This window comes from Cervus elaphus, chromosome 20 (assembly GCF_910594005.1).
Source record: "Cervus elaphus chromosome 20, mCerEla1.1, whole genome shotgun sequence".
Lineage (NCBI taxonomy): Eukaryota > Metazoa > Chordata > Mammalia > Artiodactyla > Cervidae > Cervus > Cervus elaphus.
The window spans coordinates 111593168-111844669 of record NC_057834.1 but is presented as its reverse complement, the minus strand read 5'-3'; the positions used below and the strand labels follow the sequence as shown (position 1 = coordinate 111844669).

At 42.6% G+C, this 251502-nt stretch overlaps 3 protein-coding genes and 1 pseudogene across 10 annotated transcripts; 3 read left to right on the top strand and 1 right to left on the bottom strand.

The window, feature by feature from the left end:
• The first annotated feature begins 14173 nt into the window (after positions 1–14173).
• Positions 14174–27722, top strand: TMEM61 (transmembrane protein 61). Of its 6 annotated transcripts, none has more exons than XM_043878172.1 (5): positions 14174–15166; positions 19000–19068; positions 20083–20290; positions 21494–21678; positions 27287–27722. In XM_043878172.1, exons 3-5 carry the CDS (start codon positions 20120–20122, stop codon positions 27588–27590), a joined length of 660 nt encoding a protein of 219 aa, XP_043734107.1. In that variant the 5' UTR covers positions 14174–15166; positions 19000–19068; positions 20083–20119; the 3' UTR covers positions 27591–27722. The 6 variants fall into 6 exon arrangements, with proteins under 6 accessions (XP_043734107.1, XP_043734103.1, XP_043734102.1 ...); XM_043878168.1 differs by having other exon boundaries at positions 14184–15166; positions 21494–21843; XM_043878167.1 differs by having other exon boundaries at positions 14188–15166; positions 21494–21876.
• An 8505-nt stretch (positions 27723–36227) lies between these two features.
• BSND (barttin CLCNK type accessory subunit beta) lies at positions 36228–47749 on the top strand. Its single transcript, XM_043878166.1, has 4 exons — positions 36228–36647; positions 42387–42487; positions 44670–44939; positions 45807–47749. Exons 1-4 carry the CDS (start codon positions 36471–36473, stop codon positions 46216–46218), a joined length of 960 nt encoding a protein of 319 aa, XP_043734101.1. The 5' UTR covers positions 36228–36470; the 3' UTR covers positions 46219–47749.
• Positions 47750–72336: 24587 nt separating this feature from the next.
• USP24 (ubiquitin specific peptidase 24) lies at positions 72337–208721 on the bottom strand. 3 transcript variants are annotated; one of them, XM_043875796.1, is made up of 68 exons: positions 208268–208721; positions 181019–181184; positions 178692–178759; positions 173069–173212; positions 172129–172251; positions 166536–166571; positions 166142–166207; positions 163698–163763; positions 161388–161462; positions 160644–160802; positions 159361–159475; positions 159021–159124; positions 158377–158484; positions 158098–158193; positions 157849–158010; positions 157607–157654; positions 152344–152451; positions 151523–151672; positions 150774–150905; positions 149829–149940; positions 148308–148384; positions 147186–147326; positions 146969–147022; positions 145810–145925; positions 143891–143957; positions 143652–143762; positions 142856–142954; positions 142591–142764; positions 139555–139640; positions 139290–139383; positions 138097–138252; positions 135203–135300; positions 128851–128946; positions 128508–128736; positions 127667–127826; positions 126646–126801; positions 124401–124471; positions 123327–123487; positions 115003–115064; positions 112685–112876; positions 111595–111712; positions 109287–109431; positions 106831–106950; positions 106075–106200; positions 105345–105443; positions 104294–104376; positions 103774–103915; positions 103439–103558; positions 102804–103024; positions 102230–102354; positions 101054–101222; positions 100472–100622; positions 99419–99514; positions 98439–98542; positions 97903–98016; positions 93399–93495; positions 91242–91358; positions 90734–90826; positions 88898–89000; positions 87630–87751; positions 86686–86799; positions 84705–84770; positions 82659–82725; positions 81156–81234; positions 76887–76962; positions 76394–76480; positions 75965–76075; positions 72337–74981 (listed from the first exon to the last, which is right to left on the bottom strand). In XM_043875796.1, exons 1-68 carry the CDS (start codon positions 208583–208585, stop codon positions 74919–74921), a joined length of 7884 nt encoding a protein of 2627 aa, XP_043731731.1. In that variant the 5' UTR covers positions 208586–208721; the 3' UTR covers positions 72337–74918. The 3 variants fall into 3 exon arrangements, with proteins under 3 accessions (XP_043731731.1, XP_043731733.1, XP_043731732.1); XM_043875798.1 differs by having other exon boundaries at positions 101054–101195; XM_043875797.1 differs by having other exon boundaries at positions 181019–181181.
• Positions 208722–225444: 16723 nt separating this feature from the next.
• On the top strand, positions 225445–225832 carry LOC122676800 (annotated as a pseudogene).
• The last annotated feature ends 25670 nt before the right edge of the window (positions 225833–251502 follow it).

The following is a 251502-nucleotide window of genomic DNA, read 5'->3' as shown; positions in this document are numbered from 1 at the left end:
AGCAATCTTGATTTAAGCTTGTGCTTCATACAGTCCAGCATTTCTCATGATGTGCTCTGCATATAAGTTAAATAAGCAGTGTGATAATATACAGCCTTAATGTACTCCTTTCCTACATGATCATGTAGTTTCTCCTAGTTCATCTGCCTGCTGGCCCCTAATCATTTGCCTGGTATCTATGTCCAGGATCTGCTCTTGGGACTGCAAATGCCCCTGCTGGATTTTCCCTGGGGTTTTGAGCATGCCCCTCATCTGCCCACGTCTGGGCCAAGGCCCAGATCCTGGCCTTGTCTTCATGTGTACAACAAGCAGTTAGAATTATATGAATGTCCTCCCAGGTTAGGTCAAAAGCTATGGTAAAAGCCTGAAATTCCTTAATGAAAGTGGTGGGGTCCTGATGGAAGGAACCTAATTTGCTTTGAATATGTGAGATGTTAGACATGGGAAATGGAACATGGACTCTGATGATGCTCATGTCTCCATCTGCTACTTCTTTTAAGGTAAGTGTGTTAGAATCTGTTTCCTAGCATTGTGCAGTCTTTGATCTCGAATGAGGAAGGGAATGGGGCTTTCGCAATGATAAGGGGGTGGCTATTGAGGAGCTATGGGGTGCTGTGTGGGTTAGGGTTGTAGTGGAGTTGGACAAGAAAGGTCAAGGAGTGGGTCATCTAAAAGATTTGATGGAGGGGGAGATACAGAAGATTTAGGGAATAGGGCATCAACAGAAAGATACAGGTGATATGAGTCCCTCAGATCTGAATTCTGACTGAGTGCCATAAAGGTTTGAACGTAAAGAATGGCAAAAGATATCAAGTTGGAGGACTGTGTTATAATTTAGTGTGCCATTAAAAGGTCATTTTTATGGTTCCCCATTTTGTACTGACTCCCAAGTTTTGTTGTAAAAGAATAGGAGCCTCTTCTTAACAAATTTTTCCAGTTTCTGAGATTACAGCCTAGAAGTGAGTCTGAGGGAGGTTCTCGAGACATACTTGAGCCCATTTTTAGAATGGGGGTAAAAAATTTTTTTTAAATAAAAAATAAATAAGTAGAATGGGGGCCAGTTCACTGGCCACAGACGGCATCCCAACGAACTCTCTGCATTGACAGGACACAGTGCAGCTAACAGCACAGATAGCCAACCATCCCAACGATCCCATCTAACAATGAGAGGTGAGATGAGCTTGTGACACAGAATGGCACAAACCATATGTTTAGGCACGTCTAGTCTTCCCAGGTGGCACAGTTGGTAAAGAATCTGCCTGCCAATGCAGGAGACTCAGGTTCAATCCCTGGGTAGGGAAGATCCCATGGAATAGGAAATGGCAACCCACTCCAGTATTCTTGCCTGGAAAATTCCATGGACAGAGGAGCCTGGAATTGCAAAGAGTCCATGGAGTTGTAAAGAGCTGGACACAACTGAGCATGCACATCCACGCAGGTACAAGCCAGTATACAAACCATACGAAAATGCTCCCAGCAGCTAGGGCAGGAAGGAACAGAAAAAGAGATTCCCAGAACCAAATGGGTGACTCAACTTCAGACAATTCCCTGGAACATGGAAGGCTCTCTTTGGGATGACTCAGGGGCAATTTCTAGGCTCCTGTAAATTAATCTGGACCAAGGAAGGAAAAGTAAAAGTAGCAGAGAAGATAGGCTGAGGAACCTGCCCTGTAGTCCTGCTGGGAAGGCAGCAGCCAGGGGAGTGGGCTCAGTGTTTTGCTTGAACCAATATATACCTGATGTTGCACAGAAGTTGTCTTGATGGGAGCAGGTGCTCAAATAGCTTGCTCAAATAGCCTATTTGCCAGATGCTCAAAAGCTCAAATAAGGAGCCATTGCAGTAGATGCTGTCAGTCAGGACTGCCTTATCCTGTCATGGGAGTCTTCAAACAGCAGGTGACCGAATTAGGTTTTTTAAGTGCCTGACCTGTGCACGCACAATTTTAACTGGCCTGGTCCTCAGCTTAAGGGAGAAGGAGGGAAAAGAGGAAAGGAGAGCCCTCACCTGCTTGGGTGGCAGGTACTGGGGCACAGTGGGCACTGGGGCCTTTGGAACACACCAGAGAGTAACCCTGGCCAGAGTTCCTCAATTGCTACCACAGTCATTTGCCTGTTCACAGAGGGTTCAATGAAAAAGAAAAGAAAGAGGAAAGGAGGGTGGGGGAGAGTCCCCTGATAGTAGTCCCTGTATGTGCCTCCAAATGTTGAGGTAGTCTAAGCACGAGTTGGAAAAGAATTTCCAGACACAGAGTATTGCAGAAAGGAGTGAGTCCATTAAGAACAAAGAGCAGAGATGATGTGGGCGCTGCGAGTGCAGCAGGCTGACAACCCCTGACAGATCAGGGAGAGTCCACAGTTTTCATGGGTTAGTAGCCAGTTTTTGTAGCCTCAAGACAAAGAAAATTCCTGTTGGAAGGTTGGCATTAGGAGGTTGGTTAGGGCATTATAGGGTGACTACCAGGGTGGGCATGTTTGCCTAATTTCAGGGCAAGAAGCCTGCTAGTGATGATCAGAGGGTTTTTGACAATGGTTACAAAGGGGATCAGTCAACTTTGGAGGTGACTTTGGTTCTGGGCTCCACTTCTGTGGCCTTGTTGCCTTGGGGCAGAACTCAACAGCTGGCTAAGCCAAATTTGTTACCAAGTTCAAGCTTGCACTGCTCACTGCACAACAGACCAGTAAATCAGGGACTGAAGTGCTGAGGCAAGGAATACAAAGGAATACAACTTTATTTAGAAAGCTGGCTGACTGAGGAGACGGCAGACTAGTGTCTCAAAACAACAAGTTTATCAGGGTCTGGATGCCAGGTTCTTTTATAGATCAGAGATGAGGGGAGGAAACAAAACAATGTTTATTAATCTTGCAAATATCTCCTAGAATGGCAAGCCTGAGGCAGTGGATGAATTAATTTCTCCCTTCCTGCCATCTGTAGGTGGACAGGGTCCTGAACAAAGGCACTTTAATTTAATAGTCAGGCAGACAGGCAGGGTTCCCTGAGGCAGGCCAGTATGATTATAACAAATGAAGACGGAAACGGCAACCCACTCCAGTATACTTGCCTGGAAAATTCCATGGACAGAGGATTCTGGTGGGCTATGTCCATGCAATTGCAAAGAACCAGACACTACTGAGCATGCATGCATAATAACAAAAGTAACAAAAACAAAGAAACAGTTCCAACATATTGTCAGAATTGACTTTCCCCCACAACAAAAGCATTCCTTCTGGTCTTTCTTTCTTTCTTTCTTTTTTTGGCTCTACTTTGTGGCATGTGGGATTTTAGTACCCAGACCAGGGATTGAACACATGACCCCTGACTTGGGAGATTGAAGTTTAACCAATGGACTGCCAGTAAGTCCTGGAAGCATCCATTCTAGATGGATGGCGTGGATGTTCTCTGGAAACCCTCCAGTGACAGGACCCATCACATTATAAAGAAGCCTGTCCCAATGTGACTCACCTCAGGTGCTAAGAAACTCCTAGACAAACCTTGATGGTCCCAGTTCTGCCCTTTTGAGCCACCAGAATGATTTTCCTTGTCTCCTGGCATTTGACAACACAGTTTACACTTGAGGGTGATGATTATAGCTCTCTTCTCCAGGTGAGCACAGTCACTGCTCATCACTGGTCCTCACATGGCTTGATCTCTAGTCCTTTCATCAGCTTGGTCACCCTCATGTGAAGGCCCTTTTATTCTTATTATTAACAACCATCATTTATCGAACACTTGATACTATGTGCCACACAATGCCAAGACACTGGCTTTTCAATTTCATATAATTATCATCTATCACAAAATATTATCCTGTTTTTGATTTGTTTCCAAACCATTTACAAATGTAAAAACTATTCTCAGTTCCCAAGCTGTACAAATACAAGAGGTGGGCTGGATTGGCCCTATGGCACGACTATTAATGGATGGTCTAGAACTGCTTTTCACCAATGTCTGTGCTTCATGCTTTTGTTACTATCTGGAAAGTTTCCAAAACTTTTTCAAACCTTGTACAGAATGATTTGTAATGATATTTGGTGGTATCTAGGGGCAATCTGGGAGGGCGTCCCTGGTAATTCAGCTGGTAAAGATTACGCACAGCACACAGCACAGAGGCAATCTGGAAACTCAACTTGGGCAGACTGGTTTCAGGAATGTTTTCCTGGGGGAGATGACCCATGAGCTGAGTTTTGCAAGATGAGTTGAAAGTGCGGTGCAGGGATGAGGGGCTACAAACTAAAATGTGAAGCACCCCTGTACACGGAAGGAGCTAGAGATGGCTAGAAATAGGTGCTGGGGCAAGCAGGCAATGTGAAGAACTGAGACTTGATCATAGCCTTGGAGACCAGGCAAAAGGTTTTATTCCAAGGCATGCGTGTGTGCATGCTTGGCTGCTTCAGTTGTGTCAGTCTCTTTGCAACCACATGGACTGTAGCCCGCCAGGCTCCTCTGTCCATGGGGATTCTCCAGGCAAGAATACTGGAGTGAGTTATCATACCTTCCTCTGGGGATCTTCCCAACCCAGGGATCAAACCCAAGTGTCCTGCATCTCCTGCACTGCAGGCAGATTCTTTACTCACTGAGCCACCTGAGAAGACTATTATTCCAAAGCAGAGTCTTAATTTGAGGTCCACAAACTGAGTTTCAGAAGGTCTACAAATCTCTTGAAGTTGCATGCAAAATTTTGTGAGGATATTTATTTTTCTAGGGACGTCTATGCCTTTGATCAAATTCTCTAAGTTGCATGTGACTTCAACTTAGAAACAGGTGAACGCTAAAATGAACGAGGAGCCATTGCAGTAGACACTGTCAGTCAGGAGGCTACCTACCTGGCTCGGTGTTCCCCCTGAAGATATACACAGGGATGGGCCCTCACTACCTGACCCCACTGCCTGGCCACAGTTGACTGGTCCGGGGGCTGGGGCGGGGGGCACTCACTCAAGTGATGGTCCCTGGGATTTTTTTAACCTAGAACCAAAAGTGGTAGATGGTGTTGATGGTATTAGAGGCTAAGTCTTGGGAGTGGCAGGTGGCCATGTTGCCCCATCCTGTGGAGGAAAGTAGCATAATTAGGAGAGAATGAAATCAAAATACCAGGAAAAGCAGAAGCACAAAACCTCAAGTGAGAATTTTGCGGGTACTCAAATCAAGGCACCTTGACCTCCACTCTTGCGCTTTTCACAGTTGCTTGAGATGATCCAATGTCCTAACATTAAATTGATTCTTGCCTCACCTAAATCCATTGAATTTTGACAAACAAAAGGATCTCAACAGAGGGGGATGACATGAACAGAGTTGAATGGAAACTCTAGCTGCCACAAAGGGGATGAACTGGACAGAGGAGGCAGGGCCAGCAAGGAGGCTGATGCAGTGTCCCAGGGAGCGATGAGAGGCCTGGGGCAGAACTGGCAGTTTCAGTGTGGAGAGGAGAGGAATGGGAGATGATTCATATATTCCAAGGCAGAATCAGCAGACATGGTTATTGATGAGCCATGGAGGGTAAAGGAGGAGAGGGGATGAGGATGGATGCTGGGCCCTCAAGAGGATGGTTAGGTTATGGCCACATGGTGATTAAATCCAGGGCAGGGTGTCTGGGGCTTAGTGGGTAGGTTCTGAGCTGCATATGAAGATTTATCTGCTTGGAAGTAGTAACTGAAGCCATTGCAGTAAACCAGGTTGTCTAGGACAATATAGAAAGGGCTGAAGCCTGCTCTGCTCAATCCACTGTGGTCAGAGGACATCTGGTCACCCAGGGGGTGAGGGTCACAGACCTCTGCCCGGGGATCTTGGAGTGTGAGGCTGGGCTATATATTCCTTCTCCAAGGTGGTGGTACTCTCCTCTGCAGGTAGTGGAGAAGAGGAAGCCCAGGCACACTTGATGAAAAAGCATGGGACGACACAGGTAGTGATGATCTGTGCCTTTTGGGAAGAAAGGGGGCCATCAGAGACATGGGCTTAAAGGGTGTGGAACAACAGGGCCAAAGGAGAGATCTAAGGTAACAGAATATCCCTACCCAGCCCAAAGGGGTCAGAGAAGCAGGGGAGCAGGGTCGGTGTGCATGGGGCCATGTGTGGGTGGAACAAACAAGGACAGGTTGTGATGCCATTCTGGTTAATTCGTCCCTCTGAGTTTCTCCATCTATGAAGCAGGAATAATGATTGCTTTTTCTGCAGAACAGGTACGGAAATTACAAATAGCCAATAGTTCAGGTATCCTTTGCCATCTGAATACTTGTGATGATGACCTACAAAACTGTTATGGAATATCTGTCTGATAACTTGGCTTGTGCACTGCTGACAGCATTTAAGTCATGGGTGAGCCCTAGTGAGAGTATGTGGTTGCACTCAAGTCCTGCTTCAGTCTTTTCTCCACAGAGCACACCCCCTTAGAGCATTGTTCAAACATGCTGGGCATCATTGCTAGCATCTTCCTCACATCTTAAGTGAAAATACTTTCTAGGAAATGGAAAAACCTGGGACGAAAGTGGGTAGGCCTAAGTGGCTGCCTTCATTAGCAGAAAGAGCAGAAGTGACAGTGGTTGAGATTAGGGGCACATAAATGGAATGAACGTCGTGGCCATGACCATGGGCCTCTCAGCTGTGCCTGGGTCAGGCAGGCAAAGTGACTGTGATTACAAGTGAGTGTGATCATGTCACGAGCAGATGTATCACATTTAAAAATTCAAGGAAGAGAGACAGTCCCCAGAGCTGTATAACTATAAGCCAAGGAAAAGCAAGCAGATGTCCACTGTGATTTATTGAAATGATTCATCTATGGCTTCAGGCACTGGGTCACAGCCATCCACTTTCTGAGCTTTAAGTGTCAAGACAAGAAGGGTATCCACTCATTCCTTTGATGTGAATACACACTGACCTCAGGCAACCTTAACTTACCACTTACAGCTGCCTACTTCCCCTCTCACCTTGCAACTCACTCAGGTAACTTAGTAATCAATGTGTGACTTCCCTGGTGGTCCAGTGGTTAAGAATCTGCCTTTGCAATGCCAGGGACATGGGTTCAATCCTGGTCTTGAAATTAAGGTCCCACATGCCTCGGGGCAACCGAGCCCATGCTGCAACCACTGAGCCTGCATGATGGAACGAAGATCCCACATGCTACAGTTAAGACCTGACGCAGCCAAATAAATCGTCAGTTAGTGTGGTTACTCACTCTGGCTTATTTTATTATGTTGAATGGTTCTTGTACTAGAATCATTGAAATATATCATTTCCTTATAATTTACATTACATGCATGTTTATTGAAAGAGAAATATGTTGTTGTGTTGTTGTTTAGTCACTAAGCTGTCTCTGACTCTTTGCAGCCCCATGAACTGTAGCCTGCTGGGCTCTTCTGTCTATGGGATTTTCCAGGCAAGAATACTGGAGTAGGCTGTCATTTCCTTCTCTAGGGGATCTTCCCAAGGGATGGAACTTGAGTCTCCTGCTTGGTAGGTGGATTCTTTACCACTGAGCCACCAGGGAAGCCCAAAAATTTGTATCCAATACTTCACAGGATCATTGTGTGTTAAGAACATCCAGTGAGGTCAACGCTTCATGTTAAATAGAGGTTATATACGTCATGTTATGTAGTAACCCCGCGATTTGTTAAATAGATGTCCAAGAGCGTCTTAGTGACATTCAGAAAACTGGTCTTTTATGGTGGGCTCTAAATACAATATTAATTTTCCTTTTGAAAATAGTGGAATATAAGCTCCTGCTTGCCAAGTTTTCTCCAGCCATCAGGGGAGACACAGTGATTAAGGGGCCTTCAATTGTTCTGAGGAACAATCTGGAAGCTTCCAGAGTGATGAGAGGAGACAAACATATCTGGGGGTTGTTATTTAAATGATGTAAGGGACCTGTTCCCAGAGTCCCAGGAATGTCAAGGGCAGGGAGAGAGCAGATAAGCCACCCTCCCCATCTGACCTAAGCCTGGGAAGGGACCACCCCAGGGTGGCAAGATGAACCAATGACTAAGGGAAGCCAGATCTCCTGCATTCAACATTGGTGCTTTTTTCCACCTCGCCAGACCAAAACTGACCTGGTCTAATCACCTCAATTACTGACGCAGAAACTGAGGTCAAAGAGAAGAATGACATGACCAGGGTTACTTCACAGGCTAATAACAGATTTGGAGCAAAATCAGAGAATTCAGGCCGTCAGCAGCCTAAGCTACTGTCAAGGGCAAGCACTCATTTAACTGTTGATAAGCCAGATCCAGAAAGGGTAGTGATTGTTTTGTTGCTGCTGGTGGTGTCCTCGTTTGGGTGAAGTCACTGAGCATTGACTACAGGAGAGAGGGCATCTTAGGGGGTAAATGGTGCTTTTGTTGGAATGGGCTGAGGGGGCGGTTCTTATGCAACATCGGGCATTGGTTGAGTGGGGTGGGGTTGGTGCAGAAGGAGGGATTTGAGGCACAAGATGGGGCTTTTCAGAAATGCTGGGCTATATACCCTGAAGAAACCCTAATTGCAGCACTATTCACAAAGTTAGGACATGGAAACAACCTAGATGTCCATTGAATGTGTCAGACGAGTGTATGCTCCTCGGTTTTTGTCTCGCCACAACAAAGATTTGGAGTGACGGACATTAAAGCCCCCTCAGCGTGTTATAGCTCTCGGGTCTTGGACAGACCATGTTATAGCTCTCAGGTCTTGAACAGACCGTGTTATAGCTCTTAGATAAATCAGTGTTATGGCTCAGTGTTACAGCTCTATTTTATTTAGAAGATAGCAGGAAAATCCATCTTCGAGGCGTGAGGGCACGTCGACCCAAAGACGCAAAGAGAAGAGCACCCCAGCACGCGGGAGAGAGAGAGAGAGAGAGAAGAGGGCTTTGGCTCCTCTTTTTATATGTTTCTCTGTCCCTGGGCCTGTCCTATGTAAATTGGGCCAGCCAGGAGTGCTGTTTGTTTTACCTGAAGTTCTCACTCCGGTCCTCAGACCTTCCTTTGTTCTATTTTCAGGGGCTTTTCCCTCCCAGGTCTTTCAGCCACCGCCATTCTGGATTCCTTTTCCCTATTCTAACTACCTAACAAATGGATAAGGAAGTTGTGATACATATAAACAATGGAACATTACTCAGCTATAAAAAGGAATGCATTTGAGTCAGTCCTAGAGCCTATTATATACAGAGTAAAATAAGTCAGAAAGAGAAAGGCCAATATCATATATTAACCCATATATATGGAATCTAGAGGGCTTCTCGGGTGGCTCAGTGGTTAAGAATCTACCTGCAATGCAGGAGACCCAGGTTCGATCCCTGGTTTGGGAAGATCACCTGGGAGAAGGCATGGCAACCCACTCCAGTTCTCTTGCCTGGAGAATCCATGGACAGAGGAGCCTGTCAGGCTACAGTTCCTAGGGTCGCACAGACTGGGACATGACTGAAGTGACTAAGCAGCTGCAGCATGGAATCTAAGAAGATAGCACTGATGATCCCACTTGCAGTCAGCAAAGGAGACATAAAGAACAGACTTTTGGACAAGGTGGGGGAAGGAGAGGGTGGGATAATTTGAGATTGAAACAGATATATTACCATATGTAAAATAGAGAGCTAGTGGGAGTTTGATGTATGATGCAGGGAACTCAAAGCCAGTACTCTGAGACAACTTAGAGGGGTGGGATGGGGAGGGAGGTGGGAGAAGGGTTCAAGAGGGAAGGGGCATATGTACACCTGTGGCTGATTTATGTTGATGTATGGCATTACATCAATGTTTATACCACAACATTGTAAAGTAACTATTCGCTAATCAGAAAAAAAAAAAAAAAAAAAGAAATGCTAGGCTAGAGGGAGACGATTCCGAAAGATCCTCTATAGACCTGCAAAGAAAGTGCTGCATCTATGAACAGTCTAGGATTGCTATTAGACTTGGATGGGATTAGTAAATCCAATTCAGAGGAGGAGGGAGGAGACGAAGAGAGAATTAAGCCTCAGAATAGAGTCCAGAGCTTCAAAGGACTCCCGATTGTTTCTAGGTAGGCAATGGAGACTGAGAGGGGACAGAGACTCAGCCAAGGCCACGAGTCCGAGTCAGGACCCAAAGCAGCCCCACCCCCGCCCCCCGCTCTGTGAGGGCAGCTCTCTTCCCTCATGCCCCATCTCAGCACACAGAATCACGCTCCCCACCGACAAGACAGCTTGCGGTATCTTTCCCGGGATCTATGGGAACAGAGGGAACAGCTGGGTCTTTCCCAGAATCTGCCTCCTTTTATGTGTCTATTCCCAGAGGTCAGCCCTGGAGTCAAGGCTGCCGCCAGCCCTCCATCCACAACATTTGTTTGGGTTCCCAGACCACATTTCCTCCCCTGACTGGCGTGCATCTCCCCCACCCTTCAGGGCTGCTGGCCCAGCCTCAGCCTGCCCAGAACAGAGGCCCCAGAATAGCCCGGGGCTGGCTCACTTGGGCAGAAAATGCCTTCCAAGGAAGCTGAGGCCTTGAGGTTCCAATCCTTTTCTTACCAACAGACAGCAGTTTCCTTTTTTAGAACATGAACTCAGAGGATGTGGCTCCCTGCCTCTTCATGAATAGACTCTCTCCCAGGCACAGAATTCCAGGAACCCACGGGGCCACCAGAGACAACGGCCTCTCAAGGTTGACTGCAGGGGGAGAGCGTGTCCCTTGTTGTGTAGCTGGAGCCGGCTCCAAGGGTCTGAAAACTTCATCCTGGCACCAAGTCTGGCCCAACTCTGGACCCAACAGGAATCTTGAGGATTTCCCACAACGCCACTCCTCTACCCTCAAATCATCCACACTTATTCATTCTGCCCTTCATGCAACAAGTGTGTATCAAGCACCCACTATGTGCTAGCTTCTTTGAGGTAGTAAAACTTTTTGGACATATCAGATAAAACAGACAAAATCCCAGCTCTCAAGAAATCTATATTTTAAGAGGGCAATGGTTAAAAGAGACCTCTGCACATTCTTTTACATATTTTATATATATATATATATATATATTTATTTATTATAATATATACATACAAAATAGGTTTAAAAAACAGAGCAGGTTTAAACTTAGGTCCATCCAGCACCAAAGTTCTCTATCTCCTGTCTCTGGATATAAACACACACACACACACACACACATTATATATTATATATTATATAATGTGTGTGTGTGTTAATTGCTCAGTTGTGTTCAACTCTTTGCGACCTCATGGACTCCTCTTTCCATGAAATTTTCCAGACAAGAATACTGGAGTGGGTAACCATTTTGTTCTCCAGGGAATCTTTCCAACCAGCGACCGAGCCCGGGTCTCCCACATTGCAGGTGGATTCTTTACCACCTGAGGCACCAGGAAAGCCCTATATTATATAATATGTATCATATTATATAATATATATAATAAATTTATATAGTATATAATAATTATATAATAAATATATCCTGCTTCTAGATATATATTTATTATATATAATAATTATATCATATAAACATATATTACATATCACTATATATTTATATAAATAATATGAATATTAATATATATAATTATATATATATAATATATATCCAGAGGCTTTGGTGTTTTATATATATATAGAGAGAGCGAGCGAGCTTTGGTGTTAGGTGAACCTGAGTTTAAACCTGCTCTGTTCTCTGATCTTGGGTGGCCGTTTTAACTTCTCTGAACCTCAGCTTCCTCGATGCTCAAGTGGAGATAAAAAGATAAGAAGTCCTGTGGAGGCTTGGGAGAGGCACCACATAATTCTCCTTTGGAACACTGAGGAGACGTCACCCAGAGAAGGGAACCTGTGACCTGTCTTAAGGGAAGTGTGTGAGTTCACTGGGTGAAGCTGGTAAAACAGGAGGGCCTTTGTAGCAAAGGTGTGGTGTTGCGTTTGGGACACGGGGGACAGCAGTTCGGGAGTGGCATGAGAGGAGTGCAGGCAGTGAAGCTGGTGTCATTATTCTGAGGGCAGTGGGAGGCACTGAAAGGTTTAGGTAGGTGAGTCACACTGACTGGGGTGCTGGTCTGGAAGCTCAAGCTGGTACGCGATAGAGGGCAGACAGCCTGGGGGCAGAGAGGCCAGTGAGAGGTGGGGAGCAGCAGCCCAGGCCTCCTCTCCGCTGAGGAGAGGCCAGTGTGGCAAAAAAGGAAAAATACATGTGGGTGTGGAAGACTCAGACAGATGTGGACTTCAGCACTTCCTCTGCCACTCCCAACTCCCAGCCCCCCACTTATTAGCTGTGTGACCCTCATTTCAGTTCAGTTCAGTTGCTCAGTCGTGTCCGACTCTTTGCGACCTCATGGACTGCAGCATGCCAGGCCTCCCTGTCCATCACCATCCCAGAGTTTATTCAAACTCATGTCCATTCAGTCGGTGATGCCATCCAACCATCTCATCCTCAGTCATCCTCTTCCTCTTCCACCTTCAATCTTTCCCAGCATCAGGGTCTTTTTGAATGAGTCAGTTCCCTGAGAAGGTATTAATATTTCTCTCTCAGCCTTGATGAATTAGCTGAAGTGGCAGCTAAATGGGAAAAGCCCTGTTTGGTGACGTCTGGTAAGTGTGAGTCCCCTCCCCCATACCTGGAGGCAGAAGTTGGTGACTGATTTTTTCTGCTCTGAGCTGCCTAGGGGTGCCAGGGAAAGCTTGAGGTTGATTGTTCAGAGAGGATCCGCAAGTATTCCCAAGCCTGCATGGTCTCCATAGTGCCTGGGCATCACGACAGACTCGGGGGCTAGGATCAGAAGAGCCTCCAAAAGTAGGGGAGAGGAAAATGGAGCCAGAAGAGCTGGGCCAGATCTTTGGGTTCAAGTCGCCATCCAGTCCCAGTCCCCTCTGGTCCTGGCCCTGCTCCAAGTCACATCTGCTCCCTGTCCTCAAGGAGGTCACCATCAACTAGGAGAGATTCACAGACTGGGCCATTGTGTAATGCAAGAGCATACCCAAGCCTGCTCCTCATGGGCAAGGGCTTACTAAACCACTGAGCCCTCATAGCTACCTTGGGAAGGAGGTACCATGGTCTCCACTTTATAATAAGGAAACAGCAGCTTAAAGAGAAGGATAAGACCAGAGTTGTCCAGCCTGGAAGTGACTGAGTCAGTACAGAAATCACAACCTGACCACCTCCAGGACCCAAGTGGCCAGCCTGGGCCAGGGGACTCGGGTTTCAGCAAGTTCAGGGGTGTGCCAGGACTCGATCTCAACATTATCAACCTGAGTTGTGACCCTGGGCTTCCCAGCAGGGAGGAAAAGGAGAGTCTGGATCAGCGAAGGGCCCACATCTGCATGGACCCTGACCCCTGCAGAACTGAGTGGGGCTGATAGCTTCATGGCCTCCAGCTGTTCACTCATACCCACTCTGGGCAGGCCTACAAGGACAGCAAGAGGGGTGCTTGTCCCCACCTCCAGGTTAAGTAAAGTAAAGCTGAAGGAGGTCTTGGTTTGAGGTCTAACTGTTCCCTTGTCTCAGCTCAGCCTCTTGTGAGCTCTTTAGACTTGCACGGGCCTTTGCCCCTCTCTGAGCCTCAGCTTTCTGTCTGTAAAATGGGAACACTTACACAGACCACACACACTGTGAAAACGAAACGAGATAACCTGTAAAAGGACCTCACCAGTTAGAGGAGTCGGTGTGCAGAGAGCGCTAAAGCTCTCAGGTGGCATATTTCCGTGGAGACAAGGAGTTTAAGAATTAGCGGCTTGGACCCTGCCGCTGACCTGCTCTGTGACTCTGAGACAGTGGTTTCCCCTCTCTGAGCTTCAGATCTCCACTGGGCAGGCTGCTCTAGCCTCCTGTGTCCCTGGGCTGGAAAGGGAGTTGGTTTCCATCAGCTCGGTGGGGAGTCCTAGGCCCCTGCTGAAGGAAATCTGCCCAGCCCCCTGGCTCATTGGAACAGGAGGAAAAGACGCAAACCAAACCCAGACCCCAGTTAGTCCAGAAGTGCCTCCCTCTGACCCAGGTGAACTTGTTGAGGTCTAACCTGCCTATGACTTTGTCCACCCTCTGCACATGCTGCTCCTTCAGCCGGGAGGCTCCGCCCCATTCCTACCCTCCACAACTCAGGAGTCCCCAGCAGAAGTTTTCACACACAGGCTTCACCCATGCTGACCCTTCCTCCAGGCTCCTGAATCACTTGTCCACAATAGTGCCTCCAGCCTACACCCGTGAAAGGGCCGAGCTCGTCCTAACTCATTCAATCCCCGAAGACCTGTAGGGTGGGGTCCCAGCCCTCCTCTGATACAGGAGTGGATAAGTTCAGAGAAGTTAGGTCACACAGTAGGTGGGAGGTCTTGTTCTCCAACTCCACTCTCATGGCCTCTCACCGGCTGGGGCAGTGACTTGATTCCTGTAGAGGCTGAGGAAGCGCTTAAAGTCAGGCAGTTATTTCTGAGAACGCTTATCTCCTGGGGCTGGGAGGGTTCGAAGGATCTGTGGCTTGCTCAGGACGCCACAGCCCTTTCAGACTGAGCGCAATGGCTCTTGGAGGAGTTCCGTGTCCCGTTCCCAAGCCCGCTTCGTGGGGCAGTAGGGGCGGGATGGCCCCCCAGGACCGCGGATTGCCGACAGTTCAGGGAGGTAGCGGTTAAGAGCGGTCTTGCCGCTGCCCCCACCCACTTCGAGCTGGGAAACCCCAACCCCAGCCATCCGTCTCGCTGTTCCTTTAAAGTCGGGCGCGGCACCTGGAACCACCCGGAGCCGCTCCACCCGGGAGTCTCCGCCCGTCCGGCGGCCGGCCCCGAGGACGCAGATCCGAGGAGAGGTGGGGCGGGCCGCGCCCCGGAGCCCAAGCGCAGGTTCCCCGCAGCCGTCGGCCGAGCCCGGAGCGGGGGCGGGGGTGATCATCACCTGAGTCGACAGCTAAGCGGGACTCCGTGCGCCCGTCAACGCCCCCACCCGGTGGCCGAGCCCTTGCGCGGTGAAGGGGGTTTGGCACCGCTCCCACTGGAACCGGGACGGGACGGACGGCTGCGGACTAGACCCTCGGACTCGACCCGCAGCCGGACGTTAGCGTTTCTGCGGGGGCGTGGAAAGCAGGGCTGGAGGACGGTCGCCAGGGCCGCCCCTAACGCTAGGCGCCCCCAGCAGGCCGGAGGGACCGCCTTTCCCAGGTTCGCGCTGCCCTCGGGCACGACAGCCACCATGTCTTCACTCCCGGTGGATTCGTCGGGCTCCCCGCGCCGGGACCACGCCTGACTCTACGGCGCGATGACTGCGCCCAAGGTGGGTATAAACTTAACCAGCCCCCGCCCCGGCCACCTTCCCCATCCCTGCCCCCGCCCCGTCTTCAGGAGCAGCTCGGCTCCTCTTAAACCAACCCCGCCCGGTCCCCTTCTCTTCACCTTGACCTCAGTGGTTTAGTGCGCAGAGTCTGGACACCCAAGTCTCCTCCCAACTGTGTTGTAACTCGCATGGTGGCCTTGGGCCATGGCGCTTGGAGACTCAGTTTGCCCCGGGGTTACGGTGAAGATAGTTCGGAACACTCTTGTTCAGATGGTTTAGTTCTTTACAGAAAACTGGCACCTAAAGTTCTCTTGTGGGTAGCGGGGACAATAGGATATTATTGTGCCCATTTCACAAGGGAGGAAACTGAGGCATGGAGAATCTAGGCAACTTACCCAGTGTCAGAGCCAGGGTTCCTCCTCTGTCCAGCTGTGTCACTGCTTGCCAGCCTCCCATTTCATCTTCACAACTTGCTCCTCCCTAGGAGGCAGTAATTTGAGCTCAGAGATGTTGAGCAGCCTGATCAAGGTCACAGAGCAAACAGAGCGGCCATAGTCAAAGGGATATTATTTACCAACAAAGGTCCGTCTAGTCAAAACTATGGTTTTTCCAATAGTCATGTATGGATGTGAGAGTTGCACCATAAAGAAAACTGAGCACCGAAGAATTGATGCCTCTGAACTGTGGTGTTGGAAAAGACTCTTGAGAGTCCCTTGGACAGCAAGGAAATCAAGCCAGTCCACCCTAAAGGAGATCAGTCCTGAATATTCATTGGAAGGACTGATGTTGAAGCTGAAACTCCAATCCTTTGGCTACCTGATGCGAAGAACTGACTCATTGGAAAAGACTCTGAAGCTGGGAAAGATTGAAGGCAGGAGGAGAAGGGGATGACAGAGGATGAGATGGTTGGATGGTATAACCGACTCAATGGACATGAGTTTGAGCAAGCTCTGGGAGTTGGTGATGGACAGGGAAGCCTGGCATGCTGCAGTCCATAAGGTCGCAAAGAGTCGGACACAACTAAGTGACTGAACTGATAGAGGGAGTGATAACTCTAGCTGGTGGGAGGTGGGGGTGGTAGCAGCAGAAAGACTTCTGCGAGGATGTGGTGTTTGGCATGGGTCTCAAAGCGGGTTGTGAAATGAGGGCCCTGAGTGGGGACAGAGGGCTCCCCGAAGGGAGCAGTAGGTGTACAGGACCCCAGGTGGCAGGAACTTGGGTGCATGGATTGGAATAGGAGGGAGCTGGAAGGAGGGGGTCAGCCTGGCAGCCTGAGTGCTGGATTGGGAATGGCACTTCTCTGGGGCTGGACTGGGGTCATGCCCTCCAGGGCAGGGATCCCTTCCTTCCTTCCCCACTCCCCTCCCCATCAGGGTCCAGGGTGCACTCCTGTGAAAGGTGAGTAAACTGCCTGAAGACCACCTCTCTGAAATGGACCAGGGGAAACTTGGGTGAGGACATCCTGCTGGTAATCCATCAGATTATTATGGGCTTCCCTGGTAGCTCAGACGGTAAAGCGTCTGCCTACAATGTGGGAGACCCGGGTTCGATCCCTGGGTCGGGAAGATCCCCTGGAGAAGGAAATGGCAACCCACTCCAGTATTCTTGCCTGGAGAATCCCATGGACTGAGGATCCTGGTAGGCTAAAGTCCATGGGGTCGCAAAGAGTCAGATATGACTGAGCGACTTCACTTCATCTAGCTGTGCACTCACAGGTATTTGAATTAGACTCGTGTGTGTGTGTGTGTGTGTGTGTTAGTTGCTCAGTTGTGTCTGACTCTTCGCAACCCCGTGGATCGTAGCCCACCAGGCTCCTCTGTCCATGGAATTCTCCAGACAAGAATACTGGAGTGAGTAGCCATTCTCTTCTCCAGGGGATCTTCCCAGCCCAGGGAGCAAACCCTGGTATTCTGCATTGCAGGCAGATTCTTTACTATCTGAGCCCCCAGGGAGTCAGAGTAGACCTGGGTTCAGATTTGGCATTGACCTCAGACAAGCTGTTCCCCTTGCAACTCCAGTGTCTTCGGGACCTAGTGCTGTTGCAAGGATTAAGATGGGGGACACCTGTAAGTTGCTGGGTGTGGTTCCCAGCCCCTGTAAATGCCCAGTACACACCAGCTGCCACTATCATCAGGTATGCAGGCCAAAGGAGGAGGACCCAAAAGGAAGCATCCACTGTGGATCATGCTCATCTCTGACAGGCAGCATTAATGATATTTGCATTTTTATTCTCTTGTGTGGCTTCCTCCTTTCCTCCACAATGAGGAACTATTGAAGAACTATAGAAATTTAAAAGCATCGTAAAAGCCCATCATACAGAGTGAAGTAAGCCAGAAAGATAAAGACCAATACAGTATACTAACGCATATATATGGAATTTAGAAAGATGGTAACGATAACCCTATATGCAAAACAGAAAAAGAGACCCAGATGTACAGAACAGAATTTTGGACTCTGTGGGAGAAGGCGAGGGTGGGATGTTTTGAGAGAACAGCATCAAAACATGTATATTATCTAGGGTGAAACAGATCACCAGCCCAGGCTGGATGCATGAGACAAGTGCTTGGGCCTGGTGCACTGGGAAGACCCAGAGGAATCAGGTAGAGAGGGAGGTGGGAGGGGGGATCGGGATGGGGAATACATGTAAATCCATGGCTGATTCATGTCAATGTATGACAAAACCCACTACAATATTGTAAAGTAATTAGGCTCCAACTAATAAAAATAAATCGGAAAAAAAAAGCATTGTAAGTTACCTTACGATGCAAGGGTTGACACACAAGCTGTATGCTGCTTTGGCAAAGTCTCTTACCTTCCTGGACTCAGTCTCAGTTCAGTTGCTCAGTCATGTCTGACTCTTTGCGACCCCATGGACTGCAGCACGCCAGGCCTCCCTGTCCATCACCAACTCCTGGAGGTTGCGCAAACTCATGTCCATTGAGTTAGTGATGGCCTCCAACTATCTCATCCTCTATTGTCCCCTTCTCCTCCTGCCTTCAATCTTTCCCAGCATCAGGGTCTTTTCAAATGAGTCAGTTCTTCACATCAGGTGGCCAAAGTATTGGAGTTTCAGCTTCAGCATCAGTCCTTCCAATGAATATTCAGGACTGATTTTCTTAGGATGGACTGGTTGGATCTCCTTGCTCTCCAAGGGACTCTCAAGAGTCCTTTCCAACACCACAGTTCAAAAGCATCAATTCTTCAGTACTCAGCTTTCTTTATAGTCCAACTCTCACATCCATACATGACTACTGGAAAAATCATAGCTTTGACTACATGGACTTTTGTTGGCAAAGTAATGTCTGTGTTTTTTAGTATGCTGTCTAGGTTGGTCATAACTTTTCTTCCAAGGAGCAAGCATCTTTTAATTTCATGGCTGCAGTCACCATCTGTAGTGATTTTGGAGCCCCTCAAAATAAAGTCTGTCACTGTTTCCCCATCTATTTGCCATGAAGTGATGGGACCAGATGCCATGATCTTCGTTTTCTGAATGTTGAATTTTAAGCCAACCTTTTCACTCTCCTCTTTCACTTTCATCAAGAGGCTCTTTAGTTCTTCTTTGCTTTCTGCCATAAGGGTGGTGTCATCTGCCATAAGGGTGGACTCAGTCTAGTCATTTGCAAAACAAGAATTTCTTTCCCTGCCCTGCCCATCTGCCTCAGTTGTGGTCAAATGAGACGCCAGGTGTGAAGGGGAACTGTCAAGTGCCAATATATAGGCGAGGGGTTACTGTTACCGATTTGCTGGGGTTTTTTTCCTTCCAGTTTTTCCTTCTGACAACCTCTCCTCGCTGTCTTTGGAGAGAGTGTAGTAAGGTTCTTTTTCTCCCCCAGAGAAAATGCCTTGAGCTGGAGACAGGAGGTTCTTGCCCCATTGACAGATTCACAGGAAGAGAACCAAAGGTAATTTACAAATGGCATGTTTCTATATGCTTCTGGTGGCCTGGAGGCTCAGAAAGATTGGGGTTTACTCAAGCACCTCATTTAATGTATACATTTTCTCTTTCTTGCTCACGTGTACATACACACACATACACACTTTTTAAAAAAAATTTATTTATTTTTTAATTGAGGGATAATTGTTTTACAGAATTTTGCTGTTTTCTGTCAAACCTCAACATGAATCAGCCATAGGTATACATATATCCCCTCCCTTTTGAACCTCCGTCCCATCTCCCTCCCCATCCCACCCCTCTAGGTTGATTCTGAGCCCCTGTTGAGTTTCCTGAGCCACATAGCAACTTCCTGTTGGCTATCTATTTTACATATGGTAATGTAAGTTTCCATGTCACTCTTTCCATACATCTCACCCTCTCCTCCCCTCTCCCCATGTCCATAGTCTATTGTCTATGTTTCTCCGTTGTTGTCCTGTAAATAAATTCTTCAGTACCATTTTTCTAGATTCCGTATATATGCATGCACACGTTTTTAAACACATCTGGAAACATGCCCTTTTGAAATCTAAAGTCTCACCTACTAGATCTGGAACACTTTGCCATGTTCTTCAGCTCCCCGAGGAGTGCGTCTTTGAATGACTGCACAGCAGTGCGTCGTTCAAATGTACCCTGTTAGGGTGGGCGAGTCCCATTTGGAAGGCTGACCATTAGTCTTCCTGAGGTCTATGAGTCCCCGGCCCTCTCCTTCGCTGGCTCGACTTGTGGAAGAGGAGAGGGGGAGTCTGTAAGTTTTCCTGGAGAGCATGCTCTCTGTATGGATGCCCTCTGTATGGAGACAGGTCAGGCACAGTTGGGAGGCTTATCCCAGGACACGGCTGGCGAGCTGCAGAGTAGGGACCAAAACCAGACTCCAAGGCTGGGTGCTGCAGCAGCTGGCTGTTTTCCCTCCCCTCTCCCTCCCAGCTAGGAGAGGGGCTTTTCACCCAACAAGGTTTATTCAGCAACACTGTTTCTCATTTAGGAGAATCTCTTCAACACCTGTTTGTGGAGCAGCTACTATGTGCAAGGCACTGGGGGATAGAGGTGTAAACAAGGCGGGTGCAGACCCGCCTCAGGGAGCTTGCTGTCTGGTGAGGACAAGACACGAAGTCAGACAGACATATACCAGCTTGGTCAACGAAGGCCCAGGGGACTCTGAGTTTAAAGTGTCCCGTTTGAAGGCTTCTCAGGTGAGAGTCAAGCTGAGTGTGGAGAGGACATTGATGATAGCAAGTTACCAGGGAGAGGGAACAGCGTGTACAATGACCTGGATGTTGGTTTTGGAGAAATCCCTTCCTGTCTGTATAATCTGGAGCCAGGGTTCCTCCCAGGTGTTTTTTCCCACCCCCCTGGGCATTTTGTTTTTCCTCATTGAGATAACACTGTGTGCTTAATTTGGCAACTAAGTTGGAAAAAGTCAGATATCATAAGAATTTCCCCCTGTTGTTAAATATCTGTGCTGAGCTTGATTTTTTTTTTTTTAAATTAGTCATGAATATTCCATCTAGATTTTATGCCATGGTTTATTCACTCTTTTCCTAGAGTTGGACCTTTAGGCTCTTTCCAGATTATGACCATTAAAAAATAAGGCCACAGTAAACATCTTTTTGGGTGAAATTTTGCTTTGTGTTGTGAATTTCAGCTCCAGGCTTCTCAATGCTCTTTCCCCCTGGTTACTGTACCCGCCCCCGGTTTCACTGTCTTCCTCTGTCAAATGGAGATTTGTTGTAGCTGTTGTTTAGTCACTAAGTCATATCCTACTCTTTTACAACTTCATGGACTGTAGCCCACCAGGCTCCTCTTCCAGGCAAGAATATTGGAATGGGTTGCTATTTCCTTCTCTAGGGTCTCTTCCCAACCCAGGGATCGAACCCAGGTCTCCTGCATTGCAGGCGAATTCTTTACCAACTGAGCCACTGGGGAAGCCTATCAAATGGAGATATGAGCATCACCCTTTCGAGATTGTGACCTGGGTGAAGTGAGACAATGCATAAACAGCAAGCCCCTCTCCTGGCAGGCCTGGTGGACCCCACAGGGTTCACTCTCCTCCCTCCCAGCCTGCAGGAGACACGGAGGGGAGTCTCACACACCAGGCAGATGAGGCCTCTGAGTCCTGCGGGGAGGCCAGGCAGGAAGGAGCCACACTTACTGAATCCTGCCAGGTCCCGGGTGTGGAGCCAGGACCTTGGGACACATGACCCGTGGCCTTCAGAGCAGCCCTGGAGAGTTGGGAGCATCACCTCCATTACACAGATGAGGAAACAGAGGCACAGAGGGGTCAAATGACCCCTCTGAGATTGCGCAGTGATCTCAGGCAGGACTAAAACCCACGTGTGGTATCCAGCAGGCCTCTCACAGGGCTCGTTTCTTCTTTTCTCTCCTTTTCTGTCCAGACTTGTGACAGGGCCCGCGTGGCCTCCACCCTACGCTACTGCATGATGGTCAGTGGCACGGTGGTCCTGGTGGCTGGGACCCTCTGCTTCGCCTGGTGGAGTGAAGGAGACGCAGGCCCCCCGCCCAGCCGGTTAGCCCCACCCACTGGATGCCCTGAGCCTACGGCCCCCGGTGCCCTGCTCAGGTCGGTCAGCTTCTTCTGCTGCGGCGCAGGTGGCCTGCTGCTGCTGTTCGGCCTGCTGTGGTCAGTCAAGGCCAGCACCCAGAAGCTGCCTCGATGGGACCCATACCACCTCTCCAGGGACCTGTACTACCTCACTGTGGAGTCCTCAGAGAAGGAGAGCTGCAGGTCAGGTGCAGCTGCAGGGAATGGGGGCCACAGGTAGGGCCCGGTCACACCATCAGGCATTTACTCAACAAACTCCCATGGGGTTTCTCCTCTGGTCTAGGCTTTACCTATGCTTTGGGGTCCTGGAGGCTGGCTGATCAGCATTCCTGAAAGGGTTTTAAGTCCCTTGACAGAGGCAGGCTTTGACAAATCAGGGTAGTTAAAGCCGTGAAAGAGGGCAGACGTGGGCCTATGGGACCATGGAAAAATCCAGGAAGGCTTCCTGGAGGAAGTGGCAGTAGAGATTAGCATGTTATTGGGCAGAGTAGTGTAGGGGTTAAGAACTTATCCACAGGAGTCAGACCCATAGGGATCCTCTCCTGGTTCTGTTACTAACTAGCTATGGGACTTCAGGAGATTATGCAACCCCACTAACCCTCAACATCTCAGCAGAAATAAAACAGGAGTCATAAGAATGGCAATTGTAGCAAATGCCTATAATGTCATGTAATGTAGTTGCATGGTGTTGAGTTGCTAAGTCCTGTCTGACTCTCTGTGACCCCACGGACTGCAGCTCACCAGGCTTCCCTGTGCTTCACCATCTCCTGGAGTTTTTTCAAACTCATGTTCATTGAGTCAGTGATGCCATCCAAACACCTCATCCTCTGGCTCCCCCTTCTCCTCCTGCCCTCTATCTTTGCCAGAATCAGGGTCTTTTCCAGTGAGTCGGCTCATAGTACTTACCTGAGATGATGTATATGAAGAACTCAGCCCAAAGCCTGGCACACGGTAGGTGCACAACAAATGTCAACTTTTCCTCAAGTGGATAAGATGGAGAGAGGTGTCTTAAGCAGGCAGAAGAGTATGTGCAAAAGCCCAGAGATGAGGTAGAGAATGGAGAAAAAATCTTATATTTACATAATATTTCTCATGTTTTTTTAAATCACTCCCTCCCAGGAGACTGTTTAGGCCTTTTTTCCCTTAATCCTCCCTCATGGAATGTTAATACCACAGATATACTGTATATTTGGTCTGCATGTATATCTGTGCTTTATACATAAACACAGTATCAGCAAGATTCCCAGAACCAATTTTTGCCCTGTTGAGAATGCATGTATCATACATGCTCTTGTTATGTACTTACTCTTTCACCAAGTGTCTGCTGTGCCTGCATATATCAGGGGCCTGCATGCACGTTCCCCAGTCCAGCCGACCTGCAAGGTAAGAATTACTGTTTACAGAAAAAGAGGGTGAGGGTTATACAGCTAGAAAGCGGCAGAGCCTGCTGGCTGTGAGGTGTGCGTTCCCCTACACCACTCTGTAAGTGCTGGATTTGCATGCACTAAGGGCTAAATGAGATATCCATGAGTTGGCCTGGGACCTAGGCACTCTTCTTCCCTGAGTTAGAAAGGAAAATGCATCCTGAGTTAAGGAAGGTAACCGATTAGTCCCTGCTACTGGCCTGTGGCTCCCTGAGGTCACAGACAATAGAGTGTTCAACGGAAGTCCCTTAGTCCAGTGGTCAGGCCTTGGTTTGACTTTAGAGGGAAGGGCAGGACCTTGGGGCCTCTTCACTTCTCAGATGAGAAACCTGGGTCTCAGAGAGACCAGTGACCTACCTGGTCACACAGTGAGTTATTGGTTGGAACCAGATCATGCCTCAGGGTGCCTGTCCTTCCCCGCCCAGCCTGACCTGAGCACAGAGAGTGCGTGTTGTCAATACACACAGTCGTGTTGACCCAACAGGGTCTGGGCCACAGCTGCAGGTCAGGCGGGGGAACCCAGCCTTCTTTCCCAGCTGGGCCAGGGAGGGACTCATCCACTGCAGGGTACTCATGGCCCATCACGTTCAGAGACCATGTCTTAGGCTCAGAGCCGGAGTGGCTTCATGTTGGGGAGGCTGCTTCTGCTAATGGCTCTGTCTTTTCCCTGGGACTGAGCTGTCCTGGCCCTCCTACTGAAAGCCCAGCATCTGGGCCCCATGGGAAGGTCACTTAGCTGTCCCTGCCTCCAGGTGCCTTGCTCTCTGTGGGTAACTCCAGGTTAGAGACAAAGACCATCTAGGCTGATGACTTGGGTGGGCCCATTTCCCTCTTGGGGCCTCAGTTTCCTCATTTATTCATCTGCTTATTCTTTCATGCATTTCACCAACATTTACTGAGTATCTAATTCTGCAGGGCACTGACAATGAAGCAGTGGACGAAATAGACAAAACCCCTACTCTCAGGGGCTCCCATATGAAATGTCAGCCCTACATGAAGTGCCTGGGTGGGAGGCCTCTGAGATCCCCCACCCCCAACCAGAGTGAGAACAGCAGAAAAAAGCATGGGTCTAGTTGGACATAAGGCTGTCAGAGTCTGCTCTTTCCTAAGCTGTGTGTTCTTGAGCCTGTTACTTAGACTCTCTGAGCCATATCTAGTTTTTCCCGTCAATCCTGGAATTTTCCCTAGGATTGCCGTTAGGCTCAAATGAGATGATAGATGGGGAGGTGTAGTTACTGCAAAACTCAGTCCTCTTCCTTTGCTTTCATTTGATGACGTACTTTCATGCCCACTGATTTAAGCCTCGCTGCTTAAAAAGCAATGTAAGGTCCACTTTACAGATGAGAAAGCTGAGGTATGGAGAGATTAGGGTAGGGGAGGTGTGATGGTTGGTGTTGGCAGGGGCTTTGCTGCTTGGTTGATGTGCGGCCCTAGTTTACCTGTGCGACGACTGACCAGGCTTGTCACAAGTGTGAAATGAGATTAGAGAGCTTGAGTGTAGGAGCAAATAGTGCTTCACCCCTGGTCCCTTTCCCCTTTCCTGACTATAGATGGTTGTCTGACTCTGCTGAATGGTGGAGAAGCTGATGCTAGGCTCAGACTGTCTGTCGCCGCCAGGCTCAGTGAAGCTTCCTGAGCACGGGGACCACAGCGGCCTGCCCGCCACACCCAGCTGCAGGGAGCCACGTCCAGAATACGCCATGAATGGGTCTGCCCCTCAAGTGTGTGATGTGGTCCCCCTGCCTTGGGCTTCATGTTTACCAAGTTTCTGGCTTTTGGGACCGTGACTGTGGTGACCTGGGGCTGGGAGGGCCCAGCTGGCTAGGTGAGATGGTGTGAGGGCTACTGCACCTCTGCCCTCTAAGCAAACTTCCTGCTGTGGGCTGGTCTCACCTGGCAGCTGTGCCCTGCCCTGCCAGCTGGTGCCTGCTGAAGCAGTGCCAGGAGTACCCAAAGCCTGCCTCGTGTCTCCCGGGCTTGGAGAAGTAGGGAGTGGCTGGGGCATGGCTAGGAGGTGAGCAGGGCAGGAGATGTGGGCTTCTGGAAGCCTAATCATCTGTATTTTCCTGAGTGTTGTCAAAGCATTTTCCATTTTCCCTTTCTCTGAATCTATAAAGTAGAAATTGTTATCCTCATTTTACAAATGAGAAAAAAGAGGGTCAGATTGGGTATGAACATAGCCTAGGTCACATAGCAATTGAACCTAGCTTGCCTGCCTCCAGGAGCAATATTCTTTGTCTGCCCTCACAAATGACACTGTGAGTCAGAGGCGGGTGGGACCCCTTATCAGCTTCCTTGATCAGAGTGCCCCTGTACTATCTCATTTAATCTTCACATGGTCCTGTGAGGTCGGTGCCTGTATTGTCCCGTCCCCGTTTACAGATGGGGAAACTGGGGCTCAGGTTAATAGAGTGACTTGACTGTTTGCAAAAGTTTTCACTTTCATCTCAAGTTCAAAGGATTTGTTAACAAAATAAGCCACTCGTTACATACAAATAAATAATACAGATATTTATTAGAGAATTACCTAACTTATTTTCAACATACTAACATTAAAAGGAAAGAGAAATAGACAAGAGACTACATCACCAAATTGGGTTTTGACCAACATCCAGACTTGAGCAGCGCTGGGAAGTCCCGTGTCACAGCACACCTAGAGTCCCAATTGGGAAAGGGTCCCAGGCAGCGCGTCGGCTCTGTGGGTGAGACTTCAAAGAGTGCAGTTTGAAGTCCCATTCATAATCCCAGGATGGTGGCAAACTGATATCATCATCAATCTGCGGCCAAATTGCAGCTCTGGCTTCATGTTAATGCTGTTTATTTTGTCTTGTGAAACTTGAAATGTGGTTCAGCCTGGGGCTTGGTTGGCCAGGCCCCCTCTAGTGGCTCAACAATCCCAAGATTTCTCCCCCATCTTATCTATGGTGCTGCAAGTCTTGCGCTCACAGCAGTCATTCACAGTCAGGGCAGTGTCCAGGCAGGTTAGAAGCAAGGTCAGAGGCCTGCTCTGCTTTGTCTCTGAAGCCTGAACAAGACTATTCATTTAATTTCCCTAACACCGACCCACGATCTCCCACTGAGAATGTGGCTGGGCAGGGAGCTGAACTGGCCAACGCTGTGACTCATAATCAACCCTAGAGATGCTTGGGGTGGGAAGGGACCTCCAGAATCACCTGTCAGCCCCTGTATGTGGCAGTATCTTCCCAAAGCAGAAGCACCCCAGACATAGGATCAGTGACATTCCTACCCCCGAGGTCCTAGGCAGGGAAGGAGCACTGACTCCCTACAGGTGATTCTCCAGGGCCCTGAGAGGACAGAGGGTCAGCCTCATTTCACATCAGCTCTGGTGTGACTGGGATGCAAGTGACCTATTCTTGGAATCTAGAGGGCAGAGCCTGGTCAGAAGAGCCTGGAGGGATCTCAAGTCCCTCCAGGGTGGTTCATCTAGGGGAGGTGGGGGAAAGTCACAAGAAAGCCAAGCTGCTCAGAGATAGATATGGTTGTTGGAGTAGATAGTGAGCTCCCTGTCTCTGGAGGTATGCAAGCAGAGGCAGTCACTTAGCAGACTTAACCATATCAGGGCCTCACGCATTCAGATGGGCAGGGGAATTGAGGTCTCCTATCTTGCCCTGAGCAGCTGCAACTCCAGACCTTGTAAGGGAGATTACAGTAAGATGGAAGCCTTTCTCCCCATGGATCATCATTTAGTTTTTCAACAAACAACCCCCCCCCCCCCCATCCCCAGTATCAATCCCTGGACACTTAAAGTCAGTCCCTGCCCTAGGGGACCACCAGGTGGGGTCAACGCAGTGATGGAGGGAAGGGTCCTGTGGGGGCCCAGAGCAGGGGGTGGGAGCTTGGTGAGGGGAGGTCAGCAGAGCTCCCCAGAGGAGACTCCAAGGACAGGCGGGAACTGGTAGGGAAGCAGGGACGGCGTGAGGGAGGTGGGAAGGACTTTCCCTGCAGAGAGAATTGAGGAGACAGAGGGTGCGATGAGGCCGGGTGGAGAACTAACGGAATGGAGATCTGACTACAAGGGAGGGAGAGTAGAGTCAAGGAGCTGATGGGGCCAGGCGCTGGTGGCTGTCACGCTCCCGCTGTGTCTGTGGGGCCAGGGAAGCCCATAGCCTCCCTCCCCCCCTCCCTGGTGTGCATCGGGTTTTACCCCAGCCCTGCTGATAGCCTCTCTTCGGTCCCTGTAGGACCCCGAAGGTGGTTACCATCCCCACTTATGAAGAGGCTGTGCGCTGCCCACTGGCTGGGGGGCTCTCGACACCACCTGCGTCCGCTGTGGAGGAAGACCTGGAGCGCAGTGCCTCGGGGGATGCCCTGCCTGGGGCTCAGCCCCCCTTGCCTCCACCCAGTTATGACAGCCTCATCTTCGCTGCTGGTGGCATCTCTGGAGAGGCGGCACCTGGGGCTGCATGCTCCCTTGTGGGCCCTGTTCAGATTACAGAGGGTGGAAGTTCAAGTCTTCTAGCAGGCCTGGAAGCTGGAGACCAATGATGGGCTTCTTCTAAGTGTCTGGCCCAGTGCCCGGTACACACAGGCCATCAACAAATACTGCTGAATGCTGTTTTGTTTTTTCGATTGCTGTGTAACAAATGGCTGAAAATAAATCCATTTTATGATCTCTCATGATCCTGTGGATTGCCTGGGCCCAGCTGGGCGGTTCTACTGCCCTTTGTGTGTTGTTGGAGCTCCTGTCCCTGGGGCCCAGCGCGCCCACGATGGCACTTTCACGTGGCTGGCAGTTACTGTTGGCTGTCAGCTGGGAAATATTCTTGTGCTGATGAGGAAATCGGGGCCTAGAGGCAGAGCCAGGACTGGCCCAAAGTAATGCACTGAGTTTTGGTTATACCAAAAGAACATGAACTCTGAATTCAGGCCATCTGCGCATGAGTTCCACCAGGTACCAGCTGAGTGACTTTGGACGAGTGACCATACCTCTCTCTGCCTCAGCTTCCTCATCTGTTAAATGGGAATTACAGAGGCACCAGCCCCTACCTTAGAGAGCTGAGTTTTGAGCATTAAATGAGATGATAGCAGGTGACATTATGAGATCACACTGAACCTGCAGGCTCAGTGTTAACGCAGCAAACAGTAAATGCAGACTTCTGAGCCCAGTGGCAGCGTCTCTTAAGTATGCAGTGATTGTTAGATTTTGTTAGTAGAGGTCACCCCCCTCCAGTAGGTGCCTCTGCTCCTAGACCTCCTGTGACAGGGAGCTCCACGCCTCTTCTTGTATTCCAGATATGATAGAAATGTCTGCTTCCAGAATGTCATACCCCATTCACAGATGAGAAAACTGGCCCAGAGAGGTTAAGTAACCTTCCGAGGGTCACTCCGCAAGCAGGAGTTCCAAGTCCTGGGGCTCAGTCAGTTTTGTAGGTACAGCATTCCCCGAGGAGCTTCCCATTTACCAGGCCAGGCTCCCTGCAGTTCACATCCTCAAGGTGTTTGCTATAGGTAGTGTCCCCATTTAACAGGTGTGGAAACTGAGTCTAAGAGAGGTAAAATCACAGAGAATAAGTTTTTCATATAAATAAAAGTGTTTTCATTCAGGCCTGGTTGGACTCGTCTTTGGATCCTCCCATTTAGGCCTGGACCAGCTCGTTACCTGCCATCCCGTCTCCCTGCTTCTGCCAGAGTCTGCTGACGTCTCTTCAAAGTTTAGTGGAAAGTGTTAGTCGCTCAGTTGTGCTGACTCTTTGCAAACCCAGGGACTTGTAGCCTACCAGGCTACTCACCCACGGAATTCTCCAGGCAAGAATACTGGCGTGGGTGGCCATTCCCTTCTCCAGAGGATCTTCCTGACCCAGAGATCAAACTCGGGTCTCCATTGCAGGCACATTTTTTACCGTCTGAGCCAGCATGGAAGCCCACTGGACAGAGTGAGCCTGATCAAACTCTGTGCCTGATCTGTGACACCCTCCTGGGCTCAAAACCCTGAGTGGTTCCCAGGTCACTTTGAGTAATGAAATCTCTAATGAGGATGGTGTGGGTGGGTCTGGATCCCTGCCCTTGCTCTCTGCTGTAATCGGCCCTCCTACAGGCCTTGACTCCTGTCTTCTATCTCTGGAAGTTTTTCTCCAGGCTTACTCCTACTCCTTATGCTCCTCACATCTTTGTCTGAACCTTTCTTCAAGATGCCATCCTGAGCCAATCTGTTAAAACTATTATTCCACCCAGCACCCTGCACTCCCAGCCTCCTCCCTGCTCTACTTTTTGAATAACACCTGTCATCATTTAATATTTCACCTTTAAAAAATTTGTGAGTTTGTTTATTATGTTTCTACTCATCAGCAAGCTCTCTGAGAGCAGGGATCTTCTTGCTTCTTTCCTTTACTATTATATACACACAATATACACAATTATACGATTCCTTCACCTAAAGCTTAGAAACAGTGCTTGACCTGTGGAAGATGCTCAGTAGATATTTGTTGACTGAGAATGAATCAAAGCAGGTCAGCTATCCGGTTATTCCTGGGCCCTCTCTCAGCCACCTGAGCCAGATCTTGTGGTTCTTCTCATGGATCTTGTGGGTCCTCTCCCTTCCCCATCACCAGATCCTGGATCCCTACCCTGTACTCCTTTCTCTCTTCCTTGTGTGTGCCTTGTATTTCCTGCTATGATGGAGATGCAGGTTTGAATTCTGCCTTGGCCTTGACCTTTCTGTGGGACCCTGAGATGAGCAGGTGCAGGCACATGTGTGTTCACACATGCACACACACCAGCTTTCACTGTGTACCTTGGGGATTTGGCTGGGGGAGGTGCAAGGGATTCATCAGGACCTCTGCAATTCCTATGGGGTTAAAGGGGTTCCAGGCTGGGAAGCAAAGCCCAGCTTCCCTCCTACCTCCAAACCGAGGAATTTCCCCCAGGCAGGTGAGTTAATGAGTTGCAGGTGTGATTTGGAGGCACCACATTTGCCAAGCAGGAGCTGGAAGAGGCAGGGGATGGGGAGGGCTGGAAGACTGGAAAAACTTTTTCTATAGTCCTAAGTCATCTGCGTCCCAACTGAAAGTCCTCGGGAGGGGCAGTGGTTTGCTCAAGGTCACCAGCTCCTTGCAGGCCAAGCCAGGGCCATGGAGCCAGTCTCCTGACAAGCCAGGGTCCCTTCTGAGCTGCAGTGGCCTCAACTGTGAACTGGGAAGGGCTCAGGTTGAGCAGCCCCATGAGTCTGGGTCTGTCAACCCAGCCCCCAGGAGGCGCTGGTTCTCTTTCTGGTCTCTTCTCCGGGGCCCGGCTGACCAGTTTATTCGTCCATCACCCAGAGCTCGCCTCTGATGCCTGTCACCAGGCCTGGGACTTCAGTGACACTCTGGACTCAGGCTTCACCCCCTCCTTGCACTGGGCTCCTCTTTTGACCTGTTTTCCTCTGCGTTGACTGGTGACCCCACCCCCTGGGGCTCACCACCTCAAATCAATTGGAAAATTCCCTCGCTTTCCATCCCTTCAGCAGCTTTTTTAAAGTGTTCATTTTAATCTTTATAGCCCTAGGTTTCTGCTAGAGTCTGGTGACTGCCCCTCACTTCTACCATCTCCTTTTGCTTCTTCCAACCTGATCTCAGACCCAGAGGATGGATACAAAATGAAAATCCAACCCGTGTCACTCCCCACATAACCCCCTTGGAGACTCCCCATTGGCCTCTGAAAGATGCCGGCTCCCCTGGCCTGACCCCAGGTTTCCTGCCTGTGCTTCCTCTCCGGCCTCCCTCTCCTCTGGAGCTGACAGTCATCCCTCCATTCCCCAAATATGAATTGAGAGCCAACCAGGTCTAACCCCTGGAGATCCAGCAATGAACAAAACAAAGCCCCAAGCCTGTAGGAGCTCGAGTTCTAGTGGGGGAATTCAGATAAGAGGTGAGATTCATAAATTATGTGTAGTGTAATCGATGGTGCTGAGCACTATGGAGAAGAGTAAATTAGGAAAGGAGGGCAGGGGACACCTGGGGGAGGTGGGTCCTGCAGTTTCGGATGTCACACCAGAGAAGGCTTCATTGTGAAGCTGACATCTGCATATAGACTTTAAGGAGGTAAGGGAGGGAGCTGTGCAGATATCTGGAGAAAGAGCCTTCTAGGTGGAAGGATGAACAGGTGCAAAGGCCCTGGGGTGCTTGTGTATTCCCAGAAAAGCATACAGCCAGGATGACTAGGGTGGAATGAGTGAGGGGAGGTGTGGCAGGAGGCTATCTCAGAGCAGTGATAGGCTGGGCAGATTATCTAGGGTTTTATAGGCCATTTTAAGTCCTGAGTTTTACTCTGATAGGGAAGGGAACCATTGCAGGGCTCTGAGGAGAGAAGTGACATGGTCTAACCTGGCATTTGGGTTGGGAAGACTCTGTAGCCAGCAAGGGTAGAAGCAGAGACCACTTAGAAGGATAGACATGATGGGCCTCAGACCAAAGTGATGAGCCATAGTGGGAGTGAGTGGAATTCTCCAGGCCAGAATATTAGAGTGGGTAGCCTTTCTCTTCTCCAGAGGATCTTCCCAATCCAGGGATCGAACTCAGGCCTCCCGCATTACAGGCTGATTCTTTATCAGCTGAGCCACAAAGGAAGCCCAAGAATACTGGAGTGAGTAGCCTATCCCTTCTCCAGCAGATCTTCCTGAGCCAGGAATCGAACCGGGGTCTCCTGCATTGCAGACAGATTCTCTACCAACTGAGCTATCAGGAAAGCCCTCTGTCCCCGAGGCAGGGCCAAGAGCATGTGGATGAGAGAGAGGAAGTGAGGATGGTGGCCAGGGTATCCAGGTGGTAGAAGGATGGAGCTGAATGGAGGCGCAGGTAGGGGAAGGGTGAGGATGATGCAGTGTGGGGGTGGTGTGCGCACAGCCTTTAGTTTTATCTCTAGCCATGTGTCAGTGCTCACTTGCCTCTGGGCCTTTGCACATGTTGATCTCTTTGCCTGAATTGCTTTTCCTGCCCTGACAGAAGAATGCCAGCAGGCTTCTCAAGAGTCCCTCCTATCTTCTTTGGAGAAATGTTTGTTTAGTTCTTTGGCCCATTTTTTGATTGGGTCATTTATTTTTCTGGAATAAAAGATGCTCAACATCACTCATCATCAGAGAAATGCAAATCAAGACCACAGTGAGGTACCATTACACGCCACTCAGGATGGCTGCTATCCAAAAGTCTACAAGCAATAAATGCTGGAGAGGGTGTGGAAAAAAGGAAACCCTCTTACACTGTTGGTGGGAATGCAAACTAGTACAGCCACTATGGAGAACAGTGAGGAGATTCCTTAAAAAACTGGAAATAGAACTGCCATATGACCCAGCAATCCCACTCCTGGGCATACACACTGAGGAAACCAGAATTGAAAGAGATATGTGTACCCCAATGTTCATCGTAGCACTGTTTACAATAGCTAGGACATGGAAGCAACCTAGATGCCCATCGGCAGACGAATGGAACCTAGATGCCCATCGGCAGACGAATGGATAAGAAAGCTGTGGTACGTATACACGATGGAATATTACTCAGCCATTAAAAAGAATACATTTGAACCAGTTCTAATGAGGTGGATGAAACTGGAACCTATTATACAGAATGAAGTAAGTCAGAACGAAAAACACCAATACAGTATACTAACACATATATATGGAATTTAGAAAGATGGTAACGATGACTCTATATGTGAGACAACAAAAGAGACACAGATGTATAGAACAGTCTCTTAGACTCTGTGGGAGAAGGCGAGGGTGGGATGATTTGAGAGAATAGCATTGAAACATGTATATTATCATATGTGAAACAGATCGCCAGTCCAGGTTCCATGCATGAGACAGGGTGCTCAGGGCTGGTGCACTGGGATGACCCTGAGGGAGGGGATGGGGAGGGAGGTGGGAGGGAGGTTCAGGATGGGGAACACATGTACACCCATGACTGATTCATGTCAATGTATGGCAAAACCCACTACAATATTGTAAACTAATTAGCCTTCAATTAAAATAAATAACTAAATCCCTCCTGGGACTCCGTCCTTTCATTCCCGCCTTGGGCCACCCCCTCCCCAGTCTCTGCCTCTGTCTGCTTTGTGCACTTGCTGGACCTCAGATGTGTCTCAGAGTCTTTACCATGTTGTGCCCCGCGAAATAGGAAAGAAGGTGAAAGTGAAGTCGCTCAGTCGTGTCCGACCCTTTGGGACCGCATGGGCTGTATTGTAGGCTGCCAGGCTCCTCCGTCCATGGGATTTTCCAGGTAAGAATACTGGAGTGGTTTGCCATTTCCTTCTCCAGGGGATCTTCCCGACCCAGAACTCAACCCGGGTTCGAGTCTACCCGGGAGTCTACCCGGGTCTCCCACACTGCAGGTAGACTCTTTACCATCTGAGCCACCACCAGCCATCACGCTGAAAAACCATGTTCTCAGATACCCATACCTCAGAGTGAGCTACATATAGCAGGTACTCAACAGGACTGACTTGGGGCCTCGTTTGAACCCCGGCTCTGCTCTTTACAGGCTCTGCGATCTTGGGCCGCTTATCCTGCCTTTGAGAGCCTCAGTTTCTGTCAAATGGGTGTGATATTTCACCGACCTGCAGAGGCAGTTGTTGAGATCTTGCAGGGACGCTGAATTCTGTAAACGGGGAAGAGAAAACAGTGGTTAGCGCGCCCTCTGCTGCAAGATGGTAGACTCTGCAACTTGCTCCTCAGGCTCACCCCGCTTTGCAGGGGTGGAAGGCAGAAGTCAGAGGCAGGTGGGAGGCGAGTGGGAACCGCGGATCACCCAATACTTCCAATGCGCTGTACACACGTGTCCCCACTTCACCACGGCTCTGTGAAAGAGGTTAGATTAGACCCATTTTACAGAGCACCTACTTGTCCCAGAGCTTCTTACTCTTGTCACTCCCAGCCCCCGACCTGTTTTAAGGAGAGAAAAGGCGGAAAGGGGGTGAGTAGTGGAGAGGAAAGAAAAGATGGGGAAACAAGGAGAGTGCTGGGGTGACCAGGAGGCTTCTCGGGAAGCCCTAAGGACTAGATTCATCTACAATGGGACTGGGGCTGCGCGTTCAGGTCCGCGTTCAGCCCCCAGTTCAGTTTGGGGAGATCTTTGGAGAGATGTCCCCGGACTCAGTTTCCTCGCCTGTGAAAATAGGCAGGGTAACCTCTTACGGTAGCCTCACGGGGTAGCGGGACTCTGGCAAGACCTAAGAGATGTGAAAGCACCGAGCCAAGCGCGTGCTACGATGGCCACCAGGGGGCGCGAGAGGCTCCCGCTGGATTGCGACCAAGGAGACCTATTCCCGCCGCGGTGGACCCGCTCCAGGACCAGAAAGGGCAGGCTGAAGCCCCTCTGGGCCGCGGATTCATTTTCTGGGAGGGGCGTGTATCTTCCCTTCTCTGAGCAAATTATGATAGTACTGTTTCCCTGGAGGGTGTGTGCTCAGAAGTGTCTGACTCTGCGACCCCATCAGGCTCCTCTGTCCATGGGATTTTACAGATAAGAATACTGGAGTGGGTTGCCTCTTCCAGAGGATCTTCCCGACCCAGGGATCGAACCTGTGACTGCTGCGTCTCCTGCATTGGCAGGCGGATTCTTTACCACAGAGCCACCTGGGGTTCTGCCCTGTAAATAATCCCGGTTTACAAAGCGTTTTTCCCTCTATCATGTCACCTCCCTCCACAACCCCTGGGTGGTAACTTGACACCACGTTCAAAGATGACAAACTCAAGGCCAGAGCAGAGCGGCCAGGCCAAGGTCACCCTGGGAAACAACACACGTAGATGTCACCCTGTGCCTTTCAGCCCTTTCTGCTCTCTGTCACCTCTCACTGGAAGGGTCACCTGAATTCTGCTACAGGACACCTCCTCTGCAAACTGTAAAGTGCTGGCTGGATCTGAGGACTGGTGAAAGACAAACTGCTTCATAATGAAACTCCAAGGCACTGTGGGCAGTGACACCAGAGTGTATCATGTGAACATAGGTGTGGTGTTGGGAACCAGTACAGCCTGCGTTGGGGGCGGAGGGAGCGGGTGACAACAACAAACAGGAAGATTCCCCAAGCCTGTGAAGTCAGGATGCCAAGTGAAAGCCTTTTATCCTGCAACACCAACTCAGAGCCAGTTCAACCCCGTACGAACAAGTGAACGTTTTCTTTTAGAGATACTCTTGACCAGCATTTTCCTATAATCCTCTGTGAGAATCTGATTTTTCCCATCAGCCTCCTGCAGGACTGAAATTCCACCATTAGAATGTCATTCTTAGAAGGAGGGCAACTTCCTTCAACCAATCACACCCTAGAGGGGCACTGCCCACTAGAGCCTTTCATGGCCTGATTCAAGACAATCCAGGGTTTGAAACCAGAGTTCTTGAGGGCTTGCTGCCTGCCAGGCACACCTGTATCCCTGGTGAAGTTCGGCATCCATCCTGAGCTTTTCGGTACCTCTGAAGTTCATGTGTCCCAGCTCATGACCAGTAGGCCCGGATGGATCACAGAGCATGGGAAGTGGGGCAGAGGCACCCAGGGAGGCCAGGCCTGGAGACAGACCTAGTCCTGCGAGTTGCTATTATTATCCGCATTGTAGAGAGGAGGAAGACTGAGGCACAGGCGGTAACTGGATCAAGACCACACTGCCCCATAGTAGAGGAGCCAGAACCCAAGCCAGGAAGTCTGTATGACCACCAGAGCCTGCACTTTTAACCTTTGTGCTACAGTTGGGCAGTTTCACCCGGGGATAATACTAGGTTCAAATGCCAACTACCCCGTCTTTTCTGGCTGTGTGACCTTGACCATATATCCGTGTCTTCATTTATAAAGTACGGATAGTAGTGCCTACCTTACAGGGTTCCCTAAATGAGTTAATACGTATCACATGTTTAAAATAGAGCCCTGCATGCAGGCATCGTTGGTAACTAGTGGCCAGGTGAGCACATGACCTTGAAGAGTCTAAAATTCTTCAGGATTCTAAAATGCCAGCCTGTGGGATCCTGGAATCCCCCAGCGGCATTCTGATGTTTTTGGGCTGCAGTATTTACCTGCTTCCCCTGGCTGGATGGTGCAGGCTGCCTGTTTGCCCAGCTCAGCCCCACACAGGGAAATGAGGTGATGTCAAAGCCTGGGCTGGGGCCCAGTCCCTGGAACCTCCCCTTCCCTCCCTCGTGTCTCCCTCACTCGGATTCCCACACGCTCCGGAGGGCCCAGAGGGAAGGTGAGAGGAGTGAAGGTGGGGGCACGCAGCCACCTGCGTGTAACTCCTCCAGCCTGGAGAACGGGGTGTGCCCCGTGGCTGGGCTGGACCTGAAGGGAGCCTGCTTCCCTCTCGGCTTAAGTCCTGATCAGCAGTGATCCCGGAGCGTCACTCCTCAAGTGTGAGTGTGTGTGTAGGTAGCTGGCTGGTCTGCAGGTGGCTCACAGGCCAGGCCTGGCCAGGCAGCCATGACTGATGAGAAGACCTTCCGCATCGGCTTCATTGTGCTGGGGCTCTTTCTGCTGGCCCTTGGCACATTCCTCATGAGCCACGACCGGCCCCAGGTCTATGGCACCTTCTACGCCATAGGAGGCGTCATGGTGATCGGGGGCGTCATCTGGAGCATGTGCCAATGCTACCCCAAGGTAGGTGGGAACAGTGGGAACAGGTGGGCTGGGGGCCAGGGCCCTGGAGGGTCTGGGGCTGTGCCTCTATTCCAGGCATCAGTCCCCCATCCTTCAATCATCTTGTCATCCTCTCCCCTTTACCCTTTCTTTTCTTATCTCCACTCTCCTGAGCATCCATCCATCTACCCATCCATCCATCCATCATGCTTCCATCCATTCCTTAGCATAAAGATTAATCAGAAGTCCCCTGAATCTGGAGCCCTGAACTAGGTACCATGGGGGAGACACTAGGCTCCATGTCTAGGTACCTAGGAGAACCAGGTACCATGGGGGTGACACAATCCAGGGTCTTGAAACCAGAGTTCTTGAGGGCTTGCTGCCTGCCAGGCACACCTGTATCCCTGGTGAAGCTCAGCATCCATCCTGAGCTTTTTGGTACCTCTGAAGTTCTATGTTTATAGTGGAGAAGCCTGAGGCTCAGATAGTGAGGTTCCCACAGCTCCTGGGTATCAGAGTTGGGATCAGAGCTCAGATGTGTGGTGTCTAAAGCATAACCTTCCTCAGGAGGACGGTCCCTGTGTCCCAGAGCTGCTGAGAGTTCTGAGCAAGTCAGCTGGAACCTCATGGCTTGGGCAGTGCTCTCTCTTTTGGAGTTTTAATGTACTCCTAGCCTAATAAGTGACTTAATGATGGGAAGAGCACTGGTTTGAGAGTCTTGAGTTCTAGTTCTAGCTCTGCTCCAAAGTCTCCATGTGACCTTTGTCTTTCTGAGCCTCGGTTTCTTTTATCTGCAAAATGAGGCCCTGGGCTCCTATTTCTCCCAGCCTCATGGTTATTATGGAGAACAGAGAAGAGATGAACACTTTTGTGAACTGTAGAGTGTAATATTTAGGTAAAATACTGTCACCCTTACTGTTATTGATCCTCCCAACAAACCTGTGGAATGGGCAAATCAATTGTTGTAATCTTTTGGTGCCCAGAGAGGTTGAGTGGCTTTTCCAAGGTCACACAGCAGCTGGTCAGCTAGATCCAGGGAGACAAGGAAAGAAGCATAGATTCTAACTTGCACTCTGCCTCTAATTATCTGGGAGACTTTGGCTAAGCTCCTTCCCTCTCTGTTTCCACGTTTGTAGAATATGTGAGTCAGGAAGAGGGGGTGGGAAAGAGGGTGTATCTTAAGGACCCTGCTGGTCCTGCCATCTGGGGCTCCAGTTCCCAGGCAGCCACCACGCCCTCTTTTCTCCCCCTACCCCCCGCAGCCCCCTCCTCACCTCTCGCCTGGGTGGCTCTGCTGGGGTTTGGGAGGAGGGAGGAGGCTCCGGGGGCCTGGGTTAGGCTCTCCCAGCCCTGCTTCCTCCGCGGGCAGCCCCAGGCTGTCAGAGCATTTATTCAGCGCTGGGGCGGTCCAGGCTGGTTTGTAGTCATTTACTGAGCAGTTTACAGTCAACCCGATTCAGTGCAATGCCCTGAGCAGAGGTCACCGGGAGAAGAAGGCCTTGGGGCCGAACCACCCACGTCACCACCGACTTCATCGTCATCCTCCCAATGAGGAGCCTGGACCCTGGGGGACGGCAAGGCGACGGCTGTGGGGGAGGACGGGGGGAGGGTCCTTCTTGCCCTGGCCCCCTTCACAGAGCTGGCTGTGGGCAGGGAAGGGTAGGGGGGCAGAGTGGCGGTGGGGATGAGGGAGAGAGATCGGGGACAGGGAATATTCTTGAGTATTAATGAGTAACTGTTGACGGATTCACGTGTTCCTGTGCTGCAGAGGCTGCATGGTGGGGTAGAAAGAGCACAGGTTTCAGCGTCCGCCGGGCCCAGACTCAGATCTCTCCTCCCTGTGCCCCACTTCTGTGACCCTGGCAGAAGACTCCCCCTCCTCCCTGAAGCTTACATGGCCGGGTGGGAGGAACCAATACGGTCTTGTATGTGGGGACCTGGCATCATGCCTGGCCTGGAGTCAGTTCGAAGGCGGCTGTCTCAGGATCAGTGTTATGGCTTTGAGCGGGTCTTTGTATGTATGTGCAGGTATGCGAGCACAGATGGGGATGTGTGTTTCAGGGCCACAGGCTGTTAGGGAGGCACATTAAGGGAGAGAAGGCAAGTGTGTTGTAAACCAGGGAGATGTGCTAGACGAGGGTCCCCCCTCCCACGTCGTCTCACTGGAGCCTGGGCCACTGGAGCCCTCAGCAAATACTGATGCCGATCTTCCCTGCCAGATCCTCTCCTGCCTCAGAACCTGACAAGTGGGAATTTTCTGGATTGACAGAAATATAAATATAAGGGAATAGTATTAGACAATTATGATATGGGGGTAAAGTAAGTAAGTAAAGTTGTTCAGTTGTGTCCCACTCTTTGCGATGCCATGAACTATGCAGTCCATGGAATGCTCCAAGCCAGAATACTGGAGTAGGTAGCTGTTCCCTTCTCTAGGGGATCTTCCCAACCCTGGGATCGAACCCAGGTCTCCCGCATTGCAGGCTGATTCTTTACCAGCTGAGCCACAAGGGAAGCCCGATATGGGGGTAATACCAGTGTGAATTAAGCTGCCCCTGTCTTTGGGGGACTGGGGGGTCTCATGGAGGAGACAATTTTCTACCTGCTGGGGAGGAAATGGGTTTCACAGAAAAGATGACTTGGGATTTGTAGGTAAAGTAGAAGTTCACCAGGCAGAAAAGATGAGGAAAGACATTCTGGGTAGAAGGAACAGGGTGAACAAAGACATGAGATGAAAGAGCAAGGCAAGTGGGTCGACGTGACTGGAGGGTGCGGGGAGCAAGGGAAGGTGGAGAGGGAGTGGGGCTTGGGCCCGTGGGGCCTGGATGCCATGCTGAGGACTTCAGACCCTACATTGTAGTTGATGGGACAAGAAGGGGACATGAGCAGCTTTGCAGTTCAGGAAAGTTATCAGGCTGACATCTGGGAGGAGGAAGTTTCAAAAGCAACCAGCCAGTGGCGGTGGGCTGGGGGGTGGTGCGCCTTCTCTGGTCCAGGTGAGAGGTGATCATCTCCTAGATTAAGACAGAACTTGATCCCAAGGCTGTAGGAGTGGAGAAGACATTTCCAGTTCATCAAACATACAGTACCTGCTGTGGCTAGGTGTGGCCCTGGTACTTCCAGCTTGCTTACCTTATTGAATTTCTGAAGTAGACTTGTTCAGATTTAGTGGTCAGCAGGGTTTCGGGCTTGAGAGGTGGAGGAATCGGGACAAATCTAGTCGGTGGGACAGTCAGGGATGCTGTGCTTGTTAACCGAGGTGGGGCAAGGAGAAGGATTGACTGGAAAAGCTGGACCTCTTTGCCTGGCTTCTGCTTCTACCCTCAAGTTCCCCACTCCCCACTCCCGACTCCTGCCTGCTCTGCTGGAGCCCAGGACCAGACCCCTGATTGGTGACTGATGGATTGACCTCTCCATGGGCCTCCCTCCATCATCCCTCTGTTCCCTCCCTCTGGGAACTGCCCAAAACTCTGCCCAAACACAAATCTCTCTGTGTCCTCTCCAGCTGAGAACTCCTCCAGGGCTCCCACTGCTTCTGGATAAAGGCTGAATTTCTTAGCCTGGTGCTTTGCGATCTTCATGGTCTCATGTCCCCTTCCCAGCTTCAACTCTGCCTGTCCCCCTCTCTTAAAAGATTTTGTGTTGTAAGATGCTCAGGACTTTCCTTCTCCTCCAGGCTTCCACAGTGGCAATGACAATGATGCTGTAGGGTGATAATGCTGCTGCTGCTGGAGGTGCTGGTGCTGATGGTGATGATACGATTATGATGTTGATGGAGATAATGGTGGTGATTATTACGATGAAGAGGAGGATGACTGGAGGAAGGGGAAGCTTCTGGGAAATACAGAACCATCTGGCAAATGCAGGACATACTTAGATGGAAGATACCCAGGGCCCTCCCTCATTTCCAGACATTTGGGGGAAAGGTTACTACTCACAGGTGTTCTAAGAACCCCTCCGGCTATCATTCCCTTCTCCCCATCAGGACTGGGCTTTGATGGTGCAGACAAGTGTCTTTCACTCACTGTACTCTGTGGGAAGGGAGAAAGGAGGCTGCTGCTTATGAACCTGGTATAACACTGGAAAGTGAAGTGAAAGTGTTAGCTGCTCAGTCGTGTCCAACTCTTTGTGACCCCATGGACTGTAGCACACCAGGCTCCTCTGGGGCTCCTCGGTCCATGGGATTCTCCGGGCAAGAATACTGGAGTGGGTAACCATTCCCTTCTCGCCAGGGGATCTTCCCCACCTGGCATCGAATCCAGGTCTCCCACATTGCAGGCAGATTCTTTACCCTCTAAGCCACCAGGGAAGCCCAAGGGTTTTATCAAATATTTGTTGAGGAAATTTTCAGTTGAGGAGAACAAGACTCAGAGAAGTCTTCGATAGCATTGAACTATGATTTATAGAGCAGCTACTGTGTGCTAGGCACTGTGCTGGGGGACCCCTTATGTATTACCTCATGGAATCCTCACAGCAGGAGACAGGCAATAACTAATCCTACTTTTTTTTTAAATTAATTAATTAATTTGTTTAAACTCTTAGTTTCGGCACGTGGGATCTAGTTCCCTGACCAGGGATTGAACCCAGGCCCCCTGCTTTGGGAGCACAGAATCTTAGCCACTGGACCACCAGAGAAATCCCCTAATCCTACCTTTTTAAATTGTGAAATATACATAAACTAAAATTTACCACCTGAACCATTTTTAAGTGACCTTTTCAGGGTTAATTACATTCACATTGTTATGGAACCAGTTTCCAAAATGCTTTTCATCTTGTACAACTGAAACTCTATACCCAATAAATGGTAACTCCCCGTCCCCCCTCCCACCTATCTGTGGCAACCACCATTCTCCCTTCTGTCTCTGAATCTGACTATTCTAGATACTTCATATAAGTGGAATCCTATGGAATTTGTCTTGTGATTGGCTTATTTCCTCAAGGTTCATCCATGTTGTAGCACATGTCAGAACTTCATTTTTTTTTTTTTAAAGGCTGAATACTCTTCCTTTGTGTATACACACCACATTTTGTTTATCTAGTCCTCCATCAATGGGTACTTAGGGTACTTCCATCTTTTGGCCATTGTGAACAGCTCTGCAAATATCTCTTCTAGGCAAACCCCATTTTACAGAGGATCACAGATGGGCTCTGGGAGGAGTGATGATCTGCCCAAGGAGGGCTGCTCACCCAGCCTCTCAGACCCCAAAGGCAGGGCGCCTCCTGCCTCATCCCACTGCCTCCTTTGTGATCTGCCTCCCCTCCACTGCCCCGTGCCCACCTGTGGTGTGGCACCTGCAGAGACCTCGAGATCCCGGAAAGTTCAGGTGTCAGGGCTGGGCACCACCTCACCCATCCCCTTCTCTGTCCTCTGTCTCAGCCTCTGTCGGTGCCAGGAAATACCTGACACCCATTCACCAGGTGTGGATGAAGGGCCTGTGCATGTCAGGCAGGACAAGATATGACCTCCCCCAGGGAAGGGGTGCTTGTCTCATTCACTCACTGCTGCCCCTAGTGCCTGGAAGAGTGCCTGGCACACAGCTGATGCCCAGGAGTGTTTGCTGGGTGAATGAAGGGCAAGTGGGAGCAGGAGCCCAGAGGTCCAGACAGCCACCAGTGCTGGGCCCTCCTGTCAAACAGGGGGCTCTCCCTTGTGAGGTCTCTCTCCCAGGGTGTGTGGAGAGGTTAGGTCTGTGCTCTGGGGAAGCAGCAAGTACGAATGTGTGCGGGCAGCTTCAGCGACGCCTTCTCCCCTTTGCCCTGCAGATCACCTTCGTACCTGCTGACTCTGACTTCCAAGGTGTCCTGTCCACGAAGGCGAAGGCGCTGGGCCTGCTGGAGAACAGGCTTGCTGCCGAGATGAAGAGGTGGGTGCTGAGCCCTCCGGGTGGAGTGGAGGGAGGGAAGGGTTAGTGACCCATCAGGCCAGTCTCTCCCTGCTGAGGAGAGTGAGGGGGTGGGGCAGGAGCAGAGGGGCAGTGTCTCCCCTCTGCTGCAGGCTCTGGTTTTACCTTTCTACTTACTGAGAACAGACTCTCAGAAATCATAGATCGTTTTGGCCTCTCAATTCTATGAGGTGGTCATTATTGTCCCCACTCTACAGATGAGGAAACTGAGGCTTGGGGATTTTTGTCCTGCCTTACAGCGAATTAGTGGCAGCCAAATAGATGTGACCCTAAATCCCACACAGTGGTGACAACTACTACTCTAGCAAACAAGAGGCATAATGATGGCCAAGGCACAGTCCTGGGGCCCTGCCACTTTTTGGCTGAGTGACTTTGGGAAATTGACCTGTCTCTCTTTGCCCCATCTTTGAAATACAGATACTAATAGTACCTTCCTCCTAGGCGTTGGTGGAGGGGCTAAATGAGATAATAGTCATCTCTTGGCATCTGTGGGGAACTGGCTCTAGATCACCCTCAGACACCAAAATCTGCAGATGCTCTAGTCCCTTATATAAAATGGCATAGTATATAATGTAATATAATGTAATGTAATGGCATAGTCTTATAATGTAAGACATCCTCCCATATACTTTAAATCATCTCTAGATTACTTCTAATACATAGCACGTAAATGCTATGTCAGTAGTTGTCAATATAATGAAAGTGAAAGTGAAAGTCGCTCAGTCCTGTCCAACTCTTTGCAATCCCATTGACTATACAGTCCTTGGAATTCTCTAGGATTGTATGATATAATATAAATGCTATGTAAATAGTTGCTGGTGTGTGACAAATTCAAGTTTTGCTATTTGCAGCTTTCTAGAATTTTTTTCCTGAGTATTTTCAAACCACAGTTAGTTGAATCCATGGATGTGGAACCTGTGATATGGATGGCAGACTTTATAAGCCAAGCACTAAGAACAGAGCCTGGACCACAGCAAGCCCTCTATAAGCCTTTGCCATCACTGGTAGGAAGCGCTTCCAAAAGCATCAGAGACCAAGTCAGGCACTTTGCGCCCATGACCTCTTTTGGTCTTCATAGGAATCTGTGAAAGGGGTGGTGTCGGGCCTTTTATACAGATGTGGAAACTGAGGCTCAAGAAGTGCAATCACAAACCCAAACCTCACAGAGAGTCAATACCAGACCATACCTGCCTTCATTCTTGGAAGTGCCAAGTGCTGTCTTGCCAAAACATGGCAGCCCTGGAAGGGTAACTTGATCAGCTGTCCCCCCTCCCACCCCTGAAGCCGTGATGATTGTGCTCAGAAGTCCAGGCTGCAGATCCAGGATCTGTGGCCAGGGCTCTGGGACTTTCTCTGTTTTGCTTGGGGAAGGAGGTGGTGATGGTATTTTCTGTCCCTGGCACCCAGGTGACCAAATGTCCCAGGGGACTGAGGCAGATAGACCCTGGGTGGGTATTGGGACCAGCCTCAGGACTGGTCACACATAGAGAGCTGTTGGAATAGAGCTGGGGCTCAGGTCGCCCTGAGCCTGGGCTCCTCCCCATCACTCCCCAGCCCTGGATTCTGGAGCAGTGGAGAAGGTGGTGCTTGGAGCCCCAGCACCGGCCCTAGGCCTGAATCACCCAGGCAAGCTAGCCAGGGTCTGTGCCTCCGCCTCCCCTAGCAGCTCCCAAAGTTCCGGCAAGGACTCGATGAGCTAACCCATACAGCCCAGACCACAAGGACCACTCAGGCGCTGGGCCCTTACTGCTGCTGTGTCCTCATCTGAAAAATGGGAACGACCACTCTGTTTCAAGGGTTGTTCAGAATAAACAGCATAAAGCCTTCAGGCCACCATCTGGGACCCAGCAAACTCCTGGTCAATGGAGACCGACCTTCATTTGGTAGTTTCAGCCTTGGGGTCCACTTTGGAGACATGGGGTGAAAGAAACACTGGCCTGAGTGTCTGAGCTCTCCTACTCAGCTTACCTTGCCTGGCCTCAGTCTCCTCATCCATGAACTGGGTACAGTAGCCACTCCCAGCAGCTTCTTGGAGATCAGGGGAGACCCGGTGCTCAGAACAGGCGGGCCAGGGGACAGCACAGAGCGACTCTTTGCCTACCTGCCTGTTCTCTCTCCTGCTGTCTCCTATACCCCCATTCAGCCCCCAGCCCCCCTACGTCAGGCTATGGGAGGCAGCTGCCTACGACCAGAGCCTGCCTGACTTCAGCCACATCCAGATGAAGGTCATGAGCTACAGTGAGGACCCCCGCCCCCTCCTGGCCCCAGAACTTGGACAGCGGCAGCCAGAAGCCAGCGATGGAGGAGAAAGCGGCCCTCGTGACCCTCAGGCCTGGTTGGAAGCTGCCGTGGTCATCCACAGGGGCTTGGACCAGGATGAGGGAGAAAGAGACCCAAGTCAGGGCAGGTTCAGGTGAGTGTGCAGAGCAGAGGGGTTCTGGGGTGAAGGAGGAGGGGGTGTGGGCCACTGAGGGTGACTGGAGACCCTGGGCAGGAGAGAGGCTGGGGACACCCTGAGGAGACGCGTGGGTCTGGGCTTAGTCACCTGGGCCTGGTTCAAGCCCCAGCTCCTTTGGTGTTGTAACCTTCAAATGCTCCTCACCTTGCCGAGCCTCAGTTTCCTCACATGAGAATAATCACTCCTACCTCAGAGTAGTCTGGACTTGCACCATGAGGAGCCAGGCGAGGAGCCAGAGGACCTGAGTTCAAATCCAGGCTCTGCTGCTGACGGGCTCTTGGCCTTGGGCAGGTCACTCCATCCCCTCCCCCGCCCCCTCCCCTGTCCCCAGCCATTCATGAACGGGAACGTGAATATTCCTCATTCAAACCTGTAGCCACTCACCCACCAGCATCCCTGGGCACACTCCCTGCCAGGCCTTGACACACCACCCCGAGGGAGCCCCTCATCCAGTGGGGGAGGCAGACGAAGGGACAGAAGGTGACCCGGTGTGACAGGGACTCTGGGAGGCCCAGAGCAGGTCCCTGAGTGGTTGGAGAGGCAGAGGAGTGACCTGGTTTGGATAACATAACTATGGTCCATTTCTTGAGCACCTACCATGTGCCAGGCCTCTTGCAAGGTGCTTTGCACTCATTATCTGCTATAAACCTCAGGGAGAACCATAGGAGTGAATGCTGGTATTTCCCCCATCTTACAGGGGAGGAAACTGAGGTCCAGACAGGTGAAGTCACCTACCCCGGGCCTTGCAGCTAGTGGCTGGGGTTCAGACCCAGGCAGTCTGACTCAGGGCTCCCCTCACCCTCTCCACCTTTACCCCTGCAGCCCCCTGACCTGTCCCCAGGGTCCTGCACCCTTGGCTTCCTTCCAAGATGACCTGGACGTGGGCTCCAGTGAGGGCAGCAGCCCCAACCCGTCTCCACCCGAGGGAGCAGAACCTCAGCCCCCGCCTCCGGAGTGCTGGACCTGCAGGTGCCAGCTGGACCGCTTCCATGACTTTGCCCTGATTGATGCCCCCACGACGGAGGATGTGCCTCCAGAGAAACAGCTGCGGGAGGCAGCCGTGCCTAGCTCCCAGCAGAGGTCCCCAAGGACAAAAGAGGAGGAAGAGGCTTCAGACACAGGCACAGAGGGGCTGGCACAGGAAGAGGAAGACCTGTACTATGGGCTTCCCGACAGCCCCCGGGATCCCCTCCCAGACAAGGAACTGGGCTTTGAACCTGAGGCCCAGGGCTGACATGGAACTGCTCCCAGGGTTCCAATCTGGCTCTACCACCAATCTCCATGTGACCTCACAGGGCTTCCATTTCACTAACTGCAAAATGGGGTTTGATTTTGTAGACTCTCAGTGGGCCGAGAGTATTTTGAGAACCACACAGAGAGGAGATGATTACATTACTGGGCCATTGCTGTTTCGATCATTAATACTTTTTGTGGAGATTTGAAGGTAATAGGATTTGTTGAGAAGATTTGCAGCAGCCAGAGCCCTCAAGTGCCTTTTTAGCTTCACCTCAAAGCTAGCTTCTGACCAGGAACCCTCCTTGGTGCTGGCCCTGGGTCCCTCAGCCCCTGTGAAAGCCCCTCAGGGTCCTCATTCCTTCTGAGTCTTTTGGTCCACTTGATGGATGGTGAAATGGGTCTTCATTCAGAGCTGACATCTGGTCCTGCACCCTTCCTGTAGCTTCTGTTGTTCTGGGATCCAAAACCTCCCATGAGTGACCTCTGCTGACCTTCCAACTTTCTCCTGGTCAGCCCACCCCCCGCTCACCCTGCGCCTTATGCCTCTGCCAAGCTGTCTTCTCCACCAGGATGCCCTTTGTCCCTGTCTGCCTGGCACATTCGGGCTCATCTTTCAAACCTCTGCAAAGACATCACTCTTCTGAAGGCTCTTCCTGATGTCACTGCTTTTGGACAGAGTTAGTCCTGGCCCCTCTGTGCCTCCTCTGGGCCTTCCACATTTATCTTGGAGTGTGGCTGCCTGCTCAAGGCCAGTACCTTTGCTTCACTCACCTTGGTCTCTCCTGTGCCCAACTCAGGTGGTCCCTGAGGTAGTATAGAAGTGACCAGAACCCAGAATGTTTTTGCAGGGAATGCCCCATCCCTCATTCCACTGACTCTCAGACTCCTGACTTAACTCATTTGGCCCTGGTGGCATTTATGGAGCATCTACTGTGTGCCAGATGGTAAGCTGGGATCTTTAGGTGGAAAGAGATACGAATTGATGACAGTTCTCACCCTCAAGGGGCTCACAATACTCTGAGCCTGGCATCTTGTAAGTGAGACACAGCCTGCAGAGCAGAAACTGAGGTGGGAACAGAGCAGTTAAAAATTGCACCAACTGAGTGACACCCACACAACCACTGTGGCCATGGACTCCAGGAACAAACACCTCTTGCTGTCTGAGCAGCCCCTGAAGTTATGGCAGCATCACTGAGTGATGCTTTCTTGGGCTGATCTCTGCAAAGCCCCTCAGGGCCCTGGCATGGGTGGTACCACCTCAGCTGCGGCCCCCACATTCAGAGCTGGCACCCTGGGCCTCTTGGGAGGGCTGACCTTCACCTGGGCTACGCCTCTGGTCTGGGATTGGGGTCATGGCCAAGGGAAGGGCATGCCCCGGCACCCTCTCCATCTCCTTTCTGGGTGGTTGCCACCTCCAGTAGGAGAGCCTCTGCTATAACAGATGTTCCCGGCTCTGCTCACTCATGCAGGGGAGGGGCGACCTGCATCAAGAGAACACCAGTGGGAGGTTCAAATAAAAAAGTTTTCAGTGTTTAGAATGGTTATCTTCATTCATCTGCAATTTCTTTTATGTGAACCCTCTTCCCATACCCAATGCTGCTTCCGCCATCCCGCTGGGCAGGATAACCGAGGGGATTCAGTGAGGGGACTCTCTGGAAAGTGAACATGAGACACAGCAGTGTGGCCAGTAGGACAGTGTGCAGGCGGAAACTCGAGAGTGGCCCCTGCCTCCACATCACACTGCAGGGCGCCCCCAGGCCTCAGCAGAGAACCAGGAGCATCTGGATGCCAGCCCGGCCCACAGGGAGAAACCTGTCCCAGGGAGGGGGCCCGAGGACTGACGAAGGGACGCAGATGGCTGGGCCGGGCTTCCACTCCAGACCAGATCTCCCTTCATCCTGCTGCGTGATTGGGAGACCACATGCCTGGCCTGCCCTGGACAGCCCTTGTTCCGGCCCACTGTCCCTGCCTAGTTAGACCTTTCACCCTCAACTTATCCCCTCAGGATGATAAATATTCACCTGACTCTGTGACCTTGGGCTTGGACCTCACTCTCCTCACCTGCAAGAGGCAGATGCTGGATCCTTGTCTTTGCATTTTGCAGGGTTGGTGGGAGTGGTGGGGTTGGGGTTTGATGGGATCCTTCTGCCAGTGCCCTGCAGGTGAGGGCCACCAGGAGCTCACCTGTGGTGGTTTGTTGTTTAGTCGCTAAGTCGTGTTGACTCCTTGGCGATCCCCATGGAATTTCCCAGGCCAGAATACTGGATTGGGCTGCCATTTTCTTCTCCAGGGGATTTTCCTGACCCAGGGATCGAACCTGCATCTCCTGCCTCTCCTGCACTGGCAGGAGGATTCTTTACCACTGCTCCACCTGTGGTTGATTGTTGGGTTTGCTACTCACTGCGGGCTTCGCAGGTGGCTCAGTGGTAAAGAATCCACTGGCCAATGCAGGAGACATAGAACATTCGGGTTTGATCCCTGGTTCGGGAAGATCCTTTGGAGTAGGAAATGGCAACCCATTCCTTGCCTGGAAAATCCCATGGACAGAGGAGCCTGGTGGGTTACAATCCATGGGGTTGCAAGAGTTGTATATGGCTGAGCACACATGCATTTGTTACTCATTGCAGAGGGGAGAAACCTCATGGGAACTGTGAGGTGTCTCTGTAAGAGGCTGTGAGAAGGGACTTAAGGGATATGGGCTTGTTTGAGGTAACTGAGGGGAGGGTCTATGAAAGTGGGTCTCTGCTCTAGACTGGATGCTATTGGGAAGTGGGGCTGACCCCATGGTGGGGCGTCTTAACCAATCCTACATGGAAGACCGAGCTAAGGATGTAGGTGACAAAGAAGCAGAAGTCACGCTCCAGCCAGGAGAGGCTGTGTAGTCGCTGATGTAATTTGACAGTGTTCCTGTTTTCCGTGTTCAGCCATGGCTACTGAGGGGTCTGGACGTGTCATGACCCATCACAGTCAGAGTGTTTATCTGATGCTGATGTTCTGTGAAATTATTCAAGTTCATCAGACCATTGGGGCCCAGCTGTGAGGGCCTCTGGAATGGGCCCTCGCGTTGACTGATTAACTGGGAGGGCAAGATCTTCATGCAGGTCCCTGGGGGTGGGGGTGGAGCCGAAAAGAATGACCTTGGCAAACCCTGGGCTTCCCGCTCTCAGCCTCAGGCTCCAGATTGGTGTACCATTGCAGACATTCCTGCTCTTTCCACCCTCCGTCAGCTAAGAGGCACTTTTGGAAGTTTCCATTCTCTGCAGAGGGATAGCCCCTGACCTTTACTGGGGAAGAGTGATCCCGGGGGCGGTGAACTTCGGCTCTGTGATCACCTGCTGTGACCTTGGGCATATGGCAACCCTCCCTGGACCCTCTCCCTGTTTTCTATATGATTAGATGGAGGTGGACAAGATTCCTCTTCTACTCTTGGTCCTTAAGCATGATGCCAGACACTCTCACACCAGTTTCCCCATTTAGTTCTTGCAACAGCCCTGAGGGACAGATCTGTCAACCCCACATTGCATATGTTTGCTCTAAATCCCAGACTCTGGAGTCAGAAAGACCTGGGTCTGCACTCAGCCTCTGCCAGCTCCTTGTTGTGTGAATTTGGATAAGTCACTGCCCCTCTCTGAGCTGCAGTGTCCGCGTTTATGCAGTGGAGAAGATACTACCAGCCTCTCAGGACGTCGTGAAGAATTAATGGGTATGACGCCTCCGACACATCATAGGTGCCTGAATAGTGTCCATGTTCTTCTCTCTCCTCATCTTCACAGTGGGGATTAACTCTGTCCCCCTAATAAACAGGGCAGTAGGTGAGTGGATTCGCCAGGGAGAACATGAGTGTGAAAGCTCTTTGCAAAGGGTACAGAACACATCCAATGTGCCAGGTGCTTGGGGCAGGGGAGCTGACAGCAGGCAACAGGGAGCTAAAAGTCAGGGAGGAGAGCAGCATCCTGAGAGAGGGGCAGGATCCCAAGAGCAAGGGCGAGGGTGAGCAGGACTGCTTGTGCTTGGGCAGACGGGGCAGCCAACAAAGTTACTGCACATGTGCAACATATCCGGTGCTGCCTGAATGGGACCCTCCCTCCAGCCCTGAGAGATGGGCGTCCCAGGGCCTGGGCTGGGACTGGAAAATGGACCCCAGAACCTGCGCTCTTTTTCCAGTGCCACTGGGTCCACACATGTAACAAGACCCATAATCACCTATGCTGTGCTCACCTTCATTTCACCCTCACAGCCTGCAAGGTTGGTGTGTATCCCCAGGTTACAGATGAGGAAACAGACTCCGAGAGGCTGAATAATATGCCCATCCTCCCAGAGAAGGGTTAAATGGAGGAGAGGAGGTGTTGCTGTAGGGCCTTCCATTTCTGGCAGGAATCATCCTGTTTTAGTCATCCCAATCCTGGGGAGGACAGGAGACACACCCCAACAATCCAGGCAGCAAGGTTGCACTGAGCGTCTACTCGTGCCGGCCCTCAGGGCAGACACACCCCAGCTCCCACACCTCTCATGGCTCTCTACACCCACGGGATCAGGCCAGACTCCTCAGCCTGGAGCTGAGGCCCTTTTCAGCCTATTTGTCCTCCACTTCCTCCAGTTCTGTAGCTGCTGGAAACCTGTCTGTCCAGCCGATCTGCTTAGTGCCCTTTCTCCCTTTCTCTATCTTCCCTGCAGGCTGGTGCTTGGAGCCTGAGCTGGCCTTGCTCTCCCTCCTGGGGCAGAATCCCACACTGTCCTGGCATCCTTCCCAAAGGGTCTGCACTGCTCCGCTCTCAGTGCTTCTAGTTGTGCGTGTGCCTGGGCTGGGATGTCCTCCGAGGACAGGGACCTCTGCCTACCCATGTTTCGATCCCCAGGACTTAGCAAAAGCAAGTGGCAATAGAGCCGGTGGAAGAGGATGGAACTGACCCACATTGAACTGAATCACATGGCCACTCTGAAGGCTTGTGGCTCAGTTGCATAGACTACATAGCACAGGGATGAGGAACTCTGGCTTAAGCGTAACCAGTCCTGAGTTTGAGACTGGGCTTCCCCCGAAAGCTGTGTGACTTTGGTTAAGAGACTGACACTCAATTTATTTATCAATAAAATGAGGTTAGCAATATCTACCTAACTGCCTGTGAAGGTTAGACGAGATCATGCATATCGAGTGCTCAGAGTGTACCTGGTGAGCCCTCAGTAAATGGTAGCTCTCATTTGCGGAGAAGAGGGGAATGTGCACAGTGTGCAGACATCAGGAACCAGAGTAGCCTTGGAGTTGGCATCCAAGCACCATACAACCAGCACTTCCCAAATGCAGGTCAATGGACCCAGCTGGGCTGGTGGCATCAGACTCTCCTGGAAGTCTTTAAAGGCCCAGTGCCCCAGAACCCCCATAGAGGTTTGGGGTGGTCTGAAATGAGAATAAGCAAGCCAGATAATTCTACAGGGGAGAAGGGCTTAGTCTTTTGTTTTGATAACAGATTATCAAGGACTGAAATGGTTGGAAGAAGACCCACAGAAGGTGGGGGTGGCAAGTCAGGAATTATATAGGCAGGATGAAGGGGCAGGTGTATCTCAGGCAGAAGGCATGGTACAGGCAAAGGTCCATAGGAGAAAAGGAGGAAGGATGGTCCCAGGAACCTGAAGGAGCCCAGCCTGGCTAGAGCGATGGCGGACGGAGTCAGAGAATGAGGCTGGAGCTTGGTTGTGGGGCATCTTGAATTTCTACTGCAGAGCTCACATTCCAAGTGATGGACAAGTGGAATCCACTGATGGTTCTTAAGCAGAGGAGAGACATGAAGAAGGGAATCATTAGGACATATTCTAGTTAGTAGGTGCAAAAGAGAATGTAAGGGCACATATCAGTGGCAAGAAAGCTAGCTTGTGGCCTGTGGCAGGGTTTCAGTTCCCAACCTGACCTATGAAAGGTTTTTTCCACCGTGAAGGGGAGAACTGAGTGGATGACTGAGTGGTCAAGACTGAAGCTTGGTAGAGCCAGTGCCCCAGATTCCTCATTGCTGACTACAAGCCCAGCCCAGCAGAACAGGAGACCATGTGGCAGAGGCTGGACCTTTAATCCAAGTCTCCAGAGCCCTGTCCAAGACAGTGTTCAGTTCAGAGATGGCCCAGGGGAAGGGCGGGTGAGGGTCTGAGTGATGCAGGAAGTGCCCAGGTCAGATAATGAGCTCCACAGGTGATTCTGCAGATGGAAGAAACTGCCAAGCCACCTGCACATCCTCATGTTAACCTTGAAGACAGCAGATCTAGCTAGGGTGGTGGGTAAGTGGGCAACTGCATGCTTTGGAGCTTGTTCTGCAGCCCAGAGTCAGGGAGGGGTCAATTTCGTTCAGTCACCCGTTTGTTACTCCATTCATTCATAAGCACACTCTAATCACTTGCTTGGTGCCAGCCTCTGTGCCAGGCACTTGGGGCAGAGAGATGTGTGTGACCCAGGCCTCCCCCGCTAGAGCCCCCACTCCCCTCTGGTAGCTGCAGAATGAGCCGTGACAGGTCAAAGTGGTTAGTGCTGGGCAGAGGGAGGTACAGCGGGGTCTGATCCCACCTGGAGAATAAGTAAAATTGTCTCAGATTTGTCCTAAGCTACACCCTAAGGGTTCACTCAGGGAGAGTAGCCTGGACAAAGGCTGGAAGCCCCGAGTCACCCCAAGACAGCTGAGGAGTGACCAGGGGTAGATGTGAACGGAGCTTAGGATGGAGAGGATGGTTGGAGAGGACACTGGTGGGTGGGTGGGGATTTGATCAGGAAGGGCTGTGGATGCCACCCCGAAGGGAAGTGGGAGAGCCCCAGGGGGCTGGAGGACAAACACACAAATATAGTTTCCGTAGGAGGAAGACCTTGTAACACGCAGAGGTGCCCAAGAGTGGCGGCAACATCTTACAGAGCTCACAGTCCTTCAACATAGAGAGAGAGCGTCACAAATTAGACTGGAAAAGAAAAGGAGCTCACTCACAGGAAAGATCTGTGACCCCATAAAAGAGACAAATGAAAACATGTCAACCTCAGAAAGAATCAATGGAATGCACTTTAAAACATCAAGAAACCATGTTTCACCCCATAACATTGGCAACATTTTACAAAGACAATAACAGATGATGTTGGCAGAAAGTGGAGGAATAGGGCAATTTCTTACATCGCTGGTGGGAACAGAAACGATACGAGGTTTGTGAGGGAATGTGGCAGGCAGCCGTGCTAAAAGCCTCAGCACATGGGTGCCTGAGATCCTGCACTTCCATGCGAGGGAACTTATCCTAAGGAAATAGATGCACCAAGATGTACTTCAGTTCAGTTCAGTTCAGTTGCTCAGTCGTGTCCGACTCTTTGCGACCCCATGAATCGCAGCATGCCAGGCCTCCCTGTCCATCACCAACTCCTGGAGTTTACTCAAACTCATGTCCATCAAGTTGGTGATGCCATCCAGCCATCTCATCCTCTGTCGTCCCCTTCTCCTCCTGCCCCCAATCCCTCCCAGCATCAGGGTCTTTTCCAATGTGTCAACTCTTCGCATGAGGTGGCCAAAGTAAGATGTACTTAGGGAGGTGTTTACTGTTGCAGTGTTTATTGTAGCTCAAACATGGGAAGAATCTAAACCTCCAGCCATAGGAGAAATGTTGAAACAATGATGCTACAGCTCTCTGAGGGAATGGTGCATGGCCTTTAAAATGGGGACCCTCCTGGCTGACTCACACCCCCTTCCCTGACCTCTCCTTGGGAGTGTGTGGGATCATTGTACTTGTGAATTTCGGGGATGACTTTCTGCATTTCCCGTCTGATGCTAAGCCCCGTGAAGGCCAGTTCTTTGTTTATTATGTTTAATATTGTGTCCTTGGTACTGACCTCAGGAGTTATCAAATGACTAAATCTGTACTTATTTTTAGTGTGGTAAAATACCCATAACATAAAACTTACCATCTTAAGCATTTTCAAGTGTACAGTTCAGTGATATTTAGTACGTTCATGTGGTTGTGCAACGATCTCTACCACCCGTCTCCTTACTCATCTGCTCAAACTGAAATCGCACCCGTTTAACGTAACCTCCCATTCTTCCCTTCCTGCTCTCCAGTAACCACCATTCTACTTTCTTTCAATTTTCCCCTTTATCCCTATCCCCCTGAGTCTGTATTTATTTATGCAGAAAGATGTTCATGGTATATAATTAATAAAAAGAGAGATTATAAAGTAGAAAGCAGCAAACATTGCTAATTCCCTCCTTCCTTGATTTTGTTTGGAGGGATCACATATCTGCAGCCAGGTGATAAACTATGATTGACCCAAAGTCGGTCATGTCAATCCGATTCTCTATCGACAGTTCTAGCCAATGAGACCTAAAAAGGAATTTGTTGGAGTCACTCCTGAAAAAACTTTTACTCCCTTCATTAGCAAGGCAGATGTGATAAGCTTTGCTGGCCTTGAATACAGATGCAATGGTTGGAGCTGCAGCAGTTGTCTTGCAACCATGAAGGAAATGCTAAGAGAAACACCCTGAGATTGGCCCCCCAGGCCTTCTCTGCTGAACGGCCTGCCAAGCAGGTTCTCAGTCAGCTCCAGGGCCAATGACCAGATAACTGGGAAGAAGTGCCACTCTGGGACCCCCATGGGCCTGAGGCCCCAGGAGGATGGAGCGGCCATGGAGGCTGCAGGTGGGATTGATGGTCAGGCAGCACCTGTATTGGCTGTAAACACATTTACCCAAGCAGCCCCGTCATCTCTTCCCACCATAAACGCAGATGATCTCTGTGAAAGTGACCCTGGGACAAGGCAGAGGAAATCACACTAAAGGAGCACTGTTGACACTCTACTCGGCAAATGTCCCCAGGGTCGCCGCTGCGCCGCAGGGGACATGGTTGTCCGGACAACTGCCAGCATTGTTCTGTGTGCCCGACCGTGCCCTCCTCAGCCATGCACATGTGCTGGCTCATCAGGTCTTCACCAAGGGGCAGTGCCTTCAGAGATGCATCAGAGGAAACTGTCCTGGAGAAGCAGGGGCAGAGAGAGCACCAGGAACCCTTAAGGGCAGCAGGATTTTTTCCTGGGATGGGAGGAGGCTGGGCTATCAGGGTGGTTCATACCAGCATCCCCTCAGGTGAGGAACCTGGGTACCAGCTCTGTCTCCACCTTCTCCTTTAGAATGTAGACCAGTCTGGAGCAGCTTGACATCCCAGTAACCCCAGTTTTCTTACCTCTCTTTCCTTCCAGCCTCCTCTTTTCTCCTGCCTCTTTTATCTTCTGAGTTCTGATGTTCAGTTGTCTGCCTGAGCTTCGGTTTTTCCCAGTGAAATGATAGGGAGCTGGCCAATGCTGCCCACCTCTTCCCAGGGAACTTTTTTTTTTTTTTTGGCTGCACTGTGCATCTTGCAGGATCTGTTTCCCCACCAAGGATTAAACCTGGGCCCTGGCAGTTTAAAGTCTGGAATCCTGACTACAAGGCCACCAAAAAATATATATATGTTTTAAAATTTTGGCCATACCATATGGCTTGCAGGATAACTACAAGGCCACCAAAATATATATATATATATGTTTTAAAATTTTGGCCACATCATATGGCTTGCAGGACCTCAGTTCCCTGACCAGGGGTTGAACCTGGACCACAGCAGTGAAAGCATGGAATCCTAACCACGAGACCACCAGGGAACTTCTCTCAGGGAACGTTTTGATCTCCTATCTGGAGAAGGGGAGCCAGATCCCACACCTTATTCCCTGCAGGATCTGCCCTTGCCTCAGTTTCCTCATCCCATAATGGATCAGTAGCGCCATGTGGCTGATGTAAGGCCCAGGAGGGGTTAAGGTGGTTACTGCTGGACTAGGCTTCAGGGCTTCTGGCCCTCCTCCTGCTTCAGATGGCTGCCTTCCCTGCCCCATTAACACCCTGACCAGCAGATGATGGAGATATTTTGGCCTGAGCATGAGGGTTAATGGCCAGGAAGCTGCCAGGAGCACATTCCTCCTGGTCTCCACTCCTGGTCCTGGGGCTGCCTCAGATTCTTTCACTCCAGACCTTTGGACACCTGACGCCAATTGAGTGCATACCCCTGGGGTCTTTAGAATCAAATCGCCAGTCCATGATACAGTTAGGTGTTTGTATGGAGGGGGGGTGGTGTCTGCCATCCAACCATTTACACCTCCCATCCACCTTCTCCCTCCATGTGTGTCTAATGTGATGAGGCTATAAAGCATTTTCAGACCTGTCATCTCTTTTGGCCTCACATCTCCCTGGTAAGGTTGAAATTATTGTCACCATTTTACTGATGAATCAACTGGAGCTTGGTGAGCAATGGCCCACCTAGGGTCACACCATGAGTTCAGTGGTAGAGCTGGAGTTAAAATGGTGCTCCAGGTCCTGCCCCACCTCCTGTCCAGGCCTGCCTGTTCTGGGAGTGCTGGCTGGAGGAGGCGACTCTGAGTGGGTCTTAAAGGATGTGTAAGAGTTATCACCCGAGGAACGCTGGGAAGGGTATTCCAGAAGGGAACAGCATTGCATGGAGGCATGGAACTGCCTGGTGGCTGCAGAGTGGAGCTGGGCAATCTGGACCACGCTAAGCAGTGCTGCATCTTCAAGGAGTAAATCTGTGACTGCGTGCTTTGGGGCTACCTCAGACTCTCCTGGACAGCTCATGACATGCAGATTCCTGCCTGGGCATGTTCCTAGAGATTCGGGGTCAGTCTGAGGAATCTGCACTTCTCACAGACTGGGGCTCCCACAGCTCCGAAGCAGTGTCCTTGGGTCAGTGGAGAAGCACAGAAGGGCTGCAGAGACTGAAGAGAGCAGCGGGCAGGGGCCCAGGGGAGGCTGGGGGTGTGCAGCCTGTGGGTGTGCTGTCGCAGGAGCAGCGTTGGAGCAGACCTTCTTGGACCTTCCTGTTTAAAAATGCACCTGCACCCTTCCCTTTTCTCTCCTCTCCATGGCTTTAAGTCAACTGCACACGTGACTTGGTGGTTTCTTGTGTTTTACTCTCCAAGAGGGAGAGCAACATGAGGGCAGGAGTTGTGTCTATCTTGTTCACTGATGACCCAGCACCTAGAGCGGTAGCTGGCACATGTAAGGGGGCTGTGTTCTGTTTTGATTATTTCCTTTATCTTCACGGTGGATGATCTCTGAGCATCCTCACAGGCTCACAAGCCTTGGTGCAAACAAGTTGGGGACAGAACATCAGAGGGCATTTCCTGGAGGAAGCTGAGGGAAAGGACGGGCCCCTCAACCTGCTGGACTTCTCCCTTCAAACCTGCAGAGACAGAGCGTGGTGGGGAGGTAGTGCCGGAGACCAGTGCCACTGGCCTTCATTTCCTCCATGACGTGCATGCAGGAAGAGGTGGAGGGGTGGGGAGGCTCATGAATGGAGATAAGCCTAGAGTAGTTCCTGAGAGGGATTCCTTGGGGAGCAAGTGAAAGCCTTATTGGGGCTGACACTCTGGTCACCTCTCTCTTTTGTTCAGAACCTCCCAGGAGCCCTCCACCCACTACAAGGGGCCATACCCTTCCTTGGCCTCAAGGGAGACATTAAAAGCTAGCCTGCTGTCCCAACGTCCCCAACTAAGCCATGCACTGCTCACTAGACATGTTACCCCATTACAAATGGACCAAAAATCCAGAGTTGTTTCCTCCAGGAAGCCTGCCTAGATTCAGTGTCCATCGACCAGTTTCCACAGAACCTAGCTTTTCTCTCCCTTATGTAACTTGTCTCCTCCTGTCTCTCATCACAGAGGCCTGAGCTCTTACCTGCCTTGCTGTGGGCTCACCAAGGGCAGGGCAGGGTCTGCTGCATCTCAGGGGCTGGAGCATCTCAGTCCTGCCAGCGATGCCTGGACTATGCTTGGCCTGGGTGGTTAGCCATGGGCTCTCACGCTGGGTGCTGGGCGCCTTCTGCTGGCGCAGCTGGGCATAGCCACTGCTTGCAAGGAGGTGGAAACTTCCGGAGATGCCTCTTTCTCTGGGCCCAGCCCAATATATTAAAAGAAACATTTTTTTCTTTAGTAAACAATAGTCTTTATTTTTACACAAAGCAGTACAAAATGAGGCAGTTCCTCAAAGGGTGAATTGAAACTAGAAAATCCATCCTGAGCATGAAAGCATTAGTGTTAGTTGCTCAGTTGTGTCTGACTCTTTGTGATCCCGTGGACTATAGCCTACCAGGCTCCTCTGTCCATGGGATTTCTCAGGCAAGAATACTGGAGTGGGTTGTCATTTCTTTCTCTGCCCAATATATTAATAATCACTCATTTTACAGGTAAGGAGACAGCAGCATTGGTGGGGGGAGGGGGATGCAGAGCAGTGCTAAGTGACCTGCACTAGGACCCCATGCCCTCAAGCCCCCAGAGACCCTGCCTTGACTACATCACCCCTTCTCCTTTCTCCTCACATCCCCCGGCCTTCTCCCATCCCTCCTCCCAGCTCATGCCATAGGTGTATCCTGAGAAATTTCCATGAGAAAACAGATGCAGCAAATAGGGACCCCAACCCCCCAGCAGCTCCCAATCCACACAGACCCAGCTGCTTGCGCCTCTGCCCCCTTCTCCACCTCCACACCTGTTAGGATAAAGTGCTTCTGCCCTGTCTCCACTGCACCAGAAAACACTCTTTCTCACCCACTTAAGAAATTCTCCCCCTCCTGTTGCCAGCTTCTTTCCCTTCTCTGCTGTAACATTCCCGTCAGCTCATAAGCTTGCTTTACAAGTTCCCATCTAAGGAAAAAACCTATCTTGGCCTCATACTCTCTCTGACCGCAACCCGTTTTTCTGTGCCCTTTATAGGCAAGTTGCAACCCACTCTAGTATTCTTGCCTGAAGAATTTCATGGACTGAGGAGCCTGGTGGGCTACAGTCCATGGGGTCACAAAGAGTTGGGCACGACTGAGTGACTATACCCACTCACTCCTTAAAGGAGCTGTCTGTAAACTCTGGCCTTCTTAGTTCCCTTCCCACATTCTCTGTGAGTATATGCTATGCTATTTCAGTCGTGTCTGACTCTGTACAACACTATGGACTGTAGTCCACCAGGCTCCTTTGTCCTTGGGATTCTCCAGGCAAGAATACTGGAGTCAGTTGCCATGCCCTTCTTCAGGGGATTTTCCCCAACCCAGGATTCAAACCTGGGTCTTTTACATCACCGGTATTGAAAGACAGGTTCTTTACCACTAGCGCCAGCTGGGAAGCCCACATTTTCTCTAGAACCCTCCTTATTTAAGCCATTCTGGTGCTAAATCTAACCTTCAGGTCTGATCACTTGAACTGTTAAATCAAATTTCTGGGCTCACCTTACTTGACCCGTGGGCTGTGTTGTTTGACCTGGACGGTCACTTCCTCCTCTTGGAAACACTCCCTTAGTGATCCCTGAGAGTCGGTGGCCTTGGATATCATCGATAAGCTGACAGCTTCCAGCCAGTGTCTCCCTGAGCTCAGGTCACGTGTCCCACCACTGATATAGCAACTTGGTTGTTAGGTGAAAGCTCCAAACAAGGGCAACCAAAATCGTGCAATTGCCCTGCTAAGCCTCTCTCCCTGGACTTCCCTGCTGCCTAATGACAACTCTGTCCTTCCAGTAGCTTTGGCCAAAACTCAGACCCTTCACTCTTCTTTCTCTTGGATGCACATCTAAATTGTCCGCAGATGCAACAGCCTTTATCTTCAAAACACATCCAGAATCCAACCACTCTCACTGCCCCAGTGCTCCCCCCGGGTTCAGGCCACTAGCAGTGGCTCACGCTCTTCTGGCTGGGTTTCTCTGCTTCTGGCCTTGCCCCCTATCGTCTGTTTTCTAACCAGCAGTCAAAACAATCCTTTAAATCATCAAGGCATTTCACTCCTCTGATCAAAGTTTGCCTTTGGCTTCTTGCCTTATAAGACAGAAGCCAGAGTTTCCAGAATAGTCTACACGCTCCTACTGGATCTGCACCCCCATCCTGCGGTTACCATGCTGTCTCCGGGTCACTCTGGGCTGCGCCCTTCCACGGCTGGTCTTGTGCACCTGGGGTTCCCTCTGTTTGGAGTGCTTTTCCCCCACCCCCCATCAACACGGCCCATTCCCTCAGCTCCTTCCTCCCAGTGTCTGTTTCCTCCTGAGGTCTTCTCGGACCACTCTATTTATTTATTATGTTTTGACTGAACTGTGCTGTCTGGCATGTGGGAGCCTCGTTCCTTGACCAGAGATTGAACCTGAGCCCCCTTTGCAGTGGAAGCAGCTGGAATTCGGGCCTGGGTTCGCTTTGACAAGTAATTGTGTGACATTGACATAGTGCTCCCCCTCTCTGGCTTCAATTTCCTCATCTTTTAAATACAGATAATGGTCCCAACTCAGTATGTCCTATGGGATTGGGGCAAATAGATGGTGAATATGAAAATGCTCTGTAGACAGGAGACTGTGGGCAAAGGTGAAGATTTCTAAGTGGCATTAGGTGAGACACCACATTTCTTTCACAACTCCAAACATAGAACACATAGAATTCCCTCGGATTCAGCTCAGGGTCTATAGCATTGATTTTGTTTTGTTTTTGCAGAGGCAAGCATCTCTATACATATGTAATCATTTATGGAAACAAGAGCATAATCTACTTTTAAAACATGATTAATTTTGGACATCTTTCCATATCAATATATAAGCATCTGCTTCATTCTTTTTAACACCTGCAAAATATTCCACTGTGTGAACAGGCTAAAACTCGCCCCTCCATATTGATGGATATTTGCTGATCCAGTAGGAGAATTCAGTGATCGTGAATGAAAATGTGACATTGTGGCCGCTCAAAGTGAAAGTTTTATTCCAGAAGGCAGAAAAGCTGGAAGGACAGAGCTGAGTGAATCTACATGTGATTGTGGGACCTTCTAGGAGATTAGATGAGAGCTTCCCAACATGCCACATGGAGACTCACACGTGTGCAAAGAGGCATGGATAAGGTTAGGTATTGCTGCTTTGTAGCAGCAAAAGGCAGAAAACAACCTGCATCCACCAGAGACTGGAACATACATAGAATAGAATCATCTGCCACTAGAGAGATGACAAAGCAGATGTAGATGTACCAGCAAAGTTGTAACCCCCAGAATAAGACCAGAGCAAGATGATAGAGACCCCAATATTTAAAGACTAAGATGCCCCTCTCCACCTTGCCCATGTAAATAAAAAGTCAACAATGAGTCATAAATGTTACAATGTTTTAAAGTATTTTTATAAATATATAACATCTGAAAAGTTACCCAATAAATGGGCATATTAGTTCCCTAAGGCTGCTGTAACAAATCAGACAATTTTGTACAAAGTACAGAGAAAACAATTTGGTAGTTTAAAACAAAAGATACGTGTTCTCTCAGAGTTCTGGGGCCCAGAAGTCTGAAATCAAGGCCCTGCAGCCTCTCCAGGAGAATCTCTTCCTGTCCCTTCCAGCTTCTAGTGGCTCCTGGTTTTCCTTGGTTTGTGCACCATTTCCATCTGTGCCTTTTTCTCCACATAGCCTTCTTCTCTGTGTCCCCCTGTGTCTTAACTCTCCCTCTCTTTCCTCTTCCAACAGCAGTCATCGCATTTGGGGCCCATCCTAAACCCCGGTGATCTCCTCAGGACATCCTTACCTTAATCACATCTGCAGGGACCTTCTTTCCAAATAAGGTTATAGTCACAGGTACCCGGAGATGGCAATGGCAACCCACTCCAGTACTCTTGCCTGGAGAATTCCATGGACGGAGGAGCCTGGTGGGCTGCCATCTATGGGGTTGCACAAAGTCGGACACGACTGAGCGACTTCACTTTCACTTTTCACTTTCCTGCGTTGGAGAAGGAAATGGAAACCCACTCCAGTGCTCTTGCCTGGAGAATCCCAGAGATGGCAGAGCCTGATGGGCTGCCGTCTATGGGGTTGCACAGAGTTGGACACGACTGAAGTGATTTAGCAGCAGCAGCACAGGTACCAGGAGTGTTAAAGAAACCCCCTGCCATGCAGGAGACAGGAATGGCAACCCACTCCAGTGTTCTTGCCTGGGGAATCTGATGGACAGAGGAGCCTGGTGGGCTACAATCCACAGGGTCGCTAAGGGTCAGACACGACTGAGCACGCAGGCACAGGTACAGTTCTTTTGGCGGGAACACTATTTGACCTACTACAATGAGTAACAAGGAGTAGCCTTGGGAAGGTGGGGGGTGGTCAGGAATGGGAGAGAGAGAAACTTTTCTCTGTATACAGTTCTGAGTTACTCACATTAAAAAAATTTTTTTTTCTTGTAGTTTTTTTTTTTTTTCAAATGAGCATACACTCAAAAAGGATAGGTCCCTTCTGAAAGGGTGCATGTTCAAAATGTTGACACTGCTAAATTGACCTAACGTCCACTCACAGCGGTAGTGGCTGCAGACTCCAAGTTTTCTGAGGCTGGAGAAGTAGAAGGTGCAAAGAGCAGGTTCTGTGTATTGTTCAGGCTGAGTGGGCCTCAAGGGGAGAGGGCTATTTTGAGGGATGGGGTTTTGAGGGTGGAGAAGCCTTGAGAAATCTTTCGTGGTGAAGAGGAAGAATAACAGGAGATGAAGGACTTGGAGACAGGAGCAGGAGAAGAGATTGTGGACAGAGGAGATCCCGGAGGAAGCCTGACTGGAGCAAGGGGGATGTCCTCAAAAGAGAAAGGAAGGAAGGAGGTGGGAAGGGTGGGTATTGGCCACGAAGCACTCAGATGAAGGGAAAGATATGGAAGAGGCTCTGTCTTCCTCTGATCCCTGACTTTTTGGTGTAGGGATGGAGGTTGGTGAGGGGCACAGTGAGTGTTGGCTGGTTGTTAGCTGGCCAGATCAAAGGCAGGGTGCATCTGAGAAGAAGGAGGAGCTGACACAGCTGCTTTGGGCAACTCTTTCGAGTGTGAGTGTGTGTATGTGAGTATGTGTGTGAGTGTGAGTGTGTATGCATTTGAATGTGAGTGTGTGTGTGTGTGAGTGTGTGTATGTGTGTGTTTGGGGGGGTAGGTAATTAAAGAGGGAAAAAGCCCTGCCAAGTGGCAAGAGGCCTGGATGGGGCTGACCCCAAAGGGTGCCGTGGAGGATGTGGGATGAGAAGGGACGGCCCTCTGGGTCCACCCGTCCAAAAGTCCAGGTGCCTGCAGGGCTTCCTGGCTCCCCACCTCCATCCGAAGCACCCTCTGCACACTCCACAGCGCCCCCTTCCTCAGCCTGGTGACGTGTTCCTCTGTGCCTGTGCTCCGTCATCTGCTGGTGGGTCAGATCCCAGGGTCCCCCAGGGAGCATCAGGGAAGCTTGCTCCCACCTCCCAAAGGGGGAGGGAGGCCTTTGATGAGGAAGCTGCCCAAAGCACGTTTCAAATACAGGTCTCTTTATAGGTGACAGGAAAGGGACCGCTGCTTGCCTGCAGACAGCCACGGGCTACCTCTCTTAGTGAACTATCAGTGAGCTGCTCTGTGCCAGGGAAGGCGGAGTGTTCCACAGGAGAACACAGTGGACGAGATCCTGACATTGCAGAGGTTGCCGTCAGCCCACTGGCTGCAAAGTCATTGTTCAGTTGGCCCTGCCCTGGGAGTCAGATGTCTACAAGCCAGGAGGAAAGAGCTTGGACTTTGGAGTCCAGAGACCCAGGCTCATGGTAAGTCATGTCTCTCAGAACCCACTGCTCATCTGCAAAGTGGGATCCGGAAGTTCCCAGTTTACATGCAGTGCAGCCCTTCTGGGAGGGGTGCCTGGCCCGGCGTGGCACATCGACCCAAGGCCTGGGGTTGCTGGCCTCCTGCTTCCTCCCTCATGTAGCAGCTGTTCACCAGACCCTTGGCAGTCGTGTTCTCAGACACGGTGTTTAAAAAAAAAATCTGCAAACTGAATCATTTAACACACATGTGCCGCCCACGTGACTGGTGAGTAGCTGCCTTCAGCCATCATGATTCACAGCCCGTTTGGCAGGCAGGGTCTGCAACAGGACCCCTTGTGCCAGGCTCTGTGTTGGGCATGGGGACTACAGATGAGTCAGATAGATGGTGTCCTCAAGGTCACTCAGTCTGATGGGGGAGGCGGATGCACAGAGTAGTCAGGCCTGTGTGGAAGGAAGCCCAGAGGAGGTGCCTGCCCACACTAAAGGTCAGGGAAAATTTCCTGGAGAAGGGACATTTCATCTGGGGTTTAGTGGATGAATAAAAGTTAATTTTATTTATAGCAAATAAATAGCAAATAAAACAGCAATTGCCAAGGCTCAGAGGTGTGAGAACAGGATTAAGAGAGTCATACTCTGGCTGTTTTTTAAGCATGAGATTGTAGGTGGTTTAATTTCTGAAGAACAGTTTGGTGTGTCTATGTGTGTGCATGGATGTGTGTGTGCTGGGGTGTCTGTGTGTGCCCCAGGAGAGAGTCCCAGATCAGGAAGGAGGGCCGGGCCACCCCTGTCTCTCACCGCCTGCCCCATGACCAGACATTATGGTCATGATGCTGACCACCGAGCCGGAGCTCACCTGGGCTGAGCTGAGGCAGAGCTGATCCGTTTCTCTGCCAAAGATGTCATCAATGAGGCCTGGTTCTTCCCTGAGGACCAGCTCAGGAACCCCAACCTGGTGGCCACACTGCACCCCCCCACCCCGCCCCCGCACATATGGAGCAGGTCAGCAGTATGGCAGGGTGGGCAGAGTCCATGCTGGGGCTTGGGAGGTCTCGGGGGGTCTGTGTGACTGGGCAATCTGGCCCCTCCCTCACCTATGGAGGGAGGATTCAGCTGCCTGCTTCTGGGGACTGGGAGACATTGACAAATATGGGCTCTGATGATGTGTTTTAATGGGAAGATTGATCACCTTCTTTAAGGCCCCTCTCTCCCACGTGTGCGGGATAAGTCTCTTTAGTTGTGTCTGACTCTGGAATGTAGCCCACCAGGCTCCTCTGTCTGTGGGATTCTCCAGGCAAGAATACAGGACTGGGCTGCCATGCCCTCTTCCAGGGGATCTTCCAGACCCAAGGATGGAACCCGTGTCTTCTGTGACTCCCACATTGCCAGCAGATTCTTCACCACTGAGCCACCGGGGAAGCCCCCCTCTCTTCCACCAGGAGCTAAAGATCTGGAGTCCTCCGTGAGCAGAGCCCTGATGGAGGCTCCCCTACTCAGCCATCCCTCCTCAACCCAGGGCCTCCGTGAAGGCGGGCAGCTGCTTTGCAGGACTGTGTGGTCGGTGTACTCTGGGCCCACGTGGACGGCATGACTGAGGCCCACTGCACCCCCCCGAGGAGCTGCTGGGCTGTTCCAACTTCTGCAGGGGCGGGAGGCGGTGGGTCGAGTGCATCGAGGTGACCTGCGCCCTCCCAAAGGAACATGAGGGGGGTTCCCGCTTTCAGGCCCAGATCTGCCCGGACCCCTTCCTCCAGTGCCCTGTCTGCAAGTTAAAGCTAAATGGCGCATATCTCAGTCACTTAGTTTGGGTGCTCTAGAAGGAGCCACACTGAGGGGTCCTGGGAGACTCTGCAGGATGAGGCTGGATGGATTGCAGCGCCTGCCTTGAGGGGTGGGGCCAGCGTGTGTGCCAGGGGCTCGCTGCCTTGGGGGAGGGGAGCACCAGACATGTGCAGGGGATTCGCTGCCTCTGCATCAGTGGTCTCCAGGGCCCTTTTCATTCAGACATTCCACAGTTCTGCAGTTGAGAAATCTTCTCAAACCAGCAAAAGAGGGGGCCTCAGGTTAAGGCCAGAGAGCCTGGCACAGATGCCATCTGGTCATGGCCTTTTGGTGGAAGGGCAGCACTTAGGCCGGGAGGACAGGGGCAGGCAACCATTTCTGCCCGGGAGACGGTGTCCAGGAGTGTGCTTGACTGTGTCCTTGAACCTGCAAGTTAGGGCATGGGGGAGAGGCCGAGAGTGGTGTGGGGCTGAGCAGTCTGGGTCTATGATTTCCCTGTATCTGCATTCTGAAGTCACTATCAGTGTCCAGAAGAACTTTATAATATTCAGAGCTGCCCATCTGCAGAACAGTCTGTCTTGGACAGGAGTGAGTTCCTTGTCTTCAGGGGCTGGCTGGCCCCTTGCTGGGACGTTGGAGAGGGTTCGAGGGGCTGGGACCAGGTGTCTGAGTTGGTTCCCTCCAACCCCCTCATTCCGTGTTGTAAAGCCCTTTCAAAAAAAGGGTTTCTATTTTTGGCTCTCAGGCCCGAGAGGGCAGTCATGTCTGCCTGGCCCACAACGCGTTTGGGGGCGAGGGTGTCTACGCTGTGGCCAGATGCTGCCTGCCTCCCCTGGCCAACTGCAGCATCCACACAGCTTTGCCAACTGGGGCTGGTGCGCAGACCCACGCCTGATGCCCCCAGCAGGGCTCTGTGCTCACAGGTAGGAGGCTGGGCTCACCCTGGGGTGAGGCGTCATCCTTGGCTCCTTGTGCCCCTGCTTGCATCTGGCTGGTCCCACGCTGGAGTGCAACTGTCTGGTGCGAAGGCCAGTGCTGCCCCTTCCATCCCTGGAGCCCTGAGCAGGCACCTCGTCTGTCTCAGTCTCAGCTTCCTCCTCCCTAAGAGGGGCTGTGGTAGCTCCTGCTTCACTGCGTTGCTGTGAAAATGAGTAACACCTAGGGCACCAGGCCCGGAGCTTCGCAGGCACTTAACCACAGGCAGCGCAGTGCAGGAGGGGCCTTTCAGGGAGAGGCTCTGAAAGTGGAACTGACCTGGGTTTAATCCTGGCTCTGCCAGTCATCCGCTGTGTGACCCACGCAAGTTACTTAACTTCTCTGTGCCTCCGGTGCCTCATCAATAGAATGAAGGTAACGGGTGCTAAGCGTTTAGCTTGGCGTGAGGACAGTGTGCTGGCTGCCATGGTTATCACCCATTGCTTTAAAATCCATTCTTGATATAGGTAACTGTGGATTGGTAGCTTGTGTCCAAAACATGCCCCTGTGTAGGTAGCAGGTGGTCATAGATGGGGACCTTGCAGGGGATCTGGGGATGGAGCCTCTCAAACTGGTGGAGGGACTGAGCTGTCCTGCTTGGTGGGAGCGTGGGATGTCCTGGGGAGAGTTGAGGGAGGGGGCAAGTAGTGGGTCTGAAATAACTGGCTCAAGAGTTGATTTTCCGTGGAGTTTCATACTGGGAAGCCACTGAAGGTTGAGGAAGAAGCTGACAAGGGCGAGTGACAAGTTAGGAGCTGGCTGTAGGAGTGGCTGATGAAGGCGGCAGGATGGCTTTGCAATAGAAAGATGAGCCCAGAGAGGTGGAGAGGCTGGGACAGGCCCAGTGGGCCACCGGCCATCTCATCAGGGTCCTGGCTTGATGGGAAGACCACATTTTCTGGTGACTCTTTGGATCACCCAGCAGGTAAACTCCAGGACACGTGCCAGTTTGAAGGCATCGGGTGCCATAGAATCCACTACCTGTGAAGCACGCCCTAAAGAGTCCCACTTTACAGTGAAGGGGTGTGCCCTGACCTGCTGAGTGCCTTCCGCAAGGCCCCTCAGCTAGCACCCAGGGATTCTAGTGACCACGACCCTAACACGAGCCGAGCCCTTGCCCAATGCCCAGCACTGTGCTGGGCTCCATGTGCCTTTCCTCGTTTCATCCTTACAGCCTCCCTCTCCACTTCACGTAGAGGGACATTGAGGCTTGCTCTAGCCCAGGACCACTCTCTGAGGTGTTGTAGCCAGGGTGTGTGCCCAACTCCCAAGCTCTGGAGGGAAGCCTAAGTCTCCCAGGGAGACATCAAGCTCACCCTGAACTTCTGTCCTGATGGCTGGGTTACAGCAGGGTGTCCCCTCTCCTGGTCTAGCAACTCAGGCCTTGGAATCCCTTCCCTGTTGCTCCCCATCTTGGGGTGGGAGGAGATGATGTTTTCCCTGAGAGGCTCAGAGAGGGTGTATGGCTTTCCTAAGGTCACACAGCAGGCCAGCAGCAAGGCTGAGTTGAGAATGCCGGAGTCCTGTCACTCAGCTTAGTGCCTCTTTCCTGCCCTGACTTGTTTCTGGATTTCCCAGCTTCAGAATCAGACCCTAAAAAGGTGGAGACTGATGAGGCCTGAAGAGGAGAGACGGAAAGTCCCTTCACATCCGAGTGTCTGAGCCGGTCCGCCTCTGCCCCAGGCTGCAGCTCCCATGGGAGGTGGAGGACCCTGGCACCGGTGGTCAGCTCCTGTGACTGTCCTGGCCCGGGCGGTGGGGCTTAGCCAGGGAGGGAACGTGCAGGATACTGGGCCCTGGGGAGGAGCCCACAGCTCTGATGGACTGGCTGTGGTGGGGGCCATGGAGGGGGGTTGCCAAGGTTTTTGCTTTGCCCCTGACGGGGATGGTGAGAGATGCAGGAGGCACAGTGTCAGGGGAAGAAGAGGAGCTCGCGTTGGCCTGCAGACATTCGCTTGTGCCTTTTGGGCCTAGCTTGCAGAGTGCCTCACGTGCCCTTTCTTTCGTCCCGGGGTCCTGGCAGGCCACCATGGCCTGGGAGAGGGCTGGACAGTGACTGGCTGCGGGACTCACCTGGAGGCCTCCCATACTGCGGGGGCCTACGTGGTGGACAGCACGTGTGTGACGTGGGGCTGGGGCGTCGGTGCGGGAGGCAGGACTGCTGAGGAGGCCCCTGCAGCTGCTGGAGCCAGCCATCAGGGAAAGCAGGCCTCTTGCGAGGCCCAGTGACTGCCCTGCCCAGGACACTTTCACGGGGAAGGGGTCCCAGGCCTTGGCTGAGCCTTGAAGTGGTTCCTTCTTCTCCCCTCCTCAAGCCCTCTTCAGCCTGCACCCTGGGCAAAGAGGCCACCTCTTCCTCCTGGAGCTCTGGTGCTGGCACTCGGGGTGCGCTGGCTCCCCGCCTGGGAGAACCCCAGCTCTCGGCCTGCATTACCCCGCCCCAGGCCTGAGCTGGATGGAGGCTGATGGAGCAGGGCTGCAGGCGCCAGGCAGGCCCCCCCTCACCGCAGGGCAGGGTCCACACGCCCCCGTTAGCACAGGCCAGGTTGTGTTCAGCTTCCTGCCAGCCACTCCCCAGATGCCAACGTTGTGGGCAGAATGACCTTTCATCGAGCAGTCAGTCAGTGCTCAATCCTCCATGCAGGAGGTGGTCATCCTCCGGTGGGGAGACAGCGAGGTGCTTGAAGGCTGAAGAGGCCAAATATCAGTCAGGGGAAGTGAAAGGTAGAGATGGCCCCTCACTTCCTGCCCGCTTTGTGGAAGCCCCGTGAGGCTCCCTGATTAGTGGAGGATGTTTTCCCTGCCTCTGAGGGTACTGGGTGGCCCTGATAAGGGTGATGCTTTTCAAAAAAGGCCTGTTTCAAAATGTCCAAAGGGCTTCTCCACCCAACTTCTCACAGGGTTTCAGAACAGCCCTGGGGCAAAGGCAGGGCCTATGCTACCCTCTGGATAGAGGATGTTGTGGTCCAAAGCACCAGCCCAGAGTCAGCTGCCAAGTCTCTTTGGCTTAAGTCCTTGCTCTTTTTCTAGAGAGACCTCCATCAGTTTGATCTCCATGGGGCCCTCTCAGTTCTGCCATTAGGACTCACCTCCTGAAGACAGCTTTTATTGATAAAATTCCTAACTCTCCAGAGAACTATAGCCAATATATAGTAATAACCTATAATGGAAAACAACTTCAAAAATAATACATGTGTATATGTGTATCTGAATCACACGCACAAAAAAGAATTCTTTTTGAAATTTAGTAATGTTTATCTTCTTGCCAGTTTTTCTAAATGTCCTATGGACATCTATTGACAACATATGAGATATAAAATTTTAAGTGTAATTGTGTAGGATATGATTAATATGGTGGTGTGTGCTCAGCCATGTCCGACTTTTGCAACCCCATGGACTGTAGCCCTCCAGGCTTCTCTGTTTGTGGGATTTTTCAAACAAGAATACTGGAGTGGGTTCCCACTTCCTCCTCCAGATCTTCCCAACCCAGGGATTGAACCTGCATCTCCTGCAACTACTAGGCCACCTGGTAAGTCTATGGTTAATATAAATTAATTAAATATAAATCTATTACATTTAATTAATGACATCATTCAAGATGCTCCTATTTTTATTTTTTCTGCACATGATAAAATATTCTCAGAAAAAATGTTAATATGTCTCACTATGGTTTTCTTTTCCCTTATATTTCTTCTGATTTTTGCTTTATTATCTTTGTTGTTAAGGTGTCTAATGGTATATGATGATGTCTCTCTTCTTTGTGACTTGTATCTTTTATCATTAAAAATGTTCATCTTTGTTTCATTAAAAAAAAAAAATCCTCTTTTACCCATACCTTGAGCCCCCACCAACAGCACGACAGATGCAGCCAGATGCGTCCCTGGTGATCACGGGGCCATGCCTTTGATTATCTTAGCTGTTCTCCCCTTGCTCTGGTCCAGGTTTACAGCCTACCTGGCATCAGCCTTCAGGGGGATATCACCCAAAGGCTGACTCTGCATTTGCAGTGGATGCAGCTCCATCCAGCTTCTCACCGGGTCCACGCACCTACCTTGCATAGCACACACCGTCATCCCTGCTTCAGGAGGAAACTGGGAACCAGAGATGGGGAGGTGGGTGCTCACCTAGCTCACCGAGCCAGGACATGAGGTAGTGCCACGATATAAACCCAGACTTGGCCTTAAAGTCAAGACTTTTTACTGCACCTGGTTGGGCCACCTGTCTTCAGAGCCGAGATTCAGAAGGGGAACACAGACCCTGTGAGCCAGCATAGAGCACTGGGACCTGAGCGGAGAGGCCTTTGGAGGGATGGAGGCGGGAGGCGGGAGGTGCAACTCTCCCTCTTTGGGCTCCCTCAACTCCACCCCTAACCCAAGCAAACAAGCATGCACCTATCTTTTTGGTTTGTGTTTGTCATCAACCCTCCATTGCCTTTTTACAGCAAGCACCTTTTCTAAATCTGTTTTCCTTTTGTAACTTAAAAGTTAAAACTAGGTTTTGTAGCAGTTTTATTATATGGTGACTTTTTAAAATAAAAACAACTTAGTCATGACTCTTGCCTGAATTTGACTGTCTAGGATGAGACCTTGCTTATATGAGGTGCTAGATAACTGTGGGATGGTTGAGCAAATTGAGCCTTTGAAGAGTATGTGTATTTTGAGTGCAAGTATTTGAGTACTTAAGCCTGTCCTGGGATAAAATTGGAGTCTGCCTGTAATTTCCAAGTCCCCCCCAGCAGCCAGGGCTCTCCCTCCTTGGCATCCTGTGCCTCACATTCTAGATGCTCAGGGTCCCTGTGTCCTTCCATTCTCCTCTCCCAGGGCCTGGCACAGAGTTGATGTTTATGGCAAAAGTTTAAATGAGTGGCTGAGGCATCTGTAATAATTATGTCCAGGGTCATTTTTCATGATTTGAAATTAAGAAGTCTCATAACTTTCTACTTTGCAAAAAGAATAATTACCTCATGCAATGTGGCCCCCCATTCCCCAGACCCACTTTGAGGCTGGTGAGTGTCGCTGTCTTGAGCAAGGCCTAGCTCTAAACAGCTCATATTATACGTGATCAGGGAACTGACCTGCAAAGGCAAAAGTCCTCTCAAACTCGGACAACTTAGTGTCTTAGAAAGTGTTCAAAACCTGCCAGCTGCTAAGGACTGGACGGCCAGAGGGTATCTGCGTAAGTGGGCCCACTGGCACCCTGCCCGTGGTACATGCCAGAGACCCCTCTCCCCATCACCCAAGAGCCAGGGGTTAGCTCCTTAGCTGTTCATACCCAGAAGGCTCTAAGATTTGAGAAAAGGGAACACCTGACTTTTGCAGAGGTTGGTAGCTGGTCACTGGGAGCCGGGGAGGAATGGGTGTGGACTGCAGAGTATCTGGAGCAGCAAAGAGCCCAGGAGAGGGGAACCATGTGGGCAGAGGCAGGGCATCAGGGGTGAGGCTGAGACATGTGGGGTCCAACAAGAAATCCAGCTTGACCAGGGATGTGATTTATGCTGGAGACCGCTGGGAGGCCTGAAAGATATGGGGGAGACAGCTGCAGGCCACTGGTCTGAGCTCTGCACATCCTTAATCCAGCTTTGCAAATGAATCCTGAAATGGTCAGGATATCCAGAGCGAGAAATAGTAAAAAGCTTAGAAAAAGACCCACTGCCCTTCATCATTAAAGAATGGGCCCTATTCACATCATCGGTCCAAAGTAGAAAAGGAATCGGCACTATTTCCTTCCAGGTCACCGGCCCCTGTCACCCCTCCCCAACCACAGCCATTTTCTGATTTACACAGAAAAATGCCAGTGAGCCTCCAACTCTGTTTTTGAAAAATTTATTTTACACCTTTAGAAGCTAAGAACTCTGCCACTCAGTGAACCAAATTTAGAATGAGGATTCTCCCTTAGTTTATCTACTTCTTTTCCAAATTGTATAAACAAGATTTTGTACACAAGAGGTAGCAGAGGAAAATTCCAGTCTGCCTGTTCCAAGCTCAAAAGGTAACTGCACACACCTTGATGTTCGCAGGGAGGGTGCAGCAAGACAGGGTGAGCCTGGTGACACGTGCTCTGGGCCCGCGTGTGGGCTCCAGGGGAAGTCACAGGCTGGGGTGCCTGTCCGAAGGCTCCTTTGCTTTCTTTCCCAGGATGTCTCTAAGGGACTGACTTGGCCATCCTAAGAAGGATCTCATGAAGGGAGCTTCTTGAGGACACACAGCATTGGGTTTAGTTGTGCAATTCCTATTCGACTTGCAGACCATTTTCAAAGATTTATAAAAACATCTTCGTCCAAAAAGATTGGCAGTAAAAATGACACCTCTTCCAAGGTAAGCCTGTCGTAATTGTCACTTTGTTGTATGACATTAAAAAAAAAAGTCATCAGCAGGTTGGTAGACTGCAGCCATGGGGAAATCAAGGTTACTGGCAAAGGGAAAGTGACGTTCACTGCAGCAACAACGTGAGCAAAACCGACCAGGGTGCCTCGTGTCAGCGACAGGTGGTCCTGGTCCCGACGCACGCTACTGTGAGGACAGCAGGTGCTGGGGGCTGTGGAAGGCATTGTTTCCATAGGAAATAAGGGACAGAAGTGGCAATTTCACTCCTGAATCTGGGCTCCTGAGTGCAGCTGCCAGCGCCACATCCTCGTGGCTGGCATTTCAAGGTCACATCCCAAGGGGTCGCTTTGTGAGGAGGAGGGCGGAGAGGGGGTGGGGGGCAGCAGGGTGTGGGTATTCATGGACTCAAAAATCCACTTTAAAACATCACATTTGAATTTGTAAGAACATCAGAACCACATAAAATCGGCCAAGGACCTCAGACCCTTTCTCAGGGGCGCAGCTCTGCTCTGAGGTGCTGGCCCTCTACCCAGCTGGTGTCTCTGACAGACATCACCACTGGCCAGTCATGCAATTACAGACTGCAGCCTGGCCGCACTCTAACTGCACCCTCGACGGTGAGGCCACAGGGTCTGCGGTGCATGGCAGGAGCCGCTGTCAGCCCTGTCTCGGGTCCGCTGCGTCTCTGACTGCAGATCCTTGCCTGGGGCCGCCCAGTGCTTCCTGAGGCTCCCCTAGTTCTGTGCGTGGGGAGCACAGAACAAGGCAGAGCACGCAACCAAGACAAACAGGATTGAAAATGTGTGCAGTGACTCAAAACCCCAAACGTACACAATATATAAACTATGTCGGCATCCCCTCTCCACTCCAGAAAAAGGAGTGGGCTGGCAGCTAACCTGAAATGAGTGAATGGTGCCGAGACCTGGGAAACACAACTAAATGGGTGAGTTGTTCAGTGGCTTGCTAGTTATTTCTTATCCTTATCTTTTCAGTGTCAATTAATCACGCTGAGGAGAAACCAAGTCTCCTGTTCCTTCTCTGTGGTAAAATGTCCAGAAATTCACAAAGCAGTGTCTCTCAACTCAAATATTTAACTTCACAAACAACCAGTACCAAGGGTTTTAGTAATTAAGTTTCCAGCCAAAGCAAATGATTGCAGGTCACATGATTTAAGACTACAGTTTATTCAATATGTCTCCAAGCATTAAAAAGATTTTATGAAGTCAAACTCAATAAAATCATATCTTAAAGTGCTTTTTATTTTGCTCTTTGTAAAATTTGTTTTGGGAACAATTAGTGATTGATGTCAAAGAATGCACTCTATACTTCTAGAGAACATAGCATTTTTTTATTGCTCTTTCAATCTCAATTTTATCAGAAAAATACCTTAAAGAGCTTAATTTCCCAATTTTTGATCCTGGTAACATTTCATCAAGATCTAAGTTTATGCCCAGGGCTCTCATCCAGACCCACCTGAAATTCTATACAAATAGGGAGACATATTAAATACAAAGGTCTGTGTAAACTGAATTCTTTAACTACTATTTTACAGTGAAAAGGAATTTTTATCACATATTTTTACATCATTTTAAACTTGATATTTCTATTCAATGTTACTGCAAGATTAAAAATTTGCCCCCATATATCTAAAGGCAGCTTGCTTTTTTTTTTAATATATAAAAACCAAAGGAATTTCTTTTGTAGCATTATTGAGAAAGCAATAGCTTTATCTTCACTCACTCCTGTATGTTCGTGTAACAAAACAGTCTGCCACCAGCTTTACTTCCTAAAATCTGTACAGAAGTGTCAGTCCACATGTGGACCATGCCCCAGGTAAGCTGAACTCCACAGGCTGGAGTCTTCCCACTGCCAAACAGCTCCCAGGCCTTCCCCGGGGGCTGAAGAGTGCATTCCTTAGAAACACGGGCTCCTCCCCTCATGGTAGGTTCTCCCAGTCCAGCCTCCGGGCTCTGCTAAAGGGTTCAAGAATGAGATTCTGATTTCAAAAAGGTGCTGAGCATCCAGTAACTGTGACATGACTGCTCATCACTGCTGGGCACAGCCCCTAGGGATCCACATCGTCCAGATCACTTCTTAACTCGCCGATCATCATGGGTGATTCAGAACCCTTTGGGAAATGAAAGGAATAAATACATACTTAATAACGTTAAGAGAAAAAAGTTTTCCTGTGCCGACTGACTTAACTGTGTTCTGCAGTTTAACATGTCCTCATTTAACTACTTAATGTTTATCAAAGGGCAATAAAACATAACAAGTATATGTTTGACCTCATATTTGACAATTCTTGATTATGCAGAGCTTCCATTTCTGTGTTCTTACTGAGTTACAGGAACAATCTAGTGACTTGCCTACAGGCATAACATAGCCTTGAGTTAAATCAAATCACTATGCTGAGTGTCAGTTTCCTTCTGTGAAATCAGGGGAATGGCGACCTCAATGGTTATTACCAGGATCCCAAAGATTTAAAAACAAACAAACAAAGTGGCACACAGAACATCAGCAAATTCATTTGATGAGGCCTCCGTGCACTGTGATGGAGCTACGGAGAAGGTCTTTCAGAAAGTTATGGACCAGAGGGAAGAAACGATACATGTCATTACATTTAAACCTGCTGCATTCTTCTACATAGTAAGCGTTCAATAAATAATTCATTCTTTTTTCTACTATAGTGATTAGTATTGAAAAATACTTAAAAATTTGACGCCCCTGACAAGCACACAGATTCCAATGGCATAAGGCCCTTCTTTTCAAGCATATGTGTTTCTAGGAAGGCTGGTGAGAGCAGAAGGGGAAAGTGGTGATTTTTTGTAACCCAACAGAATGAAGTACAATCTGGAAGGACCATATCTGCAAACCGGGCTTTATCAGGATGCTCTCCAAGCTGAGTAGAACAGCCAGCAGATTGAGACCAAAGCCTGGATAAATGTCACGGTGCAACGCCACTCTGCTTTGTAAGCACAGAGAACGAGTCCTGAGCAGAGGTTCCCAGGGGGCGGCACTGGGGTCTCCTTTCTTGATGACCGAGGCTGTCTCTGGGAAACCTCAGAGAGGGCACTGCCCTCTCACCCAGGACTTGCCCTACAGATGTACCTGCTGTAAGTGTCTCTCTCCATTCTCATTAGCAGGACTGCTCTCCGACCCGTTACTGCTCCCTGACTGCTCCTTCTCATTCAGCAGCGCTGTGGCGTATGCTAACGTGTCCTGCCAGAGATTGAAACACAAGAAGTCAGCGTGTGCAGTGGCAGCAGAACCGAGGAGGACCACCCTTCATCTGACCTCTGGAGGCGGTGCCTTCATGTCAACTTCTGGGGCAGGTGGGGCCACACTAAATGACCCTCACCGCTGTCCTTCCAGGCAAACAACTCACTTGCTGCTTTTTCATAGAAAAATCAATCGTGTCTTCAGTCCTCACTCACTTTTAATGTATACCTCTTTTTTTAGACAGCAGTTTCTGGGAAACACACTAAAAATTCTACCTAAGGGATTTCAATCCACACAAAACCAACAGACAACTCTCACCTGAGCTGAAATTGTTCGTTGAAAGGTTTTTCCAGTTGATGTTTCATTAGAGACGTTACTCTGTGGTGTCCAATAATGTTCTGACATCTGACATGGAAGGTCAAAAAGGCCATTAGAGATGACAAATAAGCCCACATGAGTCAACGATTTCTACCAATACATATTACAGTATAAAAAGCATATAGAACAGTATATAAATTGACCCAGACTTTCTACCACATCAGGAGATCCTTTTTGATAAGGCTGCACTTCTGCTTTCAAGAGTTCACTAAAATACTACCTCTTAAATAATCATCCTTACCTTTTTACCCATAAAATTCAGACAAATGTATTAAGATACAAATTACATGCATAAAGTTAGGTATCAACTGTTCCCAAAAAAGTGTGAACTCTGAAAATACTTTGACAGTCTCCAAATTAAGCCTGAGATTTTATTTCCTGATGAGATATGTTGTTGTTGATTCCCATGAAAGAAGCAGAAAAACTCAATTACCTTCTTCTGCAGCCACTGCACAGCCCAACTCCAGTGATGGGAATTCTCCTTGAAGTACTCTTTAGCAGCAGGACACCTGGTGATCGCAGGAAATTGTTATTAGCCACATGCCTTCTTCGCAAACATTCTTGTTTAATATACAGTACTTTAAAATTCTGAAACACAAATGCTACTTTCATTAAATGCTCCTTTCAGTTGTCCTTTCTTATCTATCTCTAACTCATCCACTCAGTTCTACTAAAACTCAAGGTTGGAAAATGAAAAATAACAAACAAAAGTAGCCACAACAAATTGTACATTCAATAAATAACCTCTTAATTATTTAAAAAAATTAAAAGTATAATTGATTTATAAAGCTGAGTTAGTTCCTGGTGTACCGCAAAATGAACCAGTTATGCACATACTTCTTCTGATTCTTTTCCATTACAGATTATTACAAGACATTGAAGACAGTGCTCTGTGCTATACAGTAGGACCTGTTGTTTATCTATTTTGTACATAGTAGTCTGTATCTGCTATCTCACACTCCTAATTTATCCTCCCTCAACCTCCTTTCCACTTTGGTAACCGTAAGTGTGTTTCCTATGTCTCTGAATCTGTTTTTTTTTTTTTTTTTAATAAGCTCTTTTGTACCATACTTTAGATTCCATATATAAGGGATACGACATTCGTCTCTCTCTGACTTATTTCACTTAGTATGGCTTCTCTAGGTCCATCCACGTTGCTGCAAATGACACTGTCTTTTTAATAGCTGAGTAATATTCCATAGTACACATGTACTACATCTTCATCCATTCATCTGCTGATGGACATTTAGGTGGCTTCATGTCTTGGCTTTTGTACAATAGCGCTGCAATGAACACTGGGGTGTATGCATCTTTTCAACAGTTTTTTCTGGATATACGTCCAGGAGTGGGATTGCTGAATCATATGGTAGCTCTATTTTCAGTTTTTAAGGAACCTCCATACTGTTTTCCATAGTGGCTATACCAATTTATACTTCCACCAACAGTGTAGGAGGGGTTCCCTTTTCTCCACAACCTCTCGAGCATTTATTATTTGTAGTCTTTTTAATGATGGCCATTCTGATTGCTGTGAGGTGATACCTCACTCTAGTTCTGACTTTGATTTACATTTCTTTGATAATTAGCAATGTTGAACATCTTGTCATGTGCCACTTGGCCATCTGTATGTCTTCTTTGGAGAAATGTCTATTTAGGTCTTCTGCCCACTTTTTTGATCTTTTGTTGTTGTTGTTAAGTTATATGAGCTGTTCATATATTTTGGTAATTAAGTCCTTGTTGGATGCATCAATTGCAAATATTTTCTCCTATTCTGTAGGTCACCTTTTCATTTTATTTATAGTTTCCTCTGCTGTGCAAAAATGTGCAAGCTTGACCAGGTCCCACTTGTTTATTTTTGCTTTTATTTCTATCACCTTGGGAGACTGGCCTAAGAAAACATTGCTACGATTTACGTCAGAATGTTTTGCCTATGTTCTTTTCCAGTAGTTTTAAGGAATACAATAAATGACCTCTTGATAAAATCAAACTAGTCTTTAATTTTTATAATTTAAATAAGAAAGAATGATATGAGGGAAAAACAATTTTAAAACCTGATTTTGGAGGATCTCTCTCCCTTTCCATTTGTATTTGCCCACCTAGAAAGCTGTCCTTATTTGAAGATAGTACCGATGGGGAGACTGCCATTAACATGTGTATAAAATGGGATATGTGCAGGATATGGACGTACATATAAAGTCACTACTAATATATGGACTTTGTGTTTGCTGGCATCAGAAATGCTATGTGGCCCCAACACTAGTTGGAAATACCACTCTTTTAGGTTTTTATGTCATTATGATGACATGCTGTCAGTATGAAGCCTAATTAATGAACCTACAATTGTGGCAGGATGATCTCCATCTGTGTCTACAATATTATGTCATCTGGAAAATGCATGTTCATGTGTTATTTCAATGGGGCTCTCATTTAAATCTGCTGAGGATGCTCAAATGCAGCAGATTAATCCCAACAGATTTTTCATTCTGGTATAAGTCCAAGGATGGCTAAGAATCAGGAAAAATCTGGAGCAAAATAAGTTAAGCTAAATAGAGCTCAGTGCAAAACTCAGTGATGGCAGTGCTGTCTGCTCAGTAATCCTGGGTTAGTCACATTCCTGGGTATGTATCCTGAAACACAAAAACTCTACTTTGAAAAGATACGTGCACCCCAATGTTTACTCTGCAATACTATTTACAAAAGCCAAGACATGGGAGTGACCTACGTGTCCACTAACAGAAGACTGGTTTAGGAAGACGTGACATGTATACACGCACACAGGAATATTACTCAGCCATGCATGTGCTAAGTTGCTTTGGTCAGGTCTGACTCTTCATGACCCCGTGGACTGTAGCCCGCAGGCTCCTCTGTCCACGAGATTTCCCAGGCAAGAATACTGGAGTGGTTGTCATGTCCTTCTCCATACTTGGCCATAAAAAGAATGAAATATTGCCATTTGCAGCAACAGGAATGGACCTGGAGAATATTATACTTAGTATTATTTATATGTGGAATCTTAAATAATATAAAAGAATCTATATACAAAGCAGAAACAGACACAGACATAGAAAACAAACTTAGGGTGACCAGGGGAAAGGGGTGAAAAGAGGGATAAGTTAGAGGACTATGGGGTTAACAGACACAAACTACTATATATGAAATAGATTAGAAAGAAGGATTTACTGTGTAGCACAGGGAACTATATTCACTATCTTGTAATAACCTATAATGGAAAACAACCTGAAAAAGTAATATTAACTGAATCAGTGTTATACACTAGAAACTAACACAATATTGTAAATCAATTATACGTCAATTAAAAAAAATAACCTTGGATTAGCATGCAGTCACTCTGATCTTTTGTGGGCCAACATAATAAATAAATAGGGGAGCTGAAGTTGCAAACAACTCAGGTTCCTTCTAACATTGAGAACCTTTCCAAGGATCTACTGACAGATGAATGGATAAGTAAAATGCAGTACATATGCATATCTATACAATGGAATATTATTCAGCCTTAAACAGGAAGGAAATTCTGACACATGCCGCAATATGGATACATCTTGGAAGACGTCATGCTACGGGAAATAAGCCAGTCATGAAAGGAAAAATATGATATGATTCTATTTATGTGAGGTATCTACAACAGTCAAATTCATGAGGACAAAAAGTAGAAGGATGGCTGCTAGGAGCTGGAGAGAGGAGGAATGGAGAGGTACTATTTAATGGCTACAGAATTTCAGTTCTAGAAGATGAAAAAAGTTCTGGAGACAGATGATGGTGATGGTGATAGCTGCACAACGCTATAAATGTACTTAATGCCACTGAACTGTACACCTAAAAATGGCTAAAATGGTGAATTTTATGTTATGTATATTTTAGGGACTTCCCAAGTGGTGCTAGTGTTAAAGAACCCACCCACTAATGCAGGAGACCTAAGAGACACGGGTTCGATCCCTGGGTTGGGAAGATCCCCTGGAGAAGGGAATGGCAATCCACTCCAGTATTCTTGCCTGGAGAATTCCATGGACAAAGGAGCCTGGTGGGCTACAGTCCATGGGATTGCAAAGAGTTGGACATGACTGAGTGACTTAATACACACATATTTTAGCACAATTAAATAAAAGAAGAAAACCTTTGCCTTGAAATCAGTCAGCCTGTGCTCAAGTCCGAGCTCTGACAGCAGGCATGTCACTTAAACCACCCATGATATGGGACTAGTAACAGTACCTAACCTCATAAAATTGCTGAAAATGTTAAAAGAGAATACAGGCGATATTTAGCACCGTGCCTGGGTTCATAGGTTGAAGTAGCTGTTATATGGTTTGGCCTCTTGAGAGACTGTTCTGAAAGTGGGGACCTCAAAGCCGACACAGCTGACAGTTAACCAAAGACATCTTGAGTGACAGTTCATGAATTCTTTCTGTTGAGGTCCCTAAACCTGCCTTGGACTCCTCTCCTTTCTGTACAAAGCCTGTCAGTTCAGCAATTCCCCCCCACCCTGGATTCCATAAGATGTTACTTTTAATACTCCCCTTTTTTGTCTCTTTGAGATTGTTTGAAGAGTTGTCTGTACCATCCAAGCAAGTATGCCCTGACTGGCTCAGATTTCCTAGGTACCAAAACAAGGGAACTTTTTTTCTTGAGTCATATCTGACTTGTAATGAAAAACATCATTTTCTCAACTGCATTTTGAGTCAATACTTACTTTTGAGCAAGAGTTACAAGAAATTTGACACATTGGTAGCAGCGACTGCTGTCCACGTGGTTACTGTGGTGCATCAGAGCTGAGAACAAAGGAAGGAATTTTAACAATAAAGCACTAAACCGGAAGTGGGCCCAGCTAATCAAGCTCTCCTGTGCTGAAAATTCACAGCAAACTTTCGATAAGCAGATTGGGAACTTAACCAAAGCACAGTAGTGCTGACTTAGTAGGGTTCTCCAAATTCTAATGGACAGAAACACTACTTTAAGTAGTATTCAAGAAACATACAAGGTGGTGAAGGTTTGACTTTCAGAAGAACTGAAAGGAACTAAAATTTATATTGGCTGGTTATTCACCTAGAGACTTTCAAAGTTTTCCATTCACTGCAATACTGACAAAGAGTAGTTAAAATACTTAAGTGTGATAAATGGAGATCTATGGTACTATTTCACTTCAACAAATATTTACTGTTCTGTGCTTTGGGCATTTAAAGATAAATATAGACAACCCTTGACATGGGTTTGAACTGCACAGGTCCACTTATATGTGAATTTTTTTCAATAAATACATTTAGTACTACACAGTCTGTGGCTGGTTGAATCCTCAGGTGCAGAACCATGGATATGAAGGGTAGACTATGGAACCTGAGCATCTATGGATTTTGGTATCCAAGTGGGTCCTGGAACCAGCGCCCTGTGGTTACCAAGGGATGACTGTAATGCCTGCTCCCTGCCCTTGAGGCATATATTGTCTGTAAGTTTCAGAGAGCCTGGGTGCTGCTCAGAGCAGAGAGCACCATTCCAAAGCGGTGGCCTAGAATGTTGTAACTAGAGAACATTTTAAGCATAAATTTCTTTTCTGTAATAAAAGGAGATGCTAAAACTTCTTTTAAATACACAGCAATATCTAAAATGACTCAAGTTAACTGGGAATACAGGTGGATGGTGGGAGTTGGATAAGACTATTTTTAACTAAACTTTTCCTAAGATATAGCTCATTAAAGCCATTTTGGCCTTCTGAAAAAGAAAAGGTTGTCAAAAAACTTTTATGAGCAGATAATAAAAATTTGAGTGCATTCATAACACAGGTTAAAAGAAAAAAAGAAATTGCATTTCATGAGCGTGACAATATCCTGAGTGTAAGGTTTTAGTCTTTCCCCACCTCAATGGCTACAGAGTGGAAGAAAGCCTTCTTGTTAAAGTGGCAAACCTCTAGCTTGCTGAAGAAAGTCACAGCACCCCTGAATCTTACCCGACCCAGTAAAAGGACCTCAAGCTGTTGTCTTACGAAAAGCAGGAGTGTTCAGGGTGGTAAGATCCTCTGGCTTTAATTCTCCTGACTAGACTGAGGGAGTCTAACAGCCCTGACCAGACCACCCCTGGATTCCTCAGCGATCCGTGCCAGGCAGAGTGTGCCAGGCAAACCCTGGGGAGGAGAGGCTGGCTGGAATGATGGGCTCTCTGCACCTTTCCTGCAGGCGCTTCTTCACAGGGCAGCCATACTTGCCTAGTAATCCATTTTCTGTCTCAAACACGAACTTGACTCGTTCCACTTGTATGGGATCCTCAATGACCTGTGAGAAGCAGGAAACAAAGGCTGGTAAATGACAGAAGAAACTTGTGTTACAGCCACTGGTGCCTTTAAAAACAACTCATTCAAGGGACTATAGTTACTAATATACTAAAGCCAAAAACACATATGTTACTGCCATATTTTCAACAATATATTAAATTTCAAACTAAAGATGAAAAAATATTAAGTAGTATTTGAAAATGCACACATTTCCTAATACATGCTCTGAAGAACTGAATCTAGGGTTCTCTGTGGATTATAAGGATGTGTATTTTATGATCCCAACAATAAGAGATTTACAGTTCACAAAAAACCTGTCAAAGTTTTGATATAATACAGGCTCTACAAGTTGATGTGGAGATTTATGCCACACCACACAAGGCTGGATCTATGTCACACTCTTGCTGTACTTCTAATGCCTGACACTGAATCGTGCACAGTTCAATAAACTAAGTGGGTCTGTTGTTAAACAGATGAACATCACTCAATCCCACTCCTGAGAAGCAATGATCTTACAAAAGCACTAGGACCAAAAAGAGGCAAAGGACCAGAGAGACAGGCATTTTAGAAATGGCACCCATGATGTATCTCCATATTCAAGTGTTTATTAAATGCTTACCCTGTGCCAAGGTGTTAGGGACCTAAGGGGAAGCCAGTCCTCATCCCACTGCCTGCTCTTTATTTTAAATATTTCCTGGGCTAGTCTCTCATTGGTTCACAGTCAGTCACTAAATTTCACTGATTCTCTTTCTTAAACACCTGTTGTTCTGGTCCTAGCTCCTTCTGCTCTGGTCTCTCCTTAGCATAAGCCTTGGTATTTTACACTCAGATTACTGCCACAGACTCCTGTATGGTTTTCCAATTCCAATCCTGCTTCCTTCTTTAGTCCATCCTTTAAGACAACTGCTGGGGGAATCTTCTAAGACATAAATCAGGTTCTATCAAGTTCCTGCCTCAAACACTTTCATGGTATCCATCACTGATGGCAGAGGTTACTAACTTAAATGTCTAGAGTTCAAGATGGTAAGAAATGAGCCATGTGGCAGACAACAGCAGTGCTGAGGGCAGTGGGGAACTGGAGACCACAAGCTTCATGGAAAGGACATGCTGTTACTGCTCTGGGTGGCTGGAGCACGCAGGAAACAGACCAGTGTGGCCAGATTGCCTGATTTCTGAAGATAAGTTGCAATCCAGAAATTAAAGAACAAAACAATTTGGGCCAAACAGCCAAGACATGTGGGTGGAACTTGGCCACCAGTGTGTCACCACTGGCCCACAGGGAGAAAGTCCACAGGCACTGGAACCGGAAACTCCTCCTGGTCTGGTCTGGGCTCCTCCCCCAGGCCCCACTAGTTTCCGCTCCTTTTAGTCCTGCCTCTCCCAGTCACTGAGCAAACCGGGCGTTTGGTAGAGAGCACAGGCTCCACGGCCAGTCACTCGGCTCAGATCCTGACTGTCACTTATTGATGACGTCCTTGGCAGGTCACTCCACTAGTTTAGCTTCTAATAATACCATATTTCACTGACTGCAGTTGTATTTTCCCCCCTGCCTTTTGTATTTCCCAAACTGGGATGCACCCTATAGTGGATTACATTTCAGTTTTGTGGCTCATAAAGATATTTTCAGTAGCACATGGACAGGCCGCAGAGCCAGCCATTCACCTCTCCTGGTTCTTGCAAGGTTCACACAAGATCACACTTGAGCTGAGCACCATTTTCTATGCATGGTAAGTAAGGCCTTTGCTCTCTGCACTGGAATTGCTTGTGTCCTTGTCTAGCTCCCTCACTAAACATAAGGAAATTTATTACCTCTGATTCACCTCTGAATCAGTTAAGGCAAAAAGAATGGGTGATGTGAAGAGGACTTGGTGAGTACAGACCAAATGAATGGAAAAACAACACAAGGACAGTTTTTATTTGCAAATGCATGCTGCCCAGTAAATATCTAAATGTAAGTGAATCAAAACATTCATGACTTACCAGTATCTCATGAAGTAGTTGGAATGTATTCTTTAACTCATGGGGTGGAGCTGTTTCTAGTTGGTTCTGAAATATTTTTTAAAAGCATAAAGATTCCAATAAGTCTTCAGTGAAAAAGGTTGGAGTGGCAATCAACAGTGTTGGACTCCAGCCCAAGTTCTACTACCACCTGGCTGACCTTGGGCAAGTCGTTTCCTTCTCTGGGTCTCAGTTCCCCAAATGCTAAATCTGGGGACTGAAACAACACCATGATCCTCCCTACTATAACCCTCCATGATATTTTACTATGAAATTAGGAAGGAGAGAGAAAGAAGGAGAGAAGCAGAAAGGAAGGGAGAGAGTTTTTAGTCACTAAACAGGCCTCAATTTATACTTATATTTCATTTATACTTATTCTGTTTTGTTGACTATTCTCAAGTAGCTGTGAGATGCTAATCAGAGTGTTCTGAGATCAACATGCTGTGAGTGAAATATAAGAAAAGTTCAGCTTGGGAAGTAGAAAAATCTGCCAAGACACATTAAACGAAGAAAGCAAGGTTGAGAAAACTCACACCCCTGTGCATTTTAATAACTTTACACATAATATGCAGTGGGAAAGAACACTGCATTACAACAGGGCATTTGCAAGGTGCCAGGTCTGGTACTGAGTACTTCATGTATCATGCCTCACTGAGTCTACACAATCTGCAAGGTCTAGTCAAATTTCCTCCTGTTTTTCAGAAGAGGAAACTGCCCTTGGTTATATAAATAGTAAACAGTAAACAGAGGTCTCAATCAACCCTGATACAGGCAGATCTGTACAGAAAATGCTGAGGGCAAAACATACTTTAATAAGAGCTTGGAGACATGACCCACTGATCACAGCTGCTTGCTAACACTACCTGTATCACTATTTACAAATCCTGGGGCAGGCAAGGTGTGGGACAAACTAAAATATCTCTTGTAATTTCACACAAAGAGGACTGGAAAGACACATAACTGATGTGACAATACTGGCCCATGGGGTAGGGGAAAGAGGAGACATGGCTGGCTGGTGATGGTCGAAATGGACTTTGCATATTTTTTCACAAAGAGAATGAAGTCGGTGTATTCTCCATGTAATTAAAAATTAAAGATTAAAAATGAATAAAAATGGTATGCATAGGCTTAAAGGTTTTTCTAATAATCCCTAGAAAGGCAGTAGTTAAGAGCACAGCCCTGGAGCCACACCGCTGATATTCGAACTCCCACTCGGCCACTTAATTGTTTTGTGACACTCATGTCTTCAATATCTTCAATACTAGTATCTATCTATACCTCATAGGACTTATGTACTGAGAATTAAGTGAGTTAAATACGAAATATGCTTGGAACTGTGCTTGGCATCCAGAAAGTGCAACGTAAGTAATTACTACACACTGATCAGAGCTTCATAATGAACTACTTCAGAAGGTGAGAAAAATCAATCTACTTTTGATTTTTTAGATGTGGCCTGGGGAAGTAACCTGAAACTTTAAAACCATTTTATATGATAATGGTCACCACAGCATTATCACTAACTATAAAGTATTATTCTTAATACTTAAAAATTGCACCCAATACAAATATGCCTCACTGGGAAGGGAATGGCTGAGTAAACTGTGATACATGAGAGAAGGAAATACACTCAGGTAGCTTTTAATGATACGGAAAGTACTTACAACGTCAACTGAAAAAAGAGGGCACAAAAATCATATAGACAATAAAATCCCAATTATGTTAAAATATATGCATAGAAAATAAAAAGGGAAATGTGAGAGAATATTCATGGTGATCATCATAAATGGTGAGATTTTGAATCCTTTTTTTATTCTTCATTTAAAAAATGAGCCTATACTATTTTTATGATTAGGAAAACAATTAAAGTTATTAAAAGAAGCAAAGTGCCTGGGAGGCAAGGAAACGCTTTCCTAGGTCTCAACTGCAGGCTCGCAGGCCACCACAGGTGTTCACGAGGCCCTACCTTGATGAAATGCAGCATGGTGAAGGAGAAATGCTCGTTACAGAAACAGCAGTACACCACCATCTCGATGAGCGCCAGCAGTGAGCCCGTCAGCTCTCGCAGAGCAAACATTACCTAGTGAGGGTAGAAAAGGAGTGCTTCTTTTGTCACCGTTCACTGTTAAAACGCTGTTTCTGACTTTCACTCAAATCCGCTCAGATTGAGGACGATCAACACTGCCTCAAAATAGTTTGAGTCTGTCTGAGAGTTAACACAGTTTGTGCAAATGTGCACCTTTTTCTCAGGAGTCACTTTTATCAGATTTTAACAGGTGACCTCTCCCATTAAAATAACCACTGATAGGTCCAAAAAAATACATGATGTTAAGCTTTAAAAAAAAAAAGAGATATAGCACAGCACTGTTGATGTAAATAAAAACCAGTATGATTGTGTTCACCGAGTCATATATATATAAATCAAGTTACAGAACAAGGATTGGAAGATGTGGTAGCTCTGGGTGGAAGCGGGAGGGACTTCAACAGGAGGTTGCGAAGAGCTCACTTCCATAGTCCTGAGGTTGAAAAACCCGTATGCTTCAGAGCTGTAGTATTCAGGACCAGCGACACACACAAGATTCGGAGTAAACCCTCTGATAATAAATGGAGCGACTGACTCGGCGGTGGGGGGGGGGTGGTGGTGGTGGTGTGTGTATGCCATATACCTCCTCCTGGGACCTGGAGGCCCAATTCTTAGTTGCAGGGAAGACTAATAATATTCTTTTCAGCTGCCTATTTCTTTCTGACATACACACAGGAAGTAAAATTAATTTGAAATAACTGCTTCTTAACTATACTCCCCTACATGAGAGTAACATACAAAATACAACTAATAACAAAAGGCATTTTTTTCCTCAAAAAGAAGAAAACAGATAAAAGGAAAATGGCTTTAGTGGAACAAGGACATACCTCTAACAGGTAAGGTTTCCCTTCAGACAAGAACAACAGGGCTTCGACTTCCTCGTGGAGGGGCAGCAGGGGGCTCGAGGGGGCAATGCTAATAGGCGGCCGTTGTTTAAACACACCCGGAGCTTTAGGAAATCAAAGGAAAAAGCCACCTCATGTTACCACGTGAAACCGACATCTACAACGTAAGGCAACTGCCTCCAGATTCACACACCCAACTGCTGAACATATACAGCCGTCTCTCACAGTCATGAGACTAGAGAAAAGGCTTCTCCTCTCTTTCAATGTATGCCCTGGACGTAGGTGTAACTGTTAAATCCTTAAGACTCCCAGTGATTCACAGCCAAGATAATCCTTTTGAAGAAGTTTAAAATGAGAAAAAAAAAAGGCCCAAAGTGCCTCTGAAGAGACCGAGGACAAGGCACTTCTGCTGCTTAAACAACTGCTAATGCTGAGCAGAAATCTCTCACATGGAAGGGGTTACCCTACATGCTAGAAAAGCAAGGACTCTCACTCTCAATTTTCTTTCGCAGACCCGTCTGAACTCACAAATGAGGTAGCTTCATCTTTTAGATGGGTGAATCAGAATTTAGGAAGCACAGTCTAGCTCACGACTATACGAGAGCTCCCCCACGTCGCTTCAGAGAGCCAACGGCGTCTCCAGGTCAGAGGGATACTCTGTGATTTTTGATCTAGTTTCCTGGTCAGATGACATGAAAACCCTGCCATAGGCCCTGGGGTCAGGGGCTTGTGTCCCACACTGGCTGCTACGCCTCTGACCAGCTGTGAGATGTGGCAGTTACTCGAGCTCTCCCCCTCTCAGCTCCCGCACACTCGGAAGGGGAACCAACCTCACAGGTTTGCTGAGGGGATTCAACACAACAAGCTGAGAGCCCCGGGAGAGGCAGAGCACAGAGGAACACGGAGTACCTTACAGCAGCTCCGCTGTGCTATCGTTGCTATTGTTGGTGCTGTCACCGTAAGGCCTGACAAGTTAGAAATGCAGCCTTTAAACCCAGAGTGTTTTAAATGCTTCTATATCCCACCCCAAATAAATTATTGACTTTCTCTTGTGACAAACTAGTAAAAATAAGGTGAAGCTTAACATGAATTGAAAAAAAAAATTTTAAGCGTCCCTCAAATATCAAAGAGCCAAATGAGAAGCCACTAACATACATTTAATTGCCAACATTATTATTCTCTACATGTTACTGACAAATTCACCATCTCTCCAGTTCCTTGACATATTAAAGACAAGTTTTAAAGCTTACCAACATTCCTCTGGGAAGAGACATCTGAATGCAGGACGAGCAACGCCACTGTATTGTGAAGGTTCCCAAATTCTCGTGCTTGTGCAGAACTCCACCGACGTATCTGTTGTCAGAGAAAAAAAAGTGGGTGTTAGTGCTCTGGTGAGAAACAAGTGACAAGGAAGGAAAAGGTATGTGGGTTCATGATATACTGAGCCACATTCTTTCTCAATGTTTGACAGTATGAGAGATAAAAGTACAAAAAACTCACAGGTTTTAGGCCAGCTTAAGAGTGGCTTAACACAGATATATATGAATTTGTATTCTAAAACAAATACAGTTATGCAATTCTATTTAGGCACTGAGCTCTCACAACGTGCTAGGTAATTTTCCTGCATCCAGTACAGTGGGGAAAGCCTGTGAGGCTGGGGGTCTGCAGGCCTGGTCCCCTCTGCCACTCACTGATCTGTGTGGATATAGGTGACTTCTCTACCTGACTTCCTTGTATCAGGACAGGGACAACCTACCCGCTACCTGTTCCACACCCACTTCATGGCTGGGAGGACGAAAGAAAACATTAAAGGTGAGAACGTTTTCAAACTTATGTGCTCCATAAATGCAAAACAATATTAATCATACAATATAACATCATTAATTAAATATTATTTAAATTACAATGAATTTAAAATAATCGTCAGTGTCAATGGAGCCTCTGATAAGGAAGAGCTGATAAGGAAAAGTAAAAAACTGATACTCAACATAATATCAGCACACAGAGCAAGTTACTGTCTGTGCATTTATTTATTTAGGCCGCACTGTGTGGCACGCAGGCTCTTAGTTTCCTAACAAGGGATTGAACTTGCGCCGCCTCCAGTGGAAGTGTGGAGCCTTAGCCACTGGACCGCCAGGGAAGTCCCGTTTTCAACATTAAGGAGTCAGAGTGGCTAGGTGGTATGACAGGAAGCTGAGAGGAGGCCTAAATGACAAGTCTGTCTCCCTTAATAAAAAAAGGAAAGGTTCCTTAGGCAATGAATCACATACAATGGAAACTAAAGCTTAAGCCCTGGGATGCTGAATGAGTCACAATTTCTCTCAGCTGTAATTCTTGCCCAAGAAGGGGGATGAAACTACCTGTTTTACTGAACTGTACACTTCAGAGGTAGAGCATGAAAAGTAACCAGTTGTGTCTGGCACATAATAACTGCTCTGTACATAGTATTAATCATTACAGCATGCTGACATTTTGTATATTTTATTTATTTATTTATTTTTTCATTTTGTGTATTTTAAATCTATCAAACAGAAGAAATATAATGATTGGAAAAAACACACCAACATAGGAACTTCAAACAGGAGAGTCATTTGAGGATATATTTGACTCTACTATTCCAAAACCATTTCCCTTTCATTTTCTGAATATGAGTATTACATCTGCAGCAATGTTGCTCAGCATTTAATGGTTCAACTTCACATGTGAATAATGGTCTGTGACAGCATCCCATGTAAGCACCCCCACCAAGACCAAGCCTTGCTCATCGTCCCACAGAGTGAGTGGAGGAGGACCTGTGTCACTCTTTCTGAAGGCTTTCGAATCCCCCAGGCAGAACCCATTTTTCCTCCCAGGACACTTGGCACTTCACATTTTGACTGATGTCTGAGTTAGTCATTCCCACTGGTTATGGCATTTAAAACAAATTCTATGAGGAGGCTGTAAAAATAACTGAACTCCAAAGAATTTTAAAAGCTAAACACCACTTGTTGTATACCTGGACTCTGATGAAACGAAGAGAGACACTGTGGCTATGACAAAAACTGTAGCCAGGTCACTGGGCTGTATGAAACAAAAGCAGGCAGTACCTGGGTGCTCTGCCGGCTGGCCCCGAGGAGGAAGCTGATCATGTGTCGAAGAGCAGAATGCTTCAGAAGGAGATCCCCAGCCTTAATCCCTTGCTGTCATAAGAAACAGAGAATGACAAATTATATTCTTATCCAGATAGAAATCTATCCCAAAAATACTGCCAAGTGAGAACTTTTTTCTTTTTTTTTTTCAAGTGAGAACTTTTAAGCAGTAAGTGTTTAAATGCCATAATTTACATATAGAAAGTGCTTGTTGAAATCCTAACAGCCCCGTGGGCCTGCACAATGGCCCCTCATTTCATCACAGACTCCTGCTCCAACAATGAGAAGTGATCCCCACCTATCTACGCTATATTCTTACAAGTAATATAACACACAATTGAAGATTTTTAAAAAGAAACACTCATAAAATTATATCATATAGGTCCTATGTTGACCAATATAAATGTTTTGCATATATAAAATTCCTTTAGACTATAAATCCCTAGTGGAAAAAAAAATCATTTACCTTTTGCACAAAAGTGTTGAACAGGAAAAAGTACTGAGCACAGTTTTTACAATTTTCGGGGACATCTTTATCCAACAGAGCAAGCAGTACCTCCAGTAACTGATGAAGGCTCTTTAACTGGTTAGAGGAAAGATGAAATTACATAAAGAAAAAGAATGTCAGACGGACATCTGTAATAGGATTAACCTGAAGTAAATCACCATAAGAACAAAAGGAAAAGTTTGATTGATACAATCCAGTCTCAGATTCAGATGGATTTATGCTTTGGAGAGCAAAAACAGAATTATCAATTTGATCTTCCAGGGAAGACTGGCAGAACTGTAGAAATAACGAAAGAAAAGCCTAGTTTTGTTTCCTCGCCTTCAGACTCAAGGGCACGGTTCCACTGCCTAATAGTCACATTTTCTAAAAAGCCCAGTTCTTTCCGTCTTTTAAAAAAAAGGCAGGGGTTTTAGAGGAAACACTTCTGAATCCCTCCCTCCACTTTGCTACTTCTTCACATAGTCACAGATGCAAAGAATAAAAAACACAGACACAGGCATAAAGGCTAGGAACCAAGCCAATGGAGCAAATGGAGAGCAACAGCCTGACAGAATGACAACGGTAATATCAACTCAACTGTGAACTTACTTGAAAGCCCGCTGACGCCTCATGGAAAGCTTTGAAAAACATTTTATTTGTTTAGAAACCATTTTGGTTATCACATTGCTTCTTCTTTCCCTCCCACCCCAACTGTTTCTGGACAAGTCCCTGGAAATCCATGTGTGACCTGAGAATTGAGACCAGGCTTACTACTCCTGTCAGTTCCTTTCCTCTGGAGAAGGTTCTCATTGACTTTTGAAACATTCCCATCCATCCTGTCATACTCATTATAAATACAGTAAAATCTACCATGTATGTAGCATTCCATTTCAAAGTACTTTCCAATATAAAGTGGGTGGCAAGAGGCACCATTTCCGTTATGGGGGAAAATGGACATAATATAACAACAGCTGAGTATCAAGGGGAATTTACTGAGGCAAATGGTTCACATCCTCCACCGCTCCCTTCACTTTCCTCCCCCTGCAGTCCTGCTTTGAGAGGCTGGTGGGGTGACGTGCTATGGCCTGACCCCATCTGTAGGTAGACTGCACTGATTCTGCCCTTATCCTTTGTCTGGGTTGGTACATGGGAGGAAGCAGGAGAGGGAGAAAGTTCTTACGTTATATATCTCAGAGAACTTCCACAGGGTGCTTCAGAGCAACGGTATCTAAGCTGTCCTAGGCAGCTCCCAATGACCTGTTTTTTAATATTCTGCATCCAAGTAAAGTTTTGTGAAGAATGGTTCTGCTGTTTAAGCTGATCGAAAGCCACTGCCTTAGAGTAAACCTCCAACGTTTATAAGGAGCCAATTCATTCTGAATACATTTTTCAAAGTTTTCCATGTAGTGTCAGCTGTTTGAAACAGCAAACTTGGGAAGTTACTGCTGTATTTGCTAGGACTTAACAGATTGAATAATCAGACTCATGTCATTTATGTCCCTAAGACTTTAAATTTGGGGGAAACTGAGAATGGTAATAAATACCATGTTGTTTGAGCATGTGTGGAATTGTGAACTAGAAGAAAATATGTTACAGAAAACAGGGTTAGGAAGAAGAAGAAATTCAGAATAACAGGAACAAGGATTAGGGAATAACATAGATCAAAGAAGGAACTACTGTGGCCAGTGCCCCTGGATGGATGGCACTATCTGGTCCGGTTGCCAAATGAAGGTTCAGATCATGAACATAGCTTCTGAGGAAAGAGACAAAGCCAGGGGTGGCTCAAAATGACTGCTGGTCTAGACTACAGACTCTAGACTCAGGCTGGTCTTTACGCAGAGAGAGCGAACACAAACTCTTGAGAGAAGACTCTGAGAGGGAAGAGTTCTAGACAGAAAACCCTGATGCAGATCAAAGCAGATCTGAATTGAGAGCCTACCCTGATGTCTGAGATCTGAGGAAGAGAGTACAGAACGCCTTCCAGCCTGGCAGTGATCAGGACATCAGTTCACAGAACATGCATTTTTATGTGGAAAGTTACCAGACTCTAATCCTAGGCTTTTCTTCTTTTATGTGCAATTTAAAACATTTGGTAAAAACAGAATGTGTAGACAGTATTTAGAAAACGAGACTGACCTTATCCTGATAAAACAAGGCACTGTCTAGGGTTTTCTCCAGGATTGTGGCCACAGCAACACGTACTTCTCTCACATTGCACTCCAACAAGAAAATCCTAACACAAAGAGAAAGAGGTGTAAAAAAGCAAGACCGGTTTCTATAACCCAACCTTCCCAACATGGGTCCCACCTACTATCCAAAGAAAAAATTACTCCAAAATGTCAGTTCAAGTCTCCTGAGAGTGTCAGCATACACAGGCCCTCGTGAGGGAGGAAGAAGATGATAGAGGAAAAATGAGACCTTTGAACACGTAAGGTGGATTGTTTTCTGTTCCTTCCTTTCTTCCTCTAAGATGAGTATCTGTATAAATGTAAATTTGGATTTCAAGAGATATAAAAGCAAAGAACCTAAGGTTTTATAAATTCTGTTTACTCAGGAGTAGTTTTCCTTGGCACCCCTTCGATTTCTCAGAATAGGATACTAGTTAAGAGTTCTCAGTCAACACAGTACCTCCTAAGCCCTCTGTTCATCTATATTGCCATCCTTTCACTTCCCTTTCCTTTCCTCTCCCAACTCTGACTTATTACGTGGTCCTCCTAGAAACATGTGAGGCCGAAAATGTCCTGCTCCCTTCCTTTCTTCTCCTATGATGACGACGACGACAGCGGTTAAGGTTTACCAGGCATGTCCATTATATTTGATATGTCCAGTGCTACACTCAGATACTACACTGTTCACTGAAAAGGCACAATTCAACCCAATTCAACCCTCTGCACAGCCAGGTGGTACATGCAGCAGCCTCAGGTGTGGCGGGGGCGGCGGGGTCACCATCAGCATCCCTGGGGCTGGGTGAGAGTGGTAACTAACTACCTTAGAGCAACGAGGTAATTGCATGCATTCCCACATGCAGTGAGCCTTTCTTTCCCTGCTTCATACACTCACTCTGACATGACAACCCTTATTATAATCAGCACAGTGAAAACTTAACTGTTTCTAATATTTCTTAACAGAAAATTCTCATTGTTTCATGAGCAAGATTTAAATACAACATAATTTTGATGACCCAAGTCAAAACTGTCCTGATGAGGCACTCTTTCAGGTCACAGCAGTGAAAGCTGCCCACGTCTCTGTCTTGAGGGCAGGATGAGCTGACAGCCCTGCCCTCCTTCTCCCCATAGGAAGACGAGAGAGGAGCTTTCCAAGGCTGCTTCACTTCTGCTCATTCCAGGTGACTGTCAATGTTAAGCATTAGCTACCTAATGTGAAACTGACACAAAGGCTGTTCAACATCCACTAAGGTTCTAAGTGATAAATCTAGGAAAGTTTAAAAGATTACTTCTAAAAAAAAAAAAAAAAAAAAAAAGATTACTTCTGTAATATTTGGCTCTAGGGGTCTGATTAGGTTCAGGTACAATTCTTTTGGGAAGAATATTTATGGGGTGCTTCACATTACCTATCACAGACATTAGGAAGCACTGTGAGAATGCAAAGAAACCCAGAATATGGGCAGCTCTATAGGTCAAATGACTTGTCTCACCCCAAATACATGGCATGACAGAAAAGGTGGTGGGGATATGGAACAATTACAGATTAAAAGAATCGGAAGAGACATACACACCAAATACAACATGTGAAGCTCATTTGGATCCCGATTTGTACAAATTCAATGGTAAAATGACACTTTTGAGACATCTGGGGAAATCTGAGTATGCTTGTGCATAGGATGATATGATATGAAGGAATTATCATTTTTGTTTGGAATGATGATGGTAAAGTGTTTACTTTTTTTTCTTTTTACCTTAACCTTACCTTAACCTGTTCGAGATACAAGCTGAAAAATTTAGAATGAAATGATGATGTCTGAAGGTTACTTTAAAATACCTCAGAGAATAAAGGTATGAGAATGTGTAGAACTGGAATAAGTAAACATGACTGGCCAAATGCTGACAACCTGAGCTGGAGATGGGTACAGGCTGTCTACTCTGCTGTATGTTAAAAATTTGCACAGGAAAAAAAAATTTTTTTAAAGATGTATAAAGTACCCTTCAGGTTAGTACTTTTATTTTTTAGATCAATTTAAAAGCAGTATTTGCTTCTAGTTTAGTTTTTCACAGTTAGAATCACACTTAAAAACTCCCCCTGAAGAGGACTACTACATGGAGGGGCTGATCTGAGACGACAGCCTCTTCCTGTTCACTAAGATATTACTATACTGCATATTTATTCTTTTAGTTGTAACACTGACAACTTAAGTTGTATTAAAAGTGCTAAAGAAATTAGTATTTAGAGAAAAGTGAAAGTGAAGTGAAAGTGTTAGTTGCTCAGTTGTGTCCAACTCAGTGTGACCCCATGGACTGTAGCCCTCCAGGCTCCTCTGTCCATGGGAGTCTCCAGGCAAGAATACTGGAGTAGGTAGCCATTCCTTCTCCAGGGAATCTTCCCGACCTGGGAATCAAACCTGGGTCTCCTATGTTGCAGGCTGATTTTTTTTTTTTACTGTCTGAACCACCAGAGAAGCCCAATTAGAGAAAAAAGAGAATAGAAAATATTAATTCTTTAAATAATGAAAACAGAGCAGTTGATAATGATGAGTAATTGGGCTTTATAAAGAAAGGGACAAAATATAATAAACTCTGTCAGAAAAAATTTAGATTAGCTAATATTACTAAGATTGTTTTTACCATGTAGGAATTCTAAGAAACCAAATCATACTATCAAAGGGAGTTACTGAGTTTCTCTGGAGATATTTAAGAGCAAGCCTGCCTGAACATAAAAGGGAGTTAAATAAATATTTTGCCATATTCCTTTCAAATGGATAGGTCTATAATGTTCTACCGCTTAAGATAATACTCAGGAGTCCTGATGGGAGGATATTTTGGAATTAAGCTGAAAAATGGGTGAAAGATTATCTTTAAAGAAAATTCTAAAAGGACAGGCAAAAATACTTGAAAGACACATTGATCTATTCTCTCTTTATGAACTGTATGCATGTATGTATGCAAAAATACTGAGCACTTAAGTCTGCCAGGCTCTATGTGTACAGTAGGGAATCAAACACAGGTAGCTTCTGCTCATCAAGAAGCTGATGTCTAGTAGAGGAGACAGGCAAAAAAAAGAACCAACCAATAGGATAGACCTACTTTAAACTGGGTGGTCGGGAGTGAACACCCTCTTTGCCATCTGATGGATGAGAAGGTGTTTGCTATGCAGAGACGAGGGGAAACTGTTCTAGGCAGAGGGAATAACAGGCAAAAAGGTCTCTATGCAGAACAAAAAGCTCAGTGTGTTCAAGGAATCAACAAGCTAAGATAGGAGGAAAGTGAAACACACAGGCAAAGCCCATATTCAAGGGAGGCCTTTTGTGTTCTATTATGGTAAAGATTTTGGCTTTATCATGAGCAATGAAAATCCACTGAAGAAATTTTAAGCAGAGAAGTAACATGATCTACCTTGTTTTAAAGGAACGCTTTTGTTGCTGTATGAGGTACACTGGAGTAGGGGGAGGTGGAGATGCTAAGGGAGCCAAAAAATGAACGTTAGAAGCTGAGACCTAGAGATGAAGGGGACATGGGATCAAGAGTTTCTAGATCTTAACTTGCCAATGGATGACGAACTCCCTGTGAGAAAGGAGTGGCACTTCTGAATTCCCTGTGGTCTGCTTTAAGTTGAGAGGTATGAAAATGTATTTGTATGCTGACAGCAGTGACCTGGTAGAAAATTCTGGAAGATAAAGATGCTGGAATGATAAAGAACCAACTTCCTTGAGAAGCCTTGCTCATGTAGAGAGATTCATTTTGAGAGGAGAGAGGACACTTCTTCCATTCTATCAGGAGGAAAGGAGAAGATAGGAAGACACTGGTTGGTGTGTAACTTGTGACAGGGGATGGTGGGCGCTGCTGCTCATCTGCTAGACTTGTGCCTCAGTAAAACCTGAGGCAAGGCCACTGGCTAGGGTGGTGACCAGGACAGCTGTGGCAGAGGGATGGAAGAGGTCCCTGGGGATAAAAGAGCCTGGCCACTGAAAAACCAAGGTGCTCGCTGCAATCCCCATAGGAATGTTGAACTCTCTGAGGATAAGAGAATGAGAGGGAGCAAGGTCTAAACATTCACAGTGATTGGACCATCTTGAAAAACAAAATTACTTTTTAACTACAGATACACAAGTAAATATACTATCACAGGAAATATGTTTCATCAAAAGACTTTCAAAAAAGAGTATTTTCGCCAGAATCCAAACATATCAGCAATACTGCGGTATTACTGTGCAGTAACCCAGGACTGCTGATCTTTACCTGACACCAGACTGTGCGCCCCTGAGGGGACAGACTTGCATTTCAGAATCCCCTGAGTGACAGCAAGGGATCAGGACATGCCTGCCTCTCAGCAACTGGCTCTCTGCTTAAAATTGATTCCAACCAGAAAAGTAATTTCAAGTTGGAAAACAAAGCAATACAAGAAACTTCAGCTTTAAATCACTGGAAGAGAAACAAACTTCTTTTAACTAAAAGATACTGACACTTACTTTATCAATTCTCTTCCTTCAGAACTAATAAAGTATTCAACTAGCCATTGACAAGCATCAAAACTTTTTGAAAGTAATGCTTCAATAGTGGCAATCCATTCTTCAGTGTCAACCCTTTAAAAAAGCAAAGACAGTGATGTTAGATAGCTCGGCAAATAAATTCATGGTCTTTCACCTTTAAAAAAAATTTTTTTTAATTTTTCTCGGGAGTAGGGTGGAGGATAAGTATGTATTCAATGATCGCTGCACTAACACAGATAGTTCAATCCCCACGTCTGGCTATAACTTTCCCCGTTTCTAAACAGCATCTAAACCTTATACCACAGTTATTTATTTTTCTATTTTTTCCATCTTTCCTCCTGGATTAGAAATTCCTTAAAAATACGAACTCAAATCTTCAGCATCAGAATGTATTAGTAGTTGCCTTCAACTATAAAAGAATGTTTTGAATTTTTGAGTGTCTGAATTTATAAATTCAACTTTTGTTTAATTAATGCCTTTTGCAGAACAGACTGTGAAAACATAACATTTCTTACCTGAGTTTTTTCTTTGTCCGTAGATAAGTTTGAAAAAGGAATTGAATGGCAAGCTGTAAGCTAACCTTTGCCATGCAAGGATAGTATGGATGCTTTAATTTGGTCTGTGAGAGAGGGAGGAAAAAAAGAGATTTTTTTCCCACAGTTTTATAGATTACTATGCATTGTTACAAACTGAGTAACAAGATATGTAACAATAATAATATATATAATAAAGTTAAATACTAGTAAGAAAAAGAAAGCCAGTTATAGAAAATATTCCAGTTAAATTTTAAAAAGATTAAGAAAGATATCTTCTTCATTTCCTACATGAAGCCTTCTCAAAATAGAGCCTTGAGACCACAAGATGTTAAGTAATCTACCAACAGACTAAGAAAGTCTTCCCCTTATTGGCAAACTGTGATCATGGTACTCAAGAAAAAGAAGCACTTGGAGACTAGTAATGTCATTACAAATTAGGATAATCAATCTCCTCACAGCACAATATCCATTTACATCACTTATGGCTATTAAATTCTTTACAAAATATAATAAGAGCACTTAAAAAAGCCAATAAGTGGAAAGCTGCACTCATTCACAAGCTGCACTGTACATTCTGAATACTGCCTGTATTTGAATGTCACTCAGTAAATGACACATTTGTGAGAATTTTTTTTTGGCATATAATCTAAATGCTAGCATGTAAGAATAAGGATAAGTCACTGAATGTTTTGAATGACTGAAAGTCGCTTAGTCGTGTCCAACTCTTTGCAACCCCATGGACTGACCACGGAATTCTCCAAGCCAGAATACTGGAGTGGGTAGCCATTCCCTTTCTCCAGGGGATCTTTCCAACCCAGTAATCCAACCCAGGTCTCCTGCATTAAAGGCGGATTCTTTACCAGCTGAGCCACGAAGGAAGCCCACTGATCGCGATAGTGGAAAGATTTTTAACTATGATCCTTTTTAACTTCTCTTGTAACACTCTGACTAGTACTTACAGCATTCAGTGATGCTAAAGACAAAACAAAACTGAAATAATCACTACTGTACACATCTCTATTCTTCATAAACTTGAGGTTTTCATCTCTCACCATCTACAAAAGAAAAGTGTTAATTATTTTTAAGAAACAGGGTAAAATTATTCAATATGTAGAAGATATTTTTAGTGATAAGTTAGGGTAAAACAAGTTCATAAAATACTTCTCTCAACCTTTGAAATTTTTAAAAAGGAGAGAGAAAAAACTTTCAAAGATAAAGAGTTGTAAAAAGGTGAATTATTATTCATTAAACCACCCAATTCTTCCAGGAAATTCAGGAAAACCACCATGTGAAGGACAAGTGAATTCTAATCTGTTACTCTGAGTGGAAAGGGACAATGAGAGTTTTTCCAAATACAACCAACTCCATGCTCTCCATGTACCAGATGGCTTAATTCGCTTTTTTTTTTTTTTACCGAAGACTTTATATTTCTCTTAAATTTTTTGATTCTGGCTACTTAGCTCTTGATTACCTAGTGTATAAAGTCTGGACAGGGTAATGGGACAGTCTGAATTTAAATCCTGGCTCTGTGACACTGGCAGGATTATTTCTCCCTTCTGAGCTTTTTCCCCTTTTCATCTGAAAAACGGGAATAAAACCTGCTACTCCACAAGAGTGTTTTAAGAACTAGGGATTCAGGGAAGGTATTCAATAACTGATGATCATCATTGGTATTATTAGTTCTACTCAAAGGTTATGAACCGTGTTTCTCTTTCCCGATTTAATAAGCTAATTTCAGCAGTGGGTTTCTGCACTGCCCACTCCCTCCCCCTTGTTTACAGGGCGGCCACAGGCACACAGCAGGTTGGTGACAGTGCCCGTCACCCCTGAGCCTACAGCCACTTCTGTGACAGGCTGGGTCAGGAGACCCCGCGCTAGACTGTCGCTGGGTCAGAAGTTCTGGACACAACTATGTTGGCAAGAAGGCTGGCAGAAGTAGTTCTGGACCTATGAGATAAGATTCTGACCTTTATCTGGGTTTTCTCCCTTAGCATTTTTTATACAGTTCTTACCTGGTATATTCGAACAGGCATTTTCTCCACAAATAGTCCTTTCTTCTCACCTTTTTTCACCAGCTTGGTTAGAATAGACAGTCGGTCATTGTTAGGCCTATGGGGCCGAGGAGATGACTGAGGTGAAATTTCTGGTGAAGATGGTGCTGACCTAAGAGACATAAATAATGTATTAGATTTAAAGATAAACTGTATAGTTTCCTGATCCAATGTATTAAAATGCAAATTCATAGAAAACAGGACTTAAAAAAAAAAACCTTTCAGACGGTGCTGGCATAGTACTAGGCTCTGGACACAAAGTGCACTCAGTAAATGAGATTTTTAAAAATCTCAATTCTAACATGAAATAATTTCTATCCATGTTTCTAAATACAAAGAACTTGCCAAGGAAGTAACCACCAAGGTTACTTCCCAACTTGCTAAGGTAGCAGTGAGAAGAAAGACAGTGGGTAGAGGGATTTACTTACTTTTTAGAATTTCCCTTTAGTTCAGCTAATTACCTTTAAATACCAAACAACATGCTCTAAAGATCGCAATATCACCTACTGAGATCACACAGCAAAGTACAGAGGAGAAACTCACAGAGAGAGGTCCTCGGCTTCCTGCCGTACAACGCTGACTCGACTTTTCTTTGGTAACACTGGGGAGTTCTGATCAGACACCCTTTGGTAAAAGAGCATGTATGCGTTCCAGTATCTTCGGCGTACATCAGTGTAGGGGTTTGCTTCATAATGAGACAACAGGAAAGACTCTTTATAAATAAAAAATTTTCTCTTGACAATTTAAAACAACACAAATAAAGCGAGTAAGTACTTACTAAATTCGTTAAATGCAAAGTGTACGTAAAGTGCGTGTCCTTTTAGAGCGAGACTTAAAATCACCCAGATGGTGCTCCAGAGGGTAGGGAATGAGGGTGCTCTATGGTAAAGGAGTAAGGGAAAGAGGGCAAACTTTCCCAGGCAAGCTGACATTTAGTCAAAAGGCAAGTCACATTTGAAAGTAAATTCTGGGGCATAGGTTGGGGCTATAACTGGCCTCACTTAACCATTTCTGCACAAAACAGCCAAATCCAGGTAAATTTTGGCAAAGACACTATATTCAGCCAATAAAGGTTGCTACCTTTAGATACATGACTACCATGGTCTGGTATCAATGTCTAATATTGTGGATCTCACACAGGGGGAAAATTTTAAATCCCCCGAGACTATTTTAAAGTCAGGTAGAAAAAATGCCAAGGTTTCTTCAAATAGTAAATTCTTATGGGATTCTGTCAAGTACTTTTATGTTTTTTCTTCTGGGGGCGGGGCCTGTGGAAAGATTCGTTTGCCACACTGCATAACAAACACAGCTTTAAAAACACAGGTGCTAGAAATATCTTCTCTATTAATCATACACCTCCACGTAAGTGAAAAGGAAATTTGAACATTTTAGCGGACAACTACTTCTGAAACTATTTTTAAGGTTGAAATTCTTTCAAGTTGTTCTTTAATATTCATTTCTCACACTTAACTTACTCCTTACCCTAGGACTGTTGTAAAGAATCAAAAAAATTTAAAAAATTTTGTAAGCAGCTTGAACCTTTTCACTCTGGCTTATCAAGGAGTTTCTGGATCTATATGGCTAGAGCAGCTATAAGTAAAATTAATAGATAAAAAAAGTTGGTTCTATTTTTATATAAAAAATACTGCTTTCAATTTGAAAGAAAAGTACATATTAAAAAATAAAACCAGTGGAAAACATACATTTGTAAAAACTTACTTTGATCATAAACTTTTGGTCTGTATTCTCCTCCAAAGCATTCATACTCCAGGGTCTCATCATTAAGGTCAAATTCTTCTATAACTGTGTCATTAAATTTATACCACTTTCCTTTTCCACATCCCCTAGAGTGCAGATTTGATAAAACAAACATAAGGTTAAAAAATCAAAACTTTCATCTCCAGCATTCATCTCTATGTATTGTCTATAAAATACAGAAGGTAATTACCATTTGAAAACACCTAAGAAAAACACAGCAAAAGTTACTTCAAATTTTTAAACAACTTTTCAGAATAAAGGGATAAAACAGTTGCAACAAGTTTTAAAAATCCAATATAGACAATAAGATCAAAGAGCAATGTGAAAGCTTCTGCTCTACATAAGGGGAAGTGTGAGTTAACAGTAGGGCAGAGGAGGCAGAAGACAGATAGATACAAGAGGGCAAGGGGCGTGAAGGAGGGATACGGGAGGATAGAGAGTGGACAGCAGAGAGAGAGGAGGGGGAGCAGAGGAGAGGGAAAGCATGGCAGGAGGAGAGACTGCTGGAAGGGTGGAGTGGTACGAGAACGCTTACCGCCTATCCTTGATGAAGGAATAGTAGTGGCCTGCATGCGCCTGCCCACTATGTACAATGACTCCAACGAGTTCATAGTTTTCTGTGAGGGCAACTTTTTTTCGTGGAGATCCTCCACCTCCCTGATCTGTACTTCGCCCGTTTTCACCAACTTCAGAAGATGAATCTTGGCGTGCCATTCCTGAAACTGTGTAAGGCTCCATGTTTAGCATCCAGGGAAACTATTTAAAAGCAAAAACAGCACATTAATGATGGCTAGGAACATACAGGGCCACACCCACTGAATTCTGTACAAACAAGAGGGATGTGTTTTCCTAATTTAAGCAAGGAATACCCTCCAACTCAAGCACACAATCTCACAATGGCTCACAGGTCTGGGAAAGTATAAGTAGTCTCCTGTTTAAGCATTAAGGAAAGGCTTCCTCTTCTGTCACTAGGATGCCTTCTAGATATGAACGTTATTGTCCAGAGATCTGCCTGTGCCACAAGTGGCAGCAGCTTAAGACATGGGGCTGTGTACTTCTCAGAATGCTAAGGTTTCACATTTTAAATGGAATTTGAAAATACAGAAAAGGGAACAATAAAGAGAGTGCAGTAATAATGGTTATTAAAAAAACTAGGAAAACAAAAGTTACCCTTATCTGTTCATCATATTTAATGGAGCGTCCACTCTCCCAGTCAAATCCAAATCTCATCAGGTGAATGACCAAGACACTAGGTAATGATTTAATACAGGTCCTTTTCACTGTTGTTCTCTAAAGAGAAGCAAAACCCAATTATTTCCAAGGAGATGATAAAACATCAAAGTTAATTAATACGGAGGTCATAGATTTGTACAGGGCTTTACCATCTGTGTGAACACAAGTCATGACACAATCTAATGGAAGTAACAGCAGGAGGTTAATACTGATCTTACATAAAACACGAATAACAAATTAAACCTATTTTTTTAAAAGGGCAAATGTAATACCTTTTCTTTACACTTTTCGCAGTAATATGCATTACTTCCCTCGAGAACTTCTCCTCTAACAAACTGGTCCAAAGAAATTTCCAAACTCTGACAGGAAGTAACTCCTAGATTGAGAGCCATGAAAGCTTCTTCACGCTCATATCTTGAATAGCAAACAACAGAAAAACCATGGTCAACAATGGAATGAAAAAATATTGAAATTAGCATAATACTTGAGGCTAAACCTAGAACTACATTCATAATCAGTGTAATTAACACATACCTTCCCTCCTCCTTCTAAAGGTAAACTACCAAATAAAAAAGCCAAATTCTGACCACTTAGAACTGCTTAAAATTAAGAATTTCAACAAAGAAACTTTAGAAATGAAACCAAAAGAAATTTCATTCAAAAAACATATATAGATCCATTAGGAGATATATCTGCAAGCCTCTCAATGAATAAAAAATCTACACCATATTAGAAGAATCATTCAAAAAAGATGATGGTTATTTTTTTGATGTCAGTGTTATTTTCACTCACCTGTGAGGACAGTCTTTACAGATTTTCTGATCAGAATAGATGCCCTGAAAAGTATTCTTAAAGATTTGGTCTCTCCCCATTTTCTGTTGAAATACAAAGTTAAAATTTCAGTTGACACCTTTAGAACTTTTAGGTTGTTTATACGAAATTCTATTTAGACCTAAGCTAAAGCACAGATTTTAATTTACCCAACAAAATAAAATTAGTTGGCTTGGTAGTTTAAGCTGGGAACTAATGAAAGAATTACAACCTGCAGACCCACTGTCAGAGTAACGTAAACAATCAGAAAAGGAAGAGCAGAGCCGTCGGCCACACTGACGAAGGACGGCACTCTCCATGATGATCTGAGTCCTTCTCCCCTTGCCACAGTTACTGAGCTAGCAGTAACTCTCCATGATCTCTTCTTTTTTCTTGTGGGTAGAATGCTACAGATTTATAAGTTATTTTATTTTGGGCCCCCTGCAGTAGAAGCAGAGTCCTAACCATTGGATCACCAGAGAAATCCCTGTACTTTATTTTTTTTTTTTTAAAGAAACGGGTAACTTGTGCCTTCTGATGAGAGGAGGTAATGTTGGCAGTGATGGGAGGCTGTCTGTATCTTAGAAGGCGACACCACTCAGGAAGTTTGTGACAAGTTTTACTGGGTAGAGGTAGGAAGCTCTGGGTCACATAACCACAAACAACTTCTGAATCTGGTCCTTTCATTCCCTTTGACAAAGCAAGACAGCTCTGTGTGGGGCCTTCGGTTCACTTCTGATGGCAGCACTGCTGTGAGGCAAGGTTACTTCAACGCAGACACATAGTGTGTAGCTACAAATAGTTATTACTATGGGATATAGGTTAAGAATTATATACAAGTGTCAGATGAATTAAGAAAACAAATCTATAATCTATAGTGTTCTGTATATTCTGATATTCAAACCCAGATGAACTTAATTACAGTTGTGGTGTTAAAGATAATCACTTTCTGATTTGTAATCCCAAATTCTAAAGTACTGTTCTCATGCTAGACTTTGAGAGAATGAGAGGGAAAAATGCAAGTTTTTTCTACCTTGAGGTACTCATCCATCTGATCGATGAGACTGGTGAAGAATTCATATGCATCCTGCTGTTCTCTCACATAAAGTTCTTTGTTCCACATCTTGAAAATCTGTGTAACAAGAATTAAGTACATTGTTGAAGGAAAAATAGCATTTTCGGAATATGGTAAAAAAGGAATGCGACAGAGTCCTTAAATGCTTCTAAAAATCAAGTTCACTATTAGAATATAAAAGTTTTTACTGATGTGAGATTAGCTTGCATTCAGCCATCTATGTTTTTCCTCAGTCTCTTTATAATAATAAGGGTATGAAACCATATAGGGTGAGATTTAAGGTCAAGGAACAGACAGTTTCTCTCTTAGAAACTATCCAACCTATGGGGGAAATATAAGGCAAAACATAATACAGCAATGCTTTAAAAGAATATTCTTTATTTAGAGGTATTAGTGAAATCGGCGTATGTTCAGAGGAATAATTTGAACAAATATTTCAGACAGACAAGTAAGAATAAGAGGAAATAGCCCAAACAGTTAACACTAGCAAATCTCTAGAAATTATATAAATGACTATTCTCAACATTCTAATCACGTGAAGAATGGTAAAGATATTTCATTTATAGGTTCTTGGCAGTGGCATTAGTCTAGAGTTAATAAACAAGAGACTGTTATCACTAGAGAAAGAATGTAGCCACATTCCAAATAGCTAACATCTTTCAATCTAAAGAGTTACTGGGTGAAATACCTTCCAAAAGTTCTCTGGTACATAGTACTGTAGTTTGCTTTCCATCAAATGCCCAAAAAGAGACTGCACTTGGTAGAATACGCTATCATCCGGATTGTCCGTGTCATCATCCACTGAAAGTAATGACTAAAAAGAAATTAAATGTATTAAATTAGAAATACTCAACCACTTTCAGAAAACTTTGATTTCTATACCACAAGTACCCACATTGTTCTTTCAGAATGGCATGTGTGTTTAGCTGTGGCTACAACTCTGCGTATGTTTAGCTTCAACACTTCTAGCTAGTATAATAATGAACAAATCATCTCTGAGCTTCTGTTCGGTTATGAAAAACTGAAACTAATAATACTAGGATCTTTACAAGAAATTAGTATGACATAATGACACAGAATATTCTCAAAACTATTTACTGCTATATCATAACCTACTAGTAGATTATTACAAAGTACAAATGATAGAGTCTAAATATTTCTAAAACAGAAGAAATATTAATAGTTTTATGGGATAGAATTTGAGAATAATTTCAGGAGTTAAAAAATCACATTAGGTCAAACTCATCTGTCAAACAGGCAGTATGAGACCTCAGCAGATTTATAAAAGTTTATGAACAATGTCATCTATACAGACTTCAGAAGCTACTACAGAATCTCTAAGTATGTCTAGTTTTAGTAAACTCCAAAATTCAATATATGAATATGGAACAGTTCTCAGGCACACACGTTTATGAAACTAAACAGAAAAGAGGAAGGAAGTCACCTCTGGGAGACCAGGTTGCATATAGAGCTGCTGGAAGACTGCATTCATGTAACACGTAGCACCACCATTCCTCAGCCCCACAAACCCTGAGCTGGACCTGCTGTCCACAGGGGGAAGGTACTAGGAAAGAAAGGAGTAGAAACGTAGAGACGGAGTTAGTATCTCGGCCACCAGCAGACTTCCTCACAGCTCTGTCAGATATCCCACAGGAAAAGAGAGAAACGTGCAAATGTATCCATCCGGGGTATCAACGAGCTATGGTAGCAAACCCATATCCACAAAGCATCTCTACAGATGCAATGCATTTCTAAAACGACTTAGTGTTTCCATTTAGTTCCTAAAATACCTCCCATATATGAAGCATGTATTTGCATACTCACTATGTAGTGATGCATTTAGTCACTTCATTATCATTCAACAAATACTTCTTTAGAGTATCCTGTGCCAGGGATATGAGAGAGCAGAAATATATTTGCTCTTTGATCTCAAGGAGCTTACATTATATAGTAGGGTAGACATTAATTTAAAATATTGATACATATTTTCAAACTGAGGTAGTACTTTGAAAAGTAGGAAGGGTTCTGTGAAGTGTTTACTATGAAGAATCCTAACATGTCTGGATGGTCAAGAAAGGCTCATATTCCTTCTCTTACTTTCTGAGAAGGTAACATTCTTCTACTGAACTTCCTCTAATAAACATGCAATTAAAAAAATATGTAAATACTGTAGAATTTTACTTTAGGATGTTTTGCAATAATGCAGATTCTAATATAGTGTTTTTCCAGGTAGAAATAATTTAGAAAAGGCATCCTGAATAAAGTTCAACATGGCACTTCTCCAAGTGAAAAAGGATACCGTAGTGACACACTCTGAAACATGATTATAGTAGAATTTGGTGCGAATGCTATGACCAGAACCATATTTTATCTGCATTTATCAAGCACCTGCATCCATGTAATAACTGACAAACTGACAAGACCCTGGAGGCCTTCTGGACTGAAAGGAATTGCTAAATATCATATACTTTTCATTAACATTCAACATATACTTAGAGCAAGGTGATTTTTATGATCTAATTAACACTGTAATTTATTTGCAGTCTAAAGCACAGATTAAAAAAAAGTTGCAAAACAAGAAAAAACTTGTTCATAACAGTGCTAAAAGTGTACTTATATGACAAATATTTTCTTGATTATGCTGATATAATCCCTAGCTTACTAAAGTAAGACTGTCATTTTAATCTGATTATTAAATGCATGTAAAACTTAAAGCATAGCATAAAATAAGCATTATAAACTAAACAGTTCATACCAAAACAGCTCCCAATTTATGCATACATTTCACTTTGCAAGTACTATTTCCTCTATTTAGAACACCTCACTTCTTTCCCTGCCTAACTGTTTCACAGTACTCAGCTCAGGCATCCAAAGGGGTGAGACTGCCTCTGCATGTTAGTGGAGGATGCTTTAAAAGTGTCCCTCTGCCTGGTCTGGTGCTCCAGGCATCTATCTGCAGCTCGTTTCCCTCTTGTAGATGTTGACATAGCTTCTCATGTCTGAAATGACTTTCCCACCTTGCCTCAATTGGCTCACTACTGTTAAGGGCTCTATTTTAAATGCTATAATTTCTAAGATGCATTCTAAAATACCACGATCTGGTGTCAAAGTGCCTCTGTTAGCAGAGCATTCAGGATAAACCTCTATCTAAGGGCTGGAATCACATCTTCATTTTTGAGCTCCAGAAGTCTATAGCGCCTCAATGCATGGTAAACTCAATAAATCTTAGTTGAATTTAAGTGAACACAGACTAGATTGTGCCAGAGCCAGTGTTTGTTTGAGTTTGTAGCCCTGTCACTGTACCAAGCATAGTTTCTCAAAAAATAGGTTGAAATGCTAGTTTATACTGTGAATAATTATCACTTGACTTAAAAATGTCTCTTTTTGGGACTTCCCTTGTAGCCCAGCAATGAAGAATCTGCCTGCCAAAGCAGAGGACATGGGTTCTATCCCTGGTCTGGGGAAGATTTCACAAGACTAGTGGCAACTGGGCCCGTGAGCCACAACTACTGAAGTCACTGCTCTAGAGCCTGTGCTCCATGGCAAGAGAAGTCACTGCAATGAAAAGTCTGCACTGCAACTAGAGAGTAGCCCCCACTTGGCCACGACTAGAGAAAGCCCTGTGTAGCAACGAAGACCCAGAGCAGCCAAAGATAAATAAGTAAGTAAAAAATAAAAATTAAAAAGTCGTCTTTTTTTAATTAAAAGGGTACCATTTAGTAATGTATTAGGATAATACACTAGAGATTATAGCTAATTTGAGTATGTGAATATGATAAGGAAAGGAATAACCTGACTTTCTTTGTGACTAGGATAATACAAACATAGTTTTAAAATACTATGTTTAAACAAGAGCTCATTCTAAAAAAAATCAAGTGCATCAAGGTCTAGAAAACTTACATCAAACTCCTTGGTAAGAGCAGGATCAGGTTGATGATGCATAGAAAGTAGTTCTTTTGTAATAATTTGAAGATTTGAAGGTGAGCTATCAGCCAGCATGACAAGGACTTCGTAGGCTGCCAATCGGCTATTCACTGTACTACACCTAAAAACAAAAGACACAAGTGAATTTCAACAGTGAATAGCTTACTTAAGTCGCTCATTAAACCAACATTTGAAATGAAAATATAAGAGGTGCAATCTCTAAAACAGGGTTAAGTCAGAACCCAGGAATCTAGTGGGAGGTGATCAGGTAACAAAGGAAGAGATCATGAACAGAGGAAGGATGATTGTGATTTAGAGCTAAATATCTTCTTGGACTGATGATAAAGTAGCAAATCTTTCCATTATGACTCCAGAATACTCTTATCTAAGGGACTGATTAGCAAGAATATAAAGAATCTGAAAACTTTACCAAAAAATAACATGGAAACAACTATCTTTCAATCAAAATAGGTAGGAAGAAAAGTTTTTGTAGATATTACCCTGAAATTCAAATATCTACATGGCAGAAAGCTATACAAATCAGAATAGATGCCCATAAACATCAAGGATACTAGTCAGCTTTCTATTTTTCTGAAAATGTGGAGACAGAAATAGCTTGCCAACGGAGCGTGTTTATAAGTGACAGTGAAAGATAACTGGCAAGCACTCTGCAGGAACCAAAGGCTTCTTTCCTGCTCCCTTCAGTAGAGCCATTTGGGTGGTGGGCGGTGATTTCTCACTGTCACCTAAGACAACCTTGCGTTTCTTAGGAGGTCGCAGGTTAGGAAGGATACACAGAAAAGAGGACATCCAACCTCTGAGAGAGACAGTTATGGAATGGACTGTAGGAGGTGTGTTCAACAGGGGGCTGAAGGGCATGGAGATCAGAACTGCATCAGGCACTGAGGATACAGGCCATGGACCTGGCACTATCCTCTGCTTCTTAACTGCATTTCTGGGTTGCAAAGGACAGGTAAAGAATGAATAAAAGGTACCATATATATAAATCTATACATACATTAAGAAGTTCTTTTGTTGATGTGATACAAGAATAGTATTACTTGTGAAGAGAGTTTCTGTGTATTTTAAATCTCTTGCTGGCTTTAGAATTTAGGTAGGAAAAGGCTGTGAGTCACTGTGATAAATGAACACCATTCAGTACACCAGGGAGCGATGAAACAAAGTATTTCCTTTTCTATTCAAGGTACTGTATGTGATTTAAAATCACCTCCTTGTTGATGGATGTATTACTTTTACAATAATAAATACAAATGGAAGGATTCATGAAAAAAAATTTCAGTGAAAACTGCTGAAGATTTGTTTTCTCTGTTCACTGAAAACTGAGATAATCACGTGTTTACACTGCTTTAACAAAAGACTCTCGCAGACCTAGCACCAAATCTTCCAGAACAAGACTAGGGCAGGGGTAAGGACTGGGGTCACAGTGTGAAGGACACCCTGAGAGTTTTAACGAAGATTATCTAAAACAGATTTTGCTAATAAGGAATTTCTAGATAGAGAAATATCTATACATGATAAAACACCTCTTAAGATTTCATAAAATATTGCTTATTATGCCTTGCCCATTTCAATAACTACTGAAATTGTATGGGAATTTTTTTCACTGGTTAAATACCAAATCCTCAGTTTCTTTAGGATTACCTCAATTAACTCTGGTTTTCATGAGAAAAGAACAAAGTAAGTTAGGTTGAGAGCAAATAAGATGGCAGCTTGTAGCTGCGTCCTCCTCTCTCCAAGAGCATAAATAGCACCCACGCAGGGTCGACTCTATGAAAGGATCTTCCAAATTTCTACCCATAAAAACTGATAAAAAATTGAATTTTAAAATTACCACTGTAGTAAATCACTATCAGTTTTAATCATCAGGACACAGTCAATACTCAGCAAATTGCAGGGTTCATGCACTAAAGCACCAACGCTTTTCTCCTCACAGACTCCCTCAAGACTCAGAGCCTGATTTACTCTGGAAGCAAAATTCTTAAAACCTCAGTTTCTCTCGGAATTTGTTACTGATCAAGTTAACATTCTCACTCTTTATCCTGATGATAACATCAGTACTGGCACACTTGCTCAGCAATATTATGTGCCAGTAGGCTTTATCCTAAGCCCCCTTACATGCATTTCTTTACACAGAGGGTAATATCTTACAAGCTACACACACTCACAAGATGGAAGACAGACTCCACGTTAAGAAAATCTTTTTGGACTAAAGTTTCGAATTAGAATTTTTACCAAAACTGAACACAACGTGCATTTTCCATACTTTGGATGAAAGTCCTGTTGACTGATGGCGGCACTGCCAGCTGGAGAATGACTATTTAAAATAATTCTAGAAGCTCGGAAAAGGAAGTCATCTAACAATGGTTTAATGAGTGATGAACCTGGAATAGAGCATAATATTCATGTTGAGGATGAACACACATTTAATTCAAAGATCCTGTCTTGCACTTTCATATCAGAGCAGCAAAGGCACCTGCGGCCACCCAGTGGCAGGACACTCAATCTACTTGATGCTTATTTTTTGAGCATTTACTGTACCTGGCAAAGCTCTGTGGGGCAGCAGGGTGGGGATGGGTGGGAGAGTCAGGGAACAGGATACAAAGATATACAAGTGCAGGTACCTTCCTTTAAGAGCTGACAATAGAGGGAAAGGAGTTATACTTTCACTTAAGGAACACAAACGCCAAGAACACCACAAGGCAGATCGTTTGGGTGAATAATGTACTTTACTCTGGGCATAGGGGGAGTCCAAATAAAAGGTCTGAAAACTTAAAAAATCTGTAGGTAAAAATGATGTGCCCCATCTCACCCTGGTTTAGGATCACTCTTTTCTATGTATCCCCAGTAGCCAAGAAAATTTTTATAGAACTTAGTTTGTGTGATAGAAGTGATAATCAACATTTTGATTTGCTTTCTGAATATAATTTATAATACTGAATATGCTTTTACAAATTATATATGTATCCCACCACCCACGGGGCAGTGGTTGGGGTCTGCCTCTCCAGACAAGTATAATCTGTAAAAGAGGTAAGATACACAATGGACTATATTTTATAAAGTATGTAACTGTAAAAAAGAGAAAAATCTATGATTTATTATTTTTTTGTTACTAATAAGTTATGTGATCCAACTATTTTGAACACTATAAAATTCTCTATATGGTTTAATAACACAGATAAAATACACCTTATATTGGTTAGCTGCTAAAATTCCAGACAGCCTCCTATTGTCTGAAGGGTGAGTTCTCTATGAAACACTTTGCACCTGTCTTATGTTCCCAATTTCACACAAAACTATGGCAATACCTGAGCACTGAGGTACTCTGTCACGTGATAAGATGAAGCAATAATTACCAAGCATTTCCTTTTCCGCCCCACAGAGTGAAAGAAGGGTCTTGATGAGCCGTAAGTGTCCCGCCAGTAAGATGTTGTCTGCTTCACTGGTCTCACATTCAGCTGTGCGATTGGGTTCAAAGTTATCCAGCCAGGTAATCTCATCTTCAAGCATGGTAGCTGGGCTGATTCTTAACTGCTCCATTTCTGAAGCTAAGATAGAAAAACCAGACAAAACAAAAAACACCCCATTTTGAAGAAAGAAGGATTTCTTTTCAGAGTCAAATCCTGAATGAAAGTAATCAAGCAGAGACAAGTCTCAATCTTTCATCTCACAGATTAGCGAAATCGTCAGTGATGAACAGCAACTGCCCAGGGGACTATGAAGGCTCACACATGTCCGTTCCTTCCCTGCCTCCTCCTCTCAGTCACAGACCAAACGGCCCTGAGTGCATCCTCTGTGGGTCATGGTGCTCGTGCTGGGGATACAAGCTGAAGGGGACAACCCCTGCTCGGTGGGTGTGAGCAGATGTCCCAGGGAAGGAACCCTTCCAGAGCAGGAAGTGGTCAGTCAAGAGGTGAGAGGAAAGCCAGTGGTCCTGGAGCTTTACCTGTGCCTAGGGAGTGCGGAGCTCTGCGGAGGAGAGAGGGGTCCACAGTGGGCGGCAGGATCTAGGCTTCCAGACAATGAGCCAGCCTTGAGAGAACTACTCTGCTCTTTTGAATTTAGTATTTTGCTTTCCCCTCCAAACAAGGATTGAAAATAAGATTCCGTAGTGGAAGCTGGGACTAGCAGGGAGAGCAGGAGTGATCAAACTCTCTTCCCGGTGCACTGGGGCCACAGGCAAGCAGGGCCCCACGGGGTGAGATGGAAAGATACTTCTGGTGACACTGTGTGTCCTGGCTTCCTCATTCACAGAATGGGGCTATCACCTACACTGCAGGGGCTGTGTGTAAAGGGGCTAGTATAGGCCCCGGCATACAGACAATACTCCAAAAATGGCAAGACTGCTCATTTCAAAACATATTCCCACTCTGCCCTCAGTATCAATGAAGGGATCTTGGATCCCTTACTTGATGGCTCAATGGCACAGAAAAGGCTTCTACTAATAACCTGTTCATGCATTCTGAGGATGTACGTGTCCAGCCAATTCATGAGTCCAGTTCTCAAGCGGCAAAACAGAATACCCTCTACATGTCCAAGCCACAAAGCAAATCTTTTCGGGCTGCTGCCTAATTCAACATTGGAAGCTTGGTTGAAATATGCACTGCCAAGCTATATGGACATGTAGTTCATACACTTCTCTAGACAGTACAGGTCTTATTCCTGAATTAAGACACAGACTGCGTCATCTCAGGTTCCAACAAAACCAATGTCACCAAAGTGCTCAGAGTACTCTGTCCTCAGCTTCTGAGGGGCACTCATGAAACCCAGGATGGTGTCTGCTTTAGAGATGCTGCTGAGGCTTCTTAGTCGCTCTCCCTCTATGTGTCCATTATCTGAAGACCTTTGTGCTGTTTCTTTTAGGTTCTGTGTTTCTTTTGAAAAACCATTCTGTTTCTTCCTCTAGGGTACTGAGAACAACCAAAGAAATGCGATTCCCCTTTTACCTTTGTTCTCTAGGAACCTCACAACCTAATTCTAGGAGGTATTTTTTTAACTCCTGGGCTTGACATTCTTTTCCAATCAATGCTTTCGTTGATCCTGACTTTCATTTTATTTATATTTATTTATTATAAATCTTCCCTATAAGCTTTGTGTAAAGGGTAGGATTAAAATTAACAAACTCTTGATTGGAACAACTAAAATTCAGAGCATTCAAACGCGTATTTGCATTATATAAGAGTAAGTACAGATGATTAAAATCTAAACACTCTAACAACAGTGTTTCTAACAACGATATTGCAAGTCACCTAACACTAAACAATTACCTGACTTCCATCACTCACTTCTATTACTATCAACATATCACAACAGAGCTTCCCTCTTTTCCTTCAAACCTTCCAAACTGTCAGAATTGACTGTAATGGAGAAAGACTCTTCCTAACAATTCTGTATCAGTGTGATTAAAATACGAGCCTTTGACAATTTTTAATATCAACAAATCTCAATACATTAATGGCTGGACATATTATAGGAGAAGAGCTGACTGGTATGGTACATGGGGTTACATACTACTGTAAAATATTTTCAAGAGAATAAAATTCAACTTCAAACAATAATCATAAAGTTGTTTATATCTCAGATATATTAAGTCAGATTTAGAAATGTCTGTTTGGCTTTCTTTTCTAGTTCTCCGCAACCCCTCCCCTGACAAATCATTTAGACATATACTTACTTGTCAGATCATCTAATAATTGGCACCTCAGATCAAAATACTCCATGCACTGGGATAACAGTCTAAAAAATAGATAGATTTGAATGATCAAAAAGAGGCTGGTTTGAAAATAAAAAAAATTCCTTATAAGAATAAATTAATGAAACATGAATAAGAAAATTTTCCTAAGCATGAAATAACTACATTAATTCAACTTAAGTGTTTCAGCAAGACACACACTAGTGATTTTACTTATACAGATATAATAAAGGAATAATAATGTAAAGAGAAGAAACTTACTAAATCTATCACATTTTGTAATGATGTACACACTGACTGCATACATAATCCACTGATTACATTCACTGTTCAAATATTAACTGATACACACTAAGCTCCTACTACATGCTTGGAACTGTTTTAGGAGACCAATGAACAAGAAACAATGGAGACAGACAACAGATGAAAAATACATACATATGTCAATTGGTGACAGAGCTAAGAAGCAAAATAAAGTGGATAAAAGAAGAAAGAAAAAGGTAAATTCTTTTTTCTAAGATGATCAATGAAGCTTTTTTTGGGCAATTACAGTAATGAAGAGCACAGGTTTACATTTTAAAGTAAGGTGGACCTTACTTTTAATCCTGGCTCCACTACTCATGGCTCAGACAGTAAAGAATTTGCCTGCAATGAGAGAGACCTGGATTCTATCCCCTGGGTTGGGAAGATACCCAGGAGAAGGGAATGGCTACTAACTCCAGTATTCTTGACTGGAGAATTCCATGGTCAGAGAAATCTGGTGGGCTACAGTCCATAGGGTCGCTGAGTGACTAACACTTTCATTTTCCACTACTTAATAGCTGGGTGTCCAGGGACAGTGTATTTTAGTTTTCATAGTTTCCTGATTTCTAGTATATGTGCTGCCAAAGCGAGCACAGTTTCCTGATTTCTAAATGCTTACCAGAGTATTAGAAATAGACGTGCAAACATATATACAAACATAAAGGGCTCAAGAATGCACTAATGATGAGACTATAAATGAACCAAGAATTATGATTATTAAAAAAGTGGCAATAATATGCCAAGCTCATTTGGCTACTGTGAAGATTAAATGATAAATATATGCAAAGAATTTAGCATATTGTGAGGCACATAATCAGCCCATAACTGCTATTATCACCATTATTATAGCTTACTATTTAAGCACCATAGCTTATTACTTGGAAATGGTTTACACATTTCAACTAAAGAAATGAGCTTGAGCTCATTTCATTGAGCTTACTAGTTAACAAAAGGATCATCTGATTTTAGAAATCTTTTAACTAGGAAAAACTGGAAAACTAAAGTAAAAAATCTACAAGGACGAAAAAAGAGAAGTTTCTATAACTTTTAATCCACGTCTTTGTCAGGGAAAAATCATTCTTTGAAATTTGGCCTTATAGTATTTAAGAAGAATTAATTTTCATTACCAGAAATATACAACTAATATCTAATTTAGGTTAAATGGGGTCAGCTGTAACATAACTCTAAATTTTAGTTAACTTTTTAATTTTAAAGTCACTCAAAATTATCTTGTCTCAGAAACCAAAATCTTAAATTTCTTCCTTATTTATAAATTTATAAAGTTAAAACAATATTTGAGACTTAGATATGTGGGCCAGGAATCTCCATATATGAGAGATTATAAGATCGTACTATGACCAACTGTATACCAACAAATCGGATAACCTAGATGAAATGGAAAATCCTTAGAAGCATAATACTTCAGAAGACTGAATGAGGAAGAAACAGTGATTGTATACTATCACTAACAAGAACACTGAATCAATAAAAAACCTATCAACAAAAAAAATTCTTGGACCAAATGGCTGCACTGGTAAATTCCATTCAACATTTAAAGAAGAATCAACACCAACCCTTTTCAAACTTTTCCCAAAAAATGGAAGAGGAAGGAACACTTCCTAGCAAATCTAATTTGGCAGTCACATTTAAAGAATTAAACACCATGAACAACTGAGACTAATATCTGGAATGCAAGGATGGTTCAAAATTCGAAAACCAATCGATGAATATACTACATTAACAGAATGAAGGAAAACCCCCCCCCCCCCCCCATGGTTCCCTTGATTAACACAGAAAAAAATGACAAAATTTAATGCCTTTTCATGCTAGAATCACTAGACAAAGGAGGAGCATAAGAATGAGAGAAAATATATGCAAATCATGTATGTGATAAGGGATTAATATTCAGAATATATAAAGAAGAACAACAAAAAATGGAAAACCTAACTTAAAAATAAGAAAAAGACTTGAACAGACATTTCTCCAAAGAAGATATACAAATGGCCAATAAGCACACAATGAGATACTCAAAATCACTAATCACTAGAGAAACGCAAATGAAAACCCCAAGGTGCCACTTCACACTCATTAGGGTAGTTATTATCAAAAGCAAAAAGAAAACAAGTGTTGGCAAGAATATGGAGAATATGGAACCCTTATACATTGCTGGTGGGAGAGTAAAATGGTACAGCTACTGTGGAAACAATGTGGTGGTTCCTCAAAAAAATCAAGCACGGAATTATTACATGACCCAGCAATTCTACTTCTGGACATATACACAAAAGAACCAAAAGCAGGACTCAAAATGGTATCCATATAGGTTGATAGCATTATTTATACCAGCTAAAAGATGGAAACCAAACGTCCACCTATGGGTGAATAACTTCAGAAAGAAGGAAGGGATGGAGCCAAAGCAAAAACAACACCCAGTTGTGGATGTGACTGGTGATAGAAGCAAGGTCCGATGCTGTAAAGAGCAATATTGCATAGGAACCTGGAATGTTAGGTCCATGAATCAAGGCAAATTGGAAGTGGTCAAACAGGAGATGGCAAGAGTGAACGTCGACATTCTAGGAATCAGTGAACTAAAATGGAATGAAATGTGTGACTTTTAACTCAGATGACCATTATATCTATTACTGTGGGCAGGAATCCCTTAGAAGAAATGGTGTAGCCATCATAGTCAACAAAAGAGTCAGAAATGCAGTACTTGGATGCAGTCTCAAAAACGACAGAATGATCTCTGTTTGTTTCCAAGGCAAACCATTCAATATCACAGTAATCCAAGTCTATGCCCCGACCAGTAATGCTGAAGAAGCTGAAGCTGAACAGTTCTATGAAGACCTACAAGACCTTCTAGAACTAATACCCAAAAAAGATGTCCTTTTCATTATAGGGGACTGGAATGCAAAAGTAGGAAGTCAAGAAACACCTGGAGTAACAGGCAAATTTGGCCTTGGAGTACGGAATGAAGCAGAGCAAAGGCTAATAGAGTTCTGCCAAGAGAATGCACTGGTCATAGCAAACACCCTCTTCCAACAACACAAGAGAAGACTCTACACATGGACATCACGAGATGGCCAACACTGAAATCAGACTGATTATATTCTTTGCAGCCAAAGATGGAGAAGCTCTACACAGTTAGCAAAAAGAAGACTGGGAGCTGACTGTGGCTCAGATCATGAACTCCTTACTGCCAAGTTCAGACTTAAATTGAAGAAAGTAGGGAAAACCACTAGACCATTCAGGTATGACCTAAATCAAATCCCTTATGACTATACAGAAGAAGTGAGAAATAGATGTAAGGGACTAGATCTGATAAGAGTGCCTGATGAACTATGGACAGAGGTTCGTGACATTGTATAGAAGACAGGGATCAAGACCATCCCCAAGAAAAAGAGATGCAAAAAAAGCAAAATGGCTGTCTGAGGAGGCCTTACAAATAGCTGTGAAAAGAACAGAAGCAAAAAGCAAAGGAGAAAAGGAAAGATATACCCATTTGAATGCAGAGTTCCAAAAAATAGCAAGGAGCGATAAGAAAGCCTTCCTCAGTGATCAGTGCAAAGAAATAGAGGAAAACAATAGGATGGGAAAGACTAGAGATCTCTTCAAGAAAATTAGAGATACCAAGGGAACATTTCATGCAAAGATGGGCTCAATAAAGGACAAAAATGGTAGGGATCTAACAGAAGCAGAAGATATTAAGAAGAGGTGGCAAGGATACACAGAAGAACTGTACAAAAAAGATCTTCATGACCCAGATCATCACGAAGGTGTGATCACTCATCTAGAATCAGACATCCTGGAATATGAAGTCAAGTGAGCTTTAGGAAGCATCACTATGAACAAAGCTACTGGACGTGATGGAATTCCAGCTGAGCTATTTCAAATCCTGAAAGATGATGCTGTGAAAGTGCTGCACTCAATATGCCAGCAAATTTGGAAAACTCAGCAGTGGCCACAGGACTGGAAAAGGTCAGTTTTCATTCCAATCCCAAAGAAAGGCAATGCCAAAGAATGCTCGAAATATCACACAATTGCACTCATCTCACACGCTAGTAAAGTGATGCTCAAAATTCTCCAAGCCAGGCTTCAGCAATACGTGAACCGTGAACTTCCAGATGTTCAAGCTGGTTTTACAAAAGGCAGAGGAACCAGAGATCAAATTGCCAACATTTGCTGGATCATTGAAAAAGCAAGAGAGTTCCAGAAAAACATCTATTTCTGCTTCATTGGCTATGCCAAAGCCTTTGACTGTGTGGATCACAACAAACTGTGGAAAATTCTGAGACAGATGGGAATACCAGACCACCTGACCTGCCTCCTGAGAAACCTGTATGCAGGTCAGGAAGCAACAGTTAGAACTGGACATGGAACAACAGACTGGTTCCACATAGGAAAAGGAGTACATCAAGGCTGTATACTGTCACCCTGCTAATTTAACTTATATGCAGGGTATATCATGAGAAACGCTGGGCTGGAGGAAGCAAGAGCTGGAATCAAGATTGCTGGGAGAAATATCAATAACCTCAGATATGCAGATGACACCACCCTTAAGGCAGAAAGTGAAGAAGAACTAGAGACTTTTGATGAAAGTGAAAGAGGAGAGTGAAAAAGTTGGCTTAAAGCTCAACATTCAGAAAACTAAGATCATGGCATCTGGTCCCATCATTTCATGGCAAATAGATGGGGGAACAGTGGAAACAGTGTCTGACTTTACTTTTTTGGGCTACAAATTCAGTGCAGATGGTGACTGCAGCCATGAAATAAAAAGACGCTTACTCCTTGGAAGAAAAGTTATGACCAACTTAGCATATTAAAAAGCAGAGACATTACTTTGCCAATAAAGGTCCATCTAATCAAGGCTATGGTTTTTCCAGTAGTCATGTACGGATGTGACAGTTGGACTATAAAGAAAGCGGAGTGCTGAAGAATTGATGCTTTTGAACTGTGGTGTTGGAGAAGACTCTTGAGAATCCCTTAGACTGCAAGGCGACTGGATGTTCATTGGAAGGACTGATGTTGAAGCTGAAACTCTAATGCTCTGGCCACCTGATGCAAAGAGCTGACTCATTTGAAAAGACCCTGATGCTGGGAAAGACTGAGGGCAGGAGGAGAAGGTGATGACACAGGATGAGATGGTTGGGTGGCATCACCAACTCAATGGACATTAGTTTGGGTGGACTCTGGAAGTTGGTGATGGACTGGGAGGCCTGGCATGCTGCAGTTAATGGGGTTGCAAAGAGTCAGACACGACTGAGTGACTGAACTGAACTGAACTGAAGGGTAAATGGATAAACAAAGTATGATATATACAAAAAGGAATTATCATTCAGTCTTAAATAGAAATGAAACCCTGACTCACGCTATAACATGGATGAATCTTGAAAATATTATGGTAAGTTAAATAAGCTAGATAGAAAAGGACAAATATTGTATGATTTCACTTTTACAAGGTACCTAGAATAGTCAAATTTATAGAGATAGAAATTAAATTGGTAGTTGCTGGTGCCTGGAGGAAGAAGGGAAATGAATGAGGTGTTTTTGTTTAATGGGAGAAGAATTTCAGTTTGAGATGATGGAATAATTCTGGAAACAGACAGTGGTGATGGTTACACAAAAATGTGTATGTACTTAATTTCACTAAGTTACACTCCTAAAATGGGTAAAATTGTAAATTTTATGTTATGCACATTCTATCACAGTAAAAGAAAAAAAAATCTAGTAAATCTAAAAAGAACATCATCTACAAGATTGTCTCTGAACTGTCTCATCATGTCCTTTGTCCATTTTTCTGTTTGGCTGTTGGTCTTTCGTGGCTTATAATATCTCTTCTTATGTATTATTAAAATTAGCTTGCTGTCTGTCACATATGTTCATATAAGTCTATATAGTCAGTTTAACTGTCTTTTGACTCAGGTATATTTTTTTTTCATAGAAAATTTTAATTTTTTGGAGTCAAATTTATCAGTCTTGCATTTAGTGACTTCTTACTGGGTGTAGACTTCCAGTTTAGAATGCTAAAGAGCTTGGCTGCACAACAAGGTGAATACACTTAATGTTACTGCACTGTACAGTTAAAAATGGTTATAATGTTAAATGTTCTGTTATGGATCTTCCCAACCCAGGGATTGAACCTGGGTCTCCCATACTGTAGGCAGATTTTCTACCTGTGCCACTAGGGAAGCCCCTATGTATATATTATTACACTGAAAAAAAAAAAGACCAAGTTTGGTATGTGGAATTTTTGTTGCTGTTCAGTCACTTAGCTGGGCCCGACTCTGCAATCCCACGGACTGCAACATGCCAGGCTTCCCTGCCCTTCACTGTCTCCCAGAGTTTGCTCAAACTCATGTCCATTGAGCCGGTGATGTCTTCCAATCATCTCATCCTCTGTCATCCCCTTCTCCTCCTGCCCTGAATCTTGCCCAGCATCAGCGTCTTTTCCAATGAATAAGCTCTTTGTATCAGGTGGCCAAAGTATTGGAGTTTCAGCATCAGTCCTGCCAACGAATATTCAGGGTTGATTTCCTTTAGGATTGACTGGTTTGATCTCCTTGATGTCCAAGGGACTCTCAAAAGTCTTCTCCAACACCACAGTTCAAAAGTGTCAGTTCTTCGGTGCTCAGCTTTCTTTATACTCCACCTCTCCATACATGACTACTGGAAAAACCATAGCTTTGACTAGATGGACCTTTGTTGGCAAAGTGATATCTCTGCTTTTTATATACTGTCTAGGTTTGTCATAGCTTTTCTTCAAAGGAGCGAGTATATTTTAACTTCATGGCTGCAGTCACCGTCCAGTGATTTTGGAGCCCAAAAACAAAGTCTGTTACTGTTTCCATTGTTTCCCCATCTATTTGCCATGAAGTGATGGGGCCACATGCCACGATCTTAGTTTTCTGAATGCTGAGTTTTAAGCCAGCTTTTTCACTCTCCTCTTTCACCTTCATCAAGGGGCTCTTTAGATCCTCTGCTTTCTGCCATTAGGATGGTGTCATCTGCATATCTGGGGTTATTAATATTTCTCCTGGCAATCTTGATTCCAGCCTAAGCTTCACCCAGCCCAGCATTCCACATGTTGTACTCTGCTACTTCAGCATTCTTGCCTTGAGAACCCCATGAACAGTATGAAAAGGCAAAGCAATACAACACTGAAAGATGAACCCCCCAGGATGGTAGGTGTCCAATATGATACTGGAGAAGAACAGAGAAAGAGCTCCAGAAGGAATGAAGAGGCTGAGCTGAAGTGGAAGCGGCATCCAGTTGCGGATGTGTCTGGTGGTATTTGGAGTAGCTCTAACATTTCTACTAAGGGCTTTAATTTATGAAGCATATACAAAGGAAAATATATACTGATTTCACAAATCTCTGTGGCATCTTCTAAGCCCCAGAGCAAGGGCTTGCTGGTAAAGCTGAGCTGGAGAAAGTGGCTTAAACTTGAGGTCAATGTGGGATTTCTGACTTCCCAGCCTGCGCCTACACTGGGGCACCCTTGTAGGCAGGCTTGTCTCAGGAGGTAAGATGGGGCAGGCAGGATGGTTTTACTCAAGTCTCTGAACCTGGACCACAAGCCTCCTTCCATGTCCAGGATGTATAAACCCAAGAAAAAGCTAGAAGGATACCCTAGTACCTCTAGACATGGAGTTATAAAGTATGTTAAAAATGTGGTGTACAGGTGTGAACTCTTTACACAGTGATCTGGCTCAAATAATGCAGTTTCTCAACCACCAGGTGAGTCTTCTTCCTGGGGTAGGTGGACCAGGTAGGGTGGAGGTAGAAGCTGGGGTGGTGGAGAGAAAGACAGACTGGTATTGTTTCTTCTAACTCTTTGGTCCTAAGTGGGAGGAAAACCTGAAATGCCTTCTTTCAAGGTATACATGCTGGAAGAGAGAAGGAGAGATTCTGTCATCTCAGTCACGTACTGTGGCCTGTAGGGGAGCAGTACACAGATCATTACTCCCTCTCCGTATGACGTGAATGCTTTCATCTTTATTACATACCTCTGATTGACTCCTCGCATGATACTGGTTGGGGACCAGAGAGGCAGCTGAGCAGTGAGAATCACACCCAGCAGAAACTGATTTGGCTTCTGCACATCCGGGTGGGCTGAAGTATCTGTCTGGCTCAGAGTGTACAGCTGATCGCAGGCAACACGGCGAATCTGAAATCACATTTTTAGTGGCCAAGGATGTACATCAACCAACATACAGACTGCTTAAAAAAGGATTTTCCTCCAAAGTCCATACTCTGAAGGATGTTATAAGGGTGTGAGCATTTCAATCAGTAAAGTTTACATTGAATCCACTAGGGCTAATCTAAATCAAGAGTGGTCTGGATACTCATTTCCCAAATTATTCTAGTACTGTATTCTACTCTGGGCTTCCCTGCTGGCTCAGATGGTGAAGAATCCACCTACAATATGGGAGACCTGGGTTTGATCCCTGGGTTGGGAAGATCCCCTGGAGGAGGGCATGGCAACCCACTCCTGTATTCTTGCCTGGAAAAGAGCATGGACAGAGGAGCCTGGCGGGCTACAGTCATGGAGCTGCAGAGAGTCAGACACGGCTGAGTGTCTGAGCATGGCACATTCTACTCTAATCAACAGGCTTATAATATAATGCAAATGAAAATTAGAAAACAAACAAACAAACAAAAACCCCTCTTCTTCATGTGTCTCAAAGTTAATTTTCAAGGTCATGTACGAAAATGAGAATTCTAAGATCTGATGAAAGTTCACAGCTTGAAGTTGGTCTTTCTTGATTTGGGCCAACAAGTTAATGTTTAATGTTGGCTGACTTGGCCAGCTATGGATGTTGAACACTGTAAGATTTTGTTTGTTATAAATGAACACAAGTTAATCATAGCACTAGTTTCTTAACTTCTGGTGAAATACAGACAAGAAAGGAAGGTGATAGTCTAAGCGGTCACTTTGCTGTCATAGTGGTCTGTAGCACTCTGTATGATTCCTCAAGAGGACTAAACACCACTCCTTCTAAACTCCCCACAATGTCACAGGTATCCAGAGAGCCCAGGCAGAATAAGACCAAAGGGGTTTTGTATTGAGTAATCCTTACCTCAGCACTTGGTGATCCAAGCAGAATATCAATGATAAAATCAGCAACACAAGGCAAGCTATAGAAAGAGGCTGAAGGTAAGAATAAGGAGAATGGGGGCAGGGGAGGAAACTAAGTTAGGAAATGCATTTTCAAAATTTCAGAAGTTTAGAATAATTTCTTACCCTTAACTATCGTGGACATCATCTCTTCTTCCACACAGAATCAAATTCAGTACCTCCATAACTCCCCCGTGAGTGTCTAAGGTGCTTGGGAGCGGGACTGTGTTTAAGTAATCTCTGTACCCTCACTTTTCCCCACAATGTCTTGTGCTCACTAGTGACAGAACAGATATGTCCTGCTTTGATAAACTATCAATACCTCTGAACTATAAAATGTACTCCACAATAAACTTACAAATGATGAAAAAGCTTGAAGTTATAACTTTTCTCATCCTGATTTGAAAATATTACTGTAATCAAACAACTGTAGGAAACTGAATGAAAAGTATGGCTTATGCTCAATAGTATTTCACAGTGACTTAGACTTCTCATATATAAGCCTTTAAAAGCAAATCTGACCAAAGTAAATCATTTTTGATACTGTACTGTCAAATTTTTGATACTTTACTGTTCCATAAACATGTAACTTTTTCTGTATGTTTTTGATATCTTATATGATGAATTTGGATGTTATACCGAATAATACATAATGATCACCAATTCTATGTAACAGGCAGTCTGAACCAGTAATAACAGCAATGAATTGGGCTCCATGTGTTGGTACAATTTTTATAAGTCAAGTTGTTAAGACCTCATCCCTGAATAAGTATTTATTGAGGGCCTACTACACACCACACAGTGTTTGGGTGTTAAGGATTCATTAGGAAACAAACGGGACAAAAGTCTCTGTTCTTACGGAGCTTACCATCTAGGTGGGGAGGGGATAATGACAATAAACATGATAAGCAGAGAAATCTTACTGTAGGCTGTACAGTGATAAGCGATATAGAAAAAAACGACAACAAAGAGTCTATAGGTGAATGCTGAGAGAGGTGAGAATTGTGATTTCTCTAAAAAAAGGTGGGGGAAGTGGGAATAGCCAGTGCACGGGCCCTGAGGCAGGCATGTGCCTGAGTGTCTGGGAATAGCTAGGAAGCCAGGGTGGCTGAAGCATGGTGGGTGAGGCAGGGAGTGCAAGAGGTGAAGGCACATAGGCATCAGTGGCGTGGATGGTGTCAGGCCTGGAAGGCCTTAGGGAAGATTTGGCTTTCACTCAATGTGAACTGAGGCCACTGCAAGGCTGTAAAGAGAGGAGTGACAAGATCTGACTTACATTTTAGCGGGTCCACTCTGGTTACTGTGTGGAGAATAAACTGCAAGGGTAGAAGCAGGGAGATTAGTCAGGGCACCGCTGCTATAATCAAAGTAAGATATGATGGAGGAGCAGAGGGTACTAACAGCAAAGGTGGCCTAAGGGGAGGAATCCAGGTAGAGTCTGAAGAAGGATGTGTTGGCAGATTAGAAGTAGGGTGTAAAGACAGGAATCCTGGAGTAGGATGACTCCAAGAACAAAAATGCTATTAATTAAGATGGGCAATCTCTTGGGTGGTGCGGGCCAGACCAGTGTTCAGTTCTGGACATGTTAAGTTCAGGAAGTCTATTATATCTAAGTAGAGATGTCAGGGGAGGGGTCCAGGCCACAGAGGCAAATTTAAGTGTTACCAACACATAAAGGGAATTTAAGGCTGTGAACATGGACGTGATTATGTGGTGAGAATGAGTGTAGACAGAGGGGAAAAAAGTGACCAGGCGCCGAGCCTTGGGGAATCTAATGCTAAAAATATGTTTGGCAATAGCCCCAGTTTGTCAAAACCAACAACAAAAATAAAAGAACAAATCTTGAGTTTCATAATTTTTAATACTGGAGTTGTTATCAGTTTAGGGATTGATATATAATTCTACTTCTATAGCTTATGACCTACAATTTTGGCTTGTTTTAATTCCTCCACTAGATGGTAAGCTCTCCTGGACAGCAGACATACTGCCTTTGTAACATCAACTGTGGAACCTTGTATACAGAGGTGCTCAATAAACACTTGTTCAGAATTTAAGTACTCTAGCACTATTCTTGCCTATTCCACATGCCAACTTTCCCCTTTTCCATTTCTATTAACATGACCTTATCTATGAAAGGAAATAAATAATTCCCAACAGAAACCTGGCCTTTTCCTAAAACACGAACAGCAAGCAGGCCTCCTGCATACCCAGCTGTTGGCTCCGAAGCTGCAGGCAGGTGACAAGAAGGGACAAAGCCTCTCCGGCAATCAGTGAGTCTTTGGTGGACACGGACTGCTGTCGTACACAGATGCCCGCGTGCAAGGCCACTGGGTCCCCTTCACTTCCGGAGCTGCAGTTGCTTCCTGGAAACATACAAAACAGAAGGTTATTGCAGGCTTACTGTGGATCCCACAGGACCCTCGAGATTATAACCCTTTAATGTGTCCAAAATCCTCAGGTGAAGGTAAAGAGTTCAAGAAGACACTCTGGTCTAAGAAACAAGAGAGAATTAATCATTTACTTTGACCCCCACTGCTTTCTTTGTACTTAAAACACATTTAGAAGCACTGAAAAATACATTTATGACGAAAAACTAGTTTTAGGTGCCAGAAGCAAGAACAGTGCAATTTTGGAGGCATGTGGGAGTCTTCCTGGGTTATTAGAAATGTTCCTTATCTTGATCTAATGGGCTATACTTATGTAAAAACCCTAAAACTCCTGTACATTTAACATTTCTGCACTTCACTGTGTGTATGTCATATAGTTTAAAAGGTCTATTATTAGTGAGTTATATACACAGCAGGGAAACCAAATGAAGCTAAGAAATAAAGCTATTCATAAAGGCCTAACAGAAAATAACAGGCCAAACCAAGAAAATGATTTTTCCAGGTAAATATTCTAGATGAATTTTTATTACAGCCATAATTATTGGCCTCATGACACTTTTAACACAGCAAGCTAAAACTCTGCTTGGTTTCTCTATTTATTTTGCATTTATAAACTTTTTTCTTAGTATGACATATATAAATGGAGGATGTATATACATACATGTATACTTGAATATGCACAAATCTTGAGGGTTTATTTAGCTTGATGAATTCTGTTCATGCTCAAAAGCAAGAGAAAAGGCTTTCTCCTTTCTGTGACTCTGAGTAACCTATACAAAGATGATTCTTATAGCTACTTCCTGTTCAATATTCTAATTATTTTACCCTTTTTAATCAGTACCTGAACTGCTGAGTCTGTTTCGAATTCCAGCAGGAAACAGAGAATTACTTTCTTTAATTGGTTGGCTACTCCCAACAAGGTCAAGCCGTCCTGCAGCTGCAGCCCATGACAGTCGCATGAAACAAGCCACGGTAGATGTAAAATCACTGACTTCCATTGTCTAAGGAAGCAAGAAAGAGTGCCGTGAATACTTGAACACGTCCCACTGACTTCAATAACCTCCTCTTGGTCTCAGTTTGCAGTCTCATTTCCCTCCAATGTCATCCACAAGACAGACAGCCTTTTTCATGCTTCTGTACTGTTCAGACTTACAACTGCTTCTCTGCTACTCACAATACAGAGACCCTGCTCTGCAGGTTCTGGCTTCAAATCACCCATTTTGTTGTCACCATTTCCCCTCCTCCACACACAGCATCTGGTCTATGTGAATCACCATGTGACTTCCTACACAGGCTTCTTTTCTAATTGCTCCCACCTTCCCTTTCACCTGAACAACTTTCCTCTCTCTAAATGAATCCATGGAAATGGAATCACTACCCATTTTTAAAGGCTCAGCCCCTCCTACATGGAATCCTTGTGACAGCCACACGTGAAGGACTATTTCATTCTTCTCAAGCCCTGAAGAATGTCTTGCTTTGGTAGTCGTCTTACAACAGTTGATGTTTTCCACCTGAATTACAGTGGATTCTGCACTAGTTGATCTCTTTCTTACTTACTGTAAGCTCCTCGAGGATGATACTCACATCAGTGATTTTTATATCTGCATAGACCGCCCCCCCACCAGCGGTGCCTTCTGTACAGGAGGCCCTTGGGACTCCTTGAACAAACACAAGCCACTTACTTGTATTGCAACTCGTGCAGCAGGAATGATCTCCTCAACTCTGATGGAAGACCGGTCAGACACTGACAGCTGTCGGTAGGATGACTTCTCTGGGGTGCCACATAAGGACATCTGCCTGCTCGTCTGCCGGCTGACGTTTCGGAATGGGCGAGAAGAAAGTGCTTCTATGCCGTCTTTGGTGAGGTCTTCATCCAATAAGGTTGGCAATGTTTGTCCCACGAGTAAAAATCTGAAATGGAAATAAGCTAGGCTAAGCCAAGGTCATTTCATACTATGTTTAAAGGATGGGATCTGGAAGAGAGTCGAGAGTAGCCATCTGAGAGTAATCAATAGATTTACGTACCTTGCCAGTTGTAGACAGATGGAATAAACGCCCTGCCTTGTTTCATAGTCTACTTCTGATGGGATGGAATCCCTCTGCATGACATTTACAACCAAACTTCAAAAAAAAAGAAAAAAAGAAAAGGCAGGGTATTTAAGACTTCTGTTTCTTTCACAGGCAATTTTCTATAAGTATTTAAATGCTTATCAATTACTTCAAATTCTTACATGATCCTTACATATAAATGGATCACACAGATTCCTATCACAATAATTTCTTATGGTACATATAAACTTCCAGATTCAGAATTAAAATTAGACTCCTTTCTTAGCCAAAAAGATAACCAATACAGAGTGTTTAGACAGTTTTCCTTCTCACTAACTTAGAGTTCACCAATCAACTGCTATGTTGGTATTAGAAGAGCTATCAATTCAAAAGTATATCCAGAGTTGGTGTATTCTATAAAGCTTGTTTTTCACATCTACTATCACCTACATTGCTATAAAAGTTTCCCAACTCTTCTTCTTGCTTCTACTCTTGAAGCTTCACCTCCAAAATCTATTCTCAAAAGCTCAACCAGAATGATCCCTTAAAAATGGGGGTCACCATGGGATTCCTCTGGACAAAATCCTCGTATGGTTTCCTATTCCCTTCACAGTAGCCTGTAAAATCCTGCATACCCTGACCTCTGGTATCTCTGTAACCTCACGCCCCCTACCCTTCTCCCCTCACTCAGCCCCAGTCACACTAGCCCCCTGCTGGCTTTGCAGACACCAGGTTGACCTCACAGGGATTAGCGTGGATGCTCCTCTGGACAGCTTTCCCCAGCATCTCCATATCTTGCTCCCTCACCTCCTTCCAGTCTTTGTAAAATATCCCCCCATCAGTGAAGCGTTTTCTGATCACTGCACTGAACCAGCTACCCGCTCTTCTTTGTCTTATTTCTTCTCTACAGTTCTTATCACCACCTGACATACACTTTTACTTCTTTATTGCTTGTCTTCCTTTCTGGACTATCATCTTCACAAAGACATGGATTTTTGTTTCATCTATGCACTCCTCTGTTTCTAGTACTTAGAACGATGCTGAGCACGTACACCGACATTCAGAAATAAGTCAGAATTAAAATGCCTTTGTTAGCACAGCTCTGTAATTGGCTGAGTGATCTGAAATGAGTTTTCACCCTCTATTTCCACTTCTGTTTCTAGTCCCCTTGATCTCTGCAAGGTCTCACCCAACCTCTCTTCCCTGAAGGCCTCCAACAGAATTCCTTCAATTACCCTCTGCTCAAATTTCAAGCTGGCTTTCATTCTTTCCTTTCCTGAAAGAGATGGCATGCCCACTTTCTTTATGGAGCATATCTTCCAACTGCAGTGGAACTTAGCCCCATTGGTTTATCACCCCCCTTTATCTTTATTCTTTTCTTTTTCATTGGCCCCCTTTACCAAGCTCACAATGAGAACCAAGGCTTCTCCAAGTTAAAATCAAAACAGAAAAGCAAACTTTCTCTTCAGTTATCCTATCCTTCAAACTTCGGTCACCTCCTTTCTCTCACTCATACAGCAGAGATTTCCACTTAATGATTCTGCTTCCCATCCTTAAACTTTCCACTCAACACTTGGCAGGGGCTCAGGCTGCAAGGCTTTCCTTATAACATGATGCCTCCTTGAACATCCAGTGCCATTCTCCACTTCCCTCAAGGGCATCGTGTCCAAACCATCGCCTTCATGTGACTCACAGAGATCTTTTGCACAATCAAATTCACTTCTCCTGACTTTCTCAGTTTCCTCCATCTTATCTTCATTCCCCACAGGGACTAAAGAGTTATCATTCACTCATTCTCCCAAGCTAGAAATCAGAGGGCCATTTTAAAAATGTTTCCTACTCTATATCTGTGCTTCTCAGGTGGCTCAGTGGTAAAGAATCCACCTGCCAATGCAGAAGACACAGGTTTGATCCCTGCATTGGGAAGATCCCCTGGAGAAGGAAATGGCAACCCACTCCAGTATATTCTTGCCTGGGAAATCTTATGGCCAGAGGAGCCTGGTGAGCTAGTCCAAGGAGTAGCAAAAGTTGGACATGACCTAGAGACTAAACAGCAACAACAATCTTACATCTAATCATAAAGACTTGCCTATTTCATCTTATAAATGTCTCTCTACCACTGTCCCAAATTTAGAACCTGTCATCTCTTCTCTGGAACACTGTAACAGTTCTTACAGTTCTCCCTGCCTCCAGTCTCTTCCATCTGTATTCATCTTTTCTACTGCAGTCAGAGTAACTGTTCTAGCTAACTCCAGGCTTGGACACCCCCTGTTTTTACAAGGTAATGCTGAAATTCCTCACTATGACCCCCTCTTCACAGTCTCTCTCCTTTATCCTTTGCTCTAGTCTCACCAGGCAACTGTAGTTCCCAAGACAGCCCCTTGCCTTCCAGGCTTTCACTCACCCCACCCCTCCTCTGGCTGAGAATGTCCCTATCCCAGAATTACCTAGAGAATGTGACTCATCTCTGTTTCCAGCTCACATGTCACTTTCAGGGAAGCATCTCCTAATCTTATTACCTCAAGCAAACCTTACCATTTAACCACAGCTTTCTTCCCCACTTCATCCCACAAAGCACCTTTTACAAGCCTCTGTTTCAATACTGGCAATAACAGTTTGTTATTTTTTGTTAAACCCTGAGGCTCTCAGTTCAGTTCAGTTCAGTCGCTCAGTCGCGTCCGAGTCTTTGCGACTCCATGAACCGCAGCACGCCAGGCCTCCCTGTCCATCACCAACTCCTGCAGTCCATCTAAACCCATGTCCACCGAGACGGTGATGCCCCCAACCATCTCATCCTCTGTTGTCCCCTTCTCCTCCTGCCCTCAATATTTCCCAGCATCAGGGTTTTTTCAAATGAGTCAGCTCTTCGCAACAGGAGGCCAAAGTATTGGAGTTCCAGCTTCAGCATCAGTCCTTCCAATGAACACCCAGGACTGATCTCCTTTAGGATGGACTGGTTAGATCTCCTTGCAGTCCAAGGGACTCTCAAGTGTCTTCTCCAACATTACAGTTCAAAATCATCAATTCTTCTGCGCACAGCTTGCTTTATAGTCCAACTCTCACATCCATACATGACCAGTGGAAAAACCATAGCCTTGACTAGACGGACCTTTGTTGGCAAAGTAATGTCTCTGCTTTTTTTTTGGTCCCTGTTTTTTTAACATGCTATCTAGGTTGGTCATAACTTTTCTTCCAAGGAATAAGCATCTTTTAATTTCATGGCTGCAGTCAACATCTGCAGTGATTTTGGAGCCCAAGAAAATAAAGTCAGCCACTGTTTCCCCATCTATTTGCCATGAAGTGATAGGACTGGATGCTATGATCTCAGTTTTCTGAATGTTGAGCTTTAAGCCAACTTTTTCACTATCCTCTTTCACTTTCATCAAGAAGCTCTTTAGTTCTTTCACTTTCTGCCATAAGGGTGGTGTCATCTGCATATCTGAGGTTATTGATATTTCTCCTGGCAATCTTGATTTCAGCCTGTGCTTCCTACAGCCCAGCATTTCTTAGGACGTACTCTGCAAATAAATTAAAAAAGCAGGGTGACAATATACAGCCTTGATGTACTCCTTTTCCTATGTGGAACCAGTCTGTTGTTCCATGTCCAGTTCTAACTGTTGCTTCCTGACCTGCATATAGGTTTGTCAGGAGGCAGGTCAGGTGTTCCGGTATTCCCATCTCTCTCAGAATTTTCCACAGTTTATTGTGATCCACAGTCAAAGGCTTTGGCATAGTCAATAAAGCAGAAATAGATGTTTTTCTGGAACTCTCTTGCTTTTTCGATGATCCAGCAAATGTTGGCAATTTGATCTCTGGTTCCTCTGCCTTTTCTAAAACCAGCTTGAAATTTGGAAGTTCACGCTTCATGTATTGCTGAAGCCTGGCTTGGAGAATTTTGACCATCACTTTAATAGTGTGTGAACGAGTGCAATTGTGTGATATTTCGAGCATTCTTTGGCATTGCCTTTCTTTGGGATTGGAATGAAAACTGACCTTTTCCAGTCCTGGGGCCATTGCTGAGTTTTCCAAATTTGCTGGCATATTGAGTGCAGCAGTTTCACAGCATCATCTTTCAGGATTTGAAATAGCTCAGCTGGAATTCCATCATCTTCACTAGCTTTGTTCGTAGTGATGCTTCCTAAGGCTCACTTGACTTCATATTCCAGGATGTCTGATTCTAGATGAGTGATCACACCATCATGATTATCTGGGTCATGAAGATTTTTTTGTACAGTTCTTCTGTGTATTCTTGCCACTGCTTCTTAATATCTTCTGCTTCTGTTAGATCCCTACCATTTTTGTCCTTTATTGAGCCCATCTTTGCATGAAATGTTCCCTTGGTATCTGTAATTTTCTTGAAGAGATCTCTAGTCTTTCTCATTCTATTGTTTTCCTCTATTTCTTTGCTTTGATTGGTGAGGAAGACTTTCTTATCGCTCCTTGCTATTCTTTGGAACTCTGCATTCAAATGGGAATATTTTTCCTTTTCTCCTTTGCTTTTCGCTTCCCTTCTTTTCACAGCTATTTGTAAGGCCTCCTCAGACAGCCATTTTGCTTTTTTGCATTTCTTTTTCTTGGGGATGGTCTTGATTCCTGTCTCCTGTACAATGTCACAAACCTCTGTCCACAGTTCATCAGGCACTCTATCAGATCTAGTCCCTTACATCTATTTCTCACTTCTTCTGTATAGTCATAGGGAATTTGATTTAGGTCATTCCTGAATGGTCTAGTGGTTTTCCCCCGCTTTCTTCAATTTAAGTCTAAATTTGGCAATAAGGAGTCCATGATCTGAGCTACATTCAGCTCTTGGTCTTGTTTTTGCTGACTGTATCGAGCTTCTCCATCTTTGGCTGCAAAGAATATAATCAGTCTGATTTCAGTGTTGGCCATCTCGTGATGTCCATGTGTAGAGTCTTCTCTTGTGTTGTTGGAAGAGGGTTTTGCTATGACCAGTGCATTCTCTTGGCAGAACTCTATTAGCCTTTGCTCTGCTTCATTCCGTACTCCAAGGCCAAATTTGCCTGTTACTCCAGGTGTTTCTTGACTTCCTACTTTTGCATTCCAGTCTCCTATAATGAAAAGGACATCTTTTTTGGGTATTAGTTCTAGAAGGTCTTGTAGGTCTTCATAGAACTGTTCAGCTTCAGCTTCTTCAGCATTACTGGTCGGGGCATAGACTTGGATTACTGTGATATTGAATGGTTTGCCTTGGAAACAAACAGAGATCATTCTGTCGTTTTTGAGACTGCATCCAAGTACTGCATTTCTGATTCTTTTGTTGACTATGATGGCTACACCATTTCTTCTAAGGGATTCCTGCCCACAGTAATAGATATAATGGTCATCTGAGTTAAAGTCACGCATTTCATTCCATTTTAGTTCACTGATTCCTAGAATGTCGATGTTCACTCTTGCCATCTCCTGTTTGACCACTTCCAATTTGCTTTGATTCATGGACCTAACATTCCAGGTTCCTATGCAATATTGCTCTTTACAGCATCGGACCTTGCTTCTATCACCAGCCACATCCACAACTGGGTGTTGTTTTTGCTTTGGCTCCATCCCTTCCTTCTTTCTGGAGTTATTTCTCCACTGATCTCCAGTAGCATATTGGGCACCTACCGACCTGGGGAGTTCATCTTTTAGTGTCCTATCTTTTTGTCTTTTCATACTGTTCCTGGGGTTCTCAAGGCAAGAATGTTGAAGTGGTTTGCCATTCCCTTTTCCAGTGGACCACATTCTGTCAGACCTTTCCACCCTGACCCGTCCATCCTGGGTGGCCCCACACGGCATGGCTTAATTTCATTGAGTTAGACAAGGCTGTGTGATCAGATTGGCTAGTTGTGGCCCGTGCGATCAGATTGGCTAGTTGTCTGTGATTGTAGTTTCAGTCTGTCTGCTCTCTGATGCCTTCTCTCGGTGCCTACCGTCTTACTTGAGAGACTTGGGGCTCTCAAGGGCAGGGATAATATCTTTGCACCCCCAGCACTAATGCCTTACACAACATAGATTACTAACAATCAGATCCACCTTATCTCAAACTGATGTGGGAGTGACCAGAAATAGCACAGTCTCCTCTCCTCTTGAGAATTTCCCCCACTACCCAACGGGAAAGAAACATGCTTCTGTCAGTTTTCCAAATAATCAAAAGTCATTAAAACATTTAAAAAATATTCTAAAGACAGAAACATCATTCCTTCTTATTACAACTCCCATAATAGGTCAAATAATGCCTTGTAGGCATAAATAAGGCCTGGCAGGAGAAGTTAACTAAAATAACTCTTATTCATTTTCTGCAATTCATATAATACAATATTGAAACTCTAACCTCAAACCTCCTGCTTTGAGGAAGTTCTCACAAAACGATTTTGCACAATTTCTTGCCATGTCATCATCGGCTGTTGGCATGAGTTTGGAGCTTAGAACCTTGGAAAAAAGATAAAGTAAAATTAATCATCCCAACATTTCCAGTAGAAATTATTCCTTTATACCAAGTAAAGCAATCAGACAACTTGAGTCAGAATCTCTTTAATTGCTGCTCTTTTCTACCTTCAGTAGTATAAGGAGGCTGATGTTTCATAAATAGTTCCATTTACTTAGCATGAAAAATCCTTTTGTTTTTAGAGAGCTAGTATGGTCCTCTTTCATGAAACCAGCAAATGTGAATGTCTCAGGCTCCCAGATTTACCTAAGAGCAGGTAACATTATGTGTTATGCTGCTATGTTCTAGAAAAAGTATATAAACTGAAGTTTTATAACAGTCCATTTACTTTAAATGCTGGATGAGTTTCCTGATAATGATTCTAACTCCTATTCACTGAGCAACTGTCTACAAGGTACTAGGCATAAAATGAAGTACTTAATTTGCTCTATCTCTTAATCTCACTCTGCAAGGCATAGGTATTTTATTCTACAGGGAAAGACTGAGACCTGAGAAGTTATGTGACCTCCCCGCTGCGGTCACACAGTTAGAATTTGAGTCTAGATGGGTCTCACTCTAACATCCATGCCCTTTTTATGACACTGCAGTATCCACCTTAAGGAAACTATTTTCACATAAATAATCAACCTGTAGTATGAGACTACAAATTTAGCTCATATCCTAGTTTTACCACCGACTAGTTGAGAGATCTCACATATGTAATCTTCCTTTTCGCCTTGGTTTTCTCATCGGGTAAATGAGGACAATGATTACCTTTACCAGAGTATTGTTTGTAAGTAAGATAACACAAACTTAAGGTCCTTAGTATAATCACTGGCACAAGATAAGTGCCCAGTAAACAACTGCTTACTTAGTTAGACTTAAAATTTTTAAAGCTCATTGTCTCAGTTTTCCCAAGGTTTTAATCTAGATGTAATTCAAGGTCCTTTCGCTATTTAAAAAAATACGATTCTATGAACTTATTAGCAATTTTAGGAGCTTAGATTCTTAATGTGATATTTTTGTCTAAAGATGCTTTCTTCCTAAGTTGCCCTTTGGGAAACTGGTTCGCCAGCTTCAGATCACAAGCATCATTCAGGAGAATGGGAACTTTCCACTATCCTAACGCTTTCTGAGTGTTGTCAGCCACAGGCACACACTCCCCATGCTTAATGGACAACAACTTAGTTAGGGTGGAAGGTTTTCCCAAAGGAATGGGTCCTTCGAATATCCACTCTGAATTTCCCTAGAAGGCAAACATAAGTTAAAGACAGAAATGCAAGGACATGAACCTTTCAGGTTAACAGTAAAAGAAGTGCTTTGGGAGTGTTAGGGTTTCTACATTTTCTATAGAGCAAAAGGCAACCTATCAGAGGAATTCCCAGTTAATCTGAAGTTCTAAAATAAGACTAGGGATAATTTACACAGTCTTTTGGCTCTAAAATAATGCAATCTAAGTAGCTGATGACAAACCAGACCCACTGCTAGGTCATTCAGATTTTCGGGGTGCTCTCAAATGTGGGTGTTAAGATTTATACCTTAATTTTCTAAGACAATTATTCAAAAGCAAATAACAAATCTGGCAGCAATGCAAGACACAAATTTTATAAGACTGAATTAGCCAAAAATTTCTAGGTAATTTTGTGTTTTGGAATATTGTATGTGTTCTTAAATGCTCACAAGAAATGAGGTCACACTTTATTTTTAAAATACACACTAAATATTTTTTCCTTTTGGACCCAACAAACACTTTCACAAGAATGATTATTTTAAGGCAACTATGAAACATTATCACAGCTCCACCATACAAACATATAAATAATGAGTTAAGTATAAAAATGAGTGAATATAACTTTATACTCCAAATTATACTGTCAGATGAAATAAAACTTTGAAAACATGTCTGAGCAGGTACCTTCTTGCCAATTATGACCTTTGTTGTGATTCAAAACTTACTGAAGATAAATGGTCATTTGATAATTAAGGTTGCTTAGGCACTGATCTGGATTCCTCAATAAACAACTAACTAAATAAAACAATTTAAGGTAAAACAAAATCATTCAGGGCTTTACATTCCCTAGAACCTTAAGTGGCCTGAGGGTCTGGCCCACCTCTTTCTAAAAGCAGGACAGTTTTCCACCAGCCACACCCTGCACAGAGCTTTGTTACTGTTGATTCCAGCACTCAGCCTATCCAGCCTCTCCTTTGTTTTACTCATAAGAACCTGGAGCAATTATCATGTCTTTTCAACTCTGTGGTAGTTAAGACTACCACAATAATTTGTAGATGGTAAATAATTAGTAAAGTTTACTGAACTGAATCCACTAATTTAAAGCTACTGTTAGGAAGAAGGGTAATAAAAATATTCTTTTGCTCACATACTTTTAATAAAATAGCTTTTCAAAAACACCCTAAAATAATAATGTTAAATGTGTTTCCTGACAAACTACATATAAAGCTTCATTAATGGCAACAAATTGCAACAGCTTTTTAAAAAAGTTAGGATGCATTTAGTAACAAGGCTGAGGATTAATAACTGATGTTATGAACAACTGCAAAACTTCCAGAGGAAATTAATTACACATTTTTATACATTAGGCTTCCTAATCATTTATTTACATAGTATTTTATAACAACGTACACAGGTATAAGTTGGGGAAAAAAAGAGCATTTTCAAAGTCCAAAACAATAAAACACTTCAGTTTATAGTCTATTTACTTATTTTTGACATCTGAAAGCATGAATCTTCAGACCAAAATGAATCTGTCAAAATTAAATTAAAAAAAAATGAGGTTTCCTACTTCTAAGTTGTAGAGCACTCTGAAGGTGGACATTCCTGGAGCGAAAGATCGAAACAGACTTTCTAAAATTGAACTGGCGCTTGGCTGATGCTGCTGCTTAGAAGACAGGGACGGAGACTTTGAAGACTGAGAGCTTGCTTCAGACAGCAACGTTTTCTAAGTATAAGATAATGAAAAAGGGACATAAATGAAGGAGAAACATTATCACTATATATTCTAATATTCTTTTCCACTTTAATATACTCAAATCATTGACATTTTCTAAAAGAATTAACCTCAAAGCCACATCACTCTTTAATTATTAACAAAGCACTGAACTCCATCACACAGATCGTAAGTGCTCAACAGCATTCCATTCTACAGGAATGCCTCTCAGATTGTATTCTAAGCAACACTAGTGAGGTCATCCTAATTTATTTCCAGGTTTTTAAAATTTGTACTACTGAACTCTGATATTTAAATTATAAGACTGCAGAGTAATAGTTTTCAGAATTTTGGGGGGTTAGTTAGTAATATAATTTATAATTATATTAGTTCTCTTCTCTTTCAAATTAATATATAAGGTATATGTGATAAGGTTCTGACCTGATCTAAATAATAATCACTGAAATACAAAATTCTTAGCTTAGTTTTAACAATTTTGTTCTAAATGAATTTATTCTGAAAATACAATTAAACAATATTATAACTAAAAGAGAATTTTACTATAAACTCTTAAGGAACAAGATTCTAAAAATTAAACAAAAGGAACTTTAAATATCAACTGTGAAAAAATTAAGCGATAACTTATTTATGCAAGCAACTCAAACATATGCAACAATCACACTCAGAGAGGCATCATGACAGAAGAAAAACATCATAGTCGAATGAGAACTAGAGTCTGACCCTAGATGAGACACTTCATTACTCTGGGTTTGGGTTTCCTCAAAAAAAAAAACATGAAGGAGGGAGAAGCAGATGACATTAAAGGTTCTTCCAGTTCTAGAATTTGATGTCATTATTGACTACAGATAATTTAAAAGTCATCACGAAGTTCAGACTTCCATTTATAGCAAAGGTATTTTTCTAAGGAAAAAAATCTGTTATGGGAAAGATGATATCGTACGACCTTTATGTGATGCTATGTTGCACTTTTACTGAATCATGATAGAAAATTTCCATGCCTGTTAAATAACTATCCAAGATACTCATACCTTTCTTCCTAAAGAATCAAGTTGATCAAGGGCTTCCTGAATGGCTGGATCAGTGGGTATCAAGAGCAGAAGCTTTCGTACTCGTAGAGTTATCCTGAAATTTTTCAAATGTGAAATTTTTTTTCTTAAAAGCCACAGTTTCAAATAAAAAATAGTCAAAATTAGTAGGGGATGTGAAGTGATATACATTTTGAGAAAACATTTATTTGGTTCCCTAACTTTAATAGCTTGCTCTCTTGCAAGCTTCACAAACATTTCTATTTACCTTGGCTCCTCTAGATTGGCCAGCTGGTAAAGCATGTCAAATACATTACACACAAGTGCCATCACCACACCAGGGAGGGATTTCTCCTGAGGGAAAAAGCAAAACAGAGATACAAACTTACAAAAGAATTTTCTCCTTTTCTAATCAAAGGTACAAACAATAAAATGACTGGTTCTTAAAGACTGGCTACTGTAAAACTTGGGGCTTCCTTGGTGGCGCAGTGGTAAAGAATCTGCCTGCAATGCAGGAGATGCCAATTCAACCCCTGGGTTGGAAGATCCTCTGGAGAAGGGAATGGCTAACCACTCCGGTATTCTTGCCTGGAGAATACTACGGACAGAGGAGCCTGGTGGGCTATATAGTCCATAAGGTTGCAAAGGACTGGACATGACTGAGTGACTAACGCTTTCACTTTGACTTCACTGTCTTAATACTGCTCAGAGTGGGATTTCATTCTTAAATTCTTACTACATGAAGAATACGCCTGCAATGCAGGACACCCCGGTTCAATTCCTGGGTCGGGAAGATCTGCTGGAGAAGGGATAGGCTACCCACTCCAGAATTCTTGGGCTTCCCTTGTGGCTCAGCTGGTAAAGAATCAGCCTGCAATGTGGGAGACCTGGGTTCGATCCCTGGGTTGGGAAGATCCCCTGGAGAAGGGAAAGGCTACCCACTCCAGTATTCTGGCCTAGAGAATTCCATGGACTGGGTAGTCCATGGGGTTACAAAGAGTTGGACACGACTGAGTGACTTTCACTTTCACATATAAGTATAGTTAGTTTTTAAGAAACATCACAATATTAACATTAACCCTGCAGGCTTCAGTGGTATCTATAATAAGACTATGCTCTCTAAGTTTTAAAGAGACAGCCACACAAGGATCTTACATCTGTCATTAAATGAAGGAGCTGTATATAATAACCCTCTCTATTACTTAAATATTTTTACTTCACATGAGTGCTGGTTATTATCTTACTTTCTAGACTGTAAACGTGTAAAGAGGAGAATGTCTTTTGTCAGTTTTGTACCCCTGGTGCCGAGCTCAGTTCCTGGCACAGAGACAGAACAAAAAATCTTGACTGATTCATAAAATCATTCGACAAATACTGACTACCTATTATGTTTCACTACTGTTTTAGGTGCTGGAAATACAGTAGTGAGCAAAACAGACAGAGGTCTGCTCTCACAGAGCTTACATTTCACTGGGGAGAGAAAGAGGGACATTAAACAAGATGAGTATTTTACATGGTATGTTAGACGGAAATAAAGCAGGGAAGGGAAATGAACTGTGCAGGAGTAGGAAGAGGCTCAAAGTTTAGACGGGATCGCTAAGAAGGCTCACCGAGAAGGCTACATCTGAGTGAGAGCTGGAGGAAGTGAGAAAGAACCTGGGTATCAGGACAGAGCATGCCTGGGTACTGGGGAAGAACAAGGGCACAGGCCCTGCTGTGTTTGAGGACCAACATCGAGGCCGCTGCAGCCGGAATGGTGAGAGGGAGGGTGGGTCCTGGGGGAAGACCAGGGGAGTACGCCAAGTAGACCTGAAGGTCCGAGCAGACTCCGGCTCTTCCTCCTCATGAGGTGGGAGGTGCTGAAGACTCTGAACTGAGGAACGGCCTAATCTGACTGGTCTGTAAGGAGATCACGGGATGCTGGGAGCCACACACTGGAGAGGCTGACCTGGTGTAAGGGCAGAGGCCCCGAGACCAGAAGCAGCACTCCTGCCGCCCTCAGGCGGCGGCGGGGGCACGACGGCTGCCTGCACCTGTGTGGACGCTGCGCAGGCAGAGAAGAGGAGCTGGCTTCTAGACGTAGATGTGTTTTAAAGGTAGAGTCAAGGATGTGGTGATGCACAGAGGTATGAGAGAAAGAAGGGACCCCAAGACGCAGGCATGAATCCCTAGAAGAATAAAATAGGCATTATCTGAAACAGGACAAGACTGTGGGATGAAGAGGTTTGGGGTAGGAGCAGGTGGTGGGAAAGGGGGTAGCAGCTCAGTTTCAAAAGTTAGAATGGAGTGTCTATCACACATGGAAGAGGAGATGCTGTGTTGAGTAACTGGTTCCATGTATCAGACGGTAAAGAATCTGCCTGCAGTACAGGAGACTTGAGTTCAATCTCTGGGTTGGGAAGATATCCTTGAGAAGGGAATGGTAACCCACTCCAGTATTCTTGCCTGAAAAATCCCACGGACAGAGGAGCCTGATGGGCTACAGTCCATGGGGTCACAAAGAGTTGGACTAGACAGAGTGACTAACACAACAATCTACACTTCAAGCTAAAGATAAAAATTGGGGTGTTATCAATGTACATATAATATATAAAGTTTTGAAACTGGATGAGATTCCTAAATAAGTGTAGACAGAGGAGAGGTCAAAGGGCTGAGCCAAGGAACTTCTTTCCATACAGATCAGGAAGATAAAGCAGCAGCAGAGGAGCCCAAAGAGGAAGACCTAGAGAGGGATGGAGAACCCGGTGAGTCCTGGAAGACAAGTGGAGAAAGTATTTCAAGGGGAAATGATCACAAGGAACAATTCTGCAGAGATGTTGAGAGGATGAGGATTAAGAGGTGGACAAAACTTGTGGAGTCTGACTCTTCAAGAAGAGTCAAGAGATGATGGTAAAGAGACTCCAGACTCTTTCGGGGAGCTTTGCTGATTTGAAAAGGAGAGAACTGAGGGAAACTGAAGCTGAAGTTTGGGTGAAAAGGGTACTTTTAAAAGATGGCAGTAATAACACAGCACATTTGACTGTTAATGGTAATGACCCAGTAGAGGACAATCAATGAAGAGAGATGTAACAGAGCAGCAGCAAGCAGGGGCCAGGCAGAATCACTCAGACTCAGAAGAGTCTGGTTCAGAAGACTGACAAAGTACATAGTCGTCTCTCAACTAAATCCCAGCATTTCTGCGATACAGTTCTGAAAAGTCAGGACTTATGAGGAAAGGACATAATCATCCAAATCTATATGAGCTGAAGGCAAAACTTCATGATGTTAAGTTCTTGTTTTGCACTTGAAGATTATCACTGGATACCTGTTCCATGGCGTATGATGAGCTGAATACCCCGCTGCTGCTGCTGCTGGAGCTGGTTGAGGAATCTGCGGAGCTCCCAGATGGTGTCCCACTGCCAGAAGTTTTCACTGTGAGGATTTGTTCATCAGAGAAGCCCAGCTGGTGGAGTAGTTTTTGATCTTTATTCACTGTCAGCTGCAGAAAGTGGTTTCTTAATTACTGAGAAGGAAAACAGAGGAGAATACGGGCAACAGACTACAGTGACACAAAATGTATTTACACTTACCAGACTGTCATTTGTAAATATCTGTATACTGTCCACTGGAGAGCACAACTGCTTGGCTATCTTCCACCGGACACTCCCTATGGTTTCATTACTGTGAGCCTGTAAAATGAAGTGAAACAATATTGTAATTCGCTTATCAATGAATTTAAACAACTATTAGTGAGCACCTTATATGTACTGGGCACTGCTGCAGAAGCTGGGAACATAGCCGAGAACCAAAAGACAAGAACCTTTGCCCTCATGAGGCTTCCCCTCTGCAGTAATTAAACATTCTATTCCATATGTCACTCCCCATCATACATGTAATCAAATTTCAAATCCTTCCATTGCAGAGCCTTCCATTCTTCCCCTTCTCACCATGCTCTAGTCACACCAGTCACTTTCCTTGCCACTGAATAAGACAAACAGACTTCCACCTCAGGACCTTTGTACCTGCTGCTCCCTTGGTATGGAAAGCTCCTCCCCAGAAATAACTTGCTCTGTCAATTCATTCAAGTGTCCATTCAAATGTGACCTCAGAGACGTTCCCTGTCCATTCTAAAATATGACATGTATACCCATCTGATTCTGTGGTATTCTTCTTAAATGTTTATAACACTCATTATCACCTGATATCATGTACTTACTTATGTATCTGCTTATACTCTATCAACTTCCTATCACTTCAGATCTTTACTCTAAATGTTTACTAAACAGCTTTTAGAATAGTCATTCAAACTGCTATCTTAATCAATGATGTTCATATGAAAATAACAAGACAATATGGAAATGGCTTCAGAACTTAATGTAAACCTACCTCTACAGTGAAGGTATCTTTGGTAGACTCATAAGTAACGTTAAGAGTTAAAAGATGTCCATGGAATGAGGCACCATGAGGTAGAATAGTTCGGGGAACAGAGTAAAAATCCTTGAAAAAGACACAGCAAGTCAAACAAACAGCACAGTGCCACAGTTAAATGCTGCAAAAATACACTCCTAACAGACTGAGACTAAGTATAGGATGATAAAGTTGTTTTACAAAGAAGAGAGGCTTACCTCTATAGTGATCACGTAACGTTCTGCCAGAAGCAGTAATCGCTCAATTATTACAAGTTTAGTGGATCTATGAATTAAAAAACATTTTTTGAACATACTTGAAATGAACTGCTGACATGAGCTGAATTTCAGTCTCTTTCACCAAAACCACAATCACATTTAGCCCTCACTGAAATCTGCAAAATTAAACTTCCCTTTTACTCAAGGGGGAAATGGTTCAAGCCGGTCACAGCTGTCACATACAGATGGAATAACAGGGCAGAAGCTGGCCCTGCCCCACATTTCCTTTTCTGTCCTTTTCTTTCTTTGTCTTTTTTATTTAAAACAGTTGTTCCACAAATAGAAGGCCTGCGCTTCTTCTGGGTCTGCAGGCTAATATGTTTATCAATTCACCAAGAATGAACAGTGAGTTTGAATCTCATAATCTTACAACTAAAATATGCCATATAATTCTGTAAACACACAGAACCTGACAAAGTTCTGAACTGCCTGAAATTTAGAAGACAAATGCAAATCATTTAGTATGCCACAAATGAGAATTGCTGTTTAATTAGCTTATGAATGAGTCAGAAGAAAAAGGCCCCCCACCCCCCGCAAAAAAAAAAAGTTCATCTGGTTTATGTGACTATCCTGTATAAAAAACATATGCAGAATATGGTATCCCAAGGATTTTCAAAATAGTTAAGAAATCAACACACATCAAAAGAAAGAATCATCTTTGGAAGAGAAAACACATAGCAAGGAAGTGTGGAGCTCTCAGACTCTGAAAATGAGACCTGAGGTCTCTTTAGGTCAGAGTTAAGGAATCTTGCATATCGTCTGAAATAAGAGGACTCCAATATTCAGCAGCTTATACAGTGACAGCTCCACACTTTATTAAACACTACATGTGTTAACACTGACAGATGAAAATCCAAGTGCCCTCAAACACTTGATATTCCGGAAAAATACTTCATATAGGTGTATTTCTAAATCTCAGGCATGCTGATTAGCAGTACTGGAAATTTCACTTTAAAAAAGAGTTGGTTAGCACAGGGAGTTATACTCAATATCTTGCAATAACCTGTAATGGAAAATAATATGGAAAAAATATACACATATAACTAAATCACTTTGCTATAAAGTGCTTTAAAGGCTTTAAAAAGAAAAGGAACATCCCCAACTATAAATAAAGAGAAAGAAACACATAAAGTGATTCCCGAAGGAGAGACTCTATGGGCACCGACCACTGGAGGGCAGCAGAATAAGACACAGAGAGGGAGCTCCTCTGAGCACCACTGATCTGGGGCTGCTCACCAGTAATGACTTGTTAAACTCCCACGGAAGCATTTTAGCTGCTTCAATTTAAGTTTCTACATATTCATCTATTCTCCTTACTATGCCAAAGAAGTACAGAAAATGCTGAACTCAAATTTCACTGACAACATCTGAAAACACTCAACACAGCAATGTGACTTAGAGGTGTCAATTCAAACTTTTAACACAATTATTTGAAAAGTAATTTTAAGTACGTAACATTTTAACTATGATTATATCATAATGTACAATGTTAATCAATATGCCACTTCATTTTGCTTGCACTGTTAGTGTCATGATTTGTCTGTTCAAAAAGTTATGTCTAAGTAAATCTTTCAAATCTGAAAAAATTATTCTTCATACAAAGACTATATCTTGGTTCAGTCATAAAGAGTAGGCTACTCATATTACACAGAGTTAAAGTAAAACGAATCCAATGATAAAATATATAACAGGGAATATATAATTTTCAAGGATATGACTATTTGAAAAATATGTGAAATAAAATGAGATGACTAATTAACTGAGAGGTCTCCAAGGGAAGAAAAAAGATCCCAACTTTGCTTTTAGGCTGACTCGTCTCTGCGTGTTGTGTACTCGCTGTCACTCCCGTAGCCGCTCACCTGTAAGGGGACTGGACTGACGTGGCTACAGTCGGCATGGCAGTGGCTGTCAGCATTTTTGTTGCTCTGGTCACAGCGTGCGTCAGAGTGGGGCCACCAAGTGCTGAACTGGCCGCCTACGTAACGAGAGATCATTCTACATCAGGATTTCTCAACATCAGCTCTGCTGACATTTTGGGCTGGAAGCTGTTTTGTCATGGAAGACTGACTGTCTTGGACTTTGTAGGACGTTTAGTGGCATTTCTGACTTGTACTCACCACCCACTGGCCACCAGGTACCGGCAGGACCTGTCTAGTGACAACCAGAAGGTCTCCAGACACTGCCAATGTCCCCTGGGAGGTCAAATAATCTCCAACTGAGAACGACTGTTTTACACATGTTATTACTTACACAGTATCTTACTTAGTGTTTTGATGATCACGTATTTGGATGTAAGTCACAACCTGGGAACTCCTGTACAGATTCATCGCCAGCATAGATTCATTACCAGAAAATTTAACTTTTTAACATTTGAGGGCAGTAGCATTTTATGCTTTTGGAACACCCTTTATTAGGTATTAAACTTCAACAAGCCCAAATTAGGAGTGAAAAGATGAATGCTTAATACTTTAACCATCATGCTAGAAATAAGGCACTGGAAATACACATGAGATAGTATTACGTCACAAGCTACTAGTGGACAAAGACAACCAATACCGCCTACTACTGAGTGTGTTGCTGTGGCTTTTTAACAGCATTTATGATACAAATGAAATGACATATGAGGAATGATGGGAAAAGAAGCAAGTGTGCATATAAAATTTCTGGACCAAAAAAGGAGAAAAAGAATCTATTGAAATGTGGAATGTACAGAAGACAGTTTTATACCCCAAAAGGAGGTGGGGAGTGAGGTGTGCCAGGGTAGGTGAAACAGGAAAGGGAGATGGTGGAGGGAGAAGGAATGATTTCCCATAAAGTTACGTTTATTTCTATATTGTGGGCATCAAGGCAAATGCCTGTTCCCTGTGCCAACAATATGATACTGCTGGCAAATTCTTCCAATAGGATCCAGCCACAAATATCAGAACTATACATGATCTCAAAATACAAAATTACAAATGGAAAAAAAACTCAAAGCATTTTATTTCAAAAAAAGGTTAAATAAAATTTGCTACTTACTTCTAATCTTGTGTAGCAATCAGCAATGAATTTCTTGTGTAATGATACAGAATCCTAAAAGGTAAGAGGTAAATGGAAAGTAATGAGTCTACCATTTAGTTGTAATCATTATTAAGGATAAAATTTCAAAATAAAGAAGCTCAACTTTCAGGTATGCCAACTTATCAATTAAAAATACATTACTTTTTGTGTATCAGCACCTTTTCTCCTTACTTACCTTCTTTAACCTAGGATTTAGATTAATGTAACTGTAGTTTATAATTAACTGAATAGCCTCATTAGCAATTTCTTCATCAGGTGATTCCATGGCTATTTTCCAAATGAAATCCATTCCTATCAATTCCAGTTTTTCTACATACTGTTCAAAAGAAAAAAAATTATAGCACATCAAGGTCACAAAAATACAATTATTTTCTGCTACATTGTTAATCCATACTTCTTACAGTTCACTATGAATTAAGGCTACAGAAACCAAGCTACACTTGAGAACAATATTATACAAAACAACAGTTTTATATAATAATTTTTGAAAACAAAAACCAGCCAACAACAGAAACACTGGGCAACTTCCATGGAATCAGGACAGATAAGGAGATTTTTCTCCAGACGTTATCCTAAACTTGAGTTGCCACTCTGCCCAGATGGGGCACTGAGGCAGACACATACAGGAATAACATGGGCACCCCTGCAGGAGCTTTTCAAAGGAAAGGGAGTCAAGCTAGAGGCGGTTACTAATCCTCAGGGCTCAATCTGGGCTTTTCAAGGCTCAGTTAGAAATGGCAAGATCGAGGGCTTACAAGATCTTGTAAAAATTCTAGGAAGTCAGGTCATGAATGAAACAGACCTGGAAAAAGAGTTATTTTTCACCTTTTTAAAGCTATTCACGTAAATATAAACATAGCTGTATACATTCTACAGATTCTCATTTTCCTGCTTCTTTGTCTGTTCTTAAAAAATTTCCCCCAAATCCTTGCCGCTGAGACCCTAAAATTGAAGATTTTGGTACATTCTCAGGTAACTGTGAACTGTTGGATCTGAGAGGTTAGAAGCTGGGCTAGAACTATCCCTACTCTGCATTCACCCAGCCACAGGAGGCCACTGGCTCTCACAGATCAGGAAAAAGCAGAGAGGGATCTGAGAAGTCACCTGTATGGGAAGGGGAATGCTCTCACACTCTGAGGAGCTCTCTGAATGATGCAGGAGACTGCAGTCAAGGAGGAGTCCATTCTTTTTAAAAAACCTCATGTCTTCTCTCAATTAGAACACATTTTTTTTTTGCTGAATATCAAGTTTTACTAGATTATCCAAATTAACTAGACTTGAAAACAATGCTACTTACCAACTGAGCTCCTTGTCTTTTTAATCGATGATCACACAGATTCACATTTTCAAAAAAAGTCTTAAATAAGTTAAAACCTGAAATTATAGAATGTCAGATAAATTCATGTACTCTTGGTACCACAGATAATCAATGAAAAGACAAAGTATATCAAGAGGTAAAACTATAAAACTTTCAGGACAAAACAGGCACAAATCTTCAAGACCGTCAATTAGGCAATAGTCTCTTAGATATGGTATCAAAAACAAGCAACAATAATGACAAAAAAATAAATGAACTTCATCAAAACTAAAAGCTTTTGTGCTTCAAAGGACTATTGTGAAAATGAAAAGCCAATCCACAGAACAGGACAAAATGTTTGTAAATCACATTATTTGATAAGGAGTGAGTATGTAGAATATATAAAACAACCCTTAAAACTCAAAACTAAAAGGGCAAATCACCCAATTTAAAGATGAGAAAGATTTTAATAGACATCTTTTCAAAGGGGATATCTACGTGACCAAAGAGCCCAAGAATATCCTTAGTCATCAGGGAAATGCATATCAAAGGCCATGAGATTCCATCTCAAAACCACTAGGATGGCTAAAATAAAAATGACAGTTTATAATTATTAGAGAAGATGTAGAGAAATCAAAACCTCATATACTGCTGGTGGGATTATAAAATGGTATAGCCACTTTGCAAAAAAGATTGGCAATTCCTCAAATGTTAATTATATCATACAGCAATTTCACTCCTAGGTAGATGAAAATTTGTACATGGACATTTACAGCAGTATTATTGACAATAACCAAAAGTGGTAACAACCCAGATGCCTATCCACACAATGTGTTATATCCATTCAATGAAGTGTTATCCAGTCATATGGATTGAAGTTTTGACACGTGCAAAAACCTGGGTGAACCTTGGCCACATTATGTCTCAGCATGATCAAGAAGCCAAATACAAAAGGTGACATACTGCATGGTTCTATTTACCTAAAATGTCCAGATCAGAATAACCTACAAGGACGAGCAGATGAGAGATTATGGAAAGGGGAGAATGGAGAGTGACTACTACATAGTTTTTTTCTGGGGTGATGAAAATGTCCTGAGATTAAAAATGGTGAAGGTTGAACAACTTTGTGAATATACAAAAAACACTTCATGTACACTTTAAAAAAATAAATTCTACGGCATGCAAAATTCATATCAATAAGAAAAATTTCAATTAAAATAAACAACTGAAAAGAGGATTTCTATACTTGGACCAATTTTTACCTTAGATGAATCCTTTTTGTACTAAGTAATTTCATGAAAACAGTTTGACAACCATTAGGCTGTGTAATTTAAAAATACCATTCATGTAAAAAGAAATTCATCTGTTTATATAAACATGTTTATATAGATATATCTTTATATGCATAAGGCGAAGTCCAGAAGCATATACCAAACTGTGAAGCTGTTTCTCACAGTGGGCTGAGAAAGAAAAGAAAAAAATTTAAAGAACTGAAAAAACAATTTTAATGTTTTTCCTTACCATTCATAGTGATTTCATATGACTCCAATTTAAGAATTTTCTCCTTGAAGAGCTGCTGCTGAACATCACTCTCAAGATCATGTTGCCCTTTTGTAAACCATTCAAAACACATCTGCGAATCAAGACAAATATCACCTTGTAACTAAAATCCACTTCAGGTAAATACATAATCCAAACGAGGAAAACAAAGACAAATGATTTTTAATTCTTCAGAAATTTATAATGCCTTAGTACTACTCAAACTAAAATCATTGGAACTCTGGAACTAAATGAAGCAGTTAGTTACAGCAATCTTTCTTCTAGATAATGAAAATACATACTCGGACTTTCTACTGAACCACTACACTTCAGTTTTTCCACTGACATTTATTAATAAGCCTTACGCTGTGCTAGGCACTGTCACATACTCAATCCTTCCAATAACCCTATGATGTAGCTCACATTATTCTGCAAAATGAGAGGAGGAAATAGTGATTTTCACGTTAGGAAGCATCGAAGCAGGGCAGTGCTCCTGGTTTAATCCACTTTCAGCTGTGCAACTGCAGATCTGTCTAGACAGCAATTCTTTCTTTAGGGTTTCTAGGGTACAACATCATTATAGGAACTCAAAGTTTCTGCTGGTTAACTTAAAATTAGTTTCATGGGAGGGAAAAAAAACTAAAGAATACACTAAGTTTGCTATACTCAGTTGAATTTGGTTTTATGCAGAATGGTTATCAAAATTACCAAAGATCTCACATGCTTGTGTATATCACATATATATAAAATATCTTTTCAACACTCTCAGCTCCTAGCTTATTATAAATGTATGCTTAGTAAACTGAAAAGTGTTTAGAATTGAAGATATGATACATGCACAAAAACGTGAGATACATACAATAAAGCAAAATACTATTTATTAGGTCACACTTTTGTCTTACTTCATCCGTAACGCCGTCTTCTTACCTCTCTATCTAATTCACAGACATCCTGGCCAGTCACAAGACACTCCCAGATTTCCTTGGCACGATTCCAACCCAAATACAGAGTAGCTTCTTGCAAGAAAAATGCCAGGAATTTAAGATGGGCCTCTAAATACTGGAAAAAGAAATAATCCTAATTAGTCAACTCCAGGCATTCGTCCGTAAAAGCAAAACAAAAACAAACAAACAAACAAAAAAAAAACAACTGAAATTAAAAAGTAGTTTTACCTAATGCTTTCTCTTGTAACTTAGGGTAAATAAATGTGAGAAATCCATTTACGAGGCGACAATGTAGCAGAAACTACTTGTCTATTACAAACTCAGGTGACTTTAGATGCCAAGCAATCTCAGAGTAAAACACCAGAACACAACTGATGAGTGAAGATATTTTTCTAATTTTTGGAAAACAATATTACTGACAGCTTTGGCCATGAGCCACAGAACTGACAATTGTATTTTTGATCAAACACAAAAGATATTCATCTTTAATACCATATCATACATATGCAGTTATGTTAGGTGATTTACTGAAAGATATACCCACAAATATCAATTTTCTAACCTTTTACTTCAAGGTGGTTTTATTAAAGATTAAAAACTGTTCCATCATGACAAAGACACCTCATGCTTCCTCTTTAGAGTTCCTTCCAACAAATATTACTTTTATAGCTCAAACGCAAAAAGGTCAAATGGATGCTGTAAGTCATGAAACAACAGCACAATGCCAGGTACCTCCCGGTAGGTATATCGGCCATCCACTAGTGTTGAACCAGTTAAGCCTCCAGGTCCAGCCACGGCTGCTGCAAGCCGATGACAAGCTATCAAGCTTCCTGTTACCAGTTTCACTATTTCAAAATTTTTCTTCAAGTCTTGAATAATACTCTTGGTGAAAACAATAAAAAAAAAAAAAGTATGAGAATGTGCAGTTACTTTGTCAGTTTAACACAAGCTTCTATTTGAGCATACAGTTGAGGAACAGCAAACATAAAAATTTTTTCACTTACATTTCCTACATAAAAGTAAATGAAAACAATCTCATATGTACACTTACTAGGGAATTACTATAGAATTAATAAACTTCCCTGCTAAATTTCTGCTTCTAAAGGAGTTTTTTATAATTTTTTTAAAAAATAAGTCTTTCAAAAGCACTATTTCACTTCTTGCATACTTTTCCAGATCTTTCTTCCCAAGTCTCTTACATTGAGGAGCCTCTAGTTCCTTAAGCGAACTGATATTTTTTCACAAATAAAACAAGTCTTGCGAATCTTTTCAAATTCCTACAATACTATTCTAACTTTTAAAAATTAGCTTACTTCGGTAAATTAAGGAAATAAAAAATAAATGAGTTAGGGATATACCAAAAGAAAAGCTCCACAGAAATGAAAGCAGAATGATGCTTAAATTCAAGATCATTAAAAAATATAAATGAATTATATTAATAACCATAAAACTGTCAAATAGTCACTATAAAACTTAGCAATCTTTTGATGTTTAGTCATTATAAAAGGTTATGCAAGTAACTGCATAATAATCAAATATAGCAATCCTCTTACCTTGTCTTGCTTTTGATAGGTTTGTTTTATGAACGAGCGGGTGATTTCATGTAGCTGACGCAAAGCTGGTACCACCCATACAAACTGGGGATTGTTAATCTGAGATGACTAGAGTTAAAAAGAAGTTACATTAATTTAGAAATAAATGGCAGAATAAATTTAGTAGCTATAAAAAAGTTCCAAGTCAATTAGGTTTTACTGTTACACATTCTATTATTTTTCTCTTCACATTGCTCATTTATAGTTTATCACCATGCACTCATAATTCAGTCTCCAACTTCTTATTCTGCATGCAATCCTAAAGCCAAGAACTGCAAACAGGAGTGGATATGAAGTGACAGTAAATGTACAGGGGTACATCAGCAAAAAACAGACAACAAGGAATTAGCAACTTCAGAGGATAGATTATAAGTAGCACAGGCTGCTAGGATATGTTGACATAATAAAATAAATTAATGGCACAAGCTTAACTTGGATAATACAGAAGTGGCTGATAAGTAAAATGGTATAAAAATATGGTTTTCTGTAATGATATGATCAAGATACCAATGATATGATCAAGATATTAAGAGTGGTCTAAGTATTAAAGAAAATATCCATGATCTGCTTATTTCCTAGTTAAAACAATTTTAGAAGAGAGAATTCTATTTTCATTAATTATTACAGCCACTTTATAATTTATATTTTTCAAAACATTTTAAAATATGTTATTTCTGAAACTGGTGCATGACAATCCAGATCTTCACGCACATATCTGAAAAGTCTAATGTTCATGCACTGCTCTTTAAAAAAAGAACTGTTTTTTAATAAATGACATCTTTCAAACTATGAGATTTCATTATAAAATCTGTAAGAATGTCATGTTAACATTATTAATCAACTGATCAAGTAACTCCCTAAAAACTGAACAATAGTTAGCATTTACTTTAAAAACTATATTTTTTAAAAAAGCCTTCTTGCTTCTTCAAGTCTTTCTGTCAGATAAAGATGCCTATAGGGGCAGAAAAATACTTTTGATGTCATTTGCAGAAAATTGTTGTACTACTAAATACGTAAATGTGAGACAGCTATTGCCAAAATAATATTGGTTTTCCTACAGATTAGCCAATCAACCAGCAAATACCATATTTCCTGGATTCTAAGATACAAATTTTATAAAATTTAACATTTCTGACAGTGATACTTCTTAACAATTCTATAAAAGAAACTTTTTGGCCATTAGGCACAGGAGTAAGTTTAGATATGGCTATCCTTATGTGGGATGTGCAAACTTGGCTGTTTAAAAAGGTATCTGTTCATCTACCCATCATTTCTGTTCTTACATGGCATAGTTAGTACCAAACAAGGATGGCTTTTTAATTTAAATGTAGATCACTGATTTGTTTCTTGAATGCTATCAAAGGATTACACTATGATGTGGTATTGACTAGCCCATCATGTCTATCAATTCAATTAAAAGCAAAGAAAACTGCCAGTGGTCTTAAGACTAAAGCATTTTCCAAAGCCAGGAGAATTTGGTGTGATAGACTCATACTCTGTGAAGGGTTGCATCATTTGGCATTAAACGTCTCTCTGTCCAAAGTTATAGCTTAATTCAAGAGGAACTATTTAACTTGTAGTATACACAACTTAATGAAGGAAAAAAGCAGCTTGAGTTTTACAAAAAAGACAGATACAAAACTCCCTATTTCTCAACATGCCTCAAAATTCTATACTCTCGATTTCAAAGAAGTCCAAAGCACTACACTGGATAATAGCAAGCAGCATGCCACAGTGAGGCTGTGCATACTGGATTAACCCTGCGATGCATGGTGCAATCACTGGCATCTTAGGATCAGAGAAATAAGGTATACATTAAAGGGCAACTACTTGCAAGACTAGCTAGGATATTTCTGCTAAGACATAAAAGTTGCAAAATGACAGAAACTAAAATTCTGAGGCTTAAGTCCAAACTGATACCTTCTGAAAGGATTACAAACATTGGGATATAAATATAAAACTTTTAGTAAATAATCAGGTATATTAGAAAGTATCATTATGAGTCAATTATAGTTAGATTATTTTTTTGACACTGAAAATTATCTTTTGGAATCTGAAAGGTATTTCTGATATAGCCTTTCTAGAGTTCAGCAAATAAGACAGATGTTATTTATTCCATCATATCTATGCTATGACATTACGCTGCTAAGCTATAAGAAAATTTTTAAATTACTCTTTTCCATTTACAAAAGGGGCAAGAGAATATAGTGAACAATTAAAATGAAAATATCTGATAATGTTTGATAACGAAGCTGAGGTTTCATAAGTAGCAGTTAATGGTATATCCAAACTAAGACTGAATGTTAGATGAAGCTGTAGAGGTCAACTAGTTTAGCCTGCAAACCTGTGCCTAAACTCTCCTTATTCATTTTTGTTAAAAGAGTTGTCTTCTGGTGTTTCCAGTGATGAGGAACTCAGGAGACAGTGCATTCTGTGTCAGATTGTCTTCCTACAAAGTTCAGTGATCTATGATACTGAAACACGCCTTTACCGCAACTGCTTACGAGACATAAAAACTAAGTTGAATCAAATGTCTCTAACAATTCTATAAGTATCTGAAAGAAAGCTTTCATATTCTTTCTTGAGTTCTCACATCTCAAAGCTGAATATCCCAATTTTTCATCTGCCTTGTTTTTCCAGACCTAGCCATTTATCTAGAACCAAAGTAAAAATTTTGACAAGGGTGGACACTTTAAAAAGTACTTCCTCCTGTGCTAATCAGTCACATCACTGTGAGACTGCTGAGGGCACCTTGCTATTTTCACTTTCAGTTTCGTGTTTTGTCAAGTGGAGGTCATTCAGGTATGTGCAAATAATTTTAGTGTCTTCACAGGTGAAGCAGAGGAAAGAGGAAGGAAACCAACATTTACTGAAAGGCTGCTGGGCACTGTGCTAGGAGGACTTCATATAATGACTTAAGGATATGCAAACACCACTGATCAAATAAAAATGATTTTTTTTTTTGGTTTAGTAATATTTTTTGGATGCGTACATTTAAACTTTTTAATTGAAAAGTAAAAAAGAAGTGAAATAAGAGGGAAAGGGTTGGGGGTAGACAGTGGAAGGTATAAAGGAAGCAAAGGAAAAGAGGACCAAGGAAGCCAAGGGTATCCTGGCAGAATCTACAGAAATAAAGTTAAGAAATAAAGGTCAGAATTTCTGAACACAACAATGGAACTGGGAATTTTAAGAGTGTCAAAAGCAGAGGGAAAGGGAATCAGTTGGAGCAGTAGAGGTAGCTGGGGGTGGGAGGGGAGTAAGAGGTGGGTGATCTTGTCTTACCCTTTGCTTAGTTTCTGTGTAGCCTGGCAGGGAGACATAATTCCCAGTCAGCCCACCTTGCTGCCTGGCAGGAAAGGGCATAGCATAGAAAAACACCTTTAGTGGCAGTATATAACTCACCCCCCTGCCTGGAGTCATGTCGGGGGCTTTGATCTTCCCACTGCCCCCCTTCAGCCACGGGTACTTTAAGAGAGTATTTGCAAAAGCTCTCAGTCAATGGAGAAGTGCTACGTAAATGCAAGTTATTATTATTCTAAATGAAGGAACGGTACATCAGAATTTCTTTACTGGGAGCAGTGGGATATAAAAAAGGAAGAATATTTCTTTCAAGACTCACAAAATGACTCCAAAATTCTCCCTGTTACTTTTTGAGTTTTGTTGTAAAACATCAGACATGAGTGAAGTGACTGCAAAGAGAAGCAATAAAGATGCAGCGATGATACTGGCTAGAAGGGCTAAAGTAATGCTCAGCTGTAACAAGGAAGGAACAGGGGTCAGGAAGGATTTTCTGGTTTTAAAAGTCATTTCCCTGGAGGGAGGAAAAAGTCCCTTCAGCTTTGACCTTCAGACCTATAAAGAAATGTATCTGTTACAGTGAAGAAAAGACCATTTTCTACAGATACCTTTTTTTCTTACTATTAGTATCAAAAGATTTAAACTTCTTAAATAGCTCTAGATGAGTTTCAATTATAAAGACAGAGGGTGCTAAATTATTTGAATCGCTGAGCTGAGAAAATTGGAAAAATTCACATTGTATCTGAGTAGAAAGAGAGCAATGTTGCTGAATTAAAGGAATAATTTAATCATGACCTGAGAGGTACCAGCTGCAGTTTATGAACAATTTTAATGTAGAAAATTCACTTGATCAAATTTCAATGTCAGAAATATAACCCACAAAGTTCTCAAATGCCCCAAACTAAACTTTATGACCAAGCATAATTTAGGAGAGTAAAAGCCTCTGATTCACCAAGGGCGCTTAAGAAGAGTCTCTGAATTTACCGGTGTAAATTAGCAGTATTCAAGATCCTTTAAACAAATACTTATGGGGAAAACCAAGAAACTGTTAAGCAGTTAGCTATTTACTAAACCCTTTTCTTAAGTCAACAGTGGAATGAAACCCCTCTTGCTGTGAGGCTTCATGTTTCATCTGAGCAACCTGAGGGCCTGCGTGGAGGAGGATGTGCTCTAATCAGGGGCTGCTGAAACCACGGAGGTAGGCTCCGGGGACTGACCACTGAGGTCAGCCCTCTCCAAGGAGAGCCTTGATGTTTAAGGACTGCAGCGACAAGAGAGCTACAGCCATTGCTGCCCATTCTGAAACCCCCCTTTACCAAGGACAGATGTGAAGTCTTCAGCCACCTGGAGGTCAAAGCCCTTGGAGGGGAGGGGCTTCCATAGCACTCGTCCCTACGCAGTTCTACCTTCTAAAATCCACTCCCAGCAGCAGGTCTCACTGAATAATCACTTTTCTAAGGAAGTACTTTAGGACCACCTCTGAACCAAGCATCCAAAAAACAACTACGTGCCAGAAATGAATGAACCTCCTTCTCCCCTTCTTTCTCTCTTCTGACTCTTAGGGATTCCTCCATTTCTCTCTTATGGGAGAAAAATAGGCATGATATTTATTAAACTTGTGCATATTTTGGATTTAATTTTAAACAGAGAAACTAAGTTGAAGGTCTTATAATCTTATGAAAATAATATAGTAAAACTACTCTTTGAATGGGACCCTGGATTTTTTTTCCTTTGTGAGTCAATAATTCCCCAAGCTTTAAATAATAAAGCACAGGTCATAAGAAAATATTCAAACAGCAGTCTGTATCTGAATACTACTTGAAAAAAAACACTATAATAATTTACTATTATCTTAAAATTATAATTTATTAAAAAGAATTATTAAATTAGTATACCTTTTACTTATACCTCATCTGCAAATTCTTACCTTGAATCCATCCTTCTTGTTTTTATCCAGACCTGACCATTCTCCAGGCTGAAAATTTTAAGAGAAACGTAAGTGACTTGGTAAAAGCAGTACCTATAATTTCCCAATTTTGGACTCTAAGATTAATGAGCTTCCATGCAGGACATTTAGCTTAAACAATAGGGGAGGAAAATTATTTGGTTCTAATTACTCAGACAATACTATTACTCTGACAACAAAACTAGACCAAAGGTAAAACCAACCCTTTTAATATCTTCTATGCATTTAATTATGTAGCTCCTCTTGATTGCTTCTTTCACTGCATACGCATCACTAAGGATTGTCAGATGCTCCTCCAGAGCTTGCTGAATAAGGCTACTGGGCAGCGTGGGGAGATGAGCCAGTTCCCAGAGCACATCCAACACCTACGGTACACCACATGTGATGAGCCAGCCCATATGCAAATAAAGCCACTTTAAGCACTGATAGCTAGAAAAATTTGATTCTCCTGCCTTTCCAGAAGTGGTCTCAAAGCGAGCTTCCCGGCCTATTCGTCCGATAAGACTCAATAGCTTCTGTCTCACTCTATCACTCTCAGTCTCCCAGCTCTGTAGAATGAAAAAGACAAGACACAGGAATTGCTCCCCAGTCTGTTTTGATCACACTGGCAAAATATGCAAAAGCTTTAAACTTAAGCTAAAAAAGTTTAAGAAGAGTAAGGTTAAATATTGCTAATGTAGAGGAAGGAGACCTCATTTTAGAAAAATTTAAAAGCATATTTGAGCACATACCTTCTGAATAAGAACAAACAAATGATTAAGCTGATCTGAATTAAACTTGACAGCTGCTGCAGCAATAATAGTATGAATGTTCTCAATCACAGTAGATGATTGTCCTGACTAGAAAAGAACACAATGGGGAAAAAGTTAAGTCTTAGAACCTGGAAAAACACAAGTCTTTCCCCAGAGATATACAGAAGCAAAAGTAAAACAGTAACTAAGATAAATTGATTCTAGACTATCAGCATACACTTGCATGATAAAACTGGTAAGACTACACGAAGCAACCATTATTAGTGGTATTCAGTTGGCCTTATTTTAATTCCTTGAAGCATTAAATCTCTAAAAAGAAAAAAAGATGAGAATCAAGTTCTCAATCTGACATATTCATTTTAAGAGGAGAACAAAATATTTTCAACTGGCTTAAAAACAATTTATACTGATTAAGTTTACAAGAAATACATACTAATCTTTCACATTTTATAAATGATCTTGAGGGCTTCAGTTGAGAGTATTATGTACCTCATTTTAAAATTTGCTCATAGATATTCTGAGTTCAATTAATACTTATTTATCCATGGACAGTAAGTCACCATCCTTCTCCCTCTCTGATAAAAAATGTTAGAAAAGGGCAAAAGGAATTCTGATCAACTTACCTGTATCTTCCAAATTTTAGTGAGCTCATCTAATGACAATTTACTGCCCAAGAGTTCAATAATTCCCTTTATACGATCACAGTATTGTGCTTGGTCTATGTTGCCTAAGAGAAGAAACACCAGAGAGGCAGACAGATATAATGAACGCTGACTTTCTAAACGTGACTCTATTAATTCAAAGCAACAGTAACTTGCTGTAGGATTATTTAAAGGCTAGTACAAAATAAAGATGACAATAGGAAAAAAAGGCTAATATAGTCAAAGTAACAATTTCATGCATTTTTAACACAAAAGTATATTATTTATGAGTTAGGTAATTTTTTAAAGCAAGTTAACTTACCTTCCAATGCAATTGACAGAACTGAGTTTTCAACTAGCCAATCTAACAATCTGTCTGTATCTATAGCATTCTTCACAGATTTGGATAAAGTGCTATCTTCTATGAGTTTGGTTACCTAAAAAGACAGGATTATTGTGATTTAATCTAATGCAAATATTCATAATCAAAATCTTCACATATATCTTGTGACTTTTACAGTATTACAATGTAGTGTGATAATTAGCCTAACTGTATCAAAGGTCAGTTATTAGAAATTAATAGACTACCTATTTTTAATGTCTTTAAAAACAACACAGAGCTCACATTCCCTGGGCCACTGATGACTGGCTCAGGGATGTACATCTGACGCAAACTTCAATCAGAGCATGTCTCCAAATTCTATACTTGGGACCAGAGAGAAAGCATCAGCCGTTCCCTGGTCATGAGAGCTACCCATGGCCAAGTCTACCTTATGAAGATGCCACTCTGTATGGAGAAAGAGAACAAAGAAAAGCAGAGATAACACCTGGACAGAGTCCTGGCAGTGGTTTGGTCTTGGATTCTAGTTGGTCCTGTTGCCCACATCTGTCTCTCACCTTACAAGGTTTGGCTATTTTTATGAGATAGCCCAGCCTTCTTTTATTAAATTCTTCTTTTAATTTAAAATTATTTAAGAATCACTCAAATGATCAAGTGATTCACTCATGAATCAAGAGTCACTTGATTTTTGATCCCTGTAGCTAAGAATCCTAATTAATACAAAACTGAAGGAAAATAATTGGAATCATGGCTGAACTCTATTGTGAACTCCAATAATGAACTCCACCTATCACTCACCAAAACCAACTATGCTCATGGAAAGTTTAGAAAGCTGCAAGATCTTATTTCCATCATTTTGCTTAGACCACTCCGGTTGTAAACAAAACAAAATTTTGCCTGAACCCCAGTTAAAAGATTTGGTTTAAGTAAGTCTGAAATATAATAAAAGGAATTATACCCTTGGGGTAAAAAGTAAACCTTGAACTTCATATTCCAAGGAATTATGTTCCAGAAAAATCTCACTAAAACACTGAATAAGTACTTTATAGGATGAATTATGAACATAATATACATGAAAGTATTACTTTATTAACAGACAATTGTAAACATAGACCATTTTATATATAATCACTGTTATCTCTTTTTGTGGGATTACAAGAAATTATTATTCTTTATTTCCCAACATTTTTACTTTAATAACAAGTTTTAGAAGACTTTAAGAGTATCTATACTTTAAGTCTTCTAGAAACAAGTGCAAAACTTACTTCTTTGAGGGAGTTCATTTTGGCACTGAAATGTGGTGATTTCAGCATGCGCAGCAGGATGTCTAGGCGAAGGTCGTCCACGACGGTCACCAGATCTGGTTGGAAGCGCATGCAAAGTAACTTGATGGCAGACAAGAGCTCAGGGATGCTAACCAATCTCTTTCATTTAAAAACAAAACACACACACACACATACACAGAGAAGACAAAAAGGAACCAATAAAACATTTTGATGCCAATTCTTACACACACAGGAATAAAGGACATATGCAATAACCACGGTCTAGTGGTATCTGATACTTCACATGGTTGATGAACTACATTCTGCTTTTAATCAAAAATCAGTGCATGAGGGAGCAAAGAAAAGAGAAGGGGTCTGAGAGAAAGTCAAGGTAGACAAAATGAATCATGTTAGAACAACTCTGGATAGCTTTTAGTACCAAATTGTTTTAAAGCTTCTTCAATGTTATACCAATTGTACTACTATCAAAACCAGTATGTTAGTTAAATTCTTAACGGTGTCACTTACCAAGAACCCTACATTCATTTTATTGACTGAGGTAACACCAGCCACTCGGTACTTCAGAAAATAACATTTTTTGGGTCAGGAAACGTAAAATTAATTTAATGTGAGCTGTATGTGACCAGAATCCAAAGAGCAATGATGTGTGAACTTTGCCCCAAGTCCTGGTTCTGCTTCTGTGGAGCAACATGCGCTGCAATCACTTGACTGGAGATGCATTACCTTGTCTTTGAGGTCCTTTTCCTCCACACTCCGCACATCCTGGATTGTATTAAGGATGACTGGGTCTAGCATGGGCTGTAGGAAAAAAGTGCTAAAGTTAATAAGGACCCTTGAATCTGTCCCTAAACTAGAGAGGAGAACTTCTTCATTCACATTTCACAAAGGAGAAGGTGCAATGCAAAGATCTGAATTCTAGTATCAGACTACCACTAACTCACTAATACCATCCTAAGTAAACCCTTTTAACTGATTCTGTGCCTTAGCTTCTTTCTATTATATGGGTGCAGTTCCTTTTTACTTTCTGGGTCCTTTGAAGAGCAGCCAAAGACAACCAAACTCACACAGACTGACTGAAAGTATTAAACACGAGTATGTATCATTTGGAATAAAGTATTTTGCATTTGATTAAAAAAAAATAAATAGAAGCACAGACCACAAAAATATGATGCTTTATGCACTTACTTTTGTTAGCTGATATGTAAATGAGGCCTACAGATAAGACTCATACAACATACTGTTCCTGAATGGTAGCATAGCCAGATAACTAACTCTAAGTAATATATGAGAAGTAGTGAAAAATTAACAAGGTCTAAATGATCACTTGTCTTTAAGTAAAATAATTTTTAAACTTCTCTGGTGACTAGAAAATATTTGGCTGTCAAAGCAAGAACACATCAGCAATGAATTAAAATGCCATCATGCAATCATCCACATAGAATTCCCTTATTTACACTTATGCCAACTGTATAGTGAAAACTAAGGGCTGTCAGGGTAAGAGGCAAGTCACACTGCTCTCGTCAAGCATGTGGCAGCCTTACTTAGCTTTCACTGCAACTCTGTGAGACAGGTATGGGTACTGCTACTACTTTACAGATAAGGAAGCCAAGCCCCAGGGGTCACTTTAGTCTTCTAAAGGAGCGAGTATTAGAGACAAGTATTAATGTACATAACTACAGCACGAATTTATTGCTAAGTGAATTTAAGGTTGGATATGTTGTTGTTTCAGTTGCTACTGCAGGAAGTTAAACATACTTTGGTTGGAAATTCATAAACTTTTTTTAAAAGAACATTGTGCTTATATATAAAACCTGGAATTCTAAAGAACTTAGTATTAATTAGCATTTGGAATATTTGCACTAAATCTCTTTCCATGGAGCAATGCATGGGTAAAGAGTACGCATTTAAAAATTCAATCCTGGCTCTGATTATTAAAAAGCCAATTATTAAATTGCTAATATACATTATTAAATTATTAAGTCAAATAATTTTGCCACTTTATGTTTCAGTGTTTCACTACAAAACAAATGATTATATTCATATGCTTATAAGTGAGAGAACACTAGATGTCTCTAAAGACCTTAATATCAGAATGAAGAAGTAGTCACTCTGCTTCATTTAAAAAATTTTGCAGAATTACTCTGAAATCTAAACAAGGCACTTAAAACTTAGTCACTCTGCTTCATTTAAAAAATTTTGCAGAATTACTCTGAAATCTAAACAAGGCACTTAAAACTTAGAAATAACAGAAATTTCCAGAACCTACTAAAAAAAACAAAGACAAAAACCCATCTCCCTTGTTAAAATGGCCCTATGTACACTAGACATTAGAAATGAGGAACAGTGCATACTATTTGCTCCCAAAGGACACGAAGCTTTCAAAACCATTTATGGTGATTTTTTAAAAAACCTCTGTGACAGCTAAGTTTCACAGACATATTTTTATAAAGAAAACAATACATGGAGGTATTTCAACATGACATTTAATTCAGTAATACTTGTTAACTGAAATGGAAAGGCAACCAGAAAGTGCAATGGGCCCTAAGCCTCAGAAAGCTCAACACTCACAGCTCTGACTATCCTATGACCTGCTGACATGCAGACAAGGTGTGCTGTCAAACTGTCACTCAGGTTCTCAGTGACTTGGCTGGAGGGAGCCCAGCCGGCCACTCAACACTGTTTAATGTAATGCTGAATCCTTAAAGAATCCTGTGAAGGGGGGAGGGATATATGCCACCTATTTTATAGCGAAGAAAGTGTGGGGGGGGAGGAGCTATAACCTGTAATTATATTTGATAAAATGATAAACTGAAAAGATAAGTAACCTTAAATGTTTAGACATTACCGAAAACTTATTAATCACTTTTATTTATCTTCTGATAAAACTTTCACTACAAGGATAGCTAATCAGAAAAAAAAAAAAAAGCAGTTATTCTGATAGACAAAATTCTGAACAACCTGATAAAAAGATAATGTTTACTGCTTGTATGCCTGAGATCATGTTTGAAGCAAGTGTAAAATGGTTTGTCTTACCTGCACCACTGAGGGATTGAGGTACTCTGCACACACCCCTAGGGGTTGCACGAGTGCTGAGACGGCCTGAAAAAAACCAGCAAATGTGAGAAATAAATGTGAGCGAGTTACTTCCTTTCAACATTAAACAAATCCTTTTCTATATGTCAGAGAACATTTTATACTCTTGGGCAGGAAAAGCTGATAAAGATGTCAATTCACTTAAATTATTGTAGAAATTCAATGTAACTTAAATCATACTATGCCAATAAAACTTCTTTCAAGGCTTGGATGGGATGATTCTAAAGTTCACACTGTAGAATAATAAAAATTTTTATTTGAAAAATCAAGAGAATAGCTGGGGAAGGAATAAAATGTGCCTTTAACAAAGAAAACATTTAAGACTTTCATTAAGAAATCTATAAAACTTTACAGAAATACATAAATGGTCCAAATAAATGAGGAAAGATCATGTTCTTGAAGGGAAAGGACTAGTACTATAAACATGTCAATTCTCCACACCTACGAACAGAACATAATTCCACACATGATCTTGGTGGCACTTTCTGCAGGAGATCCTGACATGTTGCCCATATTCGGAAGAATGAAAACATGAGAATGATCAAGAAAATTTGATAAAAGGAAGATGCTGAGCAAAACTGGCACTACCAATAATGAAAATAACAGAGAAACAGTTATCAAAATGGCAAAGTGACCAAATGAGTGAATGACAGAAGTCCAGGAACAATTCACGTATACACAGACTCAGACATTTGATAAAGACAACAAATCAAAATAGTGAAAAAAAAACCTTGTGGAAAAAAAAAGGAATGTTCTTCAGAAGATCTTATAACAATTAGCTACCCTTTTGGAAGAAAATAAAACTGGATTTCTATCTTATGTGACATACATAAATAAATTCTAAATGAACTCAAGAACTAAGATTAAAAAATGAAATTGTTTTGAGTATAAAATGAAATGAGTGCTTTTATAAACTTTGAGATGGGAACGAAAACATCCCTCAAGCAAATCAGAAAAATTTTAAGCCATTAGGGAAAAACTGACACAAAAAGACACCATCAGCAGAAATGAAAAAGGAAGGGAAAAATCTTAGAGAAATCTTTAGCCTCAAGACATCTGATAACAATGAGGACAAGCCTAGATTTCTATATATTCACCATTAGCCAGTTTTCTCCAAGTAGGGGAGAAACTTTGGGCTTCTGCTTGTTTTTTTAAATAAACTTTGCAGGAAATCAGTGAGTGTTTCATTTAACCTTTAAAAAAAATGAAGTCTATTTCTATTACTGCCCAGTGACCTACATAGCCAGTTCTTGAGAAATAAGCAAGCTGGATAAATCCCTCTATCTGAATAGGTTTTGTTTTGTCTTGCTTTTTCAGTCACTACCTATTATCTTCCAGGTCAATAAAGTCCTCTCTAACATACTTGATCCGTTTAATGGGGATCAAAATGACAACCTAAGAATCTATCAAGGCTCAGGGAGGGAGAAGAGGCCTCTGACCAGTGTCACTAGAAGTATTCATGATCTGGCTGATCTCTGATCTTCAAGAGTAAGCAGTGGGCAGCAAGCAATAGTCTATTACCAAGCAGAGCACCAGTCTCTCTCCTTGACTGTTGTTACTACTCTCATGCAAAGGTGGACCAATAGGGTTAGCTGATAAGCCATGGTCCACAGAAATAACGGGTATTACTCTAAGCACAATTTGTATCACTCAGACATATTATTTTACAACATTTTCTACTCTGGTCAATTTGCTGTAGCTGGCACAGTGTCTTCTACATGGCAAGTACATAATAGTTTCTAATTGAATGATCAGAGAACAGAATGAAGTGCTTTCAGTTACAAACAAGTCAGCAGTCTGTGAAAAATTAAAGATGAAGTTATTCCCCTTACCATAAGGTTAAACTTTCTGAGAAAATGAAGTTGACATGAAAACATACTGGTACTGCACCTGAGGGGTGATTCTAAGCTCCGGTTATAGCCCTTTATTACCTATGAATCTCTGTAATACCAAAAAGCTGACTGAACAATCTTAAAATATTTTATTTGCTTCTGGTACTATAAATAAGTTGTGACTTAACTGAGGTGTAAGATTGCTATGTACACATATACTTGCCACACACAGCAATTATCCCTAAACAGCAAGATAATTTCATATAACCACTACAAGTAAGGAGTTTAAGAGAAAAACATCACAAAGAGAAATGAATGTGGTGGGAAAAAAAACCCAAAACAGCACAACCAAACGCTCTACACTGAAATTTGGTTATTATGATTAAGAAAGAGCAAACATTTCTGTGGTTATCAGAACCATGGGAGCTACTCCTATAAAGATTAACTTGAGTTTTAACATTTAATTTAATGTGTCCAGACAATGTCCCGGGGGTTACACAGCAAACTCAATAAAGTGAACTTCCACACTGTACATACAGTGGTTTAACTTACCCCAAGTTCTATATCTTCTGAATGGAGCTTGGCTTGGATTGCTGCAAATCCACCTAATTCTCCAAACTGAGAAGAAAAAAGGTATACGTTAATTTTAAAATACTATACTTTAATAATTTAGCAAGCAACTACAGCTCACATTCTACTTTATCAATATGCTTATAACCCTGATCTTCAGAGTCACCACAAAGATAATTCTAATGCTCCTGTGATACACTACAGGAGATGTACTAAGTCCTAAGGCTGATGTTTATCTGTTTAAACAGCCCATATAAAAAAGAGGAAGAAAGGATAAAACATATCTGATTATTCTCTGTAGCTGTCATCTACCTAAAACTCTAGGAAAGTTCATTAGAAAATGAAAAACATGCCCATATTAACAAAAGCTGTATACCTTATTTACCAAATCCACAACCCATCCATGAGGCTCCTATGAGAAAAGAAAACAGAAATTGAAATGGACTAACTCTCATATTTCTTTTATCCTAAAACAGAAAGTTGGAAAAAAATTTAACATTTAAAAAATATTTCAAAAGGTTTTCCCAAATGTTTCTTAATGTGAATCTTTGACATTACTGAAAATTTTAGAAGTCAGTCTGTATTTTGATGGGATTGCTACAATACAAAGCATTTATGCATTTTGGGTAGGTGAGATCAGTTGTTTAACTTTCCTGAGGTACAGGATAAATAATTATTAACTCAGAGTAGCAAATCAAGAATCAAGAGATTAAAGATTTAGTCCCAGCTGTACCATTAATTAGTGTCCTAGAGTAAGCACTTCTTTTTTCCTCCTTTTCTTTGACTTTGTTTCCTCTCTCAAGCATTCACTGTTCTAGAAGCTGCATAATGTCCCAGTGGCTGGATACAGAACAGTGATGAAGAAGAGATGTGGTACCTGCTTTCATGTAATTCATATTCCAGCAGGGGCAATAAAGACAAGTAAACCAACACATAATTCATTCAGGTTGTGCATTTCCACAAAAGGTCCTCAAATGAGAAATAAGAGCCCACTCTGTTCAGAGTGGTGGTCATAAAAAATCTCTTTGAAAAGGTGGTCTTTATCTAGAACTTAAAGGATGAGACAGATTTAGCCATTCAAAGAACAGTCCAGGCAGAGGCTAAAATGGAAAAGGTCCTGTTTGGGGAAGGCAGAAAAGCCTACCTTCATCTGAAAATCGGAGAGGCAACTCTCCCAAGTGGGAGGTGGTGAGCAGGGGAGAATGGCACAGATGAAACTGTAGAGAGAAGAAAAGCTGGATCATGCAGAAATTTGTAGACTCTGATTAGAAGGAAAGCAACAGAGGTGTTTCAAGCAAGAAAATGATACATTTTATGTTTTAAGGGGACTCTTACAATTATGTGGAGAATGGAAAGAAAACAACTAACAAGTGAAAAGCAGAGATAAAAGAGGGAAGACTAGTGTAGTAATTAGGCAGGACATGATGGTGTTTGGATGGGATGGTGGCAGAAGAAACAGAGAGACATCAACTGAAGATCTATGTGAGATTAAATCAAAGGGCCTGTTTATGGTTTGGATATGAATATGAATCACGGCTGATTCCTATGTTTTCAGCTTGGGCATCTAGGTAGATGGCAATGCCATTTATTGAAGGGTAGAGAATGAAGGCTGGGGAAACATAATGAAGTTCTGCTTCAGGCACAGTCTGAGATGTCTCTGTGGTAACCAAGTGGAGGCAGCTGGCTCTTCAAGTCTGCTGTGCTCAGGAAAGAGGTCTGGGCCACAGAGATATAAAGCGGAGGGCCATCAGCACAAAGATGACATTTAGATCTGTAAGAATGGAAGCTATTTCTTACAGAGAGTATGGTGAACGAAGAGAAGGTGGCTCTGGATGAGTCAAGAAAGGAGAGGTAGCTGAGGGGGCAGGCAGAGAGCAAAAGACTGTAGGAAGGAAGTTTCAAGGAAGAAGAAACTGTGACCACTGATGCTGACTGGGTCAAGAGGTAGTTCCTCTGGATCTAGAAGCACAGTACCTTAATGACAGCAGTGTCGGGGAACTGGTGGCAAAAGGAGGAGGAACGGAATGCCTTGAAGACCTAATGGAAACTTCGGTCTAGTTGCCCCAAACATCTCTCCAACTGAAAACAACTACATAAAACACTTAAGGGCTTCCCTGGTGGTCCAGTAGTTAAGAACCTCCCTTGCAATGCAAGGGACTCCGGTTCAATCCCTGGACTCCGGTTCAATCCCTGGTCTAGGAAGATACCACATGCTGCGGAGCAACTAAGCCCATGCACCACAGCTACTGAGCCAGTGCTCTAGAGCCTGGAGAGCTGCAACTACCGAGCTCCCGTGTCCAACTGCTGAAGCCTGCACGCCTAGAACCTCTACGCCACAGGAGAAGTCACCACACTGCAGCTGGACAGTAGTCCCCACTCGCTACAACTAGAGAAAGCCTGCTCACAGCAACAAAGATCCACCACAGCTTAAAAAAAAAAATTAAAAAAAAAAATCTTTTAAAACATAGAACTGAGTTGGCAAAAGGTCCTCAGAAGTGTAACCAAAAAAAAAAAAAAAAAGAGAGAGAGAGAAAGTAGAAATCCTGTGAAGTAAAGAAACCGTGAGGCCAGCTTTCATACTGCAGGCATCTAAGGAACTGAGGCGATCTCTAGCTTCCATTTTCATAGCCTTATGGTGGCTCAGAAGCAGGACACATGCCAACACGGGGCTCAGAGACTAAGAAGAGGTTGCCATATAAAGCAAGAACCCAAAGCGCTACAGCCTGAGCTTAAGGTGAACTGAAATAGACTTACCTGTGGAATGGAAACAAGGAAGACTGCCTACCTTGACTCTGCTACTGGATGGTGAGGAGAAAAAAATTCTCCAGGAATTTATAAACATCTAATTGCCCTCACATGGCTTTGCTGTTCTAATTCAAATTGACTTTATGGTCTGAAAAACCTTAAGCTGAATATTCTAAAGTGGTCCCAAATCATAGTATTCCCAGGCACCCAGAAGAAGTAAATCCTTTTTGGAGGAAAGAACTTGCAACTCAGGCCTCAAAAAATGTTCCTCAATTCCAAGAAACTTAAGTTCATAGAAAAATAAAGAAACAAGTATAAATATTTTTTTCTACACACACATAAACAAAACAAAGTGAGTAAAAGTTGGCAGAATCAGATCAGTTTTTAGATATCAGACATAGCATATAAGTTAAGCATTAAACAAGGAGGAGACTGAAAATATGAGTCAAGAATATGAGATAATTAGAAACAAGTAGAGTCAAACTGGACCACAGATCTGAAAAATGTCATCTCAAACACTGCACAGGAAAACAAACAGACAAAATACATGAAAGAGGTTAAGGGACATAAGGACAGAATGAGAAGGTCAAACATGTAGCCACAGTTCTAGAAGAAGAGACTATTGGGGGAAAGGCAGTATTTTAAAAGGTAATGGCTGAGAATTTTCCAGAATTGATACAAGATATACATCCTTAGTTTTGGAATTCAATGCATCTGAGGCAAAATATACAAAAAGAGTATCTCAGTTAACTGCAGTGAGAGTCAAACTGCCAAATATCTAAAAGAAATAGATCTTAAAACATAGCCATGAAAAGACGACTTCTTAAAAACAAACAATAGTCAGACCATCAGTCAACTTTCAAAAGCAATACTCAAAGCCAGAAGACACTGAAATGATATCTGTGATATTCTGACACAAAACATATCAATCTAGAATTTAAAACCCACAGAAAATGTTCTTCAACTAATAGAAAATAAAATCAAAGTTAGGCCATCAAAAACAAAGACTCAGCCACCAATGGACCCCTTATGAGAGGACAATTTACAGCATGTAGTCCAGAAGAAAAAAAATTATCCCAATGGAAGACTTGAAATACAGGCGAAACGGTACACAAAGAGATAGCGTGTAAACAGGGCTGAGTCAAAGTACCGCATAAAATAAGGTTGATGGTACCTATCTGAGGGGAATAAAATGATAGGAGAGGACTAAGACAATGCATAATAAAGACAAAAGGATGAGTCAGGTGAGGAATGAGCACACGGAACGTACCAAGGTTTACATGTACTGCTCAGGGTGAAGACAGTGATGAAATGTATGCTCTGTTTAGTTCGTAAGTTAAAATGTCAGAGTAAAGCACTAAAAGAATAACAGAGGGAAGGACATGGAAACTTGCATCTGGTTGGTTGTGAAGAGGGACAGAGCACAATGCTGAAGCTAGAGATGGATGCAGTATCAAAGGCAGAATTTTTAAAGACAGGAAAATACTAGACCATGTAATACACAATGGGAGTAATCAATAAAGAGAAAAAAATTGAGCATACCAAAGAAAGAACAGAAATGCTAAGGTGTAAAATGCTTGAGAAGGCAATAGGAGAGGAGAGCGTATATAGGGCCTTTGTAGGAGAGAATTCCTTTCCTGGTAACGAGAGGAAATTAGAGACTGAACGTTTCTGGGTGTCTGTTGCTGCATATGTAAACTGGGCAAGGGAGAGAAAGAACACTTGCTGAGTACTTACAAAAGTGACCCACTGTGTTCAGTGTTTTTGTATACATTTGTCATTTAACAGTCACGACAATATTGAAGATGAGATTTTAATATCTTGAGAGGCAAGGCTACATAAAGAATGTAGACTACGGTGCTAGCTTGCATAGGCCCCTGCTATAACTAGGCTTGTGAATTTGGACCAGTACTTAACCTCTGTGTGCCTCAAATTTCTCATCTACAAAATGGGGGTGAAAATAATACCTAACTCACAGAGCTGCTGTGGAGGTTAAATTCCACAGGATATACCCACTGTCCTTTCCACTCAGCTCTCACCTCCTCCCTGGAGTACTGCCCGACCCTCCAAGGTGGCAACTCCTTTCCCTATATCCCATGAATAGCACATTATTGGAGAAGGCAATGGCACCCCACTCCAGTACTCTTGCCTGGAAAATCCCATGGACAGAGGAGCCTGGTAGGGTGTAGTCCATGGGGTCGTGAAGAGCTGGACACGACTGAGCGACTTCACTTTTACTTTTCACTTTCATGCATTGGAGAAGGAAGTGGCAACCCACTCCAGTGTTCTTGCCTGGAGAATCCCAGGGACGGGGGAGCCTGGTGGGCTGCCGTCTATGGGTCGCACAGAGTCGGACACAACTGAAGCGACTTAGCAGCAGCAGCAGCACATTATTATTACAATTGCACCTGTTGTTTGTTACACTGTGATTTTTTTTCTTTCCTATTTCCTCCACTATGCTGTAAGTTAGAAACAATGTCTTATTACTCTTTATACTAAGGGCAAGAACTATCTATGCAAGAATTATTTATTTATATCTCCAAAATCTAGAATAATGCCAGACACACAGCAAATGTTCAACAAACGATCACTGAACTAAATCTCTGCTTCTACTAAAGCAATGGACAAGTTTCCTATCTACTACGTTGACTTCTTTCAAATATTTCTCCAAAACCAAAACAGTGTTTGATCAACACACTGAATTATGTGCTCTTTGTGGGTAGGTTACTGGACGTTATAGATCTTTAAATATAAAATGAAGCTATTGGCCTGTACTTGAAAAAAAACAAAAGCTTTAAAGCTTGTGGAGTTTAGAAGAAAATTATACATGAGATTAATTACTATTTTTTCTAGCAATAAGTAGTCATTTCAAATAATTTCAAATGCTCTAGCTTCTCAAATGTCTCTAAGAAACTGGGACACCCATTAAACAGGGGTTCTGGTAATTGAATAAATAGGGCACTTTTCATGTCATGCAGTCATTTCTTATTTCACCAAACATTTCAAATCTATAAAGTTCCTCATGAAGTTAATTAACAGTTATGGAAAAATATGCAATAGCTGAAAAAACTGTTGAAATATTGAGCTATTTTATGAGCTACATGGAGTATTTGCCATTTTTCATGGGCTGTTTTAATCTTTCCATGTAAACTGTCATTTTTGTAGCAGACAAAATCTTTTTCAATACATTTATTTATAAAACTATGAAACAAAACTATGTTTACCTTTTGGAAAGTAGATACAGGTGAAATAGCAAACATATTTCCCTCTCCAAATACTTCTGCCCAATTCCTTTGAGACACTTTCATTCTGTTTTTAAAATGGTATTCATTATCAGGATTAAAAGCCTAGATTCAAACAGAACAGAGAAACATTATTATTATCTATTTCTATAGCAACACATATTAGCATTAGAAAAGAAGATAAAAATATCACCTTGGACTTCCTCATTAATGGAATCTTTCAAGTATCTCAACAAAACATACTCCTTAGCAAGTGCTGAGGAGCAAATGGCCAAAGTACCACTCTCCTGCTTTTTTCAATGTTTGCTATGGGGAAAGAGATGGAGGAATTAGGACCAGAGGTCTGATCCAAGGCAAGGTGAAGCCAACACTGCAAATGTCCTAGGGCCGCCACCAGTAGAGATGGGCAACAAGGCAGTGAAGACAGAAGTTAGGAGGCAGGGACTTCCCGGCAGCCCAGTGGTTAAGACTCCATGCTCCCAGTGCAAGGGGCATGGGTTGCATACCTGACTGGGGAACTAAGATCTCAGATGCTGCATGAGACGGCCCCAGCAAAAAAAGGCAGGAGGGAACACATGAGCCCTGCTTGCTCTTGCAGCTAGTTACTAATCAGAGGAAAGCCTGGAAACCAAACTACATCAGCACCCTATATGACAGTATTTATGATGTGAATAATAAGGGAGACAAAAGGGAAAGCTATTTAATCATTCTAATTAATCATTAAGCAATTTAATCATTTTATTCATTCTATTTAATATACTTCTTTAAAACTGAAAGCACAGAATGGCTGCTCTGCTTTAAAAATATAAGAATGTCTTTAACGATAATATCATTATGACTCATTACTAATTACTAGTCAGAAGGTAGTAGGTATTTTAAACAAAACCAAAATGCAAAGGACTTCATTTTAGACATACTGTACCATTGTAAGCACAGCCAACAGACTGGTGGGAATTGGATCTTGTTTTATTCTCTCTGCAACCAGTTCTATTAATAGCATCAACATGTTGTAGATCCCTTCATGAATTTCAGTACCCCACTTGTGAACAGCACTTGATGTCAGGAGCTATAAAAACAAAAAGGGCAGTTTACAGTCTTATTCGGAAAGAAAAAAAAAATGTCTGCAGTTATGAGTGCAATCTTTACAATAATCAAGCAATTATTATCATAATACTTTTATGCATATGACTTGCTTTAACAGACCCATAGCCGCAGTCCATTTACTCGTTCATTTATTTCAGTCAACACTTAGCTTTATTTTTTGAACTTTAATTCCCTTATATTAAAACAGTTTGTTAAAAGAGAATGTTTATTGTTTCTCTACCTTTCATTTTTACTAGGGGAGGTGAAATGGTGAAGAGTAAGAAAGAACCTGAGCTCACTTCTGGCACTACTATTTTCTAGCTGCATGGCCTTGGGCGAATTTACCTGGGTTCCCAGAGACTCAGTTCTCCTGTCTCATGACAGGCACAACTCCTACCCACTTAACAGAGACGTTACAAATATTAATACCAAAAGGTATAATGAATGTGAAAGTATCAGCAAGGCTTTAAGATGAGTATGCTTTGGCTGTCACTATTAATCAACATTCCTGGAATCTAAGAAATGGATGCTGTATTTCATGATTTGAACATGCACATTCTCTTCATATTATTTATATCTCAGAAACAGAAACGGATCTTCCCACCTGTTGACCAGATGGCAGCATGGCTCTGAGTGGGAAAAAAATTTTTAGGAATATCTTGCCAATTTATTTTGATTGTGTTTTCTTTTCTGGTGTGCATAAAAGTTAATATTCAATTTTTTTTAAAGTTTAAGTAAATCAAAAATAGCTCTAAGTGATACGGCATTATAACACTGCTTACTTTGCAGTTATTTTTCTGAAATATAAAACACAGAGTATAACATAATGGTACATCTTATAATCAGTATCTCAGATTTAAAAAAAAAAAAAAAGGAAGGAAGGAAAAGGCATATAAGAATCTAAAATCTTCATCTTTGAAGTTCCCCACTTTGATCTAAGTCCTTGGGGAAGTCTAACTCAGGAATAACCACCAGAACAGGGAATGAGAAATCAAAGGATTCCACTTAATAAAATACTAGCAAATGGGTACAGTGGTTTCATGTTTTTGTAAGATTTCCATTGAGAGGGAAAATACTGTGGTATTAAAATTTCACCTTGGCCACACTGAGAACCACTTAACAAGAGGGTTAAGATCCTGAAATAATCCAAACTTCTTTAGCAGTAAAGGAAAACCTCAGCTTTAGACTTTCTATATAGCAACTAGCTGCACCACTTGCTCAAATGAACAATAACCATAAGACTGATTTTATATAAGCCAATGAGTTAGTATTTTTTGCCAGAATTCTTTTGCCTGCCTATCTATCCTTCCTATACTTAAAACATATAATAAAGCAAAATAAAGCAGAGATTAAGATTGAAGAAGCTCCATATAACAACAAAAATCCCCACAGACAGAGGAGCCTGGCAGGCTACAGTCCATGGGGTTGCAAAGAGTTGGACAGGACTGAGCAACTAAGCACATGTAACAAAATAAAATTTATGTGGGCTAAGCACCACTCCCTCTGTTGCCATCTCATTTGTTCAGTTTTTACTTTGAAAATGGGAGTCCTATCTACTTTCCAGATTAAGGTGGGCAGGACAAGTAGCACCCTGTGGGGAAAAGGTATACAAGGTTTAAACATCACTATGCACTATGACCAGATTTACATGCTTTTACCTGCCTGAATACACTAGAATCTAGGCTAGCCTGAAGATGAAAGGTGAAGAAACTAGAAATTACAACAAAATTCCTTTTCTGCACCTTATTCACACAACTGCTTATTATTTACACTCTTAATTATTTTTTTTCTGTTTTTAAAAAACAGGCAGCTTATAAGAAAAGCCCAGGGAAGAGGGCAGGGAGAGTTATCATATCAGGAAACACAAGTCTAAAGAAACAGAATTCTGTAGCTCTTCTGGTTGAGAGAAATCTTTTTAATAGCTCTAAATTCTAATAATTGAATGACAATGAACACAATGCAAGATACTTATGTGCTCAGAGTTTTATAGAAAAAAAACTCCCAACAACCACTTGACCATTTGTTACACTTTTACAAACAGTTTGCTGCTGTTGCTGCTGTTCAGTCACTAAGTCACGTCCAACTCTTTGGGATTCCATGGACCCCACATGCAAGGCTTCCCTGTCCTTCACTATCTCCCTGGATTTGTTCACATTCAAGTCCATTGAGTTGGTGACGCTATCTAACCATCTCATTCTCTGTTGCCTCCTTCTCTTCTCACTCTTTTCTAGCATCAGGGTCGTTCCCAATGAATCAGCTCCTTGCATCAGGTGGCCAAAGTATTGCAGCTTCAGCCATCAGTCCTTCCAATGAATATTCAGGGTTGATTTCCTTTAGAATTGACTGGTTCGATCTCCTTGCTGTCCAAGAGACTCTCAAGAGTCTTTTCCAGCACCACAATTTGAAAGCATCAATTCTTTGGTGCTCAGTTTTCTTTATGGTCCAACTATCACGTCCATACATGATTACTGGAAAAACCACAGCTTTGACTATATGGACCTTTGTCAGCAAAGTAATGTCTCTGCTTATTAGTACACTGTCTAGGTTTGTCATAGCTTTTCTTCCAAGGAGTAAGTGTCTTTTAATTTAGTGGCTGCAGTCACCGTCCACAGTGATTTTGGAGCCCAAGAAAATAAAATCTGCCACTGTTTCCATTTTTCCCCATCTATTTGCCATGAAGTGATCGGACTGGATGCCATGATCTTAGCTTTTTGAAACTTAGTTTTTTTGAGTTTTAAACCAGCTTTTTCACTTTTCTCTATCACCCTCATCAAGAAGCTCTTTAGTTCCCTTTCATTTTCTACCTTTAGAATGGTATCACCTGCATATCTGAGGTTGTTGATATTTCTCCCAGCAATCTTGGGATTCATTCAGCCCAGCATTTCACATGATGTACTCTGCATATAAATAAGCAGAGTGACAATATAAAGACTTGATGCACTCTTTTCCCAATTTTGAACCAGTCTGGTTCTAACTGTTGCTTCTTGACCTGCATAGAGGTTTCTCAGGAGTTAGGTAACATAGTCTGGTATTTCCATCTCTTTAAAGAGTTTTCCATAGTTTGTTGTGATCCACACAGGCAAAGGCTTTAGCATAGTCAATGAAGCAGCAATGGATGTTTTTCTGTAATTCCCTTGCTTTTTCTATGGTCCAACGGATGTTAGCACTTTGATCTCTGGTTTCTCTGCCTTTTCTAAATCCAGTTTGTAAATCTGGAAGTACTCAGTTTACATACTGCTGAAGCCTAGCTTGAGGGATTTTGAGCATTACCGTCCTAGCATATGAAATGAGTGCAATTATATGGCAGTTGGAACATTCTTTGTCATTGTCTTGCTTTGGGATTGGAATGAAAACTGACCTTCTCCAGTTCTATAGCCACTGTTTTGAGTTTTGCAAATTTGCTGGCATATTGAGTGTAGCACTTTAACAGCACAATCTTTTGGGATTTGAAATAGCTCAACTAGACTTCCATCACCTCTGCTAGTTTTGTTTGTTGTAATGCTTCCTAATACGACTTGACTTTGCATTCCAGGATGTCTTGGCTCTAGGTGAGTAATTGGTAACAACATTGTGGTTATCTGGGTCATTAAGACTTTTTTTGTATAGGTCTGTGTATTCTTGCCACCTTTTTAAGCTCTTCCACTTCTGTCAGGTCCTTGTCATTTCTGTCCTTTATTGTGCACATCTTGGCATAAAATGTTCATTTGATATCTCCAATTTTCCTGAAGAGATCTCTACACTTTACCATTCTATTGTTTTCCTTTATTTCTTTGCATTGTTCATTTAAAAAGGCCTTCTTATCTCTCCTTGCTATTCTCTGGAACTCTGTTTCCATGTGGGTATATCTTTCCCTTTCGCCTTTTGCTTCTCTTCTTTTCTTAGCTATTTGTAAGGCCATCTCAGACAACCACTTTGCCTTCTTGCATTTCTTCTTTTGGGGGATGATTTTGGTCACTGCCTCTTGTACAATGTTGCAAACCTCCATTCAAAGTTCTTCAGGCACTCTTGTCTACCAGATCTAATTCCCTGAATCTATCTGTCACTTCTACTGCATAATCATAAGGGATTTGATTTAGGTCATACCTGAATGGTCGGTCTAGTGGTTTTCCCTACTGTCTTCAATTTAAGCCCAAATTTTGAATAAGGAGTTTATGATCTGAGCCACAGTCAGCTCCCGGCCTTGTTTTTGCTGACTGTATAGAGTCTCTCCACCTTTAGCTGCAAAGAATATAACCCATCTGATTCCGGTACCAACCATGTGGTGATGTCCTCGTGCAGGGTGGTCATCTCTCGTGCTGTTGGGAGAGGGGGTCTCCCATGACCAGTGTGCTGTGTCACAGTGGTTACATTATAAAAGGGCTGCTATTTTTAACAGCTACTGTAATTCTTAACAAAATTCTTTAAAAAGTTACAACCACAAAACTACAAAATGGGAGATGAATTCATCCACAATGAAGAGAAATCTTGATTCCATACAATCCCGGCCCAAATGACAATTTTAAAAGATTGCTCCCTTTTTACAAAGATGAAGCTGTTTTCGATCCTAAAATTAGTTTTGGTCTCCCTTAAGCCTCGAATCAATGGAGATTCTGTCAAAATGCAGACAGGAATAATAGTTTGCAAATGAACAGTTTATTTTACTGGGTTTTATGATAAATACAAACTTCATCCATCTGTAGTTGTAGTAACTTACTTGCATTTGAGACAAAAATGGATGTCAAAACCCAGAACTACTGAGACAGCAGGAGACTCATTTATTCATTCAACAAAGATTTACCGAGCTCTTTCTCTGTTCTTGGCACTGGCTATATGCTGGGAAAAAACAACAGTGTCTGTGACGTTGTCTCTGCTCTTGCTGGGATTCAGGACTCAAGTCCTGCAGAGGCAGCCATGCCGAGTTAGACTGCTTTCAGAAACACAAGTCCTATGATCTTCTATTCTCACTATTAAGAAAAACTGCTTTATAGCAGATGTGACCAGAATGGGGGCGAGCACATCAGTCCAGGTCCAAAAGAGATGCTGCCGTCTGCATGTCGTTTTGCCAGATACAATATTCAATCCAGTTAAACTTCCTGTAGTTTAAACATCCACTTCTGTCTCAGTAGAATAGTGAGTACAAAACAACCTATATTTTCATAAATAAATATTATCTAAGTGCCACAATCCATAGTTTAGTAAGATGTCTAATTTCCTAGTATGAGCCTTAACCTATTCTTTAGCAGTTAAACAGAAGAAAGTAAAAGCGATATTAAATGAAGAAATGTGTAAAGAATAAATATAGAAGAAACAAATCATTTCTGAGCCCCAAATTCAGAGCTATTTTTTTCATAGTAGAGCCTTACTTAGTTGAACAGGATTCATAAACTGGGCTCACATATGAAAAACTAAAACTGAAACAAAAAGCCTGTTCAGCTTCACCCCCACCAAAAAAAAAAAAAATCAGCCCAGCACATTTTTCTTACCTTTTTAAATGCTTCAGGCATACACCTATCCATAAATCTTTTACAATTCTCATCAGACTCGGAAAGACCTTAGTAAAATAAATGAAACAATATGCTTTATTGAGATTTTAGGTAGTTGTAGAAATCACATATATCATTCCAAATTCATACATATGGAACTACTTATCATAGAAACCTTGATTCTTAAGGGATTATTAAAAGCAGAAGACATACATTCTGATAAAGGAACAGACTGAGAAATAGTTACAGCATTAAATTATTTATTAATAGCAGGATATGTTTATATTATTAATATATATATTTACTAATAGTATAATAAACACTAATTAGAATTGAAATGGTTGGACTTATATTTCCATGTCAGAGTAACTGCCAATGATCTGACAAAATAGCTATTAAAACAGCAACAGCAGCTACTTATTAGCCATTATTGTTTTTCTAAACATCTCTACTAAAAACACAACTATTTTCAATAAATGCCAAGATCACTCTTCTTCCCTAAAACAAACTGAACTCTGCGCAGTAAAACACACAGAACTGTGCCTGGCATCGTGATAAATACTCGGTAAGTGAGTGAATGAATCCACTGTAAAATTATCCTTCAGAATACACTTAAAAAACCTCAGTAACAGATTTTCCTTATCAGTGGGGAGACTGCTGCATACATTTTCTTTTTTCAGGCCCCCTACTTAGCACAGTACCTGCATTCTCTCAGGCACTCAATAAATGCTGCTGCTGAGAAGCCAGTCATAAACACACCATGGAAGCTAGCCAAAATATTTCCTTTTGATGTGCCTCTTACTTAATCATGATAGTAAAGTATGCACTTCTAATGAGGAAAAAAAAAATTCACAAAATAACCCAATTCTACTTATAACTGAATTCAATATGAAAAACAAATCATTTTCTCTTTAGTGAAAGTGTCAGTTGCTCACTTGAGTCCAACTCTTTGTGACTCTATGGATTGTAGCTCACCAGGCTCCTCTGTCCGTGGAATTCTCCAGGCAAGAATACTGGAGTGGGAGCCCTTTCCTTCTCCAGGGAATCTTCCTGACTCAGAGATCAAACCCAGGTCTCCTGCATTGCAGGCAGATTCTTTACCATCTGAGACACCAGGGAAGCCCATTTTCTCTTTAATATATAATATATGCATAGTATAGAAGCCTCCTTATGATGACACATATTCTCCAACCTAGTGATATTTTATTTAATAATATAATGTGAAGGTGGAAGTGTGACAGATTTCCTTTTCTTGGGCTCTAAAATCACTGTGGATGGTGACTGCAGCCATGAAATCAGAAAACAATTGCTTCTTGGCAGGAAAACCATGACAAACCTAGACAGTGTGTTGAAATGCAGACATTACTCTGCCGGCAAAGGTCCGTATAGTCAAGGCTATGGTCTTCCAGTGGTCACGAACGGTTGTGAGAGCTGGACTGTAAAGAAGGCAGAACACCAAAGAGTTGACGTCTTTGAACTGTGGTGCTGGAGAAAACTCCTGAAGGTCCCTTGGACAGCAAGGAGATCAAACAGTCAATCTTAAGGGAAGTCAACCCTGAATACTTGTTGGAAGGACTGATGCTGAAGCTCCAGTGTTTTGGTCATCTGATATGAAAGGCCGACTCATTGGAAGACTCTGATGCTTGGAATGATTGAGGGCAGAAGGAGAAGAGGGCATCAGAGGACGAGAGGATGGCATCACCAATGCAATGGACATGAAAGTGGGCAAACTTCAGGAGATGGTGAGGGACAGGGAAGCCTGGCGTGCTGCAGTCCATGGGGTTGCAAAGAGTCGGACATGACTGGGTGACTGAACAACAACCAGAAAGCACTTAAGACAGTGCCAAGCACTTAATAAGCATAATATGCTTGTTAAATAAACAGCACTTTCTCCTCTTTAGAATATGTTAATTTAAATTTCTCTAATATGAATTTTCAAATATATTTAATGACTCTTATACTCTATTGGAGCTAGAAGAAAGCAGCTGATTTCATACAACACATTTCACAGGGGTTCCCTGATGGCTCAGATGGTAAAGAATCTGCCTGCAATGTGGGAGACCTAGGTTTGATCCCTGGATCAGGAAGAACTCTGGAGAAAGAAATGGCAACCCATTGCAGTATTCATGCCTGGAGAATACCATGGACAAAGGAACTTGGCGGGCTACAGTCCAATTGTAAAGAGTCCGACTTGATTGAGCGACGCGTTCACTAAGAAAGATTAAGAGAGTACACAATCAGAGATGGGCAATGACAGGAGCTAAGATTAAAGCCAGGCCTCCTATCAAAAAAGAAGTCTCCTCCTGTGTCTTGAGGTATGAACTTACCAAGTCTTGCTAGGTAGGTAGATGCCAACAGGCATTTGCCTAGTGACTCTTCCCGCTTGTAAGGTATGGACCAGTGATCTGTCAAAACGCGGCTTTCCAGTTCATATAAATTTGTCGTAGGGAATTCAATTCCTTCCCCTGAGCAGTTTCCATTTTCATCATTCTTCTGACAAAAAGGGATTACAGTTTAAAGAAACAAACTAATTAGTGACTACTTAAAATTTTTTCAGTTTAACACAAAGTAGACACTTAATGGTAGCCATTAATGCCAAGAGCGTGGATTCCACATTTCTTTCTCATAGTCACATCTTATACCAAGACCGCCTGAAACAGTCTCCGCTTTTATCAGTGTGGAATCCTTACTCCCTCAGAAAGTGAACTCATCTCAGTCTTCAAGAATGAACTCTATCTCACCATAGTACCCAATCTACCTTTACCTGCAGCCATCCCATTTCTTCTTTCCCTTTTTTCACCAAGGGGATAAATTTCTCCTTAGAGTTATTATCTATACCTGCTATCTCCATTTCCTCACACTGACTAGCTCCTGGTATTACACCAATAGATTCCAGAGTTCCTGCTCTCCCAAGGTGGCAGTTGTTAAGGTCACCACACTGAATGCTGTATCATTCGATCCAATGGACATGTTTCAGTCCTTATCTTACTTTCCAGGAATGTCTGACATGCATGCTTCCTCTTCTTGGTATGCTAGATTCACTCCCCTAGCCTCCCAGAATAGCCCTTTTGCTCCTTTCCTCTGGGGTCTGCTGTTCCTTCTGTCTCCTATTCTTGTATATCCTCCCCTTCCGAGCCACAAACACTGGAGTTTCTCAAACCTTAGAGCTGTGCTCCCTTCTTTCCACTCAGTGAACGGTAGGTACCACATTCATTTGGCAGCACAGACAGAAATCAGGATCATTCTTAAAACCCTAGTCTCCCATCTCGACCACTAAGACTAAGTAATCAGACCCCCTATATTTCTCTCAAACCCATCTATATCTGTCCTTCTCCATAGGGATGTTTCTGTTCCTGAACTCATCTTTCTGCCCTCTTCAATCTACTTAACTCTTACATACTCTAAACTCTTTCAGAGAAAAGCCTTTAAAGAACTTCTAAACATCGCCAAATACCATTAATTATTTTATAACCTTATCATGCTGAACTTCTCCTTTATAACATAACTCACAGATACAATTTTACATTTATAATATTTGTGATTTATTCTGTGTTTGTCCCCATTAAAACAAGTGAGCCATAAGGACAAAGACCCTGTTTCTGACAACTTCTATATCTCTAAAACCTACTGCCTAGCACAAAGCAGGTATTTAAAACATATTTTTAAATGGAAAATAATTCACACAAAGTTCAAACTATCAACAGAGTAACTGTCAGACTTTCCATCAGTCCTTGCTACAATAATCTGCAATAAATCAAACAGAACATCTCCTCCCAAATGGCCCAGTACCTAGGTTCTTTGAAAACCTATCCATTTTCACAATCTACTCTGTAATCATTAAAAATAAAATAATTTCATTAAAAAATTCACCTTTAGCCTCAATGAAGCAAAGGAGCATAAATATAAGACAGAAATGATTGAAAAGCACATTAAAAAAGAATTTTCAACCCCACATGAATGCTATCTAAATGAATGCAACAAATTTTTTTCAGGTTCATGGCTAAATTAGGATGAAAACAAGACAAAAACCAGGAAGGTGATAAAAATTAAAAATGGAGTAGAAGATGATATAAATTGGAGGTGAAGAGTGAGGGGTGGTGGATGAAGTAAATTTAGAGTTATGATATTTGAGGATAATTCAGTTTTTAAAGCACAACATCTTTAAGAAATACTTTTAATTAATAAATTCTGTAAATAAACCAATTTTACTTAAAGGAGTTGAGAAGGACCAAATGTATAGAGTTTAAGATAGTATTAAAATTGTACACTTGTTAAATGCTTCAATTTATGAACCTAAGATTAAAGTAGAATTAAGGTATGTAAAAACAGAATTCAGTTGGATGATGGGAATATGTCATTACTATGGAATATCCACCATTAACTGCCACAGGAAGTTAACAGATCAAATCATGTATGAAATATCCAATGTACCTGGCAGCCGTGAACACTAAGAGCTTCCAAATGGGATTACTGCCCTTGTGAGAGTCACAGAAGAGCCTGTGTCCTCTCCCTGCTCTCCATACCATAATACGGCAGCCTGGGACCCAGAGGAGGGCCACACTAGGACTCAACCATGCTGGGATCCTATCTCAGACTCCCAGCCTCAAGAACTGTGAGAAGTAAATTTCTGTTGTTTACAAACCAATTACCCAACAAAACCCACCCAAAGCGAAGCGCTTCCTGGGGTGAGGGTGGAGGAAGACCTTTAACATCAGCAGTAACGACACAGACATTGTGCGCCCCCCGAAAGGACGCACTGTAAACAGCACAGCCTCATTTCTGTGACAGTCCTGCCAAGTATGCATCCCCTGACTCTAGGCACAAGGAACCCAAAATGAGGAACAATCTAAAAAATAACCAGCCTGTATTCTTCAAAAAGGTCAACGTCATTAAAGATTGAGGCAGACTAGAGAAATACAACATGGGATCCTGGATTAGGTTGTGAGATAGGGAATTTTTGTTTGTTTTTACTTCTTGGCTTCAAAGGACGTTAGTACCTGATCAGTGTTAATATCTTGATTTTGATAATATACTGAGGTTACAGAAGGGAATATCCATTTGTAGGATACACACTGAAGTATTTAAGGGTAAAGGTGTATCATGTCTTTATTCTCAAACATTTCAGAAAAAAACAAAATACACATATATTAATACTTTGATATACACATGTACATTATACATATATGGGTATTTACATATACAGAAAGAAAGAATAATAAAGAGAATGTGATAAAATGTTAATATTTTAAGAACTTCAACAAAGTTTATATAAGAATTTCAGATTTATTATGGCTATTTATAAAGATTTACAGAAACGTTGCAAAAATAGTGCTATTCTTACAACTTTTTTGTAAGCCTGGAATTATTTCAGAAGCAAAATAACTTAGTATGATATATATTAAAATACAGATTTTTGAAGAACCTAATAAATTAGAGAGGTAGGGATTCACCTGTAGTGGTTTAAAAAAAAGGGTGTATGTTCTACTGAAGAACCCCATTCCATTTGGTAACAATTTGGTTTGTAAATACCTTTATGCTTTTGTCTTAAATTACCAAATAAGTAATATATATTCATTGCAGAAAATACAGAAAATATGAATAGCAAAAAATAAAACCCATCATTAATTTCACCATTTAAAAATTAATCACACTGACATTTTAATAAATATTTTTCCAGTAAAAGCCTTTTCTTTATGGATTTTTTTCTTAAAAATTCACAAATGTGGAATTAACTTTATTTGCATCACCTCCATGGCCCATCATCATCCTCTCATTAAAGACAGTATTAACGGAGTCTTTCTTCTCCTGCTGCTGCTAAGTCACATCAGTCGTGTCCGACTCTGTGCGACCCCATAGACGGCAGCCCAACAGGCTCCTCTGTCCCTGGGATTCTCCAGGCAAGAATATTGGAGTGGGTTGCCACTGCCTTCTCCAATGCATGAAAGTGAAAAGTGAAAGTGAAGTTGCTCAGTCATGTCCGACTCTTAGCGACCCCATGGACTATAAGCCTACCAGGCTCCTCTGTCCATGGGATTCTCCAGGCAAGAGTACTGGAGTGGAGTGCCATTGCCTTCTCCGTTTCTTCTCCTATCTTGATTCAAAAGACAGATGCATAAAGCAATAATTGCAAAACTGTGTTAATGGGCTTATAATAACTACAGATGTGACCTATATGATAATAACAGCACAAAGGAGGGGTGAGAGAACAGAGTTATATTGCAGGAATGTTTTGTACGCTACTGAAATTAAGTTGGCATTAACCCAAATTACACTGTTATAGATTAAGATGTTAAAAGTAATCTATGGGGCAACCACTAATAAAATAACTTTAAAAATTACACAGTGAAAGAAAAAACAAGGGAATTAAAACAGCAGACTGGAAAATATCTACTTAAAGCCAAACAGGGTGGCAATGGAGGATTAGAGGCTCAAAAGGGCATAAAACAGAAGACAAATAGCAAAATGGCAGTTGTAAACCTTGTTTTATCAAATAATTATATTGTTATAATTACCAGTAATATATTAAATGAATATGGACTAAAGGCTCTAACCAAAAGGCAGAGATTTGCAGAATGGTTTTTTAAAAGTGGACTGAACTGCATGCTGTCCACAACAGATACGCTTTACATTTGAAGACACAAAGAGGTTGAAACAAAAGGATGTAAAAAGACATGTACACACAGAGGCTGGAGCGGCTGTATCAGCATCAAACAGAACCCAGGCACGCCTTGTTTCACACTGCTTTGCTTCGTTGTGCTTGGCAGACATCGCGCTTTTTACAAATTGAAGGTTTGTGGCCACCCTGCATAGAGCAAGTCTATCAGCACTGTTTTCCCAAGAGCATTTGCTCAATTATATCTCTGTGTTTTGTTCATGCTATTGCTTCGTTCGTGACCGACTCTGTCCGACCCCATGGACTGTAGCCTGCCAGGCTCCTCTGTCCATGGGATTCTCCAGGCAAAGATACCGGAGTAGGTTGCCATTTCCTCCTCCAGGGATCTTCCCAACTCAGGGATCGAACCAGTGTCTCTTATGTCTCCTGTATTGGCAGGCAGGTTCTTTACCACTAGCGCCACCTGTTACATTTTGGCAATTCTTGCCAATATTTCAAACTTTTTCATTATTGTTACATTTGTTATGGTGATCTGTGATCAGTTATCTTTGATATTACTATTGTAATTGCTTTAGAGCACTATGAACTGTGCCTGTTTAGAAGAGCAAAAAATAAATGTATGTGTTCTGACTGCTTCACCAACTGGTTATCTCTGGTTTCTCTCCCACTCCTCTCTCCCACTCCCACTCAAGCTACCTTGTCCCTGAGACATAAGAGTATTAAAATTTAAGCCAACTAACAGCCCTGCAATCGCCTCCACACATTCAAGTGAAAGGAAGAGTGAGTAGCACATCTCTCACTTTAAATCAAAAGTTAGAAATGATTAAGCTGAGTGAGAAAGGCAAGTTGAAAGCTAAGTCGGCTGAAAGATAGGTGTCTTGTACCAAACTGTTAGCCAAGTTGTGAATGCAAAGGAAAAGTTGTTGAAGGAAATTAAAAGTGTTACTCCAGTGAACACACAAACGCCAAGAAAGCCAAACAGCCTTATTGCTGACAGGGAGAAAGTTTCAGAGGTCCAGGTAGAAGATCAAACTGGCCACAACATTCCCATAAGCCAAAGCCTAAATTACAGCAAGGCCCTAACTCTATTCAGTTCTACAAAGGCTGAGAGAGATGAGAAAGCTGCAGAAGTTTGAGGCTAGCAGAGGTTGCTTCATGAAGTTGAAGGAAAGAAGCCATACATAATACAAAATTGAAAGGTGAAGTAGCAAGTGGTGATGTGGAAGCTACAACAAGCTATCCAGAATATCTAACTAAGGTAATTAAAGAAGGTGACTACACTAACAACAGATTTTCAGTGCAGACAAAATAGCCTCATATTGGAAGAAGATGACATCCAGGACTTGCACTACTAGAGAGGAGAAATCAATGCTTGGGATTAAAGCTTCAAAAGACAAAGTGACTCACAGACACAGAGAACAAACTAGTGGTTACCAGTGTAGGGGACAGAGAATATAAGGGTGAGGAGAGTGAGGTACAAACTAAGAGTGTAAGACTGGCTCAAAGGTGTATTGCACAACACAGGGAATATAGCCAACATTTTGTAATAACTGTAAATGGAAAGTAACCTTTTTTTTTAAGGCATTTATGTTTCACTTTTTTTTTTTCATTTATTTTTATTAGTTGGAGGCTAATTACTTTACAATATTGTAGTGGTTTTTGCCATACATTGACATGAATCAGCCATGGATTTACATGTGTTCCCCATCCCGATCCCCCCTCCCGCCTCCCTCCCCATCCCATCCCTCTGGGTCTTCCCAGTGCACCAGCCCTGAGCACTTGTCTCATGCATCCGGAAAGTAACCTTGAATAGAATTTGTATCCTACTGTTGTGTGAAACTGTATAAATCTTAATTATGTTGAATTGGTTCAGAGCGCTTTTCAGGTCTACTATATCATTCTACTTCTCTGTATAGTCTATTAATTTTTGAGAGTTTGATATTGAAATTCCAACTAAAAATCTACTAAAAATATATCTATTTAAAAAGACAATTGTAATATATAGTGGAACTACATGTAACCTTGTTCTGTATTTTCCAAGTCTCCTGTAAACATGTTATCATATTTTCATAATTTAAATAAAAATGTTAAAAAAATAAAAGCAAAAAAGAAGAAAAAAATTAATGGTTAATTAAACAAGGAAATATACCTCTCTTCCACCACCAAAAAAAAGAAAAAGAAAAGAAAAGCTGACTCGCTCATGAGGGACTAAAGAAGCTGGTGATTCGAAGTAGAAGCCAATGCTCATTTGTGATTCTAAAGATCATAGGGCCCTTAAGAATTATGCTAAATCTACTCTGCCTGTGCTCTACAAGTGGAACAACAAAGCCTAGATGACAGCACACCTGTTAACAACATGGTTTACTGAATATTTAAAACCCATTGCTGAGACCTACTACTCAGGAGAAAATTCCTTTCAAAATATTATTGCTCACTGACAATGCACTTGGTCACCGAAAAGCTCTGATGGAGATGTATAATGAGATTAATGTTGTTTTCATGCCTGTGGATAAACTTTCCATTCTGCAGCCCATGGATCAAGGAGTAATCTTACCTTTCAAGTCTTATTATTTAAGAAATACCTTTTGTAAGGCTTTAGTGCCACAGATAGTTGATTCCTCTGATAGATCTGGGCAAAAGAAATTAAAAATCATTTGGGAAGGAGTCACCATTCTACATGCCATTAAGAACATTCATAATTCATGGGAAGAGGACAAAATATCAACACTAACACAAGTTAGGAAGAAGCTGACTTCAACCCTCATGAATGACTTTGAGGGGTTCAAGACTTCAGTGGAGGAAGTCACTGCAGACGTGGTGGACACAGCAAGAGAAACTAGAATTAGAAGCTGAGTTGAAGATGTGACTAAGTTGTTGCAATCTCATGATAAAAGCTGAACAGATGATGAGTTACTTCTAATGGAGGAGCAAAGAGAATAGTTTCTTGATGAAATCTGCTCCTGGTAAAGATCCTGTGAAGATTGTTGAGATGTCAACAAGAGTCAGAATATTTATAAACTTTGATAAAAAAGCAGTGGCAAGTTTGAGAAGATTGATTCCAATTTTGTAAGAAGTTCTTCTAATAAAATGCTATCAATCAGCACTGTATGTTACAGAGAATCCATTCATGAAACAGTGTCAAAACTGATGCAGCAAACTTCATTGTTCTTATTTTAAGAAAATGCCACAGCTACCCATACCTTCAATAACCACCACCCTCATCAGTAGGCAGTTATTCACAGGGAGGCAAAAAATATATATTATGACTTACTGAAGGCTCAGATGATGGTGAGAGTTTTCGAGCAATACAGTATTGTAAAACTGAGGTATGTACATTTTTTTAGACATAATGCTGTTTTTCTTGTTTAGTCGCTAAGTTGTGTCTGACTCTTTGCAACCCCATGGATTATATACAGCCTGCCAGGCTCCTCTGTCCTCCACTATCCCTGAGTTTGCTCAAATTCATGTCCATTGAGTTGGTGATACTCTCTAACCATCTCATCCCCTGCTGCCCCCTTCACATTTTGCCTTCAATCTTTCCCAGCATCAGGATCTTTTTCAATGAGTTGGTTCTACACATCAAGTGGCCAAAGTATTGGATAGAATGCTACTGCGTATTTACTGATGACAGTATAATATAAACATCTTTTTTAGGTACTAGGAAACCAAAAAGTTCATGTGACTCACTCGATTGCGGTATTTGCTTTACTTCAGTGGCGTGGAACTAAAACCACAGTATCACCAAGGTATGCCTACAGATGTCAAGATAAGAAATATATTACTAGAGACAAAGAAGGACGCTTCACAATGACAGAAACAAAGGTCAATAAAAACAGGAAGATAAAAGAACGTAAAAAGACACACTATGAAAACAGAAACCAAGAGAGAGCTGAAGTGATTATGCAAATATTGGAAAAAAATAGAAGTTATGTGAAAATTTATTACTAAATATAAGGAAGGATGGCCATAACAGTTCTAAACAAATACACATCTCATGACAGAGACCCAAAGCATAGGAAGTAAAAACTGACCGAACTAAAGAAAAATACACAATTCAACAAGAGAGTTGGAGACTTTCACTTTCAATAATAGCTAGAACTAGATAGAGGTCAACAAAAAAATTAGTACTACAAACCAAGTATACCTAAAAGACATTTACAGAATCCTCCACTCCATAACAGCTGCAGGATATACATTCTTTTCAAGTCCACAGGAAACATTCTCCAGGATACAGTACATGTTAGGCTATAAAACAAGTCTCAGTCTATTTGGAGGGATTAAAATCATACAACATATGTTCTCTGACCACAATGGAATGAACTTAAAAATCAACAGCAGAAGGAAATCCAAAAATATGTGAAAATTAAATAATATATATAAAATGGACAAAGACATCCCAAGAAAAATAAAACTACAGCCCAATGATCCTAGGAATATAAACACAAAAATCCTTAATAATAAACTAGCAAACTGAATCATAAAAAGGATTGTAGACCAAGTATGCACACAAGGTTGGTTCAGCATACAATAGTAAATCAATACAATGTTGTGAACAGTCACAGAATAAAGATAAAAAATCACAGTCATTTCAATAAATGCAGAAAAAATATTCACAAAATCCATCACCTTGTCATAACAGTAACAGAAAAAAAATCAACAAATAAATAAAATGGAATTTCTTCAACCTGATGAAAGGCATCTACAAAAACCCTACAATTAACATCATACTTAACTGAGAAAGGCTGAATGTTTTCCTCTAAAATCAGAAACAAGGATGCCTGTTCACCAGCTTTCATTCAACATTGTACTAGAGATTCTAGCCAGGGCAATTAGGCAAGACGAGAAATCAAAGGCATTCATTCAGATTGAAAAGGATGAAGTAAAACTATTTCTATTCACTCATTACATGATCTTGTAGGTAGAAAATTCTAAGGAATTTATGAAAAAATAAACCATTAGAACCAATAACTGAGTTCAGCAAGCTGCAGAATAAAACATCAATATCTAAAATTCAATTATATTTCTATACACTAATGAACAATCTTAAAATTAAGAAAACAATTCCATTTACAATAACATCAAAAAGAAATAAAATACTTACGAAGTACACTGAAGATTTATACACTGAAACCTACAGAACATTATGGAGAGAAACTAAATTAAATAAATGCAAAGACAGTCCATGTTCATGGACTGAAATTTAATACTGTTAAAAAAAAGGGCAATATTCCCCAAATTAGTCTACAGATTCAACTCAATCAGCATCAAAATTTCAGCTTATTTTGCAAAAACTTGACAGGCTAACTCTAAAACTCACATAGAAATGCAAAGAACCCTGTATAACCAAAATAATCTTGAAAAAGAATAGTTTGAGGATTCACACTTTCAACTTTCAGAACTTATTATAAAGCTACAGTAATCAAGACAATGTGGTACTGGCATAAAGATACACATACAGGGAATTCCCTGGAGGTCCAGTAGTTAGGACTCCATGCTTTCACTGCTGAAGGAGCAAGTTCAACCTCTGATTGGGAGCTAAGATCCTACAAGCCACGTGGCACAGCCAAAAATATAAAAAGGCACACATACAGAAAATGGAATCTAATTGAAATTCCATACACAAGCCCTTATATATGTGGCCAATTCTCCCTCAACAAGAGAGATAATACAATTTAATCTCTGACAAAGGCATAAAAGCAACTCAGCGGAGGAAGGTTAGCTTTTTTAACAAATCAAACTGAGACGACCGTTAAGACACAGGCAAACGAATAAGACTGAACCCCAATTTCACACCATATAAAAAATTAACTTTTTTTTTTCTAGAGTATCAGTTACATTTATTTATTTTTTCCCGTTTATTTTTATTAGTTTGAGGCTAATTACTTTACAATATTGTAGTGGTTTCTGCCATACATTGACATGAATCAGCCATGGATTTACATGTATTCCCCATCCCGATCCCCCCTCCCACCTCCCTCTCCACCCGATCCCTCTGGGTTTCCCAGTGCACCAGGCCCGAGCATCCAACCTGGGCTGGTGATCTGTTTCACCCTTGATAATATACATGTTTCGATGCTGTTCTCTCAGAACATCCTACCCGCGCCTTCTCCCACAGAGTCCAAAAGTCTGTTCTGTACATCTGTGTCTCTTTTTCTGTTTTGCATATAGGGTTATCACTACCATCTTTCTAAATTCCATATATGCGTTAGTATACTGTATTGGTCTTTATCTTTCTGGCTCACTTCACTCTGTATAATGGACTCCAGTTTTATCCATCTCATTAGAACGGATTCAAATGAATTCTTTTTAATGGCTGAGTAATATTCCATGGTATATATGTACCACAGCTTCCTTATCCATTCGTCTGCTGATGGGCATCTAGGTTGCTTCCATGTCCTGGCTATTATAAACAGTGCTGCGATGAACATTGGGGTGCACGTGTCTCTTTCAATTCTGGTTTCCTCGGTGTGTATGCCCAGAAGTGGGATTGCTGGGTCATATGGCAGTTCTATTTCCAGTTTTTTAAGAAATCTCCACGCTGTTCTCCATAGCGGCTGTACTAGTTTGCATTCCCAACAGTGTAAGAGGGTTCCCTTTTCTCCACACCCTCTCCAGTATTTATTGCCTGTAGACTTTTGGATAGCAGCCATCCTGACTGGCGTGTAATGGTATCTTATTGTGGCTTTGATTTGCATTTCTCTGATAATGAGTGATGCTGAGCATCTTTTCAAGTGTTTGTTAGCCATCTGTATGTCTTCTTTGGAGAAATGTCTGTTTAGTTCTTTGGCCCATTTTTTGATTGGGTCATTTATTTTTCTGGAATTGAGCTGCAGGAGTTGCTTGTATATTTTTGAGATTAATCCTTTATCTGTTGCTTCGTTTGCTATTATTTTCTCCCTTTCTGAAAGCTGTCTTTTCACCTTCTTTATAGTTTCCTTTGTTGTGCAAAAGTTTTTAAGTTTAATTAGGTCCCATTTGTGTACTTTTGCTTTTATTTCCAATATTCTGGGAGGTGGGTCATAGAGGATCCTGCTGTGATTTATGTTGGAGAGTGTTTTGCCTATGTTCTTCTCTAGGAGTTTTATTATAGTTTCTGGTCTTACATTTAGATGTTTAATCCATTTTGAGTTTAATTTTGTGTATGGTGTTAGAGAGTTTTCTAATTTCATTCTTTTACAAGTGGTTGACCAGTTTTCCCAGCACCACTTGTTAAAGAGGTTGTCTTTTTTCCACTGTATATCCTTGGCAAGCAGATTCTTTATCACTAGCGCCATCAACAAAATTAGATGTTTAAGGGAAACAGTATTATAAGCAGAAGGTTACAGAGCTTTCATATTTCAAAATGGTATTACTTTATTTTTCAAGTATAAAACTTTAACATTTTCAGCTTTTTTGACCATTTGAGGCAATGTCTTTTCTTTTTATTGTGACAGACCATCAATTTTATTTAAAATTGAAAGACATTTAAGTTTTGAAAATGCTTTACAGTATTTATGTAAATTTACCATGTTAGGGATGCACAATTCTGTCACTAAGGCAGAAAAGAAATGAGCTCACAAAAAAATCGTGAATATCACTTTTAACCTGAAAAATTTCTACTAACACTGAATCTTGTGTATCTGGTCATCCAAGAAAAATAACAAATGAGTTAATGCCCCACATTATGATTCCTAAACTAGACATTTTAAGATTAGAACCAAAACAATTGCTGGAAACATAATTGAGGCTATTTCCTAAAGAAGTAATTTTACTTATGCCCATAAATATAAATTAACACAAGTGTAAACAAGATCTCTGTAACTCCCATGATATTTGATAATGTCATAAACACACTAGAAATTCATATAGTTGTGATTATAACTTCATTATTGGCAAATGATTCGGAATTACTGTTTATCTATAAATGGGCTTAGCACTTTTAATTACTGGAAATAGTTTTTCACAGAATTGATAAACGCTGTCTCTGTATAGTGTAAATCTACCTCCACAGAGGTAGAGATCTTTAGATTTAACATGTAGATTATCTTGACAAAAATATTTCTTTGCATGAAATCTTCTATATTTACAGTTAGACATGAGCATATATGTCACTATCCATATCTAGAAACTTGCCTGTTTGAAAAATGCAGATGAACAAACATAAACACTGTATAGGCACTAACTTAATTGAGGGCTGAGTACACAAAATGGTATAATTTACTCAGCCTTTGCAACTGGCCTTTAAAATATTACTGTATAAGCATTAAGATTAGTAACAGAATTTTAATATTTACTTAGAAAACCATCTTCAAGTTCAAAGAAATTAACAAACCTCTTGCTCTTAAACTCAATTTAAACCTTCTTTGTTTAAAGAAGTGGAACCTACTGGAGTAAATACTGCCTGTTGTTCAGAGATAAGCTCTGTTCTGGTCTAGCCACTAACCCAACAAATACAGAAAAAAAAACCACAAAAACTTCAGGGATAGAAGATTGCCAACAGTGCTTAAAGTTTATGCTAATACTAAATTTGATTACTTAACTATTTTGTTAGCCAACAATGTACTCAAAAGAACTTCCAAATGTTTGATTAATGTACAGAAAAATGAAGATGCCAAATTGATGCCAAATCATTTTTCCATGATTTTTAAAAATGCATTTGTCCATTACCTATAATAAACAATTAGCACCATATATGTCAAGTGCTTAAGGAAAAAAAGATGAAAACATGAACATTTGATTGTAAGTCACTAACTTACAACTTTCTAATGAAAGTTGGGACTTCAGGCTCATCAGTATTATTTCAAATTTTTCAAAGCAATTCAGAGATAGTTCTATGCAAATCTATTAATAATATGATCTGTTATTCCAGACTAGATGATTCCTAAAATACTGCTTACTGAAGAAAGAGATGATGGACAAGTGCAGGTAGTTCCCAAGTCACTAATATACTCAAGTCTATCGGCAAATTGCTTTCTTGAAATTCATTTTCATTCCATATTATAAGCAGTAGAGAATTTCCTAACTGTTCTACAAAAGTGGATATTTCTCATGGTCCCTTTCTTTCATAACTCTTGGTGTTGATTCAATACACAAAAACAAGGTTTTCATGAGAAGTTGTCTTTGAATTCAAAGACATATGGGCTTCCCTGGTGGCTCAGATGGTAAGGAATCTACCTGCAATGCAGGAGACCCGAGTCTGATCCCGGGGTCAGAAAGATCCCCCGGGAGTGGAGAACGGGTACTTACTCCAGTATTCTTGCCTGGAGAATCCCATGGACAGAGAAGCTTGGTGAGTTACCGTCTGTGTGGTCACAAAGAGTTGGATATTACTGAGCAACATATAGGATTTATCCTTTATCATTTAGATTTAAGGTCTGAGATTTATATATTGTTGATCTCAGGAACAAAAAAGTTGGTAGCTATAGTTAGACCTTCAGTTTTAACAGACAGCAGGAAGGAGTGAGATGGTAAAGGGAGATTTAGATATATGCAGAGAAAAATGAGTGAGAGGCAAAGGAGAATTAGCATGTCTTCTGACTACTTAGCTACTCTGTGTTAGGGATGGTGCCCAACCCCACGAGGCAACGAGGCAAAATCTGTCATTGTGCTCAATATCTGTCATGGGCAAAACTGAGGCTCAAATAAGACAAGTTACTCAAATCTATTTCTTATGGTCTCTTGCCTAATGCTAACAGTCACTCATGGATTCAGAATGGGATGAGAATTCAGATCAAGGTTTCTCCAAATCTCATATTCTAGATTAAGCGCTCTGGAGGTATTCCAGTTCCTCCTAAAACTGGTAGGAGGGCTCAGTCCCTAAAAGCATCACTCCAGAATGGAGGTAAATTGTTATTAAAAAAACAACCAAACAAAAATTTTATATAATGTAGCCTAAGCTAAGAGTTGACAAGGTAAGAGAGAATTGATTCTTAACTGCTTTTCTTCCAAAGCACTCATATTTCTTATAAGGTCCACTAATATTCCTAAAGTTTTAGGTAAGAGGTTTTCTAGGATAAACAAGTACCTTTTATTCTTAAATTCTGTTGAAATTTCCTTTACTATATATTCCCATGACAGATCTAAATGTTGATTCTGTCACCACCATCTGCTTGCTGTGTGACCTTGAGTAAGCTTCTTAACCTCTCTATGTGCTGTAGTTTTCTCAACAGAAAGCAGAGAACAGTGCCTGCCTTGCAGGATTACTATGCAGATAGGAGAGCATCCTTGTAGAAGACCAACTACCACAAACAGGCACATCCTACCCAGTGGCCCAGACCGCTCTTCCAGCTTCAGATGAGTGTTTCTATATTCCTGTCAGACTCTTCAACTTCCACGAAGAACTCAGTGTTCTAATTTGAATATGTTTCTTCTCTGAAGAAACTATCCCTGGTCTCTGAAACTTAGTGTCATCTTCCCAACTAGTCAGTCCCCATACCACAGTGATTCTACCTCAGAAATTTCTCCTCAATAGTCCCTCCTGGCCGACCACCACCGTGGCTGAGACCCAGACTGCAGCCAACACTCATAAACAGGACTGCGTCCCTACCACTGCTCTAGCCCGACTCTTGTGTCCTCTTCAAAATGCCAGTGATCTTTCTTAACAAAACAAAAACTAAACTAAACCAGGAAAAGGGATCTGATCCCATCACTTGCTTGCTCTAAACCTCCTTTAGAACCCAGCTGCCTTAAGTACCTAGAAAGTAAAAGCAGGTCTCCAGCACTTGACTGGCATGCAAAGCTCTTCACCATCTGACCACAACCTACAAACAGAACCTCATCTGCTTCTCTGCTAAACCCTTCTGCTCTAACCACACTGAACTCCTAGGCCCCTGAGCACACAGAACTTGCCGTGATACCATGCTACCTCCATGCTCTTTCCTCTGCCTAGAGTGCTTTTTCTCCAACACAGTAAATTACTACTTTTATTTTGCTATAGACTGCATGTTTGTGTCACTTCAAAGTTCATATGCTGAAACTGAATCCCTGATGTGAAGGTATTTGGAGATGGGGTCTTTAGCAGGTGAGTCATGAGAGCTGTGTTCTTTTCAGAGAGACCAGAGAGCGCTCCCTTGGCCCTTTCACCATGTGAGGTTAAAGCAAGGAGACAGTTGTCCATGAATCTGGAAGCAGGTCCTCAACAGACACCAAAGCTGCTGGCACCTTGATCCTGGACTTCCCAACCCCCAGAACTATGAGAAATTAATTTCTGTTGTTTACAAGCCATCCATTCTATGGTATTTTAATATAGTACCCTGAATAGACTAAAACAGTCTTTACAATCAGTTCAAGTATCATTTCTCTAATAAATTTTTCAAGATTCCTCCAGACTAAGGTATTCTGTCTTCTGTTTTTATACTGAATTCCCATTCAGTACTATCTAGAAGCTGTGAATACATCAATGAATAAGACAAACACATCCTGCCTTTGAAGCTTTGAGATAACACTACCTATCAGAAAAGACAATCACATAAGGGATTATAATTTCTTATAAGGAGCATGCTATAATAACAAGAGTATTATGAAAGCACATTCAAAGGGGAACCTGGTTTGGTTAACATCTGGAATTTCATGGGACTCATGAGACTGAAATAGGAGGATGTTCAATATCTAACTCTGCCAACTACAAGCTTGTGTTAAATCTACTTTGTGGAGAAAGGATCAAGCACAAGGATCAAACTGATGTCACAGAGCGCTGTTGGACTAACTCTCCTGGTCCAATGACAAGAGAACTCCCCTTTTCTTAGTGGTGAAGGTTGAGGGGAACAGGCAAGGTAGAAGGAAACGCATGTGTATAGGCTGGGAGTCACAAAAGAACTTGGCATGTTTTAAGGCTAACTTTTTTAAATGGATCCTTTAAGAGTAAATCAACACACACTATGTTTTATTTCTGTATTCATCAAAGTATATAATTAATGCAAGTGTCATGTTTTTAAGAGTATTAATATCCTTTCAAACTATCATTCAAAATATTTTTATTTCAAACCTACAAGTGTATAATATTTCCCAGTGGATATTTATGATAATCACTGTATTCGATACACATAGAACAAAAAGGCAGTTTTAAGAAAATAAAAGATAATACAAATTAAGCATACGTTATTCCAATAAATTTATATACTAACTATCAAGCTTACTGTAAAATATCAGTACCCATGTACAACTGTGGACACTCAGGCAGGGGATCACTAATCCTTGTCAGGTTTACAAAGATGCTAAGTAGACAGATGGAACAGCCCCTTCACAAATGACAGCGCTTCTTCAATCTTCCTCTCCTCAACCCTCACCACCTTTTATAAACTTATCAACAGCTGCTGACATTAGAAAGTGCTGAATGAGAAAGCAAGGTAGACAAGGTAAACATCTTCAAGGGGGAAAAATGAATCAAATGTCAACTTTTTGCCCCCTAACTGAAACTAGTATCTAACAAAGGAAATGGTGGTAATGAAGATACAGCAAGCTTATGAGGAAGGATATACTAAAGATGAGTTACAAGTAAAAGACTTCCTCATGTCAGAAAGACAGTTTGGTCAAGTATACAAAATGCTTCTTGAGAAGCAGAAGGCTAGTTCCCTTCCTGACTTTGCTAATGATCTGAGTCAAGGTCCTTACCCCTAAACTGACGAGATGTAACATCACAAAATCCCGATGGTCTCTTCCAGCTTTGAAACAAATCTTCAACCTTAATCTTTACATTTACAACTTTTAACATTTTTACTGGGACAGAGAGAGGAGAGGACAGAAAATATTCTCAGTTCTACAGATAATTGCTCTGTTTTACGAAGTGTATCTTGCCAAGTATTCTTGATATTTCTCTACCGTGTTAAAATTACTGTGAACTGGGTGAATCCAAGGTAACTCAGCATGGATTGTGATATTTGATCCCTCTTAACAAATACTTGGAACTTCTTTACCACAGACATGCTTTATACTCCAACCATAAAAACCCCAAAGTAATGAAAAACAAACAGGATTTGCTTGTTATTCTCTACAGATGTCAGTATGTCATCACACATCTCATGAACCAATTGTTTTTTACGGTACAAGTTTTATATATTACACATACATTTTTTTGCCTGGTATAACTGAGAATACTGATTGCTTAACAGACAATGGCTATTTTCCCAAAACCAAATATGATATACAAACTAGTGAAACATAGGATGATCTGTTGCTACTGTTGTTTATATGTTTCATTTAAAAACATTTCAAATGAAGCAGAAGGAAATCTTACAAAATGAAAAGTACTAACATTTTAAAAGTATTATAGTATTTTAGTAAACAAAAAACACTCCAACATAAAACTAAACACCCCCTCACACACAAACATTGATAATAAACTAAGGATTCCTAATGTCATTAATAACAGACAAGTTTTTCATTTAGCTTTAAAAACAATCTTTTTCGGGGGCTATTATCAACAGTTATAAGAGAGTTTTAGCCTTACAAAAGGCCAGTTTCTAAAGCAATTTCTCTTTCCTGGGGGAAAAAATGCACAAATATGATTTTAGGACAAAACATAATGACATTTAGGTGAAATAATTAACACCATTCTTAAAAGAGGTTCTAGTTGAGAGAATCATTAAACTAATATTAAACATGCAACAAGTAAATAAACAGAAATTCTGTACATTCCATGGCACTAAAAGGAAGATCACTTGAAAAAACAGTATCACTTGGTTTCCTGGCAATGGATACTACTATAGATCAAATTACATCACAAAAAAATTCTTGAGGCACTACTCAAATGCTTTAGAGAGATCTAATCTCTTCATACTTAACCCACAACTCTTCAAGGCCTTAATTTTCTGAATTATAACATTATAATTTATTGGACACAGAGCAAAGGAAACCCATCAGCCTTGAAACTGTAACAGAGAAGGGACTCTGTGATTGGTTCACTCCTATATTCCCAACATCTACTCAGTGCCTAGCATACATTTAATGCTCAATAAAAACAAACTGAATGAAGGTAGATTTAAGTGTTTTATTGAATGGACTATTACCTGTCTTGCTGCTCTGACATTTTGGGTATAATGCCTGTTATTATCATTGGAATTTGATTTCTATCTTTATTTAATGTAAATAAGAGAACTCTTGTAAGAACTCTCTACTTTTTTCCAGTATTTTAAGAAAAATTCCAGAAACAGCAGTCTTGCCCTCTTAGAAATAAGTAAGTAGACGTGAAAGAGTACATTAAGGTGAACAAATGACCGGAAAGAGTCGTGAGTGGACTGTTTCTTGAAAACAGCTGCTGCTGCTAAGTCACGTCAGTCGTGTCTTCTTGAAAACAGCAGATGGGACTAAGTCTGGAGCCCACCAAGAGCCCAAAAATCATGAGTAGCAGTGCTCAGTTCAGTTCAGTTACTTAGTCCTGTCTGACTTTTTGCAACCCCACGGACCGCAGACCAGGCCTCCCTGTAGCAGTACTACAAGTCTGGGAAATCACAGGTGACAAGGGAAGGCCTTGTTGGCCAGGTATGCATCTCTATTCCATCCCTTTGGCAAAGCAAAGCTAAACAAAAAAATCTATGCTTTAAAAACAGCTGTTTCCAAGACAGAGTCATAGATCTCAGAGAGTCTCTAAAGGCTGGCAGGTTAATCTAAAGCTGAGTCCAAACATACCTGAGTCATAGATAACAAAGTCCTAAAATGAGTCAACAAGGCAAAATGCTCGCAAGATATTAGGTGAGGGATGGGGGGAACATGAAGAAAAGGAGAAAGGCAGGAAAAGCAACTAAACAGAAGCTCCATTAAAGCTCAAACTGTGACTCAAATTCGAAAAGTCCTGCTGAACCACATCTTCTGAGCCAGTTTTCTTATAGCTAGAATTAGGACCTATCTAGTAAGTACATAATCAAATATGAAATTTAGATTTTAAAAAAAAGTTATACTGTTCCTGTTTTTCAGTTACATAAAACACAAAACCTTCCTATATTTAACTTTCCTCAGTTGCAAAGTTTTAAAACAATTTTAGAATCTAGGCAAAATTTTCCTAAGAATCATGAAATACTTTAACCAATTTTTAAAGCTATTTTCATTTTTAATGGACACCAGAGTTTGGTTTGTCTTCATTTAATAGAGTTTATATACCTTTAAAAAACTTAATCTTTTTTTAATTCAGTAAAACAGAAGAGAATTACCTGTGTACCCTATCACCCAAAAATAACAGCCATTAGTGTTTAGCACCAGTTTATTTAGAAAACCAAGTGCGTATGTTTACACATGCTATTTTCTGAAAGGCCTCATAGCTTTTAACTTCTCAAAGAGATTAAAGAATGAAAATTAACCACAGATTTAGTGTAAGATTCCCATTTCATGGATGAGAAAACTGAGGCTCAGAGAGGCAAACTGACTTGCCCAATAAACTTATAGTTTAGCAATCAACAAAACCCTGAAGAGAAATGTACTATCTCCCAAATTCCTGGTTTAATATTCTTTCAAATGCCATTTGATTTTTTATTTCCCTTCAGGTATTCCTTCTCCATTCATTTAGTTCTTTACCCAGTCAAACACTGTGAGCCAGGGGTCTGAGGGACACAGAGATAAAAAGAAATAATACTGCTCCTCAAGTCCAGTGGGAATACAGATACATACATGTAAATACACCTCTTTGTTAGCTAAAATATGATCATTTCTTTACTTGGTGTACCTACAAAATGCCATTGGGAGTATGTGGCCATGTGAGACAAGCGTGCCTTGAAGAGAAACGGCATTTAAGGTAATCTCGAAGAATAAATCCATGTTAGCCAGAGAGATGCTTATTGAGGTTTGGGGCTGAGAGTGAGGGAACAGATGGCCCCTGAACTGCAAGGGAGAACATGGCACTGGAAGGCAGGAGGCATGATGGGATGGATAAGTATGGAGATCTTGAAAGAAAGGAGTTCATTTTACCTACAGGAATTAAGGAACCACCAAACATTTTTAAGCAAGGTTATCTCATAACTAAAATTTATATTTTACAAAGATCATTCTGGTACCCATGAGTGGCACAGAGAAACAGTAAGAACGGGACATGAACAAAACCAGAGCAGTAACAGAGGGGGCAGGAGAGATATTTACGGTTAGAGTTAACAGGCTACTTGATAAGAAGACAAAGTAAGGAGTCTTAAATAAATTAAATAATTGACATATGGTGTTGCCATTGGCAGTATGGAATGCCTTCATATTTTTTAGGATCTGTATTTTAAATCGCTATAACTTAAATTGCTACTAAAATGCTACACGGTAGGCTTCTAATGGTAAGTTGCAGAAAGCAATTCAATTTTCAACCAAAACTGCCAATATGAGTGAGGAATGGAAAGAAGGGAGAAAAAAAGCCTAAAAATTTTGATCTGTTTATGAAAGCTAGATTCTAAAAGAAGACAAAGTAGAAATTGAAAAGCAGTGGCAACAGCGACTAACTAATCTTTCTGGAAAAGATTTTAACTTCAGAAACCATTTTGGAAGCCTGCTGATAAAGAATGTATTATATTTACTTTTTAAATAAAATATTTCTAACATAAACATCTTAAACTTAAGTGAAAGTATATCAAATGCTGTCAACTGAATTTCACAATGCACATAACTAAAACAACTTAAGATACTACAAGAAAGCAAACTATACGGGAACTTAAGAAGTGAGAAGACTTTGGTGGGCACTGAAAGATATTGCTTATTTCCAAGAAGAAAAATAAAATCTTCAACTTAGCCCCAGAAAAAGATTCCACCTTCATGGCTAAAGTATTTCAATTTTGGTAAAGATTATCAAAATGAAACGCCAACTTAGTTGTGTTAGCTCTTTACTTCAGAACAAATAAAAATACACCAAATCTAATGTCACCTACTACTAATATGAGCTTAAGAAAAAATTTTTACAACTCATTTGTGACTGAAAAATATTTCAATACTGAATAATAAAAATTCCTATTATAATAATGAGAATGAGAAATACAAACTTAAAAAAGAAACTAAAACTCCCTGGAAGGAAGGTGAGAAAAAACATCTACTCTTGAAAGTGAAGTACAACTTTCTTAGCAATGCCTCCACAATGCAAAAGTCTCAGGCTGATACGTCCCTTGTATCTCAATTTTCCAGGTACCTGAATGCTTACTTCCTTATATGCCCAACTTTCTTCTTATTTTCTTATTTTTTAAATCAAAACCGTGGTAAAATGTATTACACATCCCTGAACTTTCTTAAACAGAACAGACGGTAACCTTTTCTGGAGTGCGGCATGAGTAAAAACAGCCTCTCGGGGGCCATCAGCACACAGAGCTGTTGTACCTCACTCCATACACTCTGCTTTGCCTTCAGTTTCCTTCCCCTCCTTTATCCCTGAGCTACGTGTCACTTCTCACTGCTGTGTTTGCCTCCAGCAGCTCATCACCTCATGTCTGGACTACTGTAAGACACTTCTAACTTGACAGAAAACCTAATATTAAAGCTGATTTGAACTATGTTTTTTAAAAAAAGACAAAACAGCTAGGACTTCCCTGGTGGCTCAGTGGTAGAGAATCCACCTGCCAAGGCAGGAGACACAGGTTTGACCTCTGATCCGGGAGGATCCCACATGCTGCGGAGCAACGCAGCCCAAGCGTCACAACTTACTGAGTCTGTGCTCTAGAGCCCGTGAACCCTGACCTCACGCGACTCAGCTACTGAAGCCCTCATTCTCCAGAGCCCGAGCAACACAGCAAGAGAAGCCACCGCGTGAGAAGCCAGTGAACTGCAACTTTAGAGCAGCCCCCCAACTCGCCGCAACCAGAGAAAAGCATGAGCAGCAACAAAGACCCAGAATAGTCAAAAATAAAAGCAATTAAATAAATAAAACAAAAACAAACTAAAACACAAACAAGTGAAGTGCATGGTCTTGAGTGCATGCGGAATATGAGGGTGTTTTGAAATGGTTTAATCTTATATATTTTACTTCTCATTTCTCTTTGGTATTTCAAATAAGAAAAACTTCTGGGAAAACTGAACTCCACAGACAAGAAAATTATTACTGAACCAAATCTTCCTAAATATAATGATTCTTATTAAAAGCAACAATTTTTCATCTTTGCACTCAAATTCAAATAAAATCCATGTTATATGCTTTTTGAGCAGTAAGAACGAAGCTGTGGAATACCCTGATGTCTGCTATTTAGGTTATATTATGGTTGAAATTCCTTCCTCATATTATTAAAATGTTTACTTTTCTAATGTTGTTACTGGTTTCAAATTTTAAGCTAACAGGGTTATTATGTTGCATAAAGCTATCCCTACCTACTATGATTTTACATTCATTCTAATAGCAAATGGTCAGGTAATTACAAGTCAGATGAACTCATATGCCTAGTTCGCATATGAGACACATATATGCTAGATTACAAAGAAATTCTTATTTCAAAATTAATCTTTCAGAGTCCCTATTTTTCATGTACTTTCAACTGAATTTTGGAATTCTTTTTTCCCTTTTTTTGGCCCTGCCCCGTGGTATGCAGAATCTTAGTTCCCAATCCAGGGATGGAACTGCTTACTGCCCCCTGTATTGGGGGCACAGAGTCTTAACCACTGGATTGCCAAGGAGGTCCTGGGAATTATTTTATTTTTTAACTCTAAAACTTATAAACAGATTCCACATTCTCTAATTTAACAAGTCACAGTAGATCAGAAACTGTAAATCATATATTCAAATCACAAATAACTAAAATTTATTTATAAGATATTTACTCCACATTCAAATGAGCTAGGACTGTGTATTTTAGAGGAAAAAAAGGACATGAGTTTTAATATAAACCTTAGTATATTATGTAATATATAATGTATAATTTTAATTCATGTGTAACTACCCGCTTAATACCAAAAGAAAAAAAAAGAGGCAAAAATAAGTTAAGTAGTTACAAATTAATGTGATTTTTATGTGATTTATATATATTCTAGCAGGACCAACTTTGGGGATCTTTAACAAAAAAGCAATGAAATCATGCAAATACTTCTGACAAAATATTTCCAGAAGACTCCACAATTAAACAGGAACAAAACAAGGAGTTCACAATATTAGTGAGATCACAGCATTAAATGTCACTTCTAGGAATAAGAATTAACATGAAACATGACACTAAGGTCTTTCTAACTGTTAAAACTCTACTTCCAAAAAAAATTCCATTTTAGTATTTTCTAAAGAAAAAACAAGGAAACTTAGTAACAAGTAAGGTATATTGCACAAGTGTTAAATTTTAAAAGGTGCTTAAAAGGGTTCCTGGTTCTAAGTTCTAACTCTCTGGATAGGATCACAGTTCTTAAAAGGACCAACTCTGTCCCAGCTCTAGGAGGGCAGAACCAGGGGGCATGCCCTGAATAGTGGTCAGTGGGGCTGATATTAACCATAAAAGAAACACTGAAGAATCCTAACAGTGGGGGTGTTAAACATCTGGATAAATTATTTGGAGCAGCTGTGAGATCTCACTCTCTTTAATAATAGAACAGACTCCTACCTACTGTGGAAAGGCTGTGAAGTAATGCTATTCAAAATCAAAACTGGTGAACTTTTCAAAACCCCATCCAGACCAAGACACTGAGAATTAATATCCAGACCAAGACACCGAGAATTAATACACTTCTACACCCAGCACAACTTTCTGCAAAGCAGTACCTTTACGTCACTGGAAGATTATCTAAAAAAGTGGCTTTCTGTGCAGTGTTATGCATTCTACTAGATATCTGAGTCTTTTCTATCTGCATTCTCCTTGGTGCTACTGAACTAGAAGTTAACTGCTTTTACTTTCCAAATTTTAATTTTTAAACCAAATCCTAATTATAGCACGAGCCCAAATTAGTAAACTGATTTACCTAACTGCATGACCTTGGGAAATCACTTCTTGTAAAACTAGAGGCTTGCACTAAGATCCACCAGAATGCAACCTCCACATTCTGTTCCCAGTCCTGGAACCTGGAAGGATTAAATGCTTACCAAATGAGAGGACTGTTCCTGTTACCAAATGACAAACACAAAATAAATGCAATCATTTTTTTCTTTTTTAACAACTGGATTTTGATCTGCATATTCCCAAACATTTTTAAGAGGACAGTGAAACTGAAATTTCCTATTAGGCCAATACAAATGTATATAATTTCAGACAAGGACCTCATTTTAAAGAAATAAAACAAGTAGATTATGCAAGAGCTGACAAGCTTCACCTTGTTTATTACACTTTCTTTTCTCCAACCTTTTACTGTGCCCTGTCCCTTTTTCATTTGAAAGGCAGGCAGTTGGTAGGGAGAGAGTGTACTGCACTTGCAGTGAGTGGGCCTGGATCCTAGTCCCATCTCTTTCATGAACTGACTCTGTGGGGACATGTCACTTCCCCTTTGGGGCTTGCCCACTTGCATATGTAAAACCAAGGAGACAAACTAAGCATTAATTTCTGAAGTCTTCTTTACAAAGGTATATTCTCCCTTCATTCTATCCATTATCCTATTCCCAACGCCTTGATTCAGCCCTTGCAATCCACATCTTTCCTAGCTTGTACAGGAACCTCAAATTTGTCTCTTTCCCTCTTTATTTTTCCTTTTTATCTTAAAATGAATTCAATCTTAAACCATGAGTTGAGCAGAATGAAAAACAGACTCTCTTTGAAGTCAGAGAGACCAGTTTCAAATTCAGATTTTGCCACTAGCTAAGCATAGCTCTAAAATAGTGATGTTATTAACTACCTCACTGGAGATTAAGTACAATGGATAAAGCACCTAACAGTACCTGACACTGTATAGATGTTCAACAATGATCAGTGCTTCTCCCTATTTCCCAAGATCAAATGCCTCAGGTTCTCATTGTCGACAAGGATGACCAACAAGCTGCACAAGCGGCATGCAGGTAGATTTGTAAAACTACAGAGGCAACAACTGGATTAAATATTCTCACCAGGTTCCCATGTGCCTGTATCCTTGTCAGTCTTCTGGGTAAAGCATGCTCAAGTCACCAGTAGCACCCCCCACCTTCTACTCTGTGACCTTGCAAAATTAAACGGTAGAGTCAAATCCACAAGTTAAGAAGAAATGAAAACTTGACATGGGTCTTCAAAAAGTCATAGATTCTCCAGATTTTATATGAAAGCAAACTCCTCAGCCTGTCATTCATGTGAAGGAAGCCAGTTTCAATTCTTAGTGTTTAAATGTTCGGCGGGGCAGCTAACACTAGTATTTAAACATACATTAGTACAGTTAATGTTAAAGTACCACCAAGCATTATAATTTATTTTGATTTTGCAATTCCAGGAAATTAAAAGGCGTGATAAAAGAAAAGAGCAAATTTTTTCACAAAATGAGGATACGCTGAACTTTGAAGAACTATACAAGCAGCGGCTTTCTTTTTTATTTCAAAACTGGGTCAAAACTAAAAGGAACAAGAAAAGTGATGGGGGTTTGCAAACAGAAGCTCATTTCTTAAAGTGATTTAAGTACAGTTATTTAATTACATGGGACCTTTCCCCCAAAGTAGGAATAATTACAACCTTTACTTCCATACACTAGTCAATGATACAGCTGAGTTACTGGGTAACAGAGGGCAATCAATCAAGTGTGTGGAAGTCTGGAAACCAAAGAGATCTTGTGAAGAAATGTAGTTTTTTGAAGTGCCACTTTCTTTCCCAAGCTACTTCAGACCAAGCAAAAGCCCATGCTGCCAAATCATGTGACTAAAAAGACAGAATATTATTTATGAAAAAATTCTTTCAGGAGGCTTAGCTTCATTAAGAATTATCCAAATTCACATCTCTGCTTAAAAACCTAAACCACTAGAGTAAGCCAACCTGCTCTACTGGACCTTTGAAATGTACTATGCAGCAAATCGAACCAAAACCCCTATCATGAGCTGTCATCTTTCTGCAAAGGAATTATTCACCAACACTGCTGCTTCTGGTTGATCCTTTTTTAAAAAAATGAGAGGTAAAGTCTGTTTTCTCCCTCATGTTCTTTGCTCACATCTCAAACTAAACAGAAGGAATCGTTTCCACCGAGACTTGAGATCTCTGATCAAAGCCATTCACCTAGATGGCCCTTTCTCCTTAACAGACTCCTCCAGTCCCTTTACTTCCCACCCTGTCCCTGTCCCTCTGCAGAGCACCCTCAATGCTACAACCCCTTTCTCCAGTCTAGCTTTCCCTCCTTACTGACTTAATCGATTACCAGTATCCAGACCTGGTCCCGGCTTCATCCTCCAACTCCAGTCCCATCAGTGCCGAGCCCCTCCTCAGCTCTGACCCCCGTTATGGCCTCTTATCTCTAACCTTTCTCAGTCTAATAATCCCCATGTCTTTAATACCTGATTTTATCGATGACGCCCCTACCCACATCTCATGTCAATTATTGTCACTCCTGGCCTCTGCCCAGTCCCTCTTCATTTTAGACCCCGACCAATCTCCTCCTTTTTCTGGTCCTTGGTTAAAACCCAAATCCCATCGTAACCTCAAGTCCTCCTCTGATCCCAGCAAAGGCCTTTACTCTGGCTGGCCCATCCCACTTTTTCTCTGACTCTGAAGCTGGTGCCTTCCCCCACGCCTTCACTGAAACCCTGGGCCACAAAATCTCGGGTCCTCGCCTAGTCTACTAGTACCCCATTTCTGACCGCCCGATAACACGCGCCATCCCCCATCACACACTCCAGGCCACTACGTCTATCTTCCCCCATCTCGGGGATGCAAGCTTTGAACCCTCCTCCCCATCCCCTTCCCGGGCCTGCCCGGTTGGTGACCTCAGCTCAAACCCCGAGAGACCCCTCCCCAGCCCGCCGCGCAGCCCTGCCCCGCATCCCCAACTCAATTTCATCAGCCCTCACCCAATCACTCCCCACCTGACCGCAGCCCGGTGACCTCCGCCCTGACAAGCCCGGTGCTCCATCTGCCCTTTCTCCGTGCCTCCCCTGCCCCACACGCCCTCCGCACTTCAAGCCCAGTGGGGTGTGTCCCCTCCCCGCGGAACTCCAGCCCGCTGGCCTCTCCCTCGGGGGTCACGGGCCGCCCCTCCTCACCTCGGCGTCCACCACCTCGTGGTACGCGGGCGGGGGGTCGAACCCGCCGCCGCCTCCGGTGCTCCCGCCGCGGGAGGGGCCGTCGCCGCCGCCGCCGCCGTCGCCTCGCGAGCCCCCGCCGGGCCCGGGGCTGGGGCCGCCCCCGCTGTCCATAGGCTCGTAGCCGCCGTAGTCGAGGCCCGGCCGCTCGTTGGTGAGCAGCGCCACGGCTTCGTTGATGTCGTTCTTGGCCAGGCGCAGGGCCTTGCGGATGGTGGCGGGGTCCGAGAAGCCCATGCACAGCAGCGTGGTCATGTGCTGCTCCTCCTCCGATTCCATGGCTCCGGCCTCCGGGCCCCGCCGGCCGGCGAGCAGCGAAGCTGCGGGTCCGGGGCCTGGCGGGCCCAGCGGCGCTGCGTATGCGCCGTCCCCGCGCCCGGGCGGGCCCTTGCGCTCCTGGGCTGCGCGCTCCGCGGCCGCCGGGCCAGGTTGGGCGCGGGCGTGGGCACCGCGAGCCGAGCTACGGCAGTGGGGCGCTCAGGAGCGGCGGCGGCCCGGCCCAGCCCTGCGCGCCGCCATGTTGGCCTCCTCCTCCGCCTCCGCCTCCTCCGGCCCGCGGGGCCGCGCCTCCGCTCCCGGAAGCCGCACGAGCCGCCGCGGGGCCCGCAGGTCACGGGTGAGGGTTGGGGGCTGATTTTTCTTTCTTTCTTTCGTTTCTTCTTCTTCTTCTTTTTTTTTTTTTTAAAACAGAGACAATAAGGGAGGGGCCGCGCCGCGCAGCGTCTAGGTCGAAAGGACCGCCATGAGGCCCAGGCGGAGGCGATGGAGGGTTCGCCGCCGCCGCCGCCGCTGCCGCCGCCCGCCCATTCCTCCAGCAACAGGTTCCCCCGGGAGCGGGAGGGGCGGGAGTGAAGTACAGCTCGCGGCGCGGAACGTCCCCGAGCCGGCGATCCTGGCCTGCGCTGATGGCAGTTCCCTCCGAACCTGCCCGGAGTTCCCGGCGGACTCCCGCTCCCGGACTCGCTCGCCCCGGCGCGGCCCGGAACGCACTCCATCCTAAACGCAGTGCGCTTGGCCGCTGCTGTAACCCACCCCCAACCCGGTCTGACAGGGACCGCGGTCCTCGAGGAAATCCTTCAGCCACGCTGCCTGAAATACCCTTCAGCGCCCACTTAAATTCATGCCCCACACCGGCCAAATCGACCCACTAGGGCTGAAATGCACCATACTCTTGACCTAAATCCTTCCAACTTTGGCTGAAATCACTCTCAACTGGTTTAAGTGAATTCCCAGCCTTCGTTGAGTTTGCCTTCCATCCTTGACTGACCACCACCTACCTACCCCCGGCTAACCTGAGTGGACTCCAGCAAACACATGCCAGAGTCCCCAGAGAGTCTGAAACATATTTTTACAACCGCAACTCTAAATCCCAGTGCTTTCTGTGAAAACCTCCAAAAACTCCAGACTGCATCACCTCCTTCAGCCTCTGACTCATCCCAGCACCTTGGACCTCTGTTCCCCTCCTGATACACACCCACCCACGTTTTACTGCATTCTTTGGCTCAGGATTCCGGCTATGTTTCTGCCTTTTGAGGGGGGACTGCGCCCCCTCTTTTCTATACCCGTTGCGGGAGGCGACCGCACCCCTGTTGATTTCCACCTTTGAGCATTCCCCTTCCCCTGCAGAGACTGCTTGCTTTGCTTTCTCTTTCCACTTTTAGCATTGTTACCCAGGGGGCATATCTTTAGGCCACTGACTTTACCATCTAAGCCCTGGTCCTTGCTGTTTCCCCGCTTCAATTTCCTTTAATTCATGCTTCTCCTAAGTTATTTCCCTACCCTCTCCCAAGATCCTGATACTTTCCCCCTATCTCACTGCATGCTAAATTAATCCATCTGCTAATACCCTGACCCTGGTTTCTTCCTGAACCATGAAGTCCATCATCTGTCTAACCTTTCTCATTCTATCAAATCCTTCCTGTTGCCAACCCAGGCACTTACTAAAATCCCCATTTACTCCAAATCTTAAATTAGGGGTGGTACCCAGAAATTTTCTCTGCGTTCTATTAGTATCCTTTTCCCTGGACCATGAGCCTTACTTGCTGTCTACATTTTTAAACACCAGCAAATTGATTTACAGGGTGAATTTGTCCTTGTTGGTTAACATGTAAATAAAGTAACTGTATTTCTTGTACTGTTTAAAGACTAGATTATAGACCAAAGACTAGGACTAACATGCAAAGGAAGTAAAATTTTCTAAATGTGTTAATGAAACTAGCAAAACTCCTCTCTTCTGTTTCTGAACAACAACAAAAAAGAACTTGCTAAGCAAGAATGCCTATAATTGGATCAGATCATAACGTGTATATTGAAATAAAATGTTATTAAGTGTTATTAACATCTAGGTATTCAATGACATTTTAGATATTTATCTGTGGTATATGAAGAACAAAAGTAATCTAAATCAGCCTAATCAACCTGTCATAGAGTACCTGCCAAAGGTATTTGATTTTTGCAACAAATATATACTTAGTATTTGTCAGGTGCTAGGTACTGTTCTTGGCACTGGTGATGTGGCTCTAAACAGAGTAGATAAAATGTGATGATGGCAAGGGGATCATATTCAATTTTGCCCTATGTTTAAAGAGTTAAATCAATGACCAAATTAAGAAATAAGTTATAAAGGAAGAGAAAGTAGCAGGTAAAGAAAAAAATTGTTTGCCACTGAAATTCAAAATAGAGCTCAAGAGGTAATGAGACAGAGCGCATTCAGATGGCACATAAAAAGACTCATCAACAGTGGCAGGTTCATAGAACATGACAGAGGAAGCTGTGCTGAACTGAGAAGAGGAAGCAGAGAAAAAGTCTGTGATAAAAACTGGAAAGGAGCCACAGAAGGCTACGAGAAACAAGGAAGGCCATTTTTGAACCGGATTTTGGAGTGAGTGAAAAGCCAGAGTGTCATTTGAGGATGCTAGTAGTATAATCACACTTTTTTTGCATGTAAGAAAGCAAGTGAAAACATTAAACTCTGTTGAATTAGGATAGGAGGATATGATATGAATATTCATACCTTCACTTACATTTTTATTTTTATTGCAGTAATATCTTGAAAATGTTAAAGGACCCTCCAAGATAAATATTTAATTCACATTTATCCTTATTTAGAAACTTTTAGAAGAAAAATAAATAGCTTGGTCTGGAAGAGAAGTATAATGGACTGTCTTGAAGATAAACTATGAGGGGTTTCTTGTAATAATAATTAATTTTAAAAAAAGTTATTGAATGTCAGTTTTGAGCCAGGCTGAGGACTTAGGGAGACAAATGTGAGCAAAATACACAGTTTCTGCCTGTTTAGAACTTTAAAGGCTTTACAGAGAGACAAACAGTAATCATAAAGTGTGATAGGTGCTTTGATTGGAGAATTTCATATTGAGATTTGACAATGAACAACAAAATTCTATAAAGCAATTATCCTTCAATAAAAAAATTTAAAAAGTCAGTGGGGACTTTCCAGGTGGCTCAGTGGTAAAGAATCCTCCTGCCAATGCAGGCAACATAGGAGATGAGGGTTCAATCTCTGGGTCGGGAAGATCCCCTGGAGTAGAAAATGGCAACCCACTCCAGTATCCTTGCTTGGAGAATTCCATGGACAGAGGAATTTGGTGGGCTGCAGTCCATGGGGTTGAAGAGAGTTGCAAATGATTGAGCACACATACATGCATGAGAAAAAGTCAGTGGAAAGTGGCTGGAGTGTAGAGGTCTAGAGAGGTAGCAGTGAGAAAGGAATCTAGAACAAGTGTAAACAGACACCAGATCTGAGAGGGCCACCTAAACTGTGACAAGGAATTTGAACTTTATTCTGAGGGAGTAGGAAGTCACTGAAACATTTACGTAGAGGAGAGAGGTGATGGATGCTATTTAAAAATTAAAGATCAACCTAACTGCAGTGTAGAGAATGGTGTAGAAGAGAGGAAGAGTGAAGATGGTGGTTTTATTTAGGAGACAAGACCATTTAGCCTTCCTAGGTAACCTTTGAAATGAAAAGGTAGAGTTTTTTTTAGTCAATCTATGATACTTATCTTTTTGTTCTTGGTTGTGTCGAGGGGTGGTGTTCTTTGTACTTGTTTTCAGTGGAGTTTGTAGGGATTCTTGAATATGTGGCTTGAGATCTTTCATAGCTTGGAAAATTCTTGGCTATTGTTTCTTTATATTACTTCTGTTTCATTCTCTCTCTTCTGGGACTTCAGTTAAATAAATATGAGGCTCTTTTCATTGAATCATATCCGTCTCCTCTGCTTGTTTCTGTATTTTTTATTCTTTTAACTCTGTGCTTGAGTCTAGATTTTTTTTCTGTCCTTTTCTCTAGTTCACAAATTCTCTCTTCAGCTACACACCTAGACAATGTATTCAAAAGCAGAGACATCAATTTGCTGACAAAGGTCCATATAGGCAACACTATGGTTTTTCCAGCAGTCATGTACGGATATGAGAGTTGGACCATAAAGAAGGCTGAGCACCAAAGAATTGATGCTTTCGAATTGTGGTGCCTGGAGGAAGACTCTTGAGAGTCTCTTGGACAGCAAGGAGATCAAACCAGTCAATTCTAAAGGAAATCAACCCTGAATATTCATTGGAAGGACTGATGCTGAAGCTCCAATACTTTGACCACTTGATGCAAAGAGCCAACTCATTGAAAAAGAATCTGATGCTGGGAAAGACTGAAGGCAAAAGAAGGGGCGGCAGAGGATGAGATGGTTAGATAGCATCAGGGACTCAATAAACATGAATTTGAGCAAACTCTGGGAGATGGTGGAGGACAGAGGAGCCTGGCATGCTACAGTCCATGGGGTGGCAGAGTTGGACATGAATTTGTGACAGAACAACAATGATAACAAAGAAACTGTACCCGTTAGCTGCTCTTATTATATCTCCTTATTCTCCCCAGGACTTCCCTGGTGGCTTAGATGGTAAAGCATCTGCCTACAATACGGGAGACCCAGGCTTGATCGCTGGATCGGGAAGATCCCCTGGAGAAGGAAATGGCAACCCACTCCAGTACTCTTGCCTGGAAAATCCCATGGACGGAGGAGCCTGTTATGCTACAGTACATGGGGTCGCAGAGTTGGATACAATGGAGCGACTACACTCACTTTATTCTCCCCAGTGCTGAGCAAATACAAATTGACTTTCATTCTCTATAGATTTCACCTATTCTATAAAATTCATGTAAGTGGAATCTTACAATATGTGGTTTTTTGGTCTGGCTTCTTTTACTTAGTTTAGTGTTTTCAAGCTTTATCTGTATTTATAGCATGCATTAGTACTTTGTTCCTTTTATGGCTGAGTAATATTTCATTATATGGATATATGACATTTTGTTTATCCCTTTATGATGAATATTTGAGTTGTTTCTACTGTTAGGGTATTATGAATAATGTTTCTATAACCACCTATGTGAAAGTTTTTGTGTGGTCAGATGTTTTCATTTCTCTTGGGTGTATGCCTAAGAGCAGAATTTCTGGGTCAAATGTTAACTTTGTGTTTAACTTTTTAAGGAATTGCCAAATTGTTTCCAAAATAGCCTAACCAATTTATAGTCTCACCAGCAGTACATGAGAGTTTGGTTCTCCACATTTTCTCTACTAGTTATTATAATCTGACTGTTTGATTATAGCCATCCTAGTGGGCATGAAGTGTTATCTTATGGTTTCAATTTGCTTTTGCCTGATGACTAATTATGCTGAGCATTTGTTCATGGGCTTATTAGGCATTTGTATATCTTCTTTGGAGAAAGGTCTATTCCAAGTCCTTTGTTCCTTTTTGAATTGGATTATCTTTATTATTAAGTTGCAAGAGTTCTTTTATATTCTAGATCTAAATCCTTTACCAGCCGTATGATTTGTAAGTATTTTCTCCCATTCTGTGGATGTCTTTTCGCTTTTTTGGTAGTATCCTTTGAAGCACAAAAGTTTTAAATTTTGATGAAGTCCAGTTAATATTTTTTCTTTTGTTGCTATGCTTTTGATTTCATATCCAAGAAATCATTGCCAAATCCAATGTTATGAAGTTTTGCATTGATATTTTCTTCTAAGAATTTTATATTTTTGACTCTTGCATTTAGGTCTTTGATGCATTTTGAGTTAATTTTTGTATTAATCTATCATGTGAGGTAAATGTCCAGTTTCATTCTTTTCATTTGGGTATCTAGTAGTCCCAATTCTCTTTGATGAAAAGACTGTTCTCTCTCCATTGAATGGTATTGCATCCCTGTCAAAAATCAGTCAAACATAAACACATGTGTTTATTTCTGGAATCTCATTTCTATTCCATTGATCTATATGTTTATCTTTATGCCTGTACTACACTCTCTTGATTACTGTTTCTAATTAGTAAATTTTATAAATCAAGTGTGAGTCCTCCAACTGGTTCTTCTTTTTCAAGATTATTTTGGCTATTCTGGGTTCCCTGCAATTATAAATTAATTTTAGAATCAGTTTGTCAATTTCTACAAAAAGTCAGCTGGAATTCTAATAGTGCACTGAATCTGTAGACAAATTTGGGGAGTATTACCATCTTAACAACATTAAGTGTTTCAATCTATGAACATGGAATGTGTTTTCATTTACTTAGATCATCTTTAATTTCTTTCAGCACTGTTTTCTACTTTTCAGAGTATAAGTCTTATACTCCTTTAGACAGATTTATACCTAAATATTTTACTCTTTTTCGATGCTACTATAAATGGAGTTGCTTTATTAACTTCATTTTGGATTATTTGAATGCAATTATACAATTGAATTTTGTATGTTACTCTTGTAAACTACAACCTTGCTTGCTGAACTTGTTTATTAATTATAGTTTCCTAATGTTTGTCTTAGGATTTTCTATATACAAGGTCATGTTTTCTGTGAATAGTTTAATTTCTTTCTTTCCAGTCTAGATGCCTTTTGTTTATTTTCCTTGCCTAATTGCCCTAGCTAGAACCTCTAGACAGTTGGTGTCAAATAGAGATGGCAGTAGCAGCCATCCTTGTCCTGTTCTTGATCTTAGGAGAAAATCATGCAGTCTTTCACCATTAAGTATGATATTGACTGTGGCTTTTTCATATATAGCTTTTATTTATGTTGAGATAGTTTCCTTCTATTCCTAGTTTGTTGAGTGTTTTATCATAAAAGGGTATTGCTACTGATAAGTCACCTCAGTTGTGTCCGACCCTGCGACCCCATAGACGGCAGCCCACCAGGCTCCCCTGTCCCTGGGATTCTCAAGGCAAGAACACTGGAGTGGGTTGCCATTTCCTTCTCCAATATGTGAAAGTGAAAAGTGAAAGTGAAGTCGCTCAGTCATGTCTGACTTGTAGGGACCCGATAGACTGCAGCCTACCAGGCTCCTCCGTCCATGGGATTTTCCAGGCAAGAGTACTGGAGTGGGGTGCCATTGCCTTCTCCAATAAAAGGGTATTAGATTTTGTCAAATGCTTTTTCTTTGTATCTTGAGATAATTATGTGGTTTGTTTTTTATTCTATTGATCTAGGGTGTTGCTTTAATTGATTTTCAGACATTACACCAATCTTGCATTCTGGGATAAATCCCATTTAATCATGGTGGTACTACTTTATATATGTAACTGAATTTAGTTTGCTCATATTTTGTTTAAAAACATGATGGTGGTTCAAACAGTAAAGAATTGACCTGCAATGCAGGAGACCAGGGTTCAATCCCTGAGTTGGGAAGATCCCCTGGAAGAGGGAATGGCTACCCACTTCAGTATTCTTGTCTGGAGAATCCCATGGATAGAGGAGCCTGACAGTCTATAGTCCATGAAGTCGCAAAGAATCAGACACAACTGAGCAACTAACACAATATTGGAGGAAAAGAGCAGTTACTTTTAGAGGAACTCTTAGAGGAATCTAGATTCTGATTATTTTCTGGAAAAAAAAAAATCGGTATGAAAAAATGGAGAAATCTAAAAGAAGAAAGAGGAAGAGGTCATTTTTAAGTTCAAGGTTCTTCCCACCCTTTAGTAAAGAAAGTATATTTCCAAATGAGGTGTCTTTGAAAAGTTAATATGATGTCTTTCCATCCAAAAGATGATGCAACTGACCTGATGGCAGTCCAGCTTAGCTTTTGGATAGTTTTCCAGCAGCAGCAGTGGGTATTCCTGAGCCCCCATGACTAATGGGCAGATGTATCCCCTGTGTGTGCACATTGATTCCACTGCCCCCACTTTGGGAAGTTTTTCACTTGTAGGGGATGAGCTAGGAATCCAGCAGTCCACAACATGAGGAAATGCATGCTATCAGATTGTGGTGTGAGTGGGAGATAGGGCCAAGGTTTTGACTGCCAAACTGCCTTCTAAATTTGTTAGGCACTGAACAGCCATTAAATATTGTGAGTCTGGGAATAACGTGATGGAAGATGTACTTTAAGAAGATTAAACTGGCATTAGTGTATTGAATGTAAGAGATCTATAAACAGCTGTGAGGTGAGAATGAAAAGAAGTATGTAGAAGATAGAGCCTTTGGGATTTGGCAATTGGATTTGACGATCAAGGACAGGAAAGACTCCTCGATTTTAAGACTGGATGATCTGAAGTCAGGATCAACCAGAAGAGTAGGTAATAACTTAGTCTTTAGATGAATTGACAATTAAAATTAGGAAAGTTTGCCTGCAGACTTCACCAATCATATCACATGCATACAATTGGAAATAAAGCAGTTGCAGCTGATAAGCATTTATAAGGCAAGGAGACTAGAGCTATTTAATTTGGAAAGTGAAGAGATTTTACAAAAAGAGAAAGATGAAAGGAGTCATTTATTTCTCTGATGACTTAGTTCCTGGCCTTTGGCTCAGCATACCCACTTGCACATGACACTACATGGCAGCTCAAGAAAGCAAAGCTTGTTCAGGCAGAGGTGCCCCAAGCACACACTCCCATTTTTATTCTACGGGTCCTCATTTTCATCTCCCTATTCTTGGTTAGCTGGTTCTGTACTCCAACTTTGCATATTGTGGCTAATCTACCTGTGGCCTCTTGACTATAGTAATGTTTAGTACCCCTTCCTGCACGTTGGAGCCCTCTGTCCATGGGTTCAGATTTCAGTAATCTCACAATTTCCAGTACAAGACTTCCTCTGCTAGCTCAGCCTTTCAGAACCCTCCTGCTCAGGCTGACCCCAGAATTTCTATCAGGAGATAAAAATTGGGCAGTGTATCTCAATTATATTTTCTGAAAAATATACAGTCATAATATAATAGCTTACAACTCTCTGATTGATTAAAATTTTGAATAAGGAGTAAGTTTACCTTGATAGTAGTGTTGAAACTCAGTTGTTCAAAAGAGAAAAATGGACACCCCACTCTGTAGGTGAAGACTCAAGATTTGAGGCTTTTAGTTCCTCTGAAACCAGGAGGACCTGGTTGTCAGGCTTTAGTGTAATTTCAACATGATTTAGAAGTCTGTTTCATTTCCCTAATGTTGACTCACCAGTGTGGATTAATTTTCCAGGGTGTTGTGCTAATTATAGGCTAGTGGAACTAATGGACTAAATAAAAATGGCAACAAGTGAAAAAGTAGCAGAGGCTCTGGGTTCTGCTTAGATGCAAATATATTTATAACTTCACAATTGTATGGTTACTACTAATTAAGAAGTATTACAGAGACCCTCAATTTTCAAAGGCGTCCACCATCATTTTCTAGTTAACCTTTCCCATCCATTACCACATCCGTTTTATGTGGAGGGTGGAGCTGATAAATTACTTGCCTGAAGTAATGTCTGTGGTAAAGCCAAAATTATACTTTAAACATTATGAATAATGATAAAAATAATATATTTGTGGAGCCTTTGCCATTTTCAAAAGGTTTCCTTTCATTCCCTTGTCATTTCATTTAGCACCTTCTAAGCACCCCTAAGAAGGCTTCCTGTTGGTTAGTTTGAGGAGAGCACTAGAGGAGAGAGTTAGATTGACAGCTTGTTGACAGCTGTCTTGGTTAAATTTGAGTAAAGAGTACAAAGTTGTTGCTCAGGATTCCAGAATTCTAAGTCATACAATCTTCACTCTCTGTTACCTCTTTCTGTTAGGTTTTCTGGGCATTTGAGGATCCACAGGGCAAACATTCAGTTACATTAACCTTTTGTTTTTTGAGTCTCTAGTTTTGTTCTATCCAAATCTGAAAGGTAGATGAGCCTAGTGCCATGACAGACCTTAATTTTAAAAGGTTGAGATGATCCAGATATTGTTATGCTAGAATGCTGGAAGAAAATCTCCAAAAACTGGACGTGATTCCAGTGGCTGCTGTGAACTGCGATTGCAGTGCACCAACTCCGCTCCCATTCCCCACACAACAGCCTGGGCCTTTCACAGGCCCAGTGTCCAGATACTCTACATTCAATCTCCCAGAACCTTCTACAATCCCACAAGCAGAGAATTCTACAATTGGATGGGTTCCAAAAGGTCATGGAGTCTAACTTCATCACCTTGCCAAAGAAGAAGCTGAGACTCAGAGAACTGACGTGACTTTTCCAAGTCCCACAGCTAGTAATTGTCAGAAGTGGAGTGAACACCTCGCAGATTTTTGCTCAGGTAGAAAAGGAGCCAATGATGATAGTCACAATCTCGCTGAAGCTGTGTTGGCCACAGTGAACTAGTGAATCAGCCAGACAGAGAGCAGTTTCCAAGATGTCTTCACAGTTGCTCCTTGACACAGGGCCCTATGGTCATGTTACTTTACCCAGTTGGGAATTCATAAGGCAAATCTGAAGACTCTGGAAAGTCTCATGGGAAAGAATTTTGTTTAATCAAGCACTTCTCAAATTATTTCATTATTTTTTTAAACTCAAAACCTAGAAACAGCCTGTGTAATTGGTGCTCCTTTGAATACATTGAAGGATAAATAAATAGTACTTGTTGAGAAGGGCCTGTTCCAAGCAGGGTGAAGGGCTTCCCAGGTGGCTCTGTAGTGGAGAATCCATTTGCCAATATAGGAGACATGAGTTGGATCCTTGATCCGGGAAGATCCCACATGCCACGGAGCAACTAAGCCTGTGTGCCACAACTACTGAGCCTGTTTGCTCTAGAACCCACGCCCTACAGCAAAAAAAGCCACTGCAATAAGAAGGCGGTGCACCACATCTGGGGAGTGGCCCCTGCTCGCCACAATTAGAGGAAGCCCACACACAGCAATGAAGACCCAGTGCAGCCGAAAATAAATAAATAATTTTTAAAAAGTTACTGCTACGATTTTTGGGTGTAAATAATAGAATCATAGCCATCTAATTTGACTTCATTTTAAAGAAAAAAAAAGATGGAGAGGGTAAAGAGATTTACCGAAGGACATACAGCTGGAGAAGATCTGTAACTGAACTAAACAGAGCTCACCAGGTGCTCTGGTCCAGTGCTGTCTCCTCATTCCATGTCAGCACATAGTCACACCATAAATAGGGAAGACAATGAATATAAATAACAGCATTCACTTATTATAACACTCCTGCTACTTTATTATAACTTGTTTTAACTGTTTTCTTGACCAGACTGTGAACTCCGTGACAGCAGAAGCTATATTTACTTATTAATTTACTGCTCCATCCCCAGACCTAGCTCATTGGAGACACTCAGTAAATAGCTCTCTCCTCCGAATGACTAATGAATGACCGAACAGTAGGAATTCCATTCCTTGAGATGCAATACATCCCTTGCTCTTTTTGTAATTTCTGATGTGGTTTCTGTCACTCCACCCTCATTTTTCTCCCTTGGCACCTTCTGCAATTTCCCAGTGCTCCTGTCTCATGCCAAGGTTTCCTTCATACTTTATGAAGGCACAGGGACTTCTAACTCCTGGTTGATTGATGGAGCAGTGGAAATGCAGTGCTCACCTCCACTTCCCTCCTAACTCTCACTGAGAGAGTTCTGGATCCCTGGGAAAAGCTCCTCTGACCAGCCCACCCCACAGAAAGTACCACTTCCTCCTCCTCATTAATGGATACTGAAAGGGAGATAGATGTTTTCTAAATTTCCTTGAAACCCAAGCCAGCTTTGATAAAAGGAAAAGTGTTCCCCACTGTTTATTAATCAAACCAAATGTCCTGAGTCACTTGGCAGAAGGTAGCGTAGATGCTATGTCTCTCAGTTAGGCAGTTTGTATCTAATTAATCCAAAGGAAATGTTTGTGTGATGTCCTTTTCATTTACTGAAGAAGAATACGTGTTCAAACCTTTGCAAATTCACACTGAAATTAATTCTTCAAGGTTTACGTAACCACAGCTTTGTCAAATCTTCCTTTAAAACACACTTCCTTTAAAGTATGACTAACCATGATAAATTACACATATTTGTAAATGTCATCTCTCATAGTGTTGTTGTGAAACTTAGAGAGAATAAAGTATGAAAACCACCCAGCACCATGCCTGGCATATTAGTTGCCTTTCCTCTTATTCTATTTCCAGCTCTCAGGGTGGTGGAAGGCAAAACTGATGAAATTCCTATCTATAAAAAAAAAAAAAAAAGAAATTCCTATCTATATGGGCTAGGAATGGTTTTGGCTGTAAATAACAGAAAACTCATCATAAGAGTTTATGAAATAGGAGCTTTTCCCCTCATGTTCTAAGTCTGATGGAGTCTACTGGTTTGGTTTTTGTCTGGGAGACCAACAAATCCACAGCCAAACCCACTCCAGTGTTCTTGGCTGGGAAATTCCATGGATAGAGGAGCCTGGTGGACTACAGTCCATGGGGTCACAAAGAGTCAGATATGACTGAGCAGCTTTCACTTCACTTTAATATACACATAACTTCTTTAAAAACCATACCAATTGAGCAAAGTAAGTTTCATAAAGGTGTTTCAGAGCTTACTTAAACCAAATTAGACCTTTTCTATCACAGAGCATTGGACATGACTAGCAGCTGAACAACAACAATCTTCAAAAATTCACAGGTCACCACCTCCCAGAATATTGGAAATAAAAGCAAAACTAAACAAATGGGACCTAATGAAACTTAAAAGCTTTTGCACTACAAAGGAAACTATAAGCAAGGTGAAAAGACAGCCCTCAGATTGGGAGAAAATAATAGCAAATGAAGAAACAGACAAAGGATTAATCTCAAAAATATACAAGCAACTCCTGCAGCTCAATTCCAGAAAAATAAATGACCCAATCAAAAAATGGGCCAAAGAACTAAACAGACATTTCTCCAAAGAAGACATACAGATGGCTAACAAACACATGAAAAGATGCTCAACATCACTCATTATTAGAGAAATGCAAATCAAAACCACAATGAGGTACCATTACACGCCAGTCAGGATGGCTGCTATCCAAAAGTCTACAAGCAATAAATGCTGGAGAGGGTGTGGAGAAAAGGGAACCCTCTTACACTGTTGGTGGGAATGCAAACTAGTACAGCCGCTATGGAAAACAGTGTGGAGATTCCTTAAAAAACTGGAAATAGAACTGCCATATGACCCAGCAATCCCACTTCTGGGCATACACACTGAGGAAACCAGATCTGAAAGAGACACGTGCACCCCAATGTTCATCGCAGCACTGTTTATAATAGCCAGGACATGGAAGCAACCTAGATGCCCATCAGCAGATGAATGGATAAGGAAGCTGTGGTACATATACACCATGGAATATTACTCAGCCATTAAAAAGAATTCATTTGAACCAGTCCTAATGAGATGGATGAAGCTGGAGCCCATTATACAGAGTGAAGTAAGCCAGAAAGATAAAGAACATTACAGCATACTAACACATATATATGGAATTTAGAAAGGTGATAACGATAACCCTATATGCAAAACAGAAAAAGAGACACAGAAATACAGAACAGACTTTTGAACTTTGTGGGAGAATGTGAGGGTGGGATATTTCAAAAGAACAGCATGTATACTATCTATGGTGAAACAGATCACCAGCCCAGGTGGGATGCATGAGACAAGTGCTCCGGCCTGGTGCACTGGGAAGACCCAGAGGAATCGGGTGGAGAGGGAGGTGGGAGGGGGGATCGGGATTGGGAATACATGTAAATCCATGGCTGATTCATATCAATGTATGACAAAACCCACTGGAAAAAAAAATAAAAATAAAAAAAAATAAAAATAAAAAATAAATAAATAAATAAATGCAAAAAAAAAATCTAATGAAAAAAAAAATTCACAGGTCAATTTTGTTATTGTATTAGTCCAATATTAAACATTTTAAATGCTTATTCATAAGACTTGTTTTTGACAAATTTATCTTTAGTATATTATTTTGTTTTCCAAATAAATACACCGAATAAAATAAAAAATCCACAGCTAGTAGCTCTTCAATTCTCTTGGCCTTTGCCTCATCCATATTGCCTCATGGTTCCAAAATGGCTACTGCAGCTCCAGACATCATATTCATATCTGAGACAGAAAGGAAGAGTAAAAGATCTATCTAGTCTTTTCATTAGGAAAGCAAAAAGGTTTTTCAGACCACTCTCAACTGCCCAGCAGATTCATGTTTCATTAGCAACTCAGCCTCACTGGAAGTTGAGAAAATGAGTGCTTAGCTTTTTTAGCCTGTCTAGTGGAGGTAGACAAGGGAGAGGAGGTCAGAAATGGATCTTTGGTTCACTGACTTGAACTATTGTCTGGCTCAAACTTTTAGTTTGACCCTCAGTTGTTTTGCAGAGCTGAGGGAGAAAGTTGAGAGTTGCTCAGTAAGATCAACTTCACTTTCTCTTCTTGTCTAACGAAAGACCCAGTTTAGCATAGTTGGGTTCCATCTGGAACATATATGGGTCAATTAAGCTGCACAGTAGGTGGGGTACTGGAGCTGCCTCTTACCATCTCATGAGAGCAAATTATTAAATTTTTAGGAACACTGTGAGCCAGCTGAGAAACATAGTCATTATTAACATAGAATTATATTAACTTAAAATTAAATACATTATCTTGAAAAAGGTCATAAAAGCTCAAAAAAGCTCACCATTTCCTAACATTTTAATACATTTCACTGCTAACTATGCTCTTGAGGTTATTTATGTCTGCTGTATCTGTATGGAATTCTAAAAATGTGCTACTGTGCATTTCTTCTCATCTCTGTGTTTAGTGACAACTTGGTAGCTTTAAATTGGCCATGGTGGGAGTATTTACACCACAGAAATCAGCAAATGCTACAAATCTGGTATTTTTTTTTTTTTTTTTTGAGGTAGTCAGTTAGACATTTACCAGCACTCCATTGTGCACAGTCCTAGAAAATAATAATTTGAAGAGAGGATAGATATGCATGGACATTTGAGGTAAGTAGGTAGGCATCATAAAACAGTTTTCAGAGCCCTGCCAGAGATAAAACACACAAAGAGATGGTTCCCTGTGTTTTAAACCAACACAATAAGAAGGCATTCTATAGGTTGCTTATTTTTTTGCAGGGATGCAAAGAGAAGTAGAATTTCTTCAGCTCCTGGTACTTGATTCATCCTCAGATCATCCTGTTCTCCTTCATTGGTACTTCATCATTATAAACACCCACTGCATACCTAGCATGGATTAGATTCTGAGTTTAACCAAGGGACATTAAATATGATCTCTATTCTCAAAGAAGTTACTAAAATGGAATATGCACAGGAAAAAAAAAGAAAATCTATTCTTTTGTTCTAAATACCCAATGTATTTTCTTCACAGCACTTATCTTGATTTGTATCACTTTCTCTGAGTGTGTAATATATCTATATATAAATCTTTACCTATTTTATGTTGTGTCCTACCTTAGACTATAAGTTCCATTAGGAAAGGCAGCTGCATTTCTTTTGTTCACAGTTGTGTTCTGGTATCTACACAGTGCCTTCAAGATAGTAGACTCTGAATTACTGTTTGTTGAACGCATAAATGAATGAATTGAATGAAGTGAAATGAGTAACATAGACAATAAGAACTGTAGGAGGTGACAGGAAGGAATGCTTACCAATGACTGGAATGGGTGGGAAAGCTTTTTGAAGGTTCTAGGGCTTTAGGAGGATATTGAAGAAAGGATAAGACATAAATAAGGTACATGGCACATTCAACAAGGACTTATATGGCTTGAATGAAGAGTTTAATTCCCTTTAGCTGGAGTTGGAGCAAACTCACTGGAACTGGTAGGTTGGGATCAGCAGGGTTATATTCAGTTGAACTTGGACTATGGTGTGAAAGTGAAAGTGAAGTCACTCAGTTGTGTCTGACTCTTTGTGACCCTGTGGACTGTAGCCCACCAGGCTCCTCCATCCATGAGATTCTCCAGGCAAGAATAGTGGAGTGGGTTGCCATTTCCTTCTCCAGGGGGGTCTCCCTGACCCAGGGATTGAACCCAGGTCGCCTGCACTGCAGGCAGATGCTTTAACCTCTGAGCCACCAGGGAAGCCCACACTATGGTGTTAATTGGTATTAATTGGACCCAAAAGAGGAAAATTTAATTTAAAAAGCAAATGACTATTAGGGCTGAGGATGGAACTCAAGGTTGAGAGAAGAGAAAAATATCTAATTGATTTCCCACCTGCCAGTCTTGTTCTTCTACCTATTCTCCACAAAGAAACCAGAGCAATCTTTTAAAAATGTTTATCAACCACTATCACTCATGGATTTAGATGAAAAAGTAAATGTTCATGAATTTAGGTGAAAAAGTATTCAGCAAAATATTAACTATTGGATCTAGCTATGTACAAAAAAATGTATATACTATAACCAAGTGGGGTTTATTTCAGGAATGCAAGGCTGGTTCAGTATTTTAAAATTAATCAGTGTAATACACCATATTAACAGCCTAAAGAAAATTCACAGAGTCATATCAATTGATGGCAGAAAAAGCATTTCACAGAATTCAATATACAATCATGAAAACTCTCAAATAGAAATAGAGGGTGAACTTTTCAACTTGAGAAGGATCATCTACAATTCTACAGGTGGCATTATATTTAATGGTGAAAAACTAAATGCATTCCCCCCTAAGATTAGGAAAAAGGCAAATATGCCCACTATCACCATTCTTATTCAACATAGTACAAGAAGTTTTAGCTAGCACAACGAAGCAAGAAAAAGAAAAGAAAAGAAATACATATTTGAAAGGAAGAAATAAAACTGTCTTGATCTGCAGGCAACAGGATTGTCTATGTAGACAGCCACAAGGAATCTACAAAAAAATTTCCCCAAACAAAAGAAAACAAAATCCTAGCTTTTTCCATGCTGCCATAATAGTTTGCATGAATGTCCTGGATGATGCTCTCAAGAGTATCAACAATGCTGAAAAGAGAGGCAAATAACAAGTTCTTATTAGGCTGTACTCCAAAGTCATCATCTGGTTTCTGACTATGATGATGAAGCAAGGTTACAATGGTGAATTTGAAATCATCTATAATCACAGGGCTGAGAAAATTGCTGTGAACCTCACAGGCAGGCTAAATAAGTGTGGAGTGATCAGCCCCAGATTTGATGTGCAACTCAAAGACCTAGAAAAATGGCAGAATAACCTGCTCCTGTCTCATCAGTTTGGTTTCAATGTACTGATAACCTCATTTGGTATCAGGGACCTGGAAGGAGCAAGATGGAAAACACACAAGAGGGAAACTGTTTGAATTCTTTTGCTAGGGATGTAATGGAAAGTGAAAGTGAAGTTGCTCAGTTGTGTCCGACTCTTTGTGACCCCATGGACTGTAGCCTACCAGGCTTCTCAGTCCATGGGATTTTCCAGGCAAGAGTACTGGAGTGGGGTGCCATTCCCTTCTCCAGGGGATCTTCCCAACCCAGGGATCGAACCCGGGTGGTCTCCCACATTGTAGGCAGACGCTTTACCCTCTGAGCCACCAGGGAAGCCCTGGTGTATTACACCAGGGATGTAATAATACATGTAAATAAAATGCCCCAGAGGAAAAAATAAAAATCCTAGAATAAATAAGTTTAACAAGGTAGCAGTTTATAAAATGAAAACACCAGGAAAATCTAGATACAGATAAAAGTATATGGAAACTGAAATTCAAAGCACAATACTTTCATTTATTGTTCATCTAGTGTTCATTTATTGAAACTCTTCATAGTAAACATTTCAATTCAACTCAAACTGATCAATAAGCTTAATGAAATTTCTATCAAAGTCCCAGCAATCATTTTTTATATTAAAAATGCATATTTCAAACCAAAAGTCCTAGAATAGCTAAAACAAGTTTGAAAAGGAAGAATAATGTTGGAAGACTCACTCTATTTGATGTTATGTTTACTATACAGCCCTGGAGAAGGGAAAGGCTACCCACTCCAGTATTCTGGCCTGGAGAATTCCATAGACTGTAGTCCATGGGGTCTCAAAGAGTCAGACACAACTGAGCGACTTTCACTTCACTTTACTCACTTACTATACAGCTACAATACTCAAGACAGAAGGATATACAGATCAAAGGCATAAAATAGAGAAACCAGAAATAAATCCATACAAAATGTCCAAGTAATTTTTGAGAAAGTAGTAAAAGCAATTCAATGGAAGAAGGATAGCCCTTTAAACAAGTAGTTTTAGGGCCATTGGACACCCTTAAGCAAAAAGAAGGTAAATTAAAAAATAAAAGAACTTTGACCTAATCCTCACAGAATTAACTCAAAATAGGTCCAAGATTTAAATGTAAGCATAAAACCATGAAACTTTTAGATAAAACATACAAAATCTTCAGAACTTAGGATGAAGTAAACACTTTTTAGACTTCACACCAAAAGCACAACCCTCTCCCAAACAAAACAAACCCAAAAGGAGAATGTAATAAATTTGATTGCATCAAAATTAAATACTTTTACTCTATGAAGACTGTTATGAAGATGTAAAGATAAGCTACAGATTGGAGAAAATATTAAGCAAACAGTCCAGTTATAAAATAAGCAGAGGACATGTAGAGACATTTCACTGAAATAAGAATGACAAATAAGCACATGAGATGTTCAGTACCATTAGCTCTTAGGGAAGTGTAAGTTACAACCACATATAAGATATCACTATATACCTAGCACACTGGCAAAAATAAAAAATAGTGATAATGCCAAATGCTGGTGAGGATACAGAAAAACTGGACCGCTAATCATATATTGCTGGTGGGACTGTAAAATGGTATAGTCACTATAGAAAACAGCAGTTTCTTTTAACACTAAAAAATCACTTACAGTACTATGCAGCAGTTGAATTCCTAGGCATTTATTCCAGAGAAGTGAAAACTTACATTCATGTAAAAACCTGCACACAAATGTTCATATGACTCATAATACCTAAACACTGGAAACAACCCAGATGTGCTTCAGTTCATGATAAAAGGACATTTATTCCAGAGAAATGAAAACTTATATTCATGTAAAAACCTGCACCCAAACGTTCATCTTATTCATAATACCTGAACACTGGAAACAACCCAGATTTCCTTCACTGGATGATAAACTGTGGTACATACATACCATGGCATATTATTCTGCAATAAAAAGAAACAAAGTATTGACATAAACAACCAGTTGGATGGATCTCAAGAGAATTGCGCTAAGTGAAAAAAGGCAATTTCAAATGGTTATATACTGTATGCTTCTACTGATTTAGTCTTCTTGAAATGTTGTAAATATAGAGTTGGCAAACAAATGAGTCGGACTGCCAGGGATTAGGGCTTTGGGGGAAAGGATAGGAGTGCCTACAAAGGGGTCACATGATTGAATAATTCTGCATCTTCACTGTGGTGATGGTAAGGCAAAGTTACTCATGTTATAAAATTGCCTAGAACCATAGACACACATGGCTTCCCTAGTGGCTCAACGGTAAAGAATCCACCTGCCAATGTAGGAGACGCAAGAGATGTGGGTTCAATCCCTGGGTCAGGAAGATCCCCTGGAGGAGAAATCACTGCAACCCACTCCAGTATTCTTGCCTGGAAATCCCACAGACAGAGGGGTCTGGCAGGTTACAGTCCATGGGGTCGCAAAAGACTTACGACATGACTTAGCGACTAAACAATAGACACACACAAATATAACTACATTATGGTTGAAATCTGGAAATGCTCTCTGGATTGCAGGAATGCCAGTTTCATGGTGTTGTTATAAATATACTATATTAATATATGTACTTTTTATATTGTATATAAATATACCGTTATAGAAGATACTAACACAGGGTGAGGAGGGGTGAAAATTCAGGAGACCTGGCTGTACAGTTTTATGCAATTCCTATGAATCTATAATTATCTCATAATAAAAAGTTAAAAAATAGAAATCAGATCATATCAGATCTCTTACTTAAAATTAGTTGGAGGCTTGCTAATCACAATGAAAAGAAAATTCAAATTCCTTCCCTTATGTCATCTGCTTCTTGCCTGTCTCTCTGACCTCATCTCACTCTCCATCTTATTAATAAAGCTGATGCCATGCAAATCTTCCTTTGCATACTCTGTGCTCTTTCACACCCCAGAGATGTTTCAACTGCTATTTGCTTCCTGAAAAGCTCTTCACATATCTCATTTGCATGTCTTGTCATCATTCAGCCTCACTTCAATGTTACCTCCTGAGAGAGCCTCCTCTTTACTGTAAGTCTAAAACATCCACTCTTTTACTCTGTGACATTACACAGTTCATTTCTTCCTAGCATTATCGGAATTTACCTCTGATCTTTGTTTATCAACTGTCTTCCTCCTTTGGAACTGGAGCCATGCTATCCTGTCTCTAGCTATTTAGACAGTACCTGGTCCTCAACTCCAAGGGACTTCCCCCTACATACACACACACACACACACACACACACACACACACACAATAAGAAGCATTCCTCTAGCCCTTCAGGTTCTGAACAGTTTCAAGAAATATAATAAACGGGTAAAGACAGAAGTTAAAATAGCACCTGTATTACCGGTGAGGGCTAATTTGAAAGTGTAGCCCCCGGCAAAGCTGACTGGTTATGGAATTAGGCAGCCTTACCCATTGGGTCCCAGTCAGCTCTGGGCTGGATTAAGCCCTCCTTCTCCAGTACGTGGAACATAAATGCATGCTAAATATTTTGTGAATGAGAGAGGGAAGAAATAAAGGCTGTGACAAGTTCCTGAGTCCTCCCTTGTATTGGGTTTGGGAATGTTAGGCAGGAAGTTAGCCAAGAACAATGAGAGGCAGCCCCTTCAGTTAAATATCCAATGGCTATCTAATCCCACCTAGCAATTTACCAGCACTGCCCCCAAATACACCCCCATCAATCAGTTAGATATTTTATCTGGAGCAGTCTGGCTATAGTTAAAAGAGATTTAAAGATGTGATAGTTAGCAGAATCAGAGGAAAGGAAGATATGTTAGTTGGAATATTCAAATATTCAATATTAAAAATGATGAGGGGTAGGGGCCTCCCTGGTGGTCTAGTGATTAAGACTCCACCTTCCATTACAGAGCGTGCAGATTCAATCCCTGGGTGGGAAACTAAGATCTCACATGCCACGCAGCAAGGCCGAAAAATTAAAAAAACAAACAAAAAAGTGAGGAAGAACTAAATTTAAAATTATTTTAAAAAGTAAAAACTAAAACAAACAAGAAAATGGGAGGGATAAACAATACAGCAACCTTGAAACAGAAAACCTATAAGAAAGATGAAGAGATGTCTCTGTTCTGAACCAGGACCATCACTAAATGACCACAATGACCTAATATTGCTGGATACACATCCAACTTTCTCCTGACAGTTTCCCCATTATTTCTTCAGATACATATGTGGAAAAATAAATTTTAAAATATATCTAGTTCTATTTTTCCAGTTTGGCATATGCCCACTAGGCAAGGTGAAGCCCATGAGTATGCTCTGCTCTGTCAAATGTTTCTGTGTATGTGTTAATTTATTTTAAAACTTATTATTATTATTTTTTGCTCCATTGGTTCTTCAAGGTAGCACACAGCCCATGTGCGGGCTTCTCTAGTTGTGGTGCATGGGCTTAGTTGCCCTGCAGCGTGTGTGATCTCAGTTCCCCAACCAGGGATCAAACCTGTGTGCCCTGCATTGAAAGACAGATTCTTAGACACTGGACCATCAGGAAAGTGTGTGTGTGTGTGTGTGTGTGTGTGTGTGTGTGTGTGTGTTTATACACTAGGAAAATAGAGGAGTGAGAAGTGTTGTGTGTAAAATCCAGATATACTGTGTTTTGGCATCATTTTAGGATTTTAAAGAGCTTTAATTGGTTGCTAACAGCTTAGGGTACTAGTTTTCTCCTTGCTTTCCTGTGGAAGAAGAGATCCAGAGCCCTAGAGTAGCATGAAAGAAGGGAAAGAAAAGAAAGTGAAAGTGTTAGTCGCTCAGTCGTGTCCAACTCTTTGCGACCCCGTGAACTGTAGCCTGCCAGATTCCTCTGTCCTTGGAATTCTCCAGGCAAGAATACTGGAGTGAGTTGCCATTCCCTTCTCCAGGGGATCTTCCTGACCCAGGGAATGAAACTAGGTCTCCTGCATTGCAGGTGAAGGTGAGGGAAAACACAGATTTTTACTTTCTTCAGAATTTTACTTAGTACCTATTTATAGAAACCAATCCTTTGAAAATGAATAGACTATGTTAATGAATGTTGCTCAGTATTGCAGGGAAAAAAAATCTAAATCAATTGACATTTGAAAATGTCTTTTAGTCAGAACTTTACCCACTTTAGTGAAAAACACAAGTGACACCCTGTAAGTCACAAGAAAGAGTTTTTGAGACAGATTTGGGAAATACATTTCCATAAATTAGGAAGATGGACTACTTGCTTGATAGGAACTTAGACTTTTCTCCTGTTTGTTATGACTTGACTCATCTCTCCATTTGATGTTTCAATTGTTTATCCCTTGATAACTTGTCCCCCAGGTGTATCAGTCAGGGTCCTGGCAGGAACCAGAAGTATACTCAGGTGGAATTCAGGGGAGAATTGGACAAAGGGACTATTTAGAGAGGTAAGGGCAGGTTAAGACTTCTGGGGTCTAGCAGCAGGGTGCAGGTATCTGCCACTCCTCAGGTCCCACAGAGCTGGCGTTGTGAGGGAGGAGCTCCCCAGAGGGAGCTGGGGCTGCCGAGGGAGGCTGCCTTTCCAGAATCATGTGCTGAAGGCACAGAAGGATGGGGAAATATACTGACCCCACCTTCCCCTAGCTCTCTACCTCCCTCTAGTACCTCCTGTTAGTACCTCCACAAACCCACCTGGAACCAGAGGGCAAGGGAGTCTGAGGACTATGTCCATGGCAGCTAGTTCCTTGAAACACAGAGCAGGCACAGGAGGAAGGCAAAAAGAGAGAAGCATGCCAATTACTATCAGTGCTTGAGTGTCAGATGAAAGAAAAAGCTGATGCAGCAGATTCCATCTGGATCAGACCATTCAGGAGAGAAGGTGAGATAAACGTCATAGCTGTTTTTGCTCATAAAAAGCAATGAAATTGTCCAGCCCTGGATTATTCAAGGAATGAAAAGAGAGAAGATAGCACCTTCTAGACTGGTCTACAGAGATAGAAGGAAACTACCCTATGTTTTGGGGTGATATCTGCCAGTGTATGCCAAAGTGTTGCTTCATTTTGCAGGGAATTCAAGCAAAGTTTGATTTAAGAGGCCTGGGTTCTCTGAGAAATTGTCTTGGCTGAAGAAGTGCAGACTTAGCTCAGGTCTTCAATCCCTGAGGACAAGCCTAGTGGCATCCTCCTCCTGGGCTGCTTCTAGCACAGCCTGACACACTCAGATCAGTGTCCCTGTGTGTTGATCAGAAGTCATCTTGTTTAAAAACAGGACTTATCTTGCCACCAGTGCTAGCTACATGGATGAAGTTAGAGTTCTTACAAGTGGCTGAGATTTGATGGGACGTGAAAAGTCCCTTCTGAACTCCAGTGTTCTCCTTTAGAGGTCCTATTACTATCTTGTTTTTGTTGCTGTTTACTTTTTCATTCATTCAGTAAATGTTTATTGAGTGGAATGGGTCAGACAGAGCTAATTCCTCTTTCAATTATAGTATATCCTACAATGCCATAGCCTATTCTCCAGGACTATAAAGGTAGACCAAGGGTATAAAGATAAGTAAGATACAAAACATATAACGTACAACATACAAATCCAGGAACATACAATGAGTGGGAGAAACAAGTGGTAAATCACATTACAACATTGGGAGTACCGCAAAAGATACTAATCAACAGTTAGAGACACAGGACAGAACAGTGAACTCTGCTTTGGGCAATGTAATAACCTAGAAAGTCACACATCGTCTGTTACTTGGGTTGAGTCATCAAATATCCATGCAAAAATATCAATATTTCCTGGGAGGTGGGTGATGTTAACTTTACCCATCCACAATGTTTAGCTCCGTAATTATCAACCTCTTTCTTCCAATGTATGCTTCTCTGCAGCGTTTAAGGATGCTCAAGCCTTGTACATCTTAAAGAATTCCCCCTAGAGTTCATTTCCCCCACTGCTCCATGTCTCCCCTTTCTCTGTGTAGTGAGATTTCGCACAAGAACAGTCTTTTTTTTCTTGCTGTCATTATTTTCTTACCTCCCAGTCACTCATCTCTCAACTCACTTCATCCTGGCCTCCACTCATGCCACCATCAGAGTGATCCTCCCTAAGATTAACAATGGCCTCCACATCGCTTGAGCCAATTGGCAACTTTTCAATCCTCAGCTTACCTGACCTCTCAGTAGCATTTGATGCCATGGACACCAGCTCCACTTGCTAACTTGGCATTTGTGAAGCATCCTCCTGGTTTTTCTCCTTCTTTTTTTAAAAATAAACTTCATATTTTAAGAGCAGTTTTAGGTTACAACAGTACTGAGCACAAGAGATTTCTCATATATTTGCTGCTGCATATGCACAGCCTCCTCCAGTATCGACATCTTGCACTGAAGTGGTACTTTGGTTATAATTGGTGAACCTACATTGACACACCATTATCACTCAAAGTCCAAGTTTACATTAAGGTTCATTCTTGGTGTTGTATACTCTATGAATTTGGGCAAATGTATAATGACATGTATCCACCATTATCATACACAGTAGTTGCACTGCCCTAAAAACTCTCCATACTCTGCCTTTTCATCTCTTGGGGACCTGATTTCTTGGGGAGTTTAGGGCTTCTAAATCAGAACCAGAACGACAAAGCCCCTAGTATCCATGTGCTGTTGTTTTGTCAACAAATACTATCCTGGTCAGTAGCCAGGCCAGGGAATTTCAGGTATGCTTGTTTGAATATGGGCTTTTGAAATCTTAGGGGTTTTTCCCTTTCTTTGGCTACTCCTTCTTAGTGTCATTTGCTGGATCACCCTCTTCTCTGTCATGTTTAAATGGTGCATTTTTTTTTAATTGGAGTGTAATTGTTTTACAATGTTGCGTTGGTTTCCGCTGTACAGTGAAATGAATCAGCTGTGTGTATACATGCATGCCCTCCCTCCTGACCCTCCCTCCCCCTCTATCCCACCCCTCTAGGTCATCATGGACCACTGAGCTGAGCTCCCTCTGCTATAGAGCAGCTCCCCACTAGCTATTTTACACATGGTACTGTGTATATGTCTACTACATGTAAGTATTTTATACATGCTAGTGTATATATGTCTCTCAATTTGTCTTACCCTCACCTTCCTCTGCTGGGTCCACAATTCTGTTCTGTAAGTCTGTGTCTCTACTCCTGCCCAGCAAATAGGTTCATTGGCACCATTTTTCTAGATTCCATATGTACGCAATATATGTTTTTCTTTTTCTGACTTACTTCACTCTGTGAAGACTATGACAGACTCTAGGTCCATCTACATCACTACAAATGACCCAAATTCATTCCTTTTGATTGCTGAGTAATAGTTCATTATATATATGTACCACATCTTCTTTATCTATTCATCTGTCTATGGACATTTAGGTTGCTTCCATGTCCTGGCTGTTGCAAACAGTGCTGCATAAGTGGTGTAACTCTTAAAGTCTTTTCCTAGCTCTCTTTCTCTTGTTCTTCTGTACTCTCTCCCCAAGTGAACTCCTCTGCATGCATGCCTCAATGATCATCCATGTAATAATAATACTCAAATGCATATTTTAGCTCAATCCTTTCTCCTGAGCCTCAGATCCATGTATGTTGACATTTCCGTTGGAATGCCTCAAAGGTACTACAAATTCAATTTATTTAATACCAAACTCATGCTGTCCTGTGTCAAAACTGACCTTTTTAAAAAAATACAGTATCTATTTTGGCAAATAACTCCACTATCTATCCAGAAATGTAGCATCATTCTCAATATCTTCTCTGCAGTCTCCCCAAACACCAAGTCCTGTAGATTTTTACTCATATCTCTCTCCAGTCTGACCACATCTCTCCTTCTCCAATGTAATCATCACTTCCTCCTTGAACCATGGTGATGGACTGCTAATTTGTTTGCATATGTTCACTGTCATCTCTTCTCCAGTTCTTTCTCCACAGGGCAGCCACAGCCATCTTTGCAAACTAGAGCATGACCCATGTCTCTCCTTTGCTTCAGATCTTTCAGTGGCTGCTTGTTGCTTTGAGCAAAATCCTTAACAAGGCACTAAATGACCCAGCTCCATCCTCCCACATCTCAGCCCAGCTCTTTTCAGTGGATCCCTTGCTCTGACGCACTGACTTTCTTTTGTGGTTCCTACTTCTGTGCTTCTGTTTCAGGACCTGTGGAGTGCTAATCCTTCCTAGAATTCTTCCTCCCCTTTTGTCACCAAATGACCTTAATTGACTTTAGATCTCATTTCAAATGCTGCCTTCTCAGGGAGTTTTTCTTGAATTCTCCACTAGATAAGAACCCTCAGCCACATGCTGTCACAACAGCTTGCTTATGCTTTTCTGTCTTCGTTATTGCCAGTTTGTGATTGTACGCTTGCATGATTATTTGATTCCTACCTGTCTTCCCCTCTATATTATGATGCTCATGGTATCTGAGTCCACTTCTGTTTTCTCACTATGGGACTCATAGTGCTTAGTGTAGTGTCAGGCACATAGTAGGTACTCAATAAATGTGTTCTGGAAGAAAGGAGACTTTGTAATCTGGAAGGGCTCAGGGGGAGAGTGACTGAGGGTAAGTGGGTTATGACATTTGGAATGACTTGGGCAAGATGTGGGGAAAACTTCCCAAGTGGCCCTAGTGATAAAGAACCCACCTGCCAACACAGGAGTCATAAGAGATGCGGGTTCAATCCCTGGGTTGGGAAGCTCCCCCGGAGTAGGGCATGGTTACCCACTCCAGTATTCTTGCTTGGAGAATCCCATGGACAGAGGAGGCGGGTGGGCTACAGTCTATAGAGTTGCAAAGAGTCAGATATGACTGAGGTGACTTCATGCATGGGAAGGATGTAGGCAATCAGGTGGGTGGGCCAGGACAGGCCCTCTGGGCAGGAAAGAACTGAAAGGGCCTGTTGGGGACAGAGGGCATGTCCGCAGACACACTCTGAGCCTCTGAAAGGCTGTGCCCTGTGCCCAAACTGTGTCAGGAGACAGAGTTTTTAAGGCCTGGGTTTGATGCTTTTCAGGCCTGGATTTGATGCTAACTAGCTGTGTGTTTTTCCCTCTCATTCTTAATTTAATTTGTAAAATAACAGAGTTACATTATTGCAACAGTCAGGGTTCTTAGTTGCAAAGAATAAATATTGCCTCTGGGCAATTTAAACAGAGACTAACTGTTTGAAGGGCTATCAGCCAGCTCACAGGATTCCCAGGAAGCCGGAAGAACCGGACAGAGAGAACTGGTAAGAACAGGGAAGATTCTATGGGCAAAGCCTAGGCCAGCACCCCACTGAGGAGCCAGGCTCCCTTGAAGCCAGCACAGCGACCATGCCACTCAATGCTAGCGTCACAGCTTGTGTCCCTGCCAGGAGTGGGCACGGGATACCCCTGTCGGCACCACTGTCTGTGCTGCCCTTGGGAACTGGATCTTGCTGCCTTTGCTTGCTACCCTCGGAAAGAATGCTCTGCTCTTTCCTTTGCGTCATTAGCTTCTGATGAAAAAACCTGAGCAGATGCATCTGCCATGCCTAGTGTGTGGGGGCAGGTGTAGGGATGGGGGTGGGGGACTGGGAAGACAGCTTCCTAGAGATGGAGGCAGGCTCCGTTGGCCATCAACCCTCCTAAAAGGGGGACTTTCCCAGGGGAGGAATCAGAAGGTTCAGATCCCGACAGCCAGTCAACATCTAATGTCCAGACTTGACCATCCTGCCAGTGTTAACAATCCATGTGTGCATCAGCAAAGTAAGAACGGATCCAGTCATCACCGCACCCCACCATTCCATTAACCTCAGCAACTTATAAAAGCTACTACATCATCACTTTGCCCCAGAAAACCTTCTCCAGGGTTACAAGTCCTTACTTCTAGGTACTTTGGAGACTAATCTGCATGTCCTTGCATTATATGTTTATTTGAGCCACTGAAGCCAGCCAGTGTTTCCTGGCTCCACAGCCCTAAAAATAGGGCATTATTGAGTAGCCTAATAACCTGTTCAGAGCTCTCAGAATGCAGCAAGGCCTGTGCTGGTTTGTATTTTTAGCAGATGCTCTTTCTATTGGAGGATCTATTTTTAAACTCACCAAATGTTAATTCTCTCTCAACTGTCCATTGTCATTCTCAAAGACATGCTGGTTGGTTTGTTTGTTTCTTCCTGGTAGAATTTACTCTGCAGTATGAAAGGTACATTTCAGACATTGATGGTTCTTTTTGGACAGAAGTAACATTTTCTTGCCCACACTCTACAACGTCTTTTGTTTTTTACTTGACTGAGATCTAGGAGAATCAATGAAAAGGGAATTCTGGAAGGAAAGGGTCCAGGATCTTGGAGCTGATTTATGGCACCTCCTTTTAATTCAGTTTCCATCATATCTGCTTCCTTAGGCAAGTAGCTTGCATTTAAAGTCGTCAAGCTGTGGGAGCAAAGCAAGCTTTATAAAATCATTCAGTGTGAATCGCTGATTCTGGCTGAATTTGTTACTACTCCAAGGTAACCAAGTGGTATGAATGTTAAGTAATGTGACTGTTGCTTTAAAAAGCACCATAGAGCTTACACATCCAAATGAACATGGAACTCCCTGAAGAGCCTCCCACTTTGGAAGTCATTGTGCATGATCTGACAATATTTTTTCACTCAAAGCAGTTTTTGGAATTACTTTTTCAGAATTACCGTCTCAGGTATGGATAAGGTTCTGAAATGTCCTCAATGATCATAGCTCTATGTCCTTGGGGAGCATGGGGCATTTGCTCGGGAGAAGATGCAGTCCCATTCTGGTGGGGTGTGTGTTGCGGGGGGGGGTGGGTTGGAAGTGTGGTCATAGTGGAACAGGTGTGAACTTTGGAGTGAGATGATTCAAATTCAGATCCTCTCCTACTTACAAGCTTAGTCAAACTGATCGGTATCTCAGAGCACCAAATTCCTTGAATGTTAAATGGAAGAAATCCCACCTTGTGGGGTTGTTGTAAAGATTGAATGTATTAATGTGTGCAGAGTTCTGGCATCTGGTAAAAATTTGGAAAAGACCCTGATGCTGGGAGGGATTGGGGGCAGGAGGAGAAACGGACGACAGAAGATGAGATGGCTGGATGGCATCACCGACTCGATGGACATGAGTTTGAGTAAATTCCAGGAGTTGGTGATGGACAGGGAGGCCTGGCGTGCTGCGATTCATGGGGTTGCAAAGAGTCGGACACGACTGAGCGACTGAACTGAACTGAACTGAACTGAATGTTCTCTATTTCACAGTTCTTCTCACACACTGTCTCCGGACAAGTGAAGCTGCCTTGCTCTTCCATGCTCAAGCCTCTCCCTGGGGTTCGTCCCCATCCCATCTCCCATCTATATTCTCCTGTCCCCATCTCTGTATGTCCAAATCCTACTTCTCTTTTAAAGTTTGGCTCAAATGAAAATAATACTAATGAAGAAAGAGTAGGGACTTCTGTTGTGGTCCAGTGGCTAGGACTCCATGCTCTCAATGCAGGGGGCCCGGGTTCAATTTCAGGTCAGGGAACTAGATCCCATATTCTGCAACTAAGAGTTCTTTTCCCGCAACTTAAAGTTCACATGTCACAATGAAGATCTAAGACCTCAATGTGCTGCAACTAAGACCTGGCGCAGCCAAATAAATATTTTTAAAAAGAAGAAGAAAGAAAGTGGTTAAGCAATTTGCTAAAGGTCTTACAACTCGCATGTAAGTGGTAAAGCCAGGTTTTGGGTGCTGTCCATCAGACATTAGCGGCAACACTCTACGATGTCTATACTACATTAGGCTACATTATACCTAAGTGTATAAGTGCCTCTCCCACTTCTACATGAAGCTTTCCAGATCCCTCTCTTAGAAACACCATCTTCTGTCTTTGAACACACAGACACCATTTCCAAGCTTTTCTTACGGAACATTGTCTTTCCACATGATATGAGGATCATTTTTGTGACTAGCCTTATCGCCCTGCAAGACTGAGTGCTCATTAAGTGTTCTTTTTTCCACAGTTTCTTCTTAATCATGCATAATTTGTTGTAGGTGATCAAGAATATTTGTTGAGTGAATCGTTTAGAAAAAATGCAAATCTGGGGACTTCCCAGGTGGTCCAGTGGTTAAGAATCTGCCTGCTGATGTAGAGGACACAAGTTCGATCCTTGGGCTGGGAAGATCCCACATGTTGTGGAGCAACTAAGCCCGCATGCTGCTACTATTCAGCCCGCGCTCTAGAGCCTGAGAGCTGCAGCTACTGAGCTGTCGTACCCTAGAGGCTGTGCTCCACAAAAGAAGACACTGCAGTGAGAAGCGCTGTACATCAAAACTAGAGAAAGCTGGCATGCAACAACAAAGACCCAGCGCAGCCATAAATAAATAAGTAAAATGCAAATTAGATCATGTCTCTCAGCTTAAAAGGTTCCATTAACTTCAGGATGGAAACGAAAATAGTCAACACAGATAGAAGGTCCCGAGGGCTGTGTCCCTCACCTCGCATCCTTACTTGGAGCCCTGGCTCTCTCCTTGTCCAGCTCACAGTGACTTTCTGGTCACTCTTCTACCTACCCTCCTCTCTCAGGGCTTTATCACTTGCTTCTCCTTGGCCTGGAAGGCTGGACTCTTCTTCTCAGCCTTGGTTTTGGCTCAGTCATGACAGTTCTGATGACCTAGCCTTGTTATAGGACCCCTGGGAAAGGGGGGCAAGCACCCCTCTGGCTTGTTTAGGATTGGATTTGTTCCATCCTGGCCCAGCATGACCAGCCCTGAGAGAAGGGACCTATCTGGTGCCTTCACTCTCCTGGTGGTAATGCCAGGCTGGGTAATACTTGGGGATGTGGGCCTGACCTCTGCAGGGGCCTCTGAGGCTGCTTGTCCAGTTCAGCTTGCCTTGTCACGGAGGAGGCAAGCTCTGACTCCAGGCCAGAGATTGATCTTGGCAGTGGGATTTTCTGAAGGCAACTGCACCCTTCATTTCCCCTTGGTTCATATATTCTGAGTGTCATCAGGCCTGGCTCAGAGCCATCTTGGCAAAGAGGAATTTTTACAGCCTGATTGATTTAATTTTGCTTTCTTCCCAAATTCCTATCCTTAAGCAGAAATAGTCTCCAAATAGCTTTTGTACCAAGGATGAAATGATTGGGAAAGCAAGCAGGGGAAGACTGTGATCACAACAAGGACACCTAAGCTGTAAATAGGTTAGTTCCTCATTTAATAATAATTTATTATTTCTATAATAATAGGTAACATTTATTAAACACTCACTAGGTCCCAGGTAGTCTAGGGATTCATCTATATATTAGCTCACTTAGTTTTTAAAGTTATAGCCCTTTAAGCTGTGTTCTATTGTTATTCCCACTTAATAAATTAGAAAGCTGAGGATGAAGGAGGTTAAGAAACTTGCCCAAGTTAAGTAAGTAGCAGGGCTTAGTCACTCAGTGTCCATTTCTTTGTGACCCCGTGGACTGCAACCTGCCTGGCTCCTCTGCCCATGGGGATTCATGCCCTCCTCCAAGGAATCTTCCCAACCCAGGGGTTGAACCCAGGTCTCCTGCATTGCAAGCTGATTCTTTTTTTTTTTTTGCAAGCTGATTCTTTATCAACTGAGCCACCAGGGAAGCCCAAGTAAGTAACAGAAGTGGGCTTAAAGCTGAAGATAGGGGAGCTGAAATTTTTGCCTTGAGGATGAGAATATAAAATTACACAGTGATTTTCAGTTAGGGGGTCTAGCAAAGAATGATAATGAAAACTGGATTCTAGAGAGACCCAAGTATGACCCAGAATATTCCCTGTAGGTTGACTTGTTAATGATTATAGATACTTATCCAGTTCACTGGGAAGCAGCCTGGTGTGAGAGACAGAACATAAGCTTTGGGGTCATGAAGACCTGGGTTTGAAACTGCATGCAACCTCTTCAGTCTGTACTGCCTCATACAGTTTATATAACCTCATTGTGACTCAGTTTTCTCATCTCTAAAATGGTTATTGTAACTCATAACTCATAGGGCTGTGAAGATTAAATCAGAAAACACAATATAGCTTTTTGTGTTGGGCCCTGGCATGGAGATAGTGACCAATAAATGGTAGCTATTAATATGGCATGAACATGAAAGCAAGCCATGGGTGGTGTTAATCAATACTAGCCTTCCCTTCCATAGTTCATTATAAGCTGATAAATTCCACTGTTGACATTTGAATTAAGTTGTGCTATCTCTGGGAATCCTGATCACAAAGAAAATACCTCAAAGAGAAAGCACATTAAACCATGATCAATCTCAATTTTTAAGTCTTAATTAATAATTAAACTATTTATTGTGCAAGCTGGAAAGTAAGCTGGTAACTTGCAAAAAACAATCCTTAAATTATTAGTACAACAGCTGCCTCCATTTAATTAGGGTATATTATATGTTTGATGTCTTTTATTGTTAATCCTTGTGACTACCCTGTGGGGATGGTGTTATTATCATTCTATTTATGATGCTTAGGAAGAGATTAAGCAACATGTCTGAAGCTACCTGAGGGTAAGTAATGAGGAAAGGATTCAAATAGAGGCCTAACTTCAATAACCGTATTTTCCCTATTGTGCCTTGCTACTCTTTGGCCTGGAAGTCCCACTACTGGGAAAATGTCCCAAAGTAAGTAATTTTAGAAAGAAAAGAAGGTTAGTTGTTGAAACTAAAGTCCAAAAGTATTTATAGCTTATACTTATCACATAGTTCTATGACCCCAAATTGGACAGTGAAGTAGCCAGCTGCCACACATTAACATAATAGAATAAATTTTAAAAGACCAATACATGAATCATGTCAATGGAGAACATCTGAAACTATATTTAGTAGAAAGGACAGAATGCAAAATAGTACTGCAATGACTATACGCATACTTCTCAAGGCTAAGGAAAATTGATATTTGTACACCAATAGGGAATAGAAATTGTCATTTATGCAAATGATTAGTGTATGAAGGCTCTGTTGTATTTTGGGGCAGAGTAGTTTAAATATAGTATTCAATTTAAAAAAGTAAGATAGTATATTGAACCAAGTTTTTAAAAAGAGATAGATTTTTTTAAAAAACTATCTAGATTTAAATTGTAAAACTAGCATTTTGAAGACACTGAAACAACAATAAGTGATGACTGATGACTGAGAGGGATTTGTTTATTATAGCATTTTCTCATCTTAAAATTTTTTTTTCATCTGAAATTTTAGGACTAACGATAGAGGGGCTCCAAATTTGTGCTGTACTTCACAAAGCATGATGGAAATTAATTACTTTTAAAGCATGTTTGATAACCTTGGCAATAGTTGTTGTTCTTTGTTTAATGTCTGACCCTGCAACCCCATGGACTGCAGCACGCCAGGCTTCCCCATCCTTCACCATCTCCCACAGTTTGCTCAAACTCATGTCCATTGAGTCAGTGATGCCATTCAACCATCTCATCCTCTATTGTCTCCTTCTCCTGTCCTCAATCCTTCCCACCATCAGAGTATGTTCCAATGAGTTGGCTCTTCACCTCAGCTGGCCAAAGTATTGGAGCTTCAGCTTCAGCATCAGTCCTTCCAACGAACATTCAGGGTTGATTTCCTTTAGGATTGACTGCTTTGATCTGTCCAAGGGACTCTCAAGAGTCTTCTCCAACACCACAGCTTCAAAGCATCAATTTGTCAGCACTCAGCCTTCTTTATGGTCCAGCTCTCACATCTGTACATGACTCCTGGAAAAACCGTAGTTTTGGTTTTGCTGAACTTTGTCAGCAAAAGGATAGTTAAATTTGGCTCTGTTATCAGAAACACGTGAATTTGAATCCCAGCTTTGTTACCCACTTGTTAAGTGATGCTGGGCAAACAAATCTCTTCTGTTTGTCTGTAAACTGGGATTAATAATAATGATGCCCCTCTCGGTGGCTTATTGGGCTTCTCAGGTGGTGCAGTGGTAACCAACCTGCCTGCCAATGCAGGAGATGCAGGAGACACAATTTTGATCCCTGGGTCAGGAAGATCCCCTGGAGTAGGAAATGGCAACCAACTCCACTATTCTTGCCTGAAAATTTTCATGGACAGAGGAGCCTCGTGGGCTACAGTCCATAGGGTCACAAAGGGTTGGGCATGATTTAGCACACACACACAGTGGGTTATGGGCTGGTACGTGGTAAGGTATCTGTAAACGTTCAGCTCAGTTCAGTTCAGTCGCCCAGTCGTGTCTGACTCTTTGCGACCCCATGAATCGAAGCACGCCTGTAAACATTAGCTATCATTAAACTATAAAGTTTCTTTGCTTTGATCTGGAGCTATATCAACTCAGCACTAATTTTATTGTCTCAAGTAAATCAGAAATTTCCATTAATGATTACATAGCATTTCATTGCCAAACTATGGGAAAATGGTTGAACTGTGAGTAAATGCAGTTTGGTCAATAAAATCTTTCAAAATATGGCTGGGATAGGGGAGGAGAGGAGAAGTGGCAGGGGTCCTTGGGGATAAAATTTGAGGATGAATACACAAGATGGATGCATTTGACAAGGAAGAGGGGAATGGGAGCCCTGAACAGAGCACAGAGGTAGGAAGGCCTAGCCACCACAGGCTTTCCCAGAATCAGAGGGAGATGGTCGAGTTTTGTTAAGACCTGACCCATCCTGAAGACAGAATGCTGTTCTCCTCTGCTCTTGGTGTCAAGTTCATACTGAACCCAAAACAGGACTTGCAGAGATGAAGATGTGTTTTGAAAAGGGTTTGTGCAATATGGGTGCCAGCTGGGACTCCCCATCCCTGGGAAGTCTGAGCAACCTTGACCAGAAGCTGAATTCCACAGCCTGTGACATCACAAGGCTTCTGCATGGTTTCTCTCTACCTCTGATCACTTCCTCCACTTGCTGCTTTGTGTTGCTCCAAGTCAAAGCAGACACAACGCCCAGTGCTTCCACCAAGTTCCACAAATAATACATAGACACAGATTCTTTCAAGAACTCAGTAAAATGCTACTGATGATGGATGGGGGCAGATATTCCAGGTCCCGGACATATCCCAGACACATAACCTCTGCTTCCTCCCAGCTTTCCTTCCTCCATTTTTCTGGTCTCTTTCCTTCTCTTCGTTCTATCCTGCACAAAAATTCCTCCCCATCTCACATGGGAGAGACAAACCAACCCCAGCCCAAGCACTTATCATTGCATTTTGCCAACAAAGATACTTTACCCATGTTAAGAGGAATTCTGGTCAAAATGTGTTCTCATTCACATTATCGTTATGCATATTAGGTCAATACAACATTTGTGACTCATTTTATGCAAAGGAGTGCTTATAAATAATACCGAATTATAAAAAATATTAAAATACTTACAAATAGTGGCCTATCAGTGGAATTTTGATATCACAACCCCAGTTGTGGTAAAGAGTTGGCACTAACAGTAGGGGTAAGGGGAACCTTGGACTTGCCCAGCCCCAAGCAGAAGAAAGAGCTGGGCCCATCCCTTATTACCACTTTGATAAGTTACCATGGATCTAAAGATTAGAGCAGTCACTAGCTAGGGCTGGGGGAAAGTGTGTAGGCATTTACTGGTTAGGTTCTATGATGAAGAGGGAAAGTCAGTCATGGGAGGAGGGTATAGATGAAGCAGTAAGAGTAACTCCTGCAGGGGGAAGTACAGAGAGCAAGAGAACAGCCATCTTGGGTGGCCTGATCATACAGGAGGCAAGGAGCCATTGAAAAATCCTAGAAGGAGATTTATACCATTAGACTTAATGTCTTTCAGGAAGGTCACCCTAGATGAAATGACAGGAGGGAGGCAAAAGTGGATTCAAGGAAACCACAAGCAGAAGACCAGAAGCTCTAAGATAAAGCATGGTTGGTGGCAGTGGAAGGAAGGGATGGATTCAGGAGGTATAGCTTACAGAAGTGAGTGGTAAATGGATGTGGAAAGTTGAGGGAAGGGAAGGATCAAGAATTACGGTGACCAACTTGTTTTGGTTTGCCTGGAGTTTTACCGGTTTTTATTACAAAAATTTTATTGGAGTACAGTTGATTTACAATGTTGTGCTAGTTTCAGGTGAATAGTAAAGTGAATTGATTATACATGGACATATACCCACCCTTTTTAAGATTCTTTTCCCATATAGATCATTACAAAGTATTGAGTAGAGTTCCCTCTCTATACAGTAGATTCTTACTATCCATTTCATATATGCGTGCATGCTGAGTTGCTTCAGTCATGTTGGACTCTTTGTGACGCTATGGACTGTAGCCTGCCAGGCTTCTCTGTCCATGGGATTCTCCAGGCAAGAATACTAGAGTGGGTTTCCATGCCCTCCTCCAGGGGACCTTCCTGACCCAGGCATCGAACCTGCGTCTCTTACCTCTCCTGTGTTGGCAGGTGGGTTCTTTACCACTGGGGCCACCTGAGAAGCCCATTTTATATATACTAGTGGTATATGGGGAGAAGGCAATGGCACCCCACTCCAGTACTCTTGCCTGGAAAATCCCATGGACGGAGGAGCCTGGTGGGCTGCAGTCCATGGAGTCGCTACGAGTCGGACACGACTGAAGCGACTTGGCAGCAGCAGCAGTGGTATGTGGGATTCCCCAGTGGCTCAGCAGTAACGAATCCACCTGCAATGCAGGAGTTGCAGCAGATGTAGTTTCGATCCCTGGGTTGGGAAGATCCCCTGGAGGAGGGCATGGCAACCCAGTCTAGTATTCTTTCCTGGAGAATCCCATGGACAGAGGAGCCTGGCGGGCTATAGTCCATAGGATCACAAAGAGTCTGACACGACTGAAGTGACTTGGCATGCACCACAGTGTGTATATGTCAATCTCAATATCTGGATTTATCTTTCCCTGTCTTTCCCAATAACCATAAGTTTGTTTTCTATGTCTGTGACTCTATTTCTGGTTTGTAAAGATGTTCATTTGTACCATTTTTTTTTTTTTTAGATTCCACATATAAGATAGGTCATATGATATGTCTTTTTCTATCTTACGTCACTCAGTGTGATAATCTCTAGGTCCATCCATATTTCGGCAAATGGCATTAGTTCATTCTGTTTTATGGCTGAGTAATATTCCATTGTATATACATACCACGTCTTCTTTATCCACTCCTCTGTCAGTGGACATTTAGGTGGCTCCCATGTCTTGGCTGTTTCGAATAGTGCTGCAATGAACAATAGGGTGCATGTATCTTTTCAAATTATGGTTATCTCTGGATATATGCCCAGGAGTAGTATAGATGGATCATATGGTAGAGGGATTCTACCAGTTTTAAAACTGAAAGTCCTATGTCTTAGGAACTCCCTAAGTCCTAAGGAAATTGGAATAGCCAATCATCTTTTAGGTGTATTACTTGAGAGAGTGGCATTTGGCAGGGCATTTACTGAGAGGAAGGATATAGAAAGAGTCAGTTAGTGGGTGATAAAGTGGGAGAGGAAGTGGTGGAGGTGGTGTCTGGCGATAATAGAATCTTGAATATCCTGTATTTGAGATGCCTGTGAGATATCCAAATTAAGATAACAGTCTGGTGGTCAGATAAGAATTCAAGATAGGTGATAAAGGCTTGATAACAAATAAAAAACCACAACAACCGAGAGCTAACAACAACAAAAAAAACATTTTATGTCCTTTTCATTTTTTGCCTCATTTGATTTTCACAGTAACCCAATGAAGTGGGAATTATTATTGACATTTTGTTGTTGTTCAGTCCCTAAGTCTTGTCTGACTCTTTGCAACCCCATGGACTGTAGCAAGCCAGGCTCCTTTGTTCCCCACTACCTCCTGGAGTTTGCTCTAATTCATGTCCATTGAGTCAGTGATGCTATCTAACTATCTCATCCTCTGTCATCCCCTTCTCCTCCTACTTTCAATCTTTCCCAGCATCAGGATCTTTTCCAATGAACTGGCTCTTTGCATCAGGTGGCCAAAGTACTGGAGCTTCAGCTTCAGCATCAGTCTTTTCAATGAATATTCAGAGTTGATTTCATTTAGGAGTGACTAATTTGATCTCCTTGCAGTCCAAGGACTCTTAAGAGTCTTCTTCAGCACCACAATTTGAAAGCATCAATTCTCTGGCGCTCAACCTTCTTTATCCAACTCTCACATATATATATATGACTACTGGAAAAACCACAGCTTTGACTATATGAACCTTTGTCAGCAAAGTGATATCTCTGTTATGCTGTCTCTGATATACTGTCTAGGTTTGTCATAGCTTTCCTTCCAAAGAGCAAGGGTCTTTTAATTTCATGGCAGCCATCATCACTGTAGTCCACAGTGATTTTGCAGCCCAAGAAAATAAAGTCTGTCACTGCTTCCACTTTCCCCCCTTCTATTTGTCATGAAGTTATGGGACTGGATGCCATGATCTTAGTTTTTTGAATGTTAAGGTTCAAGCCATCTTTTTTCACTCTTTCACCCTCATCAGGGTGGCTTTTTAGTTCCTCTTCACTTTCTGCCATTAGGGTGGTATCACCTACATATCTGAGGTTGTGGATATTTCTCCCAGCAATCTTTTTCCAGCTGTGGTTCATCCAGCCTGGCATTTCTTATGAGGTACTTTGTATATAGGCCTTCCCAGATGACACTAATGGTACAGAATTTGCCTGCCAATGCAGGAGACGTAAGAGATACAGATTCTATTCCTAGGTTGGGAAGATGCCCTGGAGGAGGGCATGGCAACCTATTCCAGTATTCTTGTCTAGAGAATCCCATGGACAGAGGAGCCTGGTGGGCTATGGCCCATAGGGTTGCAAAGAGCTGGACATGACTGAAGCAACTTAGCGCGTGCATGTGCACGCGCGCACACACACACACACACACACATACACACTCACACACTCTGCATATAAGTTAAATAAGAAAGGTAACAATATACAGCCTCATCATACTCCTTTCCCAATTTGGAACCCGTCTGTTGTTCCATGTCTGGTTCTAACTATTGCTTCTTGACTTGAATACAGGTTTCTCAAGAGACAGGTAAGGTGGTCTGGTATTCCCATTTCTTTAAGAATTTTCCATAGTTTGTTGTGATCCACACGGTCAATGACTTTAACATAGTCAGTGAAGTAGAAGTAGATGTTTTTCTGGGACTACTTTTCTTTCTCCATGATCCAATGATTGTTGGCAATTTGATCTCTGGTTCCTCTGCCTCTTCAAAAGCTAGCTTGTGCACCTGGAAGTTCTTGGTTCATGTATTGTTAAAGCCTAGCTTGAAGGATTTTGAGCATTAACTTGCTAGCATGTGAAATGAGCCCATTTTACCATATTTGAATATTCTTTGGCATAACCCTTCTTTGGGACTGGAATGAAAACTGACCTTTTCCTATACTGTGGCCATGGCTGAATCTTCCAAATTTGCTGGCATATTGAGTATAGCACTACTTTGTCTTTTACAATTTTAAATAGCTCAAGTGGAATTCCATCACCTCCACTAACTTTGTTTGTTATAATGCTTCCTAAGGCACACCTGACTTCACACTCCATGATGTCTAGCTCTAGGCAAGTGACCACACCATTGTGTTTATCCAGGTCATTAAGACCTTTCTTGTATATTGTTAATCAAGGGTACATTTGTTGGTTGGTTTGTTTGGCGGGGGGGTGGGGTGGGGTGGGGTGGGGGGGAATGGGAGGAACTTGAGCAAGTTCATTGGCTTATTTGAGGCAGAGGTGAGACAGTAAGGTCAAATATTAGGGAGAAGGCAGTGTATTCCAAGGAGCTGGGCCCCAGAGAGCAGGAACTGATGAGGGAATAAGGAAAGGGGCCAAAGGAAGAGGAAGTATCTGGGTGTACATATAAATTTACTTGTAGATGGAGACAGTTTGGGGGTGCATACATTGGCACCTCTGTTTTCCTAAGAGGTCTTCAGAGTTTGTGTATGTGTTAGGCAGAGGTCCCAAATATTTTTGGCACCAGGGACCAATTTCATGGATGACAATTTTTCCACGGACCAAGGATGGGGGTGCTAATGGTTTTGGGATGATTCAAGTGCATTCTACTTATTGTACACTGTATTTCTAATCTAATGCAGCTGCTGATCTGACAGAAGGTATTGGTACATGGCCTAGAGATTGGGGCCCCTGTGTTAGGAGATGGGCAGTGATGGGAAGGACGGGGAGAGACAACTACAAATTAGCAAGAAGCTGTCGAAGCCTTGGCCAGCTGAGGTGGATGCTGTGAACCAGCTGTCCCGTGCTCTTTTCTCCAGAAGCACTTGGGGTGCAGGGTATAGGAACCAGGAAGACCAACTGAGGCCATTGAGGCAGGACTGGAAGATTGGTGGGGTGGTAGAGGAGAGTCTCTATCATGCCAAACAGCCATGGACTAAACTTGGGTAGCAAGGAAGGACCAGAAAGGGGGTATCTAGATGAGGAGATAGTGGGGAAATCAAAGGCAAAGAAATTATGGTTCAGCCCATGTTTTCCCCTGTGCCAGAAAGGCTTGCAGTGGCAGTACCATCATGCTGCCTGGCCTTGAGTAAGTAAGTTCACCTTTCTGGACCTCAGTTTCCCCGTCTGTAAGACTACATACCACTATGGTATTCTCCAGCTCTAACTGTATGATTGTGCAAGCCAGCATATTCCAGCCTCTTGGGGCCCTGTGTGAGCTTTTTCTGTACCTTCTGTGCTGGGGGTGTAGAATCAGTGTGTATCATTTCTGCTCAAAAGGAACTAACCCTGAGGAAGCACATGAGATGTGAGATTTCAGTTCATCAAGGCTGGGTGCCAAGTAATGGCCCAGATTTCACATTCAGGTCACTTTGCTTCAGGGGTCTCAGTAAATGTTAACCAATGTACTGGATGACCTTGAACAAGCTACTGAAACAATCCACCACTTGGTTAACTCAACCTCCAAGGAGAAGCAAGTAACTACATGCTCATGGGGGCCACAAAAAAGTGTGACTCAGAATGGTTGGGAGGACAAAGTTACAAATGGAAACAGTTAGAAAGGTTACTGCCTTGGGTTGGGTTCTCAGGAAACAGAGCCTGAGAGAGGGATTCTTGTTGAAGGGATTTACTGGGAGAATGCTCTCAGGAGAAGGAAGTGACACAACTGACATAAGACAGAGGAGAAAAGTGAGGCTGGTCTCCTCCAGAGACTGGCTTCAGTTGGCTCCCACAGGGAAGCTCTAGAACACAAATTGCACTGCAGGGTTAGTCTCACCTCAGAGTAAGGGAGTGGGCCTTCTGTACCCAAATATCCACCAGTATTGGTTGAAGTCTGGTGGACAGGTAGGGTGGAGGAGGGAGTTGTGTAGCCTCTCTGTTGAGGATGCTCTTGTTTGGCCCAGGGCACTTCCATTTAGAAGAGGACAGTAGGATTATGTCAGCAATGTTCACATTCACTGGATAGGAAAAGGGGCACAGATGGGATCCCACTATAGTGACCCTAGAAGTGATAAACCGAAAATGTATTTTCAGGTTTGTGGAGGACGGGAAATGATGTATTAGTAGTTAAGGGTTTAAAAAAAAAAAAAAAAGGAACTGATAGCCCTAGCATCCATGCAGAATTAAAAGACTTAAAGATTGCATACATCAGCTTATAAACATTACTTACACTCTAGTGACAAAGCAGTAGCACTACCCTCACCCCTTCCACACGTATTTATTAAACTTCACAATGCCAGCAAAGAATCAATAACCTTAATATATAAAGAACTTCCACAGCTCAATAAAAATGAAGACTTTTTTTTTGGCAGGAGACATGGGTTCGATCCCTGGTCTGGGAAGAATCCCTGGAGGAGGAAATGGCAAATATTCCTGCCTAGAGAAACACATAGACAGATGAGCCCAGTGTGCTACAGTCACAAAGAGTCACAAAGAGTTAGACACAACTTAGCAACTGAACAACAACGAGAGGATATTAATCAACAATCAACGAAGGGGGAAATAGAAATAGCTAGAAGGTGTTTTAAAAAATATCATTCAACCTTGCTGATAATCAAAGAATCAGAAAGGAAAGGAATATATAGATTTTTATCTATCAAATTAGAAAGATTTAAAAATGAGAGCAAAAAAGCTACCAGGAAAAGGAAAGATGGGTGCTCTCTACTCAGATGGCAAGAGTGTAGATTAGCTCTTCTTAGAAAATAATTTTATAGTCTGTTTCATGAGATTTAAAAATGTTTACATTCTTTGATTTGTACTTCTACTCCAAAGAATCATCCTAAGGAAATCATCCAAAGGCTTCACTGTTACCATAGAACAGAACAGTGAAACTGCTATGTGCTAGGCATTGTGCTAAGTGCATTACTATGCATTATTTTATTTAATCTATACAACCGACTTATTAGGTGGGTACTTTCATTAAGTCCCTTTTTGCAAGAGGAAACTGAGGCTTAAGAAAGTTAAGTAAAGGTCATTTATTGTGAAGATGTGGAGAAGTTGGGATTATCTGACCCTAGTGTATAGACCTTTACTCTGTGGACTCACTAATGCACTGGTCCAAGAAGAAGGTAAAAAGTCAGTCTTTTTACAACAAAATTAAGTCAGCTGTGGAATTAATTAAAGAAACCTCAGCTAAAATTGGAGTAAGGACTGGCTTGCAGGAGAAACTACCCACTCTCCACCCACATACACGTCAATTACTCTAAACAGGAAGAGATTTCTGCCTACAGCTCTGACAGGCAGGTGTTCTCTGCAATCCACCGGGAAGAACAAAACTCTCTGTGAGAGGACAGCCCAGTCAATCAGAGGCTGTAGCAGTTCAACCAATGAACAATCTCCAAACTTTGGACTCCCAGCTTCCTCCAATGAACTTTTTGGTTATTACAGCTCTTCCAAACTGCCCCCTTTCCCTATAAAAGCAAATTCCTTTTCTTTGTTCTCTGGACTTGCCTATGGTCCTCCCTCCTTGGTTCTCATATCTGGGATTGCAGTT

What these genes read in the sequence shown, in the direction of transcription:
- TMEM61 (XM_043878167.1), top strand. Translation starts at nt 20,120, where the DNA reads ATGTGCAAGGCACTGGGGGATAGAGGTGTAAACAAGGCGGGTGCAGAC. An exon ending in CCCGTTTGAAGGCTTCTCAG is followed by an intron (nt 20,291 to 21,493) that starts GTGAGAGTCAAG and finishes TTTTCTGTCCAG; the next exon opens with ACTTGTGACAGGGCCCGCGT. An exon ending in GCAGGGAATGGGGGCCACAG is followed by an intron (nt 21,877 to 27,286) that starts GTAGGGCCCGGT and finishes CGGTCCCTGTAG; the next exon opens with GACCCCGAAGGTGGTTACCA.
- BSND (XM_043878166.1), top strand. Translation starts at nt 36,471, where the DNA reads ATGACTGATGAGAAGACCTTCCGCATCGGCTTCATTGTGCTGGGGCTC. An exon ending in CTTGCTGCCGAGATGAAGAG is followed by an intron (nt 42,488 to 44,669) that starts GTGGGTGCTGAG and finishes ACCCCCATTCAG; the next exon opens with CCCCCAGCCCCCCTACGTCA. An exon ending in CCAAGTCAGGGCAGGTTCAG is followed by an intron (nt 44,940 to 45,806) that starts GTGAGTGTGCAG and finishes TTACCCCTGCAG; the next exon opens with CCCCCTGACCTGTCCCCAGG.
- USP24 (XM_043875796.1), bottom strand. Translation starts at nt 208,585, where the DNA reads ATGGAATCGGAGGAGGAGCAGCACATGACCACGCTGCTGTGCATGGGC. An exon ending in TACCTACCTAGCAAGACTTG is followed by an intron (nt 178,760 to 181,018) that starts GTAAGTTCATAC and finishes TATTTTACTAAG; the next exon opens with GTCTTTCCGAGTCTGATGAG. An exon ending in GTTACGTGATCACTATAGAG is followed by an intron (nt 143,763 to 143,890) that starts GTAAGCCTCTCT and finishes GTCTTTTTCAAG; the next exon opens with GATTTTTACTCTGTTCCCCG.